The following is a 288,358-nucleotide window of genomic DNA, read 5'->3' as shown; positions in this document are numbered from 1 at the left end:
TCCGATATACATGACAGGAAAATGGCCAAAGGACTTTACAGAAAGTATCTTAATACCTATAGAAAAGAAAAAGAACAGCAAAAAGTGTGAGGAACATAGAACAGTGAACCTGATATTGCATGCAGCCAAAGTCTTGCTGATGACGCTCAACAAAAGGCTGTATGGAAAGCTGAATTGCATAATAAGAGATGAACAAATTGGTTTCAGGTGAGGAGTGGGAACTAGAGATGTCATTGGGCTACTGAGAGTGATAGGCGAGAAGGAACATGGAGAAGAAAACAAAGGTGTGTGTTGAGAAGGCTTTTGACTGTGTCAGATGGGACAAACTGATGGAAACCCTAAGGAAACATGGAAATGACTGGAGGCATAGATGGCTAATTAGAAATTTATATTTGAACCAGAGAGCAAGAGTAAGAATGGGAGGTGTGATGAGTGAAGAAATTGAACTGGGAAGAGGTGTAAAACAAGGTTGTTGTTTATCACCAATACTGTTCAATATATATCTGGAGGAAATTATTAGTGAAAGTTTTGATGGAAGGAGAGGAATTTGTATAGGGGGTCGGAGAGTGGAGTGTATAAGATTTGCAGACGACATGGCTGTGATGGCAGAGAAAGCAAGAGAGATGGAACAAATGTCAGATGGTCTAAACACAAAATTATGGAATGAAGATTAACAAGAAGACAACAAAAAGCATGGTAACTGGAGTAAAGGGGAGGAAATGCCATATGAAAATAGGGAGAGAGGAAATAAAGCAAGTGAATAACTTCAATTACTTGGGAAGTGCAATAATGGATGATATGTATTGCTCAACAGAAATGAGGAAAAGAATCGGAATGGCAAAAGAAAGATTCAAGATGAAACAGAAATTACTTTGTGGACCACTAAACAAAGATCTGAGGAATAGACTTGCCAAATGTTACATCTGGAGCGTTGCACTACATGGTGCGGAGACCTGGACTTTGAGGAAGCAAGATGAAAGAAGATTGGAGGCACTAGAGATGTGGATATGGAGAAGAATGGAAAAAGTGAAATGGGAAGACTGAGTAAGGAATGAAGAAGTATTAAGCAGAGTTGGAGAAGAAAGAAACATGCTGAAAGTCTTTAGAAAGAGAAAACGGAACTGGATTGGGCATTGTTTGAGGAAGGACTGTTTATTGAAGGAAGGAATTGAAGGAATGGTGGAGGGAAAAAGTGGAAGAGGAAAAAGAAGACATCAAATGCTGAACAATATCAAAGGAGGCAAATATTCACAAATGAAAAGACTGGCTATGGACAGACAAAAGTGGAAGAGGCTTAACCCACGACAAGACCTGCTGTAAGGCAGAAATCCATACATACATTATCAGCAAAATTTGCAATAACCCTAATACCATAATTAGATGAGCCTACGTGTTTCAGATCATCAATGTGTTTTTCCAATTCAGTTTCTCATCAATACCCCCAGAAATAAAGAACATTCTGCCCTAGCAACAAATTATTGTTCAAAGTTTATATTTATCAATGGTGTATGCCATTTACTACACAGAACTGTATATACTCGGTTTTCTCAAAATTTTGTGAGAGTCCAGTTGCAGAGAACCACTCAATAATTTTCTGAAAGACATTATTTACAATTTCCTCAGCTAACTCTTGTTTGTTGGGTGTGATTAATATACTTGTATCATCAGCACACAGAACTAGTTTTGCATGTTGATCAATATAGCGTAGCAAGTCATTAATAACTGATTAAGAGCAATAAGGGACCCAAGACTGAACCCCGTGGGACACTATTCTTGGTACCTCCCCAGTTAGAGAGCGACCTCTGCTGATTTTTCCAGACTATCTGTAATGTTAATTTCGACTTTCTGCATTCTTCCAGTTAAATATGAATTAAACCATTTGTGCAGTGTCATACTCATGCCACAATATTTCAGCTTATCTAGAAGAATTTCATGATTCACTGACACAAAAGCTTCTGAAACATCACAAAAAATACCAATGGGTGCTATTCGGTTATTCAGAGCATTCAATATTTGATCAGTGAAAGCATATATTGCACTTTCTGCAGAAAAGCCTTTCTGAAAACCAAATTAATGTTTAATGTGTCAGCAAGATAGTACAATTTGCCACTCTGTATACAGAGTACATTCGCTACAGCATGGAAATGGTTCTGCTGTAAGCACAAGCAATTGGTTTCTAGCAGTTTCATTGTATTATTAATGATATGCTCTGTTAAACTACCTATATGTCTTACTTAGTGATTAAACAATGGGAGAGGGGGATATGAGGAGGCAGAAGAGTTAAAGTTCTTTCTTTCTTCCCCCCCCCCCCCCCAAAAACTGACTTCTGCAACAATGGTCACATCACCAAATACATATCTGTCAATTTTCGTTGTACGCAAATCCCTTGCAAAAAGGTGTTGAAATTTTGAAGAACATTACATTATTGACTACATATGCAGTATATGAAATATGGCTTGTATATCACCTCTGCCCCTCCTACGAACCATGGACCTTGCCGTTGGTGGCGAGGCTTGCGTGCCTCAGCAATACAGATAGCCGTACCTTAGGTGCAACCACAATGGAGGGGTATCTGTTGAGAGGCCAGACAAATGTCTGGCTCCTGAAGAGGGGCAGCAGTCTTTTCAGTAGTTGCAGGGGCAACAGTCTGGATGATTGACAGACCTGGCCTTGTTACACTAACCAAAACGGCCTTGCTGTGCTGGTACTGCGAACGGCTGAAAGCAAGGGGAAACTACAGCCGTAATTTTTCCCAAGGCATGCAGCTTTACTGTATGGTTAAATGATGACAGCGTCCTCTTGGGTAAAATATTACGGAGGTAAAATAGTCCCCCATTTGGATCTCCGGGCAGGACTACTCAGGAGGACGTTGTTATCAGGAGAAAGAAAACTGGCGTTCTACGGGTTGGAGCGTGGAATGTCAGATCCCTTAATCGGGCAGGTAGGTTAGAAAATTTAAAAAGGGAAATGGATAGGTTAAAGTTAGATATAGTGGGAATTAGTGAAGTTCGGAGGCAGGATGAACGAGACATCTGGTCAGGTGAATACAGGGTTATAAATACAAAATCAAATAGGGGTAATGCAGGAGTAGGTTTAATAATGAATAAAAAAGTAGGAATGCAGGTAAGCTACTACAAACAGCATAGTGAACACATTATTGTGGCCAAGATAGATACAAAGCCCATGCCTACCACAGTAGTACAAGTTGATATGCCAACTAGCTCTGCAGATGATGAAGAGATTGAAGAAATGTATGATGAGATAAAAGAAATTATTCAGATAGTGAAGCGAGACAAAAATTTAATAGTCATGAGTGACTGGAATTAGACAGTAGGAAAAGGAAGAGAAGGAAACGTAGTAGGTGAATATGGAATGGGGTTAAGGAATGAAAGAGGAAGCCGTCTGGTAGAATTTTGCACAGAGCATAACTTAATCATAGCTAACACTTGGTTCAAGAATCATAAAAGAAGGTTGTATACCTGGAAGAATCCTGGAGATATTGGGAGGTGTCAGATAGATTATATAATGGTAAGAAAGAGGTTTAGGAACCAGGTTTTAAATTGTAAGACATTTCCAGGGGCAGATGTGGACTCTGACCACAATCTATTGGTTATGAACTGCAGATTAAAACTAAAGAAAATACAAAAAGGTGGGAATTTAAGGAGATGGGACCTGGGTAAATTGTAAGAACCAGAGGTTGTAGAGAGTTTCAGGGGGAGCATTAGGGAATGATTGACAAGAATGGAGGAAAGAAATACAGTACAAGACGAATGGGTAGCTTTGAGAGATGAAATAGTGAAGGCAGCAGAGGATCAAGTAGGTAAAAAGACAAGGGCTAATAGAAATCCTTGGGTAACAGAAGAAATATTGAATTTAATTGATGAAAGGAGAAAATATAAAAACGCAGTAAATGAAGCAGGCAAAAAGGAATACAAACGTCTCAAAAATGAGATCAACAGGAAGTGCAAAATGACTAAGCAGGGTTGGCTAGAGGACAAATGTAAGGATGTAGAAGCATGTATAACTAGGGGGTAAGATAGCTACTGTCTACAGGAAAATTAAAAGAGGCCTTTGGAGAAAAATAACCACTTGCATGAATATCAAGAGCTCAGACGGAAACCCAGTTGTAAGCAAAGAAGGGAAAGCAGAAAGGTGGAAGGAGTATATAGAGGGTCTATACAAGAGTGATGTACTTGAGGGCAATATTATTGAAATGGAAGAGGATGTAGATGAAGATGAAATGGGAGGTACAATACTGAGTGAAGAATTTGACACAGCAGTGAAAGACCTAACTCGAAACAAGGCTCCGGGAGGAGACAACATGCCATTAGAACTACTGATAACCTTGGGAGAGCCAGCCCTGACAAAACTCTACCATCTGGTGAGCAAGATGTATCAGACAGGCGAAATACCCTCAGACTTCAAGAAGAATATAATAATTCCAATCCCAAAGAAAGCAGGTGTTGACAGATGTGAAAATTACCGAAATATCAGTTTAATAAGCCACGGCTGCAAAATACTAACACGAATTCTTTATAGACGAATGGAAAAACTAGTAGAAGCCTACCTCGGGGAAGATCAGTTTGGATTCCGTAGAAATGTTGGAACACGTGAGGTAATAGTGACCCTACAACTTATCTTAGAAGATAGATTAAGGAAAGGCAAACCTACATTTCTAGCATTTGTAGACTTAGAGAAAGCTTTTGACAATGTTGATTGGAATACTCTCTTTCAAATTCTGAAGGTGGCAGGGGTAAAATACAGGAAGCGAAAGGCTATATACAGTCTGTACAGAAACCAGATGGCAGTTATAAGAGTCGAGGGCCATGAAAGGGAAGCAGTGGTTGGGAAGGGAGTGAGACAAGGTTGTAGCCTATCCCCGATTTTATTCAATCTGTATATTGAGCAAACAGTAAGGGAAACAAAAGAAAAATTTGGAGTAGGAATTAAAATCCATGGAGAAGAAATAAAAACTTTGAGGTTCGCCGATGACATTGAAATTCTGTCAGAGACAGCAAAGGACTTGGAAGAGCAGTTGAACGGAATGGGCAGAGTCTTGAAAGGAGGATATCAGTTGGACATCAACAAAAGCAATACGAGGATAATGGAATGTAGTCAAATTAAATCGGGTGATGCTGCGGGAATTAGATTACGAAATGAGACGCTTAAAGTAGTAAATGAGTTTTGCTATTTGGGAAGCTAAATAAGTGATGATGGTCGAAGTAGAGAGGATATAAAATGTAGACTGGCAATGGCAAGGAAAGCGTTTCTGAAGAAGAGAAATTTGTTAACTTCGAATAGAGATTTAAGTGTCAGGCGGTCGTTTCTGAGGCGGTCGTTTCTGAAAGTATTTGTACGGATTTCAGCCATGTATGGAAGTGAAACATGGACGATAAATAGTTTAGACAAAAAGAGAATAGAAGCTTTCGAAATGTGGTGCTACAGAAGAATGCTGAAGATTAGATGGGTAGGTCACATAACTAATGAGGAGGTATTGAATAGAATTGGTGAGAAGAGAAATTTGTGGCACAACTTGACTAGAGGAAGGGATTGGTTGGTAGGAAATATTCTGAGGCATCAAGGGATCACCAATTTAGTATTGGAGTGCAGTGTGGAGGGTAAAAATCGTAGAGGGAGACCAAGAGATGAATACACTAAACAGATTCAGAAGGATGTAGATAGCAGTAGGTACTGGGAGATGAAGAAGCTTGCACAGAATAGAGTAGCAGGGAGAGCTGCATCAAACCAGTCTCTGGACTGAAGACCACAACACATATCACTTCTGCCTTTTGTGCTACAACACTTTGAAAATGTACATTTTTCTGGTGATTTTTTTTTCAATTACTCTGTATTTTCCTGTGCCTGTAGCTCAGTAAGTGTGAAAGATGTGGACATGATGTGTTGTGTGTGTTTAGCTCACATCAGGCCTACTACAAACGGTATTATCCCATTCCTGAGTGAAATTTTTTTTTGCATGGTAGACACCTAGCCTACATTGTGTGCTTTCAACAACGTATGTTTAATTATCACATTTTGACATTTTTTATTTTCCCTCGGAAATGTGTTGTTGGTGTTTTGATACAATGAGTGTGTTCCCCAAGTGGGAAGTTTCACTGAACTGTGAGGAATAGTTCCTCATTTATAGAGCCCTGAAGTTAGTTTGCTAAAAGGGCATTTCATTTTCCATGTCACATCACCTTCATTTGCAAGCTCTAATTCTGGAACTAACTCTCACGGGAACCTAATACTTTGAACATGAGCGTTCCACACATGGTAGCATTGGTGTGATAAATTTCAGCCAAATCTGGGACTATGGGCTGGAGCACCTGGTTGACCTGACAAGACATGGAATAATCCATTATAGGCCCTATATCTTGTTTCTCAAGAAAAATTAGTACAGGAAAATATTATCATCATGTATTACGGATCAGAATTAGGAGTCAGTGATTTAGTAAAGCTATGAATCCATTATATAATGCTCAAAAAGAACACCATTTAGTAAAAATAAAGTCATAAAGATTCCTAATGCGTTAATGACTTAAGACTTGACTATGCGTTACAACTGAACATTGTTTTATCTGTTTATTGGAGAAGACTGTAATAATACAGTCATCTAAGATGTGGTATACAGGTTTCAGAAAAAGTTGTTTTAAGCTCCAAAAGGGAGCTATTCGTATTCTGATGGGTGTTACCTACAGATATCCATGCAGATGCCTCTTTAAGGAGTTGAAAATTATGGCATTCCCTAGTTCAATGATCTATGTGTCAGTATGCTTCCATAAGTCAAATCAAGAATTCTCTTCTCTAAACAGGGAAGTACACAACTATCAATCCAGAAACAAGCACGATTTCCATTGAAAAATACATTCAAAAGCTCTGTACCACAATAGTGTAATGTGTCTACTCAAAATAATGTTCAATGCCTCACCAAAAGAAATAAAAATCATACAAAACTTACATATATTTAAAACAGAATTGAAGAGGCTACTATTAGCGTTGATGAATTTCTTTGCTATCTAAACAGATAGTGCTCAACTTTTGATCCTTTTCTATAAACCTTTGTTTCTTTCTTCTTGCATGTAAAAAAGACGGCAAAGTATGTAAAGTGCATTTAAGAAAAGGTTAAAGTGTAATTAAGAACGTGTTATTTCCCTTAATTGTTAATAATAGAAACTGTATTCTCTCTTTCCATATGACATTTCCTATATCTTTTATGTGATAAAATGGATGATGATAAACTGAACTGCATTGACAAGTTCATTCTTTATGCGTAACACAATACAAGCACAACGTTTCACCTGTAAAACTTTCTGGAACTCCGGGCTATTTAACTTCGGGTTTGTGTAACCGCTACGAGCTTACATCCATTTGAATGATTGTCGATTGCTAATAATTACTACTTGTGACTGTCAAACAACGTTGATTGTCACGACGGTATACACAAGAAGACACAACCAATATCAACAGAACGTAACAATTTTTATACGTAATCCTTAAAGCGTGGGCTCGTGTGTCTTCAATACTCTATACGTATTACAATAAAATTGAAAACAAAAACATTGAACGCTGCGGAAATCAAACATTCAATGTAGGGGCTCACCTACACGACTTCACTTGTAATGCCGTAAACTGTTTATGATAGATGACCGCACTGTGCCCACAAGGGGTAGTTTTAATTTATGAATATTAAAAAAATACTTAAAAACAACATTTTCTTTCATAATCACACACTTCTAATACCACACTTCAGGTCCACAACTCTGAAGTATCTTTGAAACTCTGATCGACCAGCGTCTATCGACGGCCAGCATCTTTGCATTGTTTCCTTGTTTCTTGTTTCACGTAGCATTGGGAAAGTAGTATTCACCAGTTGAGAAGTACGTACTAAGTTTCGCTCAAGCTTTTTTTTCCTTTTTTTTCCCTTTATTGCTCTCGGTCCTAGACACGAGTAAAATTTTGTGCGTTGCATGCAGAAAATGTTTCTACGTATCAAGTGAAATGTAAGCTGGACAGATGCTAGTTGCAAGATGGTATACTAGTATTGAGTTGGCAACCGCAATAACTTTTCAAGTGTGTCTCTGCAGAATAACGTGTAATTAATATGCGTGTAATACTTACTTGCATTACTCTCTATTCATTAATTCTTTATTATGTTTCAGGTGAAAGCCTTGCAGCAAAGTTGCACAATACTGAACGATCGAAAGTAGGTTACAGTTTGATACTGAATGGATAATCTTTAGATTCTTGATTCTCTTGCCATTGTTGCACAGATCAAAACCAAGAATTAAGTGTATCAGAGTGTAGTAAAGTCTCTAAGCTCGGCACCGAGTACGTAGCCTTGCCTAGAGCTTCGTCACACTTATGTGTGTCACACTGCAACCATTGTTCGTTCAGATTCCCCGTTCTTCGAAAACTACCAGTTATGCTAGACGAAATTTCGGCGGCGGTGCTCTTTTTAGTCCGCCTGATAGAGAAAAGCGAAAACTTTAACCAAGAGCAACTGCAAGACTTCAAAACACGTTTGTCAGAACTCTTAGTTGAAAGGTTCAAGAATCACTGGTTTCCAGAAACCCCATTCAGAGGACAGGGTTACCGCTGCATAAGAGTTAACGAACGAGATCGCCGCGATGCTACTTTGGAAAGAGCTGCAATTGCATGTGGACTGAAATATGAAGACCTGAAACTGCCTGTTGAGTTAACACTTTGGGTAGACCCAAATGAAGTGTGTTGCAGGTATGTGTTCAGCAGAACCTTTCACTTAATTTTTGTGTTTGAAAATTTCAGTTAGTTAGTATTTGGATACAATTTCTGTTGTTTGTAGCACTTAGTAATGTTTCACAAATTAAAACAGCCAAGATAAGGAATGCCGTGTAGTTTATGTTTATTGCACTTTGGGAATGACGTGTAGCATGCATTTGCAGTATTTGAGTGTGCTTTGTGGTTTTTAAGCTTAGTACAGTATAACATATGTTTCATTACTCATGATGGTGTAATCAGTTCTTGGCACATGGTTACTTTGGTTTAAACCCAGTTCAGTTTATCAACCAGACATTAAATTGCAACAATCCTTCCTCCTCATATGTTAAGGTAATTATAATTCTATAACAAGTTACAACCATTGTCAGGCATTTCTTTGTTCTGTAGAAGAAAAACAACATTATTGTTGAGATTTCAGTTGCATTCTTTTATGCTTCCAATTGCGTGTGGTAGTGATAAACCAATTATTTGTGATTCATTAACTTAACATATGTGCAGCCATTTTCAGTTTGGGCTGAAGACCATTCATAGCAGTATTGATCGCTATAGTGTGTAAACTGTTACTGTACTGTCATCACTTGATATGTGACAGAAATGTTAATTATCTAGTAAAAACGCTAGTGGCTTGGTCATAGCCAATACACTGATGCATAAAGGGGCTTTGTGTAACACTTCTTCACTGCTGCCACAAAAGTTGCCATATTGTGTATTTCAGATGATGTTTATAAACTACAGCTGAGTATCATGTCGTAGCAGGCATTGAAAGCAACTACTCTATGCCCACTTCATCATGGTGTCAGGACTCCTTAGTTCTGAATTAGTATATGGAGAGGTAGGGGTCATTCCATGTCAAGTCACCCAGGCCTTGACACCAACCATGTCAGATTTTGATGAAACTTGGTACAATTACTTCTTTTATCACCCTGAAAGCACTTGTAAAATTTTTTTACTCTTTCTCTGATAGTTTTTTTTTGTTTTTTTTTCTTTCTTTTAATTTTTAAAGTTTTTAGATTTGGCGTTGTTTCAGCAGTCGGAAATCTTAACTTAAATGTGTCCTCACAACTAAAAAAATTTGTATATTAAAGAATACTCAAGGTATCAGTATGAAATTTTGGAATAAGTTTGTGTATTATATCTAAATGTTAAAAAAATTACCATAAAGATATATTAAAACCTTTCAAATTAATAAAAATTTGCAAATTTTTTTTTTTAGCTAACGGATGTTCAGTTTTACAAAAACTGCAATATCTAGAGTCTCAGACCTGATAGAAAGCTCAAATTTGTTTTAAAATACTCTTAATTGTATAGGCTATTAGATAAAAGAAAAATTATGTTGGCTTTTTAACCTGTTTAATAGTTATCTAATTTTTAAAATAATATTAATTATATTTTAAAAATAAAAAGTACCAAGTGACTTAGACACCGAAAATAAGTTTGTCTTCTTCAAGTAACAATGTACGCTTGGATTTTGTTTTGTTACTCCTGTGTTTTGAAGTAAAAAATTATTACAGTGTTAAATAGTGCTTGGATAGTATTTTATTAAGTTTATTCGAACTTTAAGTAAGTACTGTTACTTAGTTTACAGAGATTCTTTCCCAATATCCTATAAAAGTAACCAGAACAGTAATCAGACCAAAAGTGATATCAGTATGTCAGATATTCAAACCTGTAGCGTAGGGTTATTTAAAAAATCTGACTGTTTCCAAACAACCTACACACCTTCAAAAAAGTTTCAACCGGTATCTGAATTGAGTGGGAAGAAAAAGATTTGATCCACTTACGATCTGGAATTAATCTGTGTGAATTTAAGAATATATGTTCACACCACAGCTACTACTTTTCAAATGTTTTTGAAAAGTATCAAACAACATGTGTAAACCCACTAAAAACCACACAAAAAGCCCATCAAAAAATCGTTGAGAAGTGTAGGCTTGGATCTTTCTAAACAATTACTGACACAAATTATTAGCATAAAACCTGGACAAAAGCTTTGCCAAACATGCCGTAACTTTTGTGAGGAAAAATTAAGAGTTGAAGTCAATGAAAGTGAAACAGATGATGATGTCCTGGTTGAATTAGAATCATTGGAATCCAGAAGTGAATCCCTCATACAAACAAACATTGCTCTTGATAATTTAGGTTTAACACTGGTAAAGCTTCATGGCTTGCCAGAACAAAGTAAAGGGTCTTATTTTAAAAGGAAGGTTAGCAGTATTGAAAAGACTGCAAAAAAGGTGGTTTCAAAAGCATTAAAATATGATGCACCAAGTTCTGATGACGAAGAAGATAAAAGTGTGGTTGAGAAAGCAAAGGACTTTTGATGTAATGATTTCTCTTATGAAAGAGAAGATTTCATCTGTTGGGAAGTCTAGAAAAATCCAGATTCTGACCTTGGCTCCAGATTCTTGGAGTCAAAATAAAGTGATCAAAGAATTTAATGTAAGTGAGTGTACATGGTGCGACAAGCTAGAAAGCTAAAATCTGAAAAGGGTATTTTGGAAACTCCTGGTCCAAAAAAGGGTAAAACTCTTTCTGAAAATACAGTAAGACTTGTAACAGATTTTTATGAAAAGGATGAAAGTTCCAGAGTGCTACCTGGAACAAAAGACAAAGTAAGTGTTCAAAAAAATGTATACATGCAAAAAAGACTCATTTTGTGTAACTTGAGAGAACTCTATTATTCTTTCTAATGGGAGAATCCCGAGGTAGAAGTAGGATTTTCAAAATTTTGTTTCTTGAGACCTAAATGATGCATCCTTGCTGGTGCTGCAGGCACACGCACTATATGTGTATGCAGTATCCACCAGAATGTTAAACTATTACTGGATACTGTGAAAATTGAAGAACATTATAAAGACCTACACGGAAAACCAAAACTGCATGCTACGTCATTGCGACAGCTGTCCTGCAAATACTACACTGAGTACTTAACTGAAAAACTAAGTGAAGATTATGATTTAGAAGAAGAAATTGTAATCAGTCAGTGGGTTAACACAGACAGAGCAGAAATGATCAAACAGTCTATCAGTGTTGAAGACTACATTTCTTTATTGGTTAGGTCATTGGAAAAGCTCACTCCGCACTCGTTTATGGCAAAATCCCAATCAGCAGCCTTTAAAAGATTGAAAGAAGACTCCCCACCCAAAACAGCAATTGTTGTGATGGATTTCAGTGAAAATTGTTCCTTTGTTATACAAAATGAGATCCAAAGTTACCACTGGAATAGAGGTGGTTGTACTCTACACCCAATTGGAGTTTTTATAAAAGAAATGAGGAAAACAATGTTTTTGTTTCCAACCACTGTTTTATTAGTGATGACCAAGAACATGACACTGGTTTTGTTAACTTTGTACAAAAAGAAATTACAAAGTGGCTGTCATCACATCGTACTGACATTGACTCAGTTCACTACTTTACAGATGGTTGTGCTGGGCAGTACAAAAATAGAAACAGTTTTAAAAATTTGACTGAACACTTGAGAGACTTTAATTTGAAGGCCCAACAATGGGAAGTCAATTTGTGATGGCCTAGGAGGAACTATTAAAAGGATTTTAAGGAAAGCCAGTCTACAGCTTTCAGACAACGAACAAATGACAGCAATCGATGTGTACAAGTTTTGTGAAAAAAACATTGAAAACATTCATTTTCACTTTATTGACAAAAAAGAAACTGATTTGCTACGTTTGAAAATAGAAAAAGTTTTTCAGCAACCCGAACCATTCCTGGAACAAGAAGTTTTCGTAACTTCAAACCACTTCCAACAAACAATCTTGAAATTAGAAGGACTACAGATAGTGTAAAACCCTCCTTAGTCTTTTCTTTCCATTCTTCTTCTGATTGGGTTCGTGTTGAACCATCCATAAATAGCTATGTGGCTGCAAATTATGATGGTAACTGGTACTTTGGACTGGTAAAAACAATATTCAATGATGATGAAGATTCAGAAATTCTATTTCTACATCCTTCAGGATCAGCTGCATCATTTTATTGGCCTGAAAGAGAAGATTCTTGCATAGTGCCTTTGGAGCACATAGTCTGTGTAGTAGACGCACCTCAATCAAGCGGCACTGGAAGAATGTATTACTTCAATAAAGACTGTATCAAAAGAACTGAAAGCTCTTGGATGAATTGGAAAAACAAGTTGAATCAGCATTAATGTTTATTAAAAAGACAAAATTACTCAAAAAAATTCAATGTTTCAAGCAATCAGTTGGGTTAAACAGAAGTGTCGGAAGTACACAATCTTTGTACATAATTCTAATGTAATCTGCTATAATTAATAAACATGTTAAAAAGCCATTATTTTTGTTTTATCAAGTAGCCTATATGTTTAAGAGTAAATTAAAACAAATTTGAGCATTCTATCAGGTCAGAGACTCTAGATATTGCAATTCTTATAAAACAAAACATCCGTTAAAAAAAAATACATATATATTTTTTTTCTTAGAAAATATTAATATATTTTAATAGTATCATTTTTATCTTCAAATATGTATAATAAATAAACTTGCTGCAAAAATTCATGATGTTATCTAGAAGAGTTTTTAAGATAAGCAATTTTAAAGTTTTGAATACAAATTAAATTTACCATTTCCGAAGGTTCGGAAAACGCAGAACATAAAACTTTAAAAATTTATAAAGAAAACTATAAGAGATACAGCAAAAAAAAAATTTCAGGTGTTGTCATGATGGTATTAGAACCATTTGAGCCAAATTTCATGAAAATCTAGGGAGGTGGGGGTAAAATTTATTTTTTATTGGGTGATTTGATATGGAATGACCCGGTTCCATTTTTTCAACGTATTATAGTGCCCTCTGATGATGTATAATTTTTATGAAGTGACACTAGACCACCCAATCATATTATAACCTACAAACGGTTGTTGCAGTATATGCTTTGTTTAATTGTGACCTTTTTTTCAGATGTTGTAGTGAGTTTTAGTTATCAAATATTATAAAGAGTGAAAAAGATCACATACTTTATTTAACATTGTTTGTTTTTCACTTTTTTAAATCGATTATCGTTAGAAATAATGATACTCATATAAATATTATTGTTGTTGCTGCTGTTGTTGTTGTCATGTTGACTAATCGGGTTTCTACCAGGTATTCGCGTCTTTCCAGTACGATATTTCAACTGCATGACTCGCAGTCTTCTTCAGGTGCTGTCTGATATGTTTTACATATGTTCACAGAATTTAAACAAAAAAATATTTTCTTTATTTATGTAAAAGTTACTACTTATATATGATAATTGAAATAAAATAAATAAAACAAATTATAATAAACATAATTCAATTCCAAAATCAAAGGTTTTATGTATTATGAATCTTACTATGCTCCTATAGTAGCATCTGATTGACTATCATAAAATGCGTCACACTATCAAGTTGAGGGCTTTTAGAATATCATATTGAGGGGTTTTACATGTCGAGGGGTTCCGTATTGAGGGATCTGACTGTAATACAAAGTTGTTCCATAATGTGAATATTAGAGATGACCATAAAGTGGTCATTAACTCTTTCTCATTTCCCCCTTACAGATTCTTCATAGTACATTCTTAACTAATTAGAGAACAAGAAAAAGTTTCAAACCATCCCGTTCTTTTCTGCAACATACACAGCTGATTCAAAATCACAATGGAAAACAAATGTTCTTTAGGTTTTGTGTCAGCAGTTGTGTGTCAGAAGAAAAGTAGTAGCAGTGAAGAGCTTGATTTAGTAGATATGTTAAGCCTGAATCAAGCTGATAATTGAATTATTGAAGCCAAGAAGCACCTGTGAAAATATTGTGTGTGTGTTCTTCTCGCAAAAGGCTCTATTTGGGAACATTTGAAGACAGACAAAGAATTTGCTTTGACCCTTTTAAGAACCATGGTAAAAAGACTGCTAAGAAATCTTTGAAACCTATTTCTTTAACCATGGGAAGGAAATATAAAACCCTTGGACTTATCCCAGGTACCAGGCTGTGCATAACACACCATAAGGACATTTTATCTCCTCTGGGGGATAATCTTCCAGGGATGGATGAATGTGAAGTTGAAGATCAAGAATATACACCAGATCCATCTACAGCTCTTCAAACACTTCATGAGAGTTGTGTATTACTTGAAATTTCACCATTTAAGATTACCAAGACAGCACAAGACAGGCGTCCAGAATACATTTGATCCAAGTCTCACTTAGCTTTAAAATTCCAGCAAATCGCATCAGAAGTGCTACATGTTCCAGTGAAAAATGTGTCTGAAGAAACTGGCAATGCTGAATGTACAGACCATAATATTTTAATGCAAAAACTTAAAAGAGAAATTCAGCAGAAGTTCTGTTAAAGAAAAACTACAATACTTACTTTAGCACCAGCTTCATGGAGTAAAGAAAAAATCCAAATGTTTTTTAACACCGAATACATGGTAAAGAAATCGAGGGTATTGCTAAAAGAAGATGATATTTTGTCAAAAGGGAGTTATAAAGTGGGAAACAGAATAGGTAAGAATGTGGAAAAACGTGTCCAGAATTTTTACTGTGAAGATGATATAAGTCTTGTTTTTGCTACTAAAAAAGACGCTCTGTCCCTGTAGAAAATTGCAAAAGAATGTATAAGACAAAAAGACTAATTTTACATAATCTGAAAGATGTATACTTAGCTTTCAGAGAAAAAGACCCTGAAGATAAAATTTATTTTACTAAATTTTGTGGACTTAGGCCAAAAGAATGTTTCTGTAAACAGTCATGGAATGCATAACGTATGTTTATGCACATATCACCAAAACGTAAAACTGTTAATACATGCTGCACATGTGAAAGAACCGTACACTGAACTTCTACAGAAACTGCTGTGCAATCAGGAAAGTGAGGAGTCCATGCTGCATCGCTGTCCTTGGTATCCTGATGAATATGAACTGCACAATTTTTTAGTGGAACTGGAGTCCTCAAAAGATTGTAAAAAATGTTGTTTTCAAGCAATGGATGCAAACTGATCGACCCACACTGGAGACATTAATTAAGATGACTGATGAATTTGTTTAGTATCTCGTGCAAAAACTTCAAAACTTAACACATCATCATTATGTATCAAAATCTAAGAGTCACTACTTCAGATCAAGCAAAGAAACCCTCCCTGATACTACATGCATCATCATAGTGGATTTTGCAGAGAACTATACCTGTTTCCTTCAGGATGCTGCACAAGGATTTCACTGGCAGAACATTCGTCACCCTTCCACCTTTTGTGGTGCACTTTAAAACAGATGATTGCATTAAGTCTGTGTCATTGTGTTGTATAAGAGACTGTTTGCAGCATTATACAAACACATAATATGTTTTTCAGAAAACTGCTGTCAATTATGCACTGAACAATTACCACACATCCAGCATGTTATGTACTTCAGTGATGGCAGTTCTGCACAATATAAAAACTTTAAGAACTTTTTTAATTTGTGCCATCACAAGCAAGATCATGAAGTAACTGCAGAATGGAATTTTTTTGCCACTAGTCAAGGCAAAAATGCATGTGCTAGAGTTTGTGGTACTATTAAACATTTAGCAACAAGAGCAAGTTTACAGTGTCCATATGACAGTGGACAGTCACATTTTAAGTCCGAAAGATCTGTTTACATTTGCCAAAACTCATGTTCCAGGAATAGAAACCTTTATGTTACAAAAGAGGAGATAAAGTTCACAAACATGTTACAAAAACGATATGAGACTGGTTCTACCATTCCTGGGACAAGAGTGAATCATATTTTCAAACCACTGAATGAAAAAAAGTTGCTGATAAAGCATGTTTCATCCTCTACTAAATTAATTCAAGTTCCTCTTGGAATTCAAAACACTGCCTCTAACACAGTTAAAGAAGAAACATTTGTTGCAGCTATCTACAATTACCAGTGGTGGCTTGGAAAAATTCTAGAGATAAGTGAAGAACAGAGAGATGCAAAAGTCAAGCTCATGAGTCCAAGCGGCCCTTCCTCAAGTTGTTCATGGCCACTTCATACTGATGTTTGCTGGATACCTTATGAAACCATTTTAGTGACTTTGCCTGCTCCTAGTGCAAGTACAAGTACTGGTCGTTCATGTACTTTTGAATCAGACATAGTATTGTCCATTGAAAACTTGTTTGAAAGAATGGATGCTTTTTAGAATTTTATGACTGTTTTATGAGAACCGATGATCATTTGTGACCACTAAGAAAGAGTCACAAAATGAAACGTGTATATTATTATTATTATTGTTATTGTTATTATTATTAATGTTCTTTCTGTTTTAAATGATTAAACAGAACAAACACCCTTCTGATTTTTTATGTTGAAATGTATGACAATAGGAATCCTTTGAGACAAAATTTAAAATTGTGAAACTTGTGATTTTGACAAAAAAAAAAAAAAAACATGAAGTTTGTAATAAAAAAGACTTTAATTGCAGATTTGCACATATTTATATGCACAGTTGCAGAATTTTTATAGTTTGGTGATATAGTTGGTACTTTTATCTTTGTAATGACACCAATTTGAATAAAATTGATTTATAAATAAGGGAGTTATAGTAGTTAAAAACTTTCAATCTACCCTGCGTACTTACGCCAGATGGAGAAAATGCTAGGCATTTCAAAATGGCCCCCTGACTACAGTTTTGATCTAACAAATCCGAAAAAATTATTTTATCACTTTGTATTTATGTAATTTCTTACACAAAATTTTCACAAATATCTGTGGCATGATAGCAATGAGATTTCTTTAATTTAGTGATTTTAAATGAAATGAGTGCTCTGTGATGAAAATGGTTGTAGATTCCTCGACCTACGCTATGGGGTGAAAGGTTTAGGACGCCCCTCGATAGATCATGGGTGCACTACACACAGGAAGCAGCTACATGGGTAGCACAGTACTTGTGGTGTGCACATGTTTTTTTTATTAGGTTCCTCCCCAAGAGAAACAAACCGTTGGCCTGAAAAATTAGCAGTTCATGACACTGATGTGATGTGATGTGGGTGTGCCAACTGTAAAAATTGTTAGTTCACCTAAACAAATCATTCCAAAGGATTTAAATATGCTAAATCTCATGTTAGTAAATTGTCCAAGTGTCTGTAGCAAGATCCCGGAGTTACTCTCCGAAATAAACAGTAGTAATGCCGATGTTGTATTAGGTACTGAAAGCTGGTTGAAACCAGACATAAATAGCATTGAAATTTTGAACTCGGATTGGAAAATGTTTAGGAAGGATAGGACTGATGCTATGGAAGGTGGTGTGTTCATTGCAGTTAAAAGCTGTTTAAACACAGTTGAGATCGATACTGGGTCGAACTGTAAAATAGTATGGATAAAGCTGTCAATCAGACAAGGAGTGACCATTGTATTAGAATGTTTTTATAGACCACCAGCGTCCGCAACAAATGTCGAAGGATGTTTCAGGGAAAGTCTTGAGTACCTAGGAAATGAATATCCAAATTATTCAATAGTTATAGGTGGCGACTTTAATCTGACATCTCTAGATGCGGTTTATTGGTAGAATCCTGAAGCGACGCAGTCCTTCAACAAAGGAAATTGCTTACAATACTTTATTTCGTTTAGTCTCTTGAAGTATTGTTAGTCTGTATGGGACCCTTACCAGTTGGGTTGGATTCAAGAGATTGAGAAAGTCCAAAGAAGAGTGGCAAGACTCGTGACTTGTACATTTAGTCATCGTGAGAGTGTTACAGATCTCATAGAAAGTTTGAAGTGGGACACACTTGCAGATAGATGACGCGCTAAACAGAAGGGGCTGCTCACTAGATTCCAAAATCGACCTTCACCAAGGATGTAGAGCATATATTATTACCACCTAGTTTCAAATCACGCATTGATCACCGTTCAAAGATAAGGGAAATTAGAGCTCGTATCGAGGTGTTCAGGCAGTCGTTTTTCCCTCGCACAATCTGCGAGTGGAACCGGGGGGGGGGGATATGACTGACGAGAATAGCATCCATCACACACTGCTCGGTGGCTAGTGAAGTACATGTGTAAGTGTAGGTGTAAATTAAAGGATACAGTCTGTGTCGTTTGTCGCAGTTCAGTCATTAGTTATTTAAAATCAGCTGGCAGCAGAGCATCTCGCATTTCCATCATATCTCATGGTGGCTGCTTTCAGCATTGCTCCACTTTACACAATGACCCTCCATGATTTCGTGCTGCTTATAACTGAGCTTTAACTGGCAGCCAATGTGGCAACAGTGTAGCAGCAAGTGACAGATCAAACTGTCAAATAATTTTATTCAGACTTACTTCTGTTTTATGTTACGAGGACAACTTGATCTTTCATGACTACTTTTTATTTCGTATTCGTATTTTAAAATTTTGAACATAGCTGCTGTTCAGCAATGATGAATGTAAAGGAATGATTTCAGAAAGTCATCCAACCAGTTGCAGGAATAAAGCTTTAACAACTACGCTTGACCATGCTTTCAACAATTGTAAAATGATTTCTTCAGAAGTACTTGGAACTATTTGAGGATTTTTTTACATCGTAGTTAAAAATAATGATCAAGGTGTAAAGGATGTGCAATACCATTGGATAAAAATATAATAAACAAAAATGCCCTACATGTAAAATCACATATTGGCGACAACAGATTTCAGAATAAAGCAGCGTAAAAGTCTTAACATTAAAATCTACATGGAATGGAAAGGCAGTGAAAATGGCCCATATGTGGCTGGTGTCGTGCAACAACTGAGAAAACTGTCACAGTGCACGAAGTACGAAACATCGGTAAGTGGAGTACCTGCACAAAAATAAAGCACCTAGGAAACAGGTAGAAAACAAACTATCAATCACCATGTTATATCAGAATCTGACTGAGAAATATTTTGGGTAGAAAAGGGCTGGAAGATGGGAGGTAGGGAGGAATCTTTAAAGATGAATTATAACAGTAAAAAGGAGGATAAGTAGAAAGATAGAAAATATGTTACAAGAAAATTGAAATATTTTGATGAGGATTGATTTAAAGTAGAGACCACCAACAAACTAAGTTCTACATTAACTGGTCTGAAATGCCACCTTAAAACCTTCAAGGAACTGTCAATTTGCAAGTTGCAGCTGATCATTTAACACTTTACCATTCCTATTGAATGTATGTTTAAAGATTTCCAGTTCTTTACATAAGTCTAATTGCCACCCTTTGACCCCCTTACACAAAATTAGGGTTTCTCCTGGATCTTTGAGGGACAGGGATCATTGATAGGGCATGGTCAGTAGTAGAGTGAAAGAATGCAACCTTGTGTGCATGTGGATGGGCAAAATCACCTGGGATAATATCTGAATAGGTATCTTTGCGGAAGATATTGAAGCTGAAGTTATTATCTACTGTTGAAGATATGAGATCATGAAAATTAAGCTCGCCCTTTTAGTTTCATACTTCTTTTTTGAAAGATTTTATCATGAAACATATTGAAAGTGCTTAATAACAAATCTTAATACATGGTCATATTTGTCAGTTTTGCCAACTTAACAACCAAGTTGCCATCTTCCAGCCCAACTTATCCCTTGTGGTATGGTACAGATCAGTCTCACTGCAAAAAGAATTTAAAGCTGCTGTTGTGTGTATTTTAACACCTTATATTGATCTCTGACTGAAAGTAAAATTGTCACAGTATTTCTTAACTTTTCTTTGTAAAGGAAACAGAAGTGACATCTCTGCAATCCTACCGTTGATACTGTTAAAGCATAGAATCAAATTTGTGTGTGTGTTGGAGTGCAATAAGATTGTGCTATGATAGTGGATGCTTCATACATTACCATTCTGTTGACCTACTTTTGTTATCTATTTCCATTTTATACTTTGGTTTATAAATCCCATACAACCATTTCATTTATACTTGCTGTGCAATAGGCACTGTTCCTAAAGAGAAATTTCCTGGTCAGTGTTGTGTGGGAATACATTCACCTTTTAAAAAATCTAGTATTAGATTTTTGTAAAATTTGACATTTTTAATAATAGATTAATTAAGAAAATAAAAATTCATTTTAATTGGCTTACTGTATTAAAATAGGGGTCATTCCATGTGAAGTGCCCTAGGCCTCCCAGGTCAATCATCTTCAATTTTGATGAATTTCATACATATCTACCTGAGGGCCCAACATGAACTTATGCCAAGTTTCAGGCTCACCTGTAACTTGATTGAGGTGCTAAAGCCACTTTTGTGAAGACCAATTTTACCGCGAAAAAGTCGCGAAGAAATCTTAAAGTGTGGCATTTCGCTGTTCCTAATGTAAAGAGCTAGACTCTTGCTTTTGAACAAGTCCTAGTAGAGATCCTTGAATAACACAGGAGATATTGGATGTAATTGATGAAAGGAGAAAATATAAAAATGTAACAAATGAAGCAGGCCAAAGGGAATACAAACAAGAGAGAGGGGGCAAATGTAAGGATTTTGGAAGATACTTCACAGGGAGCGGGGGGGGGGGGGGGGGGGGTTAGCTACCGCCTGCAAGGAAAATTAAGAGGCCTTTGGAGAAAAGAGGAGGAGCCGTATGAATGTAAAGTGCTTGGATTGAAATCAGCCTAAGCAAAGAAGGGAAAGCTGAAAGGTGGAAGGAGTATATAGAAGATCTATACAAGGGAGGTGAACTCAAAGGCAGTATTATAGAAAGAGATGAGGATGTAAATTAAGATGAGATAGGAGATACAATACCGCGAAAAGAATTTTCCAGAGCACTGAAACACTCAAGTTAAGGCCCAGGAGTAGAAGGCATTCTGGTAACGACTAACAGCCTCAGGAGAGCCAACCATTACAAAACTCTTTTTTTTCTGGTGTGCAAGATGTATGAGGCAGGCAAAATACCCTCAGATTTCAAGAAGAATGTTCTAATTCCAATTCCAAAGAAAGGAGCTGCCGACAGGTGTGAAAATTGCCAAACTATCAATTTAGTAGGTCATGAATGCAATATATTAACACAATTCTTTACAGAAGAATGGAAAAAACTGGTAGAAGACAGCCTTGGGGAAGATCACTTTGGATTCTAGAGAAATGTAGGAACACGCAAGGCAATACTGACCCTACGATGTACCTTTAGAACAACAGTTAATCCAAGACAACCCTAAGTGTATAGCATTTGTAGACTTAGTTTTTTTTTTGCAATGTTGACTGGAAGACTCTTTCAAATTCTTAATGTAGCTGGGGTAAAATACGGGAAGTGAAATGCTATTTGCGATTTGTACAGAACCCAGGTGGCAATTATAAGAGTTGAGGGATGTGAAAGGAAAGCAGTGGTTGAGAAGGGAGTGAGACAGGGTTGTAGCCTATCACCATTATCATTCATTACATTTAGCGAACAGCAAGGGAAGCAAAAGAAAACATTGGAGTAGGAATTAAAGTTCAGGGAGAATAAATAAAAACTTTGAGGTTTGCCGATGGCATTGTAATTCTGTCAGACAGCAAATGACTTTTAAGAACCAATGAAGAGAATGGACAGTATCCTGCAAAGAGGATGCAGTGAATATCAACAGCATCATATCAAGGATATTAGAATTAAGTGAGGTAATGCCACGGAAATTACATTGATAAACAAGATGCTTAAAAGCTGAGCAAAATAACAGATGATGGCCAAAGTAGAGTATCAAATGTAGACTGGCAAAGGCAAGAAAAGCATTTCTGAAAAGAGAAATAGGTTAAAATGGAATACAGATTTAAGTGTTAGGCAGTCTTTTGTGGAGGTATGTTTCTTGAGTGTGGCCTTGTGTGGATGATAACAGTTCAGACAAAAAAAGAATTTGAAATGTCGTTACACAAAAGAATGTTGAGGGCTAGATGGGTAGATCATGTAAGCAATGAAGTAGTACTGAATAGAACTGAGGATAAAAGAAATGTGTGTCATAACTTGACTAAAAGAAGAGATCAGTTCATGGGACGTATTCTTAAGACATCAAAGCATCACCAATTTAGTATTGGATGGAAGTGTGTGTGTGTGTGTGGGGGGGGGGGGGGGGGGGGTAAAACTGTTGTAAGCAGATTCAGAAGGCTGTAGGTGGCAGTAGTTATTTGGAGATGAAGGATAGAGTAGCATGGAGAGCTCGATCAAATCAGTCTTTGGACTGAAGACAACAACAGAGACTTGCTTGTGCTTCATAAGCAGATTCCAGTTTCACTCTCTGTGGTTCCATCTCAGATAGCCCCCTTCATATATATGCACTTTGTTTCCTAGTTAATGCACCACACTGAAGGCACTGTCTACTGACTTGGGAATGCTAAAATGAACAAAAACATTCAATATTCCTGCCAAAAATGTTAAGTTTTGATGAGAATTTGCTTGGACTTAGCAGTTTAAAGTCAATTGACTGTACTTGCAATCTCTGAGCAAATATTCTTGCAACCATTGCAAACCAATTGAGTACCCCACAGTGATAATTCAGTATTACATAGTTCACCTATCTTTCGTGGCTTTTTTGAGATGTGAGCAAAAATCATTAAAGTCTGTGTCTGAAGCTATGTCTTCACATGAATTTTCTTGAAGATATCGTGACAGAATATGTGTTGACTCAAGTTATTGGCATACAGACTGTGAATGAAGATACCATACTTTTTGTTCTACCAAAGTTAATTTTGTCTCCCTACAGAACTTTTTGAATTTGTTTGATATATCTAGAAGATATGCCATGTTAAGACATTGTAGTTTACGTCACAAAGGCTGGGGTCAGTAGACTGATGATACTTGTAGGTCCAACTTCTTATTTGTAGGCATATCACCTCAATTGTTGAAGACAGTTTTACCAAGAATGCACTTATATCTTATTAACAGAATTAACGACATAGCACAAATAATGATGCAATCTCTCAGTTACATTTTTAGCAACAGACAAACTTTCTTCCATTAGATTGTCATTGTGGTTAATGAACTGAATGCAAGCTAGCAGCAGACCTTGGTGTCTGTAGATGTTAATACATCATTTTGCTGTACAAATTTTGTATTCTTAAAGAGACTGGGAAGCTTGTCTTCCATATCAAGGGCCCTCTTGCAAGTCCTTTTTGAAACTCATCACTCAAAGGAACTGACTTCATGATGACTTGCATTGGGCCACAGCATTGTACTGTGTGGGTAATAAGAGATAGCTCGCATTTAACTGTTAGTAAACGGACTTTTAATGCAACCTAGAGGCTTTTTCTGTGCTGAGAGTGAGTTTTCCAAATAATCTGCCTACACTGCTGTTCCGCCAACTTTCTTTTAAAGCTTTTTTTTTTTTTTTTGGGGGGGGGGGTGTCAGTACTGATGATTTGTTGCTGCAAAATGTGTTGTCCTTTCCAAGTCAGTTTGGGGAATTTCCTTGTGTAATTTTTGCACAAGTTTACACTTGCCCAGTTTATGTGCAGTACGAGCGCCTGAGACAGACCATCTGCTGACATTACAGCAGTTGTGGAAATTCGGCTGTTAATTCTTAATGGAATTGTAAGTAAAAAACATTTCCATATTACTGGTCTTCAAGTTGTTCTGGTCTCATTTTTAAATTTACTGGTAATTAGAATTATTTGTTAATGATATTGTATTAAGCTGTCATGTATTATTTAATGTAGGAAATTGAATTCCCTTCCATTTTAACCAGTTAGTAATGAAAAGAATAATTGCCAAAGTAAACTTGAAGACCCCCCCCCCCCCCCCATCCCCAAGCGTCGCTTCTGCCACCATCCTTTTCTTTCAACCGTCATCTCAAGAAATGAGAGAGTCTCCAGGACATAATGCCCATGTTGCAAACCACTGCTGTAGAGCATGTTCAGCAATTGAATTTTGAGTGTCTCCAGATTGGTTTATTTTCGGTGTCTATGCATGTACTCAGCCAATTTAGTGGTGGTAATTCCTATGTATAAAGCTGTGCAGTGGATACAGGTGTCACATGTAGTGGACAAAGACCATTTCATCACGGCAGAAGGATTTAAATCTGTTCTTGGATATCTTGGCATACAATACTCTTCCTGTCAACCCCATTCCTTCCAGCCAGACAGAGCTGCAGAAAATTTTAAAGCCCTGGCCCTCTCAAAACTGCCTTACAGAACATATACCTCCTGAGTCAAGGACTCCTACCTTCAGTCTGCTACCAAAATACACAAAAACAACCACTGTAGCAGGCTTTATATCCCGAACTAAATATATTTCAATCATGGTAGACCAGCACCTCTGCTGCATCGTGCAATGTGTCTCATTCTACATAATAACCACTCCTTGGAAGTTTCCAACCCATTCCATTCCCTCTCATACTTGGAACACTCCTTGTCATAATTAATGGGACCTCACCTCACATCCATTTCCTACATACACTTCCTGCATACAGCCCTAGAACAGCACCTCTCCCAATGTCCATTTGATGGTCTCCCTAAAACCTCACCACCACCCTAGCCATTTTAAGGGTAACTGCTACACATTTGAGGGCTGGACGTACAGATAAATCAATGTGATGCTGTGAGGACTAGGATATCTTGTTCCATGCCAACCTTTTTATAGGCCATGTGGAAGAGGCAGTCATAAATACACAGAAAGCTGGTTCGTATTATTGACATCTTTGTGGTCAGGACTGGTGGTGGTGGTGATCATGATCTCTGCTTACCTAAATAACTTAATTCTTTTTCATATTCATCAAATCCAAAAACCCTTCAAAGACATTAACCTCCATCTCGTGCAGAATCACTGACAAACCTTAGTCCATACAAAACCAGCAAATAAGATACAATAGCAGCTGTTACTGCTGTCCTCCCTTCCATCTCTAACACTCATTTCCATAGTGTGTATTGCCCAGCTGTTTCGTCCTCTTGCAATTTAAGTTACCTTCTTGTATTTATTTCCTCATACTTTGTTATAGTGCTGCTTGGTGTGTAACTTTAGGGTAAATCACAAAGTCCAGTGTCGATGTAATATTCTGTACTGGTCATCTAGACCAGAACCTACAGAATGATATGGAAAATAAAAATGGTCATCAAGCATTGTGCGCAACAGCAGCCATATAAGAAAAAATGCTGATTAATATAACTTTTATTTATCACTGGGTGAATGTTGTTAATTAAATGGCTTCTTAGTTCATTTACCACTGTAAATGAATCTGTGTTTATTAGACAATATATCCAGATCAGCTATAGAAATTTTAAATTGGACTATGCATAACACCATAGAGTATTGTAAAACATACAAGTAGCATAAAATAAGTCTTTGTTGACACACACAGCTTTGGACAGCAACATAAAAAAGATATTAAAAAAAATTCGAAGTATGAATTTTTTCCTTCAGTGTCCTAATCTTTGATTTATGCAATCCTTCATCCATATGTACAATGTAGAAAGGTGCTTGATTATAACTTTATTTCTTTACCAGTTGAAATGAAACACAAACACAGAAAACACATCTAAATAACTGCACACAATTTCAGTGTTAAATCTTCATTTCTCGGGTTTTAATTTAGGTTGCTGGCCAAAACCTAACAGGTGATATGACGAACACTGTTATTAGGATTTAAAAACGTAGAATTCAAGAAACTATCTCCTTTGTAAAACTAAAAATGTTTGTAGCTCCTTTTTTGGACTTTCTAAACAGCTTCCTTCATTTTACCCAATATTTTTTTTCCAGTAGAAAACACATTATGGAAATTTCAGGATCAACACTATTTCTAACTTACAATAATTAGCAATTTTTATTTATTTATTTAAATCTTTTTCCCTATGCCTCTTGTACTTATGTGATTCTTTCTGACTAGTACATTTCTAGACCATGTTTAACCTCATGAATAAATTATAAACCTTCAAATAATTAGTGCACACAATTACAATGTCATTTTAATGTTCACATACCTTCTCTATGAACATGCCAAGTATAACAATCACAAAAGGAAGCTAGAGAGCATTTTACATTATTAAATCTACATTTTGCGTTAGAAAAATGCATTTTATTTATTATTCACATTTATGATCTTGCCTATTCCATATCCGATAGATAATACAGAAAATGCACATCATTAATGATGTTAGGAAGTGTTTCCTGTTATTATTAATATTATTATCATCATCATGTTTTGCCAAGCACTGATGGAAAATTCATTTAATGTCACACATTAGTCTTCCAGCATTTAGGTAATAACTTTTGTTTTCTTCAGTGGGATGTACCCCCCTAACATGCTGCCATTTGTTCGACTACGTGGTAAACAGTCCTCTCACTTTCTGCAGTGAATTCCAGTTGTTGGCATCATTAGTGGCACTAGAATCTCTTACTCCATAATTTGCTTGACCAGAGGCAGGTTCATCATCATCCTCGTCATATCATCATCATCTTGGACAGTTCCCAGCCTCCGGCTGGGTCTGTCTGGAACATAGGCCTCTCCATCGTCTTCTGTCTTGCCACCAACTCTCCATCTTCACCTAGGTCCAGTCTTCTCCAGAGGCAGGTTGTAGAAGTAAATTGTACTTATATGAGAGTGTAGTCTTACATTCTTTATATTTTACAAAACTCAGCGAAACATAAACATATAACTTTTTTTCATTTAATGTTCTGTCCTTGGGCCCGGCCCGTACATTGTGCACGGATACGTGTCGTGCAACATTGTGATACTGTAAAGGAAACCAAAAATTTTAGAGGAAAACATTGATCGCACACAAGTGATAGGCAAGTAATACATGTGCTGGCAGTATTTCGTGTTAAGTTTATTTCAGATAGTATGTTATACGCTGCCAAAGCTGTAACAAGTGTAATTAATTTTCTAGATTTTGGTTCTTTGCATTGATCTTTTCAGTTGAGCTTCATGAATAAAGTGTTGATTTCATTCAAGTCGTCTTTTGGCTTTCTGTTCTGTATTCATGTCCAATTTTGGCTTTCCGTATTGGTATCATTATTTGGCTTCCTGTAATTGTATGAGTCTTTTAAATTGTGGTATTTTCAATATCAGTCACAGTTGGTTTGTGGTTACTTTTTTTTTTTTTTTTTTTTTTTTTTTTTTTTTTTTTTTTTTGAAACTAATGTTGTGGTGTATATCTGTGGTTGTTTTGTTTTTATATTTTACTGTTATGATTTTGCGGTTTTTTAGATTTTAGTTTGGCACTGCTGAAAACCCCGTTTCCTGCAGTTGTCTGGAAGCATCGATATTTGCTATTAAGAGTTGGTAGACTTTGGTATTTGATGTCTATATTTCTTTGCTTTGGCAGTGTGTGTTGTTGTTGTTTGCCATCTTGAAATCATTTTTGTGTTGCATCTTAGGGCTTGACATGACATCATTCATCAAAGCCAATGGGTGGCGTCAAATGCTCCTGTTTATCCTTAATTTTATATTTAGCTGTCCTGATGTACATGTTACACGCACCACCTTAATTCCTGTACACTTTCAGCGACCACAACTATGTCATCAGTATACTGCATCATGCTGATTTTTTGCCCATGACAAACAAGTCCCATATTGAGGTAGCACTTTACTTCCTTTATTGCATCTTCAGTATACATATAATGTATCATTTGTCACAATGAACAATCCTACCTTAGATCTTTAACCCCCTGCCACACTTTGACTAGTAGCACCCGTGATAACAATTTTGGTCCAAATGTGAATATCTCAAGTCAGACTTGTGGTAACAAATGTAGACGAAAAATAAACATCGTGAGTCACGCTCAGGAAAATGAAATTGTCTTGACATAAACATTGTGAGTCTAACTCATGAGACACACACTGTCAGTTACAGTCGTGGTTTAGTTCTTACCAACTGGAAGAGAAATTTATTAAATCCTTATATAATATTAAGAGAGAGGCATTTACACGGATGTAGTGATGATAGTGATGTGATTAAACAAAATAGAAAGCATACAAAACATTTTAATTATAGATGACAATTGTGAAGAGGAAAATTCAGTACCTAATTCATGTGTATCATGGATTTGGCCAGATGTGAAAAATGCCAATCATTTGAAATTATTTGGAGGCTTGTTGCATTAAAGCAACTGTTTCTAATCATCAGTGTCAACACACGGGATTAGTAGAACGTTTTGCTATTATGTTTGATGAGTCAGCTTTGTTTTCCCATCCAGTCGTCAGTGAAATAATTTTGAGTATTTTTGACACATGCAATACTAAGTTGATAGATGTGGTGATTATCATTCTTTCTGATTTTATGTTGTTCATAAGTGTTATAATTACATTATTTTAAAATCAGATGACACTTACAAAGTTGCGTTAAATTTCATCTTGAATTTTGTATGGTTCTTGTTCTGCCCTTTGCCCTGGTGCCTATAAGAATTCTACCGTCAGAGCTTGTGCCAAGATTTTTGAAATCAAAAATAAATATTGTATCATGCCCCGAAATTATCTTTTTCATCTCTAATCACTGTTCTCCTTGCTTGCAATGTGCTCCCCAAAATGATTGCTCATTAGTATGTGTGTAGCATCTGTCACCTTGTTTTCATTATTTTATTAACCTCGTGGCATCTTTCCTTAATCCATTCTTCATTAGCTTATTTACATTTTTAGTTAACTTCATTTCTGAAGGACCTATATTGTTGGTGTTCACTTCCAACATTCTTACTTTTTTTTTGTATCTCATGTGTTAACTATGAGTGCTTCTTTTCTGACTTTAGAGAACCTAGTACATTTTCTGCTGTGTTTATTGCACCTCTTTTAAGCCCATTCCATCAATTTTCCGCACTAGTAACTCTGAAGTGTTATTTCTTGTCACATATTCTTTAAAATCAGTCTGGGTTTTTAGTTCCTTCAATTTGTTTAGGTTCCAATGGTTTAGATTCAGAGTTTTAGTGGGCATTGTTTTAGTGGGCATTGTTTTAGTAGTATGTTATGTTCACCATAAGTTTCACTGCATGAACTTCATTCCTATGTGTTTTATCAGAATGTAGTCAATCCTACATCTCATTTGGTACTTTTTCTCAAGTTATTTGCTTTCAATAATATATTTTTTTCTTCTTTCAGATTTGGTGAACATCGTGGTTCTTATTGTACCTTGGCATCATTCAATGGAAAAGAGAATCTGGTAAACATGGAACTGTTGGAGAAGATGGGAACAGTTGAAAATGGATCAAGAAAAGAGGTATGAATGCTTTTCCAGTATTTATAAAACCACTAGTGGTGGTAATATTGGGACATAATATGAAAGTGTGTTTGGACACTTTTAAATTTTATGTATTTAAATTTTGAACTTAAGCAGAATACACCTGTCATCAATAAGTTATAAGTGGTGCTTGGGAGGAACAGAAAACCAATATAAATTAAGTATTGATTCACAACCAGACACAGGAAGCTGGAAATGGGCAGTGAAGAATAATATTGTCGATTTTTAAGGAAATAGCTTTCATTGATACATAATCAGAGATTAATGACTCATATTTGATTCACACGGTCTCTGATGAAAAATTGTATCATCCAGGTGGTGAGCCTTTTTCCAATACTATTTTTATCTCATTCCCAGAAGTCACTTGTAACCTTAGCAACCAGGATTTGATCACTAAAGCCCACCTCTTTTTTTAATGATGTCTTTCAACTCCACTAATCTATAAGATTTGTTAAAATATACACTCTCTTTCAGATAACTGCCACAAGAAAGTTCATGAGAAAGTGCAAATGGATGGTGATCTTGGTGACCATGCCTTATCTCTAAAATTAAAAATGAGGTGTCCAGGGAAAATGTTCCTCCCAACCGCCAGTGATGCATTTGCAGTGTGAAATGGTGCAATGTCCTGTTGAAAATAAAAACCCTGTGTATTCATCCTTTGTCTCTGCAATTCTGGCAGAATGAAGATTATGCACACATGTTGAACACGTTTTGAGTTTACTTTCGCCGTCGTGACGTCCTCAAAAGTATGACGCTCTATTACACTAACATTAGTTACCGCATACCAGTCACACATGGGGTGAAGGTGTCTTGTATGAACTACACAAGACCCTTCAAGGGCCCAAAAGTGATACATCTCGTCCTTAGCCAGTGTGTATGTTGACGTCTGGATCATCTCGGGCTTCTGATGATTTCCTCTCGCACAATGTCACTGTTTTCATGTGTCCTCACTTTTTAATTTAAGGGCTCTACAACTTCTTTGTAATGTTTCCCATTCTGAAAGCTGTAAACTGTCTTCAGATTGTATTGTGACTTGGAGCTGTGTAGTTAAGAAGACAATAAAGTAGACACTGTGTTAAAATGCCATTCTACCTTTATGGAAACACTACTATCATATGTGACCATGCAGTGTTCTGTTATCCACTGTTCAATTAGTCGTTGGCAGTCGCAAAGTGACTGACATACATGCAGTCTCCCATCCCCCAGTGAGAGTAGTGTAAAAAATGTCCGTTACCCATAAGTCACTGTGTGTGTGTATGGGGGGGGGGGGGGGGCAGTTCCAGGCTGAAACATTGTTGTGGCCATTTGCTTAATAGCATGTTGGTCCACCATTGGAATGCAATGCAGCAGCGATTCTGCGTGGCATAGATTCAGCAACATCCCATTAGGCCTCCATAGATATATATGGCACCAAATGTCCAATCACAGGGAATGCAATACTCGTAAAGTATGAGCAAATGGTTAATTTTCGTAGAGCTAATATAGCTCGTGCAGGATATGGTGGCAGATGTGCAGTGACCAATTAACGTCCAAAGTGCTAGGCGAGTTCATTTGTTTGTTCAGAAGGGGAGGCTGATAAGCGTTTTCCACCTTTTGGCCGGTCAGCTATGATAGAATTGAGGCGTGCACCATACAGTCTTTATCAAACCATTTTACAGAAACTATTTGGTAAAAAAAAAATAATTTTTGCTTAACTTACAGCTTTATATGTCAGGTTCTTGATGATGTGCCCATCATTTCATTAATGGTCATAGTCATTGTGATATTTACATGAAAATAAGACACTCCGTGAAATTCAGAAAAGTGTGCAATGAAAAGTAGAGGTCGCTGTGATTTTGTGTTTGGTGCATATTACATAATATGTTGATGTGTGTGAAATTTAGCTAACATATTGAATTTTTGTTTACCCCTGGGTAGAGGTATGTCACCAATCTCGAGAAAATTGATTGGATATAGCACACTCATTTGTGATCGCGCAACGCCAGCAATAAAGCCAGAGTAAAATATCCACAGCATTCCTCATATTTCATTAACTGTTTCAGATGTCAAAATGAGAATTTGGCAAATGATAACATGCAGTGAGGATAGTATTTTACCATACCATTATTGTGTAACATATCATTACCTACTGTGTTATCCCAATAATTACTGATTTTTTTCAGTGAGAGAATGAATTCTTAGGGCCATCAATAGCTGGTGAAACAAGAAATGCTATGGGCTTTGGAACAACATATGTAAAGACATTACATGGTTTCTTGTGCCAAGGATGTGCATTTTCATAAGCTACTGACTATACTTTTCCTTGGTTTCTCACTTAATAAACCACTATTGCAGAACTCTCTTGCAGTTATGTCTGCACAAGTTAGTGATGTGAGATATTGTAAACTCTTCCGTGTTTTGGCAAAAGAAGCAAATTTTGACATGGCAACCAGAGAAATGTGTAAGTTTTACTCAAAACTTGCCACTTATGACGCCTCACTGAAAGTTACAAGTGCTTAACAAGCCAGGTGAAAATAAGTCTCTGTATTTTTGGTGGAGGTGATAGTAGCTGTTTTTGGAAGGTCATATGCAAGTTTACTGAAAATGTGAGCATAGGCTTCAGTTTAGAAAGGTATTCCGATACAGCGCTCTGAGCAACCCCCCACCACTGCCACTCTCCTCATGCTTCCCCAGCCGACTGTGCGTCTACCGGCCACGGCGTTTAGCATGCACTATACCCGATGATATCCCAGTTGTGTTGAACTGGGTAAGATCAAGCACATTTGGTGGTCAAAACATCAGTTTGAGTTCACTATCATGCTACCCAAACTGCTGTAGCACCATCCTGACCTTGTGATGTGGACAGTTATCCTGCTGGAAGATGTCATTGCCATCAGGAAGATGTCAAGTGTTAAGGGAAGTAGGTGGTCTGCAATGATGTTCTTCTTTTCCACAGATGTCATAGTGCCGTTGATTACTGCCACAGGTCCCTTGTCTTTGTTATTAGTGAAGGCTGTGGCCAATAGCTTAATGCAAGTGTCTTTTAATTGTGTCTGTCTGCAACTTGATTTGTCTTATTTTCAGTAAGTAGCACTCTTTTCCTACGTTGTAGAGATGTAGAACATAATCACACCAAATAATAACTTGATTTCCCACAATGAAAAACATGAGGATGTGTGCACTCATGCGCGCACACAAAAAATGTTAAATTACATAATCATAACACAAACAAAAGATGAAGATAAGCGTGTAATGACAGTTGAGAACACTAGATACAGTAAACAAATCAACCAAAACAAAATGGACCGAAATAGTGAGATGTTCAGTTGAAAGGTAGTCTGGAAAGTGCCAAAAACTGGACATCATGGGGTATGCAGACCAACTAAGTACGAATCCAGGGCAACATATATGGACTAATAAGGTCACACATCATAATTAGAACCAAATAATAACTTAACCCTGTGAAACTTGTGCTGCAAAAGTTACTTCTGACCTAAGAACAAGAGGAATAACAAAAAACTATTATGTAACATATCTGTAATTATTATATAACACAATTATGATACATACTGAACAAACAGATATTACACTGAAGTTGCTTCACAAATAAAAAGAAGTTAAATGTGTGGCACAATACAAATTGCTTTTCATTTAGTTGCACTAGATGAACCACATTCCCAAGAATACCCAAGCCATTAAGGAACCGTGGGAATCATAATAAAGACTGTATTTTCTCTTTGCAAGTATCCTGTATTATCATTTAGGCACTCACTTGATCAATTTTTTGTCTACCATCATTTCATTTTCAGTTGTTTTGAAATGAATGGAAAAGGGAGATGCAGATGTAATTTGTCTTCTCCTGGTAAAAGTGGAGCTGATCGAACATAGAGATGCACAGTCACATTTTTGGAACAGTTTGAAGAAACAAAAATTCAGTCTCACATTATGTTGGCATAGACTACATTGCTTCAAAGAAGTTGATCATATTTGATACAAAGGAGTCAAAAGATTTCTTCTGCCAGTCACAAAGAACTGGCAAAATATTGATATGCCAGACATAACAATCTGCCTTTTGTCATAGCTGATTATCTGAGTGGATTTCCCCATTTTTGTTGCATATCATTTCTACAGGGTGTATACGACCCGGGACAACTGGGAGATCCGGGAGAAAACCGGGAAATACCCGGGAATTGTTTAGAATTCCGGGAGTTTTTCATTGTTTTAGTTTTCAGTTAAATTTTTGTGATTTTGACGGGTAAGAACCACTACTCTAACAAAGAAATTATTGTATCCCGCTACTGCAGAATGATACTGCAGCAACAAAACATGAACGGGAGGAAAAAAAAAGAAAACTTAAGTTGCAAAGGAAATGCGCCTTATACAACAACAAAACAGTGCTCGTACAAGCGTCTGCCAACAGTAAAGTGTGTCAAAGGCTTTAGAAACACTGTGCAATGCTTTATAACAACAAATTGCCACCGATGAGCGTGACGTGACAACTGTTTAAATTAGATTCGTTTGAGCAGTTGTGGGCAGGCTCTTGCGCATGCGCAGTTGAGTCGCGTATGAGTAGTACCTTCTCCCGCTTCTGGTTACGGAAGTGTGGCTGGGTGCCACTACTTATTGCCCCGGTTTGGAAATATCATAGATCCGGGGCTGATGCATAGAACAGTCAGAGTTGTGGTGGGGAGGTGGGTTGTGACCTGTGTTTACGTTCAGTGATTTTGTTGTTTCCTCTTCGTTTATTGCTCTCACGTTAAATGATAACAAATCTGATTTTTGTGTTCGGGAGCTATCAAATGATTTAAAATACGTTCGCATAATTACGGCAGGCTAAAATATGTTAATAATTTCAGATTTTATTTCCACCTTTGACAGTCAAGCATTAATCGCCTTACAGAACAATGAAGTTATTTTTGCTGGTTTGCTAAAGAGATTTGGCTTTTATTAATCCTTTCTACTGAGGTAGTAAATTTATTTGAAACGAAGTGTTTAATTTCACACTATTGGCTAGTTTCAACTGTTCGCTTCATTTCAAGTGCACGTATGGCATTATGCTATAATAAAGAACCAAACTTGAGTACTGGTACTCCAAGAAAATTTACATACGGATGTGCATTTTAAGCTGAATTATGCACTTTAGTATGGTTCGCGAAATCCCGACGCTCTTGAAGTATCCTTTGATGTCTTGTTTCTTTTATGACATATGTAAGATCTTTTAATGTTTTACATGTACGAACATATGGGCTTCCTGCGTCATCGTGGCTGCGCAAGCGCGGTGACGCCAGTTATCTGGCACTTTCTTGCAACTGCTGAAACGAACCTATTTCTAACAGGTGGCGGGAAAATATTGCGAATGGTGGTTTGAAAAGCATTACATTCAAAGCAGATTTCCTTTTAGGCAAGATGAATTATGTGCAAGAATGTACAATGAATTTCTTAAAACACAAAGCATTTGACTCTCATTTAAAAATCAACTCTTTGAGGACGACCATTTAGAAGTATTTCGAGCCCAGAAGATGAGACATTTGCGTCGTTATTAAAAATTTTACTGGCACATTTGTGTATGTATCTTAAAGTGCAACAAGCACAAAAAAGATCAACATTATATGTGGAAGCTTAGCTTCTCTTCCAACTTATTAATATTCGAGACCAATATTATATGTGAATGCTATGTATATATATTTAAGCCATTAACTTTTCTTATTTGTGTATTCGCGCTACTTAAGAGTGATCTTGGTATTGGCTGACTACATCACGTGTCCTGTTGCTGTCATCAGCTGGCGAGATCACGTGAATGAGCTATGACACTTACAAAAGCGCATCGCAGTCTCAGTTTCAATGCTTCGGAAAGTGACATGAGTTATTTGGTGGAATTCAAATTTATACCTTCGTAATACGAAAATATGCAGCGTACGTGTTGCTGGACATCAAAGGTCTTTTAGAACGTGTTTTTCCTCCTACGTTTCGTTTTTTAAAGTGCCGGGAAATTATACGTCGGTATATAAAACCATAAACATTCAAAGGATTGATGACTTTTACAGTGCCGAGGAAGAGTATACTGTCACTTAACACGGAAAAAGTGTGTTTTCATCCGGGAGAAAGTGTATTTTTAACTGGGAAATCCGGGAATTTTTTTTCCTTGTCCATGTATACACCCTGTTCTACAATGATGTCCCATTTGTTTCTGCTCTGCTTACATACTTTCCAGAACAAAGCTAATCGCATGTCCTCAGGGCCACCATGCAGCAGTCTCAGTGTTTACCACTGACATTACTGGTTACAGGACCCACAGCACTCATATCCTAGAAAAAGTACAGCCCTGCGATAAATGACCCACAGGATGCAGTCATCTTTCCTAAACGTGTTAGTACCAGTTGATGCAGACTCTAGTAGTACCGGTTGATGTGTGTGCATATTTTCTGTTGCCCATATTCTACAATTCTTCTTATTGTCACTTTAAATGGAAACAGTCTTCATTCTGTCCACAGAATGTTCTTCGACCATATATTGTCCACTTCTACACGAACAAGGAATTCCAGAGCGAATGTTTATCTAACGGGCTACCGACACACAGTCACTGTTCTTCTAAAACAGCTTTACCAGCAGCGTGCGATCCTTCGTAGAGACAGTTATGTTGGGTGTCTCAAATGAAAACTGAGGAACAGCCATGTGCTGCGTGTCCGTTGGTGTGCATATTCCATTGTTTATAGTGCCATCTATTAGTCAAATTTTCATTAATTTCTCCCCCTCCCTCCCTATGATGATCCCCCTGTGTCAATAATATATTGTTGAAATTTGATGTCATTCTGAGCATTGATTCTCTTTCTACAGTGTTTTGAAACTGGAGCTGTAATTATGGACATCCTGTGTGATTTGTTGTAAATACATGATTATAAGATGAGTTTTCTTTCCAAATTTGTCATTCAAAAAATACAGGGTGGTCTTAACATTCACATATTAAACTATTGTTGCTGAGGTTAAAATTATTTAATAAATTGGTATATAGGTCATCTTCCATTTACATATGAGCATTTGCCTGTTGAGATCATGTGCAGATTTATTTTGAAGAATGCGGAAGCATAGTCCAGCAAACAATAATCGCACTCAAATTGGCTCAAGATTTCCCACTACGCCGAAGCACTCGATACAGTATCGACCTTGCTCGAACAGTTACGTGATATTTGACTAGCATGGCACTAGTGCAAAGGATAAATGTGGAACTATGAACTAGTCACCCACAACAATCTGTTGCTCTGCTTAAAATTTGACAATTTTGTGAAACATATGAGTACATAGCATTGAATGCTATTATCTAAGAAACTTTTGTTGTATTTGAACATAACCTGTTTCTAAACACATCAGTATTTTATTTGTTTATGGAAGACTAATGATTTACCAAGTGAGTTGTGAATGAGAAATTTGGTCGCTGTTCACTTATTGGAGTAGAGGGTAAAAACATACCCACCTTTTAATCGTCTGTAGAACAAGGTGGTAACATTCAGATGAAACAAGAAAGATGAATAATCCAGAATTAAATGCGTAAAAAATGAAAAAAAAATCACATTAAACTGACTGTAATTGTTATTACAAAAATATATTGCAGCGACAAGATATTGTATCAACAGATGTCAATAGATTGCGGAATGAGTGAAAGATTGAGAATTGGACTGCACTGTGATTGTGATCTTTTATTTGTGTACCGAGCGAGGTGGCGCAGTGGTTAGCACACTGGACTCGCATTCGGGAGGATGACGGTTCAATACCGTCTCCAGCCATCCTGATTTAGGTTTTCCATGATTTCCCTAAAATCGCTTCGGGCAAATGCCAGGATGGTTCCTTTGAAAGGGCACGGCCGCTTTCCTTCCCCATCCTTCCCTCACCCGAGCTTGCGCTCCGTCTCTAACGACCTCGTTGTCGACTGGACGTTAAACACTAATCTCCTCCTCCTCCTTTTATTTATGTATTAGTTAGTGTTGTTACCTGTGACCTGCATGCTGAAGGTATTGCAGTCCACATTTCACAGTTGCTCAAGGACGGCATACGAAAGGGTTGGAAGGGGAAAAATAATAAAAGCTTCACTGAGAACTGAGGTGAGAGGACTGGTGAGTGGACAGCAAATTTTGCCGTGCAGCCAACCAAGGTAATGTGTAGTGCGAACTTCAGCTTTTTATGAACATCTACCGCATCGAAACTGTAGTTTGCCTGAATCCATTTGAATTGACTTTAAAATTGGACAGACAGACAATAATAGTGTACATTTCTGGAGGAGACGGTAAAGTCCAGATGGGTACCAGTGCCATACTTACAAGTCTCCAGCAGCTATGTTGTCGATGCTCACCGTGAGGCATGATGGGAACGAAAGTAATCCCAGCTGCTGTGTCTACACAGCCATTGAGAGAGCAGAGGTCAAACACTATGCTTTGGAAACAAGAGACTTTTCTTCCACAGAAATTGCAACATATTCAAAATAAATAGTCAAATATTTGTGACAAGGAAGGTATAAATTTCATAGCTACACTATTAGGATGATGGTGGTGATTGGAAACAGTGATAACCATGGATGGCAGGTTTCGTAAGCAAAAGAAATTAATAAACCATTTATTTTTGTTTATTTGTCCTTGCATCATTGGAATGTAATCAGTTATTAAATAGTCTAAATTTAGAATAGGTCGCTTTGTCAGTGAAACATGTGTAATTTTGATTAATCAGAGTATGTTAAATATAATTTTTTTTCAAGGAGCCTCTTTATAAGTGGGGGGGGGGGGGGGTCTTCTTATCTACTTTTACTCAGGTAAATACAGAAGTCTTAATTAAACTGTTGTACTATTGAAACTGAGAAATTCTTTCATGAACACACTGTGTAATGAGAAACCACAGCACATACTCAGCCATAGCATGTAGTTAAAAATAAATAACGAAAGAAGTAAAAGTAAAACACGTATTGTATACTTCAGGTGTTGAGTAGCCAGTAGGCACTTAAATAAGATTGAAAGCATTGCCAAGCCTTTGGACAGTGTTGCCCCCCCCCCCCTCCCCCTCCCTTCAGAGCTAAAAGAGTAGTTACATGTTGGGTGGGGGAAGATAGCGAACTATCCTCAAGTGCTTTGGTGCACAGATATAAGCTTATCCTGAATAAAGGACATACTGCAAATAGGGTATGCCATTTCCCAACAGATAGTCTGTTGCCACCTTGGTCTGTGAGAAGTAAGAAATTTTTTCTTTTATATTGCTAAGTAATTGGTAGGTTCTTCTCCATTTCTGCACTGTTCCACATTTCTGTCAGTGATGGCCTTTATTTCCTTCTTTGCTGTAGCTCTTGCACCAAGTACTTCCACCATCTAGTCATGTCACATGTTGTAAGCCAATACTGTGCACCTCCGTGATATGGCTAGGTTCATTTGTAGTAAGCCTAATGTTGTCTGGAGCACATCAACAGGCGAGTTGGTTCTATATACACATCTGTCAGGTCCAATAACACACTTCTCCACGCTTGTCAAAGAGCCTACATTGTCTTTACCATTGTGGCTCTACAAACTCATATGCTTACCCCCATAGCCCATAATAGCAATAACATTTCTTCGTGATATGTTCTTGTGCACGTAGAGGCAGTTGAAAGCTTCTGTGGCCAGCAGATGCTATTTTGTTCGGGATTGTAGTGCATCACTGGCAGATAACTTCCACACGTGCCTGAAAGTTTTGATTTCATTAATTTTTACATCAAGGTACCTACAGTTTTATTCTCAAAATTGCATGGTCATTTATTCTGATTGTGTGGTTTCTTGCTCTTGACAAGGTTCATTTTGATAACATATAAACTGTTTTGTCTGTGTTTCAAGAACTTGCCTACTGTTTTCTTCAAATTTTGCCCTTGTGTTGGCAGATACTATTAGCTGATCTATGTAGACAATGCAGCTTCTACTGCTTATCATCTACTGAAACTATTTCAGTAGCAGCTCTAAGCCAATGTCTCGTAACTCTAGAGCCCTCTAAGCAGCCTTGCTCATCATCTACTGAAACTATTTCAGTAGCAGCTCTAAGCCAATGTCTTGTAACTCCAGAGCCCTCTAAGCAGCCTTTGCTGATGTCAGATATGAAACGATTCAGCCTACTATCTTATTAACTCTTCTGCCATAATTATAGCTGGTCCAAATACTTTATTCTTCTGTAACTTCATTATTGTTAGTCTTAAGTCTTCATGGAAAACTGCAGAGTGTGAGTGAAGATTGAGTAACAGAGGATTGGGGTGGAATTAGATGTGGAACAGTGGTTAGTGGATATTGTGATCATGAGGATTTTTAGTTCAAAGGATGTTTTTTAAGGACAGTTCCCATCTTCGTAGTTCAGAGTAGTTGGCATTGAGGAGGCGGTGGGAATCTATTTGGCACAGAATGTGAAGCAGCCATAGAAGATGAGCATTTTGTGCTCAGCAGCCTGATATGCCTCTGTTATGTTAACTGTGCTTTTGGTCTCAGTTTGGCAGTGGACTTCAATTCAGGTGGATATGCTCACTTAAAAGGCTGTGCAAAACTAGTGTACACATATGACTGCTTTCACAGATGCTCTGCGTTTGCTAGTGTAGGATACGCCTTTGGAGGGACTAGAATAGGTTGTAGTGGTTGAGTACAATAGGGCAGGTCTTACGTAGAGAAATGGTACATGTGGCAAGGAATTAGGACTAGGTATGGCATAAGGATTGACCATGAATTCCATAGATTGGCTGAAGGATGGAATACCACTCTGAGACATAGGGAAGGATTGTAGGTTGGATGTTGTTATTTATGGGCATGATGATACAATGTTCAATTCCTGGCAAACGATGTGGAGCTAGTCAGTAAAGAGCTATGTTAAAATTATCAGAAGATAGGACATTCAGTTCAGTAATGGAAGGAGCCAGGTTGACAGGCTGAGAAATAACATGTACAGTCTTTTGCAAAATTTTAGTCTACCAAATAACTAATTAAAATGGTCAGCTTAAAACAAATTAAAAATATCAGTAAAGGCCATCAGCTATTTTTAAGTCATGTACAATTTAAATACATTTGATTCAGTTAGTTGTAGAGGCCAACAGCTCATAACAGCTTCAATATAATCACCCGATCTAGCCTCCGAAAATGAAGTGTGTCATCGCCAAGCAGATTAATTAAGATACATACAGTGGCAGATTCAAAAATTTTGCGCCAAAAAAAAAACTGTGTTAAATAATAACTATTACCCAGTCACTACAATTGCTGTATTGGGTGGGAGCGCTGTGATCTGTTTCCGTATCTGCTATTGTTTGTTCAGAAGGATGCGTCAGCAGTCTAGTTGCACTCAATGAAATGTAATATGGTTCCTGAACTGAACTGTACATGGTGTACAGCAGCGGATAAAACAGACTTATAACTGCATTGTGTTAACAAATTATTCTGTTGAAAAACAACAGAAACGAACACAAGGAAAATATCTTTTCTTTTATGCCCTAAAAATTCAGCAGAGCATATAGGAGACAACAGATTTGTGTTATACATTCACTTTTAATATGTTCGTTTACATGAACCATTGAAAATGAAAATAAAAAAGATATGTTACAATCTAAAAATTGAAGCGAACTCGTCATACATTAGAAATTAATATGTACTTTTACAAAGGTGCTTTCAAAATTAAACTTTCGTTTTACGATCTAATAACTTGAGTGTGTAGCAGATTTAAAAAAAAAAATGGTAATCTTAAGTTTTTAAAACTAATATGAATAAATAAGCAAACTCTCCAGTTAGCAAAATTTGGGTCTGGCTTTGACGGCAGAAAACTCGTTGATCATATCTTCATAGTTCAGATGGTTATCAGTCAGGAGGTCGGCTTCAATGTGAAGAATGGACAAGGCATTCAATCTCTCCTCAGACAACGTAGAACATAGGTACGATTTCAGTCTTGTTCTGCTGAACAATATGTAAGTGCCATACATAGAAATATTCTAAGAGCAATGTCAACATTCCGAAACATGGACTGTAACCTCTCTTATCGCAAAAATTTACTCATTTTGACTGGTATATCACTAATCTCAGAAGATTTCAAAAGTTTCACAAAATATGCACATTCACTAGGGAAGGAAGGCTCTAAATCTGTTTCATATGACACTTGGAGTTTTGCTGCACGTTCAGAAATATCGTCAGGTGAACTGCTCTTAAGGTTAGTGAAAACTGTGAATGAGTCCAACAGTGTTCTATAGCTTTCCTTCCTCCTCACTAATTTGGCATACAAGTCAGAAAAACTTCTTTGGAGTCCGCTTCTTCATTATCATGAAGTTTGCATTTTCATGATCTTTTATGGGTGCATTCATAGTCTATATCAGTCGCAGTCTCCATGGATTTATTTTCGTAATAGTTGAACATGCCACGAATAGATGCAATAAATCCTACAAGTGATTCATGTAATTCATCCACTATTTTAGTATCAATATTTATACTTTGCAATTTCAGATTTACACTATTAAATCTCTGAAGTATGTCCTTACAAACTGTCATCATGAAAGCTGTTTCTAGTCTGCTGAGTTGATTCAATAAAGCTGAAACCTCATTTCGCACAAGTTTTTTTTCAAACGTATTATTGGCAATATGTGTGAGGGGAATGTTGATGCACTCCCAGTTTTCATATAGACTTACACACACTACCCTTCTTGGTGACCAGCGTGTTTTGATATACTTTTTACCATTTTGCTTCCTGGTTTCATGAAAGAAAGAAGTTTATCCCAGCACTGTGTAGAAGCAGAGGAAAAATAATGATGAAGGTTTTGCACTACATTAAAAAATGGACATGCTTCCCGACAACAGCTTGCAGCACTAGTGCCGACTTCAATTCAAAGAATGTGCGGCACAAGGCATATAATGCGCTTTTGGATTTTGTTCTTTAATGCTTGCCTGCAAACCAGTGTAGGTTCCTGACATATTGCTTGCGTTGTCACATGACTGGCCTTTACAGTCAGTAATATCAATGCAATTTGTAGATGAGTATGGCCTCAGCTAAGTTTTCGAACTTGTGTCCCGGGTTTGGTAAAAACAGAAGGAAACGTTCAACTGGTTCATCATTCTTGTTCACATACCTTAATATGGAAGATAATTGATCAATATGTGAAATGTCTGCAGTAGAATCTTCTATTATAGAGAAATATTTGGCCTGTCCTAATTCACTTATGATAATTCTCTTTATTCGTTCAGAAAGAAGCTCTATTATTTCATCACAGATTATTGAAGAAAGATACCTTATATGGCCCTGCCCTGGGTTTCCATATTGTTCCATGTGCTCTGAGAGAAAAGGATCAAACTCATTTTTTCTGTCTCAGCATAAGACTCGAAATGGTTTTCTATTGTTCCAAGTGACATTTTCTTGTTGAGAATGATAACCCAGAATTTTTGTGTTCAAGTGAATTCTCATGGTGAGATAAAATATTAGAAATATTTTTCCAATCTGCAGTACCATTAGTAGCAATTGTGGCCTTACCTCCGAACAATTTCCATGGTGCACAAAAAACAGCATCTGTGCTACAGGAGTATACTAGAAAATCACACAAAGTAGATTCACCATTTAAAAGTTTACAGTAAAATACATTTTTATTCAAATATCTGGTTGTATTGCCTATTGATCTTTTTGAATTAGAAAAATCACCATTACAATTTCAATGAATGTCATGTTGTAAGAGAATGTTGATTGTTGATTCATTGACACACCATTCTGCAGGATCATCACTAACTAGGTTATTTCTTTTTATAATGTCTGACTCGACACTTACTTTTTCATAAACTCAAAATCATAAATCATTTGCTTTTCTTCATTTTTAACTTTTGTTTTGTCTGTATTTACTACTTTTACAACAGCTGCAGTGCCATAAATATTATCCATACTTCCAGATTGAGATTTTCACTCTGCAGCAGTGTGTGAGCTGTCACGAAACTTCCTGGCAGTTTAAAACGGTGTGCTGGACCAATACTCTAACTCGTGACCTTCGTCTTTCGCGGGCCGACTCACAACCCATCCTCACAGCTTTAATTATGCCAATATCTCGTCTGCTACCTTCCAAACTTCGCAGAAGCTCTTCTGCTAACATAGCATCCATACTACTTGGAACTTGAAGTCGAACCAGCAACCTTTTTTTGCGAAAAATTTATCTACTCTTCCAAGCATTTTTAGAACATTGGCTTCTCGTTCTGACCTTTCCTTTAATAATTTCCGATGCTGCCACACTTAATTTTGCATGTCTGCTTTTTATGCTGTTCTTCATGTTAATGCACTTACAAATTTGTCAACCAACAGTCAAAACAAAAGAAAAAAAAAATTGTAAAATGAAAGAAACACTGTATCCAGTTCCAGTCGTACTACATCGCACATGAGGACAAAAGTTTTTACTTTAAACTCGGCACACGAGCGCAAAGATTTTTCCTTTAAACATGGAGCAATAAATTTACCAACTCAGATTACTCGAAGTAACTGTGCTATGAAAGAATGACAATGCAGAATAATTTAATTGTATTGTCTCCTGTTTACGCTGTCAGTAAAATTTTTAAACTGTCGTGAAATGTATTTCACACATTATTAGGTATTCAGCTGATATTCTTTTTGTACAAACATACGTTTAAAAATGTGAAACATTCCCAGTATCAACATGTCTTGTCAAACGGGTGTCATTAAATCGAAGCTCAGATATTGAAGACCACAGAGCTTTCACATTAATTAAAGTAATGGAGGGTTGACTTGATACTTCCCCATAATTTCTACAAGAAATTTAAGCTGAGTCGGGTTTTACATACTGAGGCCCATACATGGTACAGTATTTAAGAAACTGCTGTTTAATTTCTCATAGCTTTTCAGGGGTCCCGGTATTTTCATGGGGAAAATAATGGTAGGGTTAGGTAGAAGTCTACAACATTCTCAGAATAATGATGTTTCAAACATTGTATTGTAGATTGCCGTCCTGACAACTTACTTCAAAATATTTTGAACAATCATGATGATGATACCATAGGAAAACTAATGTTAAATTTCCATTCAGTCACCAAGTAAACTATGTATATTTCCAAGTTTGTTTTGTCGAATTTCGTTCTTAACGGTTATTTAAACTAGCAGGTTGTTTAACAATATTAAAATGTAAAAGATTAAAATGAGTGCAGAGCAAAAAATGCCGCCCTCTTTAAGGTACTCGCCCCTAGGCCCATGCCTAGTGGTCCTATATTGAAACCCGCCACTGGAACATAGGGAATCACACTCCAGTGATTTTAAAACACTTGAAGGAAATGCAGCATGTCTTAAAATAGAACAAGCCACTATATGCTTTACACTAAAAGGAAGTATGCTTCCTGAGGTAATATGATCTAATAATCAAGTAACAGGACTAAAAAGGATCGTCAACTTAAATGTCCAAACTTAAACAGCTCTTAGCCAGAATAAAAAACTGAAATATCTGGGCTGCATAATGTATACATCTCAAAATGTGGACTTGGACAGAATGACCATGAGACTCTTAAGCAAGATTAGTCAGTAGTGTACATGTAGTATCAAAGCAAACAAATGTTTTTGTATCAGGCTGCAACAGTCACCATTTATTCCTTTGCACCATCCCTCCTTGCCACAGTGAAAATCCACAGGCGAACAGTGATATCCAACCAAGTTAACGGATGACATGAGAGCAGTACTAATTGCGCCTGGTCATCCTTTAAACCAAAACAGGCAGTCGATTCAAGTGCACGTGCTCTGACAGACACACACACACACACACACACACACACACACACACACACACACACACACAAAAGTAAGCTCAAAGGTGAATTAGCTGGGACACTTTCATGTCATTTAAAACTCCATGTATAACTCGCAACTCCACTCCACTCGCAAGTGATCCTGTGACAGTGGCAGATACATATGTATGGGGGGCACCGCACGCCCCAGCGCCACCCCCCCCCCCCCCCCCCCCCCCCCCCCCCGCCACCCTCCCTCCTCTTGCGGGTCCACCCACATTGCCACCTGCACCGTCCCCCGCCAGTCAGCCCGCACCACTCTTCGTTTATTTCTCTTGTCAGTTGACTCGACTGAATAGTTATTGAGTAGTTGTACTTTCCTGCGTAACACGTGCATACGTGTCATTGTATTTTTGTGTGTTTGTCTGGCACACAGATAGCTAACACATACCTATGAGAAAAGTTGTGGCCATTCTAGTGATCTCGAGGCAGTATTCTGTCTGGCATTTTTCGAGAAAACTCGCGAATATCGGAGATGAGGTACTGGCAGAAGTAAAGCTGTGAGAATGGGTAGTGAGTTGTGATTGGGTACCTCAGTCGGTAGACGTCTTTCACATGGAAGGCAAAGGTGCCGAGTTCAAGTCTTTGTCTGGCACACAGTCTGGATCTGCCAGGAACTTTCATATCAGCACATATTCCACTGCAGAGTGAAAATTTCATTCCAGAAACAACCCCAGGTCATGACTAAGCCATGTCTACACAATATCCTTTCTTCCAGAAGTGTTAGTCCTGCAAGCTGCTGTTTTCTTGTACCATCAAACGGGGTGATTTCAGACACCGGGGCGAATTCGGACAGTATGGCTTAGTTGCTCTTTGTCACTGCATAGAAACAAAGAGTTACTTATTTTAATGTATGCGTGCCAGTTATTTTTAGTGCAAGATTGCATTTATCACTTTCCACAACTTTTATTTGGCGTCAATTGTTTCCCTACGTGAATAATTGCTTAACAGTCTCGGTGCTAAAAATCCATGCATTATCGTAAAGTGGAAACTTTCTATTGTTGCGCCAAGCGGGAATTTGTTATAACCGTAATTGTTGATGCACTCAGTAGCTAACAGCATTGAGACAATTTCTGTACTAGTTTGTTGAGTTTCTCGTGCTAGGTTATAAAATAACGACGGTTTCTGTAAAACTGTGTACTGTGTGGGGTGATTTCGGACAATGCCAAGAACATATAAGAGAAAGAGATGTGCTACATTATGGTGTAATTATGAACCAGAACTTTTAGATAAAGCGGTTCGTGATATTCAGAGTGGTAAATTATTGTATAGAAAAGCGTGTGATTTGTGTGGTAAACCTAAATCAACCCTACAAAATAAAGTGCAGGAAGCACATCTGAAAAAATGGGAGGGCAGCCAGTGCTGAATAAAGAAGAAGAAATGTTGAAGCAAGGGCTGCACATTGGGGATTTCCCTTCATTAAATTGGATATTAAATATTTAGTTAAAGGCTACCTTGATAAATTTGGCCGAAAAGAGAAGAAATTTCACAAAAATTTGCCAGGTGAAGAATGGGTGAATTTATTCCTCAAACGACAGTGAGAAGATCTTTCCGTTCGCTTAAGCAAAAACATTAACGAGCTCGTACAGAAATGAACAAAGAGACTGTTAAGATGTTTTTCTCCAATATCAAGGCAAAGCTGGAAAATCTCCCATGTGTTAAATGTCACCAAAATCAAATAAAAAGCATGTAAAATTTAAAAAAAAGGCAGTAACTGTCCGAATTCGCCCTCTATATACTGTAACTTCGGACAGAGATTTAAAAAACACGTGTCCAAAATCACCCCAATCCATGGGGTGACTTCGGTCACTTTATTTAACTGCCTCAGATAAATATACCCACACATACACTTTCTGGTACTGGGATATTTTATTCGCTACACGTATACCCTACCACTTCCATAACAATCAATTTAATCTAACAATATATATGAAAGTTACGATCAAAATAACGACAAAACTGTCCGAAATCACCCCATTTGATGGTACAGAGAACCTTCGATACATAGCGTTATAAATATGGACTATTATCTGAATAGGAAGCTAGTTAACATTCAGAAGCAGAAATATTAAGAATGAATAAGTAAAAAGTCCTAGGTGTAGCAAGTGCAAGTGTGGAGAGTAGTCAAGAGTGAGGGTGATCAGTTGATTGTGAAGTATTAGTGACAGTAATTCATAGTAATTTCTCAGTAAAAACATTGTTACAAGACTCATTATGGTAGTTAGGTATGGGAAACTATTGATGCGTAGTAGTGACTTTCCAGAAGATTCCTAAAAACACATTGTTACTATTATAGGCCCTCTGTCAAATGCACTAGAAAGGAACCGAATTGACTAAAAGTTCCACACATATTGTCATTATTGGAAACTCTCCTTTATATAATATGTCGAAAGGTACATATTGGCTTATTGCTTTCACAGTAGGTATTTGTTCACACTCCATAAAAGTCTAGAAGTGAACATTCAGGCTCCGAATGTTCTCAAAACAACTGAGCAATGTATATAAGGGAAGGGGAGTCACTGCCAGGTTGTCAGTTGGAAAGCTACAATCATTGCAATAACTTGGAAGTGATAAAGAGTGAACAACTGCGATTATTGGCTATTACCACGGACTTCAGTCAGTGTTGTGCTTAGTGATATTTGAAGTACGTGGAGTGTGATCGTGTGTGTTTTAGTGCTAAACGTACTAGTGTTGAGTTTTTCATTGCGAATAAAGTGGCATCTAATTTACCTACATCGTAACACTATAATAAAATGGCTCATTATGTAATAAGAAAAAGAAAAGTAGAAACATCTGAAGATTCCTGTCACCATCCAGCCACAAAAACACCACTAGATGCACAGGCAGAGCCCAGTACTTTGTCAAAACTTCCACAACAAAGTTCATTGATTGAGTCCGTTAGTCCCACGGATATTGGCAATTATTTGAATATAATAGTGTCAGGAAATATTAGTGATGATATAAGACACAAGCTTCTCACAGCTTCCAGGAAACCTGAAAAAGGTTACAGCTTTCATACTTCAGAGGACAAGAGGGGGCGTGTTGAACGCAGACAAGTGCACAATAATCACTTTGAACAGTATCCATGGCTGGCGTTCTCACAAGTTAAAAAGGGACTTCTCTGCATTAGCTGTTCAGTTTTTGTGAATAATAAAATGGTTGGAGGAAAGAAATCCGTTATCGCCAAGAAGCTTGTGGCTGAACCACTAACAAAGTTTGCCAAACTTACTGGTAAAGATGGTGACCTTGAGACTCACTCTCAGCTCCAGTAGGATGTTCAAGCGTCAACAGATGCAAAATTATTTTTGGAGACATGAGACAACCGCGAACTGGAGGTCATAAATAAATTGTCAAGACAGAATGGAAAGTATTAGGGAAAACAGAGACCATCTTGTACCTATAATAAAAACAATCACGTTTCATGGAAAGCAAAATATTCCTCTGTGGCTGCATAGAGATGATGGAAGTCTATTAGAAAACGAAAATGATTGTGAAAGTATAGTGAGTAACGAGGGCAACTTTAGAGCTCTTTTAAGATTTAGAATTGACGCTAGACACTTGCAACTAAAACGTCACCTTGAGACCACTAAAGCAAACACCACTTCCATAAGTAAAACAATATGTAATGAACTTATTTCATACTATGAAACAGTGATGTTATCGAGAATTCTGGAAGAAATCAAAGATTATTGTTATTACGGCATGATCTTCGATGAGACCAGAGACAAAGCACACATCACCCAACTGAGTTCAGCTGCAAGATATGTCGATGATGGCAGCAAATTACACAAAGATTTTTGGGTTTCGTTGACATCCATAAATACAATGATAGTAGTGGAAACATTGACAATGAACCTCAAGAGGGGTCAAGATGAAGAGTGTAGCATTACTGGTGAAGTATTAGATACTATGATTCTAAGGAAAGTGGAAATCCTTTCTCCATCACTGGAGAATTGTGTGGGTATAGGCTGTAATGATTACTCAGTTAATATGTCAGAATTGAAAGGTTCTGTGGCTAAAATGAAAAAGAAAGCTATCAATGCGCAAGTAGCACTGTATCAAAGTCATCAGGTCAACGTCACTGTCTTGCAGTTGCAAAGTTACGAGGCTGAGAAACTCACTTGGTACTATTGAAGTAGTAGTATAGTTCTTTACTGCGTCTAGCAAGCGGTTCGCAACATTGAAGAGTCACCTAAAACACTCGCTGCAGTCACATTGTCAAACAAGATGGGTTGAGCGACCTGATGCTGCTGTTCAATTCGCAGCTGATATCGGAACAGTTTGCAAAGTTCTTAAAAAATACAGTGTTGGAGGGATAGAACAACAGCTGCCAAAGCCAATATTCTCCTCAGAGCTCTCACTAATTGAGTGACATTATGAGCCTAACACATCCAGCCAGCAAAATCTCAAAAGGCCCTAGCTTGGACATCACAATGGCAAAAACAAAATTAGATTTGACGCTCAAGGTGTGAGACGGCATGAGAGCCAATGTTGATAGCCACTTTGCTCATATTGTTGAAGAGGTGAAGGCAGTTATGGAAAAGTTAGACATGGAGATAGTGTTCCCTGTCTTCCAGGCAGACAAAGACACAGGGTAAACTGCGATCATAATGATGATGCTGTGACATTTTGGAGAAGAACTGTTTTTATTCCAACACTGGACCATGTTATGACTGACATGGGAGAATGTTTTGCTGAAGAAAATATTTATCGTTTAAAATTCAACATACTTTTGCCCTCACAACTACCAAAACATGATGGTAATGATCTGGCACATAAATTGAATCAGTGCTTAACTGAACTACCATTCTTTGAAGAAGAATCACTCTTTGTGATTGAAAAGATACTAATGGGAGAAATTCTTCAATACAAGCAAACGAGCATAAACACCCTTCATGATCGTTATTCTGCTATGCAAGCATTGTCTGTTTGTCCTAGATCTGACTCTGCTACTTTGCACATGCTGTAAAAAAATATTTGCTTGTGTACCTACATCTATTGCTACAGTAGAAAGAAGTTTTCAACATTGCAGCATACAAAGATATGGCTGAGGTGGCAATGGAGGAGGATCAAATTCATAGCTTAGCTCTGTTGAACATTCACCCTGACATTGATTGTTCTATTGACGATGTAATTAACAAATTTGCCAGGAAGAATAGGCATATAGAATGCATCATTTAAGGAAGAGAACCACAACTGTAACTTTTTTATATCATAAGGATGGCATTGTCTTGTATATGTGTGTAATCAGTTTAAATAAAACTTTCTTAAACTTTGCATGTGACTTGATTATTTTTTTATCATGGTAAAAGTAAAGGTAGCTCAAGGTATCTTTAGCGTCCCCTCCTTGAGGTTTTTCTGTATCCACCACTGTCCTGTGAACATCTACTTCAGATGCTGCCACTGAACTTCCATCCATGGAAATGTTGTGCCAACCATACGGCATCACCCCCACATGTGAACAGCTCCTCTGTTGTCCCACAAGACTCACTGGCTCTTGTATTTGGTGGAGGTAACAGGACGTTGAGCCCAATTTGGGTTCCAGGTAAATATAAAAACACATACAGCGATACTATCCCTACAACTTAGCTTCAAAGAAAGACAAGCCTACATTTATAGCTAGAGGCACTTGTTTGTGGTGAAAATTTGCGCTAGATTTCATCATTTTTTTAAAAAGCTGTTTTTAGTATATTTTCGGTATTTTTATATCATTTCGTCAATAATTTTGCTCAATTTTCTTTCCACTTTTCAGCAATAAAAGCTGAAGAAAAAGTCATTGATAGCATATTTGCAATGAAACTATTTTTTTTTATTTCCTAAAATGAAATTTTCGCTCTGCAGCAGTGTGTGCACTGATATAACTTCCTGGCAGATTAAAACTTGTGCTGGAACGAGGCCTGAACTGGAGATCTTTGCTTTTTGTCGGCAAGTGCTCTACTGACTGAGCTATCCAAGCACGACTAGTGACCCGTCCTCATGGCTTTACTTCTGTCAATACCTTATCTCCTACATTCCAAACTTCACAGAAGCTCTCCTGTGGAGCTTGCAGGACTAGCACTCCTGGAAGAAAGGATATTGTGTAGACATGGCTTAGTCATGACCTGGGGTTGTTTCTGGAATAAAATTTTCACTCTGCAGTGGAATATGTGCTGATATGAAAGTTCCTGGCAGATCCAGACTGCGCCAGACAAAGACTTTAACTCGGTACCTTTGCCTTCCATGTGAAAGACGTCTACCGACTGAGGTACCCAATCACAACTCACTATCCATTCTCACAGCTTTACTTCTGCCAGTACCTCATCTCCTGTGTTCCAAACTTGCACTTTCCTGGAAAAGACAAAGGTCCCAAGTTCGAGTCTCAGTCCAGTACACAGTTTGAATCTGCCAGGAAGAATCACCTTTTATTTTTGCGTGAAAAACATGAAAATTATACATCTGATGAAAACACACACATCAAAGCATGAATGTCTGAAAATAATTTATCCTGCCACTTTAATAAGTAGGGGCCATCATGTGTAATCTACAAATCTTTCTGAGAAAGACAGGGATATCATGACTTCAATATTACTGGGAGTCAGAGCTGTTCTGTCAGTAATAATTTGGGTATGTTGAAAATGACCTCTCACTACGTCCACCCATGGTAGCGGAGTGGTCAGCACAACGGAATGTCGTACCTAATGGCCCGGGTTTGATTCGTGGCTGGGTCAGAGATTTTCTCTGCTCAGGGACTGGATGTTGTGTTGTGCTTATCATCATTTCATCCCCATCGACACGCAAGTCACCAAAGTGGTGTCAACTCTAAAGACTTGCACCAGGCGAACAGTCTACCTGATGGGAGGCCCTAGCCACAAGGCATTTGCATTTTACCTCTCACTATCAGCATTACTGACTGGCATCCACAAAGCCCTCACTGCAGCTTCCACAAAATACTCATACTCTGATTTCAGGGAAAGAAGAGTAGCAATTGTATCAACATCTTTACCTTCTCTACAAGAGCTAACTACTAAACCCTTTAACACTGTATGGTTCAAGATATTCTGATGTTAAAAGTTCTTGTAGAATGAGAATTTTCATCATTAGCTGAGAGATCTCAACACTCTAAATCACGGTCATTATGTTTCCTGGATCAAACGACTTACTGGTAGAAGAAATGACAATCTTACCTGTGTTGCACTCCATTAAGTGGTTGTTTTATCAGGCTTGCTCTACTTGCAGATTGGAACAGGGATGTTAAATTTACTTGCATTTGCTTCTGCTGTTTATGAAGTTTATCCAAGATCATCTCTGAGTGGGAGAGGGGGGAGGTGGGGGCATCAGCTATAATTTAAAGCTTTTTGAACATGAATTAAAGGTACCTTGGAGCGCTCTAATGTCAGCAGCAAATTGCAACATTTTGAGCAATGCTCAACAAGAAAAATAGCTAGTCCCCCCCCCCCCCCCCCCCCTCCCCCCCACCCCGTTGGATGTCAAGGATTTAAAATTGTGCACAGCAACAATCTTTTCTTAAACAGTTTCAACGAATTCTACTATATCATTGAGATATACTCCAAGGTACTCACCACATTTAAGCCATAAGTTCCACCTGGTGATGAAAGGAACAAGGAAAAGTTTAGCTCTTGTGTGGTTACTTTTATATTTCCGATTTAAGAGTTGAATGTATGCTTGCTTCCTTTTTTGGGTATTGAGGAAGGTATGTTTTGCCTGCACAGCACAATGGTTTAAATTACAGAGTTCCACACCCTACACACTGCCTACCACATTTAGTTTGAGCCCAGCACTGCATGTGTACTAACCCTTCTGAAACTAAAACCCTAATTGCATTTATACACCTAATCTGAAGTTACAGAAACTAGATTTTGGTACCTACTGAATTTTAAAGTTTCTGAGTTACACTCACAATTGCTGTGAACATTCTGTATCATTTGCACTTGCAGTTACTTTTTACTTCCCCCAACAAACAACTTCCGAACTGTACCGTAACCACAACTAAGTACTTATGTCAGAACCATGAACACACACTGCCTTTTTAAGTCCGTCGTTTCATCACAAAGAATTGGGACTCTAATTTTTCATAGCTTCCTTTAATCCTTCCACCTCATCATTGATTCAAGGTAAAGAATTGGGACTCTAATTTTTCATAGCTTCCTTTAATCCTTCCACCTCATCATTGATTCAAGGTACAGAATCTTCCTGCGGTCTTCCAGATAAGGGCAAGTCTGCAGCACCTTAAAAATTCCAACAGACCTGATATTTCAGTACTGTTTTAACACCATTTTAGGAATTAAATTGAATGAGGGATCCAGCATGCATTATGTAACCGTAAGTTTTATTGGAAGAGAAAAAGAGCATAAACACTGAGTTACTAATTTTCCATGGGGTACTGAAATCAATATGAAAACGCTCCTGTAGATGTACTTTGCCATTTGTGCTGCATGTATTGCACCTGCCGCTGAATATGTTTTTCAGTGGTTTCAGCTCATGAGTCTTCATATTTTGCCGTGCCTAACAGCAGAATAATAATTAATGTACTGAGTATGGAAAGCATATTGAATTCGATTCCAATTCCATGTAAATATTGCAAAAAATATAGTTATTTGTTAGATTGCAGGACTCCTGATCTCCAACACAGCAAACACACGGTGATTGCATGTTGTTGTAAGAACTTGCACAACTGTAAATAGAAGGTTGTCAACTTTGATATGTCATCCAAAACTTCATGCAGTAAACGTTATAAAATTCTGATGCATGACAGTTTGGTTAGGTTGAGTAGGTAACTGTAACTCTATTTCTACATTTTTAAAGTTTTTCCGCATACAGTTGGCAGCACAGAAAGTCCGAATTTGGGTGATTCACCATGTCTCAAATTTTGTTCTTGCTGTGATAGTAAGGATTGTTTTTGGGGTGGGGTAGTTGGTTCTAGGCAACCATGAAGAAATTATCTTTCCTCCCAGCTAAGTTTTGTTTTTGTTACATAAAACCATATCTTTCTTTTTCTAATAACACCAGGATAATTGCTATTTTGAAGCTTCACAATCAAACCAGCACTCATATTTCTTCCTCCAAAAGTGTGCAATATAAGAGTTCAGGGGCATGAAAGGGAAGCAGTGGTTGGGAAGTGAGTGAGACGGGGTTGTAGCCTATCGCCAGTATTATTCAACCTGTACATTAAGCAAGCACTAAAGGAGGCAAAAAAATAATATGAAGTAGGAATTAAAGTTCAGGGAGAAGAAATAAAAATTGAGGTTTGCTGAAGACATTGTAATTCTGTCAGAAACAGCAAAGGACTTGGAAGAGCAGTTGAATGGAATGGAAAATGTCTTGAAAGAAAAAATAAGATAAACATAAACATAAACAAAAGCAAAACAAGGATAATAGAATGTAGTCTAATTAAATCAGGGGGTGCTGAAGGAATTAGATTAGGAAATGGGGTAACTTAAAGTAGTAGAAGAGTTTTCCTGCTTTGACAGCAAAATAACTGACAATGGCTGAAGTAGAGAGGATATAAATAGTAGACTGGCAATGTCTAGAAAAGCATTTCTGAAGAAGATAAACTTGTTAACATTGAATATAGAGTTAAGTGTTAGGTTGTCTTTTCTGAAGGTATTTGTATGGAGTGTTGCCATGCAGGGAAGTGAAACATGGATGATAAACACTTTAGACAAAAAGAGAATAGAAGCTTTTGAAATGTGGTGCTGGAGAAGAATACTGTAGATGGGTGGACCACATAACTAATGAGGTACTGAATAGAATTGGGGAGACAAGAAATTTGTGGCACAACTTGACCTAAAGAAGGGCTCAGTTGATAGGACACATTTTGAGAAATCAAGGGATCACCAATTTAGTATTTGAGGGAAGTTGGGGGGGGGGGGGGGGGGAGATTAAAAATGGTAGGAGGAGACCAACAGATGAATACAGTGAGGATGTAGGTTACAGTAGTTATTCGGAGATGAAGAGGCTTGCACAGGACAGGATAGAGTAGCTTGGAGACGTGTATCAAACCAGTCTTCAGACTGAAGATCACAAGAACAACATATTAATGGGTATAATATGAAGCTCTATCAAAAACCCTTCTGTTAAAAGAAGTTAATAGATAATATTCAATTAATTTCCACCAACTGTTCTACATTTTATTGCATTTACTAAATGGCTTTTAAGTAAATTAAAATCATCTTGTGAGTTTCATCATTGCCCATTTGTGTTTGCCACCTTTTTTCCCACTGCAAATGGTTATTGAGAAATATAACAAAGTTTCTCATTCAATCTGATGTTAATTTGAAATGTACTTCTGTAATGTAACACTCTTTCCTGTTTAGTATAGCTGTGGGCTCAATTTACCACTACATAAGGATGATACCAATATTTTTCTGCAGCAGAATCAGTAATAATAAATGAAATATATTTAAAGAAAAATCTTTTAAGTAATGGGTGGCAAGTTTTATTAAATGATAAGGTGATATGGTATGAATTCGTGTATTACTAGAGTTTTTCTTGTTGCAGGTGATTCCATTTGCAGTAAGAGAGAAATCAGCGGTGCCCCCAACCACAGTTTCTGTGTCTCTCTCTGTTCCACCCCCACCTTCCCCCACACTCCCCCTTTCACCTGCTTTACCAATTCGTAGACCACGTAGTAGGGGGAGTGGTAATATAGTGAGTCGACACCTGCCTAAGGCTCCTGGGGTTGGATTCCATGCAGCACCTCCTACCTTGCAAAACTGGTACTCTCTTATGCCACCCACAGTACCCATTCCTCCACCTCACCATCCTCACCAGCACCCACATACTCGCAACAAGAACCTGACAAATAGAGCACACCATGGACGATGGAGTGGTACTACGCACTCTCACTCGCTTTACAACTGGCAGTCACATAAACCAGCACTCAAGGTCTAGAGGCCATCCTACAAGCTCAACAAGCATCCAGACTTTATTTGTATCAAATTACATTATGATTCAAAGAATATATTGATATGTAAGTTTGAATGTTTTATTCTGTGTGTCAGACTGTGGTGTATATTTTATGTGCAAAGTATAAAATTCTTACTTCAATGTACGCAGTACATTTAAAACACTAATACTTACATGGGTTTTAAGTAAGCTTTTCATTTCTTAATTTCTGTTGTAAAAAGTCACATTAAAATTGTTATATAAATAAATATTTTATCAAGAATGTTTCAGAGCATAATTTGAATAAAATTTGAAAAATTCCACGTAGAATATTTGGTGCTGACTAACGCCATTGCACAAATTTTGTCACAATTTTTTCCATGTAATTCTGCTGATAGAAGCACAATTCATTTAAATGGCAACCTGTTTACACTGTTTCATAGATTTATTTGTAACCTCATTGTGTCATACTGCATTAGATCTTCAGACACCATTCTGATATCAAGACATAACACATGCATGACTGTTCATTGTATACTGTTAAATTTTTAGGTAATATGACATTCCTACTCTTAGTGTTGTCTATCTGCTAATGTTTCTCTTACCTGAACAATTCCTGTTCAATTACTCAGTTAGTGTACCACGTGGAAATAAAACAATATCAATGTGTTACCAGTCAAAGAAGAAATGTGTTTTTTTTTGCAGTATACAGTATTGTAAACTTGTCTCGTTCAATGGACTGGATGTATTTTTAAAAAGTGTATGTGAACTGTGTGTACAGGAAGCCTCCATTGCATGCATTTTTTGTGTTATCTGAAAGTGTTGCCTAAAGTTACTTCGTAAATCTATACCATTTGAAACAAATGGCCTGCAGGTACACGGTTAAAAACGAATTTGTATCAATGCAAAGTTATTTTCATGAGTAGTTGATTAATTGGAAATGTTAAGGTTATTATTCTTTTAAGGCTTAATACTTTAAATTTTTGCTGCTGTGGATAATTGTTTGGCCACATTCGTGATAATTGGTGCCGCCCTAAAAAAGTGCCAAATTGGCATGACTTTGCATTGAATGGTTGTGTGTGACACTGCTGTCTGTGGTTTCAAAAACTTTATAGTGTTTGTCTTGAGACAGTCTGTTCATATGATAACTGAAAGGCATCCAGCTTTATTACATTTCAGTATTGTGATAGCATTGCTTTCTTGTGCACCTTTACAGTATTGATGGTCATCGGCTATAGTAGGAAAATTAAATTCTCAAATATTTTCATAGAAAATATATTGAGAATTATGTCTTTCAGTATTTGAGTGAATCATCTCAGTTCTCAGTAACTGGACTGTCATTTATTTCTTATCATTATAAATGAATACTGATTGTTGTACTTGCATGGTTTATTAGGTAGTTTCCTTTTGTGGTCTGAGCAAACATTGAATGATCTGACCTGAAACACTGCCATCCACAGTGAACTCAGAATAGTTTTCATTTAAACAAATATGAAATAAATATTTTGGGCAACATGAAATTTTAATCAAAGAAATGAATAGACATATTTGCAACAAAATTATTGGCAAATGTTCGTTTGTGTATTGCAAATGACATTTTGCCATTACTCTTAGACAGAACAAGATTCCCGAGTAGCAGTTGTGATCAGCTTTGTATTCTTATTCTTGATTTCTGTGTATGCAGTTCCCTAAATAATATATTATTGATGTCATTTGGTGTGGGTGTAAATCTTGTGCTTAGCATTTTGGTGCTTTATTTCACAATGCAGAATTATTGTGCATAATGGATGTTTGACAATAACATATTCTTCTACAATGAGCAAATAAAATACTTCCATTTTCTCATCTTTTAAGTAGTGATGTTTTCCCATTAAAGTTTAATCATTGTACCAAATGACTGGCTGTAATACCAATGCCTCATGTCCCATTGCAATTTCAGTACTACAAAAGATAAAGTTTTGATATATCTTCCGTCTTACAGTTTTTCACACATGCTACTACTGCATAGCAGACATGACAGAAATTTCTGTTAATACTTGGTTTACTTGGCCTCGTGTAACATTCACTTAGTGTTTCTTGACAATGTATATAGTATGAACATGATTATGATATTGATCAGACTCTGTACCTGAGCTGTAAAAATTAAAAAGCTAAAATTATCAATTTTAATTCCCTAATGGGTGTAGTGTATAAGAATAGTAAAACTGTGTGGTATTTTTTATGTTGAATAAGTCGAAAATATTTCACATCATATAGGTGTGCATGTTCATCATCAATCCTCAGGTACGGAACATTGCACTGAATGACTTACATGATGTGAAGTATTTGATACAGAGTAAAATACTAATTAAAAGATCTCTCTTTCTCTCTGAGTATGTGATAATATTTAGTTCTGTTTAAAAGCAGTGCATAAATCATTGGTAAAAAATGGAAGTGTATTTTGCAAATTCCACATTCCATTGTTAAATATTTCTCTTGTTAAGTACAGAAATATGTGTGAGAAGAAACAGTAATTACTTAGTAATAATTTACTATATGGAATGTGAGTGGCATTAATGTTAATTGTCTAATACTGCATGTTGTAAATTTACCCTTTTTATCTTCTGTGCATCATTTTTAGATGCATTTTAAGCATGTTTCAGCACCCAATACTTTCATTACTAAAGCTGTGGTTCTATGCTATAATCTGTACTGGATCTGAAAGCAGATTTGTAAATCATTGTAATTTTTAAAAGTTGCAATGTAAACTTTCTGTTCAGTGTAAGAGTAAATTAGAAATTTGCTGTTCTTGTATTTTGTCAGCACAGTGTGTAGTTAAAGTGGCTTCACGTTTCACATATTTCCATGTTGCACATTTCATTATATTTGAAAACTCACTTGTCTTCATTAAATTTCTTGCACTGTGGAATTTTTTTCTTCAATGATAATTTTTTTTGCTGCATACTTTCATCTGTTTACATAGAATCAAAAGAAGAAAGTTCATTATCTATCTTATGTTCCTATATTTCATTTTAAAATTGTATATCAGAATAATTAGATACATTAGTGCAGACCTTGATGTTTCATAATTGTTTTGTACTTTTCAGAAGTTCGTACAATGTATGAGATTGTATATTAAGAGTTACAGCAACATAGATAGTTTTGCATCAGAACAGTGTGTTTTTTTTAATACTCCCATATTAATTTAAATGATCCCATCATTTTGTCTCAGTTGCATGTTCAACATTATGCTCTGTGAATAATACATACACTGTAAAGATTTGGATATGTGAAATCCCTGACTGTCACTGACATTGTAAAAGGACCCCACCATAACAGTGGTCATTAAAACAGGTTTTAATGTGTATTCCTGGGTTGGATAAAAACACAACAGAAATTCAAAATTTTACATGTGCAGTTTAATACCAAGAGGTTGAATACAAAAGTGATTGAAATACAACATGAGATTTAAAAAAAGGAATGTACGCATAATACACTAACAATTTGCAGGTGTCAGTTGTGTTCATAATAGAGCTAGGGGCAACGAAGTTTTTCCGTTGTAGGTGATTACTTTTCATATGTAATTTTGTCATAACATTTCAATGACATGTGCTATTAGGTGCAACTTGATGTTTTAAGGTAGCTCCTTATGGATGCACTCAAGAATATAATGTGGTATCCAAACAGTTGAACTGTCCTCAATAATTCTCAACACTCATAGAGTGATATGTAATAGGCTCACTAACAAAATAAGAGTATTAGCCCCCCACCCCCTTCCAAAATATCACACTAGTCACATTAGGGTGCTGTAGAACTGGTACCAGACTTCAGCAAGTCGTAACACCACCCGTAAACAGGGGCTATTGTATTTGTATGTGTCTGTGGCTAGACTGTAGATAAACTTGCTTGATTTACTGGTGTATCTGAGAGGATTTTCAATGTATCTAGAGTACTATTCACATTTGGCGAAAGATCAGTGACCGTAAAGAGATCCTAGCAGACAGGGATCGGAGACAAGTCTCACATTTTGCAGTGACAATTTCAAACAAAACAGGAACTGCTGCTGTCAGTGAATGTTGGTCCATCCCAGCCAATCTCTGAGTGAACATTGTGAAGAGAACTGCTTGACTGGGCATTTAGTCACGTATCTCGCAAAAGGCCATTGCTCTCAGTTGTGATAAAGCACATCTCCAATGGGTCAAACAACACAGTATCTGAGTGGAGGTATATTGTGTGATCCAGCAAGTCACAGTATTGGCCCTTTTCAAATGATGCAAGGTTTCTTGTGCACTGATTGCCCATTGAGGCATTTTAACCTGCAGAGTGTAGTTCATGCCAGAGATGGGACTGTGATGCATTAGGAATGCTGCTGAGAGACCATAGTAGATGTATAAAACTTTTATTACAGAAAGGTCAGGGGAGGAACAGCTGAGTTATTTACTTATGCTACAATTATTTTTGCTTTTATAATAATTTTTTTACTGAAAAATTCCTTTCGGGTGTCACTTACATATAAACACACACTTGATATGAGTACCTACGTATGACCACAATCTGTGGCCTAATTCTACAACCAACAAAAATTATTCTTGTAGCTGAGAAAGATCTCTGCAGTACAAGAGTGCAATGGTGCCTATTTCATCGACACAATTGTTCATGGCCCACAGTACAATCCACCTTTGAACCTCTCTCCTTGAATAATGGTGGCCACTGTCTTCATATTGTCCGGGATTTCTGAGGAGAATATTCCTTAAATTAGTGATGCATGCTGTTCCCACTGAAACATGTATTTCCTCCAACTACATCTGCATATCAGAGATCACTTCTACAGCATCTTTCAGTGGTAGAGATTTATACTCCAGGCATTCAACTGCATCAGGTAGTTGATGGAAATGAGCTAGCGTTTGGCGTAACACTAACCTGTGAAGAGCGTGTATGGGTTCAGGTGGAAGGGGAATGTTTGAAGCTATGACTGAATGCTGGTAGGAACTTTGAGAAATACTTTTGTAACAAGAAATTAACGAACCTATTTCTGAATTCCTGTGCTAGACAGAGTAGGCCATGGGCAAGGTTAATGGAAGTATTGTGCTGGGATAAGAATTCTTTCAGTGTTACCCCCCACTTTTAACATACAGGCAGTACAGTCTGTTAACAACAGCAAAAATTTCTCATCCATACATTCTCCTCAAGGATCCTGGATAGTCTGGGCTACAGTGCTGTGATTTGCCTTCTGCAATTCTTTACACTGGAGAGTGAGAGGTTTTCCTGGTGCTATGGAATGTTATTTTCCTACCATGACAGCGAAAAAAGTGTGACAACTGTCAGTGGTCTTGTCAACTGAAAGCCAAATATAGTGGGCACCAATGTCTTTTTTTTATCTTCAGCAATAGCTCTTTTTTTTCATAGGCCTGTCTCAAATAATCTTTGTGAAGTGTCAACGCTTGTGGCATATTGCGGCTGCTGATACTGTCCAGGAAGCTCTTAAAAGTAGGGTTCTTTAGCTTGTTTCATGGCACATAGCCGACACTAAAGCTTCATGTCCACTGCACTACTTGTCACTGTGGAAGTTAATGGTTGGATCTGTTGTTTGTTCTTAATCCTAGCGACACTCATGATCCGAGCTGTGTAACTCTTGTGTTGAAGAAAATGTGACTTTATAGTGGCTTATCTGAAATTAAAACACACACACACACACACACACCAGTGAAATGGCAGGGAGGGAAAAAAGTAAAAAAAATGAGCATGTAAAATAATCTTATCAGAAACAAATTTTTAATTTAATTTTGATTTGATGATGAGAGGGGAGAAGACTGGTAGATAAAATTAATGTTAAAAATAACCTGTGTTTGTTGACTTGTTTTTGACAGGCATGGCAAAACAATTACATGGCTGCCAGTTGTGAAATTTAAGTCTTCTCCAATCCACTGCCAGTGGCTAGTACACTGGACTCGCATTTGGGAGGACGACGGTTCAAACTGCGTCTGGTCATCACAATTTACTTTTTCTGTTGTTTCCCTAAATTGCTTAAGGCAAATGCCAGGATGGTTCCTTCGAAATGGCATGGCCAATTTCCTTCTCTATCCTTCCCCAATCTGAGCTTGTGCCCTGTCTCTAATGACCTTGTTGTTGATGGGACATTTAAACACTGATCTTCCCCCCCCCCCCCCCCCCCTCTCCTCCTCCTCCTCCTCCTCCCAATTCACTGCCAGAAAAGACCAATTTTGATGATTATGACAAAATCAATTTTTAAATAATGGGAATTCCTGGATGGAGCAATGTGTAAAATAAGGGAAAAAGCAATCACTCACATATAGCGGATCGATGCATGAGGCATCGAAACATGTAACAGAAAATGGCATTCACATTAGCTTTCAAGCACTATCTATTTTTCTAGCAAATATACACACATTTACAATCGCACAGACACCCAAATGTATAATCCTGTGGCCATGGAAAGGGTTGCCATGTCTGTGCTCCATGCATCAATCCGCTATAGGCGAGTGGTTGCCTTAAAGGACGTAACGCAATGCGAATCAACACACCACCCAACTTTCCTTTGTGATTACAAAATAAATAGCTTCAAGTGTCACCAATTGCTTATTTTAATGTACTATTGTCCGTGACATTTAAGTAAAACGACTGGCTAGGTTTGTTCCATGGCAACAGTGATGTAGCCTCAAAGCAACATTGCAGTGGCAGTGCATGAAACACAGTGTTGATTTTGGTCAAGGCTATATTTCTTATACTTTCCAAACTACAAAAATAAGTAGACTCATGTGTCACAGGTGCAGCAGCACACTGACACATTATTGGTTTATAAAGACAAGCAACATTGTGCCCTACACATTCTTGATTTCAGAGGATTGTGTATATTTATTGAGTCTTTTTCTTAAAAAGTACAAATTCACATTATTGCTTTTCCTTAACATTTCAGAAAATCCAAAAATTGTCTTTAGCCCCTACTTTTTGTGTGAAAGTCCTATTTAGCCCCTTTTAGGCCTTTAAGTACGATTGAGCCCTTTTTGAATTTTATACGGTTAAAACCTTCAAATGTGGGTCCTCTAGCCAGTGACATCATTCTCAACTTACAGTAATAAATACATCTACATGACAACTCTGCAATTTATATGAGTGCTTGGCAGAGGGTTGATCAAACCACTTTCAGGCTAATTCCCTACTATTCCACAGAAAAGATTTGCTGCAACAAAAAACCACCTCGTTTTAACAATTGCCACCTAAACTCTCTGTCATACTCTTCCCTATATCATAATGATGCAAAACGAGCTAACCTTTGACATTTTTTGATGTCCTGTATCAATCCCATTTCATAAGGATCCCATACAACACAGCAGCACTCCAGACGAGAGTGGACAAGTGTAGTGTAGGCAGTCTCTTTAGTTTATCTGTTGCATCTTGTGAGTGTATTGCCCATAAAATACAATCTTGCTTCCACACAATACTTTCTGTGTGAATGGTTCCAGTTTAAATTGTTCATAAATGTAATTCCTAGGTTTTTAGTTGAATTTACAGACAATTTATGTGATTTTCTGTGAGACCAAAATTTAACAGTGTCTTTTCTCACATGCATGACTTCACACTTTGTAGTTACTCTTTTGGTGTGAAGTCTGCATCTATATTTTATTTTCTTCGACTCTTTCTTTTCTGTGAAAATGATCATGGTTTTTATAAATTTATATTGCCCATCTGTACAGCTGCACATGATATTACAGTGTCATGGCTCAGTAAATTTTTTTAAATGGTGTCCACTCTGAAAAGCATTTTCCAATTTGACAAACTTATCAGTTTGTCCAAAGTAACAACTTATTTTATGTTCAGCTAAGCACGAGTTAGTACTTTTTTGTTGTTCCATTATGTAATAGGTCAAAACTACATGCAATTTTATACACACCAGCTGCCACTAGTGGATGATGTACATGTACAGTAGTGTACAGGCCCTCTGTTAATTTCCTGGTGGTATTGAACTCCATGCTTGGTAACTTTTCCGATGTGATCAGTAACACTGTTAGTAAAAACAAGAAAAACTTTCCCTATTGGTGTCCGGAATTGTATCTGCTTGGATCCAGTACTTGTTCAACCTCCTTACTGGAGTATCCATTTTTCTTAAAAACCAACTGTAAGTAACCGAGTTGTTCTTTTAAGAAAATTGGCTTGTGTACTTTATAGTTCTATCCACAAAGGTTTTAATTATAACTAAATAATTGAGTTCTCCTTAATTATCCATATCCAGGTAGATGGGGGCAAAACATTAGCAAACAGTTTGATACATCAACAGTGACCCTCAACTCAGAAGTTTTAACTGAAATAAACACTGGCTGTGAAAGCCGTCATTGGTTTGTTGTCCTGTGTTACGGAATTATTTTCTGGAGCAATGCATCTAAAGTAAATAATTTATTCAGTAGAAGCAAGCATACAGAATATTGCATAGCAGGTAATTGCAAATTCTGCATGGCTCCCTTTCAGGAGTTTTGAATTCTTACTCTTATTTTCCAGTACATTTATTCATAAGGGTTTTTGTTGCTGATAATAAAATCAGTTTCAATTGAACTGTTGTTTGCACAATCACAATAACAATACAAGATATACAATTAATTCTCTAGGGTTCTGGGTGAAGTGCAAAGGCAGTCAGCAAACTACAATGTAACATGAAATTGGGAGTCCCTACCATCTGAAATAAAATTATAAACCTGCCCCGTTAGTTACTCCTACAAATCATCAGATTAAAATATATCTAAAAACAAAGATGATGTGACTTACCAAATGAAAGTGCTGGCAGGTCGACAGACACACAAACATACACACAAAATTCAAGCTTTCGCAACAAACTGTTGCCTCATCAGGAAAGAAGGAAGGAGAGGGAAAGACGAAAGGATGTGGGTTTTAAGGGAGAGGGTAAGGAGTCATTCCAATCCCTGGAGCGGATTGGAGTGCGAGTGTATACCCGTCCTTTTTTCCCCCTAAGGTAAGTCTTTCCGCTCCCGGGATTGGAATGACTCCTTACCCTCTCCCTTAAAACCCACATCCTTTCGTCATTCCCTCTCCTTCCTTCTTTCCTGATGAGGCAACAGTTTGTTGCGATAGCTTGAATTTTGTGTGAATGTTTGTGTTTGTTTGTGTGTCTGTCGACCTGTCAGCACTTTCATTTGGTAAGTCACATCATCTTTGTTTTTAGATATATTTTTACTACATGGATGTGTTTGTTTGTGTGTCTGTCGACCTGCCAGCACTTTCATTTGGTAAGTCACATCATCTTTGTTTTTAGATATATTTTTACTACGTGGAATGTTTCCCTCTATTATAACCAAATCATCAGATTACTTAGATACAGGAACTGAAAATTCCTATTAGTTACGTGGCAAGTGGCATTGTTCATTGTAATACTGCATGACAAGTAGTAGTATATACTTATCAGCCAGAACGTTATGATCACCTACCTAATAGCCGGTGTGTCCACCTTTGGCATGGATAAAAGCGGTGATGCGTCATGGCATGAGGGGCCAATGAGCTTTGATGCCAAGCTCAATCCTATCCTAGATGTGTTTGATAGGGTTCAGATCTGGCGAGTTGGGGACCAGCACATCAATTTGAATTCTCCACCATGTTCCTCGAACCATCCATCACACTCAGTCTTGTGACATGGCGTATTATCTTGTTGAAAAATGCAACTGCCATCAGGAAAATGATATTGTGAAGGGGTGTACATGGTCTGCAACCAGTGTACGGTACTCCTTGGCCATCATGGTGCCTTGCATGACTTCCAATAGACCCATTGATGCCCACATGAATGTTCCCAGAGCATAATGGAGCCACCGCCAACTTGTCTCAGTCCCGCAGTACTCCTGTGCCCCTGGAAGACTAGGGAATTGCGCCTTCCCATCGGCACAATGAAGAAGGCATCAAAATTCATCAGACCATGCAATGATCAGACCATGCAATGCTCTGCCACTGTACCAACGTCCAGTGCTGACAGTCACTTGTTCATTTCAGTCGTAGTTGAATGGGAAAGGCACATGCACCATGTGTGTGACTGACTAGCAGCTTTCCGTGCCAGGTGACGCTGCTATTGCCTGGACAGGTTTATATCGTTAGAAGGTTGGTGGTCATGATGTTCTGGCTGATTAGTGTTTTGTAAACAGGTTTATGTTGCTATAGATGTAGGTATTTATTTTCTGTGAAATATGACAATACAATCAAGGAAATATCAAAAGAAGGTGCCAGTGGAAGATAAACAGCAGTTGTTTGGTATAAATGAGGAAGCAGCAGTTTCTTCCCCCCCCCCCCCCCCCCCCCAAAGTATCAACTTTTCTTCTAATTTACTACATCGTAGTTATCTGGCATGAGTGCAATTTATATTAAGAAGTACAGTTATCGTTTATTGTTAATATAGTGACCAGATTAAGTTTCTACAAGTTGATTGTCTTTTGTTGGTGTATACTTGGACTAGGTCCACATCTAAGAAGATTCTCCTTGATGGGCTCAATGGAACACAATGAATGAATGGATGAAAAATGAAAATCTGATGGCAAAGTGATTTAATTCAATTACTTTTGTGAGACAGGTGGGGTAAGGAATTGGAGAAGCTAAAAATAGTAATAATAATATTCTAGTAACTAACTAGAATAAATAAATTGACATTTCTTGATGAAGTCTTTGAAATAAATACAGAAAGGACTTCCAAAGTTATGGTATAGATGTACACAAAGATTCTTTGTCTACCCTCATCCCTACTACCGTCTGGGGTCTGAGTGACCTGCCCTTTCTTTTTAACCTTGTCTAACCTATCCCTCTCTCCTCTCCGATGAAGAGAGTATTAGTTCCAAAAGGGAGGTAGTGTGTCACTTTTATTTTTATATGTGTCTATCAGCAGTACTACACATTTTGCGTCATAATTTGTACACTAATTGATCCATATGTTTGGCTTATTTTGAACAGATTTTCTGGTTGATGTCACGCATTTTTACATAAATTTAACGACTTTTTCATTTTTTAATGTCAACATTTGAAATATTCTAGTATCACTATTTTCAACACATTGTTACTGTTATCCAGGCATTGTTAAGAATAATTATGAATGTTCTTAAAAAAAACAGTGCATTTTGTAAATATTTACCTCTTTAGATTGCTATTTAAGTATTTTTGACATAGTTACCGATTTTGGGTATGTCACTTTCAGACAGATAACACTTTTTGAGTGTGGAGAGAGAGATGTTATCTCACCATGATTTGTACTTATTTCTTAGGCTAACGAAAAAAGGCGTTTTGCAACATTTCAATACTTTTAAGCTAAGTAATGAGGTCAAAATTTTTTCACTTTCTAGTACTCATACCTACAGCAGGAAGGTCCCTACAATGATAGGAGTTCAATTTCTTTCGTATTTTCTAAACTTACACATTCCTGGTTCATAATGTTCTTTTCCTTCTTTTAATTTCTCCAATTGTTCTCATTAGAAACTGCTTTCCATGCTTACGTTGTTGTTACACAATACTTCCTACCTATATGGAACAACAGGATGACTGCAATCCTTGCTGAAAATTATAGCTCATCAGTCAAAGGAACTAGATCTTCTTTGAAGAGATGCAGTATGTTATAAAGTGAAGGTCCCTAAGTGCTATCCTGAGAATCATAGAAATTTGATTGTTTTCACTGGTTGGTGAACTCCTCTTCAAGTAATACGTACTCCAAACTCACTGCATGATGATAAAATCATTTGTGACTTTTTCTCTCAAGTGCACAGGTATACACACACAAAAAAGCCTGCTTTCAAAACTGTAGTATTCATTGATAATGCTAACAGAGTCCCATCAAAATTACTGATTAACATATGAAAAAAATGTATTAATCACAAACTAAAAATTTAAAAAGTCAGTTGCATTTCATGTGATGTGTTTCATTCAGTTACAACTCTGAGGTGGACATTGATCTGTCTTCCTTAAAACTGAAAGCAATTTATATTGAGTGTACTGTTACTGTTTTAATAATTTTATGGAAAGTACATAAATTTATGCTACTAAACTCACATAAAATCATTTATTACATGTTTCTGCACATTTTTGAATCATTTTTCTGTAATTGTGATACAATGTTAGCCTGAAACGCCACTTCAGATGTATGAGAGCTGAGTAATCATACTGGATTATTGTTCACATGCTTTTTAACAGCTGCATACAAAGAAAACAGCACATGTAGTGACTGTATCCTTGATTCATATATAGGGATATCGAAAAAATCTGAAAAGAAGAGGACAAAGTTAAAGTGATGTTAAATGTTTTATATATAAGAATAATAAACATTTTGTGGGAAGTTTAATTTTCTTACTGCATATGATGTCAACATATTTCAGCAGGTTACAATCCAAGTCAGCTGTTGGTAAACCAATTTCCTGCAACTGCTGCTCAAATTCAGCTGGCCATTCCTGCATTAGGTTATCAATATCTGGCATTGGTCTAGAATGAAAAATTATGTTGACAGAAGGAACTGTACTATAAATACTGAGCTTTTTTGGTTGTTTTACCAATTTTGTGTTGTGTGAGACTTCTGTGACATGTAGACACTAAAAGAAATGAGAGAGAGAGATGGGGTGCACAGTACTAATGTTTAGGAGGTGCAGTTTCCAGTAGAGTCATCAGATACATCAAACAAGTAAATACACGTCTTCTAGCTTTTGGAACAACAATTTCCTTCTTTGGGGTGGGAAAAAAGAAATAGATGGGTGTGGGGCAGGTCATTCTGACTGACCTGCACTTGATTAAGAGTAAACCAGCTAGTACAAAAAAATGAAAGATGCAAAACATGGAACAATGGCTTGTTTTATTCTCCCCAGATGAAGTTTCTCATTCTTCTATATTCAATTTTACCTCTTATACATTCACATCCATTTACCATCTTTGAACTGCCCTTGCACAGTGCATGGTGGCATGCTGTCTTAAGGCATTTTAGTATATCTTTCCTTCATCTTTGTCTCTTACCTCCTGTTCCAAGGTTCCTCAATTTGTATTCTGAGTGATCCGTTCCTTTCCTCTCAAATACTCCCAATTATATCCCCTTTCAACCTCAAAAACTGGAGCTAGGAGAACAGCATTTACTTATTTTTTAGTGTATCTATTACCTCGCATTGAGAGTCGCTCCTCCAGCAGGGAGGTACTGATCATCCCATCTATCTATTTATGACTTTAGTAAATAAATACTAGGCATAAAAACAGTTTTCATGTGGTTAATAGAAGATTAACATTGATGTAGAAAAACCTTATATCAAAGGAGCTATTTTTCATAATTTGTTACTGGAGACATTGACTGAAACACTTTTAAAAGATGACTGATCAGTGGCGTATCTTTGAAGGCCCACACACATGGAACTAACATGAATAATAATATAAGTGAAAATCCTGTCTTAGCATTAAATTTAGTACTAAATCATGTATGAAAACTGTTGTGCTTTGGCATAAATTATTCTTCTATGAATTAAATTATTACATAGTACACCATCCAGTCACATTAAAATTATCACATGTCAATAGCCTGAGTAATCACCCTTAGCACCACGAACTGTTGCAAGATGCATTGGGAGAGAGTTAATGAGGTTCTGGAAGGTACAGACAGGGATGTGGAACAATGCTGGCTCTAGTGCCACAGCCAGCTGCTACTAGGTTTTTTGGTTGAAGATACAGGGCACGAACAGCACAATCGAAGTGGTCCTACAGATTCTCCGTTGGGTTTAAATCCAGGGAATTTGGTGGCCAGTTACTCTTCGAACCACACACAGTCCACTCTGAGCTGTTTGACATGTTGGATTGTCCTGCTGGTAAATGTCATTGTGCCAAGGAAAAAGAAACTGTGTAGGGGTGGACATGGTCCCTGAGGATAGATGTATGCTTGGGTTGTTCCATAGTACCTTCCAGAATGCGATACCATCCAGGGAATGCCACAAAAATGTTTCCCAAATGATAACGCTCCTTCCTCTAGCCTGTATGATTGTTCGATGGTGTCATTGCTTTTTGTCTGATGGAACATAAAATGTGATTCACCTGAAAAGGTCACCTGGTGCAACTCAATGGTATTGTCATGCAGACTCCAGCCTTCGTTGCCAATGACCAACAATCAGCATGGGTGCATGAATCAGGCTCCTGCTGCAGAAGACCATATGTAGCAATGTTTGCTAAATGGTGATTGAAGACTCTAGGTTCATCTGGGCAGTCAGATGCTCAAGAGTTGCATGTCTATTCACCCATACATATCTCTCCACAAACATCGTTCACCCTCATCGTGTATAGCCCATGGTGCGCACCACAGTTGCTTCACCACTGGTTTTGGATAGTGCCATTTTGCCATCCACAATATACTTTAACCACATGGCACATGAACAGTTTATAAACTTAGCCATTTCAGAAATGTTTCCAACCTTGTGCTGAAAGCCAATGATAATGCCCTTTCTGACATCAGATAAATATACCCTCCACTGCTACTGCCATCACCTGCCATCTGTGGGTGGTCATTGGACACTGATGTTGAACATAGGCGATGGTCACATTAATGTGGCAGGACTGTGTGCCAATAATGCTGCAATTGTGAATCGCAGACATTGCCCACGCATATAAGATTAAGTGTTATGAGCAAAAAAGAAATAAAATCTATCTGTATTTTACTGACAGGAAGAACAGACTTAACAGAAAATCAGTTCATTAGTTAATTTCATGTTCCATGGATCATTCTGCACAATACATTGTAATGAAGTGGAACGAGTCATTTTACATTCACACTGCAAATTAATTTGTAAGTATGGATACATTCTGATCATTTCTAATTCTTTCCCCCAAAAAGAAAAAAAGATATATAGATGTCGTGAGTTAATACGTCGTAACCACCACCATTTACACAATAATGATTCTACGTGCAAATGTGGCTGAACTAAATTGCTTTTGGTGTTCCAGAATGTGCTTTTTTCCAATTTAAATTCTCATCAATATTGACACCTAAGAATTTTGAAATTTCCACCTTTTTTTTATTATTTCCTCACCATGTGTTACATTTGCCGTTGATGTTATACCCTAGATGTGCAGAACTTAATATGTTGTATCTTTTTAAAATTTCTGTATGTATGCTTGGATTGATTACTGTACTAGTGGCATCTGCAAAAAGAACTAATTCTACTTGTTGTATATTAGAGGTAAGCCTTGGGGAATCTCATACGTGATTTCTCCCCAGTCAGAATTATGTCTCCGTTACTATACTGGTTGAATGAATTACTCAGAACAACTTTCTGCATTCTTTTGCTTAGATATGACATTATCCTTTTATTTGCTATACCATCAATCTCATAAAGCTTCAATTTATTTAGGAAAATACCTTAGATTGGTTGCAAAAATACCAACCAGTGCTATTTTATTATTTAATGCTTGTAAAATCTATTGAGTTAACATGTAAATGGCATTCTCAGTAGAGCAACCCTTCTGAAACCCAAACTGTGATTTGCTGAGGCTATTATTGTTGAGATATTATTCTAGAAAAATTTTGGAAAATGATGTCAACAGTGACATCTCTCCTACCACCTTTCTTAAAGAGGGTTATCAACGGCATATTTCATTCTCTCTGGAAAAATGCCTTGGGTTAATGATGCATTATATATTTCAGGTAAGACCAGACTTATTATTCGGGAACAAATCTTTAGTACTACATTGGAAACACCATCAGAATAAGTTATGCTTTTATTTTCTAGAGAATAGATAAATTTCTTTGAAATTTTATGAGAGTTACTTGTTCAACGTACAGCTGTGATTTTTCTCTTGAACTGTTTGTCCTTATTCTTTCTACTACATTTAAGAAATGATCATTAAATACATTTGCTACCTATGACTCATCACTTATAGCCCTTCCATTCTGTTCAATATTGTTGATATCCTGTTCTGTGGTTGGTTGTCTTGTCTTTCATTTCACTACGTTCCATACAGCCTTAACTCTGTTGTTGGAGGTACCAGTTTCTAACATTATGTGCATATTCCTTGATTTTTTTAATAACCTTTCTTAGTAATTTTGAGTGGTAGTGTGCAACTACTGCAAGGTCCATACTTGTTCTTGCCAAAAGATACATTTCCCTTTTCCTTTCACAGATACTTTAATCTGTCTTTACATGGCTGTTTAGTATCCTTTCTGATTAGTTTGTGTGGAAAGCTACTTTCAAATAATGATATGATTTATTATGGAATAGATTAAATATTATGTTAGCATTTGGTTCATTATAAATTTCATCCTCTTCTCCTGTGAACTATTCTCAGAAACATTTATCCTGGAGTCATTGATTATTCTAACTGGTTTTCACTGAGGAGTATCCATATTGTAAGGCATTATGTTATTTATCCTGACTAATTGTGCATTATGATCAGAGAGAGCATCTGTTACTGGGTAAACAGATACTCTATTACTCTGAGCTTTACCAAAGAAAACATTATCAATGAGGGTCCTACTGCCTTTATCCACCGGTGTCGTAAAGTTAATTACTGGAATCATATTGTAGGATCCAAATAAGGTTTCCAGATCATTCTTTCTATCAGAATATTTTAGAAAATCCACACTGAAGTCACCACAGACTATTAGCTACTTGCTGCTGTCTGATAGATGGCACAGTAATGAATCCAAATTCCTCATACACAGTTCAAAATTTCCCAATGGGAATCAGTGTAAAGTTACAATTAAAAGTGAACACTTCTATGTGGTGATCACTACAATAGCTACTTGTCTCGATGTTTTTGGACTTTTGTTCTGCCTTAATACACTCCTGGAAATTGAAATAAGAACACCGTGAGTTCATTGTCCCAGGAAGGGGAAACTTTATTGACACATTCCTGGGGTCAGATACATCACATGATCACACTGACAGAACCACAGGCACATAGACACAGGCAACAGAGCATGCACAATGTCGGCACTAGTACAGTGTATATCCACCTTTCGCAGCAATGCAGGCTGCTATTCTCCCATGGAGACGATCGTAGAGATGCTGGATGTAGTCCTGTGGAACGGCTTGCCATGCCATTTCCACCTGGCGCCTCAGTTGGACCAGCGTTCGTGCTGGACGTGCAGACCGCGTGAGACGACGCTTCATCCAGTCCCAAACATGCTCAATGGGGGACAGATCCGGAGATCTTGCTGGCCAGGGTAGTTGACTTACACCTTCTAGAGCACGTTGGGTGGCACGGGATACATGCGGACGTGCATTGTCCTGTTGGAACAGCAAGTTCCCTTGCCGGTCTAGGAATGGTAGAACGATGGGTTCGATGACGGTTTGGATGTACCGTGCACTATTCAGTGTCCCCTCGACGATCACTAGTGGTGTACGGCCAGTGTAGGAGATCGCTCCCCACACCATGATGCCGGGTGTTGGCCCTGTGTGCCTCGGTCGTATGCAGTCCTGATTGTGGCGCTCACCTGCACGGCGCCAAACACGCATACGACCATCATTGGCACCAAGGCAGAAGCGACTCTCATCGCTGAAGACGACATGTCTCCATTCGTCCCTCCATTCACGCCTGTCGCGACACCACTGGAGGCGGGCTGCACGATGTTGGGGCGTGAGCGGAAGACGGCCTAACGGTGTGCGGGACCGTAGCCCAGCTTCATGGAGACGGTTGCGAATGGTCCTCGCCGATACCCCAGGAGCAGCAGTGTCCCTAATTTGCTGGGAAGTGGCGGTGTGGTCCCCTACGGCACTGCGTAGGATCCTACGGTCTTGGCGTGCATCCGTGCGTCGCTGCGGTCCGGTCCCAGGTCGACGGGCACGTGCACCTTCCGCCGACCACTGGCGACAACATCGATGTACTGTGGAGACCTCACGCCCCACGTGTTGAGCTATTCGGCGGTACGTCCACCCGGCCTCCCGCATGCCCACTATACGCCCTCGCTCAAAGTCCGTCAACTGCACATACGGTTCACGTCCACGCTGTCGCGGCATGCTACCAGTGTTAAAGACTGCGATGGAGCTCCGTATGCCACGGCAAACTGGCTGACACTGACGGCGGCGGTGCACAAATGCTGCGCAGCTAGCGCCATTCGACGGCCAACACCGCGGTTCCTGGTGTGTCCGCTGTGCCGTGCGTGTGATCATTGCTTGTACAGCCCTCTCACAGTGTCCGGAGCAAGTATGGTGGGTCTGACACACCGGTGTCAATGTGTTCTTTTTTCCATTTCCAGGAGTGTATATGTAACACTACCACCTTTACTTATATTAGTTCTGCATGAGTAAGCTGCTATAGTGTAATCTTTTATATGTAACTTATCTAACCCTGTAGGAATGTGGTCTCAGACAGGCAAAGGATATCTATCTTTTCAGAGCTCTTTAAATTTTCCAAATACACAAGCTCTTTTACCTTATTACTCAATCCTCTAATATTTTGATGAAATAAGCTAACCTTACTTTTCTGTGCATTCTTCAGCATTTTGTGGCGCTGTTCTGTTATTTTCATTTCTTTCTTTCTAACCTAAAAAAGGTGCCTCTCTGACACCAGTAACCACAGGGATCTTGCTAAATGTGATGGTGGCTCCCCATATATTATCATTATTTGCAAGGAGCTCAGTCAACCTATCTTTCCCTTTTCTATTCATGTGTAGGCCATGTCCCGTACATCCCTATCTCCCAGTTGTAGCAACAGGCTGTATTAGACCTAAAAGTGTGCTGGTGAATTTTATGAACAGTGTGAGGGCATGGAAAGTGAATGTGGGATGGATGGAAGCTGAATGTGGGACAGAAAATGCAAACATCCTACATATTGTTGACCAACCTAATGATAAGAATGGTGTATTATGATTTTCTTTTCTACTCAAAATAAATTTGCTTAAGATTTTAATAAACCTGAAATAGTTTCTCAAAAATAATTTACATCCAAATACGAGATTAATTTTATTAAGTTCTGCAAACATCTTATCTGTAATATCACTCTGAGGGCATACAAATATGGAGTTCTCTGAGAGCTATGCAGCTAACTTGCGTGCCCACTATCATTATGTGGGTGAGGAGAAGTGTGGTGGAACACTTAAATATAAAATATATGTCAGTGCATGGTTTTATTGTAGAAATCAATAGTAAATGTTTGAGAGCTTAAGAACATGTAGTCATTTAGAATATCAGTAATCAATGATCTATTCTTTTTAGAGGACCACATTTTAATTGCTATGAATATCACATTTTATAATTACCTTTCACATCACATTAAAACTATGCCTGAAAGCCATGCTTGTCCAAAAACAAGTTTATAGATTTTTTTTTAATGTGCGGCAGTTAACATCGTAGACTGTGTAGCATTAATAACTTAGCTACTAGAGTTGTAACTGCCTTGCACTGTAAGAGGAATAATCTAACCACACTTTGCCAAATTTGAAAAACTAAAACTCTTGATACAATGATTGTTTAGTGTTTTTTCTGTGCAGGCATTGTCACAGAAAGAGTTAAAATTATTTATCTGTAGTTTTAAAGTGAGACTGATACACTTAGGTCAGTTTCAAATGTGGGCATTGTCTTTTAAAAGAAAAGTGGATTTGTCAGGAAATACAAATATTGGGTTAGTATGAGAAATTTCGTCTGTTCTGGAGAGCGATTTCACTGTTGCCCTAAATTCAAAAAAGAGTGAAATTAACAATTTATGTGCTGACTGAACAGTTATGGCTACACACAACTGGGTTGCCTGTTACATGGCTGGTTTCAGCAGCATTAATAGTTGTAACAGATTTGACACCAAACACAGCAGACAGTTGTGTGCCACCCAGCATCTGAGTCTTTGTGATTCAGAGGAACAGTTAGCTATCACAGGACTCCAATTATTTTCACCTTGTACAGTGATTTTGTGACCTGGTATTCAATATTAAAGAAGACATGAGTTTGCAAAGTTGTGTTGACACACTAAATGTTGAATTTTTTTTATTTTTAAAGGAGAAATGAGTTTGTCAAGTTGTGTTGACACACTAAACGTCGATTTTTTTCCCCCCCAGTAAAGGCCACTTGATTCAAATTCTGGTAAAATAATGTAATAGCTACGCCAGTTTCAGATTCAGAGTCATTATTAATAGCACCTTTGTTGAGCTGTAATCAACGTCTGTGACATAATATAGCAAGCATAATGGTATGCAAGGTATTTTGAGCACTCCATATGATGCTTCATAATAATGGTGCAGCCATTCACTGGGTCATCATCTATGCTACCGATAATAACTGTGCTGTTGAGAGTGGTGTAGCCGTGATACTGTTTTATGCTAACCAATAAACTTTATTGTTCTAACTATTCACAGGTGCTCTTGCTTAACACGGCACACACAAACTAACATCTCTGAAGTTGTTCTGTTATTCATTTTTCCCATGCCTTTACTTTTTTTGTGAACTGTTATCATTATTGGCATTTTAAAGATTTTTGCTATGCAGACCCTATTTAATTCTGTGAAGGTGTTGAGTCTGTTAAGTGTTATTTACCGAAATCTGTGAAGTGCTGATCTTAAAATTTGAGTGTTCCAGCCAAAAATATACAGATTTCTCATGGCTGGAATTTACATAAGGCAGCCAGAACATCTTACAGTGTATGGCTTCCAGAGCTGTCTGCACAAATAAATTCTGGTAAGTCATGTCAGAAAAGCCAGTAGACACAAAGTGTTGGTACACCAATTATTGGACACCTATTGCTGACAGACTATTGATTTTCGACACAGTTATTTATGACAGAGATACTTTTACAATTTTTCCCCCACTGCAGATGACAACTCACCCGTGAACTGCTTTCAGCTGTTACATATTCTGCATCTCTATTGACATGGACCTCTAATAATCTAAGTTTTGGTAATTTCCAAGAATGTTTGCCTATCAAAGCTGGGGGCTCCAAAAGATAGATATAGAGCGTGCGATTCTAAATCACGTGTGCAATTCTAAATCGATCACGTGATTATGGTAGCAGACACTATGAGCATGTTTCCAGTGGCCACTACAGCAATGACAAAAGAAGAGCACTGACTAAAATACTTGTAATTACAAAGGAAACAACTTACCTCATTCATCATCGATGTTGTCGGCATTAGAAAGTCCATTTGATGTGTATGCTATGGGAAGCATTCCCTTTTTGCCATAACCTGGGTACTCTATGCCTATGTAATGCAAAAATATGGGTAGTGTGTCACATGTGTCTACTTTTCCTTGCAACCACAAGTTATGGAAATACAGATACTGCAACAAGTAGGATTGGTCTCTTTTGCCTGGACACCCTTCTCTTTTAATGGAAGATTTCACAGATTTCCAAGCCGCTCGATGTTCTGCACATGCATACTGGGATCACTGGAAGACATAATCTCTACACAATGGTTCACAAGCTTGAGTTTGAATCCTTCTGCTTTCAGTGTCTTGTAGCACTGAAAGCCATCTGTAATCACTTTGCTACCGGGCAGTATAAAATGCTTTATCAAACTGACTCAAGTTACCTTGTCTCTGGAAAACACTCTTACTACAAAGCACTTCTGTGACCCTCATTCTATTCCACCAAATACCCAAATATGTTCGATTTTATTCTTTAAAAGTCATCCTCTCTGGTTTTTCCTTCTTTCTATGTGTGACTCGTCCACTTCAACAACTTTACACTGTCGTTCGTCACTCTTACATAACACACTTCTCTGCAAAACCCAAAATAGTCGCACATGGTATTGGTAGGTAAGTCAGTTTCCGATGCTGTTGGTTGCAGGGTGTAGTCCTTGATCCAGCAAAATACAAGAATTATGCTGGTCTGAATCAATAATTTTGAATAGTCAAACCATGTATTCTTCCTGATAGTCATTCATTTACTACAGTTTGCACAATGAAATTGTAAGCGTACTTCACAATCAGAACTCTTCGTACAAACTTTTATAGACTTTGCCCCACCACAGTCTGTACAGTCCCTCCTTTCGTCGTCCACATTTTTGACAAAATTAAAAACAAATTTCTACATTACATAAGCATAGAATTAGATTCTTCCACGTGAGGCAATCAGTAGAGGAAAGGTCTACGACATCAGACATGCCAACTCACAACCGCCATAAATCGTTTAGGTTTCCCTAGCAACTCACAAATAATTTATCATAACCTGCCACCACAGTCACGTGATCGATTTAGAATCGCACATTCGATATTATCATTTGGAGCCCCCGGCTTCAATAGGCAAACATTCTTGGAAATTACCTAAGTTTGTAATGTAGATAAAAAATGAAGAGAGAATGAATGAATGTACGAATGAGCCACAGATAGTTACATGCGCAGAATGTAGACAACCAAATGGCAGTTATTTGACAATTAATAGACATAGCTTTAGGGTTGTGTCTGTCAAGTAAGTTTTATATTTCAGGCCCAGGTAATGAGTTAATAGTGTAACAGTATGATTGTCCAAAATCTAGACACCACAGACTGGAAAATAAGTGTTGATCATAGTGAGGCATTAAACAATGAAATATTACAGTTTTATGAAAAAACATCACATTTCTATATAAACAACAACATAAATGTTCACATAATAATAAAAAATTATAGCAACAAACCCACTTAGTGTAGTGAACAGTTGGTGGTGGTTTGCTAAGATGAAGATCACTGATATCTTTTATCCATTTGTCAATAGCACGTGAGTTCTTTTCAGCATTCTCAACCTTCTTCACTACCTGAAATGCATGTGTTATAATGTAAATACTTTGGTTTCCTTGGAAACGAAGGAATGCAGAACCAAAAATTAAAATGTATTGTAAAATATACATGAAAGTCTTACACAAAATTATGTTCCCATAATTTTATAAAAAAGAAAATTCCTTTCACAAATTTTTGAAAATCAGAAAGAGACAGAAGGTTGGCCAAAATTTACTATTATCTCCAATACAAACATTCAACAATAACAGGTTGTTTCTCCAAGAGCAGAAAAAAAAGAAGTTGGGGGAGCTTGGAGATCTGGATCTCGTAATTAAGATTAGAAATGATCTGCCATGCCTTTCTAAACAAAATGTTAGTTCCAGTAGGTAAAAAAAAAATGTTTCTAGCATACTTCTTGACCTTAGCAATGTTTTTGATGTAACTGATCATGGTATTATTTTGCTGAAACTAAATAATTATGGAAGTCAAGGCTTACGAAACAGGTGGATTCGTTCTTACCTCCATGATCATCACCAAACCTCTCAAATAAAATAAAAAGAAGCAGAAACACAAAATTTCTGAGTTTTGTAGTAATGTATCAAAAAATCATATATAGACTCCTTCAAAGGTCAGGTTTTTTGGCCCATTTTCTTCATTTACTACTTTCTGTAAATGACACAATTATCCTAATCAGATTACCTGAATAAGACTGTGATGATTTAGACTCTATGTCTTGACTATGTACATATATTTTTTGCATTGCTATGGATGCTGTTATTCTTTATTTTTGTGGACTGTATACACTTAAGAGCCAAAGAAACTGGTAGAGACTAGCATATTCAAATACAGAAATATGTAAACAGGCAGAATACGGTGCTGTGGTTGGCAGTGCCTATATATGACAACAAGTGTATGGCACAGTTGTTAGACGGTTATTGCTGCTGCAATGGCAACTTATCAACTTTCAAGTGAGTTTGAACGTGGTGTTACAGTCGGTGCATGAGTGATGAGACACAGCATCTCCGAGGTAGTGATGAAGTGTGGATTTTCCCATACAACAATTTCATGAGTGTACCGTGAATATCTGGAATCTGGTACAACACGAAATCTCTGACATCGCAGCAGCTGGAAAAAGATCCAGCAAGAATGGGACCAATGATGACTGAAGAGAATTGTTCAATGTGATACAAGTGCAACCCTTTTCTGCAAATTGTTGCAGATTTCAATGCTGGGCCATCGACAAGTGTCAGCATGTGAACCGTCAAGTAAACATCATTGATATGGGCTTTCAGAGCTGAATGCCCACTCGTGTACCCTTGATGACTGCACTACACAAAGCTTTATGCCTCGCCTGGGCCCGTCAACACCAACATTGGATTGTTGATGACTGGATACATGTTGCCTGGTCAGACAAGTCTCCATTCAAATTGTATCGAACAGATCGATGAGTAATGGGTATGGAGACAACCTCATGAATCCATGGACCCTGCATGTCACCAGGGGACGTTCAAGCTGATGGGGGCTCTGTAATGGTGTGGGGCATGTGCAGTTGGGGACCCCTGATACGTCTAGATATGACTCTGACAGGTAACACATACGTAACTATCCTGTCTTATGACCTGCATCCATTCATGTCCATTGTGCATTCCGATGGGCTTGGGCAATTCCAGCAGGACAATGCAACACCCCACATGTCCAGAATTGCTACAGAGTGGGTCCAGGACCACTCTTCTGAGTTTAAAGACTTCCACTAGCCACCAAACTCCCCAGACATGAACATTATTGAGCTTATCTGGGATTTTTTGCAATATGCTGTTCAGAAGAGATCTCCACCCTCTTGTACTCTTATGGATTTATGGACAGCCCTACAGGATTCATGGTGTCAATTCCCTTCCATAACTACTTCAGACATTAGTTGGGTCAATGCCACATCATGCTGCGGCATTTTTGCGTGCTTGTGGGGGCCCTATACGATATTAGGCAGGTGTACCCGTTTCATTGGCTCTTCTGTGTAATACAATAGTTCATGTAACTGTGTTTAATGTGTTAATGAGTACAATAAATCTTACAGTTCCAATCAGATACTGCCAGAAAATTACTCTGCTAACAGGTTATGGGCCCTGACTATATAATTGTGTGTAATATTTAAAAAAAAAAAAAAAAAAAAAAAAAAAAAAAAAAAAAAAAAAAAAAAAAAAAAAAAAAGGGGTAACAGAAATTAGCAGCAGTGTATGGCAATTTGGAATTACATAATAGCTAATGCAGTGATTTCCGTAAAAAAAATATTCACTGTTTCTGATTGAAAAACTGATGGATAGAGAAAACTATAGTATGTAGCAATTCACTATGCTTACATATCTACAAGACAAACAATTGTGGGGTTTCATTAGTGGCAAAATAACAGATGTAACTACAGTTTGCACAGCAAGAGCCAAAATTATACTCTCCATCCATCCATCGATATATGTTCATTTGCACGATACATTTACAGTTAAAGAAGCATCAAGCGGGCTAAAGCAAGTCTATGAAAATTGTGGCCTCTTCTGATGAATAGGATTACTGAAGACACTGCTCACAACCAGACGAGAAAATTGTTTGTCAGTTGCAGAATATGTGTCAAACATAATGGCTTGAGCTTTGAAGTTCAAGATGAATGGACTGGGTGTATTCTACATGCAGGACTACCAGACAAATATAAACCTATGATTATGAGTTGAGAAAATCCAAAATTGCCAATCACAGAAGCCTCCATAAAAAGTAAATTATTGGAAGAAATAAACACCGACGCCTGTAATAAACCATTGACAAGTGAGACTGCTCTTCAAGTCAGCAAGAAAAAGAATGACATTACCTTAAAAAAAGGTCCAAAGTGCTATAACTGCAACAAGTATGGCCAATGGCAAAAAAATGTTGAAACATGAGCAAAAATGATGCAAAAACTTCAGCCAAGACAGCAATTTGCCAGACATTCTTTTCAAATGCAGCTGCAGGTAAAGATGTATGGACATAACAGTGCAGAGTCTGGCACATCAATTGACATGTCTAAATATCCATGTAATGAAAATAATTGTAAAACAGTGATAGGCTCGCAAGTTGTAACAGGAAATAATGATAACTTACCTGTAAAAGGCATACTATCTTCATTTGTAGATGTTCTCACGGGCAACAAGAAAGGCAAAATTAAAGCAGAGGATATCCTATATGTGCCTCAGCTAAGCAGAAATCTACTATCTGTTAGTAAAATAGCAGAAAAGGTTATTCGATTTTATTTAACAAACAAGGCCATTGTGTTTACAACACATAAAAAAAGTGGTTCTTAGTGTGTCATTAGCCAATGGTATGTATTGACTAAACCAATTAAATCATCTAATGTTTGAAGCAAAATCAGTATTACAGTCGAACAGCGCACACCTGTGACAAGGTCATCTGCAATCTGAAGTTATGCATGCACTTTTCAAAGGCTTTGCTAATGGAATTGTATTTGAGCGAGCAGTCAACACTTCATGTAGTATTTGCTTAGAGAGCAAACAGACAAGACTTCCTTTTTCACAATTCAGTTCAAGAGCCACCTCAAGCTACCTGATGCAAACTATGTCAATTGGAGGTGCCAAATTTTTCCTTTCTTTACGAGGGGCGTTTGAAAAGTCTGTGCTAAGTCCGAAAGATTGCACCACCGGCGCGTATCGAGGTCATGTTTAGTTAGTAGCATCTTTGGAAAGAACGCACACCAAGTTTCAGCCATATTGGTCTATTTATTTGTGTCTGGCATTCATGTGAATCAAGGAAGTCGAGTGATTGTCAAAAAATGGACAAAAAAGAATTTTGTGTGGAGATTAAACATTATATTATGAAAGGCAAAACTCCTCAGGAGACTAAAGAGAAGCTCGATAAACATTACGGTGACTCTGCACCTTCAATTAGAACAGTTTATAAGTGGTTTCAAAATTTTCAGAGTGGCCATATGGGCATAAGTGATGCTGAACATTCTGGACGCCCTGTGGAGGTTACAACTCCAGAAATCATTGATAAAATCCATGATACGGTGATGGATGACAGAAGAGTTAAGGTGTGTGAGATTGCTATTGCTGTGTGCATCTCGAATGAATGGATACATAATATGGCAACTGTCTTTTGGGATGTGTAAGGAATAATCCTCATCAATTATCTGGATAAGGGTAAAACTATTACAGGTGAATATCATTCAACATTATTGGACCGTTTGAAAAGCGAGCTGCAAAAAAAAAAACGACGGTGATTGGACCGCAAAAAAGTCCTTTTCCATCACGACAATGCATCAGCACACACCTCAGCAGTTGTGGTCACAAAGTTAACGGAAATAGGATTCCAACTCATTTCACATCCTCCCTATTCTCCAGGCTTGGCTCCCTTGGACTACTGTTTGTTCCCCAGTTTGAAGAAATGGTTGGTGGGACAAAGATTTTATTCAAACAAGGAGGTGGATTGCAGCAACTAATAGCTATTTTGCAGACTTAGACAATTCCTATTATTCGGAAGGGATGAACAAATTAGGACAGTGTTGGACAAAGTGTATAAATCTAAACAGAGACTATGTCAAAAAATAAAAAAGGTTTACCTCAAACATGTAAGTAGTTTTTATTTTTTCATGGACTTTTCAAATGCCCCTCGTAATTGATCACTATTCCAGGAAAGTATTTGTATATACTTTCAGAAATAAAAATGAAGTATCTCAGCTGATCTGAGACTAAAAATATAGTTGAAAGGCAGATTAGAAAAAGGATCTTTACTTTACACACAGATAAGAGCACAAAATATGTGAACAATAAACTAATAAACTTTTTCAGACAAGTTCTAAACAGTAAAAGAAGAAACTGAGTCACAGGAACCAAGTCACTGTTTCTTCCACTGACAGAAAAGAAGCAAAATGAAATAATGACTTAACTAAAAGAATTTGAATCCAAACCAGATATTACCACATCAAGTAGTAGTTCGAGGACTACTAGCTGCAATAAGGAACCAAGCCCAGATATAATGCAAATAATGATAATTAGCAACTGCAGCAATTGAGTCAATATGAAAGTCATCCAGAATTCTGAAGCCAAAGAAGCTACATGACTTTCTAACCTGTCAGTCTAAACAGTCATCTGATACTGATCCTTTGTCACTGATGTCGAAATCCAATACAAGAAGAGTTACAATCACACAAAGAGAACCACACACAGGAGTCTGCTGTTTCACTATCAGATAAGAAATCAATAAATATGAAATGGGTGTTTAAAACAAAGAAAGATACAAAAGGTGACACTGTGTAAAGCACAACTACTAATAGAAGGTTGTTCTCAGAAGCAAGGCATGGATTTTGATGAAATATACACACCAGTTATAAGAGATAACTCATTAAGATATTTATTTGCTATGGCTGCTAAATATTTTCTTGGCATTGATCATCTAGATGTTGTCATGGATTTCTTACAAGATGACTTACAAGAAATTCCAGAAGTAGACCCCTTTACAAAGACATGAAAGATACTGGTATTAAAAGACTAAAAAAGACTGTACAAGGGTTAAAGCAAGATGGTCGCTAGTGGAACTTGAAATTAGACAGTATACTGTTGAATGTAAACTTCAAGAGAGCAACAGCTGACCATTGTGTCTATTACAAAAATCACGGTTCAGACATTTTAACCCTTTTAGTGCCAAATACGATCTGATCGTGATCCAGATTTTCGGCGAAAAATGCCAGTAACGATCTGATCGTGATGCCTTTCTCATTCGCTAGGAAATACTAACAACTTAGCCTTCAAGCGCGGAAAAAATGAATGAGAAAGGCATCACGATCAGATCGTTACTGGCATTTTTCGCCGAAAATCTGGATCACAATCAGATCGTATTTGGCACTAAAAGGGTTAATCGTTACTGCTTATGTGGATGATATGCTAATTTCCAGTAACAATTCACAAGAGAAAGAAGTTTTGAAAAACAGTTTAAGAGAAAAATTTAAGCTGAGCGATCTTGATGAAACTATAATTTTTTTAGATTTCCAAATTACTACACAGCAAATTTAATATGGAAGAGTGCAACCCAATAGCTACATCAACATCTACATCTTTATCTATACTTTGTAAACCACTGTGAGGCACATGGCAGAGGATATGTCCCATTGTACCCATTATTAGGGTTCTTCCCCTTCCATTCACATATGAAGTGTGATAAGAATGACTGTTTGATTGCCTTTGTGTGTACAGTAATTATTCTATCTTATCCTTACAATCCCTATTTGAGCGATATGTAGGAGCTGTAGTACATTCCTAGAGTCATCATTCAAAGCCAGTTCTGGAAACTTTGTTACTAGACTTTCTTGGGGTAGTTTATGTCTATCTTCAAGAGTCTTCCAGTTCAGTTCCTTCAGTGCCTCTGTGATGCTCTCCCACAGATCAAACAAACCTGTGACCATTCATGCTGCCCTTCTCTGGATACATTCAGTATCCCCTGTTAGTCCTATTTAATAGGGTCCCACGCACTTGAGAGCAATATTCTAGAAATGCCTCTAGACAGTAACCAAGTGCTCACACATGACGTCAGTCCAAAAAGAGAACAGGAGCAAGAAGCTATGAAGAACATACCCTATCACAAAGCAATAGGAAGTTTAATGTATGTTCAGTCAGGGACAGGGCCAGACCTAGTTTATTTGATAGGGACTGTCAGTCATTTCTGTGACAATCCAGGCATGCCACACTGGCAAGCAGTCAAGAGACTCTTTAGGATATGAAGCTATTGTTTTCTAAGCAGAGAATTGGTGCATAATAGGTTACCTTGATGCAGACTGGTCTGGAAATTCCGAAGACAGGAAGCCAACAAGTGGATATCTGTTTAAATCTCAAGGAGCAGTAATGTCTTTGCAGACTTTGAAACAGCCAATTATAGCCTTATCCACAACTGAGGCAGAATAGATGGCCCTGACCTCAGCACACATGGCTCCAAAGATTAGACACTGAAATATCTCCAAATCCCAAGAAACATCCTGTCAAACTATGTGTGACAACAAAGCAGCAACTGACTCATCTATGACTAGTGGCTACAAGAGTCGAACCAAACATATAGACACAAGACACCACTCTATAAGAGAAAAAACTGAGTCAGCCCAAGCCACTGTGGAGCATGTATCTTCAGACCAAATGCTGGCAGACATGATGACAAAACCTGTGGCTAAGCCTTGCCATCATCTGCTGCTACAACAATTTGGACAGAAAATGTAGTTTCTTTGTTTGTCTTTTTGTAGGTATGATTCCAGTGGGGGTGTGAGAATTTAGAATCTATGCCTTGATTGTTATATACCTTTTGCATTGCTATGGATGCCGTTATTCTTTATTCTGTGGACTGTATAATACAATAGTTCATATAACTGTGTTTAATGTGTTAATATGTACAATAAATCTTACAGTTCCAATCAGATACTGCCAGCAACAACTGCAGTCGTAACATGAAATTTGAGCCAATGGTTTAGAGCTAACAAGCTCATAATTAATTCCAAAAGGCAGTGACAGTCACTTTCTACACTGTACAGAAACTGCACCTTGCAACCCTGATTTTTAGTGTATTTGGAAAAACAGGGTCACGGTAGTGAGACAAAATTTTTTAGGTATCCACATTCTTGGAAACCTGAAATGGGAGACGCACCTGAAAAATGCAAATAAAAAGCAAATACACATATTACTGTAAAATCCTCACGCAAAACACAAGCTGTGTACTCGTGATGACAATGTACTATGGCAGTATCCATTCACCTACATCTACAAATATACTCTGCAAACTACTGTGAAGTGCATGGCAGAGAGTATGTCCCAATTTACCAATTGTTGGGGTTTTCCTGTTTCCATTCATATATGGAGTGCAGGAAGAATGGTTTTGAATGCCTCTGTGAATGCTGTAATTAGTCTAATCTTGTTTTCACAATCTCTAGGGGAGCAACAAGTACAGGGCTGTAGTATATTCCTAGACTCATCATTTAAAGTTGGTTCTTGAAACTTTGTTAAGTATGCTTTCTCGGGATAGTTTATGTCTATTTTGAAGAGTCTGCCATTTCAGTTTCTTCAGCATCTCTGAGACACTCTTCCATGGATCAAACAAACCTGTGACCAAAAGTGCTGCCCTTCTCTGTGTACATTCAATATCCCCTGATAGTACTACTTCATAAGGGGCCACATGTTTGAACAATATTCTAGGATGGTTTACATTAGTGATTTGCAACCAATCTTCATTGTAAACTGATTGAAACTGCTCAGTATTCTAGCAATAAACCAAAGTCTACCACCTGCATTACCCATGGCAGCCTGTGTGCTCATTCCATTTCATATCCCTACAAAGCGTTACACCCACATATCTGTATAAGCTGGCTGATTCCAGCTGTGACCCATTGATATTACAATCATAGGATACTATGTTTTTTGTTTTGTTTTGTGAAGTTCACAGTTTTACATTTCTAATCATTTAAAGTAAGTAGTCAATCTTTGCGCCACTTTGAAATCTTATCAAGATCTGGGTGAGCAATTTATTCAGCTTTTTTTTCACACAGTATTTCATTATAGATAACATCATCATCCACAAAAAGTCTGATGATAATATTAATATTGCCTATAAGGTCATTAATATACAACTTGAACAAACAAAGGATGAGATTTTCACTCTGCGGTGGAGTGTGAACTGATATTGAAACTTACTGGCAGATTAAAACTGTGTGCCAGACTGAGACTCGAACTTGGGATCTTTGCGTTTCGTAGACAAGTGCTCTACCAACTGAGCCGCCCAAGTATGACTCACAACATTTCCTCGCAGCTCTACTTCCAGCAGTACCTTGTCTCCTACCTTCCAAACACCTCACAGAAATTCTCCTGCGAAACTTGCAGAATTAGCACTCCTGGAAGAAAGGATATTGCGGAGGCATGGCTTTACCACAGCCCGGGGGATGTTTCCAGAATGAGATTTTCACTCTGCAGTTGAGTGTGCGCTGATATGAAATTTACTGAGATTAAAACTATGTGCTGGACTGAGACTCGAACTTGGGACCTGTCCTGGGACACACCCGAAGTTACTTCTACATCTGTTAGTGACTCTCATCCAACATAAATTGCTGCAGCCTCTTTACCAAAATATCCTCAGTGTAGTCACAAATTTCTACCTCATACAGTCGATGTTTTGCTAATAAATGTACATGTGGTATGGTACTGAGTCACATGTATTTTGGAAATCAAGAAACAGTATGTCTATCTGACCGCCTGATCCAAAAGCTTTCAGTATTTCATAGGAGAAAAGTGAGAGTTGGATTTTAGATGATTGATGGTTTCAGAATCAGTGCTGGTTGGCATTGAGGACGTCATTTGGTTCGAGATACCTCATTACATTTGGGGCCAGAATATGTTCTAAAATTCTACAACAAATTGATGGCATCAACTGATATATTATCGATGGATACTGGATGGTACTTTTGTGGAGCACTTCCACTGCCCTTCTTGTAAAGGGTGTGACCTGTGATTGCTTCCAATGAATAGCCACAGTTTTTTGTTCAAGGGATCTACTATACATTACAGTTAGAAGAGAGGCTAACTCAGCCCCAAATTCAGTATAGACTCTGACTGGGGTTCCACAGAGCCATGGAGCTTTGTTCAATTTTAACAATTTCAGTTGTTTCTCAATGCCACTGACACTAATATCTATGTTACTCCACTCATCGTTTCAGTGGTACGAGGATTACAATCAAAATTTTAAGCCTAATGTATGAGTTGTGCACAATGATTCACCGATAACTTCAGTAACCCAAAATCCATCACACAAATACAAGTGGAAATTGGTAACATACACTAAAAATGGCTCAAGTTTACAAAAAAACGAAAACAAATTTCTATTAATAGGCGATTTGTTACTGAAAAATGTCACTGTTCCAGGATGCAACATTGATGTGCAGTCTGGAATTAGAATGCAACAGTTAAACAAGCATTTTAAAAATATGGAAAACTTCAAACACAATACTGCAGAAAACAATCTCAAACAAAACTATTGTGGTGTGCTAATACACGTTGGGACAAACTCGATAAAAAGTAGCAGTGAGGAAGAAATCGACAATGAAACAAGAAACTTAATTCGCTCAGCCAAAAGTGTCTATAAAGGTTCCTGGCTCCTAATCAGCGGAATAATAAAACGAAGATCTGTAAGTCATCAAATACCTGCAAAATAAACTATGCCATAAAAGAACAATGTGACGTGCTTGGGGCAGTGTTCATTGATCCAAATAAATTTCTGAATGATAACTGCTTAGGAAAGGATGGCCTGCATCTAAATAGATTGGGGTCTCAAACACTCAGTAGAGTGTTCACAGATGTTTGCAAGATAATAAGAAGCATGGGAAACTAAAAAGGCTTGGTAGGGGTGAAAAACTGGACAAAGTAGCTAAAACGTCCAAAAATAAGCGTCATCCAAGAAACGTGGAAGGACAGAATACAGACCTAAAAATTGGTTTTCTAAATACTCACGGACTGAACGACAAGGAACTGGTACTAAATGATTTTTCATCAGTGAATAAATTTGACTTGTTGTGTTTAATTGAACAATGGGCCACTGAAGCCGAACTTCCATTCTGTAAATTAAAAAATTATAGTCTATTTAACAGTTATTGCAGAAGAGTCCACAAGAGCGGTGGTGTAGCAATCTATGCTGACACATCAATGGACTGCTTAATTGATACCTTAGATTTAGATTGTCTATGTGAAGAACTGAATTTTTAGGCGACTAATATAGGTATTAGTAGTATGAAACTAATAGCAGTATCACTGTACAGGTCTCCCAGTGGTATTATTAGTGTTTTCTAAGAAAAATTGGACATCCTCTTATGTACACTTACTGAGAACAAATTTACCAACTATGAAATTGTAATAGGTGGTGACCTTAATTCGGATTTTAACATGTTGACTGATAAACGTAGTGTTAGTGACCTGAAAAACCTATTGCGACAATTCAACCTGCAGTATACTAACCATAAACCTATCAGGGAACTAGCATGTCTAGACAATATGTTTGTTAACTTTAAATATGCCCAAGATCAATGTGATGTAACAGTGTTCCCTTTTTCACACCACAAATAAGTGTACTTAATATATGCAAATAGGATCAGCTCTGTCACTCCTAGTGATGCATCATCCAAATCAAAAATGGTGACCACTAGGCCAATGAGTGAAACAAAAATTGATAAGTTTAAGAAATCTCTTGCAGATACGGCTTGGTTTTTCCAGAAAAATGATAGTAATATTTGTGCACCAAAAAATGCAACAGTTAAGATAATATTTAAACACTTTTTAACTCATTTCTGCAAATATTCAATGATAGTATTCCCATCAGAAGATGCAAGATAACAAATAGTGGCTGTACAAAAAGGGGGTAAAAAAAATTCTAGGTACACAAAAACGCTGTCTGATATGAAGGATCATGTAATGACTTTGCTAGATACATACAAAAATACTATGACTGATAATGCAAAATCCTCATATGTAAAATGTAGAAATGATTATAAAAAAGCAGTTATTGAAGCAAAAAAGGCACACACAATGTCCAATGCATTGAGAGTGCTAACAATAAATGCAAAGCTGCTTGTAATATCATAAACAGCATTGTGAAAGAACAACAAAAGGTCAAACTCAGCATCTCTTCACAAGATTTCAACGAGTATTTTATTAAATCTGTGGAGGAATCAAGCAATTGTATTAGTAAGCCTAATGTAAGTGCAGCTGAACTATTAGAAAGAAACTATCATGCAACAGCCTGTGACAATATTCTCACTTTCTCTGAGGTTACACCAACTACTATTTTAAAAATAGTTAGGAACTTCAGGCCATCATCAGATAGTGTTGATATTTATGACATATCATGCAACTTGCTGAAAAAATAATTGATTCTATTGTTTATCCATTGACTCACTGCATAAATAAATGTATATCAGGGGGCTACTTTCCAGGGTGGTCCCTGTCTACAAAAAGGCTGACAAAGACAACCCTGCAAGCTTCAGACCAATATCAATTGTTCCAATCTTGGCCAAAATAATGGAATATATCATATACCATCAGTTGTCAACCCACTTTGAAAAACTCGGAATATTTAATGTATCACAATATGGATTTATAAAAAAATTATCAACAGTTGATGCAATAGACTTCGTAATTAAATATATACTTAGAGTGTTTGAGGAGAAAGGCTATGCTCAGGCCAGAGCATTGGACAGTGTAGGACACGATACACTGCTAGCGAAACTCCATTTATATGGCATCAGGGAAAACAGCTTAAAACTACTACCATCGTATCTCCAAGACCGTAGGCAAGTTGTGTGTATTGGCTCAGAAAACTCTACTGAGTAACATACTAAGATGGGAGTTCCACAGGGCTCTGTCTTGGGACCATTTTTGTTTTTGGTTATGATAAATGACTTACCCTCCTTTATAAGTTCCAGTACGGTCCTATTTGCAGATGACACAACCTTCCTAAACTACAATTATGACCTGAATAAGCTAAAAGATTCTGTGGATAATACACTTGCCCGAGCAAAATACTGGTTTCCCGAGCAAAATACTGGTTTAAGTCAAATGGTTTTCTCCTGAATGAGAACAAGACACAAAAAATGTTATTTAGCCTAAGGGACAAAAGCCCTGTTAATGATCCCAGCTATGTAAAGTTCTTGGGGATATACTTAGACAATAAATTGTCCTGGGAACAACACATAAAATATATTAGTATCAAACTGTCTAGAGTAATTTATTTATTAAGATGTCTTATAAAATATGTACCAGCGGCCTATGTTAAAACTTATTATTTTGCATTCTTTCAAAGTATTGCGTCATATGGACTTATTCCCTGGGGAAACTCAAGCCATGTTCAAAATATATTACTTCTGCAGAAGAAAGCAATCAGAGTCATTACATGTTCCCAGCATAAAGCACATTGTAAGCCCTTGTTCGCCGAACTCAAAATAATGACTGTTAAAAATCTGTACGTATACCAAGTGTTAACCTATACAAAAAATAACCTACATGAAGTAAAACGTAGAAATAATATCCATGGTCACAACACAAGGAAAAACAAGTCCATATATACATCATAATGTAGACTAGCAAAGACAGTCAATAGCTATGAGCTAGTGGGCCATAAACTATTTAATAAGCTTCCGCAGACAGCACAAGACCTTCCAGACTGTGAATTTAGGAAAACATTAAATAAGTGGCTTGTTGCCAACCCCTTTTATGAATTAAAAGAATTCTTTGACTGGGGCATTGAATTGTAAGTCAATAATGCTTTATTATTCTGTGTATTAATGTAATGATTGTGCTGTACAAAAATTTGTCTATTGTGCAAAAATTTGTCTATTTTTGCAATGGCCTAACGACAATAAACTTATCTTATCTTATCTTATTAAACTGGGGCAATTCTCCTGGGTTTCCCTTTCTAACGAAACGTTTGAAAACAGTTAAGTATTTCAGCTTTTGCTTTGCTAATCTCAACTTGCAGGTGACTACACACTAACTTTGGAGCCTTTGCTTATGAACTGAATTTCTTTGGGTTTTGTGAAAAATCATTTGACAATATTTTGCTATAGTAGTGACACATTGCTCTCTTGACAGCCAAATGCGTATTATTCAGCATCTCTCCACCTATATTCCTATGCTTTGATTTACACCTGTTATGCAGTAATCTCTGTTTCTTTAGAAGTTTCTTTACAGTGCCTGTATGCTATGGAGGGTCCCTCCCATTATGAACTTTTCTACTGGGTACATATCTATCCTGTGTATGGCGAGCTGATCTTTTACACTTGAGCCAGAGTTTCTGTAGATGCTCCTGCCCTGTGCTGAAAGTTTCAAGTTTCTCATTGAGATACAACACTCTGCTTTGTTATCTAGTTTACTAAACATAGAAATCTTTCTACTTCTTTAGCTGTCATTTGTACTTTGGCAATCATTGTTGCCATTATATTTAACATATTTCTTTCATGACCGGGGTTCTTAACTCTCCATTCTAAGTAGTTTTCAGATAATATGTTTAGTAATTTTCACAGGATGACCTCACTGCTTGGTCCCCTCCCCTGAATCAACGAACCAACCAACCACAGGATGTCTTGTAACACCCACCACTAACAAAACTGTAATTTTCCTAATAGACTGTTGGGTGATTGAAATCTTCTCTGGGGAACTTTCATACAAGCCACCTGAGGTTTTCTCTAATGGTTTTGGTTACATCAGGAGGTGAGTCTGGTGGTTGACAGAAAGATCCAATTACAATTTTATGTTCATCCCTGATACGGAGTCTCACTCAGATTATCACACAAGTAACTTCAATTTCTATCTCAGTGGATTAGAGGTACTTGTCTACTGCGACAAATACATCACCTCCATTTCCCAGTAGCCTATCCTTTCCACCAAAATTTCAATGCTATCATCCTCAGGAATGATTCAAACTCTGATATGTTGCAAATGCTCTGACAGGTAAGTACTAGGATTTTAATACTCTCACCTTGGGCGGGGGGCGGGAGGGGAGGGGGGGGGGGGCGTTCATTTGGATCTTACACTAATATTTCTGTGTCTCTTACAGCTGTCATTATCTGGACAAGAAGATGGTGAGTAAAAAAAAAAAAAAAAAAAAAAAAAAAAAGAAACACCACCACCTTATATTCACATTATGTACAGTCAGCTTCCTGGTAGGCTTCTGATGTGTAGTGCACACCTAACCCATTTATGGAGACCCTACAGTGCTATAACCTATGGTGTAAGGCCTAGCTTGTCACAGAACCTCCAAAGTCTCTGGTTCAGTATTTCCGCTTGACTCAGAACCAGTTAGCCACCATCACTTATGGAGACAATGCTGCAAATTGTGAGCTTCAATGAAACCCCATGAGCAAGGCTGGTCTTCTCGAGCCTTTGTTACTGTTGTATGAAATTATCCTCTGGGAAATGCTGGTACTATGCACAAGTTTAAGCTACATGTCAAAACAAGAAATACAAACTTTGCAAAGCACTCTATCATACTGGCATTATGCTGTATAACCACATGCCATTCTATTTGAAACCAATAGTATATTTGCGTTTATCTAAAGTGAAACTCAAACAGAACTTGATTGCCCACTGCTTCTGTTTTGTTTGTGAGTTTTTGGAGCACCATAAAAATTGGTGTGACTAATTAAACATCGATAACTGCACTTATTGCTTTCAGTTGTATAGCTCATTTTTATAATGATGTTCTCTATATGGAACATGTATTGAATTATTATTTCAAAATCAATGTGTATAAACTGGATTTACTATCTCAATGCTGACTTGTTCTACATCATATGTGCAAACTATGTTCCAAATAACAAATTGCAGGACCAATACCTGATGTCTTCTCCAATGGCCATAGGATTTTCCAGCAGGATGAGAGTCTGTGTCACAAGGCTGAAACCATGCTAAAGTGGTCTGAGAAGGAAGATAGTAAAATCATGTTATCTTGGCCACCAAATTCAGCTGATCTGGTCAATGGAACACATCCGGGACCCACAAACCACTGGCCCACAATTTAGAGCAATTGCTTGACCTGAGCATATATCTGGCACCACATAGCTCCAGAAACCTACCAAGGATTTGCTGAATCCATGTAAGGCAGAATTGCTGCTGCACTGAGTCCCAAAGGTGGATTAACACACTATTAAGCAGGCTGTCATACCGCTGACTCCTCAATACATGTACAATACCACAAAGATGACAACAAATATTGCAGAGAGGAAAATTAAAGTAATGCTCTGGGGAAAGACAAGCAGCTGTATGAACATTAAGAGCTCTGTTGGCAATCCAACACTAAGCAAAGAAGTGATGGCTGAAAGCTGGAAGGAATAAATGGGCCTATATAGAAAAAACATTTGTGGACAATATTACAAAAACAGAAATGGAAGTGGATGTAGGTGAGATGAGGAATGCTATTTTCCATGAAGAGTTTGACAGAGTACTGAAAGACCAAAGTCAAAATCATGCAACTAAAGTAGTTTAAATTCTCTCAGAATTGTTCAAATCTGTGGAAGATCTAGCCATGATAAAACTGTTCCAACTGGTATGTGAGACATATAAAACTAGCCAATTTTCCTCACACTTCCATAAGAATATAATAAATGTGATCCCAAAGAAGGCCGATGCTGACAGATGTGAATACTACCATAAAGGCATAGTGAGAACATGGTGAGATAGGCCCCCATGAAGGGTGCAGACAATGAGGCAGCCCAAAATTGACTGGAATAAAAAATCCATGAAAGACATCTACCTGCTGTCTATGAGAAGAAGCCTTATCTTTGGCACATGACTGTGAATGTATGCAGTTGTCACAGTGTTATTTCTACAGAGTCAGTTCATCCATGTGGTATCATTAAGAAACAACTACTACCGAACAGATGTCTATTGGTAACGTGGTTTATGTGGCAGCAGTGCAATGTGGCAGCAATGCAATTCACACAACAGCTGCCTAAACAGCTCACTCATATTCAACATTGGAGTTCTCTGCTACTTTGCAAAGGTTACAGGATCTCAGCAGTCTGCCAAAGAAAATATGTGGTTTCCAACTTTTCCACAGTTCTGCTGACTGATGACTGGAGGGAGACTGACAGTGAGTAACCAAACAGAAAAGGTGTTGGCTAAAAGTAGTTTACTATACCATCCAGTCAAAACTTTTGCTCTGAAACTTGACCTCCTCCTGCCATGATGAATGTTCAGATATCTTACGGGAAAGCAACCAGTTAACACCTCAACAGCTGTTGATATTTTGATAAGTCAGTACTTTTGCTCTGAAACTTGACCTCCTCCTGGCATGATGAATGTTCAAATACCTTACAGGAAAGCAACAAGTTAACACCCTTAACAATCATCGATATTTTGATAAGTGGGTACCCCATCATTTTCAAGGCACAACACAAATGAAATAAGAGATCACTGTGCATTCAAACTGATGACAGTAACACTTTTAAGTAATGCTTCATTTTTATTATACTTGTTTCCAAAATAAAATGTACTTAATCTGTAGAAAAAAATAGGGGGGACCTAATTTTGTACTCCTGCCAGCCGTGCAGGGCCACCTCAGTATGGCTCTGAGTATCATCAGTTTAATGTCACATTTGCAAAATACTAACCCAAATTGTCTACAGAACAGTGGAACTACTGGTAGAAGCCAACATGACGGAAGATCACTTTTGGTTCTAGAGAAATGTAGAAGCGCACAAGACAATACTGAAAATACGACTTATCTTAGAAGATAATCGAGAAAGGCAAACCTGCATTTAAGGCATTTGTAGATTTAGCAAAAGCATTTGACAATGTTGACTGGAATACATTCTTTGAAATTTTGAAGTTATTAGGGGAAAAACAAAGGTAATAAACAACTTGTACAGAAACCAGACTGCAGATGTAAGATTCAGAAACCTGAAAGGGAGACAGTATTTAAGAAAAGAATAAGACAGTAGTCTATCTGTGATGGAATTAAACCTCTACATAAAGCAATAAGTAAACAAGGAAACATAGAGAAATATGGAAAGAGAATTCAAGTTCAATGAGAAGAAATTAAACTTTCATGTTCCAGTGACACTGTAATTTTATCAGAGAGAGCAAAGGAGTCAGAAGATCAATTGAATAAAATGGATAATGTCTTGAAAAGATGTTAGAAGATGATGATAAGCAAAAGTATGACAAGGGAAATAGAGTGTAGTCAAATGAAGTCAGGTGATGCTAAGGGAAATATGTAAGGAAACAAGATGTTGAAAGTAGTACACCAGGTTTGCTATGGGAGCAGCAAGGTAACTGATGCTGGAAGAAATAAAGAAGATATAAAGTACAGATTGCCAACAGCAAGAAAAACTTCTCTGAAAAAGAGACATTTGTTAACATTTAATACACGTTTAACTGATATAAAGTCTTTTCTGAAAGTACCTTTGTGAATTGTAGCTGTATACTGAAGTGAAATGTAGACGATGAATAGTGCAGACAACGAGAAAAGAGAAGCTTTTGAAATATAGTGCTACATAAGAATTCTGAAGATTATACAGGTAGAATAAGTAACTAGAATAAATAACCAGTGAAGAGGTGCTGAACTAAATTTTGGAGAAAAGAGTTTTATTGCACAATTTGACTCGAAGCAGGTGTAGGTTGATACGACATATACTGGGACATTGAGGAATAGTTTATTTGATGATGGAGGGAAGTGAGGGTTGGGGAGAAGGAAGGTAAAGGTTGTAGAGGGAGACCAGAGCTTCACTACAATATGCTTGTTCAATTGGATGTGTGTGACAGTAGCTGTGCAGAGACGAAGATACTTGCACAAGACAAACTAGCATGGAGACCTGCATGAAACAAGTCTTTGTACTGAAAACCACAACAACAACAACAAAAACAACACAATTTACAGTTCTGCTGAACTGCTCTGATGCAGTTTCTATATGGAGAGATAGTATAGAGAGAAGGTTGGGGTTTAATATCATGTAGACAATAAGGGAATTAGCAGTGGAGTACCAGCTCTGTTGTGACAAGGATTGGAAAGGAAATTGTACACGTCTTTTTCCAAGGAATCAACCTCACATTTGCCTTAATCAATTAAGGAAAACCATGGAAAACCTAAATTGGATACCCAGGTGGGGATCTCAACCCTACTCCTCTCAAATAAGTTTAGTGTCTTAACCACTGCACCATCTATCCTGGTGGACAGATAGTGTTCAAGCCATCAAATCAAGTAGCGCAATTAGAAATAAGAAAGGACTGTGATGCCATCAGATCTAGTATTGACCATCTGAAAATTGTCCTAGCCACATTTCTATTATAACAGCAGATAAACATGTCACAGTGCAGCTCCACTCTCCATCTGAATAGCAAGAAAAAACATGTAACCAACAACAGCAGCTTTAGTGTCCCTACCAGTGGACACTGGAATAGAGGCAGATGCCCCAATGGTGTCGATGTCGGCCGTTGCCCACAGTTGTGTGCGGCTGCTACCGCTGCACCATGTGGCCAGCAAGCAGGCAAAGAAATGGGTTTGGCATGCTTAGGACCTCCAGGGTACAGATATCTCTGTACCCACCCACTTACTTATGGTTCCCAGATCGTACACTTGGGTGTCATCGCCAACACTAGATGTTCGACGTCAAGCAGCAATAGGCCCAATCACCCACCAGGGGTCAACCAGGATGGTGCCCAATGGTGTCTATGTGCCTAGGAGGCCACAAGGGCATGTGTCCCACACCCAGATGGTAGACAGCTCAGTCCAGCAGCCAAAGTCCACTCAGTGGGCAGCGGCTGGCTGCACACAAACTCCTAACGCTAGTGAAGTTTCCAAGTCCAGCAGATGCTAAGTCACAGGTGTGGCATGCTTCAGGCCAGAACTTGACAAGTTGATCAGCGGGCTGGCAGCCAGCAGATCCTCACCACCATTCTCTCTGGTTCAAAACACATACAGATTGGTGGCATGACTAAATACCTTGAGCCTCCAGGCTTCATTATTTATACACTTATTGTTATGCTTCTGACATAGTGTTACTGGGGAGGGGGAGGCAGTGGATTTTTTCCACATTACTTGTCCCACCAGCTTTTCCTGGCTTGCTCCAGGGATCTGCACTGAGCAGGTGGTGGTAAGTGCACTCATATCTGCAATATATGAGTTTTTGGTAGCACACAAGTGCTCCGAATTACAAGATTTCACTTCACTCTTGGTCACACTGCGCTGCCGTATTTGCTGTAAATGTGCTTCACCCATTTGTTCGTGCCCAGTGTCGCAAATTTGTCTGGCCAAAGTTTGTCAGCAGTACTGACGAGTGGTTTACTTGATTAGCACGCCAGGTCAAGCTGCCCTCTGTTTCCTGGCAGAGACCAGAATAACACTTTTTAAAAACATTTCCAATTCACATGCTGAACTTTTTTGCGATGCAGCAAGCCTCCCCTCTTTCAAAAGATTTGTCTGAATCTACCATTATGAGTCTTTTATCGCAATTACTCCTAACCATAAAACTCTATACTTTGCTGATGATAAGACACAGCTTTAACAATGATCTGTCCCAAACAGTTTTCCCTTATATACTTTTAACATGAGCATTGTTATACTACTTACACACAGTGGTTTTGCTTCTATTAACTGTTCGCCCAGTCTATGCCAACTAGCCATTCAACTGGCAACTGATGAATAGCTCTGCATGTCTGCATCTATTACAGAGAAAAATATCCAAATACCGAGGAGAAACATGTCACAACTGGAAACACAAATGCTTAGCAATATAATACTGTACTGACAATTTTATTCAAAAGTTTGAACAAACTGTAACATCTGCTCAATTGAAATTTTCCCCTGCTGTAATTTGATAAATGAATGCATAAATTCAGGGTTGAGTATGGCATTAATGTAAGTTGAATTCTGGATGGTTAGTACCCTTCTGACCCTTCCGGCCAATACAACTTATCCCACGTCAGTGTCGTGACAGTTGTACTGGTGAGCATAGCCAGAAGGCAAAAATCCATCCCGACTGTCTCGTAAGTCATACAGTTAATGATAATACTGCTCCCCTGCAACTCTGATTTTCTTGACCTCTCAGACTGCCCTTTTACACAGCAAATTAGCAACACAATTTCTGGAAAGAAGGTCTTTTACAACCAATGCTTTCCTACATTTTGAAAGTAAGACCATGTAGGCAAGATTTCCTTTCTACAACTTGGCTCATTCATTCTCTCCAAAAACACTCACCTCAAATGTCTGCATAATTTTTAATACAGGTTTTTGTATACTTTAACAGACATCTTGTTTTTGTGTATTGCTTCCGTTATGATAGGGAATTAGCAACTCTCTACCTCAACAGATTAAAAGATAATTAGCAGGCTTAATTTTAAGTTATTTGTTCTCTGCTTTGTAATACATTGCACCAACCAAAATGCAACCCCACTGTGAATGCTGTTCTCAAACACAGGATGAGTTGGTTGATGTTCATAAGCAGCTGGAAACCACCCTGACTTCAGTCAAATGATTGGCAGCTGCTGCGAATCGGTGTGTTAGAAGAGCTCCTGAGAGTTATGTACCTGTGAATCCAGAGGTACCTCAAGTGCTATCCTCTCCTGTGGATTCTGTCTCCTCTGCAGAATGTACAAGATCTGTTATTACCTGTCCACTTGACTGCGAGTGGCATGTCAGTGGTAGATCTAAGCATCCTGTACAGGGTGGACGGGGACCAGTGAGGGCTCAGGGTGTTATACCAATCCCCCTAAGCAACAAGTTTGAGATGCTGTCTTTCGCTGAAACTGAGTCAGTCACACTCACTTCACCTGTTTTGTGGAAACTTTCTTTTGCCCGATGTGAGGAGGAGGAAAATACAAAAGGTAGGGGTCTATTAATCATCAGCAGTTCAAGCGTACGGAGAATGATGGTATCCCTTAGGGAAATGGCAGCAAGGGATAGGAAAGGACACCAGGCGCACTCATGTGTGTGTGCCTGGGGGCCTCATTCACCATATTGAGGAGGCTATTCTGGATCCACTGAGGGAACAGGGTGCTACCAACTGCAGATTGCGGTGCACATTGGAACAAATGATGCCTGTTGTCTGGGCTCCGGGGTTACTCTTGGGTCATTCCAGTGACTGGGAAGATCAGTCTTGCATGCGGAGTTTCAATGAAAGCCCACAATTTGCACCATTGTCCCTAGAGCAGATCGTGACCCTTCAGTTCTGAGTAGAGTGGAAGGACTGAATCAGAGTCTTCAATGGTTCTGTGACAAGCTAGGCTGTGGCTTCCTTGACTTGCACCATAGGGCTGAGAACTGTAGGGTTCTCCTAAATGAGTCAGAGGCTGCTACTCAGCTAGCTTACTGTGTGTGAGGTATGCAAAAGGGTTTTTTAGATTAGGCGACTCTCCATCCAATCCAGATAACGATAATTGTAGGAACAGTGTAAGATTGAAAGAAATGCCTTCACAGGTGAGAGTATTAAAACTATAATGGTAAACTGCCAAAGCATTCACAACAAAGTGCCAGAGTTTGAAGCACTCATGAAAGACAATGAAGCTCACGTGTACTAGGTACAGAAAGCTTGTTGAAACCTGAAATTGATAGCAGTGAGATTTTTGGGGAAAGTTTAAATGAATATGGAAAGGATAGGTAAATGAGGAGTGGAGGTGGTGTATTTGTTGCAATAGACAAGAAACTCAAATCCACCAAGGTAGAAATTGAAGCAGCTGCATGTGAGATTGTCTGGGCAAGATTCAGTATCAGGAGTGGGCATAAAATGATAATTGGATCCTTCTATTGCCCATCTGACTCATCTCCTGAGGTAACCAAAAACTTTAGAGAAAACCTCAGTTCACTTGTACCTAAGTTCCCCAATCATACTCGTGGGGACTTTAATCATCCAACAATTAATTGGGAAAATTAGTTTTATTAGTGGTTATCATGATAAGCCATCCTACGAAACTTTACTAAATGTTTTCTCTGAAAACTATCTAGAACAGATACTTAGGAATTCCACTCATCATGGAAATATACTTGATCTAATGACAAAAAAGGATGTCCGCAATGAAACTGGTATCAGTGACCATGATGCAGTTGTGTTAACAATGATTACCAAAGTAGAAAGGAGAACCAAAACAACCAGAAAGATATGTATGTTCATAAAACTAGATTAAAAAAATCAGTAGTGTGTCATCTCAATGAGGAACTTGAAACTTTCAGCACAGGGCAGGAGCATGTAGAGGAGCTCATCTCTAGTTTAAAAGAATAGTTGACCATGCACTGGACACATATGTATCCAGTAGAATGGTTCATAATGGGAGGGGACCTCAATGTTATACAGTCCCTGTAAAGAAACTTCTAAAGAAACAAAGATTACTGCATAATAGGTGTAAAGCAAAGCATAGGGCTATAGGTGCTGAATGAAATGTGTTTGGCTGTTGAGACATTAATGCATGACGCCTTAAATCACTACCGTAGCAGAATATTGTCAAGTAGAACCCAAAAAAATTCTGGTCATATATAAGGGCTGTTAGTGTCCAGACCCTAATCATCATCATCATCATCATCAGTTATCTGCTATATTACCAGGTCCTTTGCCTCTCCATTTTCTGCGATCCATTGCTTCCTTCTTAAGGCTGCTGTATGTTGTACCGTCCATCATGTCATCCAGTATCTGGAATCTCTTCCGTCCTCGCTTCCTTTTCCCTTCTACATAACCTTCTAAAACTGTTTTTATCAGTCCGTCATTCTTTCTTAATATATGCCCAATCCAATTTCTTTTTCTTCTCTTTATTACATCTAGTAACTGCCTTTTCTCTCCCACTCTTCTCAGTACCTCTTCATTTTTTACTCTGTCCATCCAACTTATTCCTTCCATCTTCCGCCATGTCCAGATCTCAAAAGCCTCCAGCCTTTCTCTGTCTTTTTTCCTCATAGTCCATGTTTCAGCGCCATATAGAAGAACACTCCATACAAGACATTTTATGAGTCTCTTTCTGAGTTCTCTGTCCATACTGCTGCAGAAGATTCTCCTTTTCTTATAAAACGCCTCTTTTGCCATTGCTGTCCTTGTTTTAATTTCTGTGGTGCACTTCCAGTCGGTGTCTATCCTGCTTCCAAGATACTTAAAATTTTGCACCTGTTCTAGTTTTTCTCCATTCAGCACAATTTTTAGTTCCTTATTTCCTCCTATTGCCAATACTTTTGTTTTATTTGTGTTAATTTTCATTCCATATTTTTTTCCGTTAGTTGCAATGGTGTCCACCAAATCCTGTAATTCTTTTTCCCCTGTGGCTAGAAGGACCATGTCATCAGCAAATCTCAAGCACCCTACTCTTCTTCCTCCAATTTCTACTCCTTTGTCATCTAATGAGCATTGGTCAATCATATTTTCCAAGTACAGGTTGAAAAGAGTAGGTGATAAACAGCATCCTTGTCTTACTCCTTTCCCTACTCTGATCCGGTTTGTACTTTCTCCTCTCACTTTAACTGAAACTTTTTGATTAAGGTACAATGAGTTTATAAGTCTTCTGGTTTTCCAGTCCACTCTCTTTTCCCTCATAATAGTCGCCAGCTTGTCCCAAACCACATCGTCAAATGCCTTTTCTAAATCGATGAAGCACATATATAGGTCTCTTCCTTTTTCAATAAACCTTTCTCCTAAGATTCGTAGGAGCCCTATTGCATCTCTGGTGCCCGTATTCCATCTAAAGCCAAACTGCTCCTCGCCGAGATTCTCCTCTATTACTTTTTCAAGTCTTTTATTAATTATTCTTAACATCACTTTGGCTGCATGTGAAATGAGGCTGATTGTCCTGTGCTCGCTGCATTTCTTGGTTCCTTGTTTTTTCGGCAATGGAATCATTACTGTTGTCAAAAAGTCCTCAGGCTATTCACCACTGTCATATATTTTATTACATAACCTCAATATTTCTCTTATTCCATTGTGGTTCAAGCATTTTAGTATTTCTCCCGGTATTGTAATCAATGAGGCAGAAACTAAAACTGAGGGTAGCAAAGCAAAAGCTGAAATGCTTAACTCAATTTTCAAATGTTCTTTTACAAATGAAAAGCCAGGAGAATTTTCACAAATTTATCCTCGTACCACTGAAAAGAAGAATGAAATAAGTATTAGTGTCAGTGGTGTTGGGAAACAGCTGAAATCATAAAAAATTAAACGAAGCTACAGGCCCCGATGGAATGTGTCAGATTCTGTACTATTTGCAGCTGAGTTAGCCCCTCTTCTAACTATAATCTATCGTAGACCCCTTGAACATAAAACCTTGCCCAGTTCTTTGAAAAAGGCACAAGTTACACCCTTGTACAAGAAGGGTTGCAGAAGTGAGCCAAAAAACTACCATACAATATCCTTGTCATTGATTTGCTCTAGAATCTTATAACATATTCTGAGCTCAAACATAATTAGGTATCTTGAACAGAATGACCTTCTCAACGCCAAACAGTGTGGATTTTGAAAACATTGATGTGAAGCCCGACTCGCACTTTTCCCACATGACATACTGAAAGCTTTTGATCAAGGTACCCAGGTAGATGCAGTATTTCTTGATTTCCGAAAAGCATTGGACTCAGTACTGCACCTGTGTCTAAGTCATCTTATATCCTCCGACAGTCACTAAGCAATGACATCTTTCCACACACCAAAGTGCCATCAACGAACGGCCACAGATTGCTGCTCAGCCTGTCTGCCATATCATTTATGTATATAGAAAATAAAAGCATTCTATCACATTTCCCTAGGCACTCCTCGCAATACCCTTGTCTCTGATGAACATTCACTGTCAAGGACAACATACTGGGTTCTATAACCAAAGTAGTCTTTGTGCCACTCATAGGTCTGGGAACCTGTTTCGAATGCTCATACCTTCTTTAACAGGCTGCAGTGGAGCACAGTGTCAAACGTTTTTCAGAAACCTAGGAATACAGGATCTGTCTGGTTCCCTTCATCCATAGTTCACAGTATCTACACCTACCTGGCTACTCTGCAAATCACATAAAGTGCCTGGTAGAAGATTTATTAGACCACCTTCAAAATAATTCTCTATTATTCCACTCTCGAACAGTGTGCAGATAAAATGAACACCTATATATTTCCGTGCATGCCCTGATTTCCCTTATTTTATTATGATGATCATATCTCCCTGTGTAGGTTGGAATCAACAAAATATTTTTGCATTGAGAGGAGAAAGTTGGTGACTTAAATTTTGTGAGAAGATCCTGCTGCAATGAGAATACCTTTGTTTTAATAACATCCACCCAAAATCCTGTATCATGTCTGTGACACTCTCTCGTCTATTTATCAACAACACAAAATATCATCAGAGAAAAGGGTGAATCGAAGTTCCACACGAGCTATGCTTTCTAAAACCACACTGATTCATGGTCCATTCTGTTACCTCTCTTATATATAGAGTGAGCTGTGCCTCTTTCCAATTGCTTAAGACTTTGTGCTGAGCAAGAGATTTATGATAAATGTAAGCTAAGCAAGGAGCCAATGCTGTTAAGTACTCTTTGTATAACCAAATTGGGATTCCATCCAGAACTGGCAACTTAGATGCTTTCAACTCTTTCAGTTGTTCCTCTATACTAGGGATGCTTATTACCAGTCATCCATACCGAGTTTCTGTGATGGTCAAACATAGATATCGTTGTTTGTTCTCCTGCATGAACGATTTCTTAAATGCAAAATTAAACATTTCAGATTTCCTTTGCTATCCTCTACTGTCAGACCAGACTGGCCAATGAGGGACTGGACAGAAGCCTGGGACCTGCTTAGCAGTTTTATGTAGGACCAAAATTTTCTCAGGTTTTTAACCACATCTTTTGCTAAGATATGATGGTGGTAGTTGTTGTATGCTTCAAGCATCAATCTTTTTATAGATGCATCAATTTCTACTAACTTTTGCCTGTCAACATTTGTGCATTCCCTTTTGAACCAAGCATGCAACAGCCCTTGCTTCCTCAGCATTTTCTAAATTTCATTGTTAAACTATGGTGGGTCTCTTCTGTCCTTAATCTACTTTCTCGGAACATAGTTCTCTAGAGCACGATTTACAGTCTGTTTAAACTTAGCCTATACCTCCTCTATATCCATCACACTGGAACTAATTAATGTCAATCCATTGTCTAATTTGGAGTTAACAAACTGATTATCTGATCTGTCTAGCAGAAATACTCTCCTAGCCTTCTTGGTTGATTTATTAACTTTGGTACCCATAGTCAATAAGATGGCATCATGGTTACTTATCCCTGTTGCTTTACTGATGCTGTCGGTAAGGTCAGGCCTGTTTGTAGCTACAAAGTCTAAAATATTTCCATTTGCATGTGGTCCCTCAAACTAACTGCTCAAGATAGTTCTTGGAAAACATGTTCAAACTTACTTCGCAAGATTGTCTGTCTGTACCCGCCTGCTTAAACCCCTACTAGAAATCTCTGTCCATACTCAGTAGGTTAAAGTCTCCTCCAACTACTGTTGCATGATTGGGTATTTCTGCACTTCTGGCTGTAGACTTTCTTTGAGTGACTCTAAAACTGTCATTGAGGTATAGGGTGGCTGATTAAACCAGGCAACAATTTACTGGATCTCACCTAGACCTTTTATAGTTGACCAGATAACTTCACTGACATGCTCAAATTTGATCTCCATAGAGACAATATTTTTGTTCATTGCAACACTCCCTCTCCTATAGCATCTAATCTGTCTTTTTTATATGCATTCTATGAACCAATAAATATCTCAGAGCTTCCAACTTTGGGTTTCAGGCACCTCTTGGTCCTGCAAAAATTTGAGCACGAGAAACTTCCTGGAGGGCAGTAAGTTTGGGAACTTTATTAAGAATATTTCAGTGGTTTACTCACAAAACTTTGGCAGTAGAAGTGTCATTACTCTGGTAACAGTCTGGTTTCACTATCTGCATGTCATCTGGTGAGTGGTCATCAGAGTACCTCAAACTCCGCCCTAGCCTAAAAACCCTCATGTGTTTTCCACAAGTACTCTGCTATCCCAAGTAGCTGCTTTCTTTATGTAATTCATCCCTGACCTATCAAGGGGTTTCCCACAGAACCCCACCTGCTAATATAGGTCTCGACAAATGATGGCCAAACCAGGATTATCATCATCAGCCAGGATGTCCGTAAAAACTCGCTGCTTGAGGGAAGGAACCATCCATCATCCTCTGCTTTGGAATGAGTAACTATCAACAACAGAAGACAAGAAACAACACCAAAAAACTGACCATAAACCTACAATAACACAAGAAAAATACACCTAGCAATGACATAACAAAACAACACAAAACCCATCTGAACACAACACAATGTAAAACATATCCATAAATGGCTAATATCAAGAATAAAAGTAATACCACACAAAAAACTGTAAAGAATCCAACAATGTAGTTAATTATGTTACCTTAAAGCACAAGGCATGTCATTTGCCTTGCGCTGTGTAACTGCTGGAGATTCTTCTTTTAGCCTACTGCACTTTGTGGACCAGGCCAGTCAAAGATAATGATGGTACCACATCCACGGTACCTTTAAATTATTTTACCCAACTGACATGAACGATAGACATTTTGGTAGGAAATTGTATTTTTACATTAACTGGTGATATCATCTCTATGACCAGATATGGTCTGTGATATTTGATCAAGAACTTATTTCCATTCAGGGCACAGGAATTAGTGACCAATACATATTAACCTACACAATGCAGAGATAGTTTTCCCAAGCACCTGTTCAGCTGTTCCTGGTGTTCCAGGGCCTTTGTGTTTACTTTTGCACACATTTCCATACTTCCCGTATTTGTCTTGCAAACTTAACAGATTCACAATCCAGTCCCAATTTAGAACTTAAAACGTCAAACGGAGACACAATCCTTCCCCCATACACCACTTCAAATGATGACATACCTGTTCCCATATGTCCAGCATTCACATAGAAGTCTACCATTTTTGAAATGGTCTTATGGATGGGCTCTAGTCTACCATTGGTATGAGAGTGGAACGAGCACATTTGTAACTTCTGAATATGTTACACATGGCATAGCTGTTCCATAAGTTCTCAAATAAAGTTCATACCCTGATCTATGACTAATGCATCAGGTACTCCAAACATCAGTATCCAACTGTTAACTAATTCCTATGCTGTGCTACTGGCCTGTTGGTCCGGAATTGCTATCACTGCTAGAAACCATGAAAAATTATCAGTGATCATAAACACAATCCTATTCCCCCCAAGACGTTGAACCCAAACATTTGAAATGGCTTCAATGCCTATGAAAAAGTATTTTCTGATGCAATATATCCACTCTCTGTGTGCATGGTACACAATCCTTGACATACTGATCCAAGTCATGCTTTCTATTTTCCACCTAAACTGCTCCAAATACGTCTATCTGTTGCTCGCCAGCCACCATGGGCTAACAACACTTGGTCATAAGCCTGTTGTAACACTTCCTTTTGAAAATCTGCTAGGTCCATGGCACATGATCTGCACCTCATGACTGTAAAACAAATCCTCATGTATGATAAAGTGCAGATGTGACTTACAAGCTTGGCAATTTTTACCCTTTGCCTATGCTTGCTGCCATTTTAACACACTCTTGCCAATATACTCAACAGGGATCCTTGGAGACTTAATGTTCCTACATTCAAGTGTTTCCTACCTGACTTATGGATGACCACATAATCAAATTCACTGAGCTTGAGAGCCCATGTTAGATGACTAGATAGATCTTTCAGATGAAGCAATCATTCCAATGACACATCATCCACCATAACTTTAAATGTTCTACAATGCAAGTAACACCAGAAATACATAAAACCATATAAGACCGCTTTTCAGTTTTTGAGTAGTTACACACTGCTTCATTTAACTGCCTCAGAGCATACACTACTGGATGCTACTCTCCATTAGTACTCTGACCTAGAATACAGTCAATTGCTTCATTAGAAGTTTTGTAAAAGAGGATGAACTCTTTTTCAAAATTATGAAAAGCCAATACCAAATTCTAAATCAATGAGTCCTTCAATTTTTCAAACACTAGCTGACATTCCTGTGTCCACTGAAACTTAACATCCTTTTTGACTATGTTAGCGAAACTCTTTCTGAATTTATGGTAGTACCTACATAAACCAATGTTTGTTGTTCACGGAGTTGGAAAATTCTGAATTGCTTCTGTGAGATGAGAATCGATCTGCACACCACATTCACTAATCACGTATACCAAATATTTAACCTGAATTTGAGCAAAATGGCACTTGTCCATGCTCAGCATCAAATGTGCTGATCATAATCTACTAAAGACATCCTCCAATCATCTCATGTGCTCTGGTGCATCCTCTCAAAAAACTATTTTGTCATCTAAATAAACAATACAGGTCTCGGCCTTTAAACTCTTTAGAACTCCATCTGATAACCAATTGAAAGTAGCTAGTGCATTTTTAAAACAACTGATATCCATTTATACTGATAAAGTCCACATGGCCCCATAGATGATGTCTTTGGCCTACCCTAAGGTGCTGCTTCTAACTGATGATAACCATTTTGAAGAGCCATTGCAGTAAAGTGACAATGCTGACCCAGATCATCCATTGTTTCCATAATGTTATGGATTGGATAAGCACCTATAACAAGCTGCATATTCAGATACCCATAATCATAACAAAACTTATGTTTCTTTGTTCCATCTAATGATTTCTTAGGCACGATAATTATTTGCACTGCAGGGGCTATCCGGAATTGCTATGACTGCTAGAAACCATGAAAAATTATCAATGATCATAAGCACAATCTTATTCCCCACAGGTGTACAAAACAATATTTCCTCCAGAGCTGTGCAATCACGGCCTTTCAAGTGATCGTAAGCACAATCTTATTCCCCACAGGTGTACAAAACAAAATTTCTTCCACAGCTATGCAATCGCAGTCTTTCAAGTGACCTACTTCCTCGCATACTGCTGCTGTGTAAATGGTTTGCTTGTGTCTTATTTCCAGGCTCAACCAATTGAAGTGTCCTTCCTCTAATACTTCCAGAGTGGCTATCACTGTATCTTTTGACAGGCTAACTTCGCCTATGCCACAGTTATCTACTCATATGCCAAATGGAACTATATACACTGAGATGACAAAAGACATGGGATAGCAATATACACCTATATAGACAGCATTAGTATCATGTACACAAAGTATAAACAGGCAATGCATTGGCAGAACTGTCATTTGTACTCAGGTGATTGTTGTGAAAGGGTTTTCAATATGATTATGGTAGCATGATGGGAATTAACAGACTTTGAAAGCAGAATGATAGTAGGAGCTAGATGCACGGGACATTCCACTTCAGATATCATTAGGGAATTCAATATTGCGAGATAAACAGTGTCAAGAGTGTGTTAAGAATACCATATTTCAGAGATTACCTCTTACCACAGACAATGCAGTGGCTGATAGCCTTCACTTAATGATCGAGGGCAATATTTTTGCACAGAGCTATCAGTGCTAACAGACAAACGACACTGCCTGAAATAACCACAGAAATCAATGTGGGATGTACAACAAATGTATCGCTTAGTACAGTGTGACGAAACTTGGCATTAATGGGCTATGGAAGCAGATGATTGACGTGAGTGCCTTTGCCACCAGCACGACATTGCCTGCAGTGCCTCTCCTGTGCTTGTGACCATATCAGTTGGACGCTAGATGACTGGGAAACTGTGCCTGGTCAGATGAGTCCTAATTTCAGCTGGTAAGAGAGCAGATGCTAGGTTTCTAGTGTGACACAGACCCCATGAAACTATGGACCCAAGTTGTCAACAAGGCACTCTGCAGGCTGGTGGTGGTTCCACAGTGGTGTGTTCAGTGTTTACATGGAATGGACTGTTTCCTCAAGTCTGACTGAACTGACCATTGACTGGAAATGGTTATACTGAGCTACTTTCTCCCAAATGCCGATGGAATTTTTATGGATGACAATGCCCTATGTCACTGGGTCACAATTGTTCGCTATTGATTTGAAGAAAATCCTGGACAATTCAAGCAAATGATTTGGCCAACCAGATTGCCTGACATGAATCCTGTTGGCTTATTATTTCTGCATGGGCCTTCCAATGACCTGCTGAATTCATGCCATGTCAAGCTGATGCACTACAACATGCAAAAGTAGGTTTGTCATGATGTTAGGAGGTATCCCATAACTTTTGACACCTCAGTGTATTCTCCATTAATATTACTTGTGCGCACTGTGCTTCTGTGCACAGACCAATGTGAACCATCCAACTCTTTCCCACCTGGCTAGCCGGGCTGGAAGGCATGCTAGTCCCCGGGACAAATCCACCCAGCAGATTTGTGTCGAGGTCCAGTGTGCCAGCCAGTCTGTGGATAAGGTAGTTTTCCATCTATCTCAGCGAATGCTGTCTGGTTCCCTTATTCCGCCTCAGTTACACTGTGTCAGAAACTGCTGCACAAACACCGTTTCCATGTACATGTACACCATAATTATTCTACCACACAAACATCTGGGGTTACACTGTTACACTCGTCTGGTATGAGACGATCCAGGGCAGGGGGGGGGGGGGGGGGGGGGGGGGGGAGGGGGGGCTCTGGGGGCCAAACCACACAATAACCCTGGGTTCAGTGCGGGGTGGTGGTGGGTTGGGTGGAATGCTGTGGCCTGTTGTGGGGTTGTGAGCCACAGGGCTTCAGTGGAATAAAGCCTCTCCGGTGATGAATTCTTCTCGGGTTATCAGCAGAGTGGTGGTGTCATCATGTCACAACATTTCAATGAGTTTCATACCCATCATCTTCCGGCGAAGTGGGTATGAAACTCATTGAAACATTGCGACAAGACGATGCCACCACTCGGCTGATAACCCGAGAAGAATTCATCAGTGGAATATGCCGAGAAAGACTGCAAATGCATATGAAGCCTCTTCATCATTTCTAGGTCCCCGGTTTAATACATGCATACATACACATACATACATTCAACTCTTCATTGCTTGGGAGTGGCTCAATCAAGTACAAAGCCCCACAAGGCATATTGCTACCCACTGAAACTACTTTTTCTGTACCTGCCAGTATTTTATCCTGATAACTAATCTTTAACAAATTTGACTGCAGTTTAGCTGGCACCACCTTCAACACAGGTGAACTTTGCGACACTGCTTCACTTGAAATTTTATCACCCAACTGAAATGAAGCTGCAATGAGCTCAACCATGCATTGCCAAAGATCAATCCTTGCACAATGTTTGAGGAGAAAATCTAGCCCAAGAATCACTGAATATCCTTCACCCAGATATGACAAAACTTTCATACATTAGTAAACTTAATTTTCCCAATAGCGAAATCAAGTACCATTGTACCCAAACGCTGTTATCCACTGTTATCACAAACTCCACATACCTTATACCATGGTGGCCCAAGTCGCCTCCTGTTCACCAGGTCCAGACTGATAACAGACATGTGGGCCACTATGTCTGCAAGAAACCTTTGTTCCACCCACTAAGTTCACTATGCAACATTCTGTCTGTGCACTAACTTGTGCAGTGTTGGAGCGTATAGCGACTGCTTTCTGGCAGTTGAAGCATTCCTGTTTAACACCTGCTTCTCCTGACAATGCTTCTAATTTTTCCTATTCTTACAATCCAATGCTCGATGGCCCACTTTCCCACATGAGTAACACTCTGGTTGCCGACACTGTTTCCGTATATGGCCCTTACGTCTGCACTTATAATACTTGACATTCAAAGTGAATACAAGGTGATCTACATGTTGCTTTGTGACAAAATCTATCTCTTCCAACTGCACTGCAAATCTAAGAGCTGCTTTTATATCACTAGGAATCTTATTATGAACTCTTCATGATATTTCTGCACACATTCCGTGTAACAAAACGTCTGCTTCTTGCAGTAACACCTTATTGGCTTTTGCATACCAGGTAGGAACATCAGTCTGCACATTGCCTTTGTAATCTTGTCTGACAAAGAATTTCACCAGCTCATTATGTTTCAAAGACAAAGTATTGAGCTTCTTGTGAAAAAAACTGTATGCTGCTTTATTTTTGGTAACGCTAGTGCAGCCCAGTGTCCAACTGCTGAAATGAATGTACTTTACTGAAGGTCTCCTCATACAAAAAATATGTTTTGGCATCACCAGTTAAATGGAAGTTAGCGGCATGAAGGGCTTCTTCTTATGACCAACCGCTCATTGCTGCAAGTGCCATTTATCACTAACAAATACTAAAAATCTTCCAGTGTTATACCCAAAAGGCGATTGATAAGTGCAGCAATCACAGGATCAAAAGAAGAAGAAGCCACCTCCAGCTCTTCCTTATTTTCCACTGACTTAGACTGTGATTGAAACTGATTAGCTTTTCAAGTCTCAAATCTATGAAGGAATTCCCCACACTCCAGTTATTGTTGAGAATTTTCATCTGTTACACTTGCACTTGCTCTGTTAGAGCTGCAATGGACTCCATAGCAGCAGCAGCACATTTCTACCACTTTGTGCACTTCACTCCTGCTGTAGAGTGTTTGACATCATGTCTGCAGTATTGCCCACTGGCTTACTTATTAGCACATCAGGCCCATCTGGCTTCTTATTTTCTGGCAGCAGCTGGAATAAAACTTAAAACAAAAATTTACAATTTTTCATTGTGTAGCAGTACCTTGTGCTGACAGTGTTGTCATGCCTGCACAGATATTAAAGTGATGACAAATAAGATTCTTATGCATGTAATGCTTATATTTTTTCTTCCCTTTTCATAGCATCAATTTTGGGCCACGACAGACTTGGCATTTCTGCAATGCTGGCAGGGATAGTTGCACCCAGAGAAGAAGCAGCAGCAAAAGCAGTGTGAGCAGATGCAGGAGCTGCTAAATCAGAATGCAAAATTGCTTCATGCCCATGGGAGACAAGTGGCAGGCCAGGCACTTGCTGTGCAGTTTTCTTCCCCACCCCTGTCACTGTTTGGTGGTTTTGATGAATCATAAAAAGGTGGGAAAATTACCTGCACCAGTTCTTGCTGCTCTGACAGGTAAGGGTGTATCATCAATTCAATCAGCAAAGCCTTCTTGTTACTGTCTAGCAGTGCAGGGGTGAATGAAGTTGTGCAAAATTTGAGGCCCTCCACTGAGCTTGAAAAACCCCTCTTTGGCGAACTTTGTTGGTTGCTTATGCATTATTTCAGACATTAAACCCATATGGTGGTAGCACAGTTGCAGTATAACCATTGCCACCACCACCACCACCACCACCACCAGCACCCCCACAGTTATATGCATCCTGAATCACTGATTAGCAGGATCTCTCAAGTAAATGTTATTTTAGGTGTCCCAAATGTGCTACACCATACGCAGAATTGCTGATTTGGGACATGAATATCCAGTTAGCACCTGATCCTGAGGTCCAAACTAAGAGTTGACCTTGTCTGATCCTCTTTTAGCCAGTGTTGGCCAGACTGCATAATTGCATGAGCTTACGGTAGCAGTGGCAAGAGATGGTATTTCCAACAATTGGCAGGTAACACAGCCTACCCTCCCTCTGATTCACCAAGCATTGACATCACTGATGATTATGTTGCAATGACCTTGCGGCATTGCCCATCTTTGCCCACACTGAGCTCGAAAGGTTGACACTAACTGCAGCATTATAATCCATACCCTGTGTATTTTTCAGGTCCTTTGTGTCACTATCCTTCTGCTCACTGGGCACGCTGGTGGTGCTGCCCTGACTGTCTTTTGGGACATATTCAATGGGAGTATGCACACATGGAGCCAATGTGTAGAGTATGCCTTCAGGTGGACCTTTTAGCAACAATGCGTTGGGTTGATCATCACATGCCCATGTGTTTTCACTGGTGTCTATGGCTGTCTCTGATGCTCCACACATGTCAGCCCAGTGTATTTTGGTGATGTTGGTAGTGTATGGGTGATGGGCTGAATGTCAAGTACACATAACACTGACAGTCAGCCTCATTAACTTAGATACATAGATGCTCTTGGGCTACCTGGTATTGTGATTACATAAAATTGGCCAGCTGCGGTGGCCGAGTGGTTCTAGGCGCATCAGTTTGGAACTGCGCGACAGCTACGGTCGCAGGTTCGAATCCTGCCTCGGACATGGATGTGTGTGATGTCTTTAGGTTAGTTAGGTTTAAGTAGTTCTAAGTTCTAGGGGACTGATGACCTCAGATGTTAAGTCCCATAGTGCTCAGAGTCATTTGAACCATTTGAACATCAAATTGTGTCTTATAGTGTGAGGTAACAGGCGAGTTGTGGCACCCTGGAAATATTCTAAGTTCGAAGTTGGCGTGGGTGCCTCTCGGCGGGCCATGGCCCGGCAGCAACCATGTGGTGCCGAACGTTAGCTGAGCATGAGGGGTAGCCCCAGAGTGTGGTCCAGCTACATGGCTGGGAATTCCATGGTGATGCTGTGTCTATGAAGGAGGCACGCTGGGGTGCCAAAGCTGGTGGACACTGTGAAACCTTAATGGCAGACATTTCACAGTTCATATAGAAATTAATAGTAACTAGATGAGTCATGATACCTCAAAAAGAAACATGTACATTACCATTATTTGCACAATGATTCTGATGGTGTAATCATATATAAAAACAAAGATGAGGTGACTTACCGAACGAAAGCGCTGGCAGGTCGATAGACACACAAACAAACACAAACATACACACAAAATTCAAGCTTTCGCAACGAACTGTTGCCTCATCAGGAAAGAGGGAAGGAGAGGGAAAGACGAAAGGATGTGGGTTTTAAGGGAGAGGGTAAGGAGTCATTCCAATCCCGGGAGCGGAAAGACTTACCTTAGGGGGAAAAAAGGATGGGTATACACTCGCACACACACACACACACACATATCCATCCACACATATACAGACACAAGCAGACATATTTAAATGGTCTTTAAATATGTCTGCTTGTGTCTGTATATGTGTGGATGGATATGTGTGTGTGTGTGTGTGTGTATGTGCGAGTATATACCCGTCCTTTTTTCCCCCTAAGGTAAGTCTTTCCGCTCCCGGGATTGGAATGACTCCTTACCCTCTCCCTTAAAACCCACATCCTTTCGTCTTTCCCTCTCCTTCCCTCTTTCCTGATGAGGCAACAGTTTGTTGCGAAAGCTTGAATTTTGTGTGTATGTTTGTGTTTGTTTGTGTGTCTATCGACCTGCCAGCGCTTTCGTTCGGTAAGTCACCTCATCTTTGTTTTTATATATAATTTTTCCCACGTGGAATGTTTCCCTCTATTATATTGATAGTGTAATCAGATTTTCAATATCTTCATTAGTTTAAAGTTTAGTATCTGACTGTAAATTGTACAAATAACTCCCAGCAACCAATTTCCAAAATCTAAACAGTTCATCCGAATTTGCTGATCGACATGTCTTTAGAAAGCTATTAATGTAAACCTAAATTGGTATAAATTACAGGAATGTAACTTGAATAGCACATGAGGTATTGGAGGTCAAAATGACCGATTACTATCGATCATGTCAGGCTATAAATACTCCACAGTGACACGAAAAAACGGTGGCAGCACACTTATAAATATATTTACTTGTCTATGTCTTTGTTTATATTCGATATATCCTATTCATGAAGAAATTGGTTAAATATTTACTGTGTTTTAGAAAGCAAAGAGGCATTAGATTACTAGCCTACCTTTTGTTTCTATTCCTTTGATTTATGTTTATTTGATTTGATTATGTATTTAATAATGTGTGTTAGAGCATGTTTATGGTCCAGCCATAGGAATATTTATTTAATTTCAAGTTATTTAAATGTAAATCCAATATTTCAAAAGTGTTTCATTATGTTTGTGCATGTGCATTGGCTTGGAGACAGGGCGGGAGTGCTCTAGCCAATCACAGCGATCATTTCCAAAAAGGATGCGTGAAGAGACATATGGAGGTGGGAGAGGAGCACCGTTTCCGGAGAGGACACAGTAGAGAGTACAGCACAGGACACGAGAAGTACTGGATGCGACGGTGTGACAGACGCACACTCACGGAGAGAGACTTGGAATGAGGGAGTGGTTTGCGCGTGGTCACAAGAGATAGAAATACTTTGGAGTGCGGACTTGTGAACTTGTGAGATTTCCGAGGTTTCTACAGTGAAGACATAGTACGCATTTAGAAGTATATATCTCGTGAGCTATGTTGTCGTTCATAACTAAATACGTGCAGTAGGAATCTATTGTTTCCCTGTTATTCAACTTATATTTTATTTAATTGCTGGAACATCGACACCAATAAGTGTTCTGCAGAAATATACCACATTCTCAAAAGTACTTCTACCATCGTACTCATCATTAAAAGTCATTAAGATAGTTCTTGCAGGTTTTATTTATTGCAATCTTTTATTTATAAATTTCTACGTTACATTCGCGTTTTCCGAGTGATAGGAACCTTCAACCATTCGATTCATGTGTATATTCATATTGTATACTGTAGACTCAGCAGTATTTTGCTTGTAATGCAGCAACTACGTATCCCAGCCCCTAGACAACAAAACCAGCCAAAACTTTTAATATTTCAACTTTGAGTCTGAGGGTACGTAGTTGAGGGCCACCACCTCATTTCATCATTATCTGAAAGCCTGCAACAGTGTACTAGACTGAGGGACAATTCTCTGTCTCTGCACATTATAAGAATGTGTAATGGCAAATCTGATAGTGGTAAATTCCCCATTGGCAGGAAATAGTTTTGGTTAAGATGCTTTGGCTTGCACATAATTGACAAAGTCCATTTAATGTCTCAGTCAGTCCCTGTTCAAGATTTGGACTTCTTACCACAGTCATAGAACCAGCTGTTTTGGAATACCTTGGGCAGGGCACAAACTGTCAAGATACACATTTCTCCTAAGCTTAAATTTTGTCAACCCCACCCCATTCCCTTCTCACATTTGACAAAGTAACGGCCAAGTTATAGAGTCGACATGATAAGAGTGTTGTTTATTCTGTTTCGTCAAGTAAGTGGGGCACCCCTTTGGTGTTGATTCGCAAGCCCTATGGCAACATGCGTCTTTGTAACAATTTTAAACACACGTGGATTCTTGAAAGTCTGCAGCCAGAGGAGTTGTTGATGAAGTTAACTAAGGGATTTTTTCACACTGACTTCAGCAATGCATACCTGCAGTTGCCATTGGACACAGCTTATCTGATTTTCTTGGTACTCAACACCCCCTTTGGGCTTTACCAGTTTAATCATTTGCCTTTTGGAATCTCATCTTTGAAAGGAATTTATCAATGCTATTTGGAGCAGATGATCCAGGACATTCTCTGTTGTATTAACTACCTTGACAACATCTGGGTGCGGGCTCTACATGAGGGGAGAATTTATGAAACCTACAGAAAATTTTTCAATGCCTTCTGGAGAATGGCCTTTGTTGCAAGTTGGAAAAGTGCAGTTTTTTCTCCCCAAAGGAAAATTTCTTTGGGCATGTGCTTAGCAAAGATGGCTTTCTCCCTAAAGACAAACACATCAAAGCCATTGTCAACTTGCTTTTGCCTAAGAAAGTGAAGAGGTGTAGACTTTCTTGTGCAAGATATCTTTTTATGCTAAGTTCATTCCCCAGGTCATGAACATCTGGCTTTATCTTAACTGGCTTCGCCAAAAGTGCATTACATTTGTCTGGTCTGTAGGTTGTCAATAGGCTTTTCAGTCCCTCAGGCAACATTTGTGCTCTGTTTCCTGTTTGGCCTCTTTTACACAGGGTAAATCTTTAACCCTGGCCTGTGATGCATCCCAGTATGGCGTTGGTGTGGTTCTGTCCCATTGGAAGCTGAATGGCAATCAACAGTCCATAGCACAGCTATTTTTTTGAATTAAAAAGTTTCAGGTTTTCTTGTATGGGGCAGGGTTCCTCCTCATCACCAACCACAAGCTCCTGGTTTGCTTCTTTAGCCCTCATTTCAAGTTACCAGATAGGACTGCCCACTGACTGCAGAGGTGGGCCCACATTCTCATTAATTGTTGCTATATCATTTGTTAATGCTCCACTGCCTGGCTTGCAAATGCGGATACGCTAACGTAACTGTCAGTGGTAGTTCGATTGGAGGGGCCTTTTTGGTTCCAATGGAGCTTGCAGCAAACTTTGTCAGATTTTCTGTTGACAGTGTGAAAATTTGCATTCACCATGGCTGCTTGTCGAAGTGGGTTGGCCGGAGCATCTCTCTGCAGGTGCGGATCTGGCGCAGCATATGTTTTTTCTGCTATGTTGTCAACTCAGCATTATTCAAGGGCTCCTCAGATTTGCCACAGAGGAGAAATTCTATCGAGTGGTCATCTCCCCATTGCTGCATCCCTGCATACTCTAGTTGCTGCTTGCGTCACACTGAGCTATGGCTCATAGGAAGGTGTGGGCGTGATGTCGTGTCTACTAGTTGCTGATTGATTGTGACATCAAACATCTTGTGTGGCCTTGTAGGGCCTGTGGACAGAACCAGGCTGCGCTGCTGTCCCAGCTTTCCACCTGTCCAGTCCTAGAGCACCCTTGGGACAGTGTGGGTACATCTCTGGACAGCATGTGGTTGTTGGTGGTTGATGCTTTTTCAAACTTCCCATATATAGCCAAGCTGCCCTCCATATTGTTGGCTGCCACTGTTCACTAGTTATTGGTCATTTTTGCAACCTATGGATCACGTAGGAACCTTGTGACTGATAACAGTCAGCAATTTCCGTTGTAGGCATATGAAGACTTTTGCATGCACAAATTTATTCAGCATCTGAATACCAGTCAATTTATCTGGTTTCTAACTCAGAGGTGGAGCACTTCATGCACACAGTCAAGGTCTAAATCAGTAAGTCTGTATCTGCCTCTTCACACAACAATGGATTATTGAATTTTTTGGTTATGTGCCAGGCAGTGATGGTCAATCGGTGAAGTCCAGTGGAATATTTGTATGGGTGGCAGCTGCTGTGGGCTCCTGGATTTGTTGTACCCTGAGTCGCATACCCCAGACCACCGTGGTTCACAGCATTTTCCCGCTGGGGCTGCCATTTGGGTCCAGTCTTCCAGCCAGCACCAGGGGTGGCTGCCAGATGTCAGGTGGGCAACAAAGGTCACAAATTGTTTGTGAAGTATGTCGGTCAGGTGCAGCTGACACGGCATGCAAATCAGTGGTATGTGCACCCTGTTGGGTCATCGCCGCCACAGTCTTTCAGTCAGCTGAGCTGCAGGGGTGTTCGTGACATTGTTCCACGTGCAGTTTACCACTTGCAGCAGTATGCTTCTCCACTGCCACCTCATTTGCACCCTGTGCTATCCTCCCTTTGCCTGTGGCCTTAGACCCCTGCTAGGCTAGTTGCCATGCCTCCTGATGCGAAGTTCACAAATTTTGATGCAACCTCCTCCGTCTCAGCCTCCTCTCCCTCCTCACTAGTGGATGCGACATCACCTCCAGCACTGTCGTTGCCATTGGACCAATCACAGCTTCTGCCCGCATCTGTCCTCCCCTCTGGAAGCGAAAGCGGAATTAGTATTGCCTCCTTTAGTGGTTGATCTGCCGCCCAGGTCTCAGGATCTTTCTCCAGTTCTGTACCAGATGTTGCAGCCTAAGTCTGGCCATTTTCAGCCTCATGTGGCCTTTTCAGATGGGAGGGATTTAGTACCCTACCATGGTTATTGCAGCAGAACAGTGTGGACAACTGCCACAGGGGTTGCACGCAATGCATGTTATGGGCTGACCTGCTGACAGAAGTGTTTACTTGCTGGTGGCAGTAAGCTGCGTGGGGCAGTTCTAATGCTAAGTTCAACCACTGTGGACCTTGCCTTGCTCCTTGTGCCGTTTCCGTGTGCTCAGTCATCAGCGACTCACACCTGTTGTGTATTGTGTTTTTAACCCTATGCATATCTCTATGCAGTTTCAGACTTCCTGCTTCCTTTTACACAGACTTGCATAGGGAATTTTTATTTCTTCTTGCAGGGTTCCTTACCCTGGCTTTTGTTGAGCCACCATCATCCTGCACAGTGCCTTGTGCTGACAGTGTTGTTTAATACCTGAATGCTCAGAGGGGTCAAAATGACTCTTTTCGGTTTTTTAGTGCTAGCTGTGTTTTGAAGAATTATTCAAGCGACATTTACTTTCATGACATTTATGTATTTGGCATGCACTTTCATTATATTTAAAAACAGTGTATTTTGCCTAGTCGATTACCACTTTTTTTCAGTTTTACCTTTAATGTCCAGAGGGGTCATATTGACCCCTTTAGAAAAAAGCTATAATTTTGTTTATAGTTATGCCATACATTATTTCATGCGTTCTCAAGCCTCAGCTACTTTACTCTGTAGTGCACTAAGTTACTTTCATTCATATTATTGCCATATGAAATGACAACAATAGACTCAATTCACCTTGTTCATCATTCCCTTGTAAGAATCAGCCTTTCAAAGGTGATTGTGAGCTGAAGATTGAAAGGAAACGGAAAGAGTATTTACAAGATGAAGAGATTCTTGCAGAGTTACGGAGTGTGATTAGGATGGTGGCGGACTTTTTTCTGACGATTCAGAGGAAGAGTTTTTACCGCAAACATTGAGAGAAGATGAATCATCTCATACTAATGATTCTGATTCTTCAGATACAGGTAATGGAAGTTTACAGTCTAGTAAGTATATTATTATTATTGCTGCTAATTTATAATGATCATATTCTTATCTACTTATAATGCTACTACATAACTACATCTGTTAAGTGCACATTACAAAGCACATAGATAGACACTGGTGCTGGAACACCAGGATTGTATGTTTGATGTTGGAATAATAATTGACTGGGTTACAGAACAATTTCATCCATTCCAGAGGCATAGTTCAGCACACTGCACTTGGAGCTCTGAGTAATGAATCCCTCTTATCTGCAGGCTACATTTCAAGCTGGTGGAATCTGGAAGGAACCTGTACACTGGACAAAATTATACAATTGCAGTTGTTCCTCACAGGCAAACATGGCCACGGTAAGTGTATTAGTTTTTTTGCTTACAGCATTCTGTGGGAATGTTGGAACGCTCCAGGTGACTTACAGAGCCAATGTTACGATGAGTCACCATCAACATATGGCAAAAGAAGATGCTGCAAGTTACTAAGAAAAGGTGGTTACTTTAACTATTTGTTTGCATGTAAAACAACAAGGAAACAACAGTATTCAAAACAGGCATCAACACTCTGATTACAGATCTTACTTTTCAGCAAACTAGTAACATAATTTGCACAGACCATAAATACACAGATCTTCTGCTGTTAATCTTCCTTTTTCTTGACTTTGAATTATCTGACTCAACTACATCACATGTTTTGCTTAATATTAGTCATTCCTGTTTATATCAACTAATGAGCCTGCATATTATCACAAGTGCCTCATAATTCCCTTCAAAATCTTGAGAGTTTTCTTCAGCGTTTCCTTGCCATTTGTAGCCTAGATACAATATTTTTTAAGTCGCCAACAAAATACTATTCCATAGCCCTTCGATTCCCCCTACACACTGTGCACATAGTTGCATAAATTAAATCAGTGTACTATTTTTATATTCACAAGATAATACTGTTATACTGTATAATTGAATTATAAATATTTTTGTAGGATTTAATGATTAATAGCCAATATAAAAGACTAACAACAGCACTTCCTGATGATTGCTTAGCAACAGCTCGCAGTTGCAGGTGTAGAACTGCAGGTTCACTTTGGCAGGCACATGGTTCATCCAAAACATGAAGGCCTGTACCATCAGACTGGCCATCAGGACGCGGAACCTTCAGAAATGCATCAATGTCTCCTGCTGCAGGAATGAATTCTGGTAAAAATGGTTGAAGTTTGAAGTCCAATTCTACCTTCTGAGGTGTATACCTAAAACAAATTTATGAAATGCAAATAAGTTAAACTAAGGAACTCATCACTGACAGCAATAAACCTAATAGATATCTTATACCTATTCAACTAAATTGTAATCAGATAAGAAAATTATGTAATAGAAATTGAAGTCTTCTGAATTACCCATTTTACCAAGAACAGTAAAAATAAAACTATCATGAATTTTCTTAATTTTAACAAATTCAGTCACTGAATTTTTTTGTGCCTCTGTGTGTACTGTATGGCATAGAATTAAGCACACTGCTCTGCTTCAGCATAATTTGTAATTACATAATGTAAGAAAACTGATGACTACAGAACTGGGGCACATGTCACTACTTTGCAACATAGTGTAGATCATAAAGTAATTTCCTGAGAAATGAAAACTGTGTGCCACCAGAATGTATCTAACAAGGGGGCCTTATGAACTGACCCTCTTTACTTTTTTCCATACTTATCAGATCATTACCTGGACTTAATTTTCTGAGGTAGTATGAAGTAACAATAAAAAAACTGGAAAAAAACTGTCTTTGAAGATAAGAAGATTTCCATGTACCGTTAAGTACAAAGTATTTGTAATTTAATAATATAGCCTTCGGTAACTGAGTGTGTAGCATGAAAGCCTGATAGCTGTAAAGTTCGTGGTTCAGATTTTAATAATCACACATTTTTTTATTTTTATTTAAATCCCATCTTTATTAACAAATAGAAACAAATACTGAATCATATTTTTTCCTAAAAAATTACATTTTGTAATTTTTAATTACTGGTCACTTGAAGGAAATCAACATTTGATACAGGAATGAGAAATGCCTTGTCGTTAAACAACTGTTCAAACTCCAGAAATAAAAAAACTTTTATTTCTATATTTGGCATTTGTATTTTTGTACTAAATTTTAATTCATTGTGAGTACTGGCATTTTTGTGCAATTAGTCATTAAAAATAAAAATCTGTTATTATTATTAAAAATATGATTCTGTATTTGTTAATCAACATTTCTATTTGTTAGTAAATATGATATTTATGATAGATAAATATGAGATATTGTACTAGTGAGATACCAACCAACAACTTTATAATTACCTGACTGCCATGCTAGGCATTGGCTACAGACAACTAATAGATTACAAGTATTTCATACGTGGCTCAGAAATGGTCTAATCTTCAAAAATGGTGTTTTCCAGTTTGTTCAAAAATTACTTCATACTGTTTTCAGATGTCCGGGCACTGCTCTTCAAATCCTACAAGATCTCTCTGACTCAATCTGTGAGCTGTACTGCAATTTGGTGTGTCCAACGTAAAATGTAAATATTTGGCTGCTAATCTTGGTCCACACAAGGTTTGAATTTCTGATAAAGTTATAAAAGCTCACAGAAGTTATAAACACAAGCACTCCACCTCAGAGTGATAGCTTGATTCTGGAAACAAACCATAATCAGTGGCTAAGTCTTTCTCTACTGTTTCCTTTCTTCCAGGAATGTTAATTGAAAACAAACAGCTAATGTAATCTTAGCTGCTTATAAACTGACTCATCCACTCCCAAATGCAAGGAAAACTAATACAGTCTTAGTCAAAGATTTGTCCGTCAGTTTCTCTGTTAAGACTATAATTTCCTTTAGTGTACTACAATTTTTCCACTCAGACCAATGCCTGATCATTTTTGCAGCATTCTCACTAAATACCATGTAAAATCATTTCCCTGACATGTAGTCTGTAGGCCTTATGACTGCCATCAATCTGAGATAAATACTTATGATAATACATATTTTATGCCGATGACACATGAGATGCATTTTATCATGCAGAATGCTATCTGTGAAAGGATACTGTCATAATTCTCTGTTAATTATTCTATATCACAACGAAAATAATAAGGCTCTAAGTAAAAAACAATAGAGACAAACAATTTGAGCTATGGGTATCTTCTAAAACACTTGTTTACAGTATGAAGATTGTAACTGAAAAACATGTTTCAATAAGCAAGAGATTTTTGAATACTTTCTCTTACTCACTACAAACCAGGATTTCATAAATGGGAAGCATATGCTTCATTCCAGTCGTCCACTTACTCTCAGTTTACAAATCCCATCAATTGTTGGCTTTCACATCAGCTCCATAATCTCTTGCACTTCGTTACCCTTCAGATGCTTTGATACTCCCTTACTATCCTCATCTCTTATTCTTTGTCTGCCCCTAGTAGCTGAATGGTCAGCGTGACGGATTGTCAATCCTCTGGACCCGGGTTCCATTCCTGGCTGGATTGGGGAATTTTCTCCACCCAGGCACTGGGTGTTGTGCTGTCCTCAATCATCATCCTATCATCCTCATCGACTGCAGGTCGCTGAAGTGGTGTCAAATTGAAAGACCGGCACCCGGCGAATGGCCTGCCCAGCGGGGAACCCTAGCCATACGATTAAATAAATAAATCTCTTATTCTCCATTCACCTGTACATTCTTCCCATTTATGGTTCCTCATTTTTCTGCCCAAATACAAACAACAACTCTCTTTAGCACAAAATGTTACTATTGCCTTGCATTATTTCTATATTGTAATGCATTTCCATTTTCCTTCCTTTAATTTAAATCCAAAATTCTGAAATTTTATAATTCTTTTTTCGATACTATTACAGCACTGTCATATAATTGTGGTGAACAAAATAAACACATATACTGGTAAATGAATATAGTAGTTGTATACAGGAAGATAACGATGTTAGAAAATTGTAATGAAATGCAAATCCAAATGAGTGAAGAGATATATTACTGTCTACAAAATGGATTGTTTTTAACTACCACAATGGTAAAATTAGAGAAATTTGGTTTATACACAAGGGTATCAACAATCTCTCCTCCAGTGTACCTTCTGAAATTGATAAAGGGAGGGGGAACATAATTCTGGCATGCTATGTACCATCCGCCTTGAACCGAATGGTGGCTTGCGCAGTATAAATAAAGATGTGATGCACAGTTTGGTGCCCGCTCACATGTTGTCAAGGTTATTTTGACTATACTGGGAAGTCCTTACACATCCTCCGAACAGCCCCAATCTCTCCCCATGCAATTTCCATATTTTTGGTGCCCTGAAGAAAGGCATCCATTGCCCTCAATTTTCTTCAGATGAAGAGGTGCATACCAGAGTATAATCATGGTTCCATAGGCAACAGTGAACAGTTTTTCGTGAAGGCACTGACTATCTCATCTCACAGTGAGGTAAATGTGTGAGAAATGTATTCCCCACTAATCTTGTCTACATAAGCCATGGGGGCATGGTGTTTTCAACTGATGACTCAGGTGCAGTAGCAGAGGAAAGGTCCAACGACGAGAGTTGGCTAGCTGATGTCATCGGCAGCTCTTGTCGGGTTGGTTGGCTGGGCAAATGGCAAGGCAGCCTCCAGCCTTGAGTCCCACAAGCTGCCACATGGATCAGCGGTGTTGGTTGAGGTGCCATCATCGTTGCTTGTTGCCACCTTGATCTCAATGGCTGGTGGTGTGCACAGGCTCAGGAGGTCGAGCGTATATGCCAACTTCAAGTGATCAGTTGGGACCTTGGTGGTGGTGGCTTTCAGCCGCAAGGAGAACATCTCTGTGCTACATGAGAGGAAAAGGCGTGAGCCTGAGTACTTTGGGTGGAGTGCCAGTTGGCTGGCGTCCACCTGGAGCATCACATGTGTGCATGTGCTGAGATCCTGGTGCACAAAGGGCTGGCATTTGTTGTGTCACCTGGGATGCATCAGGTGCAGGCACACCACTGACTCATGGAGCTGCTGCATGAAGGCCAGGATGCAGGTCATGGGTGGCAAGGGGTGTAGCTCAATGAGGTCACATGGGAGGGTGAGCAGCTGTCCATACACAAATCCAGTGGTGGACGTGCCTAAATCCACCTTGTGGGCCACCGGCAAACTTAAGAGGAATAGAGGCAGCATAGTAAACCAGATTGCAGAATGGCATGTGAGGGCAGCTTTTAGAGACCTGTGTAATTGCTCCACCATACCATTAGAGGAAGTGCGACAGCTCATTACGAAGCGCGCTAGTGTGCTGCAAGTTGCTATGTGTGTCTTAAATAAACAAGATGTGAAATGCTGCCCATGATAAGTGGTGATGTGGCGGGAACACCTAAAATGTGAGATCCACTTGTCTACAAAGGCCTCTGCCACTGTGTCCACAGTTATGTCGAATAGAGGTACTGCTTCAAGCCTCCGGGTGAAACTATCAACGATAATAAGGAGATTCTGGTGGCTGTTGGATGATGGAAGAGGCCCTGCAACATCCATATGGATGTGGGAGAAGCAATGCTTCACCTGTGGCAGAGAGGTGATGGGACCATGTACCTGTCTACTTTAGAGTTCTGGCACGGGACACAGGCGTGGGTCCAGTAGGTGCAGATGCGCTGGATATTGAGCATGGCAGACACACAGATGGCAGAGTGAGCTACACCATGCAAGTGCTTCAAGGTCACTTTGAAAAAGTCTCGGGGAAGGCAGGGGCAGACGTGCTCAAAGGAGGGGCATGGATGGTCACTCCTGGCACCGACGTCACACAAGATGGATTCGAAGGCATCTGGTATCTACATCTACATCTATATCAATACTCTGCAAACCAATGCGAAGTGCATGGCAGAGGTGCATGGTATTGTGAGCAGTTGCAGTTTGAGACCTGTATTTATATTGTTTTGCAGCCATACAAGCTTGGGGTTGGTAACCTGGGTGGTAGCGAGGACTGTATAGTCAACGAGGCCAGTAAGGGTGCATGAGCGGTTAAGGCAGTCAGTGACTATGTTGTCTATTCCAGCCACTTGACAGACGTCAGTGGTGAACTTTGTGATATACTATGCTGTCAGAATTGGTGGAGTGAGATCTCTGTGCTCTGTTTGCAACAGAAACCTGTTGCTAAGGGCTGGTGGTTGGTAAAATGGCGCCCCTTTACTGAGGGGTGGAAATACCTAACTGCCTCATATGCAGTGATGTGCTAGTGATCATATGTGGCCCAATGCTGCTGCATCTCCATTCAATTCTGCTGAGAAAAATGCCAGGAGCTGACAAGCAGTCCCTTCAGTGCATTGTTGGATGACTGTGCCCATGGCAGACTGCCTTGCATAGGCAACAACTGTAAGCAGAGCAGTCAGTTAGAGTTGTGCTAGAAAAGCAGCTTTCAAGAGGTCATGCTTTGTTTGTTCAAAACTGCTTGAAATTTGTGCCATCCAGGGAAGAAGGCCTGTTGCCTTTTGTGTGGTCACCATGGAGTGCGCTTGCACACTCACAGTGTCCTTTAGGTGGTGCCTGAAAAAATTCACCATCCTGAGGACCCTGTGGAGTTTCTTGTATGTAGTGCAATGTGGGACACAACCCGTACCTTCTCATCGAGGGGTCAAGAGCCCACGGGTGACATCCTGTGCCGCACCGTCAGGTGGCTTGCGGCATATGGATGTAGATGTAGAAGAAGTCAATAATGACAGCAGCATCCTGGAGATGAAGGAATACCTCCAAGAGACGGTGGCAATGCTTTGCAAGATCATATGAATAAATCAGGATATCATCCAAGTAGCTGAAACACCCCAAAATGCCACACAGGACATTCTCAAGTAAATGTTGCCAAGTCTGGACAACATTTCAGAGGCCAAATGCCATGAAGGCACTCTTGAAGAAGCCAGAAGGTGTAATGACAGCTGTCTTCTCTGTGTCCTGGGGAGTGACCAGTATCTGTGTAAATGCTTTTACACAGTCCACTTTGCTGAAAATGGTAGCACCACATAAATCATCACTATAACTATGCAAAAGTGGAAACGGATAACGATTGGGTATCATTCTGGAGTTAGACACCCAAAAGTCCCTGCATGAACACCACATACTGTCTTCCTTCACAGGCTCTTGGAGAGTCGGAGCAAAACTGTGGCACTTGTTGCCTCAATCTCAGCCTGCCCGTCTCCTTGTTTGTCGAGCAGAAGGCAGCAGGGATGCAGAAAACCAGTGGTCACGGCATCAAGGCAATGTATTGCCAGGTGTCACGGTGAACCTCATGGGGAGTGCTGGAGAGGTGAGTGAGGACAGGGAATGTGGCGAGAGGAGGTTGGCAAAAAGGCCAGATTAGGAGAGCTGTTTGGTGGAGCTGAAGGAGGTGGGACAGGACTGACATGGGGCAGAACGATGGCAGAATGATGGGAGGTGGCATTGAGAGTAAGGCCGTTTCCCAGGTCTAGGAGGAAGCCATAATGAGAAATAAAATTGATGCCAAGAGTGGGGTCTGTAATGTGGCCAGGGTATAGGTACATGGGAAATCTCTACCAAGGCCTAGGTTCATGGATCAAGTATGGGAGCATTAGGTTGTGATGGCTGAGCTGTTAGTTGCAGTGAAGAGTAAATGGGGAGGTGGACATAAGTCAGCAGAGTATAGTAACTGTTGGGGTGGAAAGAAAGGTCCAAACCAGTGTCAAGGAAGCAGGATGTTCAGGAGTGGAGGTTACCATGATAACAGAAACATAGGCACTGTGAAATCAAGAAGCAGCCGGGTGCACTTACTGCTGATTGCTGTTGGTGTTTGGGGCCTATGCACGTGGTGCATGGCACTTTGTAGCATCTCTATCACCAGCAATATTTCCTGGCCCCAAGCACATCACGGCCATAATGAGCTGGTTGGGAGGGGGAGGGTGGGGGGTTGCACTTGTGTGGGTGTGCGAGCTGGCTGTCATATGCAACACTAGGCAGAGGTGGGCAATGGGTGCAATGGGTGGTGTGTGAGGAGGATGAATGCACTCCAAAGCAGTAGTGAGCTTGCTCGTCTTACTAATCACCTTGGCAATTAGCTATGCCATGTCTGCAGAGGGCCTGAGGGCTGGCTGAATGTGGGACAATGCAGGTTGCACAAGTGTGTAACAATGCGCGTGGGTGCCACGACCCTGCATGGTGGCAGTGATAATGTGTGGGTCGAGGGTTTTGAAAACCCTGTCAGTGGTGGTGATTGCTGCACTGACACTTGGAAACACCAGTGTGGCTAATGCCATGTGTATTGTGGCCATGAAGACAAACACATGCGCCAAGTTGCTATTACCAGCATGTCAGGTAGTAGTGCTGATTCAGCCACAGATGTGCTGGAAGAGATGCAAGTGTCACATGTCACACACTGTTCCAATGAGATTAGCATGCATGTGTGCTGAAATTCCAATACAGCAAGTTGCCATGGCTGCTGGGCTCTTAGGGCATTGAATCTGCTGAACTGCGGCAGGTTTGCAATGATGTTGCATGCCTCCTCAACAATTGGCTCTTATAGTAGTGTGACAGTAAGGCAAACGTCAATGGGTCATTTGCAATGGAAGAGCCTGTGAATATTGCCTCTGCAGAAGCAAACCACAGACATGGCTCATGTGTGTTGAACAGTGACAAGTACACAGCTGTTTGGGCAGCTGGACAGGGTGGGAGAAAGTGTGTGAGCTTCTGTGGTGGCTACGTCTGTGAGCTGTATGAAGCAGCCTAGGAACATTTGGAACCTATCCATCTATGCCTGCAGGTTGTAGGGGGCAAGGGGGGTTTGCAGCTATCGGTGGGGGCAGAATCCAATGGGAATGGTGGGCAGGTTGAGGGGTGGGGATGGCTGTGTGACACAGCTGCATGAACAGGACACAGAAAGTACTTGTCTTGATTTTTCAGTTCCTTTACTGGGACAGAGCACAATTACATGAAAATTAACAGGAGAACAATAACACAGTAAAATTGTATAGCAATAAAAATGGATACAGGGAAAATAATTCCGACAGAACATGGTAGCCTTACTGAACTGAAGGTTGCAGTGAGCAGAAAAAACTGTAAATATCAAAAATTGTATACAGCAATCCTACACCAAAGCAAATACAATGAATAAAATTAAAGGATTCACAAACACGCCTTGCATGGAATTGATTAATATAAATGTGTATCGTAGTTTACACAGTCATGTGACCCATGGCTCACTATCCGCTACAACACAATTGTTAATTCCGTGATATGGAAGTTGCCTTCTGATTCTGTGAAACTGCAGAGGGGGGAGGAAGGGGGGGGGGGGGGGGGGGGGGGGAAGCAGCATGATAACATCACTATCGTATGAACAAAAATGTAATGCACTGTCACTAGCACTTAGTTAGCAGCTCAGTAAGGTTTGCAGATGCCAGCAATTATTGTACTGTGCCAAAATGTTTGGCTGAGACTCCATGGTGTCATCTTTTCTGCACCTTTACATATCCACAATACCTTTACTGCACCTTGTGGCAAGTCCTTTCTTCAAGTTCACTTAGCACAATTGATATTCACTGTGAAACACTGTCTCACTTTGGCGAACATGTCAGTCAGTCATTCGGCATTGGTGTGGGAACTGCCGGTCATGGAGCTCTTTCCATTGTATGCTTGTTTCCAGCAAAACCCCAGAGCTGCAGCAAGGCAGTGCATGGTGGAGAGAGATTCCACTACTTAGGTCTCCTTTGCTTGTGGCTGATCCACTTATCTGCTGAAGCAGAAGACGTGGGGGACGTAGGGGGAGGGGGGGGGGGGTTGCACATGGGCTTTAGTACATCGTCACAAATATATTAACAGTTATGGTGATTACTTTTGAAATAATAAACATTGTACTTACTTTTTACCTCTTTGTCTCATTGTCATTTGACTGCTCCATATATATTTACAGCAGCTAATTGAGACTGCACAAGTTTTATAGTAGAACACACTGATAAAGTTAAAAATCTTGAGTAGTTGGAAACTTACACATACAAGGGCAAAAAGAAAATTTTTTGTCAGGGATATCAATTTTACATTAGTTCATATTGCGTAACAGTGTACAAGTATTAACTTGAACGTGGAAAAATTTTGTTCATAAAAATTTTTACACTAACTACATTCAAATGGATAATCTAGAATACCATTTCATCATAAAGTCCATATTTCGTACTATTTATCATCAATGTAAATTCATCCAGTGTTGGTGAACACTTTCATTTTCAGTGATTATAAAATGACCTCAAGTATGGCTGAACTTTTCTCAAAAATGATCCACACAAAGGGCATCCCACAGCCACAGATGTACGGACAGTTGACAATTAAATGTGCATAAATAATTTCTACCACAGGAAGAACAAAAGAATGATTATGGCATATCTGCATGAAGAATTAACTACAAGAATGTGTAATATAGTTACCACATTTGTTGAATGATAACACATTGCTTTTTATTGTGGATTACATGTAAGTCGACCAATTAATGACAGAAACAAAATTGTAATAAAAGCAGTTGAAGAAAGATGGTAGCCTTGAACCAAAAACGTTACAGGCAGCGTTTTTTGGGATACAATTAATTACCTTGCGAAGGGTAATAACTGTCAAATGTTACATATACCCTGGATTAACTGGATGGAAAAATATTTAGGAAGATGAAGCTTCCTGGCAGATTGAAACTTTGTGCCAGACTGAAATTTGAAATTGGAACCTTTGTGTTTGATGGGCAACTGCTATAACCAGCTGAGCTACCCAAGCATGAATCACAACCTGCCCCACAGCTTTACTTTCACCAGTACCTCACTTCCTACTTTCCAAACATCACAGAAGTTGTCCTGTGTAGCTTGCAGGACTAGCACTCCTGGGGAAAAAAGGGCATTATGGAGACACTGCTTGCAACCACCTGGCAGGGGTAGGAGGATGGGGGTGTTTCCGGAATGAGTTTTTCACTCTGCAATAGAGTGTGTGCTGATATGAAACGTACTGGCAGGTTAAAACTGTGTGCCAGACTGAGACACAAACTTGGGAACTTCGTCTTTCACAGGCAGGAATTCTAACCAACTGGGATGTCCATGCACAGCTCACAGCCCATACCCACAGCTTTACTTCTTTTGTACCTCATCCATACATTTCAAACTTCACAGAAGTTCTCCTGCATAACATGCATCATAGAAGTTCTCCTGTATAATATGCAGGACTAGCAATCCTGGAAGAAAGGAAATTGTGAAGACGAATTATTTACACAGTTTTAATATGACAGGACATTTCATATCAGTGCACACTCCACTGCAAAGCGAAAAATTCATTGTGGAAATTTAGAAAGATGTCTGCTTACACACTAAAGGTCATATTTTATCAAGGCAAAGTATTTGTCCACAAAGACACTCTGACAATGAGAAAAAAATGGAAATGTGAAGCACAGCTTGTTGAAACAGCCTATGTATACATCAGATATGACACGCTTAGACCTCACATGTACCCAGAAAATTATCCAGTGGGTTAAGGATACAAGATCCTAACATTGGAAGTTCTTGTATAACTGAAACAGTGAGTTTGAAGACATATCACGCTGCAAAAACTAAATTCTTCTGTAGGTAAGTAAAACTTATTGTATCCCAAATGAGTGACAGTTATGCACACAATATTTATTGGTGGTAGATTACTATGTTGCCCTGAAAGGTGCAAATGATTAAAATGATCAACAAATTAGGCCACAACAGTTTAAATTGTTAAATTTAAAGTCTTTGTGGTGTGTTCCATCAAATTTAAGCCTGGGCTTCTGTTACTTGCTGCCACAATATTTTGGCGCAGGGTCTTCTGACTTCTGGTGAATATTGGTGAAAATACACTGAGTCCTCTATGCACTACTCGAGTGCATGCACTTCTACTGTAAATCAGTATTTTGCGCCGTAAGCTTGCCGCAAAAGCTTCCCTCACTGATATCACACCAATTTTCTTCAAATGTTAAAATAGCAAAATAGCAGAGCTTGAAGTTTCTCTATGAGAGGATTCCATGCAGAATCTAACTGGAGACTGCTGTCTTGGTTAATAAAGTACTCAGGCAGTTGTATTACCTCTGGTGGAGCTCCAAAAGTTTGCCATATGGGCCACAATTTTTGTTTCAATGTACTGACTGAACAACCAGTAGAAATACAGTATTTAGCGATAGCAGACTTCCTGGCTTGGAGGAGACAAAAACACCTGCCTTGCGCAACTCCATGTCGTCTTTGATAGATTCAAAAAATTCTGAGATTTTTGATGGGGGATGAAAGGTAACTTTCAACTACGTCTTCTTAATACTATGCCGATGACACATTTATAGTTTGGCCTTATGATTACAACAATCTCCATGAGTTCCTTCAACATCTGAACTCCATACATCAAACCATAAAATTTACTACGGGATGGAGAAAGAAGGTTGTTTGCTGTTTTATACACCTTGGCATGATGTAAATGCAATGGTACACTTCAAAATTCAGTATTTTGAAAGCCCACTCACACAGCCCTGTATTTAAAGGTTACTTGCTACCACCAACCAGCACAAACTATTAGCATGCTGAAGACCTTAGTCTGCTGAGCGCATACCATTCCAGATGCTGATAACCTGCAAGTAGAACTAGAACACCTACAAACTGCATTCCTAGACAATAGATGCTCATCTCAGCAAGTACTGAGAACACTATGTACATACAAAGAGCAGAACAAGGAAGACAGTGAGACCTTTAGAATGACAGCTTACCTACAATATACTGGAAATGCCTCCACCTGAGGCAACAGTACCACAAATCCATTGCATATAAGTTACAATGTTCTTTTCTTCATGGATGCCATGGCAGAAACTTGCCAAGAACTTTACAGGATAACAACAAGGACTTACAAGCAATGTGATAAATACAACCAAGTCCAAGTATGAAACATGCTACCAATGTCGACCTGCAGGAAAAAATGAAAGGGGAAAATGTATATATAATGTGCTTAGCTAGTAACAATGATGCTGCAAGTAACAAGCACAAAACTGCCTAACAAGTCTGAAAAAATTCTGAGAAGTTAATAAACCTTGGAACATAATAGTTACAATGCTACCTCACAAGTTGACCCAATATACAGAGTTATTCTGAATGATGGACCCATTTTCAAAAGTTCATATTTGTTCAAGTACAAATCCAAAATGAACAAGTTTTATACCAATGAAAAGAGGAAGTTTCAAAGTTTTTTTCATAATGTTTGATATCAATTTAATAATTTGTAAAAATTTGCAATCAATTAGTTTTTAATCATTATTTAATAATTAGAAATGTGATAAATGTTATAAATGTTCTATGTGGCCACCACTGGCTGCATGACAAACATTGACGCAGTAGCCAAACTCATCACACGCACGCAAAAGTGCATCTGCTGTTACTGACTGCATGGCAGCAGTGATTCAGTTCCACAGATTATTCAGAGAGGTTGGTAGAGGCAGGACATAAACAGCTTCCTTCACATAACCCCATAAGGAGTAGTCGCAGGGCGTAAGATCAGGAAATCTTGGTGGCCAGAAGTGCAGAGCCCGGTCCTCAAGTCCCCTGGGACCGATCCAGCGCTGAGGGAGGGAGTAATTCAAAAAGCCTCATACATCTTGGTACCAATGGGGTGGAGCTCCATGCTGTTGGAAAATGAAGTCCTGGGAATCTCCTATAACTTGAGGGAACAGCTATTGTTCCAACATGTCCAGGTATTTGATTCCCATTACAGTGATTTCTGCAAAGAAAAATGGTCCATAAACCTTTGTACGAGATACGGCACACAGCACGTTGATCTTCAGTGAGTCTCTTTCATGTTGCAATGGTGAATGTGGATTTTCCAAACCTCATATGCTAACATTGTGTCTGTTGACTTTTTCACTAAGGTGGAACATTGCTTCATCACTAAAAATTACACGCTGTAGAAATGCGTCATCCTCCATCTTTGATAGCACATAACCATAAAATGTGAGACGCTGCTCTTTGTCATTGGGGTCAAGAGCCTAAACAAGCTGTAATCAGTAGGGCTTGTCTCAGAACTTTCCATTCAGTTGGTTGGGGTATTTCAAGTTCTTGACTGGCTCTATCGGTAGACTTACTGGGACTGCACACAAAAATTTCTTGAATCTGTTAGATATCATCCTCTGACACACGCGGTCGGCCTGTGCTTTTTCCTTTGCACACACTCCCAGTCTGTTTAAATTGCTTAAACCAACAACTAATGCTTCTGCGAGTTGGTGGTTCCATACGAAATTTGGTACAAAATGCCTGCTGCACTGCAATTTGCAACTCACTTTTCACGAACTCAAGCACGCAGAAAACCTTGTGCTCAACAGTCGCCATCTCACTCACAACTGACAGTGAAACAGAATGACTGCCCTATTGCCACACAAACTCTACTGGCCGCTTCTGAAACCATCACCACCCACCCACCACCACCCACCAAAAACTTTGAAACTTCCTCTTTTCATTGGTATAAAGCTTTTTCATTTTGAATTGTACTAGAATACATACAAATTTTTGAAAATGAGTCCATTATTTAGACTAACCATGTACAATTCATATGCCAGCAAGAAGGCACAAAAAATGAACATTAAAATGAAGCAGGTGTATGCTTTCTTTGGAATGGTGGACATAGATAAACTGGTCAGGCACTTACATACCAAACAGGAATGCACTTAAATTACAAATTATTGTGTGACAATATAAACAAAATTGTCACAGAAAGAGATGGCTCAAACAAAATTCTCAATCACAAAGGCAAGAGTGATACCTTTTTAGAGAAAAGTGTAGCAAAATAACTCACACAGGTGATTGTGCTACTCTAGGAAATCATCATCATCATCATTTAAGACTGATTATGCCTTTCAGCATTCAGTCTGGAGCATAGCCCTCTTATATAATTCCTCCATGATCCCCTATTCATTGCTAACATTGGTGCCTCTTCTGATGTTAAACCTATTACCTCAAAATCATTCTTAACCGAATCCAGGTACCTTCTCCTTGGTCTGCCCCGACTCCTCCTACCCTCTACTGCTGAACCCATGAGTCACTTGGGTAACCTTGCTTCTCCCACGCGTGTAACATGACCCCACCATCTAAGCCTGTTCGCCCTGACTGCTACATCTATAGAGTTCATTCCCAGTTTTTCTTTAATTTCCTCATTGTGGACACCCTCCTGTCATTGCTCCCATCTACTAGTACCTGCAATCATCCTAGCTACTTTCATATCCGTAACCTCAAACTTGTTGATAAGGTTCATGGTGTGGGTTCCTGTAGGCATGTCCTTGTTCATGAACCACAGGCAACGTGTGAGTGGCCAAGTAAGTGGTCCCGACAGTTGGGATACCAGTTACTTTGGAAGAAGGCTGGGCATCTGAGACATATTCTGAGTCGTGTTTACCTTTGTGCTCATACGGCAAAGACTACCAAATCCACCGGTTAGTCCCTAAACCGTTAGGGGTAAAACCCAATGGGACTCGGGGCAAGTAAGGCTAGCAACCTGCTTCCCTGGTACTTTAAATATGATGCTGGCAACAATCAGAGCAAAATGCCTCGGACCTTTGGAGGTGACGGAGTCCCACCTCTAACTGACAAACTGACTCTAGGAAATAAGGTTAAAATAACTTACCAGAATGTTTAGTATATAACAAGTAAGGCAAAGCACTTGAGCTTTTGAACAACTAGAAGAAACTAAACCACATTCCCTTGTAGTGAGTGAACTGAGTTACAAGGAAGATGAAACATGTGGATATAAGCTTAATAACTACAAAATCACATCAACTTGTTGAGTGAAAAGACACCCAAACTACCTTACTGTCTGAGCACAGAGCTCTTACTATGAAAACTGATGGAGAGAATGTAGACATGACAAATAGTGATACATTTAAATATAAAGGGAAATGTCACTATAAGATAAACTTAAGATAGCATTAGGGAATAGTAAATTGAAACCATTATACAATGCAACTGGTGTGAATGACAAATGGAAGAATTTTTATAAGCTATTCAATAAAAGTTCAAATGAAATGTGCCCTGTAATAAAAGAACAAGACAAAGCTGTAAATAATAAAGCTGAGAATTTCTCTCCAGAAATCACTGAACTGAAAGAAAACATGAAAGATTATACTTTAGTGACATTAAATTTCAATATTTTGAATACAATATGAACTATCCAAAAAAATATAGAGATTCCTTGATTGACCTTCAAGTTCAGAAATATGCATGTCATGTAAGTAACTCCAGTTGTGTTAATAAAGCAGCCTGAGAAATAATTAAACAATGGAAACTCCAGGTAGGCATATCAACAATAACGGAAAAGACTGATTGCTATTTACCATAAAGAAGACATGTCAAATTGCAGTCAGGCACAATTTTGAGCATAGGAAACAGAAACATTGTGTAGAAAATAGTATGAAGTAAAAAGATGATGATGATGATGATGATGATGTAATAATAAAGGATCCAAAAGATGTGTGTGAGAAATTCACACAAAATTTCAGTACAATTGGCAGAAATAAATTACATGACTAGGTGGCCAGGTGCAATATTAGAAACACTAGCCAAGCTTTTTTCATACATAGCATTACTAACAGTCATCTCAAAACTTCAAGCTAAAATGTTTTTCAGCTACAATGAAATCTCACATAAACCACTAAAGAAATGTAGAAGAGAGTTGCTTAAGCCTCTGACACACCTAATAAGCACCTCCCTTTACCATGGAGAATCTCTGACCTCTTAAAAAATTACTGAAATTCTACCAGTGTATAGGAAGGGAATAAAAACTGATGTAAGAAATTACAGACCAATGCCATTAACTTCCAAACTTGGCAAGTTGCTACAGAAAGTAATATTACATCAAGTTGAGCCATATTTCATCAAACATAACCTATTAAGCTATCTACAATATGGTTTCAGAAAACGAAGATATACCATAACAGCAGTAGCAAATTTTAAGCATGAAATAATAACAAAAAAGATTAAAATATACAAGGAAATTGGAACTTTCCTGTATACAAGTAAAGCTTTAGATACTGTGAATTACTGCATAAACTAGAAGAACGTGGGATAAGAGAGTACTGTTAAAACTATTTACCTTCTATTTCAAAGATACACTCCTGGAAATGGAAAAAAGAACACATTGACACCGGTGTGTCAGACCCACCATACTTGCTCCGGACACTGCGAGAGGGCTGTACAAGCAACGATCACACGCACGGCACAGCGGACACACCAGGAACCGCGGTGTTGGCCGTCGAATGGCGCTAGCTGCGCAGCATTTGTGCACCGCCGCCGTCAGTGTCAGCCAGTTTGCCGTGGCATACGGAGCTCCATCGCAGTCTTTAACACTGGTAGCATGCCGCGACAGCGTGGACGTGAACCGTATGTGCAGTTGACGGACTTTGAGCGAGGGCGTATAGTGGGCATGCGGGAGGCCGGGTGCACGTACCGCCGAATTGCTCAACACGTGGGGCGTGAGGTCTCCACAGTACATCGATGTTGTCGCCAGTGGTCGGCGGAAGGTGCACGTGCCCGTCGACCTGGGACCGGACCGCAGCGACGCACGGATGCACGCCAAGACCGTAGGATCCTACGCAGTGCCGTAGGGGACCGCACCGCCACTTCCCAGCAAATTAGGGACACTGTTGCTCCTGGGGTATCGGCGAGGACCATTCGCAACCGTCTCCATGAAGCTGGGCTACGGTCCCGCACACCGTTAGGCCGTCTTCCGCTCACGCCCCAACATCGTGCAGCCCGCCTCCAGTGGTGTCGCGACAGGCGTGAATGGAGGGACGAATGGAGACGTGTCGTCTTCAGCGATGAGAGTCGCTTCTGCCTCGGTGCCAATGATGGTCGTATGCGTGTTTGGCGCCGTGCAGGTGAGCGCCACAATCAGGACTGCATACGACCGAGGCACACAGGGCCAACACCCGGCATCATGGTGTGTGGAGCGATCTCCTACACTGGCCGTACACCACTGGTGATCGTCGAGGGGACACTGAATAGTGCACGGTACATCCAAACCGTCATCGAACCCATCGTTCTACCATCCCTAGACCGGCAAGGGAACTTGCTGTTCCGACAGGACAATGCACGTCCGCATGTATCCCGTGCCACCCAACGTGCTCTAGAAGGTGTAAGTCAACTACCCTGGCCAGCAAGATCTCCGGATCTGTCCCCCATTGAGCATGTTTGGGACTGGATGAAGCGTCGTCTCACGCGGTCTGCACGTCCAGCACGAACGCTGGTCCAACTGAGGCGCCAGGTGGAAATGGCATGGCAAGCCGTTCCACAGGACTACATCCAGCATCTCTACGATCGTCTCCATGGGAGAATAGCAGCCTGCATTGCTGCGAAAGGTGGATATACACTGTACTAGTGCCGACATTGTGCATGCTCTGTTGCCTGTGTCTATGTGCCTGTGGTTCTGTCAGTGTGATCGTGTGATGTATCTGACCCCAGGAATGTGTCAATAAAGTTTCCCCTTCCTGGGACAATGAATTCACGGTGTTCTTATTTCAATTTCCAGGAGTGTAGAAACAACGTGTTGCATTAATTTATAAAAGAAATGAACAGTTGTTAGCAACTAAATCCAGATACAGGATATTGAAGTGTGGCATGCCACAAGGAAGTTGATTAGGGCCTTTTTGTTCCTTGTGTAAGTTAATGATATAATTTAATTACTAAATTGGAAGGTCTTCAGCTATGCAGATGACGCATCCTTTGTCAGTTGAGGCAGTGACATGTAACCAGCTGCCAGCAGTAGTGAAGTCAATTACAATATTGTCAACATAACTATATTGCAAATAAGCTACTTGTAAACAAAGAGAGGACTGTGACATTGCAGTTCCTGCTTAGCTATGATCTAAATATGTTACTCCATTTATATCTCCACTGGCACTTAGATACACAGATAAACTCAAATCTTTGGTATAATTGTGGATAAACACCTGTCATGAAAAGAGCATGTAGACCAAATTTTTTAAAAAAAGTCAGTACAAACATGTATTTATGAAACTGGGCCTCAGCCTTCCTGGACCATGATTCCCTAAGGCAAATACCAGACATTTCACTGAACATGACATGAGATTCAGAAAATCTTCATCTTCATGCAGCAACATTTCATTTGCAAATTTGGAACATAAATGGTAGTCTGTAGGCTTTAGAACAAGTAACAGCTGCAAACAATAAGGATGTCATTGTCAGCATCTCCTCCAAAGTCTTTACGCAGATGTCACTAGAATCGCTAATTCTTGACTAGCCTTGTGAAATGATTTCTTGGGGCTACGTATGAAAGACCGTCTCATTCGTTCAACATACTCATTCTTGATCATCCTGTATGAGGTCTGTTCAAGAAATTCAGGAATGTTCGTAATTTCACGTCAATAGTGTGATGATATCTCTGCATATGCCTGTGTTTAGTGTGTAGCTGCTGGAAGTTTCATTGTTACTGTTCGGTGGTGTATTTAGTAGAACTTAATGTCACACCTTGTGAATTTCAACATGGCAGAGTTAGAGAAGCTACGTGTCCGTATTTTGCATGAAATTCAGTGTCTGTATTTTGCATGAAACTCAAGAAAATCCTTACAGAGACACATCAAATGATGCAGGAAGCTTTCAGAGATGAGTGCTTAAGCCATACTCAATATTACAAATGGTTCACACAATTTAAAAATGGCCAGATGGAAGTTAAAGGTGACCCTCATTTAAGACACCATGTGACGTCTACCGCTGATGCTCATATCAGCAATGTCCACAAAATTGTGCTTGCCAATTGGACCATGTCATGAAATCCTGACACAGCATCTTGGAATGCATCATGTTGCCGCAAAGTTCATCCCACAGCTCATGAGTCAAGACCAGAAAGACCTTTGCCTCACAATCCTTGAAGAGCTTTTGGATCACACGAAAAAGAACAAAATGTTCTTTAAGGGACTCATAACTAGTGATGAGATGTGAGTCTATGGTTATGATATTGAGACCAAGGTCCAGTCTTCACAATGGGTCGCAAAAGGTTCTCCAAGACCAAAAAAAGCTCATCAGCTCAGGTCAAATGTGAAAGCCATGCTGATAATTTTCTTTGACTTTAAAGGATTAGTCCTATCGGGATGTGTTGCGACACAAGCAAGAAAATATGAGAAGGAAATAGACTGAAATGGGGTGAGGCAGTTCACGGCTCTTGCACCATGATAACATGCCTGCACATTCATCCCTGCTGGTGCATGACTATTGCACAAAACTCAAAATCACCAAGCTGCCTCATCCTCCATATTCTCCAGACCTGGCCCCTGTGGACTTTTTTCATTACCAACATTAAAAACTCCATTGAAAGGATAACGATTTGCAACAACAGATAATACAAAAGAAAATTTGCAGATGGCACTTTGTGTGATCCAGCAAGAGGAATACCAAGAGTTCATCCGGAAGTGGAAATGGCATGGGGAGCAGTGTATCAACTGTGGGGGAGAATATTTTATAGGAGAGCATGCACAACAAGTGAAAGGTAAACATAGAAAAAATTTGTGGACAAAGTTGCGGAATTTTTTGAACAGACCTCATACTCTTCCCTGTGCAAAGACAGCTGGTATTTTCAAATTGATGATGCCATCCATGGATGTTATCATCATTTGAAGGATTACAATGGAACTTAATATGGAATGCATGTTGCACTGTAAAACAGCTTCAGTACATGCAAACTTAAAAACACAAAAGAGCTTTCTGTTCATTTGTGTCCATCTTTGCTACTTGAGCTCTCTAATGTGAGAAACAGGAAATAGAGCATGCACATGTGCACAGGTATATACGAGGGCGGTTCAGAAAGTAACCTCCGATTGGTCACAGTGCGGGTTGTGGGGGGAGTAGCGACGCCATCTGTGCGTTCACGCACTCAACAGGTCAGTCGGCATCAAGCCGTGGTCGAGTGAACGTCGTACCTGCGCTAGTTTAGTTTTTGTGGCAGTTTGAAATGTGTGCTGCAATAGAAAACCCCGCCAAATGTGAAGTGCGTGCTGTCATAAGGTTTTTTACAGCCAAAGGATATTCTGCAGCAGCTATTCATCGTGAGCTTTGTGCCGTGTACGGACCAAGAGTTATGAGTGAAGGAGTTGTCCGTGAATGGGTACGTTTATTTAAAAGTGGATGAGAAAACGTTCATGATGAAGAGAGGAGTGGTAGACCATCATTGGTGACTGACGAACTTGTTCAGACAGTTGATGCAAAAGTTCGTGAAAATCGACGTTTCTCAATGTCGGAGTTGTCTACTGATTTTCCACAGATTTCTAAGACTCTCTTGTACGAGATAGTGACAGCAAGATTGGGTTACCGTAAGTTCTGTGCACGATGGGTGCCCAAAATTCTTACCGACCACCACAAAACTCAAAGAATGGCCTCTGCATTAGACTTTCTGTCACGTTATGAGGACGAAGGAGAACGATTGTTAAACAGAATCGTGACCGGTGATGAAACCTGGATTAAGTACGTGAACCCTGAGACAAAAGAACAATCAAAGATGTGGGCACATTCAAATTCGCCTACCAAACCAAGAAAAGCCTCGCAAGATTTTTCTGCCAGAAAACTGATGGCAACGGTGTTTTGGGATGCCAAAGGGGTGTTGTTGGTTGAATTCATGGAACGTGGTACGACCATTAATCAAGACGTGTACTGTGAAACAATAAAAAAGTTACGACGGGCTATACAGAACAAACGCCGTGGTATGCTGACTTCCGGTATCGTTTTTTTGCACGATAACGCCCGTCCTCACTCTGCTCGCAGAACAATGGCCCTTCTTGAGTCCTTCAAGTGGGACGTTATCAACCATCCACCTTACAGCCCAGACTTGGCGCCAAGTGATTATCACCTCTTCATGCATTTGAAGAAATGGCTCGGGTCACAGCGGTTTGATGACGACGAAGAGCTCAAAGATGCGGTCACAGGCTGGCTCCAGGCACAAGCGGGTGATTTTTATGCAGAAGGAATTTCAAAGCTTGTGAAGAGATACGATAAGTGCCTCAATCGCTATGGAGACTATGTAGAAAAATAGTGCAAAGATGTAGTTGTAAGATGTATATATTAAAATATTTTTATTTAACTTGGTGTATTTTTTTAAATCAACCGGAGGTTACTTTCTGAACGGCCCTCGTACAAAAAAATGTTTGAGCAGCCCTTTCATTTGATGGTATTATTTATAATTGTGAACTGAATGTAATAAATGTTACAAAGCCTTAGAACCATTATATTCATTTTGAAATACCCAGTATATTTCGGATTGACACATCCAGGTCTTCAGTGTGTTTTTGAGATCTAGTGTGGAGCACTAGCAGTCTGTAAGAAAGGCAGTAACAGTGGTAGCTAAAGTAAATAAGAGAGAATGTAATTGAGAAACTTTCAGAAAATATACTCACCATCTACTCTACGGACATCATGCAGGCAATCATGTTTGTGAAACTACATCCCGAACATAATTTAGTGGATAGTAATGTACATCTTAACTACATTACACAGGGAAGCAAAACTTTCACAGAATTACAGGTAATAAGAAGGCTGCAGACTGCAGTCCTTATACAACAGAAACAATTTTTTACAATATATTACCATCTGATCTTAAGATAGCTAATTGAAATATGGCACCTGATGAATAAACTGAAGCTTTTATTAAAAGGTGAATATTGTTACAAAATATAAGATTTCAAATTGTAATGTGCAGTGACGCGTGCGTGGACTTTCAAAGGCTGCTCATGCAGCTATGCTATGTCGTCCACAGAGGGTGCGTCAGATTGTGTGTGTGTGTGTGTGTGTGTGTGTGTGTGTGTGTCTACATCTACATAGATACTGTGCAAATCACATTCAAGTGCCTCGCAGAGGGTTCATCGAACCACCTTTACAATTCTCTATTATTCCAATCTCGTATAGCGCGCAGAAAGAATGAACACCTATATCTTTCCATACGAGCTCTGATTTCCCTTATTTTATCATGGTGATTGTTCTTCCCTATGTAGGTCAGTGTCAACAAAATATTTTCGCATTTGGAGGAGAAATTTGGTGATTGGAATTTCGTGAGAAGATTCTGTCGCAACGAAAAATGTCTTTCTTTTAATGATTTCCTGCCCAAATCCTGTATCATTTCTGTGACACTCTTTCCCATATTTCGTGATAATACAAAACATGCTGCCTTTCTTTGAACTTTTTCGATGTACTCCATCAGTCCTATCTGGTAAGGATACCACACCGCGCAGCAGTATTCTAAAAGCGGATGGACAAGCGTAGTGTAGGCAGTCTCCTTAGTAGGTCTGTTACATTTTCTAAGTGTCATGCCAATAAAACACAGTCTTTGGTTAGCCTTCCCCACAATATTTTGTGTGTTCCTTCCAGTTTAAGTTGTTCGTAATTATAATACCTAGGTATTTAGTTGAATTTACGGCTTTTAGATTGTTGTTGTTGTTGTTGTTGTTGTGGTCTTCAGTCCTGATACTGTTTTGATGCAGCTCTCCATGCTACTCTATCCTGCGCAAGCTTCTTCATCTCCCAGTACCTACTGCAACCTACATCCTTCTGAATCTACTTAGTGTATTCATCTCTTGGTCTCCCTCTACAATTTTTACCCTCCACGCTACCTTCCAATACTAAATTAGTGATCCCTTGATGCCTCAGAACATGTCCTACCAACCGATCCCTTCTTCTAGTCAAATTGTGCCACAAACTTCTCTTCTCCCCAATCCTATTCAATGTTTCCTCATTAGCTATGTGATCTACCCATCTAATCTTCAGCATTCTTCTGTAGCACCACATTTTGAAAGCTTCTATTCTCTTCTTGTCAAAACTATTTATCGTCCATGTTTCACTTCCATACATGGCTACACTCCATACAAATACTTTCAGAAATGACTTCCTGACACTTATCTATACTCGATGTTAACAAATTTCTCTTCTTCATAAATGCTTTCCTTGCCATTGCCAGTCTACATTTTATATCCACTCTACTTCGACCATCATCAGTTATTTTGCTCCCCAAATAGCAAAACTCCTTTACTACTTTAAGTGTCTCATTTCCTAATCTAATTCCCTCAGCATCACCTGACTTAATTCGACTACATCCATTATCCTCGTTTTGCTTTTGTTGATGCTCATCTTATATCCTCCTTTCAAGACACTGTCCATTCAATTCAACTGCTCTTCCAAGTCCTTTGCTGTCTCTGACAGAATTACAATGTCATCGGCGAACCTCAAAGTTTTTATTTCTTCTCCATGGATTTTAATACCTACTCCGAATTTTTCTTTTGATTCCTTTACTGCTTGCTCAATATACAGATTGAACAACATCGGGGAGAGGCTACAACCCTGTCTTACTCCCTTCCCAACCACTGCTTCCCTTTCATGTCCCTCAACTCTTATAACTGCCAACTGATTTCTGTACAAATTGTAAATAGCCTTTCGCTCCCCGTATTTTACCCCTGCCACCTTCAGAATTTGAAAGAGAGTATTCCAGTCAACATTGTCACAAGCTTTCTCTAAGTCTACAAATGCTAGAAACGTAGGTTTGCCTTTCCTTAATCTTTCTCTAAGATAAGTCGTAAGGTCAGTATTGCCTCACGTGTTCCAGTATTTCTACGGAATCCAAACTGATCTTCCCCGAGGTCGGCTTCTACTAGTTTTTCCATTCGTCTGTAAAAAATTAGTGTTAGTATTTTGCAGCTGTGGCTTATTAAACTGATTGTTCGGTAATTTTCACATCTGTCAACACCTGCTTTCTTTGGGATTGGAATTATTATATTCTTCTTGAAGTCTGAGGGTATTTCACCTGTTTCATATGTCTTGCTCACCAGATGGTAGAGTTTTGTCAGGACTGGCTCTCCCAAGGCCGTCAGTAGTTCCAATGGAATGTTGTCTACTCCGGGGGCCTTGTTTCGACTCAGGTCTTTCAGTGCTCTGTCAAACTCTTCACGCAGTATCGTATCTCCCAATTCATCTTCATCTACATCCTCTTCCATTTCCATAATATTGTCCTCAAGTACATCGCCCTTGTATAGACCCTCTATATACTCCTTCCACCTTTCTGCTTTCCCTTCTTTGCTTAGAACTGGGTTTCCATCTGAGCTCTTGATGTTCTTACAAGTGGTTCTCTTATCTCCAAAGGTCTCTTTAATTTTCCTGTAGGCAGTATCTATCTTACCCCTAGTGAGATAAGCCTCTACATCCTTACATTTGTCCTTTAGCCATCCCTGCTTAGCCATTTTGCACTTTCTGTCGATCTCATTTTTGAGACCTTTGTATTCCTTTTTGCCTGCTTCATTTACTGCATTTTTATATTTTCTCCTTTCATCAATTAAATTCAATATTTCTTCTGTTACCCAAGTATTTCTATTAGCCCCTGTCTTTTACCTACTTGATCCTCTGCTGCCTTCACTACTTTATCCCTCAAAGCTACCCATTCTTCTTCTACTGTATTTCTTTCCCCCATTCCTGTCAATCGTTCCCTTATGCTGTCTCTGAAACTCTGTACAACCTCTGGTTTAGTCAGTTTATCCAGGTCCCATCTCCTTAAATTCCCACCTTTTTGCAGTTTCTTCAGTTTTAATCTACAGGTCATAACCAATAGATTGTGGTCAGAGTCCACATCTGCCCCTGGAAATGTCTTACAATTTAAAACCTGGTTCCTAAATCTCTGTCTTACCATTATATAATCTATCTGATACCTTTTAGTATCTCCAGGGTTCTTCCAGGTATACAACCTTCTTTCATGATTCTTAAACCAAGTGTTAGCTATGATTAAGTTGTGCTCTGTGCAAAATTCTACCAGGCGGCTGCCTCTTTCATTTCTTAGCCCCAATCCATATTCACCAACTACGTTTCCTTCTCTCCCTTTTCCTACACTCGAATTCCAGTCACCCATGACTATTAAATTTTCGTCTCCCTTCACTATCTGAATAATTTCTTTTATTTCATCATACATTTCTTCAATTTCTTCGTCATCTGCAGAGCTAGTTGGCATATAAATTTGTACTACTGTAGTAGGTGTGGGCTTCGTATCTGTTTTGGACACAATAATCCGTTCACTATGCTGTTTGTAGTAGCTTACCCACATTCCTATTTTCCTATTCATTATTAAACCTACTCTTGCATTACCCCTATTTGATTTTGTGTTTATAACCCTGTAGTCACCTGACCAGAAGTCTTGTTCCTCCTGCCACTGAACTTCACTAATTCCCACTATATCTAACTTTAACCTATCCATTTCCCTTTTTAAATTTTCTTACCTACCTGCCCGATTAAGGGATCTGCCATTCCACGCTCCGATCCGTAGAACGCCAGTTTTCTTTCTCCTGATAACGACATCCTCTTGAGTAGTCCCCACCCGGAGATCTGAATGGGGGACTATTTTACCTTCGGAATATTTTACCCAAGAGGACGCCATCATCCTTTAATCATACAGTAAAGCTGCATGCCCTCGGGAAAAATTACAGCCGTAGTTTCCCCTTGCTTTCAGCCATTCGCAGTACCAACACGGCAAGGCCGTTTTGGTTATTGTTACAAGGCCAGATCAGTCAATCATCCAGACTGTTGCCCTCGCAACTACTGAAAAGGCTGCTGCCCCTTTTCAGGAACCACACGTTTGTCTGGCCTCTCCACAGATACCCCTCCGTTGCGGTTGTACCTACGGTACGGCTATCTGTATCGCTGAGGCACGCAAGTCTCCCCACCAATGGCAAGGTCCATGGTTCATAGGGGGATTTAGATTAGACTGATTTATCGTGTAACTGAAGTTTAACGAGTTCCTTTTAGCACTCATGTAGATGACCTCACACTTTTCATTATTTAGGGTCAACTGCCACTTTTTGCACCATTCAGATATCTTTTCTAAATTGTTTTGCAGTTTGTTTTGATCTCCTGATGACTTTATTAGTCGATAAACGATAGCGTCATCTGCAAACAACCGAAGACAGCTGCGCAGCTTGTCTCCAAAATCGTAAATATAGATAAGGAACAGCAAAGGGCCTATAACACTACCTTGGGGAATGCTAGAAATCACTTCTGTTTTACTCGATGACTTTCCATCAATTACTATGACCTGTGACCTCTCTGACAGGAAATTACAAATCTAGTCACATAACTGAGACAATATTCCATAAGTACACAATTTCACTATAAGCCGCTTGTGTGGTACAGTGTCAAAAGCCTTCCAGAAATACGGAATCGATCTGAAATCCCTTGTCAATAGCACTCAACACTTCATGTGAATAAAGAGCTAGTTGTGCGTCAATAGATCGTTTTCTTCGAGGTAATTCATAATGTTCGAACACAACATATGTCCTAAAATCCTGCTGCATATTGACGTTAACGATATGGGCCTGTAATTTATTGGATTACTCCTACAACCTTTCTTGAATATTGGTGTGACCTGTGCAACTTTCCAGTCTTTGGGCACAGATCTTTCGTCGAGCAAATGGTTGTATATGATTGTTAAGTATGGAGCTAATGCATCAGCATACTCCGAAAAGAGCCTAATGTGTATACAGTCTGGACAAGAAGACTTGCTTTTTTACGTGATTTAAGTTGCTTCACTACTCCGAGGATATTTACTTCTACGTTACTCATGTTGGCAGCTGTTCTCGACGATTCAAATTCTGTAATATTTACTTCGTCTTCTTTTGTGAAGGTATTTCGCAAGGCTGTGTTTAGTAACTCTGCTTTGGCAGCACTGTCTTCGATAGTATCGCACAGAGAAGGCATTGATTGTTTCTTGCCACTAACATACTTCGCATACGACCAGAATCTCTTTGGATTTTCTGCCAGGTTTCGAGACAAAGTTTCGATGTGGAAACTGTTATACGCATCTCGCATTGAAGTCCGCGATAAACTTCTGTAAAAGATCGCCAATCTTGGGGATTTTGCGTCTGTTTAAATTTGGCATGTTTGTTTTGTTGTTTCTGCAACAATGTTCTAACCTGTTTTGTGTACCAAGGAGGATCAACTCCATCATTCATTAATTTATTTGGTATAAATATCTCAATTGCTGCCGATACTACTTCTTTGAATTTAAGCCACATCTGGTCTATACTTACATTATTAATTTGGAATTGTCTCTTAGGAAGGTGTCAAGTGAATTTTTATCTGCTTTTTTGAATAGGTATGTTTTTGCTTATTTTTCGAGGATTTGGGGATTACAGTATTCAATCTTGCTACAACAGCTCTGTGTTCACTAATCCCTGAATCGATTTTGATGTTTGTTATTGACACACGATTATTTGTTGCCAAGAGGTCAAGTGTGTTTTCACAACCCTTTACTATTCGCGTGGGCTCATGAACTAATTGCTCAAAATAATTTTCAGAGAATGCGTTTAGCACAATTTCTGATGATATTTTATGCATACCCCTGGAATTAAACATGTAATTTTGCTAACATATTGAGGTTAAATTGAAGTCACCACCAACTGTTATGTATGAGTCACGTATGTGTTTGAAATCAAACTAAAGATTTTTCTTTGAACCTTTCAGCAACTGTATCATCTGAATTGGGAGGTCAGTAAAAGGATCTAATTATTATTTTATTCTGGTTGCCAACAATGACCTCTGCCCATACTAACTCAGTTTTGCGACAAGATAAACTACTACTGACAACAACAAACACACCACCACCAACTGTGTTTAGCCTATCCTTTCAGAACACCGTTAGGTTCTTCGCAAAAATTCTGAGCTTATATCTGGCTTTAGCCAGGTTTTGGTGCCTATAACGATTTGAGCATCGCTGCTTTCTATAAGCGCTTGGAGCTCTGGTACTTTCCCAACACAGCTACGACAATTTACAATTGTTACACCAATGGTTCCTGTATCTATGTTCTTCCTGTGTTCAGCCTGCACCGTTTGTGACTGAAGCCTTTCTTGTGTTTTCCCGAGAGTCTCTAACCTAAAGGAACGCCCAGTCTAAGCCACACAGCCCCCGCTACCCGTGTAGCTGCCTCCTGCAGAGCTGTCTGAGCCTCTGATTCAGACCCTCCACTCGGCTCTGTACCAGAGGTCCGCAATCGGTCCTGTCGACTATGACGCAAATGTTCATCTCTGCTTTCATCTTGCAAGCAAGACTGGCAGCCTTCACCACTTCTGTTAGCCACTCGAAACCAGAGAGAATCTCTTCTGATCCTAAGTGACACACATCATTGGTACCAACATGAGCAACCACCTGCAGTTGCCTGCACCCTGTGCTCTTCATGGCATCCGGGAGGACCTTTTCCACCTCTGGAACGACTCCACCCAGTATGCACATGGAGTGCACATTGGTTTTCTTAACCTTCTTGTCAGCCAAGTCCCTAAGGGGCCTCATAACGTGCCTAACATTGGAGCACCCAACTACCAATAATCCCACCCTCTGCGATTGCCTGGATCTTGCAGGCTGAGTGGTTTCCTCTGAAACAGGACAGGCAACAGCATCTAGCTCAGCGACAGTGTCAGCCACAGACAGCACCTGGAACCTGTTAGGCAGACAAACCGTGGAGGCCTTACATACGGCTGCCTGGGAAGTCTTTAGCCGCCTGCTTTGCCCTGGGGTGACCTCCCACTCGACCACAGGTGGAGGGTCAGCCTTCGTGCGAGCAGTAACTGGGTTGGCCACCAGTGAGGACTGATCGGAGGACTCTGGTGTGCTGGATGTCTGTTGGATCGCCACGGCCGGCCCACAACAGTGGTGCCCATCCACCGCAATGTACACTCCTGGAAATTGAAATAAGAACACCGTGAGTTCATTGTCCCAGGAAGGGGAAACTTTATTGACACATTCCTGGGGTCAGATACATCACATGATCACACTGACGGAACCACAGGCACATAGACACAGGCAACAGAGCATGCACAATGTCGGCACTAGTACAGTGTATATCCACCTTTCGCAGCAATGCAGGCTGCTATTCTCCCATGGAGACGATCGTAGAGATGCTGGATGGAGTCCTGTGGAACGGCTTGCCATGCCATTTCCACCTGGCGCCTCAGTTGGACCAGCGTTCGTGCTGGATGTGCAGACCGCGTGAGACGACGCTTCATCCAGTCCCAAACATGCTCAATGGGGGACAGATCCGGAGATCTTGCTGGCCAGGGTAGTTGACTTACACCTTCTAGAGCACGTTGGGTGGCACGGGATACATGCGGACGTGCATTGTCCTGTTGGAACAGCAAGTTCCCTTGCCGGTCTAGGAATGGTAGAACGATGGGTTCGATGACGGTTTGGATGTACTGTGCACTATTCAGTGTCCCCTCGACGATCACCAGTGGTGTACGGCCAGAGTAGGAGATCGCTCCCCACACCATGATGCCGGGTGTTGGCCCTGTGTGCCTCGGTCGTATGCAGTCCTGATTGTGGCGCTCACCTGCACGGCGCCAAACACGCATACGACCATCATTGGCACCAAGGCAGAAGCGACTCTCATCGCTGAAGACGACACGTCTCCATTCGTCCCTCCATTCACGCCTGTCGTGACACCACTGGAGGCGGGCTGCACGATGTTGGGGCGTGAGCGGAAGACGGCCTAACGGTGTGCGGGACCGTAGCCCAGCTTCATGGAGACGGTTGCGAATGGTCCTCGCCGATACCCCAGGAGCAACAGTGTCCCTAATTTGCTGGGAAGTGGCGGTGCGGTCCCCTACGGCACTGCGTAGGATCCTACGGTCTTGGCGTGCATCCGTGCGTCGCTGCGGTCCGGTCCCAGGTCGACGGGCACGTGCACCTTCCGCCGACCACTGGCGACAACATCGATGTACTGTGGAGACCTCACGCCCCACGTGTTGAGCAATTCGGCGGTACGTCCACCCGGCCTCCCGCATGCCCACTATACGCCCTCGCTCAAAGTCCGTCAACTGCACATACGGTTCACGTCCACGCTGTCGCAGCATGCTACCAGTGTTAAAGACTGCGATGGAGCTCCGTATGCCACGGCAAACTGGCTGACACTGACGGCGGCGGTGCACAAATGCTGCGCAGCTAGCGCCATTCAACGGCCAACACCGCGGTTCCTGGTGTGTCCGCTGTGCCATGCGTGTGATCATTGCTTGTACAGCCCTCTCGCAGTGTCCGGAGCAAGTATGGTGGGTCTGACACACCGGTGTCAATGTGTTCTTTTTTCCATTTCCAGGAGTTATGTGTGTGTGTGTGTGTGAGAGAGAGAGAGAGAGAGAGAGAGAGAGAGAGAGATCACCGTCAGAGCCCATCACAGGCCCCAGTCTATGCTCAGCCTCAGTTCTTTATGTGTTGCTACAGTCTTGGTGTATGAAATTGGTTCCAGCTGAATGTTACTTAAATACTGTGTTCAAGTTGTTAGTGCTTCCATGGAATAAAGTGAGTTCAGGCTACTGGTCATATTGTACTTATACCGAATAACAACATTATTGGCGACGAGTGTGGTCCTGTTCTCAATGCAAATTTTTACTCTGGTTGGTCTTCTGTTTATTCTCACAATGGCTGATGATGTTATGGAGGACCTTTTATGTCAGCTGGTCAGTCAGCAAGAATCATTCGCCAAGCCATTTCACCACCAATCGCAGGAGCCAGACAATCAAACTCGGGTACTTCAATCATTGGCTTCTGTTTTGTTGTAGTTGGCATGATCCTCAGTCTTTGTCACCTGCTGTTTTGCACTCCCTGACCCCATGGTTTATCTGCCTTCCTTTTCTGCATACAATGAGTTCATTGAGGAATGGGACGCATATGTGAAATATCTGCAACAACACTTTCAAACTTTTGGGATTACTACACACATCAAAAAAAGTTTCGCATCACCTCGGTTCCGAGAGTTCCAGAACCTGTGCTGAAAATTGGAACAGAGATCAACATAAACATCATTTCCGCCCTTTTTACTGCTCATGAAAGCCACACATGCATGTTGTACCACCATACAGTGAGACCTTCAGAAGTGGTGGTCCAGATTGCTGTACACACTGGTACCTCAACACCCAGTAGCACGTCCTCTTGCATCGATGCATGCCTGTATTCATTGTGGCATACTGTCCATAAGTTCATGAGGGCACTGTTCGTCCAGATTATCCCATTCCTCAATGGCAATTCGGCGCAGATCCCTCAGAGTGGTTGATGGGTCACATCATCCATAAACAGCCCTTTTCAGTCTATCCTAGGCATGTTCAGTAGGGTTCATGTCTGGAGAACACACTGGTCGCTCTAGTGGAGCGATGTCATTATCCTGATGGAAGTCATTCACACGATGTGCATGAAGGGAGTGTGAATCATCATCCATGAAGATGAATGCTTCGCCAATATGCTGCTGATATGGTTGCACTATCGGTTGGAGGATGGCCTTCATGTATCGTACAGCCATTACCTCCACATTGGTGCACTCGCTGGACAGTGTGTGTAAGGCATTCAGCCTGACCGGGTTGCCTCCAAACACGTCTCCAAAGATTGTCTGATTGAAGGCATATGCAACACTCATTGGTGAAGAGAATGTGATGCCAATCCTGAGTGGTCTATTTGGCATGTTGTTGGGCCCACCTGTACCGTGCAGCATGCTGTCATGGTTGCAAAGATGGACCTCGCCACGGACGTCGGGAGTGAAGTTGCGCATTGTGCAGCCTATTGCGCACAGTTTGAGTCGTAACACGTCAACCTGTGGCTGTACAAAAAGCATTATTCAACATGGTGGCATTGCTGTCAGGGTTTCTCCGAGCCATAATCTGTAGCTAGTGGTCATTCACAGCAATAGTGGCCCTTTGGCCGCCTGAGTGAGGCATGTCATCAACAGTTCCTGTCTCTCTGTATCTGCTCCATGTCTGAACAACATTGCTTTGGTTCACTCCGAGATGCCTGGACGCTTCCCTTGTTGAGAGCCCTTCCTGGCACAAAGTAACAATGCGGACATGATTGAACCTTGGTATTGACGTTCTAGGCATGGTTGAACTACACACAACATGAGCCGTGTACCTCTTTCCTGGTGGGATAACTGGGACTAATCGGCTGTCTGGCACCCTCCATCTAATAGCGCTGCTCGTGCATGGTTGTTTACTTCGTTGAGCGGGTGTAGTGACATCTGTGAACAGTCAAGTGGACTGTGTCTGTGATACAATATACACAGTCAATGTCTATTTTCAGGAGTTCTGGGAACTGTGGTGATGCAAAACTTTTTTTGATGTGTGTATTTTATGTTGCGCCTTGTTCCTTTCATGGATATCACCAAGAGTCCTATGTCAGCTCACCCCTTTGCAAGATCCATCTTATTTAATTTTTGACCAAAGGTGTGAGCTTCCTGTAAAATATTACTGTAAGTGCGCCCAATGTTATTGCATCCTAGGTAGAGTTTTACCACTGTAGGAAGCAACCACATCAATCCTATCAAGCATGGGCAGCTGAACTCCATGGGTTAAGTCATCACTGTCATTTTGTGTCTGATGTGCTTACAGAGCTGTATACTGATCAGATGCTGAGAGATGCTATCATTCGTTTAGTTCCAGATTGTGAGGTGCACAAGTGTGTCCTCTCGTGTGAAAATCCATACCTTTCTGAGGTTTTAGCTAGGTGTTGTGAGCTGCAGGTAACGAACTTGAGTAATAGTGTGAGGTATCAGGAATTGAACTCCCTCCTCCGCACCAAGCTTTAGGTAGTTCTCAAGGGGAAGACATGGTTGTGGTGGTCCACACACAATCACAGCGTCAAGGCAGCTGGCCTCCCTCCCAGCAGCAGCTGCACCAACAACATTAACAAGCCAATATGCAGCAATGTACATCTTCCATGCTCCTATCCTGCCCTTATTGTTTTATGAACTATGAGCATCCAGACTGCCCAAAATGCTGGGCCACCTGTCATAACTTCAACACAAAAGATTACGTTGCTTCTGTTTACAATGGAAAAATTTGGCACAATGATCCTGATGCAGATGTGGAGGTAAACTTTGTATTGGCTATTTCTATTGTGCCAAACAAGCTTTTCATTGATGTTATGGTTTTTCATAAAGTTCTGCACATGGAAATGGTTACAGGAGCTGCAATAACCTTCTTAAACTCACAAACGTATATGGACTTGGCCTCCCCTCCATTTCTCCCTGCGTCACAAAAGTTAGTAAATTACAATAAACAGTGTATTCCTATTCTTGGCCAACTCTCTGCCTCTGTGACATACCAGTTAGTAGAGTGGTTACTTACATTTCTTGTTGTTTGGCTTTACCATTTCAGATGAAATGAATTTAGTGTCTGAACAAGTGACATATACACAGTTAGATGCATTATGTTCTGGGTTTTCCTCTTTTTCCTCTTCTGGATTAGGATGTGCCAACAATTTTCAAGTACACATTACCAAGAAATCTGCTCGGCTTCATTTTTTCCAGGCCTATCTGGTTCAAGTGGGGAACAAATCAACAATGAATTAGATCACCTCATGGAATCCGGCATTGTTCAGCCTATTGCATCAATTGAATGGTCCACCCCCTTAGTTGTAGTACAGAAACCGTTTGACCGGTTATGCCTCTGTGGTGATTTTAAAGTTTCTGCAGATGTATGATCTGTAGTGGATACAAGCTGATACCACTGCCAGATGAATCCTTTGCAAAGTTATCAGGTGGTCATTATTTTTCAAGAATTGACTTGTTGGATGCCTATTCACAACTCCCTTTAGATACAGAGTAACAACATATGTTAGCTGTCAATAACCCTTTTGGATTGTACCAATATTTGCTGTTGCCTTTTGGAGTCACCAGCACTCCTGCTATTTTTCACTGTTTTATGGAACAACTTATAGCGTCTGGGCCGGGTTGTGCAAACAGTCTGGTACACATTGTAGTTTCCAGTGCCTTTACTGAGGAACATTTACAAAATCTCCGTACACTTTTTTCTCCCGTCCTCCAAGCAGCCAGATTGAAGTGTAATTTAGAAAAATGTCCATTTTTACAAGTTTGTATCATTTATCTTGGATTTGAAGTTTCTAGTGAGGGTCTAAAACCCCTGTACCAACCCGTTTATGCTATTGTGTCGCTTCCATACCCTACATCAATCAAAGAACTGCAGGTTTTTCTATGCAAAGTCACCCATTACCATAAATTTTTGCCTGGGGCAGTGAAAATAATACAGCTGTCCAAAGAGACTGAGTTTCGCTGGTCACCAACTTATGAAACCACATTATAAACCCTTAAGACCAAGTTGCAGTGTCCTGCTTGTGATGCACCAATCAGGCCTCCTCTTGGTCCTTGCAATGGATGCTTCACGGCACAGATTGGGGGTAGTTCTGGCCCATAGATATATTGATGGCTCCCAGCAGCCTATTGCTTACGACTCAAAAATGCTGAGTCCTGCTCAAACAAGGTACTCCCTCATAGAAAAGAGAGCTTTGACCATTGCATATGCTGTGAAGGAATTTAATGTTTTTTTTCTCTATGGTACCCAAGTCCACCTGATCACCAATCACAAACCACTGGTTTCCTTATTCGGTCCTTCTACGTTGTTACCAGATAGAGTGGCACATCACATTCAGTGTTGGGCTCTTTTCCTTTCATATTACAACTATGAGATTCATTCCTGCCCCACAAATCAACATGCAATGCCAATGCTTTGTCCTGCCTACTGGCCAGTCCAGACCGAGGATTTGATCAGGAGAAATTGTTTTAGTTTCCACATTGATGCTACCACATCGCAGATGGTTAATGTTTTTCCCATCACTAACACACAGATCATGAGGGCTTTAGCTTTGGATCCCATTTCGTGGAAGTCACACCATTCGTACAAATGGTTGGCCGGATTACCACCTTCTCATGCGTCCAACCTCCTTCATAATTATTACATCTTTTCAGACACAAATCATGTGGCCGCTTGGGTAGTGATCCCCTCAGTGCTTTGGAGTTTCTCTGTTTATTACATATAGACCATTGGGGTGCATCACGCACAAAAGTATTGGCCCGCTGACATGCGTATTGCTTGGCTTGGATGGTGATGTTACTTAACTGATTGCCTACTGTTCATGGTGTGCAACACACCAAGCAGCTCCTGAAGCATTGTTGTCTCCTTGGCACACACCACTGCATACATGAGACCGCATACATGTGGATTTCGCTGGACCCTTTCTCAAGGCTTATTGGCTGTTGGTTGTTGACACATATTCTCATTTTACATAAATCATTTGTTGTGTTTCCACATCCCCAACTGCCACTGTTGCAGCCTTGACCAAAATTTTTTCACTCAACGGCTTGCCCACAATGTTAGCATCCATTATTGGTCCACAATTTTCATCACAATAGTTTGCAGCATTTTGTAATTCCCGTGGTATCCGTCACATCCTCACCCCGCCATTCCATCCACAATCTAATGGTGAGGCAGAATACCTAGCGCAAATGTTCAAAACTCAGATGAAAAAGTATGTTGCCATCTCTTTGTCCAATTATGCCTTAGATTGGTTTCTTTCATCATACTGTTTCACACCATTCGGCGAGAAGAACTCGGCGGAGCTACTCCATGGGGACCAGCCGAGGGCATGGCTACACTTCTTGTGTACTCCAACTGCAACATCAACCTGTGCAGCCGCCATGCCTCTTCCAGCTGAGTGTGGCTGTCTGGGCACTCGATTTCGGACGTCACCCTAAATGGATTCCAGCTGTCATCGCCAAATGCCAGGACAGCAGCTCTGTGAAATCGGCAAGGAGGATGGCCTCTCCTTGAGGCACCATGATCAGTTTCACCTTTGCACAGATGGCAGATCCCTCTGATGACACACCATCACTTCCAAGCCCATCCACATCGACTGTCACATCACCTGCTGTTACTGTTGCTGATTCTCCACACCAGCATGGGTGAGGGTCTCCTTCTTGGAGGCCGAACCAGCAGTTCTTCTATTGCTTCTGACACCACCATCAGGGATTCCATCGCCTATTCCTGAGTAACTGCTGATACCAATATCATCAGCACCATGAGCACTGTCAGCAGAGACAATGCCAAAGGTCAATATGGAAACAGCCCTGGGGTTGCTGGTGTTGCTGTATTGTTTCACTTCAGACCATACACTCTCATTGCAGCGTGCCACCTTAGCCAGAGCCCAGCGGACAAGAAGGAGAGCATGGCATCTCAAGAATCCATTATCTCCCTAAGAGAGGAGGAATGCAGTGATGCTTGCACATACTTTCGAAAGGCCATTTGTGTGGCAGTGCTATGTCGTCCACAGAGGGCACCTCAGAACCATATGTGTGTGTGTGTGTGTGTGTGTGTGTGTGTGTGTGTGTGTGTGTGTGCGAGCGTGTGCATGTGTGAGATCATCGTCAGAGCCTGCCATGGGGCCCAGTCTATTTAAGGTTAGATGAGCTACACTCAGCCTCAGTTCTCTATCTGTTTTGCTACAGCTCTTTGTGAATGTAATTGGTTCCTGCTGACTGTTACTTAAATACTGTGTTCAAGTTTTTAATGCTTCAGTGGAATAAATTTGTACTCACAACCGATCGTATTGTACTCATACCTAATTACAACACAATATCTCCTTGCAAAATTGTTAATGTACACAATGTAAACTTGCTTTTGTACAAGAAAATTGATAATTTATTATCTTCGTTGTTTATATCAATGTATGCATTTATTTTTTCTTGGTAACTGCAATTAGTACAACCTCGTATCTCAATGTATATGTGAACTAAGGTCATGACAATATCTGAAAACTGATCTTCATGTGAACAACAAACAAATAAAAATAAATCAATGAACGCTATAACTGCGCACTGCTAACACTGCATGTAATATTACATGTTTTGAGCAAAAAATAAACTCATCTCTGTCACATCTGCTTGTTTCAACTTGTCCAAGTCTTATTGCCTACCTTTCTGAATCTCTGTCTTATCATTATAAATTCTTTCTGAAACCATTAAATGTCTCCAGATCTCTTCCATGTATACAGCTTTTTTTCATGATTTTTAAACCAAGTAATAGCAATGATTACACTGGATTCTGAGAAAAATTCTATCAGCAGCTTTCCCTTTCATTCTTTCCCTGCCATTTTCTTTCTCATCCTTTTTCTACTACTGAATTCCAGTCCCCCATCACACTTAAACTTTCTGCTTCCTTGATGCACTGTATAATTTTTTTTTTTTTTTTTTCATCACAATTTTTGTTTTCAATCCCTTCATCATTTATATAACTACCTGTATTATTATGGTGGGTCATGTGTCTGTCTTGGCTACAATAATTGGTTTACTATACTGTTCATAATAGTTTCTCTGCATTCCTACTACCTTACTTCATTATTAGAAGTCCTCTTGCATTACCTCTTTTTCCTTTTGTGTTGATAAGGAATAATTTGTGAAATAATTATGGTAGAAAGATCTGTAAGAAAAGACTTCGAGAAAAGTAAAAATATTTCCACTGTGTATCAAATTTCTAATGTTGTTGTTGTTGTGGTCTTCAGTCCTGAGACTGGTTTGATGCAGCTCTCCATGCTACTCTATCCTGTGCAAGCCTCTTCATCTCCCAGTACCTACTGCAACCTACATCCTTCTGAATCTGCTTAGTGTATTCATCTCTTGGTCTCCCTCTACGATTTTTACCCTCATTGCTGCCCTCCAATGCTAAATTTGTGATTTCTTGATGCCTCAAAACATGTACTACCAACCGATCCCTTCTTCTAGTCAAGCTGTGCCACAAACTTCTCTTCTCCCCAATCCTATTCAATACCTCCTCATTAGTTACGTGATCTACCCACCTTATCTTCAGCATTCTTCTGTAGCACCACATTTCGAAAGCTTCTATTCTCTTCTTGTCCAAACTAGTTATCATCCATGTTTCACTTCCATACATGGCTACACTCCATACAAATACTTTCAGAAACGACTTCCTGGCACTTAAATCTATACTTGATGTTAACAAATGTCTCTTCTTCAGCAAAGCTTTCCTTGCCATTGCCAGTCTACATTTAATATCCTCTCTACTTCGACCATCATCAGTTATTTTACTCCCTAAATAGCAAAACTCCTTTACTACTTTAAGTGTCTCATTTCCTAATCTAATTCCCTCAGCATCACCCGACTTAATTTGACTACATTCCATTATCCTCGTTTTGCTTTTGTTGATGTTCATCTTATATCCTCCTTTCAAGACACTGTCCATTCCGTTCAACTGCTCTTCCAAGTCCTTGCTGTCTCTGACAGAATTACAATGTCATCGGCGAACCTCAAAGTTTTTACTTCTTCTCCATGAATTTTAATACCTACTCCGAATTTTTCTTTTGTTTCCTTTACTGCTTGCTCAATATACAGATTGAACAACAACGGGGAGAGGCTACAACCCTGGCTTACTCCCTTCCCAACCACTACTTCCCTTTCATGTCCCTCAACTCTTATAACTGCCATCTGGTTTCTGTACAAATTGTAAATAGCCTTTCGCTCCCTGTATTTTATACCTGCCACCTTCAGAATTTGAAAGAGAGTATTCCAGTTAACATTGTCAAAAGCTTTCTCTAAGTCTACAAATGCTAGAAACGTAGGTTTGCCTTTTCTTAATCTTTCTTCTAAGATGAGTCGTAAGGTTAGTATTGCCTCACGTGTTCCAACATTTGTACGGAATCCAAACTGATCTTCCCCGAGGTCCGTTTCTACCAGTTTTTCCATTCGTCTGTAAAGAATTCGTGTTAGTATTTTGCAGCTGTGACTTATTAAACTGATAGTTCGGTAATTTTCACATCTGTCAACACCTGCTTTCTTTGGGATTGGAATTATTATATTCTTCTTGAAGTCTGAGGGTATTTCGCCTGTCTCATAAATCTTGCTCACCAGATGGTAGAGTTTTGTCATGACTGGCTCTCCCAAGGCCATCAGTAGTTCCAATGGAATGTTGTCTACACCCGGGGCCTTGTTTCGACTCAGGTCTTTCAGTGCTCTGTCAAACTCTTCACCCAGTATCTTATCTCCCATTTCGTCTTCATCTACATACTCTTCCATTTCCATAATATTGTCCTCAAGTACATCACCCTTGTATAAACCCTCTATATACTCCTTCCACCTTTCTGCCTTCCCTTCTTTGCTTAGAACTGGGTTGCCATCTGAGCTCTTGATATTCGTACAAGTGGTTCTCTTCTCTCCAAAGGTCTCTTTAATTTTCCTGTAGGCAGTATCTATCTTACCCCTAGTGAGACAAGCCTCTACATCCTTACATTTGTCCTCTAGCCATCCCTGCTTAGCCATTTTGCACTTCCTGTCGATCTCATTTTTTAGACGTTTGTATTCCTTTTTGCCTGCTTCATTTACTGCATTTTTATATTTTCTCCTTTCATCAATTAAATTCAATATTTCTTCTGTTACCCAAGGATTTCTATTAGCCCTCACCTTTTTACCTACTTGATCCTCTGCTGCCTTCACTACTTCATCTCTCAGAGCTACCCATTCTTCTTCTACTGTATTTCTTTCCCCCATTCCTGTCAATTGTTCCCTTATGCCCTCCCTGAAACTCTCTACAACCGCTGGTTCTTTCAGTTTATCCAGGTCCCATCTCCTTAGATCCCCACCTTTTTGCAGTTTCTTCAGTTTCAATCTGCAGTTCATAACCAATAGATTGTGGTCAGAATCCACATCTGCCCCTGGAAATGTCTTACAATTTAAAACCTGGTTCCTAAATCTCTGTCTTACCATTATATAATCTATCTGATACCTACTAGTATCTCCAGCATTCTTCCAGGTATACAACCTTCTTTTATGATTCTTGAACCAAGTGTTAGCTATGATTAAGTTATTCTCTGTGCAAAATTCTACAAGGCGGCTGCCTCTTTCATTTCTTCCCCCCAATCCATATTCACCTACTATGTTTCCTTCTCTCCCTTTTCCTACTGACGAATTCCAGTCACCCATGACTATTAAATTTTCGTCTCCCTTCACTACCTGAATAATTTCTTTTATCTCGTCATACATTTCATCTATTTCTTCATCATCTGCAGAGCTAGTTGGCATATAAACTTGTACTACTGTAGTAGGCATGGGCTTTGTGTCTATCTTGGCCACAATAATGCGTTCACTATGCTGTTTGTAGTAGCTAACCCGCACTCCTATTTCTAATAAAGGGCACAATTAAAGTCTAAATCCAATTTATATGACTATTCAGAACTGTAACACAATTTGTGAAGAAGTACCAATGAATTTAAGACTCCACTTACCTTGTTATATTCTGAAATAATTCTTTAATATCTGCTGCAACAGGAAGGTGCTCAAATTCTGATGGGTCATAGGAACTGAAAACAAGCATAAGAAATAAATTAAAAATTGTAATTATTTCATCAGATGGCATGTCTGTACAATGGATATGCGCACATGTTCTCTTTGTTATATGAAATAATGTGACTCATAGCATGCTTTTCTTGTATTTTTATTGAGCACTAGCCAAGTACCTAGCACGCATTGCAATACCACTCACAGAAAAAAGACTGTGTTTAAATTCTGTTTACTGAAGCGCTACTGGAGACACAACAGTTTTTGTTTTCCCATTGGCTACGTACATGAATAAATTAGAATGTTTTCTGATACATGAGCAGGCCACATACAGCTGTCCATGTGAGAAGCATAGATTTGCCAAACTTAGTCCACACACTTGCAGCGATTGTCCCTGTTCTTTGCAAAGGCATTTCAAATCATAAACTGGTGTTGTTTGAATTTGAATGGCATATTTGTTGGAATCATAGGGCTGTGTGGTAACAGTACATCTCCTGTAAATTTTCCATTTAAAGTTGTAGCTTCAATGATATTGTTCATCATCTTCTTTACTGAAAGCGTGGTTCCAAACCAAAGTTGTCATGGATTTATATCTCATAGAAGAATAACAGAAATGTCAATTTTTAATGTTAAAACATGCACCAACATTCCTGGGAAATAAAGTCAATTCAAGAATTCAGTTATATATCTAAAAACAAAGATGATATCAATATAATGGAAGGAAACATTCCACGTGGGAAAAATTATATATAAAAACAAAGATGAGGTGACTTACCGAACAAAAGCGCTGGCAGGTCGATAGACACACAAACAAACACAAACATACACACAAAATTCAAGCTTTCGCAACAAACTGTTGCCTCATCAGGAAAGAGGGAAGGAGAGGGGAAGACGAAAGGAAGTGGGTTTTAAGGGAGAGGGTAAGGAGTCATTCCAATCCCGGGAGCGGAAAGACTTACCTTAGGGGGAAAAAAGGACAGGTATACACTCGCACACACGTACATATCCATCCACACATACAGACACAAGCAGACATATTTAAAGACAAAGAGTTTCTCTTGTTGCGAAAGCTTGAATTTTGTGTGTATGTTTGTGTTTGTTTGTGTGTCTATCGACCTGCCAGCGCTTTTGTTCGGTAAGTCACCTCATCTTTGTTTTTATATATAAAAACAAAGATGATTTGACTTACCAAATGAAAGTGCTGGCAGGTCGACAGACACACAAACAACCACAAACATACTTACCTTAGGGGGAAAAAGGACGGGTATACACTCGCACACACATATCCATCCACACATTGTCATCTTGATTTATTACACATTGGAATGATTCATTGTCATCTCATTTGTTATTTTGTTTTCATTCAGAAACATTCACAGGCATGTGCACAACAACCCACAACAGTTTCATTGTCAAGTAACTCATACACCATGTACTGTGAAATGGCTGTATTAATTCAGAAACCTATACAAGCGTTTTGCGTGATATTACTAGTTAATGTTATAAGAATTTGCAGGTAACTTAGTTTTGTCTTACATTGTAATCACTACTTTTATAACTGAATATTCTGTATTTTTAGGTTTGCAATAATATTATGAACATTCAACAAGTCATTTAAGATGTTGTTGCGACATAGATGATTTTGCACTTTCCATTTTCCCTATTGACACACTGACCATTGGGGCATAATCTAACAATGCCTATTATTTCTTTACACTTGCACTTCATGAATTTCTCAGTTTAGCATTTGTACATGTATGGTGAAATACTACATTTGACAAGATACTCTGTGTTTATTCAAAAAACTTCTTATATGTGCATAATTCTTTTTTACATTTACTCTTGTGTAAGCTCCATTACAAATAATGTTCCAAATTATTCCAGTGGCTATTACACCTTATACACTTTTCGATTTATCATGAAACGGGTGCAGTACTGCCACAAATGGCTGTTTCTAGAATGGCACTGCTCAAAAATGAGTAAGGAAGTGTGGTTAGGTGTTTCATATAACATAAGAAACATATTAAAGCGACTTAGTGGTTAACAGGATGCTATTCTTCTAGGTTCGGGAAGGATTTCAGACTATATTAATCTCTTCTCAGGGACTGAGTTAATAAATCACTCCCCTGTGATTTTGATTTCTCCTTGATCAACATTTTACACAATAGTTCACATTCTATTGGATTAAAAATTGATTTTGTAAGTTAAATGGTGGCTCCTGTATACTGGTTAACAGCTCATTAGAATATAAAGAGAGAGGCAATTTTAATTTTCTTAATGAAGAGCTTATATTTGAAAGTTGCTGTGTAAAGACAGAACAACATAATATTATTATTATCTCAGTATTCTCCTACACAAACTCACAAAAGAAAAGAGGAAAAAAATAGTAATTGCTGCTGATTTTACCATAGATACAGTGAGTGAAACAAGCTTGTCAACAAAGTATGTTTACTTAATTCAAGAATATGACTTTAGACTAAATTTCACTGATTCCACCAGAATAAATGAGTGAACTGCAACATGTATAGACAGTTGTTATAACGTCAAGTTGAACACATATATTTCAAAAACGACACAACACATGTAAGTCACAGGGCAAGTCTACAAAGCAAGACATGTGAACACGGTAACATTCAAATCAACACTGAGTCCAAGTCTGGCGGATGCTGGCCGGCTGGCCGCTTAGGAGGCGCAGCTGCTGCATGGCTGGCATACAGCGCCGAATGTAGAGGACACGCGTAATTGTGCGGCGGCACTTTGAATGATCGGTGAGTCACAACACTTTTCCCCCCCTTTGAAAATTTTGCACTGGTCTTGATGGAGGTGGCCTGTAGATTGCTAACGTCCATAGGCTTTGCTTGACTGGCCATAGTGTCTCGAGGAGGAGGCTCCCCGTACAGACGGAAGTATCCCTGATGATAACGCGTCGAGATGACAGGAGACGTAGGGGTCGAATCTGCTGGGACCCCGTGCACCAATTTGCCCGTTGCGGCAAGTCCGGTTGATATGAGAGGAGATATGGGTGATGTGTCGGTGTCCGTAGGAGAAGGAGGCGAGTAGAGTTGCTCCGACAGATGATGGTCATCCGGTTCCTGCATGGGCACGTCTCCTGGTGGCGTCCGTTCTTGTGCTGGCACCAAGATGATGGTGAGAGGGCTGCGTTGTGAGTAATGAGAGTTGCCAAGATCCCGAGTGTCAGGAAGAGCCGAAGGTGGTGTAGCGGCATTCGGAACAGGTGTTGCCGGCACACAAGGCTGAAGCTGGTCCGAATGACACACTGCAACACCTGTGTCCATCTGTATTTCATACAGGCGTTGGCCACGGTGTCGTAAGATGCGGCCCCGACTCCATTTTGGCCGCCTGCCATACCCCCATCCCATACGAGGTTGCCGGCGGTGAACTGGCCAAGTGAAGGCACCCGCACCCGGGAGGAGGAAGGCCGCAGAAGATGAAGTAGCGTGCGGGGCTGTCGGCCATGTAAGAGCTCAGCTGGGCTGTGGTCGCCCATGGGGGTGAAACGGTAAGAAGCCAGAAATTTGAGAAGCACATCATCAGCAGCAGAAGAAGTCAGGAGTTTCCTCATCTGAGCCTTAAATGTGCGGACCAGTCGTTCAGCCTCACCGTTTGATTGTGGATGGAACGGAGGGGCCGTGACATGCATGACGCCGTGACGAGCACAAAAATCCACAAATTCGGAAGAGGCAAATTGCAGACCATTATCAGTAACAAGAGTAGAGGGAAGGCCCTCCGAAGAAAAAATGCAGGCGAGAGCACTTGTGGTTGCCGTGCTGGTAGGCGACGTGCAACGTACAATGAAAGGAAAGTTAGAGTAGGTGTCAATAACGAGTAGCCAATAAGTACCTAAAAAAGGTCCCACGAAGTCAGCATGAATGCGCTCCCAGGGCTTCTCAGGCGAAGGCCACGGTGACAAAGATGACTTCGGAGCGGCGGCCTGTGACGCACAAGTGCCGCAGGCAGCGACCATGTGTGCTATTTCAGAGTCAATGCCAGGCCAGTACACATGACGGCGCACCAGAAATTTTGTGCGAGAGACGACCCAGTGCCCTTGGTGAAGGAGGCGTAAGACTGAAGCAGGCAAACACGCGGTGAAGCATTGTCGGTGGAAAGGAGGATAACACCATCCCTAGCCGTGAGGCGGTAGCGCAAAGCGTAGTAGTTCCGCAACGGATCAGAAGTCTTAGCGGATGGATGGTCTGGCCAACCCTTCTGAATACAGTGTAAAACCCGGGAGAGGGTAGGGTCAGAAACCATAGCAGTCACCAGCCGGTCTCCGGTGATGAGGAATCCGATCACAACCCGCTGCTCGGCAACATCCAGATGGAAACACAAAAGTTCGTCCCTATCGAATGCCATATCAGGACCCATGGGAAGGCGAGACAGTGCATCAGCATTTGCTTGTTGAGCTGTCGGCCGGAAATGAATCTCATAATTGAACCGAGACAAGTAAAGAGCCCAACACTGGAGACGGTGTGCAGCCTTGTCGGGAAGCGACATTGATGGATGAAACAAGGAAACAAGTGGTTTGTAGTCCGTAACAAGATGAAATTTGGATCCATAAAGAAAAACACCAAACTTATGAAGAGCATAAATAATGGCCAAAGCTTCTTTTTCAATTTGAGAATATTTCCGTTGGGCATCCGTGAGCGTTTTGGAGGCATAAGCAATGGGTTGTTCAGAACCGTCACAAAAACGGTGTGCAAGGACGGCACCAACCCCATACTGAGAGGCGTCTGTGACAAGAACGAGATGTTGGCCAGGTCGATAAGCAGCCAGGCACGGGGCCTGTTTCAGCATAGTCTTCAATTTTTTGGAAAGCCGCATCGCATGACGCGGACCAATGAAAAGACACGTTTTTATGCAACAGGCGATGCAACGGCTGAGCCACCGAAACCGCAGACGGTAAAAACCTGTGATAGTATGCTATTTTCCCCAAGAAAGCCTGCAGTTCCTTAACAGACGTAGGGTGAGGAAGGGCATTGATCGCAGCGACAGTTTGCTGAAGCGGACGAATACTATCCTGAGAGAGTTGGAACCCCAAGTACATGATAGATACCTGAAAAAATTGTGATTCCTGATGATTACACTTAAGACCGGCAGTCTGTAAGACACGAAAAAGTGTGCGCAGATTCTGAAGATGTTCTTCAGCAGTAGAGCCAGTGACAACAATATCGTCCATGTAATTGATACACCCAAAAAGGGACAAAAATGTCGTCGACAAGGAATCCAATTGAGCATAAGGAATGGTATCAGAGACGATATTGACAGAGTCATATATGGAGAACCCAAAAACGCGAAAGGCATCGAAACCAAAAAGATTTTCCGCGTTACTATGGTCGACCACAAATATGGTAACAGTGCGAATGACAGATTTGTAAGATACTTCAGCAGTAAATTGTCCCAAGAAAGAAATCTTCTGTTTATTGTACGTCCGTAATTGCCGAGTGACAGATGACAGGACTGGAGAACCCAACTGAAGATACGTCTGAGAATTAATTATAGTGGCAGCAGAACCAGTATCCACCTGCATGCGAACATCCCGACCAGGGATTTGGACTGTGAGGAATAACTTCCCTGAAAGGGAAGAAGTGCAACTGACAGACAACACAAAGCAGAATCAGCATCATGGTCATGAACATCATGTATGCAGCCGGATTTGCAAACAGAAGACACATGACCCTTCTTTTTGCAACTGTGACACACGGCCCAACGTTTGAGACAATCCTCGCGTGAATGTTTCGTAAAACACCGCGGACATGAAGGAAGTTGCCGGGGGTTTTGCTGCAGTTTCTGAGAAGGTTGTTTACGGTTAGGCCGAGGCTGCGTGTGGGAGCGTACTGCGGCCATGTCGGCCGGCTGGGACACACCGCACGCGTCGTCAACATCGCACAGAGGTTGTATTTCCCCGACATTACCCCACGCCTCTATTTGCGCTCCAGCGACGCGAGAAATTTCAAAAGACTGCGTGATGGATAGGACTTCATCAAGAGTCGGATTTGTCAACTGAAGGGCACGTTGCCTCACTTCTTTGTCGGGCGCCGACCAGATAATAGCATCCTGTACCATGGAATCCACATAGGATTCTTTGTGAACGTCAGTAACAAATTGACACTTTCGACTGAGGCCATGAAGCTCAGCAGCCCAAGAGCAATAGGATTGATGTGGTTGTTTTTGACAATGATAAAAGGCAACACGAGAGGCTACCACATGCATTTGCTTATGAAAATATACGGACAGAAGTGAGCATATTTCAGCAAAGGACAAAGACACAGGATCTTTCAAAGGAGCCAATTGCGACAACAACCGATACATTTGAGGTGGAATCCATGAGACGAACAGAGACTTACATGTTTGTTCATCCGTGACATGAAATGCCAAGAAGTTCTGTTGAAGACGTCTTTCGTAATCAGACCAGTCTTCCGCCGACTCGTCGTAAGGAGGAAAAGGAGGTATAGACAACGACAAGAAACGGCCCACATTTGATGCCGCAACGAAATCGCTGATGTGAGAAGCACTTGCTGTTCTATGAGACCTTGCAATAGTTGCTCTAAAGTAGCCATGGAAACCTGCGGGTCAACGACGAAAAGGAAAAATCCACTACCTCGTCGCCAATTGTTATAACGTCAAGCTGAACACATATATTTCAAAAACGACACAACACATATAAATCACAGGGCAAGTTTACATGTGAACACGGTAACATTCAAATCAACACTGAGTCCAAGTCTGGTGGACGCTGGCCGACTGGCCGCTTAGGTGGCGCGGCTGCTGCATGGCTGGCAGACAGCGCCACATGTAGAGGACGCGCGTAATTGCGCGGTGGCACTTTGAATGATCGGCGAGTCACAACAACAATATTTTAGCAAATTATACATTTAATGACACAGCCAAATTCTCTTTAGACCTAGGTATTTCAGATCACTCTGCTTTGCTTGTTGAATTACTTAAAATAAGTAAGATGTTTCATGAAAAGACAGTTCAGTGAAGAAAACATACACTTACCCTGTTGTAGACTGAATGAGGTAAACTGGTCATTACACCATGAAAGCTCAAGTTCAAAAATTTTTGATAAGTTTTTAAACAGCTTTTGACATGTTTTCAATGAAACTTTTCCGCCTGTAGTCTGTTACAGACAGGCAAGTAATAAACTAAAGTGGATTACTACTGGTATAATAATATCTAGTAATAGAAAGAGACAGCTATATACTGAGCTGGAATAGAATAACAGTCCTGAGTTCATTAACTATGTTAAATCATATTTTAAAAAATTAGAAAGGTTGTAAAAGCCGCAAAGAAAAGGGCACATACTAAATTTATCAACAAGCTCAGAAATAATCCAAGGAAGTATGGACAGTTGTCAAATCTAAATTCAGAATCAATCTTAGCCACTAGGAAATTTCTAAAATAAAGATACAAGACAAAATAATTGTAAATCCTGCTCAAATATCAGAAAATTTTAACAATTTTTTTTATAATGCTAGCAAAATCTGATGTTGATGTAGATGTAGGCTCCTACCAAGATAATGTACATTTATTTGGGTCAAGTCAGAGCAAGCATCAGAGTCTACAATAACTTTATCTTGGAACTCTTCCATTTGGTCCATGTTTGCATAGAAAAACAACAATATGGGAACTGTGAGTCCACAACTTTTTGTTATTTGTTTATTTATTTATTCTCCATAAATGGGGAATAAATAAGTAAACAAATAACAAAAAGTGATTTGCATCAAGGCGGACTCACAATTCCCATATTGTTGCTAATCAGAGTCTAATTAAATTTGACAAAGTAACAGTAAAAGATGTAGAAAAAACTATGTTCAACCTAATAAATAAAAATTCTATGGGATGGGATGAAATACCTGCCAAACTCATTGAAGCAGCTTCAAATATAATAGCACACCCACTGTCTAAAATAATTAATAATTCACTTGAAGAAGGTTACTTTCCAGACAATCTAAAATATGTGGAAGTGAAACCATTGTTTAAAAAAGGCTCTAAAGAAGATATGGGAAATTACTGTCCAATTTCCCTTCCTCCTGAGTTTTCTAAAGCATTTGAAATGATCGTTGCAATCCAGATTCAAAATTTTTGTGCCAAATTTAATATAATCTCAAAAAATCAATTTGGCTTCCAAAAAGGCAAAAGTACAATTTATGCAATTAATGAGTTCATACAATTTTGGTAAACATTTTTGGAAAGCAGTGATCAATGAATTGTTATATTTTGACTAAAGTTCAGTCTTGATCACGTCATGTATGTTTTAATGATACAGGTGACCGGTTTCGGTTCTTTCTACAAAACCATCATCAGACCCTGGCTCCTTTTGGATGGTAAGCGGAGCTCTCCTCACTGCTACGCAGTCAACTGTTCAGTTGACTGCGTAGCAGCGAGGAGAGCTCCGCCTACCATCCTAAAGGAGCCAGGGTCTGATGATGGTTTTGTAGAAAGAACCGAAACCGGTCACCTGTATCATTAAAACATACATGACGTGATCAAGACTGAACTTTAGTCAAAATATAATGAGTTCATAAATGAAATTAGTTCTACCTTAGATAAATCACAAAAAGCTGCAGGAATCTTCTGTGTCTTATTCAAAGCATTTGACTGTGTGAATCACTCCCCATTATTAAAATATAGAATTACAGGCAATGCCTATTTGAGGGTAGTCATAACATCAGACAAAGGAAAATATTCCTCGAAATATAGAACTGTCTCACAGAGGGTACCACAAAGAACAATGCTAGACCCTATAATTTTTCTTTTTTACATAAATGACTTACCCGTAAATATAAATCATCACTCAGTACAGATAGAAAATAAAAATGCAGAAGAAATCCCCGAAAATGTCATAAAAATGCTAGAAAATCTAGATGTGTGGTTCCATCTAAATGACATAAAACTACATATTTTAAAAACACAGCTTATGCAGTTTAAGACAAAACAATAAAAAATAGATGATATTCAGATTATGCAACAAATTATGGAACTGAATGAAGCAGACTGTGTTAATTCTTAGGAATGCAGTTGGACAGAAATCTGTCATGGTCCTCACATATAGACTATTTAAAAAATAAACTGAACAGCCTGGTATTTGCTATGTTAATCTTAACCAATGTCACTGCCATAGACACGAAAAAGGCAGTGTATCATAGCTACTTTAAGGCAGTAATGACATATAGCACTGTCTTTTGGGGAAATGCTAGCAATTTGACAAAAATATTAACTTTACAGAAAAAGATTATAAGAAACACGTGTAGCGCAAAGACAAGAGAATCTTGTCAGTCACTATTAAGAGATGTAAACATACTAAGCGTTCCCTCAGTGTATCTATATGAAATAATTTTTTTCGCAAATAATCATCCAGAGTTGTTTGTTCCAAATAACTTCTGGAACGAATATGAAACTAGAAATAAAGAAAGTTTCATGTTTCCTACACACAGATTCAATCTTTTTGCACAGACCCCACAATATATTGGGATGAAAATATACAATAAGTTACAAAAGACAAATTTTCAAAAGATTAAAACTGATTCAGTTAAAAGAAAATTACATAGTACTCTGGTAAAAACATGCTATTACTCTATTGATAAATTTTTTAATGATGATATGACCATTTGAGCAGGATAAAAACTATATATATGGTGTCCCACTTATCTTGACCACCCTCAATAACTGTTTGTCCAGGTACAAATTATAAAATGTTTCAAATGGTTCAAATGGCTCTGAGCACTATGGGACTGAAAATCTGAGGACTTAGAACTACTTAAACCTAGCTAACCTAAGGACATCACACACATCCATGCCTGAGGCAGGATTTGAACCTGTGACCGTAGCGGATGCGCAGTTCCAGACTGAAGCACCTAGAATTGTTTAGCCACAGCGGGCGGCCAAAATGTTTCAAGCAAATGATCTTTAGCCATCAGGGGGACATCAATCAGCATGGTTGTCTTCATTGTAACTTTGTTTTTTACAAAGATATGAACATCAGTATGACTTTTTAAAATGGCACCCTGTATTTTTTATTTGGTAGTTCATTTCCTCTCCTAAAGACCTATTCAAAAATGTATCACAGTGTACCATTCGCTGAAACACAATGTTATTAATTGCATAACGCAACACTGACATTGATGCTCCCAGTGCTTAATCCAGGTACTGGGGATAATGGAACACATCCACATGCTGACGTTGACAGAGGACAAATGTAAACATAAGTAGAATGGACACGTGTCATTCCATCAACCATTGTTAGTTGAAGAGTTGTGTGAGTAGAATGTACACCAACGAAGATAAGGTAGAAATGCTATTCGTCTATGAGGAATGTAAGTTAGCAGAACAGAAATTGCAATGCTGTTTTCTTATGTATAGATACACATAGTGCAGTAGTTTAGTCCTTTTAAATACTGCTGTGCAGAGTAGGCACACAGTAAAGGCTGTCCTTCCTACAAACTGCATTGACATAATGTTTCTGTTGTTGTTGTTGTTATTGCTGAAGGTAGGTGAAATGCTATACAGGCAGTAGAACTGTACAGAGAGCAATATCCTGACAAGAACCCACTTTCCTGATGGATGTTTTCTCGTCTTGTTGCGACGCTTCAGGAAAAGGGAAGTTTCAACCCACGACAACGCAATTATCATAGCACTCGCACAGACGAAGCTGCTGAAGTTACTGTTCTTGCTTCCATTGCTACGAATCCATATGTGAGCACATGACAGCTTGAACATGAGATTGGCATTCCTAAAACCAGTGTTCATCGTATTCTTACATGTCACTGGTTGCATCCTTACCATGTACACCTACATCAAGAATTGCTTGGGAATGATTTCCAGAATCGTGTATAGTTCTGTCAGTCGGCACAGCAGCAAATCCTCGCCAACCCAAACTTCTTCTCCAACATTCTTTTTACTGAACGAATGTTCCTTCAAAACAAAGGACAGGTAAATACAAGCTGTGTTGTTGTTGTGGTCTTCAGTCCTGAGACTGGTTCGATTCAGCTCTCCATGCTACTCTATCCTGTGCAAGCTTTTTCATCTCCCAGTACCTACTGCAACCTACATCCTTCTGAATCTGCTTAGTGTATTCATCTCTTGGTCTCCCTCTACGATTTTTACCCTCCACGCTACCCTCCAATACTAAATTGGTGATCCCTTGATGCCTCAGAACATGTCCTACCAACCGATCCCTTCTTCTGGTCAAATTGTGCCACAAACTTCTCTTCTCCCCAATCCTATTCAATGTTTCCTCATTAGTTATGTGATCTACCCATCTAATCTTCAGCATTCTTCTGTAGCACCACATTTCAAAAGCTTCTATTCTCTTCTTGTCCAAACTATTTACCGTCCATGTTTCACTTCCATACATGGCTACACTCCATACAAATACTTTCAGAAATAACTTCCTGACACTTAAATGTATACTCGATGTTAACAAATTTCTCTTCTTCAGAAACGCTTTCCTTGCCATTGCCAGTCTACATTTTATATCCTCTCTACTTTGACCATCATCAGTTATTTTGCTCCCCAAATAGCAAAACTCCTTTACTACTTTAAGTGTCTCATTTCCTAATCTAATTCCCTCAGCATCACCCGATTTAATTTGACTACATTCCATTATCCTTGTTTTGCTTCTGTTGATGTTCATCTTACATCCTCCTTTCAAGACACTATCCATTCCATTCAACTGCTCTTCCAAGTCCTTTGCTGTCTCTGACAGAATTACAATGTCATCGGCGAACCTCAAAGTTTTTATTTCTTCTCCATGAATTTTAATACCTACTCTGAATTTTTCTTTTGTTTCCTTTACTGCTTGCTCAATATACAGATTGAACAACATCGGGGAGAGGCTACAACCCTGTCTTACTCCCTTCCCAACCACTGCTTCCCTTTTCATCCCTCGACTCTTATAACTGCCATCTGGTTTCTGTATAAATTGTAAATAGCCTTTCGCTCCCTGTATTTTACCCCTGCCACCTTTAGAATTTGAAAGAGAGTATTCCAGTCAACATTGTCAAAAGCTTTCTCTAAGTCTACAAATGGTAGAAGCGTAGGTTTGCTTTTCCTGAATCTTTCTTCTAAGATAAGTCGTAAGGTCAGTATTGCCTGACGTGTTCCAGTGTTTCTACGGAATCCAAACTGATCTTCCCCGAGGTCGGCTTCTACTAGTTTTTCCATTCGTCTGTAAAGAATTCATGTTAGTATTTTGCAGCTGTGATTTATTAAACTAATAGTTCGGTAATTTTCACATCTGTCAACACCTGCTTTCTTTGGGATTGGAATTATTATATTCTTCTTGAAGTCTGAGGGTATTTCGCCTGTTTCATACATCTTGCTCACCAGATGGTAGAGTTTTGTCAGGACTGGCTCTCCCAAGGCCGTCAGTAGTTCCAATGGAATGTTGTCTACGCCGGGGGCCTTGTTTCGACTCAGGTCTTTCAGTGCTCTGTCAAACTCTTCACGCAGTATCATATCTCCCATTTCATCTTCATCTACATCCTCTTCCATTTCCATAATATTGTCCTCAAGTACATCGCCCTTGTATAGACCCTCTATATACTCCTTCCACCTTTCTGCTTTCCCTTCTTTGCTTAGAACTGGGTTTCCATCTGAGTTCTTGATGTTCATACAATTGGTTCTCTTGTCTCCAAAGGTCTCTTTAATTTTCCTGTAGGCAGTATCTATCTCACCCCTAGTGAGATAAGCCTCTACATCCTTACATTTGTCCTCTAGCCATCCCTGCTTAGCCATTTTGCACTTCCTGTCGATCTCATTTTTGAGACGTTTGTATTCCTTTTTGCCTGTTTCATTTACTGCATTTTTATATTTTCTCTTTTCATCAATTAAATTCAATATTTCTTCTGTTACCCAAGGATTTCTACTAGCCCTCGTCTTTTTACCTACTTGATCCTCTGCTGCCTTCGCTACTTCATCCCTCAAAGCTACCCATTCTTCTTCTAGTATTTCTTTCCCCCATTCCTGTCAATTGTTCCCTTATGCTCTCCCTGAAACTCTGTACAACCTCTGGTTCTTTCAGTTTATCCAGGTCCCATCTCCTTAAATTCCCACTTTTTTGCAGTTTCTTCAGTAAATACAAGGAACATACATTATTGTTATAGTGACAACCCATGATCAGCATCAATGGAGGGTTAACATCTGGTGTGGCATACTTGGTACTACAATTATTGGCCCTTATTTCCTCAATGGTAGTCGAAACGGCACAGTGTATGCCAACTTCCTCAAATGAATTCTTCCTCCTCTTCTGGATGAAGTTCCGCTAAGAACCAGAATGCTTATGTGGTATCAACATGATGGCTGTCCAGCACATAATGCCTTGGTGCACGTCATGTTCTGAACCAAAGGTATGCTACCAGATCGATTGGTCAAGGAGGAACAGTTACTTGGACTGCTAGGTCTCCTGATTTAAATCCTCTGGACTTTTTTCTTTGTGGAAGCATTAAAGATGTTGTCTATCGTGATATTCCCAGAGGACGTATAGGAACGTATCATGCTTGCTCGTAATTCTCTTCAGCAGGCAGTAAATAATTCTTCCATTCAACAAGGTGCACCAGTGTATCGGTGTCCAGGGTCACAACTTTGAGCACCTCTGAATATTCTACTCCTGGGCAATGGTACAGGAGAGTGAAAGTCAATTTTGTGTTATGTTTTTACCTGGTTTTCATTTGTTTCCTGACAGCCCCAGCAAGTGGACGAGTTTGTGATCCCAGGCTCAAAGTCAATGTTGTGTTATGTAATTAATAACATTGTGTTTCAGTGTATGGCACACTGTGATACGTTTTTGAATACATCTTTAGGAGAGGAAATGAATTACCGAATAAAAAATACAGGGTGCCATTTAAAAAAGTCGTGCCGCTGTTCATATCTTTGTAAAAAACATGTTGTGTTGTTGTGGTCTTCAGTCCTGAGACTGGTTTGATGCAACTCTCCATGGTACTCTATCCTGTGCAAGCTTCTTCATCTCCCAATACTTACTGCAACCTACATCCTTCTGAATCTGCTTAGTGTATTCATGTCTTGGTCTCCCTCTACAATTTTTACCCTCCATGCTGCCCTCCAACGCTAAATTTGTGATCCCTTGATGCCTCAGAATGTGTCGTACTAACTGGTCCCTTCTTCTTGTCAAGTTGTGCCACAAACTCCTCTTCTCCCCAATTCTATTCAATACCTCCTCATCAGTAATGTGATCTACCCATGTATGTAAAAAACATACCTACAACAAAGGCAATTATGCTGACTGATGTCCCCCCTGATGGCTAAAGAACATTTGCTTGAAACACTTTGAAATTTGCATCTGGACAAACAGTTATTTAGGGTGGTCAAGATAAATGGGACACCCTGTATATTTCTAGTAAATGTTGTATTCCATGTACAACCTATTTTAGTTATAAGTTTGATAATTCTCCTGTAAAATAAATAAATGATTTGACATGTTGTTACAAGACAATAAAATTCTGATTCTGAAAATAGAAGACATTAAAGAAATCATGCATGCACTTGAAATTAATCATCTTTCTCTCAAGTACAATTGTCTTTAACTATCCTAGGCAGAACATTTTAAATACACCTTCTGCTAGTTAGAACATGAAATGACAAACAGCAGCAATATTTAATTTTGAAAAACAGGCAGAAGTGTCTTCTTTAAAAAAAAACTTTTTTTAATTCAGGATAGTGTCATGAGTATTTATAGAAGTTCCCACTAATCCCTCCCTATCATCACTTCCCTGGATCCATTACATTTTGTTAGTATAATACACTTCTGATTACCACAATGCTGAGACTACATTTTGACTGAAGCAGAAAGTTGTTTGTCACACAGATTATTATGATGAGCTAATCTTCCTATACACAGTTGGTTTGGCATTTTGTATATGCTGAGATGGCTCATGAGTGGGACTCTACTACCACCTATTGCCAAACTGTAAAACCTGCTGGTTAATTCAAGTGCTGTAGAATGATGCTAAATTAAGTGAGTTGTTTTACTGACAACGATAAAAATTCACTTTTTAATTTTCCTGTTACTTTTTACTTTGGGATACACATGTCTCATAACCTGCATCATAAATAAGAGGGTCAATGCAAAAGTCATTACATGTAGTGAGGTGGATGAACACACACACTGCCATAAAGATATAGCACAAGAAAAAAATTGAAACAAATTTTATTTCAAATGTGTTTTACTGTCAGTTCCAACAGTACGCAATAGTACATAGCAGGACCTGTTACATCTTAAGAGTCTCTCAAAATAGTCTCCCAATGAATCTATCACACATTGCCAATGCTGTGGAAGACGCCAAATATTCATGGCCTCATCGTGAGTGAATCGTCGGACCTAATGCATCACTACTGTGTGTTCAAAAGCATGTTCCATGCAATGGCTCTTTCAGTTTTGGTATGAGGTGATTATCACGAGATGATAAGTCTGGCAAATATGGTGGATGCTCCAGTACTTCCCATCCGCATCGCGTGAGCAGATTCCGCACACATGCTGTATGGGCTCTCGCATTGTCCTGAAAAACTAATGCGTCATGTAGACGTTCAGGACATTTTTCCCAAATAGTCTATCATAGGTGTTTTTGCAGGAATGTGCAAAAAGTAGTATAGTGCATTACAATTTTGCCCATGTGGGATTAAAGGGCACAAGATTGTTCCTCTAATGCCATAGGCTATGATGACCATTAACTTGACAGAAGAGAGACTGCAACAAAATTTCGGGCTGTGTGGTGAAACTGGATGATGCCATTCTGTGGACTGGCATTTCAGTTCTGGCGCATAGGCCCTGGCCTAAAAATTCATATATGGTGGCAATTCTCAAAAGCATAAAGTGCTAGATGCATACAACAAGTTTCGTAATGTGTCCACTTTTTCACTGCACTTAGTGCTTGAAGCACCCATTTGCAGCAACTTTATGCGTGTGTAGCCCATTGCATAAAATCATGTAGATTATTGTCTTCTCTATACCAGAATGGTGCTGTAATTCCCGCAATGTCTGCCTTCTGTCATTCTCCAAGCATTGGGTGACCTGGGTACGAGCACAGTCCATAGGCACACTGACAGGCCACCTGGATCGGTTCATGTTGGCCATGGCAGCTCTGCCACACCTGAATTCATCTACCCACCAAGCAGCCATTTGATATGGTAGAGCAGCATTTCTTATCACTTCCACAAGCCCCTCATAGCATTGACGCACATTCCTTCCACGGTGAACTACAATGTTTATGTATGAGCCCGTTCAAGTCAAGTAACATACATCCTGAATGGTTGCACAACTCACACTGTGATCTCTCTTCACTCTTTGTTCTCCTGGAAAGGACCGCTGTCTAGCATCACATCACATTACTGTGGATTCTTGGGGAGACTCCTGATGCCACAGAATGCGTGTAGTCTGTAATGTACTATTGTGTACTGTTGCAACTGACATTAAAACACATTTATAATGATAAACTTCCTTTCATTTTTTCTCTCGTGCTATGTCTATACAGTGGTGTATGCGCTCATCCATCTCCCTACACGTAATATTTACATATGAACTAACCTTCAAATGGTTCACATGGCTCTGAGCACTATCGGACTTAAAATCTGAGGTCATCAGTCCCCTAGAACTTAGAACTACTTAAACCTAACTAACCTAAGGACATCACACACATCCATGCCTGAGGCAGGATTCGGACCTGCGACCGTAGCGGATGCGTGGTTCCAGACTGAAGCGCCCAGAACTGCTCAGACACACCAGCTGGCAAAACTAACCTTCCATTTGCATATTTCAGAATTTTTTAATTGTTCAGCATCCATGAGTGTTGCAATGGCCCTCATATGTTTGAGAGCATTTGATTATTTATGGTATTCTCTGGCATGCTTTTGCCTTTTGTTGAAATGATTTTACATCTCTTATCTCCAATAACAGCAGACAATTATGCAGGTTACAATATTTAGCTCATACATTTGTCAAATTAACTATTCCTTGCTACCTCAGAATGTTTTCTATTGTTGTTTAAACTATTAGCTATTTGTATTTCAGAATTAGTCTATGTTGGTGGCAGGCAGTGTAAGTAATTTCTTACTCTTGAACATCTCTTTACATGACTCACGGTCACTGAGGATTAAAACTGCCTCTTTTTTTCAAAGAGAAATACAATGTTGATATCCCTGGTTGCACCACAACCCATACTTCAATTACATAAGTGCGTTATGTGTACACTAGTTCAAAATACGCCATATACAGACTGACCATAATGGCATTCTTTATATGTGACACATCTTTCCACAGTCCTTTGTACTCGTAATAATTCTCTCTTCCCATAGTCCTTTGTTCCTATCATAACTGGATAAGAGTAGCAATCCAGTAATGTTGTTGACACCCTACAACACGTACCAGCCCACAAGTAACTAATAATTTGTATTTGCAGCTGCAACATATTAAATGGAAAGCATTTTTTCTGCCATCAGCTGTATATATTTAAATTTATTCTTGACCGGTTTTAGTTATTTTAACCTCCATCACTGGAAGAAAAATTATCCATCTATTGGACCAAAACTGAGAAACGTGTTTTTTATCTAATTGAAGTATAATGTTGCATCCATTGATGATGGCTGAAATACTGAAACCAGTCAAGAATAAATTTAAATATATACAGCAGAAGGCGAGGAAAAAAACTGCTTTCCCATAAGTAACTAACTGATTGATATGTGGTTTCTAAACCTGATGGTAACAGTGGAACTGATACACAATCACAGATGGAAAGTCTCCCCAAAAGATAGAGTCCAAATAATTTGGTATTTGCAGAAACTGAGCAAAGACTATGAGAGACCAGAAAGACGCAAGCAGGTACTGTATTTTCTACTTGAAGTTTTTACAAAACTGTAGAATATACATAGAGGAAAGTATGTTTTCTATGCTTGTTACATTCTTCTGTATGTTCAGCGGTACTGTGTGGTACAAACAAATTAACTAATCTTATGAATACTGTCAAACAATGGAAACTCCTGATAGGAATATCAACAATGTAGGAAAAGACAGATTGCTACTTACCATAAAGGATACATGTCAAGTTGCAGACAGGCACGATTAAAAGACACATACATAAAACTTTTGGCCACAGCCTACATTGGTAAGAGGGAGTCACACACACCATTCATACACATAAGCAAGCACATATCACACACATACAACTGCCAACTCCAGCATCTCTGACCGCAATGCAACTATCACAAGAGATGTAAGCAGCACACTCGAGAGGGCGGGGAAGGTGAAGGGTTAGTAGTGTACGGGTGGGGAGAGAAACGAACACTCTCTGGTTGAGTGTACAGGGACTAGAATGCCAACAAGTGCAATGTCAGAAGGTTGTGGGGCAGGGAGGTCGGAAAAAGGAGGAAAAATGAGAGGAACGGAAAAGACGGGCAGGTGCATTGGCAGAGGGCAGCAAACATGGTGGGAGATGAGAATGGGGAGGAGATGATAGGACAGAGGGGGTGGGAACTGTAGGGAGAAGGTGTGAGGACAGTATGTTACCATAGGTTGACACCAGGATAATTATAGGAGCCGAGAATTTGTTATAAGGATAACTCCCATCTGCACACTTCAGAAAAGTTGGTGATGGAGGGAAGTATCCAGATGGCTCATGTAGTGAAGCAGCCATTGAAATCAAGTGTGTTGCGTTCAGCTGCATGTTGTGCCACAGGTGTCTACTTTGCTCTTGGCCACAGTTTGGTAGTGGCCATTAATCCTGGTGGTTGGCTGGTTGGTTGTAGTCATAGCAATATAAAAAGCTGTGCAATGATTGCAGTAGAGCTGGTAAATGACACGGCTGCTTTCATAGGTGGCCCAGCCCCTGATAGGGTAGGATAAACCTGTGACAGGATGGGATAGGAAGTGCTGGGTGGGTAGAATGGGCAGGTTTTGCACATGGGTCTTCCACAGGGATATGATCCTTGTGGCAAGGGGTTGGGATTGGGAGTGACATAGGTATGACTAGGTTGTTGTGGAGGTTGGGTCAGTGACGGAACACACTTTACGAGGGGCGGAAGTATCTCGGGTAGGATGTCCCTCATTTCAGGGCATCATGATAGGTAATCAAAGACCTGGCGAAGGATGTGGTTCAGTTGTTCCAGTTTGGGGTGGTACAGGGTGATGAAGGGGACACTCCTTTGTGGCTGGTTCTTGGGGGTAGATGGAGTATTGGGGGTGTGAGGAGAAATGGCACAGGGGGATCTGGGGGATAATGCCTGTCTGTGAAGGCCCTGGTGAGACCCTCAGTATACTGAGCAAGGAAGTTTTTGTCACTGCAGATACACTGTCTCTGAGTTTCTGAGTGGCCAGGCAATATGGGAGTGATTTTTGGTGTGAAAGGCATGACAGCTGTTAAAATGCTGGAGCCATCACAGGGGGAGGAGGTCAACATACAAGCTGGGATGAGGAGGACCAAGTGAAGCACATGGGGGAGAAGGTGTTGAGATCGTGAATGAACGAAGGTACGGTGCCTTGGCCTTGAGTCCAGATCATGAAGGTATCATCAATGAACCTGAACCAAATTGGGGGTCTGGTGTTTTGGGAGGCTAGGAAGGTCACTTCTAGATGACCCATAGAAAGGTTGGCATAGGAGGGTGCCATACAAGTACCCATGGCTGTGCTGCAGATTTGTTTATACACCTTCCCTTCAAAATAAGAAGCAGTTGTGGGTTAGGATAAAGTTACTACGGTGTTTAAGGAATGAGGTAGTAGATTTGGAGTCTGAAGGATGTTTGGAAAGGTAGAGTTCAAAAGTGGTATGACCATGAGCATGAGGGATGCTGATATATAGGCAGGTGGTGTCAACAGTGATGAGTAGGAATACAGTAGGTAAAGAGGTGAGGGTGGTAGAGAGTCGGTGAAGGAAGTGGTTGGTGTCTCTGACATGGGAGGCTAGGTTATGGGCAATTGGTTGGAGATGTTGGTCAATGAGAGCTGACATTCTTTCAGTGGGGGCACAATAACCAGCCACAATAGGGCATCCAGGACTGTTGTGTTTGGGGATGTTGGGAAGCTTGTAGAAGGTGGGTGTGCAGAGTGTCATAGGGATGAGATGGGAAATGGATTCAGGGGACATGTTCTTGGAAGGGCCTAACACTTTAAGCAGGGATTAGAGTTTGTATTGGGCTTCAGGGATAGGATCACTCTGGCAGGGTTTATAGGCAGAGCAGTCAGATAACTAGCAGAGATCTTCTGCCAGGTAATCACTGCATTTCATAACAACGGTGGTGGAACCTTTGTCTGCAGATAGGATGATTAGGTCAGGAATTGTTTTGAGGTTGTGTATGGCTGTTCTTTCTTCTACTGCAAGGTTGGTATTCTGAGTAAGGGACCTGGGGCAGGGTGGTAAGGTTAAATTGGAGGTAAGGAATTATGAACACTGTTTCATTTATGCTGAATTTCTGTCCAGTACTAAGTGTCACACATGGATGCCAGTCATCCACAATCAGTTTGAACAGTCGCATTTGTAGAGGACATTTTGGAACACTAAAGAAGAACCATTCACCAGCACACATGAAGTGGCACAAGCATTGTGCACATCTCATGCTAATGTACAGACAGTAGTCTGAGAACAACAGATACACCTACACCAACAACAGAATATCTAGGCAATAGTAGTGGAAGACTATCCAGAAAAAGTACACTTTCCACAAAAGTATTTACTGTGATACACTCTCCAGCCACAGTTTTCTTCTTTGGTGTTATTTACTGACAAATGCACATTCACTCAAAACAGCATTGTGAACTTGCACACTACTCATATCTGGATGGAAAAATCCATATGTGAAAGTGACTTAAAGTTCAGTGTGAACATGTGAGCTGGGATAATTTGTAACCAGAATTCCACTGTGACAGAAACACTGAATGCACAGTGGCACTTATTTTGTTACATGCATCAGTAACATCATCAATATGTAAGCATAGGCTTCCACAGTTGTTGTCACTGTCAATAAAATTCTTCTGGGTGTATGATGGCATTGCCAACATGTACAATTCTCCATCATTTCAGCCACTGTCAGCACAACACTCAGAGGAATGCCATTTGTAGCAGTGGCCGAAATGGTGGAGATTATTATACATTGACAATGTGGTCACATATCTAGAAGAATGTTGCTCAGAGTCAATCAATGAGCTCTCTGCAGTGAAGCTGCATGTCAAAATTATTAGCCCCTTTTGTGACCTGCTGCATGGTGTGATGCTCTTGTTGGATTTCATAATAAAATGTGGAACATTGAGCCATCACCATATCGCAAATATTCTCGAATTCTGATAATCCACAGTATCAAAACCAAAAAATTTCACATTGGTTTCATCTCGAAAAATACTAAGCATTGCACAGGTGCAGTATGTGCATCCACTTTACACTGCTGGCCAAAAGGTTGCATATATCTAACTAGGATACCAAACACAACCTGAAGATGGTTTGATGCCACTGTTCTCAGACTTCATGCCACACAGTGCTAGAACTGTTTGTTTCATGGTATAAGTTGCAGCATGCCATACTCACACAACATACTAAACATTGTTGATATTTTTCAATAATCCTGAAATTATATGAAAAATTAAACTATTACCCTTCCAAAGTTGCAGCTTGAACATCATCATCATCTTCATCTTCATCTTCATCATCTTCATCATCATCATCATCTTCACTATTATCAGAGTGTGCTGTGTTATGTCTCACTGGGACTCTCCTTGATGATGAGAGATGAGATGCTCTGTGATCAGCGGTATCTGCCCCCGAAGTACTGGCCTCTTGCAGCTACAACAATATAACAATAATACACATTCTCATAATTTTATATGAAATTTATTCACAATTGTGGAATCTTTCTGATATTAGTTGCATTACGTATGAAGATATCACCTACTGGGGACACACAAAAATTTGTGCCAGACCAGGACTAGAACCTGGATTCGAGTCCCAGCCCAGCACAAATTTTCATGTTGCACCAATAGGTAATATCTTCATACTTAATGTAGCTTATATCAGAAAGATTCCACAACTGTGAAAAAATTTCATAAATTTAGTAAAACTGCAAGATCACCAATGTCTGTTTCTTCAGAAGCTGTTCAAAATAAGTCATATTCTTGTATCTCCCTATTTACATTTTTCTCTTATCCTCACAGAGAAGGAACAGGACTAAGAAGGAGAAACAATTATATCATTCTTATAAAAACAGTGTCTAATTTAAATTCTGTTTAACTAACATAAGGCCAAAAAGTGAGATACATTGTGTTAAGGTTTTGTTTGTGGAGGCCCTGCCTGGATAGATGCAAGTGTTACCATGCCACTTCTGAAATTTGGGAAGGCACAGTGGCCCCAGATAAAATCTGCCTGGCAGATTAATGATGAGGTCTGGTGTGCCGACCAGCCTACATGTGGGTTCCAGGTAGTTTCTCACTTCTGACTAGGTGCATATCAGGCTGGTACGCACACTCCACCTCAGTTACACAATTTGCAAACACTTTGGAAAATGTTCTCACACTTTTATGAGGGCTAACACTAGACACAAACAGATAGGGTAAAAAAATTCCATCCTGCAGGGGAAGCAGTGATGACAGGAAGGGCATCCATCTGTCCTCTACCATGAATGTCCAGATTAACATGCTGACCCCATGAAGATATGGGATAAGTTTTTCTTTAAGGGTATAACGTCAAGAAGTGGTGATTATCCCAGTTTGTATAACAGTGACTTCTCTGGAAGCCTCACACTTTATTTGAGCTAGAGAGAAGTGGGGCCAGTAGCCACTCCTGAAAGGGCAGAAGAGTGAAACCTACAAAGATACTAAAAATCACATTTGATAAGAATAAAAATTACACCTGTTTCATAACAGCATCCTTCAATTTCAACTTTTTTAGTTAGGCACCAAGCATTGTGGACTTTTGAAGAACTGTCATTTTCGCTGATGACACAAGAATATTGATAAAACGTCCAGATGTATCCATAATTGACACAACCAGCAGTACAATGGAAAAGGCTTATAATTGATTCGTAGCCAATACCTTAACCCTCTCTTACAAAAACTCATATCATGCGGCTCCAAAAAACTAAAAATGATTTACAGGTTCTAGAAGTAGTGAAGAGTGGTTGTACACTACTTGAAACTCCAAGGACAAAGTTTCTGACTATCCAGATATATACTAAATTGAGGTGGCACAAGATGTGGAAAAGTTACCAAAAAAGCTCAGTTCTGCCTGCTCTACACTCAAAAATCTCTCTCACTGTGTTGACTTTCAGAGAAGATTGCTAACATACTTCATATGCTGGCACTCAATTCTGTCCTACTGAACAATCTTCTGTGATGTTGCAGCTAAGGTATGTTTATTTTACACAAGCATGCAATAAGATTGTCATGTAATGTTCAACTGAATGTCTTGTACTAGTCTCTTCAGACACCTATGGATTCTTACACATCAATACATACACTCCTTAATGGTATTTGTTGTTAATAACAGGATGGAATTTTGGATGAAGTCAGTAATTAACAACCACAAGTAGAAACAATTTCCATATACCGGGTGATCAAAAAGTCAGTATAAATTTGAAAACTTAATAAACCACGGAATAATATAGATAGAGAGGTAAAAATTGACACACATGCTTGGAATGACATGGGGTTTTATTAGGGGAGGGGGGGGGGGAGGGGGGGGGGGAAGCTCACAAAATGTCTGACAGATGGCGCTGGACAGCAAAATGTCAGTGACTGCACATGACAGTCGTGTATAAAAGGAGCTGTAATGAGAGAGAGAATCAGATGCACCAGCAGTCGCAGCATGTTGATGTTACCTGAAAAGGCACTTTTAGTGAAGCTGTATTATCAGAATGGGAAATGTGCTAGTTCAGTGTTACAATCCTATTGCCATAGGAAGGGGATTCGAACGGGTAAAGGTCCGTTGACAAATGCAGCTGTAGCGAGAATGATTTCGAAGTTCAAAGCCACGGGTTGTTTAGACCCGTAGTGGCCGACCAAGCACAAGGCGTAATCCTGCTGAGACAGTTCAGGAATAAATGGAGACTTTAGCAGGTTTGTCTATGCACGGGGAAGTCAGCGCTCGTGCAGTTGCACATCGGACCGGCATGCCATACACTGCTGTTTGGTTGGCACTTAGGCGTACCCTCCGATGCTTTCCGTACAAAATCCATTGGCATAGTGAACTGTTACCTAGCGATATAGTGAAGCATAGGGCATTTGCGGTGTGGGCATTTCAAAAGATGGCGGAAGATGACGATTGGTTTAGTAACGTGTTGTGGACCGACGAAGCTCATTTCACGCTCTGAGGGTCTGTCAACGCCCACAACTGCAGAATGAGGGCTACCGAAAATCCTAGAACTGTCGTGGAAACTCCATTGCATGACGAGAAAGTCACGGTATGGGTTGGATTTACCACATCTACCATTATCGGGACTTTTTCTTCGATGAAATGCGTGATTCTGGTTTTGTAACTGCTACCGTGATGGGTGAGAGGTATGCCGATATGTTACAGAATTGCATCATCCCCAGCCTGGCTGATAAACACCTGCTGGAACGTACGATGTTTATGCAGGATGGCGCTCCACCCCATGTTGCTAGACGCGTAAAAGATCTCTTGCACGAGTCGTTTGGTGATGATCGTGTGCTCAGCCGTCACTTTCATCATGCTTGGCCTCCCAGGTCCCCAGTCCTTAGCCCGTGCGATTATTGACTTTGGGGTTACCTGAAGTCGCAAGTGTATTGTGATCGACCGACATCTCTAGGGATGCTGAAAGACAACATCCAACACATTTCCTGTAAAGAATATCATCTTTGCTTTGTCTTACTTTGTTATGCTAATTATTGCTATTCTGATCAGATGAAGTGCCATCTGTCGGACATTTTTTGAACTTTTGTATTTTTATGCTTCTAATAAAACCCCATGTCGTTCCAAGCATGTGTGTCAATTTGTACCTCTCTATCTACCTTATTCCGTGATTTATTCAGTTTTCAAATTTATACTGACTTTTTGATCACCCGGTACTTTGAAGGTTGTATCAGTGCACCTGCCTAGACAGGAGGGGCAGGGGGGATGGGGGGGGGGGCGATTTATAGGCACCAAATATTTAAACATAAAGTGAAAGAATACATCACCTTCTATGATATATCTGAATACTTAAGAATCAGGAATGTAAATTCTGAGTAACTCCAATATTTGTATGAGATAGATATTGATTTTGCCAGTAATGACAGCTATAGTGATCTGTGTAAAATTTACATGCTTTGTTTGAACTATTAGATAATAACATCAGCCGAGTAGTACAGAAGGATGAGTAGTGTCGTTTTCCCAAAGTAGCTGCTTTTCTCCTAACATACATATGATATAAGTAGTAGTAATTATAATAATTATCTGTTTGTGTAGATTACTGCTACTCCTAATTTGTTGCTAGTATATTTAAAAAGTATGCAGTTGTTGTTGCTTCCGCCTGTTGCTGCACAACTTGACTTGTTCCACATCCCTGAAGGCCCTCTTCCATGATGGGATTGTCTGAACACAATCTGTGAATCAATGAATGAATTTAATTAAAGTTAAGTTGTATGGCATGAACGGCTGGAAGCCCTGAAGGGCAGGTTCAGCCATCTAATTGGAAATGTTTTTCCCATCCTCCATGCCTGCAGGCACCTTTCCATTGTGAAGTATAAGAGTTGTGTCTGGAAGTGAATCTGTTAAATGCACATGACTGTAATGGTGTGTGTGTGTGTGTGTGTGTGTGTGTGTGTGTGTAGCATAGTGTCGTGCTCATGTTGAAGATGATTAGAGCAGGGTGAGGATAAAATCTGCTGCTGGCACACACCCTACTCCTCGCAAAGAGTACCAAGGGGGCCATTGAGTTTAACATTCCCATCCAATGGCTGGACTCACCATCAACAGTGTCACATGCCCTCACTTCATGAGGCACAGTGAAGAGTTTGGAATTTAATGCAGGACAATGGTGCAAGGACTGGTGATCAGTGATTTAACTGCATCACGTCTCCTTCCCTTGCCAGCCAAATACTGGCAGAGAAAATTTCATCCACCACCAGGAGTTGAACTGGTTTACCTCTGAGTCAAGTGTCACTGCACAACTGTGTGTTAGCGACTTTAGCTATAGAGGTGGTAGTGAACGGATTAAAATGCACAAAACTCATCAAAGTTGGGTACCTTTAAGAAATAATGCAATCTGAAATTGGTTTCTACACATGAAATATAACTCTGTGTAGAAATGCAAATCTAAGAGTGTAGATGTTGTAGTATGACAAAGATTGAGACTATCATACTGTTGTCCTTCCAACTTATGTGATCATAGGTGAGCAGATAATATAATACAGATAATGTGTTATGTCATACGTATACCCAATTTGATTTTAATACATAGTTGAATAAAAAAACATCATCAGTGGCAACCAAAGACTCAAAGACTTCCAGTATAAGGAGTCACCCTCATTCTGCCAATGACGTTGTCAAAGAAGTGGAGGATGGAAGAGTTTCAGGGCAATCTCTTGCCCTTAGGAAGGGAAATTGGCCTTAAAATCTGGAAGAAACAGAAATGATCAATGGAAATAGGATGGAGATGGCAATGGAAATCACTGTATTAAAGACACAAAATGTGTACCTACAGGACATGTGGCCAGTAAATAAAAAAAGTGTCATGATAATCTCTTTATTGGTGAATTATTCCACATTAGTCCCCCATTGGGATCTCTGGAAGGGTATTGCCAAGGGGAAGAGGGGGGGGGGGGGGGGGGTAACCATGAGAGAAAGACAGAATAACCAATGAAAAGATAATATTCTACATGACATGAGTGTGGAATGTCATAAGTTTGGACATGGTAGGGAAGCTACAAAATCTGAAGAGGGAAATGGAAAGGCCCATTCTACATTCACTGAAATGAAATGGAAAGAAGATAAGGATTTCTTGTCAGACAAATATAGGGTAATATCAATAGCAGCTGATAATGGTGTAAAGGAGTAAAATTCCTTCTGAATATGAAGGTAGGACAGAGAATGAGTTATTGTGAACATTCCAATGATAGGGTTGTTCTCATGAGAATCGACAGCAAACCAAAGATGACAATAATAGTTCAGGTATACATGATGACGTCACAAACAGAACACGAAGAGACAGAGAAAATACGTGCAAATGCTTAGTGGTAATTCATTATGTAAAGGGAGATGATAATCTAATAATCATGAGGGATTAGGACATTGTAGCAGGGGAAGGAATAGAAGAGTCATTGGACAATATGGGCTTTGTGGTAGGAATGAGAGAGGAGAATGACCGAGTTCTGCAATAAATTATAGTTAGTAACAGTGAATATACTGTTCAAAAGGCACAAGGGGAGGGGGTATACATGGAAAAGGCCTAGAGACATGGGAAGATTAGAGCTGGTTTACATCACAGTGAGGCAGAGATTCCAAAATCAGATTTTGGATTCTAAGCTATATCCAGGAGCAGATATAGACTCAGATCACGATTTAGTAATGACGATAGTAGACTGAAGTTTGAGAGAATCATCAGGAAAAACCAGTGTGGAACAAAATAGGATACTGGTGCACTGATGAATGATGAGGCAAGTTCAAAGCTCTAGAAGGCAAAATGCCACATTACACAATTCAGTTGAAGAGGAATGTATATCTCTAAAAAAGGCAGTCACATAAATTTGGCAGACAAACATAGGTGTAAGGAAGATAATTGATAAGAAACCCTCAGCAACATAAGCAATATTTCAGTTGATTGACAAATGAAGGAATGTGGCAATGTAAGTTATTTATGACATAATAAGTGTGAAGTACAGAGGAGTTAATGTGAACTGGCTGCAGCAAAATAGAGAATAAATCAAAATGGAAATAGTCATAATGACTAATTCAGCATATATAAAAGTCGACTGATTCAGCATATATTAAAGTCACGACAACCAAGAAATCAAAAATGGTCCACGAACGACAGGAATATAGCAACAGAAATCACTTAGGATTGACATATATAGGAAGTGCAGGGAAGCCAAGACACAATGCCTGTAGGAAAATTGTGAAGAAAAAAGAAAGCTATGGTCATTGAAAGGACTGATATAGCATATCGACAAGTGAAAACAAACTTCGGTCAAATTAAAAGCAAGGCATTCACATTAAAAGTGCAATGGGAATTCCACTGTTGAAAGCAGAGGAGAGAGTGGATAGATGTAAAGAGTACACTGAAGTCCTCTATGAGGGGTAGGAACTGTTTGATGAAATGTTTGACAGAGAAGATATAGGGAATCCAGTATTGGAATCTTAGTTTGATAAGGCTTTGGAAAACTTGCAGTCAAATAAAACAGAAGGGATAGATAATTGGAATTTCTAAAATACTTTTTTTTGGGGGGGGGGGGGGGGGGGGGATGGTAACCAAATGACTATTCAAGTTCATGTGTATAGTCTATGGTAATCGAGACTTGTCATCAGACTTTCAGAAAAATACCAGCCAGACAATCCTGAAAACAGAAACAACAGGTAAAGTGCGATGTTTATTGCACAATTAGCTTAATATCTAAGGCATCAAAGTTGGTAACATGAATAAAATATAGGAGAACGGAAAATAAAATTGAGGAGTTGTTAGAAGGCGGTCAGTTTGGCTTTTAGACAGGTGAAGGCACCAGACTGGCAGCCATGACACTGCGCTTGATAATGGAAGCAAGACTTAAGAAAAATCAAGAGACAGTCATTAGACATGTTGACTCACAAAAAGCAGTCAACAATTTTAAATGGCTTAAGACATTTAAAAACTGTGAGAAAAACAGGAGTAAGCTATAGGGAAAGACAGGTAACGTGCAATTTGTACAAGAATCAAGAGGCAACAATAAGAATGGAAGACAAGAACAAAGAACTCGGATTAAAAAGGCTGTTGGACAGGGCTGCATTATTTTGCCTCTATTGCTCAGTTTAAATTTCAATGAAGCCATGATGGAAATAAAAGAAATGTTCAAGAGTGGGTTTAAAACTCCTGGTGAATAGAAATCAATGATAAGATTTGCTGATTACATTGTTATCTCAAGTGAAAGTGAAGAAGAGTTACAGGACCTGTTGCATGGAATGAATAGTCTAATGAATACAGAAAATCAACTGAGAGTAAACAGTAAAAAGATACATAATGAGTAGTGGCACAAATAAGTTTAGCATTAAAGTTAGCATCAAAATTGGTGACTAAAATGTACACGAAGTTAAGGAATGCTGCTACTTTAGAAGTAAAATAACACATGATGGGCAAAGCAAGGAGGATATAAAAAGCAGACTAGCGCAGGTAAAGAAGGAATTCCTGGCCAAAAGAAGTCTATTAATATCAAACATAGGCCTTAGTTTGAAGAAGAAATTTCTGAGAATGATGTCTGGAGCACAGCATTGTACAGTAGTGAACCATGGACTGTGGGAACACTGGAAAAGAAGAGAATCAAAGCATTTAGATGTGGTGCTATAGAATGATGCTGACTATTAGGTTGACTGATAAGATAAGGAATGAGACCACCTTGACCTTGCCATAAGTACAGTGGTCACAAGAAGACTCTACTGTTCAGGCCTCCATGTTCACTATATTAAAAATGGAAAAATCTAGTGAGCTCAAAAACACACATGATATGATGAGGTTCTGCACAAACCTTGTAACTGACTTCACCTGCAGCAGCTGCTGTTATATAATATACAGAAAAGTCAAGTTGATATTATATGGAAGTTGCATATAAAATACCTGAAGAATAAATAATTCATGTTTTTCAAATTCTACAGAGTGGTCCAAAACAGTCTGAAAAGATTTAAGGTGACTGCAGGCTAGGACGTGCTGAGAAATAATTGTTAATGAAAAAATTTGATATGTCCTGCTGTTTCTAATTTAATTAGCATTGAAGGTAGCCAATTAGGCCATTGCACATGCAATTTCAAGCAGCCTGCCAAATATAGATAATGTCAATTGCTCTCATAGCATTGATGATACTGCACAAGACTGCTCAGCATTTGACTTGGGCTTGACCATTGCTACCGTCCGATGTCTACTTTTTGTATTGCTCTCTTGTTTGGCTTTAGGACCAAATGAAGAACACATTTGGTGACATCATCCCGGGCAAGCCACTTGAATTTGCACTCGCAGAAGAACACATGTGGTGACATCATCCCTGGCAAGCCACTTGAATTTGCACTCACAGTGGCCTGATTGGTTAACTTAAATGCTAATTAACTCAGAAACAGCACAACAGATTGAATTTTTTTCTTAACAATTATTTATCAGCACAACCTGTCCTGCAACACCCTTAAAGCTTCTCAGATTGTATCTGACCATCCTGACAAAACATGGAAATGGCGCAACCTGTCAATTTTTTTCCTACAAAAAGGAAAGTTGCCACTCAGCATATAGCGGAGCTACTGAGTCACAGATAGGTATAACAAAAAGACTGTCACAAATAAAGCTTTCAGCGCACATGGTCTTCATAAAAACTAGATGACCTTCACAAAAATAGACCACACACACATGACTGCTGTCTCAGGTAACTGTAGCCACACAGTTGCCTGACACTGCAGTCGTGTTTGTGTGAGTTGTGTTTGCATGAGTGAGTGTGTGTGTGTGTGTGTGTGTGTGTGTGAGAGAGAGAGAGAGAGAGAGAGAGAGAGAGAGAGTCATCTATTTTTGACAAAGCTCTTACTTGCCGAAAGCTTTATTTGTGAAAGTCTTTTTGTTGTGCCTATCTGTGACTCAGCATCTTCACTATATGGTGAGTGGCGACTTTCCTTTCATTGTTTGATTTTTTTCTCAATTATTTCTCAGCACAATCCACTTTGAAACACCTTTATAAGCTTTTCAGACTGTTTCTGACCACCTTTATAGCTCTTGTGAAAATTTTTGGAAGGTTTGTCTACTTGAAAGCAAAATAATTATGATAAAACTCACTAATAATGCAGCAGATGCACATTAGGTTCTGTTTTAAGTGATATAATACCTATTAGTTCCCATGATGACTGAAAATTGGGGGGGAGTTGGAGATGTCTCTGGTATTTAATCACCAAGCAATGTTACATCTGTTTTAATATTCTTATATTTTTGTTTGCTAAAATCTTCTATATCTTGATATAGCCTGCACCCTATTAATCCCAATGATTTATTACTGAAAAGATATTTAAGAATTCAAAACAGACACTTAGTAAGAATTTGTGGTGTACAATCCAGTAAATATCTAACAATGATAACTATTCAGCATAAAAGGAAAGACTTGTTTGAACAAACATATCGTACATTGTCAGGCAAACACCACAATCTACACCTGTACCTTTGATGAGGTACATGTTGAGTGTCAATCCAGCATTTTCTATGGTTATATGAGTAGAAAAGAATGAAAATCATTAATGAGGTAAACTGCAAAATCTCACCTGAATCCCTCAGGAATTCAAACACATCAAAGCATCAAAAGAATAAAAGTGTAAGAGTCTGTTTACTAATGGAATGAGATGATACGGGTCTCTGCACTATACATATAAGACAATGATGAGTAGTTTAAACTATGCACTTGATCTTCTGTTTAACATAGGCCACTATTCTTAACCACTGTTCTTCCATATGAACATATCTTGTGCACTGACTTGATGCTTTTGCTGAACATGAAAGCAGCAGTCAAGGCATTGACTTGCTATCATGACAAACATGGTTCAAATTCCTATCTGGACATAGACTGAATTTTAAATCATTGCGCAAACAGGCCATAGGATGGACCCTTTCAAAGTAACACGGGCAATATTTTCTCCTTCGTTGTAAAATATTAGTAAATGCTCCACCTTCATCACTGATAGAATGTTAATATCTATCTAACTATCCTTTTCCCTTTTTCAGTGCTTCTATCCGCCACAAACACTAAATGGAAATTTGCTTGACTGATTCATGACATGTTAAATTTGGGAGAAAATGTTAAATTTGTAGGACATGGAAATTGATGTGGGAGTAAAATTGGTAAGTAAAGAGCAGAATAAAACCAATGAAGAAATAAGCAAACTGAAATGGAGACAAGAAATTGAAATTCAGGAAATCTTGGAAAAACAGGAACTACAAGATGAAAAACAGCTGAAATGAGTAGGTGATATAGAGGCATAGATGCAGGTAAATATGCAATAGCAAAATTAAGTTCCTTTATGCTTAAGTCAAAAAGAATGTTGCCAGCACAAGATAAGAAGTACAACAGATGGAGGAAAAATTTGCAGAGCAAGCAGTAAGTAACAAATTGCACCTAGGAACAAGCTCTGTAAGTGGGCAAACTGCTCTGATAGCAAGAAATGACACTCAAGTCGAATTCACACACAGTTGTAAAAGTTAATAGGTTCCTTCCGGAAGCAAAATTACACCCTCCATGGACTGTTACCAGAAATATGGAATGATAAGACAAAAAATTGCTTATGTCACCAAATAAATGAATGACACAGCATATAACTGGTGCAAACACTTGGAAAATAACGCATTTAATGTGATCTAAATTTGAAAACCTGTTTTTGAATAAAGACTGGCCTACAAGCAACGAGGATTATATATTAAATTCAATATGTATTACCCCGTGTCATTGATCTCATTATGGAACATATAGTGAGTTTCTGGAAAAACTTGAAAGGACTCAGCATCTAGACGTGCAACATAGTGTAGTGGGTAATGCAAAGAGTTCCATCCAACATATGCAACCATTTAATAAGCAGAATAATAGAAACAGTGGAATAGGCATGAGAAATATTCATGCAGCTTGAACACAAAGAGACACAGCTGGGTGCCCAGAGAGAAAACAGACGGTGGTGGACAGCAAAATGGAGCACACAGAGAAATAGGAAGAGATCATAAGATGGCCTCCAATATTGCACCCAAAAATAAATAAATAAATAATAATAATCAATGGCAAAGGACAGTCAATGACACAGCAGATATCCCAACAAACAGACAAGAGAGAAGAGGGCACAGTATGTGTGAAGAAAAATATGAAGTGTGGCAGCTGAGAATGGATGTGAAACAGTTAGCCATTGAGGACATCGGAGATGCTTTGTAGTTTCAGGAGGGGCCTGCTGTGGAACAAATGTTGTGGGGCCACACAAGCAGCTAGTAATGAGAAAAAAATTGCCTCATAAGAATAAAACAATTGAAGAGGAACAAGGAGACCTGCTAGAGATGGAAATGTATTAAAGGATTAAGGTGGTAATCACTCCAGTTATTGAGGTTCAGCTACGTGAGTGAACAACAAAATCCTTACTTGATTTGGAAGGCAGCTGTGTGCAATAGCAAGTAGTGCATACAATAAATTATTTAATACAGGAATAGAAATACCAGATTTACCAGTTAGTGGCTTCATAATAAAATGAGCTGTTGGCAAGTATGGGAAACTTATTAAATGCTAAGTGTTGTTGGACTTAAAATTGAGGGAGAATTATATCACACTGATGCAGTTATTTGCAAGAAGAAGTTATTATTGGATCAGAGTGGTGATGGAGCATCAAGCTGAAATAATCTGTGATAGGTGAGGTTTTGGCACCTCCTGATTTGGTGCACAGGAATGAGTCAATGTGGACTGAGAGCGCATACCAAACAGATTGCAGACATGTGGGGTGTGCATATCATGCACCGAAGGACAGGAACTAGGTGATTTTTGTGTATTTTTGTTTGCAATAATAAAAGACAATACTTTGACTACCGCACGGAAGCAATGTCTCACCCCATGAAATTTCCGTAGTTTTGGTACCCTGAAGACAAATATTCACAGGCATTAATGAGCTTCAGATAAAGAGGTCATTGCCTGAGTACAATCATCATTCCATAGGCAACCATAGACATTTTTCCATGAAGGCATTGACTATTTCGTCTCACAGTGGGAAAAATATCACTGCTGCTTGAGTCAATAGTAGACATCACAGAGACCCTTTTCTCTAAACACCAAGTATAATAAACTCAATATGAACAGTTTACAATTTCCAGAAAATTTTCTCATCATGTTTATTGATTTACTGAACTAGTTATGAGTAGATATGAGAATATGAGTTTGATAGGGCACATGTCATGTAGGCACATAGTTATGAACTTCATTACTGTGATAAATATACCTTGGGAATAAGGCTATCCACAAATGCTGTAAAACAAATCAACAGTCCAATGCCACACTAAAACTACAGCAAACCAAAATAATTCAAGATTCAGAAACAACTTTTAATCTAAATAATAGGTAGGAAGTCTTACAACAGGCAGAGCACTGGTGAAGATCCTTCTTGGAGCCTCAGAGCAAAACATGGCTTAAATGTGTCACCAATCTTCAAACCAGTCAAAAGTATTTTAAAACTTGAAAATTTCATTTCAGTACACTGCTTGTAATCTAACACTAAGGCAGCAAAAATGTACAGAGGGGGTGGACATATATCAAGAAACTACAAATACATATACACCCGTGGGACAGATGGAAGAAAAGTAAATAAACAGTTTATTATTTCAAAAGAAACTGCCATAACCATTAATATATGTATCCCACCGTGAAAAAAGATGGTCAATGCCTCCCAAAAAGATGTCTGTGGTGGCCTATGGAATGGCCTATGGAACCTTGGTTATAGCCAGGTGTACACCTTTTCATCTGAAGCAAATCAATGGCCACAAATGTATTTTCAGGGCATGAAAAATATGGAAATTACATGGGGAGAGGCTGGGACAGTATGGAGGACGTGTAAGGGCAGCGCAGCAAATCTTCTACAGCATAATCAAAACAGCCTTGGCAACATGTAGGCAGGCAGGCCCACATATTCCCAAAGTTGTTTTGATTATGCTGCAGATGTTTTGCTGGAAAGCCTTTACACATCCTCTTTACAGTCCCAATCTCTCCCCATGAAATTTCCATAGTCTTAGTGCCTCAAAGAAAGTCATTCTTGGCTGTCAATGTGCTTCAGATAAGGAGGTGGATGCCTGGTTACTATCACAGTTCCATAGGCAACCACAAACATTTTTCCATGAAGGCACTGACCATTTCATCTTGCAGTGGGAAAAATGTGTTAAGAGTTATGGTAATTACTTTTGATACAATAAACAATTTATTTACTTTTTTCCATCTTTTTCGTTTTCATTCGCCTGCCCCTTATAATTGACTTATCAGATAATCCGTATTGAAGTTTGGAAATACCCCTACTACTGCTCCTTTTGTGCAATCTTACTTGTTTCATTCCCAAATTTGACACTATACTTTGGTTGCTATAAATTATCTAGTCTGAATGACACTGTTCATTAATCAGTTAATCCACTAATTAAAATTTGCTCAAATTATCATAATTTTCAATGTGGCAACTGCACTCATAAAGAGGTAATTCACAGTGTACACGTACAAAATAGTTAAGTAATCTTTTGTACATTATTGACTCACTACAAATTTTGTAAGCCAAGGCTTTGTTAAAACATATAGCTCATTCAAATTAATAAATTCTAACCAACAGTTTTACAAACAAACAAATAATTTCTAAAATACAGAAGTATTCATACACAAGTCTTCAAATGACACACTCCCTGCAAAAATCTCCCGTCTGGAACCGATCAGTGCACAACCTACACCCCCATGAAAGTCTGTTATTGATCAACATCATGTGGTAACTTTGTATTATCTTTTGTGAACTGCTTTGATTCATTCTGTAAGTAACTTCTATTCTGGTCACGTCTTTATGTCAGTAACATGAACATCTATTTATTTCTATGAGTGATAAGGAAGTTTATGAAGTTCAGTGACTGTAATCAAAAGCCAATTTTGATATTCAACTGTGAGGCTTCATAAGTGACTGTAGATAATTTGCCACCGTTAACCTAAAACAATGCTGAAGGTGCCTAACTGTGAAAAATATTTTATGCGAGAGGCAAAACTGGCCATTATGTAGTTAATAGTGGCAATAAAAGTGGAACAAGTCATATTAATTAAAAATTGTGTGGTGTACATTATTGGTATATTTCCCATAAAACCAGTTTTACAGCAATCCAACAAACTTTCACCAATGAGACACAAAGTCCAGCATAGAATTCACCGGTAGATGTTTCACACATACTTGCAATTCAAATCAAACAAACAGCGAAATAAGGTGACATCTATCTTAAAGAGATTGGCATCAGTTCCAATGAAGTACACTATTACAAATTCTCGTGTGTTGTGTACAGACATATGACATAAGTACAAATGTATTCTTAATGAGGAAAGTGTGAATAACTTGGGTATATGCTGCAGACACACATATTACAAAGATCGGAGAAACTACACAAGAAAACAGTTAGGTGTGCAGCTAACTTTTGTAACAAGATAATCCTGCAAAAAATCATTAGGAGAACTAAATATGAGGTTGTATCTAAAAGTTCTCAAAATGTGAATTCTGTGCATAAATAGTTGGCAACTGGCATATCAGAAAATGTTCAGAAGTGAAGGTTCTGATTTTGAATGCCCATAGGCAGACCACATGGGACTTCTGCAACACTTTGGAAATCAACACTTTGGAAATAAGTTATGGTAAGTGTGAATGTTTCTGTCAGAAGAATCAAACCCAAGGAGGACTGTGACAAAATTTGTACAACTGATTCAAGACAATCAGGAACAGCATTGTATAGAAGTCTGTACGGAACTTAAACAACTACTTCTAGTTGATCCACACATTCGTTCAAAGGTTAGCATTGGTGGCAAAATTTGGGTTTATGGCTACAGCTCTGAAACTAAGCAGCAATCATTGTAATGGAAGGGTCCTTCACACCACCCAAAAAATATCAACAAGCCACGAGTAAAAAAGTCAGTGTCAATCATGACAACATACAGCCTACATTATTCAGGAATTTTTGACTAAAAACAAGGTAACAACTGTTGCTCACTAGACTTGTCTGTGTGTGACTTCTTCCTCTTCCCAAAGATGAAAGGCACATTGAAGCGGTGAAGATATGATACGATGGAGGAGATACAAATGGAACTGCATAAGAACTAAACATCCAGAGAGAGAGTTCCAGAATGCATTTCAAAGTGGCAGAAGCATTGAGACTGATATAGTTGCTTCCATGGAGACTACTTTGAAGGAGATGGGTCAGAATAAGATGTAACTAAGGCACAATAATTTTAATTAACTTATGTTGTGAACTATAGGATACCACCTTGTGCAGTAACTGTTACCTCTTTTTATGCATTTGAAACAATCATGGATGTAAAACTAAACTGAGCTACTTTGCTAACCAGGGGTGTGTAATACAAACTGTATGAGTAATTATCACAAACAAGGAATATAGCTTTACCTGGTGACAAGCTCCCTATAAAGGCTGACTGCTTTCTACACAAAAATGTACCAAACAACATTAAAAAGCATATATAGGCACATCAGTATTCAGATATAAATTAAAATGTTATTTACAATCATTGTGTCCATACAGTATTAAATAGTATACACAAGCAATACATTAAACATTCAAAATAAAATGAAAAAATACATGCAGTAAATCAAAGTTAGCAACTAATCATTATTGTTCCTGTCTGCCTGTCTGAGAATAGTTCTGCTTTTTTCTCTTTCATGCACCTATGTAAACCAATATCCTGAAAAAAGCAGAAAGAAAGACCAAGAACAATACTGAGAATATAGAACAAAAGAGTGCATAGTTTGAGAGGGAAACTGTTTCTTTGATGATATGTATTATGTAACATTAATTCACTTATAAATAGTGTTTTGTTCTAGTTCTCATAGTCAAGAAAGGAGACAAGTCTAATCTTCATAGTTACTGAGGACTCAACATTTTGAACTCTGCATATAAACTTTATACCTGAATACTTACATCTCAACTCCCCCTAATCTTTGAGATAGTCTTGCCACAGTAGCAGAGCATATTTTTCAATGGTAGAGCCTGTGTTGACAATGTATTCATCATGAAACAGATAACTGAGGGAAAAAGAAAGTGGAACTGCAACGCCTACATTTTATTTACATTCCATCAAAGTTCTTGACTGAAAACTGAGGGTTATGCTTTAGGACATCAGGGACAGAAGAGAAAACCCAAAGCATGTTATAGAAGCACTAAAAAACCTCTGTGACAAGACACATATGTTTTGAGAAGATGACCAGAAGAATATTATTCAAAATACCTTCAAGAATGAAAAATAAAACTTCTACAGTTAGTTCTAATAATGATGTTTACAGCGATGGCTTTCTCTTGACACTTCCTGTTTTCTGGTGATTAGGTAATAGTTTCAGATTCCAAACACATATTACCATGAGTTCTGTTTGCTTGAATAATCTAAGCGAAAAATAAGATTTTGAAATCTTGCTGCATAAAACAGAGCCCATGGCATTTTGTTGTTCAACTCAAATTTGCTGCAATTTGATTACTAATTTAAAAAAAAAAAAAAAAAACATTAAATAGGTCAGCCAGTTTACTTTCATTGGCTGTACATTCTCACCTTTTGGAGAACTCGCTACTGAAAAGAAAGTTGAAAAATTTAATAGAATGTGTAATACAACCAGTGGAATGCTAAGATACAAACAAAGGAAGGAAACAATGCTGAAGTTCTACAAGACTAAGGCGATCCTCCGAGCTCGAGCGGCAGCGAGTGGAACTCGTTTCAAGGTCACCCGCCTTACGTAGCGTTGCGCAACACTAACACACAGCCATTATAAAAGCTAAAAGTACTAACAGGTTATATGAGGCTGAAGCACGGGTCCTCACCAGCAAGGGCGAAAGTGTAGTCCAAGCCTCTGAAATGTGATTTCTTAAGTACGTTGTGGGGGTGACAATGATAATGATGATGATTTGTGGGTTAGGGCACTAAACAGCAATGTCACCAACACCCTTGCTTGAATTAAATACAGATGAGCATAATAAAAATCTATTAAAAATAACAACAAATTGAAGACACAGTTGTATCCACACATGTGAATTGACAAGATAACCCATTTACTGTGACCATCATAAAAGACCATCACTAATAGTGGGACAAAACAGCAAAATATCTAGATAAATTCAAGGCTAAAATACCATTACAGACACAGTTAAAAATGGGACACATGACTGTGACTGGGTGACTACTTAGAAATAATGTGTGGCCGAGTCAATAAGGGAACAAATTAGGACATCACACAAAATCTTAAAACACCAACGACACTCACTTCAGTATCAGTTAAAACAGAGGGCAGGTCCTGTGGGAGACCCAAATCTGCCCTCAGGTCATTATACAAAACACACTCAATTTAAATATGTTGAATCAACAGCTGTGTTCCAGATCTGTGACATGTTGCAGGTTCCTTGAGATGTAAGAGAAAGCCATGTGTCAATGGATATTGTCCCATTCTAAGCCTTGTAAGGGATACTTCTTCAGCTTGTCACAGTCGGAAGGAGGTAAACCTCAGCCGCACTGAACACAGCTTATTATTGCTCACTTCCGGCATCTGAGCCTTCCACCAACACATGGTCTTCAAGGTCACATATGAGGAAACAGCCTGCTGGAGAACTGAACACTGAGCAGCAGTTGGAAGGGAAGTCTTGGGAACAACTTCAGCAAGTTCTTTTCCTCGGATCCCTACACGTACTTGAACCCAGCAGAAAATTATTTCCTTTTCCTGCCTTTGCAAGAGAAGGAGAGCATCATGCACTTTTTACACCATCTGATCTCTGGGTACATCTGAGTAATAGCAAGAATGGCACTTTGGGAATTGGAGCAGATGAGAAATTTCTTACCACATAGATGCCTCTTCTGCTCCAGTGCCCTCAGGATAGCAGAAAATTCTGCACAGTAGACTGAAAACTATTCTGGGAGTCCTAACCTGAGGGCAATGTTGGGATACACGATGGAACACCCAATTAAACCCATTACTTAGACCCATTCATGTGAAGTGTAATAAAATCAAGGTGGTTATTTAAAATCTCATTAAATTTAATTTTAAAAATATAGTCTGGGGTACAATTCATCTGGTATGCAGTCAATTTGAAAAGTAGCCTGGGCATCTTTAGTAGACAGGGGTATCCCTTGCTCCATCCCTTACTCCACCCCTGACTTTAGACCTTAATGCTTGCAACTTGCTGTAATTCAAGGCTCTACCTCACACAGATCCTAAATATCCTCATTGCCCATGGATGATTATGGAACAAACGTTCCTGTGCTGGCTGGGCAATGGAAATGAAAGCCAACAAATTTGGAACAGACAGTAAGCTTGGTGTTCTATGAGGAGGAAACACTGAATAGACACTGGAGGCTCACCAGCCTCAGCTCACAGGCTAGCAATTGGACTAGTGCGATAAGCCCCTGTTGACAGCTCAATGCCGTAATGGTGAACTGTGTCTAGAATTCTGAGGTATGAAGGTCTTGCAGATCCATAAATCTGGCATCCATACTAAAGCCAGCATTACACGAAGGCATTATATAGTTGGAGCATACATGCCCTCTCAACTCCCCAAGACCTGTGACAAATGCATTTAAGGTTGTTCAAAGCTTTGAGGCATCTTATCTACAATTCTTTACGGTGTGGTGCATTTAAGGATGTTCAAAGCATTGAGGCATCTTACCTTCAGCTCTTTAAGATGTGGCAGCTACTTTAGCCTCTTATTAAAAGGGAGGCCCAGATATTTCACTATTTCCTTCAAAGTGAGAACAGTGCCACCAGATTTAAAGCAGGTGAATTAAAAAGAGTGCAGGAGCAATTAAAAGCAAGACATACAGTTTTCTCCAAAGGAAATTTAAAACCTGTGGTATATAACCTTTCCTACAGCCACCTGATTGTCAGATTCAGTTGTCAAGTAATTGTTGCAAGATTTGAGAGGACACAGATGTATAAGTTGTCCACAAACAAGGAACATTGCACAGGACACCTTACTGTGGATGTAATACTGTTGACTACAAAGGCAAACAACATTATACTTAAAACACTCCCTTGAGGGACACCATTCTCCTGCTTAAAACAGTCAGATAGGTAACTCCCAACCTGGTACAAAAAATGCCCATGAAAACTCCACTCATAGAGCTGAAACAAAATATTATGCCTCCAGGTAGTATAGTATGCCTTTTCTGTATCAAAGAATACACTGACAAGGCATTGCTTATGGAGGAAAGCTTGTTGAGTCGCTGCTGTGAACAGAGTCAGGTTACTGAGTGTACAGCGATACCTTCTGAACCTGCACTGGGAGTGACTGAGTAGTGACCTGGTTTCAAAAACCCACACTAGGTGCTGGTTGATTGTAAGCTCCAGTGTCTTTCCTATGCAGCTTATGAGACTGACGCTACAATAACTAATGGGGTTAGTCTGATCCTTCCCTGGTTTCAAAAGTTGGGATTAAAATAGATTCTTTCCATGAGTTGGGAAATATGACTGTTATCCAAATTGTATTAAAGAGTTGAAGGAGGATCTCCTTCGACTGCAGGTGCAACTGTTTCAATATACTGTATGTTATCAGGTTGTGACAGGGCGCAGTATCACAAGCTTCTGACAATGCAGAATCCGAATCCCAAAGACAAAAAGGCTGGCTGTATTCCTCCTTGTTGTTGGAAAGGAAATCAAAACCAACTCTTTCCTGTGTTTCTCGATAATATAATGATGGAAACCTGGATTCTGGCTATTACACCCCTGTCTCATGGGCTTATCCTTCCCCATCAGAGGTTGGGCCACCTGTGAAAGCAGCCATGTTATATACCAGCTCTGCTGCCATCATTGTTCAGCCTCCTATTCTGGTATGACAACCAACCAGATGTCCACAAGGCTGAATGTCCACCACCAAACTGTGACCAACAGCAAAGTGGACCACCCTGTGGTACAACATGCAGCTGTACATAACATACGTGATTTCAAAGTCTGCTTCACAACCTTGGCCATCTGGATCCTCCCCACCACCACCAGCTTTTCTGAACTGCGCAGACGGGAATCATCCTTACAACACATTCTCCACTCCCAAAGTCATCCCAACCTCAATATGGTAACCTACTGTCCCCACGCCCTCCACCCAACTGTTTCTGCCCCTCTGTTCTGTCGCCTTCACATTATTCGCTTCCCCTCATGCTCATGGTACACTGCTCTCTGCCAGTGCTCCCACTGGTCTTTTCCTCTTCTCTTTTCCTCTCATTTCTGCTACAAATTCCCTCTGCCCTCCACCTCTCCCTCCCCCATAGCCTCAAGATGCTGCACTCAGCAGCCCTGACCTGTCACCTCTAGTCCCTGCATGCTCTGCCAGGCAGTGCCAATTCCTCTTCTCCCGCCCATATCCTGCCATTGCTCCCCATATTCCACCCTCCTCTGGAATTGTGCTCCCATTCAATGTGTTTATGTTGCAGTTTGGCCGAAGTGGCCAGAGGTAGTAGTCATGCATGTGTGGGTGTGCTTGCTTGTGTGAATAGGTGTGTGTTTCTCTTTTCCAAAGAGGGCTTTGGCTAAAAGTTTATTTCGAACAGTCTTTTCATCGTGCTTGTCTACAACTCAACATGTCACCTGTATGCTGAGAAGCAATCTGTTCTTTTATAACATTGTTTATAATTCTCAGAGAATTACAACTGGTGATTTATTTCAGTCACAGCTGTGAAATGATTAAGGTGACCGCCTCTCCTTGTATCTTTCTGTGGCTGTAACTGAAATATATAAGCAGTTTTAACAATTCCTATATTTCTCACAGAAAACACGTCTGCATTTATTCTTTAGAGCAGTAGTATTTTTATATACAAATTGTTGTGACTGTAACAGCTTATAGTAGGAAATATCAAACTGTCATAATTATAGTTAGTAGTCTGTCTTTTAGTTATTTTGATTTTGGTCAATCAGTTCTCAGTTATGGCATGAAACAGATCATATTAAAACTTGCGTAAGAACAGGCAATACAGCATCAGCAGCTTCTAATGCAATTGTCACCAGTGTGAGCTATCAATTTTTTGCCAATGGAAAAACAAGCACTCACCCTACTACTGGCATTCAACAGCAGCTAAGAAGATCATGGCACACATCTTTACCACTACCTGGTGCTGAAGCACATCAAGACAAATACTACTTCTTAGCATGGTTTGTGAGTTACTTAGATTCTTCTGCTTGTATAGAATCAGACATGCCAGCAGAAGCATTGCGCCTTCACACTGGATGAAACAGTTTACGCACTTACCCACTAATATTACGATGCATGCACACTGCATCACAGTGGTGGTGTTATCTTCACTGCATCAAACAACCTGGGCAGTCGTATTTAGAGTAGACCATCTACCTACAATGGAGTCAATGCAGCCAAATTGTCTGCATTCACTCCAAGTGAGCCAAATCTGATGCTAACACCTCACAGAGGACCCCATGGTACCAGATATTTTGAATCAGTAAAGTATGTTTGGCCAACACTCCCAAACTGTCTAAGCCATCTCTCAGTACTTTGAGCTGACACAGGTAGCTTGAGTTTGCAGCAACAATATTACAACATAATACCTTCACAACATCACTGTTTCACTGACCCAGTAGTACAATAATGCCAAGGACAATGCTGTTGGATGCTACTATCCTGTGTAGGTTGCTTCTGATGCTCCAACTGGGCTCATCTGTGAGAATTATGCTTGTGAGAGCCACCTTATATTTGTAACAGTATCAACAGGCTGCCTACCTGTGGCTCCAATTCAAGTGTAATCTGTTCATGTGGTGCACCAGCAGACACTGAACCATGACAGGCATTTATGGAATCACTTAATCACTGCCAATCACTAGGTCCCTTTCTAACTCAATGCCAAAGTCATGGCACTGCTTATATCTCTAACAACCTACATATCCTTGGACTCCACTCCTCTAGTAAATTTCGTTATGCAATTGATAGCTTTTGGACCTATCTACACCCTTCCCAGTATTAGATGTGTGGCATAACTCAGCTGCGTAAGAATGCTCTACATGCTGTATTACATTGTGATGCTCCATCACAATGACACGTTAAATATCTTTAGCTGGCTCTCTTCAGTGCCGTTCACTTACCATTATAGATTCAGTGTGAGAATGGCAACGAAAGTCATCTTCTCTCAAGAGAGCAGCGACCACTATGTAGCATTCTAGCATTCAGAACAGAGTTCTCTTGTTATGAGACTGTAAGTATATTATCTTTTTTTTTTTTGCCTTTTTGTCATATCATTGCTGAAGCATTCCAGTGGGATTCAACAACTATTTCAGTATTTCCATGAGGTTTGTTGCCAAGTCTTGATCTGTCTCCCACTGAGTGAGGTGGTGAGTGGTCAGCACACTGGACTAGATTCGGGATGACAAGGGTTCAAATCCCCATCCGGCCAACCAGATTTAGGCTCTGTGTTTTCCCTAAATCACTCCAGGCAAATATTGGGATGGGTCCTTTGATAAGGGCACAGCTGATTTCCTTTCCCATCCTTTCATAATCCAAGCTTGAGATCCATCTCTAATGATCTCCCTGTCAACAATACATTAAACTCTAATCTTCCTTCCTTTTTTTCATCTGACTCTGACAGCCTTATGAACCAGCACTGATGGAAACATGTATCATGAATGTGGGAACAGGGGACAACAACATGCAAAACATAAACCCCACAACAGATAGCCTCAGGACTTAACAATCATGCTATCTACGTATCAGAAGCAGATTTTCCTCCATCACCTGTTAAGAGTACACTAAATAGTGCTGTGCATTCCTCATCTGCCAAAGAGTGATCAAGTTGCCTTCCCTGAAGCATTCCAGCCCGAAGTCTTAGCTCTCATCTACAATGAGTACTGAGTCCCCGTGTACTACCTTGATAGTCTGTCAAGCAGGACAGTATAAATATTAGAATACTATGTTACCATCATGGTTTGTTTAAACCTGTTCACTTTATAACCTAGATGCCTTTCATACTTGCTTCAAGCTTGGAAAAAGTCCACGTTTATACTGGTGTGCATACTTGAATTTGTGGTTTTTGCTTGAAAATGAGGAATACTCGAGATAGCAATCACAGTGAATAAAGAGTTTTGACAGCAATAGGCATAAATTACTTTCTTTTCCTTCCTTTTTTTTCTTTCCAAGAAGGCTGTGCACCGACACTACATCAAACATTTGGATTCTACAATACACCATTCAACACGAATAGCCCAGTGAAATTGCTCCATGGCCAACAGACCTGCATAGTACTCAGCCTCATCCAATAGACTGGGCAGCAACTGCTGTCACCAGGCCAGCATACTTTCCAGCCATATGACCTGGTTCTTCCAAGGAGATTGTCCAACACACCAACCCAATGAGATGCATCCCAATTGATCTGCCGAGCACTCCGAGCTGCTACTTCTAGCAGCAGTAGGTTCTATATTGCCACTTATTTCAATTCCCACATCAGCCATCTGTCTGTTCCTGTCTCCAGAATGAGAGTTCCTCATGTCCCTGGTGTTGGAAATAGTACTCCTTCACAACTCCTACACCGGCATCTACTTAAGTTGTTAGAATGACATCTCATCTTTTGCACTACATGTGTCAGTGGAAGTGTTTCAGCCACCACCAGCAATGGACCTGCTGCCAGTAGTAAATATGGAACCTCAACAGTGCATAGGTTCTGCCAGCCTTGGCCAGAATCTTTGGAGAGGTGGGAACTTAAATCATTACGTGCCACAGAAGTAGAGCCACTGATAGTGGAGACAACCACATCAGATTCGCCTCTACACAAAGGGCAGCAGTACAAGAAAGGCAGCATCACAAAACATATCTAAGGCCATCAGCTAAACTACCAGGATACTTTATAGATTATGTCAATGGCTACATGGTTCTGACTGAGTAGTTTATAAGAAATTTGAAGCCCACCAAAAGCATTCAACAACAACAGAAACTCTACTTCCTCTGCACCATCAATGTCTCATTTTGTGTAACCTCATAGAATTTAAGACTCTTCCAGTGACATCGAATGCAAGTGATAATCTCAAAACAGATGTAGGTATATCACCCAGACAGTAAGACAGTTGAGGGTTCAGAACTGTAGGGACCCTCTAAATGGATCAGGTGTGCACTACACATCAGAGGCTGCTATTCAGGTAACTGGTGTGAGGTGCTCACAAGGGTTTTTTGATTAGGTGACTCTCCACCCAACACAGGTAATGGCAGCCATAGGAAACCCAGAAGTATCAGCATAAGATTGAAATAAATGCCTCCCACAAGTGAGAGCATTAAAATGTTAATGGTAAACTGCCAAAGCATTTGCCAGAAAGTGGCAGAGTTTGGAGCACTCCTGAAAAGCAGTGAAGCTCACATAATACAAGGTACAGAAAGCTGGTTGAAACCTGAAATTGACAGCAGTTTGGATCAAGCCAATCAGGTAAATGCAGTATTTCTCAACTTCTGAAAAGCAACTGACTCAGTACCAAACCTACACTTATTCTCAAAAGTATGACCTTAGAGAGTAAATTTGTGAATGAATTGAGGACTTTTTGGTAGGGATGGCACAGCATGTTATCTCAGACACAGAGTCATCGTCAGAAGTAGCAGAAGCTTTGGTGTGCTCTAAGGAAGTGTGTTAGGACTTGCATACAATACTAATAGTAACCACAACCTTATGCAGATGATGCAGTTTTCTACAATGAAGTACTCTCTGAAAGAATCTGCATAAATACCCAATCAATCTTGACAAGATTTCACAGTAGTGCAAAGATCAGCAATTTGCTTTGAATGTTCAAAAATGTAAAACTACACTTCTCAAAATGCAAAAAATGTAGTATCCTATGACTATAATATCAATGAATCACTGTTGGAAGTGGCCAACTCATAAAAATACTCACATTTAAAAGTTCGTAGGGATATGAAATGGAATGATCACACAGGCTCAGTCATGGGTAAAACAGATGGTAGGCTTCGGTTTATTGGTAGAATACTAGGTAAGTGCAATCAGTCTACAAACAAAAATGTTTACAAATAATTCATGTGATTGGTTCTAGAATATTGCTCAAGTGTGTGGGACCCACACCACATAAGTCTGACAGGGGATACTGAACGCACACAGAGAAGGGCAGCACGAATAGTCATAGGTTTGTTTGATCCATGGGAGAATGTTGCACAGATACTGAAGAAACTGAACTGGAAGACTCTTGAAGATGAACATAAATTCTCTCTAGAAAGTCTACTAACAAAGTTTCAAGAATCGTCTTTAAATGATGACTCCAGGAATATACTACAACCCCTACATATTGCTCACACACGGATCATGAGCAAATACAGAGGCATTCAAACAATCATTCTTCCCATGCTCTATACATGAATGGAATGGGAAGAAATCTCAAAAACTGGTACAATGGGACTACTCGATATTTGCATCTTGTAAATCCTACAACTCGTATTTTATTTATTTTTCTCCTCAATAAACACCATGTCTCAAGTAGTTTAGTGTAGGGTACAGCAGGTTTAGTCCATTATTTTATGTCATACCCAAAGATATATGGGCTTCCTGTTTGCAGATTCCTATAAAAAATTATTAGTTTTCAAACATGCATACAGTATCTTTCCTTTTCCTCCCCTTCTATGTATATATGATATATAAGATACTGTTAATCACTGCGGACAGTGCTCATCTATCTTCAGTAAAATTATCAAAAAGCATAGCCCACAGCTTTTCTCAAGTTAAGGGAGAATAATTAAGATGGACAAAAGAAAAATGTAATGCTCTGTGCTTGACTAAACACCATGAACTACAAGTACGGAAAAGCTTCGCACTAGTATTTACATTGTCATAGAATAAATATGGGAATAAAAGAAGTTGGGTTTGATCCCATAAGACCTTACCACAAATTTCCAAAAGAAGTTGGCACATACATAGAAATGGATTACATACTCAAAAATATTAAAAAAATCAGATTTTGAGGACATAGCACATAAAAGCATTAGTTGTCAATTGCTACTGAAAATTATGCACCTTATAATCACAGTTCCATAAAGAAGCCCACTAGCAATTTTTGAGTCTTTCTTAGGAATTTGGAATGTTTATTATCCTATGTCACAAGTAAAAAACAAATTGAACACAAGAGTAGATTCCCGATTTATAATTTCTTGATACATGAAATTCAGTGTAAAAAACAGGATGTTTAACTGGTGGTAAATTCAGTGTCTGATTATGATGGACACAAGAAACAAAGTACCATGTAACACAGACAAATTTTCACAAAAATCAATGACACCAGCTGATAATACCATAATGAGCATTTTCACAATAATACTACAAAAATTACTTTGAGATATATTCCAAATGCCTACTAAAATTTTTGAAAATGCAAATTTGGTCAGAAGTTAACAATTCTGTCAACAAAGTTAGATCTATTTGGAAGACAACGAAATGAGGGCAGCACAGGACAATGTAATATCATAACTAAGCATCATGACAAGATCACAAATGATAATTCTCAAGTATTAAGTATTTTCCATAATCATTTATCGAATGTAGTAGAGAGCTCAGGTCGCTCGTGGAAAAAATGCAAAAGGCTGTTTAAAGGCTGAGTCAAAGTAAGTTTTGCTCACTACCCCATAACGTCTCTCAAGTGGTGTGTAAGGTACTTCCTTTAATGAGCATTTCCTTGTCAGTCTGCTTCTCTGGCACAAGCGAACTACTAAGGAAGCTGCCCTTTCAAATGAAACAGAAGATGTATCCAAGGCTCTCGGTGTCCAGCCGGACCCGATCGTCGAAGTTCCTCCATATTTCGGCGAATAACCGTACCGCCATCATCAGGTGGTGCTGAATTCCATTCCACCAGCACCACCTGATGATGGCGGAACGGTTATTTGCCGAAATATCGTGAAACTTCGATGATCGGATCCGGCCGGACACCCAAGAAGCTTGGATACAGCTCATTCACTGGGAAAGCCTCAGATCACACGAAACAGAAGATGCTTGTCATATTAACTATTTCTGAGCAATTTCTGACAAAAGAGGTGTGAAATGATGAATAAACATTTCAGAAAACAGGGTTCATTTTCCATTAACTACCAGTACAGCAATCTGTCTGATTTCTGTGCCAAATGTACATTATTTTTACAGTGAGTCTATCTTTTATTGATCCACACAATCAGTGGATAAGAGAAGTGCACATTTTGCCTCATAGTTTGGAGCAGGCAGTAATAATTTCCATCATTCTGACACAGTGTTGTCACCAAATGTGTGCGTTTTGCACCTTGTACTTATCATTTGCAGTAGCAGAAATGACATATGGAAGTAACAAGGTTTCATGAATAAGCAGTATTGATACTACCATGCTCAAATTTGGTACTCGTTTGTAGTTCTGAATGTGAAAATAATTTAAGCTCATTGTAAGACATTTAATGTCAAGTTGAAAAGATTGGTAGTAGTTGGAATGGGCAGGAAATCTTCTGATGAGAACTATAGTGCCTATGAATCAAGAAAAGACAGATAATAAAAATATGTGAATGAACATTGCCCTGTTGAAAAATGGCACCATAGTACTGTCAGTTGAGAAGTAACATATGAGGAGCAGGATGTCCATGATGTACCGTTGCAACATCAGAGTTCCCTCCGTCGCCACCAGCTGTGACCTAACATCATACACTATGAACCCCCGTACTATGACACCAGCACCAACATCACTGTGTCTATACAAAACATTGGAAGAATGGGACCTCTCCCCAGGTCACTGTCATACACACCAACAATGGCTCTCCGGGGTAGTGCACACCCAAGATTCACTGCTGAACACAACGTGACATAATTCATCAGCATGAGCCAAAACATTGACTACAGCCCGCTGCAGCATTGGATGCTGCCTGGTGGGATTATGGATATGTGATGTGGTAACAAAAGTAAGCAAGCATAGCAGACAGGGACAGGGGATCGTCCTAGCAAAGATATCGGCTGCAAATGGGGAAATCCAATGAGATAAGCTACTCTGACAATGGGAAGATTATTATTACACAGAGCCCGTGAACAAGTATCTTGAAAATGGCGAAGGTGGTTGAATGTTCATGTGCTACAGTAGTGAGCATCTACAGAAAGAAGTAGGACAGTGAAACTCACACTAGGTGCTAAATGGTTGAATGTCCACGACTCTTCACATAACATGGGGTTTGGAGGCTTGTCTGCTCTGTGAAGTAGGATAGATGGTGATCTGTGGCATCTCTGCCAAAGGAGCACAATCCTGGTGCACACACAAATGTTCTGGGGCACACCGTTCATTATACATTGTTGAACATGAAGCTCTGCAACAAATCACACCTGCACATTCACATGTTGACCCAATGACATCGTAAATTACTACTGCAGTGGGCACAGGACCATGGGGATTTGACCATCAATCAATGGAAAATACCAGCTCTTTGGCTGAATCACATTTTTGCTACACTAGGTTACTGGTCATCTCCACAAATGTCATCAAGGTGGATGACAGCTCAAAACATGCAGCACACCATGGATGCAGACTAGTGGGAGCAGTATTATGCTATGGGAGACATTCTCCTGCACTTGCAAGGAACTTGTGGTAGTAATCAGTGACACACTGACAACTGCAATCCACCTGTATCCCTTCATGCTTTATTTCATCTCCGATGGCAATGTTATCTTTCAGCAGTATTAATGTTCATGTCTCAGAGCCAGAACTGTGCTACAGTGGTTTGAGGACCATTATAAAGAACTCAAGTTGATATCTTAGTAACCAAATTTGCCTAATGTAAATTCTACAGAACCAGTCTGGGTCACTATCTGGTGCCATCACTGCATACGCAAATCAGCAGCCCATTATTTATGCAAATTGCATGACCTATTCAAGACATCTAATGCCACATACCTCTACAAACCTACCAACACTCTGTTGGATCCCTAATATACAGAATCAGTGATGCACTTCATTCCAAAGACAGACAAACAAGCTGTTAAGGAAGTGTTCATAAAGTTTTAGCTCATCAATGCATATTGTGGTGTTAAGGGCAGCCTACTCATGGGGCAGTAATTCCCTAGTCTGGCTGCCTGTAGCCTCCAGCCAATGGTGCAGCATGACAAAAAGTTTCGTAGAGAGTCCATTACCTGTCCTCGGATGACAAGTGTAGCTACAATGTGCCTGATGAACAATGCCATGAGCCTCCCTTGTGATGGGCAGACATAGTTGACCAGTACCTTAACGATGAGAGTGCCAGTCTGCCCTCAGGTACAGACTATTGGGCCACTGTCACATGTAAATACCCCACAAATCTGGATACTGTACTCAGCTGGATGAATGGAGACCCACAATGAGACCCCTTTCAAACTCTGTCAGTTCCTGATAGCACTATCTCAGGCAAGTATGTGGCACCTCCATGTCCTCCACAGTGATCACTCAACATCTGACATATTCAAGCCCCTTATATACCCTACCAAGCTTGGTAACATTATTTAATATAAGAGAGGTACAGGGACTAGTGACTACAAGGTTGCTGTAGCGAGACTGTGACTACCACAGCGTCCAAATACACCAAATATAAATGCAAAATATATCTATTTAAATAAGCAAATAAAAATTTGCTTGACACATTTCTACAAGATAGTCTCCACTCCTTCCAATCTGACTACATAGACAAGTTCCAGTTTAAACTGAAAAAATTGACAGCAACTGATATACACCAACTAAATTAATAAGGGATGATACTGATTCTCCATGGTACACAAAACAGGCCAGAATACTGTCGTGGAAGCAACAAAGAAATCATGCCAAATTTAAAAGAATGAAAAATCTCCACGATTGGTGACGTATTACTGAAGCTTTGATGTACACCAGCAACTGATATACACCAAGTAAATTAATAAGAGATGATACTGATCCTCCACGGTACACAAAACAGGTCAGAACACTGTTGTGGAATCAAGGAAGAAAGTATGGCAAATTTAAAAGAATGCAATACCTCCAACATTGGTGATGTTTTACTGAAGCTCAAAATTTAGCAAGGACTTCAATGTGAGATGATTTAAGTAGAAAACCCGTCTCAAAATCTGGCAGAAATTCCAAAGAGATTCTGATCATGTGTAACATACAACAGCAGCAAGACACAATATCTTCACTGCACAGCAACAATGGTAATGTTAGTGATGACAGTGCCACTAAAGCAGATTACTAAACACAGCTTTCCAAAATACCTTCACCACAGAAGACGAAGTAAATATTCCATAATTTGAATCAAGAACAACTGTCACAAGGAATAACTTACAAATATATATCCTTAGTGAAGTGAAGCAGCTTACACCACTTAATAAAGGCAAGGCCTTCAGTCAGTACTGTATACCAGTTAGGTAACTTTCAGAGTACACTTACACAATAGCTCCACACTTAGCAATCATACACACCTGGTCATGCGATGAAAGATCCATACCTAGTCTGAAAAGTTGCACATGTCACACCAATACTTGAATGGAAATAGGAGAAATCTGCTGAATTACAGACTCAACTCACTAATGTCAATTAGCAGTAGAATTTTGGAACATATACTGTGTTCTAAAATTATGAATTACTTGAAATGAAATGATTTATTGACAAATAACCAACACAGATTCAGAAAATATTGTTCTTGTGAAATGCAACTAGATCTTTATTCAAACAAAATAATGAGTGTTGCTGACAGGGATTTCAAAATGATTCCACATTTTTAGATTTCCAGAAAGCGTTTTACACCATTCCTCACGAACAAATTCTAATTAACTTGCCTGCCTAGGGAGTATTGTCTCAGTTGTGTGGCTGGATTCATGGTTTCCTGTCAGATCAAAAGTCATTGAGTAAAACAAAAATGATATCTGGCATTACAGAAGAAAGTGTTATAAGCCCTCTGCTATTCCTGATCTATATAAACAATTTAGGGGACAATCTGAGCAGCCCTCTTAGAGTGTTTACCGATGATGTTTTTTTTTACCATCTTGTAAAGTCATCAAAACCAATAGCAAAATGATTTAGACAAGATATCTATATGATACAAAAAGTGGCAATGATTCTAAATAATGAAAAGTGTGACGTTATCCACATGAGTAATGAAAGGAATCTACTAAATTTTGGTTACACGATAAATCACATAAACTTAAAGACAGCGAATTCCACTACATACTTAGGTTTTACAGTTACAAATAACTTAAATTGGAATGATCACATAGATAATGTTATAGGGTAAGCGACTGTGATTTATTGGCAGAACACTTAGAAGATGCAACAGGTCTACTAAAGAGACCGCCTACACTACACTTGTTCATCGTCTTCTGGAGTATTACGATGCAGAGTGCGATCCACCTCACATACGACTGACAGGGAACACTGAAAAAGTTCACAGAAGTGCAGCTAGTTTTGTATTATCATGAAGTACGGGAGACAGTGCATGAATATGATATGCAAGTTATTGAAACAAAACACATTTTTCATTGCATTCTAGTTCTCGGCATACTTAAATCAGCAATTCCCACTCCTTTCTTGGAAACATAATCTTGTCACTCTTTAAAAACTCCATAAGCTTTCAGTGCTGTTACCCCTCAGAACTGAGTCTACCATGGACTATAAAATCCAGTAACCAAAAAGTAACATAAGTGTCCTCTTTGCTGAACAGTTTCTGCACACAATTTAATAATTCCCTTACTTGAGATCTTATTTTCTTGTATTTGCAATCTGAACCAAACTACATGATCAAAAGTGGCCAAACCCTCCTATGTAATGCAGAATGGACCACTAGATGCCACGAGAAATGATCCTACCAGAATAAAAGGAGGCAGGGAGCACTTTGTTGTCAGTCAGGAAAGCTCACGGACTTTGAACATTGACTAGTCACTGGATGTCACCAAAGTAACAAAAACATCAGGATATTTCAAACCTGTTAAAGCTGCCCAAGTCAACTGTCGGTGATCTGATAACATACAGAATTTCAGAACATAAGTCTGATGTACAGGAGACATGTTGTTGTGGTTGTGGTCTTCAGTCCAGAGACTGGTTTGATGCAGCTCTCCTTGCTACTCTACCCGTGCAAGCTTCTTCATCTCTCAGTACCTACTGCAACCTACATTATCCTGAATCTGCTTAGTGTATTCATCTCTTGGTCTCCCTCTATAACTTTTACCTTCCATGCTGCCCTCCAATACTAAATTGGTGATCCCTTGATGCCTCAGAACATGTCCTACCAACCGATCCCTTCTTTGAGTCAAGTTGTGCCACAAATTTCTCTTCTCCCCAATTCTATTCAATACCTCCTCATTAGTTATGTGATCCATGCTCCGATCCGTCGAACGCCACTTTTCTTTCTCCTGATAACGACGTCCTCCTGAGTACTCCCTGCCCAGAGAACTGAATGAGGGACTATTTTACCTCCGGAATATTTTACCCAAGAGGACGCCATCACCATTTAACCATACAGTAAAGCTGCATGCCCTCGGGAAAAATTATGGCTGTAGTTTCCCCTTGCTTTCAGCCAGTCGCAGTACCAGCACAGCAAGGCCGTTTTGGTTAGTGTTACAGGGCCAGATCAGTCAATCATCCAGACTGTTGCCCCTGCAACTACTGAAAAGGCTGCTGCCCCTCTTCAGGAACTACATGTTTGTCTGGCCTCTCAACAGATACCCCTCCGTTGTGGTTGCACCTATGGTACGGCTATCTGTATCGCTGAGGCACGCAAGCCTCCCCACCAATGGCAAGGTCCATGGTTCATATCAAAATTCACTTATTTTAAGTTTTGTCGAACTTACAATATTAATTGTTGAAGAATTTACTTATTTAAAATTTTTCAAACTTACAATATTTACACCCATTATAACTAGCATAAATTTTTATTCTGTTTTATGGATCCAACTCAAAGTATCGCTTCGTCATTCTTGAAATCTTGCACTGAGTAGGAGCATCTTTGAATTACAAAATCATGTAACTTGCTTTTTAAAATATTTAGCTTCAAATTCATTATACCACACCCTTTTATTTTGTTGTGAATTTTAGTGGCTATATATTGAGGAGACTGAGCACATAATTTTAAGTGATGTGAAGTGAGTATAAAGTTTTCTTTATGTCTTGTGTTGTATGAGTGTTCAAAAATTTATTTTTATTTTTTTTATTTTTATAGATAAGCTCTGCTACAGAGAATGGATGTAAAAAATCACATAAAATCAGCTGAATGAATTACTTGTGAGTTCCAAAGTGCTACCAGCAGTCCACTTAGCACAATGACTGTGGGTATTAAAAGGATTGGGTACAACTGTCAAGTAGCTCCTCATAAGTCAAACATTTCTGTAGTCCATGATAAATGAGTCTTGAGGTGATGTAAAGAGTGATTCTACTGGACAGTGTATGAATGGAAACGAGTGATTAGCAGTGATGAATCATGCTATACTTTGTGGCAGTCTGATGGAACAGTTTGGGTTTGGTGAATTCCTGGAGAATGTGACCTGTCGTCATGTGTAGTGCCAACAGAGAAGTATGGAGAAGCTGGTGTTAGGGTATGGGGGGTGTTTTTTTGTCGTTAGCGTGTGGTCCCCTTATCGTGCTTAAGACAATGCTAAATGTAGAAGGATATGAACACAATTTACAGTCTTGTGTACTATGTACAGAAGAGGAACAGTTCAAAGACAATGATTCTTTCTGTACCGGCATGACAGTGCACACTGTCCTAAGCATCTGTGAGTCAATGCTTTATGAACAGTAACATTCCTGAAGTGGGCTAGCCTGCTCACAGTCCAGAAGTAAATGCAATGGAGCAGATTTGAGTTGAGTTAGAATGCTGACTTTGGTCCAGACACCAGTGTCCAGTATCACTATTTTCACTAGTTTCGGGTCTTGAGGAAGAATGGGCTCCCATTCATTGAAAGTGACTCCAGAAGAGTTAAACCCATCAGCAAGGTGAAGGGTGGACACACCACAAATTAATGTCCACTAATAGGCATCCAGATACTTTTGATCACATAGTTTATATTCAGTGTTCAACTTAAGAACTTTCATGACAGTTAAAGCCCATGAGGGCAGAATGGCTAGCCATTACTTACCTTCAGGAGGTGAAATTTCTAGTAATACTGAAAGAAAATCTAACCCTATAGCTCAAATAAAATAACTTTGTGACTGATAATTATAACAGCATGCGGCTTTGTTGACAGCATGCAGCCAACCAAGCATATCCAGGCTCTGCACATACCTATGAAACAGCTAACTTAACAAGCATCTAGCAGCTGAAAAAGAAAACAATTGGTTGGCAGCTAGTCTATACTGCTCAACATCCTGAAATGTTAATTAAAAAGCTATTTTAGTCAAACAACAGCTCTTGGAACTTGTAAGTTGCTTCCACTAGGTCAGGTAAAAGGAAGAAAATGAAGCAACTCAGAGGCAATCTGTTAGATTTGTTACTGATAGGTTTGGTCAACATATGAACATTACATAGATGCTTCATGTGCTCAAATAAGAATTCCTGGAGGGAAGGCAATGTTCTTTTTGTGAAACACTATTGAAAAAATTTGGAGAATCGGCATTTGAAGCTGACTGAAGACTGGGTCTACTGTCGCCAATATGCATTTCAAGTAAAGGCCACAAAGATGAGAGATATTAGTACTTGTATGGAAGTACACACACAGTCATTATTCTCTCGCTCTATTTGCAAGAGTAACAGGAAAGGAAACAACTAGTAATGGTACAAGGTACATTCCCCGTGCATCATATGGTGGCCTGCAAACTATGTACATGTCCGGATGAAATTGGAATTAGTTGGAGAAGATTTTAAATGTTGAGCAAGTTGCTCAGGCCTTAGGTTGAGACAGATCCATCTGTTGAGTCTGTACTCCGTCTCATCCTGACATGATGGGTCCCTTTTACCCAAGATCTTAGTGACCTGCTGCTCCTTTCCAACATTCCCCAACCAATCCCTCTTTCTTCTCTGAGGTAAGAACATACAAGTTCCAGAAGCTCGAACTAGCATCTTTTACTTTAAAGATCACACATTAAGTTGCAGATAGGCACAATTAAATGACACTCAAACTTAGGCTTTCATCCACATTCTTCATTGGAAAAAGAGAAACATAAACCATTCATTCACATAAGCAAACACACCTCACACACAGACATGCTACTGCTGGAGTTGGTGGTCATGTGTGCATGAGGTGTGCTTGGTTGTGTGTGTGAATAGGTTGTGTTTCTCTTTCCCCGACGAAGACTGTGGCTGAAAGCTTATGTGTGTCATTTAATTGTGGCTGTCTGCAACTGAACATGTAATCTTTACAGTAAGTAGCTCTCTGTCGTTTCCTACACTGTTGATATTCCTACATAGAGTTTCCATTGTTTGATGTTATCTTTTACTTTAATTGTTTCTGTTGTTGGTACTAGGAAATTCATACCAGTCAGCTATTTTCTCTCCTTGTCATTTCATACAATGAATGTTCCTACCACAACTTCATACCGAGATATTGCCTTCAGTCCAAAGTCAGTCTCCAGCCCAAATACAAAACAAGGTCTTATGAGGCATTCCAGGATTGCCTTACAAACAATATGCCTCCATCACTGTTCGGGGGAATCCATCACCAATTACAAGGCCTTTGTTCTCTAGAGAAATAAGGGGATAACGAACATAACACTTGACTAACATTTCTGAGTGAAGGGGAAGGCAGACATTTACAAGTTACCTCATCACCCGAACTCCAAGACTGAGGCAGACTAGCACAAGTTTAAAACTCCTCCAAGACTATACAACAGAAATTACAAACATTCATATCTCACCCTGGCATATACAATGTATCACATTGTATACAGTCTTATGGAGAAATAAAAACCTAAACATCCTGCACATCTTATAGATTCTGATTTAAAAGCATGCACTGAACATAGATCTATTTTTGTTGGTTGATATTTGCAACCTTCTGCTGAAAAGTTTCATAAGTTGAAGATAATAATATTTTCTTTGGCCATCTGAAATCTGTGCCCTTTTCACCTCTACACCACACCTTGCAAGCCTCATTTGACATAATTTTCATCTATATTGATGCTCCTTATGCACATGATAAATGAACTGCTGAATAGCAGTGTATCCTTCTGTTCACCTTCCAAATTCCAAATGTCAAGAGGGCTGCACGTCTTTTCATTTTGTTTTTGTCTCTGTTTTCACATGTTCATGTAACAAATACAGTAATTTCATTTATCTTGAATATGATTTGATTTTTCATCTGTGATCATCATCATGTTATGTGTTTACCACATACTGAAATTCTCACACCATGCAAATGCAAAACACAGGTGTTATTTCTTCTTCTTGTTTCTTCATCACTTATTTCTATTGATTTCTTCATGCACTTAAATGTTAGTTGATGTTTTCAAAGTTGTAGTAGGGTGGCTCAGTTGTTCAGGTACCAGACTCAAAATTCAGGCTCAGATTTCCCTAGTTCAGAAGGTGTTTTTTGTACAGCTTTCTTTGACAAAGCATTGTGTAAGTGGAAAATGTAACAGCAGTAATTGTGATATCACAAAAATTTCTTAACGCTTTTCAGTTAAATTATGGTTTAATTTATTGCCTTTGGGCCAACAAAATTTCTGGGCATGTAGCTTCATGAAATATCAATCCAGGTAACATCTTGTTTGCTTTACAAATAGTACTCTAACTTATAGGACTGCTTAAAGTGTGTTGTTCTGCCAAAGCAACAAGCAACTAATTCCTTAATGACCAATCAAGAAAAGCATGCAAAATGGGCAATTTCCATCCTGACCAGTAGTGCACTGCCTTTGATCCAAGACTTCAAGTAAGATATTGCCCTTCTCTGTTATTTCAATATTTACACTACCTTTCAATTTTGGAGGAACCTATGGTTAGAAAAGTGCAGAAACTACTACTTTATCAGGATGTGGCTGATTTTTAGCAAACAATTTTACGTGAAGAGCATCTGAAGCACTAACAATATAGCAGTCTGGAAAGGAAGAGAAGAAGATATATTATTTAATGGCAACAGAAATAAAAGATGAAACTGCCAGTAAATGTGTCACAAAGACACTACCAAAGTTGTGTTACAGCTGAAAATAATAATAACCTGCATACATGGATAGCTTAAAGGGTAAAATTTTAATATATTGGTCAGCAAAGGAAAGCAGGCCATGATTATGGTAATGAACACAATAAGTCTCAAATTCTTCAGAAAATTTTAAATCTGTCAATAATTTTCTGTTCTTTCATTGTCCCATCTGAGACAATATTTCTTAATTTTTTACTTATTCATATCTATAAATGTTTAAAGGTAGTATATTCAACACGTCCTACCCCTAGAATCTTATTCAAAAAGGCCAAATATAACATAAAATATGCTGGTCACCTTTGGAGGGTCTCTACTCCCCAAAAATTATAAACGGCTTAGGATTTCAGGCAGCCAAGTTTATTATATAAAAAAAATATCTGTTACTATTTACTGGTTGTTTTCCAGCAATCTCTTTTATTCTGTTGTGATAAATCCAATAGATCAGATGACTGTATGTTAATTACTTAATTAATTCTACTGTTCTTTTATTATTGAAGTTTAATGTAATCTTGATGTAGTCCATACAGTCTTGCCTCATCAATAACATTAGTTGTGAAAATAAATTAATGCACGGTAAAATCATATATTTAATGCATTCGTATTGCTACAGTATAGTAATATAATTCAAACTGTTCGAAATTTCAGACCAAATAGCTACCACTGCAAATTACTGACAAATATTGGTCTGTAAATATGGGCAGATTAGAACGTGATGAAATTTAGACTTTAAACACAGGTGTTTACTACTGTTGTTAACAAGCATACAGGTACAAGCTTAGCGGCTAACTTGTTTCAACCGATAGAAATACATGCGTCAGTGGGGACAATGGCATTTAAACTACAGTATTCGTACCTTCGCATTGTGAAAGCTGTCGGAATTGCTATAGGGAACAGGTGTGGGAGGACTATCTGTATGGCAGTAAACATCATTTATATTGCTACTGTTCGACGACGACACGCTTTGCACCTCTTCAGCGTCAACCACATCGACACTTTCATCATAAATTGTTGACGCGGACAACTGCAAATTAATAGTTGTGAAACTTACGGACCTCTGAAATTGGCACTGACAGAATTAAAAACACCTTGCGAGCAAGGAAAAGAACGACAACTTATCAAATGACGCTCCACTATATTTGTGAAGCTTCTGAAAAATGTAATCAGTTTATATGTTTGTGAAAGTGATACTCAATTGTTGTAAATTTTGTTTAAAGTATTCGTTACATCACTACAGCAAAAAAATGCGTTTCATGATTCTTCTATAAGGTATAACAAACAAACTGAATTATAAAGAATCGTAAACGATGTCTCCTACTAAACTGCAGTTACCTTCACTCTAGGAGAAATATCGTCTTCATCGTTAGAATCTCTGTTGGATAGCATATCAAAAATGATCCAGAATAGGCTTATGTGAAGTATTTCTTGTCGATAACAAGATTCAAATGCGTATCCAAGAGCGACACGTTTGACCGACCACGCCAGTAAAAAAAGCCTAAAAATTGGGTTTCTTTGTACGTTTTTAGATGAAGATGCCCAATATTATAGCAATATACAATTATTGTTACCTATTCAATATTTAAAAACGCTTATGTAATTAATATTTCTACTAGTCAAGCTTTTTCATCCCATGTGATTACAGTAGTCTTCCTCTGCTTTGTTACTATTGTTGCTTAGCAACTACCGCACAGGAAGCGCTCCCCTACACACGAGTGACAGATCGCAGCAAAGATCCAAGAAAGTCGCGGGGGCTTCCGCAATAACAAGTGTGTTGCCACGGCATTCTCTGTTAATACAGGCGTCCGTAGTGTGACCGTAGGGCAGCGATCGATCGTTGATCGCTTGGAATTCCCATGCAATCTCAAGGTTCGTTTAAGAAACTGCCATCCGGCGGCCCAAGCAAATGCGCAGATCTGTAGTCGCGTTTATGCAGCGCCTACTCTCACTTCTGGGTTTTTGGAGTGTGACTATCAGTTGTTTTAGCAGCGAATAGCAAAAATTGAGTCTCTCCCGTCCCGCCGCTGTTAGCACCCCGTCGACGGTCAATAAAATTGCGCAAACTTTCCTGAGGCGCAATGATATTGAATGTATAGGGTGAGATCGAAAGGTTCCGCAATAATATTAAGATCATCAAATACTTTCGAAATATACAGCACTTGTATATTGTACCGTATCCTTGCCAATATCTCGTGTGAATGCTCGTGTGATACAGACTGTTGTTTTCGCAAATCGTTGTTGCTGTGCTGAATATGAGTTCAAAACAAGACGATCGAGTGTTATTATTAGAGTGCACCGATGTGTATAAGTCATTGTTGGATGTTCTATAGGTCAGACGAGCACGAAAACAGAATTATTAAGAATAATTCGTGTAATTTGTTGCTCAGGAAACGCAAGGAACAGTACCGTACAGTCACGAAACAAGATCAAAAAAATTAATAAATGCGAAGTTATGAGTATAAAAGTTCTTAAGAATTTTCGAATGCTTACAAAATTACATTTTCTTAAGTTACTGCTACGAGTGTTTTGAATATGTAATCTATTTTGTAGCAAATTAGTGTTTGTGGTTCAACTTCTGCCAAAGATTACATCACACCTGAATTTTATTGTATACCATCGGAAATGAACGTGCGTTTCCGAGATTTATTTATTTATTTATTTTTGAAAGCTACATTTGTCCTTTGCATAATTTACGAGGAGATTGTAGTAAATCAGCGTTCGTCATTTAGTTACTGTAGCACATATCCAAATTAATGTATTATGTTAAATCTGTTTTTTCCTTAAAGAGGAGCAGCCCCATTATTATCATCATTTATCGTAAATTATTTATCGTAATTTTCGAGTTTGCTAACAACCATAATTAACCTCGAAACGTTTTAGGAAAGCAGTAATTTTTACCATAGGTGTTGTCTTAATAGGAATCTCATTTTACGTACTTGCTTCAGTTGTTTTAGCTCAACAGATTAAAAGAGCATCACCGGGCTTAATTCAGAGTTATTTATTCACTGCCTTGCAATACAACAGTCAAACAGCCCCGCTGTAAATGTTTTTCTCGAACACAGGATGAGTTGGTTCACATTCGAAGCAGCTGTAATTCGCCCTGACTTCTGTCAAACGATTGGCAGCTGCTGCAAATCGCTGCTTTGAAAGAGGTCCTGAGAGTCGTGTACCTACAATACCAGAACCAGAGGTACTTCAAGTACTATCCCCTCCTGTGGGTGAGACCAATGACTTCAGCAGTTTGGTCCCATAATATCTTACCACAAATTTCTCCTGTGAGTCCTGTCTCCTCTACAGAAAGTACGGGATCTGTGATTACCCATCCTCCTGACCGAGACTTGCGTGTCAATGGTAGATCTAGGTGTCCTTTACAGGATGAACAGGGCCCAGGGAGGTCTCAGAGTCTTTTAACGATCTCTTTCATCAACATGTTTGAGGTGTTGTCGTTCACTGAAATTGAAACTGAGTCAGTGGGACTCACTTACCTGTTTTGGGGAAACCTGATTTGTCTAGTGTCAAGAGGAGGCAAATGAAAAGGGTTAGCGTCTATTAATCGTCGTCAGTGGAAACGTATGGTGAATGATAGTACCCCTTAGGGAAATGGCAGCATGGGACAGGTAAGTACATCAGGTGCACTCAGTGCACAGGTCATTCAACCTGTTGAAGAGGCTATTCCAGCAACCATTGAGGGAACAGGGTGCTACTAACTGCAAATTGTGGCCCACATTGAAACAAATGATGCCAGTTGTCTGAGTTCTGAGGTCATACTTGGGTCATTCCAGCGACTAGCACAGAAGATTGAGAAGACCAGCCTTACACATGGAGTTTCAACGAAGCTCACAATGTGCAGCATTGTCTCTAGAACTAATGGTGGCACTTTGCTTCTGAGTCGAGTGGAAGGACTGAACCAGAGACTTCAAAGGTTCTGTGACAAAATAGGCTGCAACTTTCTGGACTTGCACCATAGGGTTGAGAACTGTAGGCTGCCCCTAAATGGGTCAGCTGTGCACTACACATCAGAGGCTGCTACCCATGTAGCTGACTGTGTGGGGTGCACACAAAGGTTTTTTTGAATTAGGCGACTCCTCATCCAATCCAGATAACGATAACTGTAGGAAACCCAGAAGTATCAATGTAAGATCGGAAGAAATGCCTCCCAAAGGTGAGAGCATTAAAACCCTAATGGTAAACTGCTTAAACATTCACAACAAAGTGCTAGAATTTGAAACACTCATGAAAAGCAGTGAAATTCACATAATACTTGGTACAGAAAGCTGGTTCAAACCTGAGATAGATAGCAGTCAGATTTTTGGGGAAATTTTAAGTGTATATCGAAAGGATAGGCAAATTGGAAATGGAGATGATGTATTTGTCACAGTAGACAAGAAAGTCAAATCCGATGAGATAGAAATTGAAGCTGTATGTGAGAATGTCTAGGCAAGACTCAGTATCAGAGTTGGGCATAAAATGATAATCAGATCCCTCTATAGCACATCAGAATCATCTCCCAATGTAACTGAAAACCTTAGAGAAAACCTCATTTCTTTTGTACGTAAGTTACCCAGTCACACTGTATAATTGGAGACGACTTTAATCGTCCAACAATCAATTGAGAAAATAACAGTTTTGTTAGTGGTGGGCATGATAAGACATTCTGTGAAACATTACTGACTGCCTTTTATAAAACCTGCCTACGACAGATACCTGGGAACCCCACTCATAATGGTAATATCTTGGATCTAATGGCAAAAAATAGATCTGACCTCTTCGAGGATGTCTACATTGAAACTGGTATAAGTGATCATGACATGGTTGTGGCAATAGTGATTACCAAAGTACACATGTCAAATGAAACAAGCATGAAGTTATGTACATCCAGTAAAGTAGATAAGAAATCAGTAGATCATATCTCAATCAGGAACCTGAAACTTCCAGCACAGGGAAAGAGCACATAGAGGAACTATGACTTAAGTTTAGAGGAATAGTTGATCAGGCAATGGTTAGATCTGTACCCAGTAGAGTAGTTCATAATGGGAGAGATCTTCCGTGGTATACAGTCACCTTAAAGAAACCTCTGAAGAAACTGAGATCATTGAATACTAATAAGTGTAAAATAAAGTATAAGCTATAGGTAGAGAGATGCTGAATGAAACACGTTTGGCTGTCAAGAGAGCAATACGTGAAGTCTTTAATGACTACTATAGCAGAATATCTTCAAATTACCTTTCACAAAACTCAAAGTATTTTTGGTAAAGACTGTTAGTGGCACAAGAGTTAGTGTCCAGCCCCTAGCGAATGAGACAGGCACTGAAAATGAGGGTAGCAAAGCGAAAGTTGAAATGCATAACTCCATTTTCAAATGATCCTTCACAAAGGAAAACCTGGTAGGATTGCCCCAGTTTAATCTTAGTGCCACTGAAAAGATGACTGAAATAAGTATTAGTATCAGTGGTGTTAAGAAACAGTTAAAACTGAACAAAGCCCAAGGGGCCTGATGGAATTCCAGTATGCTGGGACCCTTGTTGTTCATGTTGTTTGTTAATGACCTTGCAGGCAATATTAATAGTAACTCCAGACTTTTTCAGATGATGCAGTTATCTAGAATGATGTACTGTCTTAAAGAAGCTGCATAAATATTAAGTCAGATCTTAATAGGATTCCAAAGTGGTGCATGCATTGGCAATTTGTTTCAAATTTCAAAAATGTAAAATTGTGCACTTCAAAAATCAAAAAGTGAGATCCTATGATCATAATATTAATGAGTCACTGTTAGAATTGGCCAGGTCATACAAATACCTGGGTTTAACAGTTTGTAAGGTTACGAAATGGAATGATCACATAGGCTCAGTAGTGGGTAAAGCAGGTGGTAAACTTTGGTTTAGTGGTAGAATAGTGGAGAAATGCAGCCAGTTTATGAAGGAGATTGCTTACAAATCACTTGTGCGACTGGTTCTAGAATATCGCTTAAGTGTGTGGGACCCATGCCAGTTAGGACTAACAGGGGATATTGAATGTATACAGAGAGGGGCAGCACAAATGCTCATAGGTTTGTTTGATCCATGGGAGAATGTTACAGAGATGCTGAAGGAACTGAACTAGAAGAATCTTGAAGGATATGTAAACTATCCTGAGGAAGTCTATTAATAAGGTATAAAGAACCAGCTTTAGATGATGAATCTAGGAATATACTATGATCTCCTGCACATCACTCACACAGGGATTGTGAGGAAGAGAGTAGAATAATTACTGCACTCACAGCCATATTCAGGCTGTCAGTCATTCCATGCTCCATACATCATTGAAATGGGAAGAAATACTAATAACTGGTACAATTGGACATACCCTGCGCCGTGCACTTCACAGTGCTTTGTAGAGTGTAAATGCAGATGCAGATGTAGATATGAATAAAAGTATATGTAGATACTTGTGTGTATGTGTATGTGCATCTGTGTATACATTACTCACCCAAATGTAACTCTTTAGTGCACCTATTATTGCACTAAACATTTTCATAACTATGTCTCAAATACTTTAAGATGAAAATGCACTCGAAAATTTCAATTATTCGAGATAATTGCCAGTAATAAAGTTTTTTAGAGTAATAGAAAAGTGCTGGCTTGGTGGAAATGTATCTCTCATTGTAGTATTTTGTGCTTTGATCATGTGGATACAGGCGTTCACAGAAACTTATCCTGGGGAAGGGAGCCAGCAAGACTGTAAGTTTACCATTTATTATATAAATGAGCTGGTCATTTTCGAGATGTGTCCTGCCATAGAAACTAATTTTATACATGATGCAAAAAAATTATATCCCAGAGAACTGATGGTTATCTACTCAAAATGATGGTGGTTTGACAAGTGTGATGAAAACACAATAAAAATATGTTTGTTTTATAATCAGCTCACCTTATTTCGCAACATAATCTCCTTAAAGTGATATACGCTTGGTCCAGTGATCCTTCAACTTTTTCATCCCATCAGAAAAATACGTTCTGTCAGACTCCGCAAAATACCCATTGACTGCAACTATTATTTCCTCATTTGATAAAAATTTCTTCCTAGCAAGGCAAGTTTTCAAGTTAGGATACAGGAAGAAGTCACTTCTGGCTAATGCAGGTGAATAGGGTGGATCAGGAACCAATTCAAAGTCTAATTCATGCACTTTCGCCATTGGTATCGCTAATGGTGTGGGATGATGCAATATCCTGGTGAAAGAGCACTTGTAGCACACCATCCTTTGTCTTTTTTCAGCCAATGTAAGTTTCAAACGGTCCAACAGTGAAGTATAAAAGCCTCCAGTTATGATCCTGTCTTTTAATCAAAAGAAGAAGAAAAAATACAGTAAGGAATATACACTTGCATTTATTTAGAGAAAATGAGAATTAGATTGTAAAATTACTTTGTCAGCAAAACTACAAGATAAAGAGATCCTTGTTTTATCAGTTGTCATGAATCGTGAAGTTCTGCAGTGGACATATCATAGCCAATCATAAATTTTTCAATTTGCAATCTTCAGAATCTTAATTGCAGTAATTGTTGGATTCTCGGGGGTCATGGTATTAAGATGATAACTATTGCATCCCACATAGTTAAAATGTCGACGCGATGTCGTTTTGTCTTGTAATGATGAACATTTCTCCTTGATAGTTCAAGAAAAAATTTCAGTGTTGTTAACTGCATTACATATATCCATGCAAGTCTGAATGAATAATATTATTTTCCAAAGTTATTAACTGTACTATGACAAAAATTATCAAGGCTGGAAATATGGATCATGTAGATGAAATACAAAGTCAGTAAAATCTTGAAAATGGAAATATGGTGCAGCTGGTTGTCAAAAATATAGACATCGCCATGATTGAGACAAAAGTATATCTGCTCCCAACAGAAACAGTTCTGCAAATGTCTGCAATTGCAGCTGTTGTTATTGTGATCTTCTGTCTGGTGACTGGTTTTACGCAACTCTCCATGCTACCCTATCCAGTGTGAGCCTCTTAATCTCTGAATAACTACCTGTGACCTACATCCTTCGAAATCTACTTATTGTATTCACCTCTTGGTTTTTTTCTACGATTTTGCCACCCAAACCTCCCTCCACTACTAAATTAGTGATCCCTTGTTGTCTGTGAATGAGTCCTACCATCCGATCCCTTCTTCTTGGCAGGCTGCGCAATAAATTGATCTTCTCCTCATTTCTGTTCAGCATCTCCTCACTAGTTACATGATCTTCCCATCTAGTCTTCAGCATTCTTATGCAGAATTATATTTCAAAAGCTTCTGTTCTCTACTTGTCTAAACTGTTTATCATCCATGTTTCACTTCCATGGATGGCTACACTCCACACCAATACTTTCAGAAACGCATTCCTGACACTTACTTCTATACTCATTGTTAACAGATTTCTCTTCTTAAGAAAGCTTTTCTTGCCATTGTCAGTCTACATTTTATATTGTCTCTCCTTCGACGATCATCAGTTATTTTGCTGCCCAAATAGCATACCTCATCTACTACTTTAAGTGTCTCTTTCGTAAGCTAATTCTCTCAGCGTCACCTTATTTAATTTGACTACATTCCATTACTCTCGTTTTGATTTTGTTGATGTTCATCTTATACCCTCCTTCCAAGACAGTATCCATTCCATTCAACTGCTCTTCCAAGTCCTTTGCTGTTTCTGAGAGAGTTATAATGTCATCAGCAAACCACAACGTTTATATTTCTTCTCCCTTCTACTTAAAATTTATCCTTTGTTTCCTTTAATGCTTTCTCAATATGCAGATTGAGTAATATGGGGTTACAACCCTGTCTCACTCCCTTCTCAACCACTGCTTCCTTGTCATGTCCCTTGACACTTATAACTGCCATCTGGTTTCTGTGCAAATTTAAATACCCTTTCGCTCCCTGTTTTTTACCCCTGCCACCTTTAGAAATAGAGTATTCCAGCAACATTGTCAAAAGCTGTTTCTAACTCTACAAATGCTATAAACCTAGGTTTGTTATCTGTTGACCTATGTTCTAGGGTATGTCGTGGGGCCAGTCTTGCCTTGTATCTTCCTACATTTCTCCAGAATCCAAACTGATATTCCCCAAGGTCAGCTTCTAACAGTTTTTCTATTCTTCTGTAAAGAGTTCGCATTAGCATTTAGCAACAGTGACTTATTAAACTGATTGTTCGGTAATTTTGACACCTGATACTACAGCAGCATGTAAAAATTTGAACTAAATCGATCAAGAACTTTTCGATATTTTTGGTAATAACATTTCCACTTTATGTGTTATATATTTATTTACAGAATTTATAAATTCTGGTAGAACATTTATTAGAGTATCGCCTAAAATTTGAAGTAAAAGAGTCATGAAGATTTTGAGTTTCTCCCTAACTAACGCAGAAAGTAAATGAAGTTGTAGAATAATTTGAGGATAGGATTCACAAGGTAAATGCACAAACTTACGATCTGACTAAAAATCCAGAGGCTGATAGGGTCATGCTCTTAGAAGCAGAGAACAGGAAATTGGACGTTTTCTTAGAGGAATCCGCCCAGATTTTTCACTGTGGGTGTAAATGGAAATCTCTGATGCTTTTGCTGCAGCACTTAGCTTTGCCACACGTTTGCAAGAGGTAGAATGTGCAACAAAAATGCGAAGAATATTTACGTCCAATAAAGAATGTTAGCGTTTTGGTAAACAGGAACATTTAAAGGCACAATATCGATGGCCACCATGCTACAACTGTCAACACTTCAGGTATTAGGCTCATGAGTGTAAATCCAGGAAACAAGACAAGAACAAAGGGAGAAAGAAACAATTAAATGGTAACAGGAATGTTTCTTTTGCCAGGAAGTATTCCCAATAAACTGCGGTACCATGAAGTGTATGCAGGGATGGATTGTTGATTGATAGCTTGGGTAAATAATAGAAAATGTAAATTTCTAGTGGACACTCAGATAGATGTATTAGTTGTGAGCCTGGATCTCGTGGAGAAGGAGAGACTGAAACTCTGAGATACAGATTGCAACCAATAGGAGATAATTACACAGATTCAGTAGAGACAACACAACTCGTGTTTAAGATAGGAAATAAAAGTTTTCATGGCCAAATGGAAGTGTTGCCAGCTGTGGGACAAGAATTTTCTGTAATAGTTTGATTAAACTTTCTGGTTAAATACCACGCTGAAATCTGCCTTAGGCAACAAAAAGTTGAACTTAACAGGAATTCGTTTCTGATGGGTGCAGCAGTTCAAATTCTTCCTGTGTCAGAACCTGACGTATCCGGTCCTCTTGCGACGCGGCCACCCGTCGAATCAACTCTGATTTTAGCCTGGCATAAGCTCCAGCCTCGGGCGGTGCTGTGATTATGTCCTGCACCTCGGCTGCATAACGTTGGTCGAGTTGGCTCACAATCAGCGCAAATTTAGTTGCTTCGACCGTTATTCCAGCGCAGCTAAAACTTGCCTCTGCCTGCGCGAACCAGAGTACCGGGTTGTCGGGCCAGAACGGCGGCAAACGGACTGCAATCCTGGAGACGGCCTGCTGTTCGGTCATTATGCGCTCGTTCCTTGCGTAGCTCACGGCTGCTTCTTCTTAATCACTTGGTCTCTGCTTGGATCACGTCGGGGTCACCACTTGTCGGGTACAGCTAAACTGGTGGCTGTCCGACCTTTGCTTAACGTGATTCGGAAAAATGAAGACCTTCAGTTGAGTAACAATAACTTTATTGCGAGCGCGCATCTGGCGACGCCCGGCATGCATGGACAGATCGGAGCTATAAAATTTGCTTCCGGCCTATACAGAGTATCCTTAATCCTCGGAAAACTTCCGTAATTAGGAGAGGAAACAATACTCGTCCACACAAGTCAGGAGGCACGGAACTACTCACTAACTCAAAAAAAAACAAGGAATAATAACAATAAACAGAACGTATATAAAAGATAGAAAACACAGCGCCTCTAGAGGCTGGGCGCGGAACTACACCAACGTCACGTAAACGACCGCACACCACTGCACTGACCACGCGCACACACACACACACACACACACACACACACACACCGGCGAGCTTGAATTAGCGTGCTGCAGCGCTGTAAGACACAAAATTAAAATCAAACAAGTCGTTCCAAAATCACGTGGCTTGAGCTGGCGAGCTGCAGCAGATGTAGCGAACGGAATTAAATAGTGCACATCCGACTGCTCACTACTTAGAAATTTATACTCTATAGCTTATGCCAAGGAGGTATATAAACTTTTATATAGGTCGTTGATATAATTACTCTATGATATAACTATATAGGTCGTTGGCTTATGCCTATAATAGTATCTATGGTCGAAGGGTCAAGTTTGTGGGAGATCATACTTTGTTAAGGAAATAAACACTGGTCATCTTTGAGTGAAATGTTTGTATCTGCTGTCAGTCCACGTGATTGTGTGCCATTGAAATTACAATAAAGAAAAATGAAAGTTTGTTTTCCCAATGAACTTGGTATAGGTTAAGATTTATAACAGTTGAATTTTTGTTCATCTCTGATATATATATCTTGATACCCATGACGTTAGTGTTGAGTGTTACATGACTTCGTGACGTTCAGTCCTTCAGTTAAGATGCTATCTATCTGACATCGGCGTGGGAGGACAACTGGCAATGGAAGATAATGTCACAAAGCAGGTTACACATTAATGTATTTGCTGTAAACTTTACAAGGAATGGACTGTTGGTTACCTGCACAGCATTCCATTTCGGGGTGGACACAAAACACGTGTCTTTCCATGTAAAGTGTACCCATGCAGCTTACACAGAATTGTAATATTTGATTATATTTTGTGAAAACATGACCCTTAGGCGGACGAAATTGAGGCGCTGGCATCAATATATGGAGATGACTGGAAAGTGGAAGACGAAGTGAATCGATCGTACAGCATCAGCTTAAAGGAATGTGGTCAAGAGATCACATTATATTTCATATTGCCACCCGAATACCCATCTACAGCACCTCCGAAGTATCAGCTGTCAGCACCGGGACTAAAACCCGAAGAAAAAAATTTGATTATTTCCGCCCTTGATGAACTAAGTATGTAAGTTTTCAAGACACAATCTCAGTTGTAAAACCAAGATTAAATATCCGTGCACATGACGAAGAAAGAACCACAGCTGATTTTCTTCTTCATGGTAATTAGTAGCCGGATCCCCATTCAAAGAAAGAAAAGGTTGCGTTCTTATAGGCCTACTTATTGCAGCATTTGTATGGCATTAGCTGCTTACAAATTAAATGGAATTTTAAGCAGTTGGGAAGTCTGTTAAAATCTACAATCGGTTTCACTTGCAGAATTTTTGTCTAGGCAAATACATTACCGTACAATTTCAACACTAACAAAATTTTTATCAGAAGAGATGTTGCAGTATCATGTTGATGGACGGCGGAGACATTTTCGTATCAGAAGCTATAGCTTAACTAGTTGATGATCTTGTGTATGAGCTCCTAATTGATTCTGTGACAGTAAAGTAATGAACAAATGTGTCAAGTCGCTGACAAGACATTAACATTTTAACAAAGTCATTGGTTCAAAGATCACAGAATATAGGATTAGTGGGGCAGGTATGTCGTAACAAGTTACTTGGAGCATTTCTTGTTCTTGGTTTCATACATGTGGTGACCTCCATTTGACCAACTTTGTACAATTTTTTTGACAGTGCAATTAACTCAAAACATTGTATTCCATTCTTATTTTGTGTATTACAGATTTCAATTACATTATATTGAATTATTTGATGGAAGGGAGAGGAAAGAACATTATTCCATATGATACAACATTGGATGTGGGAAGTTACTTTGATACCATAGTATTTTAACTGTCCTTCCTCCAATTTATGAACCATCTTATTTTGTTTCTTTTAAAGTGATCTAAAATTTTAATCTGGGACCCATAACATAGATCAGCATTAAGTATTTATGAAACGCTGTAGTTGAAGTAAACATCTTGTTAAGGAGGGATGTTCATGGAAAAACACACTATTTGAAAGATTCACCAGATCCACAATTTTGAAGATATGGTACTGAAATTTTGTATCATGCTTTACATGAAATTAACACATTTACTGTTAAGTTCCATGCATTATATGTATTTAACTTTTTATGGAATTTAAAAATTTTATTTTCAAAAAATAATGTATGTATCTTTTTCTCAGAATTTAGTAGAGAGATTTCTACTAAATTTTCTCTTTTTTAATCTCTTTGCTTATACTAAGATTTTATGTTGGCGCTTTTTGAAAGTATCACATAGGAGAATTTTAATATTTTTTTTTATTGTAATTCTGTAAGCACAACATGAAATGCATGCAAATTTCTGAGCACTTAGTCACGTACACTATGTGATCAAAAGTATCCGGACACTTGGCTGAAAATGACTTAAAAGTTTGTGGTGCTCTCCATCAGTAATACTTGTGTTGGCCCACCCTTATCCTTGATGACAGCTTCCAATCTAGCAAGCATACATTCAATCAGGTACTGGAATGTTTCTTGGGAATGGCAGCCCATTTTTCAGGAAGTACTGCACTGAGGAGAGGTATCGATGATGGTCGGTGAGGCCTGGTACGAAGTCTGCATTCAAAAACATCCCAAAGGTGTACTTCGGGATTCAGGTCAGGACTCTGTGCAGGCCAGTCCATTACAGGGATGTTATTGTCATGTAACCACTCTGCCACAGACGTACATTATAAACAGGTGCTCAATCGTGTTGAAAGATGCAATCACCATCCATGAATTACTCTTCAACAGTGGGAAGCAAGAAGGTGCTTAAATCATCAATGTAAGCCTGTGCTGTGATAATTCCATGCAAAACAACAAGGGGTGTAAGCCCCCTCCATGAAAAACATGACCACACCATCACACTGCCACTTCTGAACTTTACTGTTGCCTCTACACACGCTGGCAGATGACGTTCACCGGGCATTTGCCATACCCTCACCCTAACATCAGATTGCCATACTGTGTACTGTGATTCGTCATCCCACACAACGTTTTTCCATTGTTCAGTCGTCCAATGTTTATGCTCCTTACACCAATCGAGACATCGTTTGGCATTTTCGGACATGATGTATGGCTTATGAGCAGCCACTCGACCACGTCTGCTGTGCAGCGAGCTATGTTAATTTAAGTATTAACTGTATTTTTCTTACTTGTCACTTCTTCTTTCGTGTGTTTTTGCTTTTAGGAAGCTTTAATTTTCGAGTGCTAGTAATAGTGTTCCGTAGATTTCGTGTTTGTTTTGAATACAGTCAGAGAGAGTCCCTTTAGTCAGCCATGGTGCCAGTAGTGCTAGTGTTTGTTTTGAATACAGTCCAGAGACAGGTAGTGCTATTTTCATTGTTTTCAACAAGAAGTGTCTAGTAATCACAGTTTTAGTCGGCTATCAGCCACCTTTAGTGAATTAGCAGTCTAGTTAAAAGTTGATTAACTCTCTACAGTAAATTGATTTCTTAGGATGGATAGGATGTGTGACTGCTGTGTATGGACGCAGGAGCAGCTGGCCACTGTTTGTGAACAGCTGGTTGTGTTGATGGCCGCGTTCATCCGTCTTCAAGCTGCTCCCTCGGAGTGTAGCGGCAGTGGGGAGTCGGGTGCGTCGCGTGGTACACCCCAGGTGTTACATGCTTCACCCACGGTCCCTGCTGTCGAGACATCTTCACGGGTACCGGGTGCGGTTGGGCCAACCTCTCCCTAAGGGGAGTGGCATGTTAGGCGGCATTCGCGGCGCATGAGGCGGAGGGTCAGTGTGGAGACTGGCCATGTGGCATCACTCGCTCTGCCTGTGAGTGGACATGTGGCCGTTCCTTCAGCAAGGTCCAAGCAGGCACATGGGGGAGGGGTTTATTAGTGATTGGGAGCTCCAACGTTAGGCAGGTGATGGAGCCCCTTAGGGGAAATAGCGGAAAGGTTGGGGAAGAAGGCCAGTGTTCACTCTGTCTGCTTGCCGGGGGGTCTCATCCGAGACGTGGAGGAGGCCCTGCCGGCGACGATAGAGAGCACTGGGTGCACCCGACTACAAATTGTTGCTCATGTTGGCACCAATGATCCTGCCGTCTGGGTTCAGAGGTCATCCTCAGTGTGTACAGGCGGTTGGCGGAGTTGGTGAAGGCAGAAAGCCTCGCTCACAGGGTGGAATCTGAGCTAACGATTTGTAGTATCGTTCCCAGAACCGATCACAGTCCTGTGGTTTGGAGCCGAGTGGAAGGCTTAAACCGGAAGCTCAGATGATTCTGCAGAGATCTGGGGTGCAAATTTCTCGACGTCCGCCATCGGGTGGAGAAATGTAAGGTTCCCCTGAATAGGTCAAGCGTGCACTACACGCAGGAAGCGGCTACAAGGGTAGCAGAGTACATGTGGAGCGCACATGTGGGTTTTTTAGGTTAGAGAATTCCCTCCCTAGGCCCAAAAAGACGCCTCCTGAGATGCGGCAAGGTGGTAGTAGGCAAAACGCAACAGGGAATAACAATATTAATGTGGTAATAGTAAACTGCAGGAGCGTCTATAGAAAGGTCCCAGAACTGCTCTCACTAATAAACGGTCAAAATGCCCACATAGTATTAGGAACAGAAAGTTGGCTGAAACCAGATGTAAACAGTAATGAAATTGTAAACTCAGATTGGAATGTATACCACAGAGATAGGCTGGACAGTGAAGGGGGAGGCGTGTTTATAGCGATAAAAAGTGCTATAGTATCGAAGGAAATTGACGGAGATCCGAAGTGTGAAATAATTTGGGTGAAGGTCACGGTTAAAGAAGGCTCAAACATGGTAATTGGATGTCTCTATAGGCCCCCTGGCTCAGCAGCTGTTGTGGCAGAGCACCTGAAGGAAAATTTGGAAAATATTTTGAGTAGATTTCCCCACCATGTTATAGTTCTGGGTGGAGATTTTAATTTGCCAGATATAGACTGGGAGACTCAAACGTTCATAACGGGTGGCAGGGACAAAGAATCCAGTGAAATTTTTTTAAGTGCTTTATCTGAAAACTACCTTGAGCAGTTAAACAGAGAACCGACTCGTGGCGATAACATGTTAGACCTTCTGGTGACAAACAGACCCAAACTATTTGAAACAGTTAACACAGAACAGGGAATGAGCGATCATAAAGCGGTTACTGCATCGATGATTTCAGCCGTAAATAGAAATATTAAAAAAGGTAGGAAGATTTTTCTGTTTAGCAAAAGTGACAAAAAGCAGATTTCAGAGTACTTGACGGCTCAACACAAAAGTTTTGTCTCAAGTACAGATAGTGTTGACGATCAGTGGACAAAGTTCAAAAGCATCGTACAATATGCATTAGATGAGTATGTGCCAAGCAAGATCATAAGAGATGGAAAAGAGTTAGAAAACTGCTGCAGAAGCAAAGGGAACTTCACAGCAAACATAAATATAGCCAAAGCCTTGCAGACAAACAAAAATTACACAAAGCAAAATGTAATGTGAGGAGGGCTATGCTAGAGGCATTCAATGAATTCGAAAGTAAAGTTCTATGTACTGACTTGGCAGAAAATCCTAAGAAATTTTGGTCTTATGTCAAAGCGGTAGGTGGATCAAAACAAAATGTCCAGACACTCTGTGACCCAAATGGTACTGAAACAGAGGATGACAGACTAAAGGCCGAAATACTAAATGTCTTTTTTCCAAAGCTGTTTCACAGAGGAAGACTGCACTGTAGTTCCTTCTCTAGATTGTCGCACAGGTGACAAAATGGTAGATATCGAAATAGACAACTGGGATAGAAAAAATGGTTCACATGGCTCTGAGCACTATGGGACTTAACTTCTAAGGTCATCAGTCCCCTAGAACTTAGAACTCCTTAAACCGAACTAACCTAAGGACATCACACACATCCATGCCCGAGGCAGGATTCGAACCTGCGACAGGGATAGAGAAACAATTAAGATCGCTCAAAAGATGAATGGCTGCTGGACCTGATGGGATACCAGTTCGATTTTACACAGAGTACGCGAAGAAACTTGCCCCCCCGCCCCCCTTTCTTGCAGCGGTGTACCGTAGGTCTCTAGAAGAGCATAGGGTTCCAAAAGATTGGAAAAGGGCACAGGTCATCCCCGTTTTCAAGAAGGGATGTCGAACAGATGTGCAGAACTATAGACCTATATCTCTAACGTCGATCAGTTGTAGAATTTTGGAATACCTATAATGTTAGAGTATAATGACTTTTCTGGAGACTAGATATCTACTCTGTAGGAATCAGCGTGGGTTTCGAAAAAGACGATCGTGTGAAACCCAGCTCGCGCTATTCGTCCACGAGACTCAGAGGGCCATAGACACGGGTTCACAGGTAGGTGCCGTGTTTCTTGTCTTCTGCAAGGTGTTCGATACAGTTCCCCACAGTTGGTTAATGAACAAAGTAAGAGCATATAGACTATCAGACAAGTTGTGTGACTGGATTGAAGAGTACCTAGATAACAGAACGCAGCATGTCACTCTCAATGGAGAGAAGTCTTCCGAAGTAAGAGTGATTTTGGGTGTGCCGCAGGGGAGTGTCGTAGGACCGTTGCTATTCACAATATACATAAATGACCTTGCGGATAACATCGGAAGTTCACTGAGGCTTTTTGTGGATGATGCTGTGGTATATTGAGAGGTTGTAACAATGGTAAATTGTACTGAAATGCAGGAGGATCTGCAGCGAAATTGACGCATGGTGCAGGGAATGGCAATTGAATCTCAATGTAGACAAGTGTAATGTGCTGTGGATACATAGAAAGGAAGATCCCTATCATTTAGCTACAATATAGCAGGTCAGCAACTGGAAGCAGTTAATTCCATAAATTATCTAGGAGTACACATTAGGAGTGATTTAAAATGGAATGATCGTATACAGTTGATCGTCGGTAAAGCAGATGCCAGACTGAGATTCATTAGAAGATTCCTAAGGAAATGTAATCCGAAAACAAAGGAAGTAGGTTACAGTACACTTGTTCGCCCACTGCTTGAATACTGCTCACGAGTGTGGGATCCATACCCGATAGGGTTGATAGAAGAGATAGAGAAGATCCAACGGAGAGCAGCGTGCTTCGTTACGGGATCATTTAGTAATCGCGAAAGCGTTATGGAGATGATAGATAAACTCCAGTGGAAGACTCTGCAGGAGAGACACTCAGTAGCTCAGTACAGGCTTTTGTTGAAGTTTCGAGAACATACCTTCACCGAGGAGTGAAGCAGTATATTGCTCCCTCCTACGTATATCTCGCGAAGAGACCATGAGGATAAAATCAGAGAGATTAGAGCCCACACAGAGGCATACCGACAATCCTCCTTTCCACGAACAATACGAGACTGGAATAGAAGGGAGAACCGATAGAGGTACTCAAGGTACCCTCCGCCACACGCCGTCAGGTGGCTTGCGGAGTATGGATGTAGATGTAGATGAAATCCAAGTTTCTCACCTTCCGCCTAACTCTCATAGTATTTGCAGTGGGTCTTGATGCAGTTTGGAATTTCTGTGTGATGGTGTGAATAGATGTCTGCCTATTACACATTACGACCCTCTTCAACTGTCGGTGGTCTCTGTCGGTCAACAGACGAAGTCGGCCTGTACACTTTTGTGCTGTATGTGTCCCTTCACTATCACATCGAAACTGGACCTAGGAATGTTTAGGAGTGTGGAAATCTTGTGTACAGATGTATGACACAAGTGACATCCCATCACCTGCCACACTTGAAGTCTGTGAGTTCTGCGGAGCGCCCCATTTTGCTCTCTCACGATGTCTAATGACTACTGAGGCCGCTGATATGGAGTACCTGGCAGTAGGTGGGAGGACAATGCACCTAATATGAAAAAACATATGTTTTGGGGTGTCTGGATACTTTTGATCTCACAGTATATATCAGCTTACATTCAGAATTTCCAAATTTACTATTGAGACAGCAGTTATTGGGTTTATAGTGATAAGTGTACAAAATTTCATAATTGTAGCTTTCACAGATTCTGAGAGAAAAAGGTTCATAAACACGATTTTCAGGAAATGCAATTTAAAGCTGAACCTACCTTTTTTCGTATGTCACCTCTTTAGAAGGTGCCAGATTTGTATTCAGGGTCCTCTTTACCTTCAAGGCTTCTCTTGTGGTTTCTTGTTCCCTGCCTTCTTTCCTTTGATAAGTCTTCAGTTGACCTTTCAGCTGCAGAGAGGTGCTGTAAATCTATTTTTCTCAATATGTCTTGAGTGAAATTTCCTCTCTTAAAGCCCATGCTCTCAAATACCTTCATCCTCCCTACAGCTCCATCATTAAATACAAGAACTGCTTCATAAGTTGCAACTCTGACAACTGTAGGTGGTTGTAAGGTATTTAATCATATGAGCGAGTTTAGAGACTCGTTTGGATTCTAGGTCTTGCCATGAACACACTTTTTTAGAAGTATAGGATTTGCTATATACAATTTGGAAGCCTCTCCCTCTGAATGTAGGGATTGTTGTCTCTCTGAGCTTGTAGATATTAAACTGTTGCTTCAAAGATTGGATGTGGCAGGAAGATTGCTTGACACATTTAATTATTTTTCAGGTGCTTAGGATGTGATTTCATTATTGAAACTGTGGGAACTGATTGTCCAATAAATTAAAAAAAAATGAAAATTGACATTTTTAAGTCCATTTCATAAACTCAAGTCGAAGTGCCAAAGTTAGTCATAATTTTATCCTCCAGGTTACTCTTCAGATGTGTTATCCACTGGTCCTTGTAGCTGCTTGCTTGTTCAGGAACAGACAACCATTTTTCATTCTCTTGATTTTTGATTAATTTTGTTTTGTTCTCCGCTAAGTGGTCTTCCAGTTTCCTCAGTAGAAGTATCTGTTTGCAAAAGTAGGACATTATAAGTCTCTTATAAGCAAAATTATATTTGTTAATTGAGAAAGTTGTTGTGGACCAAAAATACTAGTACAGAGAGGTGTTTATGGCTGTATATAAAGTTGAACACAAGACTGGCAAGCTCCTGTTTCAAAAATATTAGAAGTAAATTACTGACATGGGAAATACCTGTACTGTGATTAAAGTAGAACTTCATTTGCAATGCCGCCACAGCTGGCATCGACACCCAGCTCACACTTTATAGAAAACAAACTGTCACCTTAAAGAAGAAATTGCAGCATGGACAGCTCTTTCAGGTCATAAACAGGCAGAAAATTAAGTGTAATAAATTGCATAGAAAAAAAATGAGTTTGCATGAGATAAGCCAGAGAAGGAAAAGAAATTAGTTGAAATGTTGAAACTATATTCTGTCTTTATGTGGCAGCTTATCATGAGCCTGGTTTCGTAAAACTCTGTTACAGAATTTACTTTACAGCTCATGTAAAGGTAATGCAAAATGTGTAAGAAAAAAATCAATGTGTTGATTCGTAAAGATGACCACGACCTTATATATAAAAAAAAAAACAAAGATGATGTAACTCACCAAACAAAAGCGTTGGTATGTTGATAGAGACACTAACAAACACAAACACACACACACAAAATTCAAGCTTTTGCAACCCACGGTTGCTTCATCAGGAATGATGGAAGGAGAGGGAGAGACGAAAGGATGTGGGTTTTAAGGGAGAAGGTAAGGAGTCATTCCAATCCCGGGAGCGGAAAGACTTACCTTAGGGAGGAAAAGGGATGGGTATACACTCGCACACACACACACACATATCCATCCGCACATATACAGACACAAGCAGACATATGTAAAGGCAAAGATTTTGGGCAGAGATGTCAGTCGAGGTGGAAGTACAGAGGCAAAGATGTTGTTGAATGACAGGTGAGGTAGGAGCAGCGGCAACTCGAAATTAGCGGAGGTTGAGGCCTGGTGGGTAACGGGAAGAGAGGATATATTGAAGGGCAAGTTCCCATCTCCGGAGTTCTGATAGGTTGGTGTTAGTGGGAAGTATCCAGATAACCCGGACGGTGTAACACTGTGCCAAGATGTGCTGGCTGTGCACCAAGCCATGTTTAGCCATAGGGTGATCCTCATTCCCAGCAAACACTGTCTGCCTGTGTCCATTCATGTGAATGGACAGTTCGTTGCTGGTCATTCCCACATAGAAAGCTTCACAGTGTAGGCAAATCAGTTGGTAAATCACGTGGGTGCTTTCACACGTGGCTCTGCCTTTGATCGTGTGCACCTTCCGGGTTACAGGACTGGAGTAGGTGGTGGTGGGACAGTGCATGGGACAGGTTTTACACCGGGGGGCGGTTACAAGGGTAGGAGCCAGAGGGTAGGGAAGGTGGTTTGGGGATTTCATAGGGATGAACCGAGAGGTTATGAAGGTTAGGTGGACAGCGGAAAGACACTCGTGGTGGAGTGGGGAGGATTTCATGAAGGATGGATCTCATTTCAGGGCAGGATTTGAGGAAGTCATATCCTGCTGGAGAGCCACATTCAGAGTCTGATCCAGTCCCGGAAAGTATCCTGTCACAAGTGGGGGCACTTTTGGGGTTCTTCTGTGGGAGGTTCTGGGTTTGAGGGGATGAGGAAGTGGCTCTGATTATTTGCTTCTGTACCAGGTCGGGAGGGTAGTTGCGAGATGTGAAAGCTGTTTTCAGGTTGTTGGTGTAATGGTTCAGGGATTCAGGAGCAGATTCGTTTGCCACGAAGAACTATGCTGTAGGGAAGGGACCGTTTGATATGGAATGGGTGGCAGCTGTCGTCATGGAGGTACTGTTGCTTGTTGGTGGGTTTGATGTGGCCATTGGACAGATGGAGGTCAACGTCGAGGAAAGTGGCATGGGATTTGGAGTAGGACCAGGTGAATCTGATGGAACCAGAGGAGTTGAGGTTGGAGAGGAAATTCTGGAGTTCTTCTTCACTGTGAGTCCAGATCATGAAGATGTCATCAATAAATCTGTACCAAACTTTGGGTTGGCAGGCATGGGTAAGCAAGAAGGCTTCCTCTAAGCGACCCATAAATAGGTACCCATGGCTGTTCCCTTTAATTGTTGGTATGTCTGGCCTTCGAAAGTGAAGAAGTTGTGAGTCAGGATGAAGCTGGCTGAGGTAATGAGGAAAGAGGTTTTAGGTAGGGTGGCAGGTGATCGGTGTAAAAGGAAGTGCTCCATTGCAGCGAGGCCGTGGACGTGCAGAATATTTGTGTATAAGGAAGTGGCATCAATGGTTACAAGGATGGTTTCCGGGGGTAACAGATTGGGTAAGTGGGCTCATATTGCCAAGTTCTTTGCAAATTATACTGGAGTTTGTAATCACTGAAACAACACTACATGCCCTCTCAACCTGCAAAATTTCATTTTGCTTCCACCTCCTCCTCTCTTGAGTGTTTCACTTTCTTTGTCAGACACTGCTCAACAGTGGCAAAATATGGATCATACTATACAGTACTATAAAACACTCTGGATTGGATGAGCAAGATACACAGATGTCTATGACTGAAGCAGATACGAATGATTCAGTATCACACCAATGCTTATTGTCAAAAGTATGATCATATGGGGTATCAAGTGAAAATTGTGACTGGATTGAGGACTAGTGGGGGATATTGAATGTATACAGAGAAGAGCAACACAAATGGTCAGATGTTTGTTTGATCTGTGGGAGAGTGTCACAGAGATACTGAAGGAACTGAAATGGAAGACTCTTGAAGTAAACGTAAACTATCTTGAGAAACTCTATTAACAAAGTTTCAAGAACCGGCTTCAAACGATGACTCCAGGAATATACTACAATCCCCTTATGTATTGCTCACATAGGGATCGTGAGGATAAGATTAGAATAATTACAGCACTCACAGAGGCTTTCAGGCCATCATTCTTCCCATGCTCCATACGTGAATGGAACTGGAAGAAACCCTGATAACTGGTACAATGGGACATACCCTCTGTCATGCATCTTGTGGTGGTTCGTGGAGTATAGATGAATATGTAGGCTTAATAATATTGGAAGATCTACAGGCTTGAGTAATGTGTAGCAAGAACAGGAAGACTCTAGGATGTGATAAGATCAGCAAAGTGGTTGTATACGTGAAGAATGGAATGTAGCCCTAATATGCCTAATTCAAAAAAAAAAAAAAAAAAAAAAGGAAATCGACATGAATGTTGGAACCCCAGTTTTAACAAAATGGAGATCACTAATCACTGAAATCTATTATCAGATACACAACATGGTTTTTGCGAAAGAGCATGCTTAGACTGTATCTTCAGTATGACACAACTAATAGAACAACACCTTGAATTTAATTTACCAATATATCTTGTCTTCATTGACTACAAAAATGCATTCTATAAAATAGATCAGAGTAAACTGTAGGAAATTTTAAGAAACAGACGGATTCCATTTCATCTTTAAGAGTTGTGCTGAGTTAATATATGAATAACAATATATAGATAAAAATAGCGGAGAGCAGACATAATATGGATGCAACAAACCGAGGAGTTGTACAAGGGAACCCCCTTTCACCCTCTATTTTTAATATACAGGGTGAGTCGTGTAAGACGTAACACCCCCTTTATTCCAGGGGCGATTGCACGTATCGGCATGCGGTTTTCAGTGAATCATAGTGGACTATGGGGTACATACGGTGGTGCATGCACAATTATCACAATGTTTATATTGACCGAGATAATGTGGCAAGTACATGTTTTTTAAATGGGACGCTATACTTATTTTACCATCATTCGAACGCTCTGGAAAAGACACATATAGTCATGTAATGCATGTTGCTATTGTGATTCAAACTTTGCTTAAAAGAGGGCGGATGACGATTTACCTACATAGCGTAGGCGGTGCATGCTGCATAGAGCACGGCAACTCGGCCTGCGGATCGCGCGAGGCGTGTTTTACAGTCTGCAGCCGCTTCCGACTGCCTCGACCTTCAATCGTACAATATTTCCCAGCGTCTTTTAAGTGATGTTTGAATCACAATAGCAACATGCGTTACATCACTATAAGCGTTTTTTCCAGAGCGTTCGAATGTTGGTAATAAAAATATTGTGTCCCACTTAAAAAACATGGACTTGCCTCATTATCTCGGTCAATATAAACGTTGTGATAATTGTGCATGTACCAATGTATGTGCCCCATAGTTGGCTATGATTCGCTGAAAACCGCATGCCAATACGTGCAATCGCCCCTGGAATAATGGGGGTGTTCAGTCGTACACGACTTACCCTGTATATATCAATGATAATCTGAAAACTTGGGTACAGGCAATACAACGTTTAATAATGTGGCTGTTATTATGATGCTTGTTGTCCGACACCGAGTAATTGTTAATTGGAATGAAGATGACCTACAAGAAGTTGTTTTAATAGCAAAAGAGCCAGAGAATACAATTTGGAGACCTCCATTAAGAAGACAAAACCATTGTCATTTTTAGGATACCAGTCCAGGCAAATGAAGGGAGAAATTGACAAACAGATCATAGAGTAGGTTAAGTATAGTAAGAAAAGTTCTCGCAGAATGTAAACACTGTACAAGTAAAGGACACCACTTACAAGTAGTGGAAGGACTGAGTCATGGACGGGCACACATAAAAGAACGAAAATTTTTCTAGCTTTCAGTAGAAATGAAGAAGATGATATGGAGGCATGGTATGGGAGGTGATTACATGACAGAGGTAGGGGAAACTGTGTGGTAGAGGTTATGGGGGCAGCGGGCTAATGGAGTTTAGTGGCTGCTTCACAACCTGTGCTATCTGCATTTATCCCTCCAGCACCAACTTTTCTGAACTACACAGACGGGATTTTTCCTTACAATATGTCATTCACTCCTGTAATCCTCCTGGCTTCAGTCTCCAGTAATCCACTGTTCTTACACCCTCAGCCCAATAGTTTCCCCTTCCTCTGTCCCGTCATCCCCTCTCAATCCAACCGCCGTGTGACCTTCATGAAGCCAATGGTTCCAGTGTCTGTGTTCACAGGCCTAACTCATGCACCTGCTGCCCCTTCCTCCTGCATTCCTGTCCTGCGCACCTGCTGTCTCCATCTGAGCTGCTAGCTACCCATTGCCGAGCCCTCCTCCTGCTTCCCATGTCTTTCTCCCTCTACTCACCCAACTCAACAAAACCCCTCACATCAATACACCTGCAAAAGTGTAATCTTTGCAATGCGTCATCACACCTAGGGGCAAAAATGATCATCAAGTTACTGACCCACCATTTTTGTGTAAAACATAACTGACACAATACAACAACATCAGATAAGATGGAAACTACACACAAACCATATGTCAGATGGAAGAATCATTAAAACAGTATAAACCAATGATTAGCTTGACCAATTTGAAGCAGATGGAACGGACCAAAAGGCCCAACCTCTGATGTATTTGGTTGGTGCATAAATTCATAGCATTTTTCCAGAAGTTTAATAAATGCAACAGACACACGTAACAGTGACTTTAGTCATCAATAATATATTCTGCTTCACTATCTCGAACAGTCTGCCACTGATGGGGCAACTTTTTAATTCTGCGACTGTAGAAATAACATGGTTTTAAGGTGAAAAACTCGTCAAGCTGTGTTCGGAGTGCATTTTTATCTGGAAAGGAAGTACTTTGAAGGCTGTTTGATAGAGAGCAGAAAAGGTGAAAATCTGAGGGTGCAAGACCAGGCGAATAAGGTGGATGCAGAATGACTTCCCAACCAATTCATGTATAGTGTTTGTCAGTCTAGCAGAATGTGGACGGCCATTACCGTCAAGTAGCATCACTTCACGCAGTCTCCCTGGTCATTGTTCTTGGACTGCACCTGCAAGATGTCTCAATATCTCAGGTGTTGACAATAAATGTCAGCAGTGATGGTTACAAGTCGGGAAAGCAGTTCATTGTACACCACACTGTCACTGTTCCACCAGATGCATAACATTATCTTTTGTGGGTGCACACAGGTCTTTGTATGGGGATTTATTGCTTGATTTGGGTTCAACCATACCTTTCCTTGCCTTATATTAGCATAAAGACATGATTTCTTTTCACCAGTAGTGATACAGGATAGGAGTGGTCAGTGTAGCTCACAAGCCAGTTCATGACGAGCAAGCAGAGATGCACATATGACCACCCGCTGATTTTTGTGATTTTGGCTTCGAGAATGTGGTACCCACACACTCAATTATTGAACCTTCACCACTGCATGCAAATGTCACATACTGGTTGAATGATCACAGTTCATGACATTTGTCAGTTCTCGAGTACACTGACATGTATTACAGTGGATTAATGCTTTTAAATGATCTTTAAACCCTAGGTCTTCCTGAACCTAGAGAGTCACTATTGTCAAAACAATTCTCCTTAAAATGAGAGAACCATTTTCTTACCATGCCCTGTCCAATGGCATTATCTCCATACATGGCGCAAATGTTTCTGGCCGCCTCTGCTGCTTTCACTCCTATATTGAATCCATGCAGAAGAATGTCAGAAATGTTCAGGTTTGTCTGCTCGACACTCCATTTTTTTACCATCAACAGCTCCACTCATTATCTCTAAATGACAAAACAATAATACGTAAACTCAAATAGTAACACTGAACTAAAAAAAAATGACAATTGATAAGTAAACCCATAGCAACTGGAATTCCAACATGCAAAACAAAAATGCACCAACCTAATAGATGATGTATTATTTTATAATTTTTTCTGCTACCCTGATTTAAGTTACTACTTACTTGATATCTTGTACACACATCAAAAAAATGTTTTGCATCACCCCGGTTCCCAGAACTCCTGAAGACAGGCTTTGACTGTGGATATTGTATCACAGACACAGTCCCTTTGACTGTTCAGAGATGTCATTAAACCTGCCCAAAGATGTAAACAACCATGCATGAGCATCACCTATTAGACGGAGGGGGTCCAATAGTTGATCACTTCCAGTCATCCCACCAGGAAGGAGGTACACGGCTCGTGTTGTCTAGTTCTACCATGCCTAGATGGTCAATACCGCAGTTCGATCGCGTCCACATGGATACTTTGTGCTAGTAAGGGCTCTCAACAAGGGAAGTGTCCAGGCGTCGTGGAGAGAACCAAAGCGGTGTTTGGACATGGAAGAGATACAGAGAGACAGGAACTGTCGATGACGTGCCTCGCTCAGGCCGCCCAAAGGTTACTACTGCAGTGGATGATGGCTACCTACGGATTATAGCTTGGAGGAACCCTGACAGCAACACCACCATGTTGAATAATGCTTTTTGTGCAGCCACAGGACATCATGTTATGACTCAAACTGTGCCCAATAGGCTGCATGATGTGCAACTTCACTCGTGACATCCATGGTGAGGTACATCTTTGCAACCACAACACCATGCAGCGTGGTACAGATGGGCCCAACAACATGCTGAATGGACCGCTCAGGATTAGTGTCATGTTCTCATCACCAATGAGTGTTCCATATGCCTTCAACCAGACAATCTTCCGAGACATGTATGGAGGCAACGCGGTCAGGCGGAACACCTTAGACACACTGTCCAACGAGGGAAGGAAGGTGGAGGTTCCCTGATGTTTTGGGGTGCCATTATGTGGGGCCGTGTATGCTGCTGGTGGTCGTGGAAGGTGCAGTAACAGCTGTTACGATACGTGAAAGCCATCCTCCGACCGATAGTGCAACAGTATCAGCAGCATATTGGCGAGGCATTTGTCTTCATGGATGACAATTTGCGCCCCCGGTGTGTACATCTTGTGAATGACTTCCTTCAGGATAACGACATCGCTTGACTAGAGTAGCCAGCATGTTCCCCAGACATGAACCTTATCAAACATGCCTGGAATAGATTGAAAAGGACTGTTTATGGATGACATGACTCACCAACCGCTCTGAGGGACCTACGCCGAATCACCATTGAGGAGTGGGACAATTTGGACCACAGTGCCTTGATGAACTTGTGAATAGTATGCCATGACGAATACAGGCATGCATCAATGCAAGAGGATGTTCTACTGGGTATTAGAGGTACCGGTGTGACCAGCAATCTGGACAACCACCTCTGAAGGTCTTGCTGTGCGGTGGTACAACACGCAATGTGTGGTTTTCGTGGGAAATAAAAAGGACAGAAATGATGTTTATGCTGATCTCTATTCCAATTTTCTGTACAGGTTCCGGAACCGAGGTGATGCAAAACTTTTTTTGATGTTTGTAACATGGTACTGAATCTTCCAAACAGTGCTCTTAGTATCTTATGGAAACTATGTACTATTAGCAATTTGTGTGAAGGAGGGCAGCTGACAGTTATTGTAGCAACACATCAGTTGCCTGGGAAACATGTCAACTGACAAATAATTTTATTTAGCGTATAGATGCTGTTCATGCTGTGTGGAAAATTGCTTTACTATTATTGGAAGCAAAATGGAATATTTCTTGTGCTTGTTTTGCTTATCTTTCCTTTCACCATAGCATTACTTTATGAAAATGGGATCAGCATCATTTTTAACCTAACTGTAAATTGCCCTAGAAGACTGCCAACAATTATTTAAATTTTTGTAAGGCACAAGCAGGCCTAATTAGTTTTAGTTTTTAAGTGCATTCCAGTACATTCAGTTTGTGTCTTTAGTGCTTTATCTTCTCATTCTAGATTACAGTGTGGACAAACAGTGATATATGAATGGGTTGAAAAAGTAAGGGAGTTGGTTCAAGATTTTTTGCCGTTAGATAAGGGTACTGAAGATTTTGGCATTGACAGTGCTGCATTCTCATCAGTCACCTGTGAACAGCAGGAATATGAATTTGAACTACCACAAATAATACATGGAGAGACAATCACTGATCGAAAAAGTGTCTTTCAAGGCCATGCTGCACCAGTGTTCTATGCAGAACAAGTCAAGTAAGAAAGAGCAATAAAATCCTTGTAGAAATATGAAGCATTGTGTATTGCTTTCATGCCTCTTTCATTTTTCATCTTCATACAGGGCAATTTTACAAAAGCTATATGAAAATAAGAAAATAGCTAATGCAACTCACAACATGTATGCCTATCGAATTTTCAAAGATGATACAAAATCATTTCTGCAGGATTGCGAGGATGATGGTGAAACACATGCTGGAGGAAGGCTGCTTCATCTATTGCAGGTATGAAACTTTGTTACGTTTGTAAATAAAAATGCTGTCATTAGTAACTGAGAAAAAAAAATAAATCAGAGTAAATCATACCACTGAACATGCCATATGTTATCAGACCACTTGAGGTATCAGAAAAGAGTTTTATATCATTTTACTTGTCAAAATACACATTATAGTTCCACCAGAGCACACCCTTCACTACTACGAGTCTATCTGCGTGCACTGTTTCTTTGATTTTTCGTTTTGATGTGCATTTTAGTTCCCAATCTCCAGTTTCTGTTTTGTATTTAGTATCCTATTCCTCTTAATGTGGATCTGTCTCTCAGTACATGTGTGTATATGACACTTGGCTGCCTCTCCTGCCGCATCCCATTCTTTTTCTGTTGCCTATCCTTTTATGCAGCCTCAAGATAATTAACAGTTAACTGCTTCTGTAGTAGCACCACTTAACTGAGCATTTTTGCTAGTTTACTGTGAACATTGTAGTTATTTAATCACTTATTAATCATTATGTAATTGTTCCTTCTACCACATATTATGTCATTTATACCTAAGCACGTCTGCTTTTCTGCCAGTTTCCCTCTTTTCATAACTATCTTTTTATTTGATGCTCCCACTGAACATATCTTCTGTACCTGTTTCGAAAAAAGGTTATAGTTTTACTTCTCATCAGTAGTCAAGTCATTAGAGTTGGGACACTTATGCTATTTAAAGAGAAACAAGAAAAAAAATCTGTCATAATCTTACCTAAGGAACCATCCTAGTGTTTTGTGAACTGATTTAGGTAAATAAAAGTCATGATTGTAACCTAATTCCCTGTGAATGAAAGTCTAGTGCCTTAACAACTGCATTACTTCACTCATTTGACCTCAGGAACTGTTTTGTAGCTTGAATAAAATAACCTCTTGATTGCCATATTGCTGACATGCAGCCAGCTATGCTTAACAAAGCACTGTACATACATACATACATACTCCGCAAGCCACCATACAGAGGGTGGCGGAGGATACCATGTACAACTACTAGTTGTTTCCTTTCCTGTTCCACTCACAGCTAGAGCAAGGGAAAAATGACTGTCTATATGCCTCCATACGAATCCTGATTTCTCATATGTTGTTTTTGTCGTCCTGACATGAAATATATGTTGGTGGCAGTAGAATCATTGTGCAGTCAGTTTCAAATGCCGGTTCTCTAAATTTTCTCAATAGTGTCCCTCGAAAAGAATGTTACCTTCCCTATGGTGAGTGTCATTTGCGTTCCCAAAGCATCTCCTTACATTTGCATGTGGTTTGAACCTACAGGTAACAATTCTAGCAGCCTGGCTCTGAATTGCTTCTATGTCTTCCTTTAATCTGACCTGGTACGGATTGCAAACACTCAAGCAGGATTCAAGAATAGGTCGCACTATCGTCCTATATGTAGTCTCTTTTACAGATGAACCACACTTCCCTAAAATTCTCCCAAGAAACAAAAACTGACCATTCGCCTTCCCTACTACAATCCTCATATGCTTTTTCCATTTCATATTGCTTTGCAACATTACACCCAGATATTTAAACAATGTGACTGTGTCAAGCAGGACACTACTAACACTGTATCTGAAAATTATGGACTTATTTCTCCTACTCATTTGCATTAACTTAAATTTTTCTACATTTACAGTCAGCTGCCATTCACACCAACTAGAAATATTGTGTAAGTCTTCTTGTATCATTCTACAGTAACTCATCCTTGACATCTTCCCATACACCACAGCATCATCAGCAAACAGCTACGGACTGTTGCCCACCCTGTCTGCCAGATCATTTAAGTATGTAGAAAATAATAGTGGTCCTATCACACTTCCCTGGTTCACTCCTGAGGATAACCTTGTCTCTGATGAATACTCACCATCATGGACAACATACTGAGTTCCATTACTTAAGAAGTGTTCCAGCCACTCATATATATGGGAACCTATTCCGTACACCTATACCACCATTAACAGTCTGCAGTGGGGTAACATGTCAGATGCTTTTTGGAAATCTGCAGTCAGCTTCAAATACTGATTATCTAAATTTTCTCAGTAGTGTTCCTCGAATAGTATGTTGTCTTCCTTCCAGTGATTCCTGTTTGAGTTTCTGAAGCATCTGCGTAAGACTTGCGTGTTGCCTGTTGCCCTTCATCCATAGTTTGGAGTATATGATGTGGGAAGAGTGCAAGCCAAGTTTCACGCAAGTGACACTTTCTACAACCATGCTCATTCATGGACTTAAGCTTTTTGGTCTCTATGAAATTTATTGTGTTGAAACTCAGAATATGTTCTACAGTTATGCAGCAAACCAATGTCGGCCTACATGGCTTACATGGCACTTGAGAAAGAACAATGAATGGCTATGAGCTGATCCCTAGAAGTCTACTGGCTTAAAATTCAATCAAAAAGCTATTTTAATCCAAGTACATAATGTGGTCATCTAATTTATGCTCTGCTCTGTACTCTACAGTTAGTCTGAACAGAACCTGCAAGGTGGTTGGGACAGCGGTAACAGCATTGCCAATGAGATGTTTTAATAGAATGTAGACTCTGAGTGTGTTAGAATGTTTTGATATTGTTAACATTCATCAAAGGAAGATACATGTTGAATAGCACTCTTATGTGAGGAAAAATGAGTTATGTTGAATAGCACTCTTATGTGAGGAAAAATGAGTTTGAAGTTGTCTCATCACTGTCGAGTTCATTGAAGATAGAGCACCAGGTCAGATGGAGAAGGATGGGCAAAGGAAGCAAGTTTTTAAATAATCCTAGCATTAATCTGAAGGGATTAAGGCAATCAGTGGAGAATGTAGTTGTGGATGGATGCACAGGGATTCAGACTTTACTCATGGGTAGGAGTCCAGTATAATAATAATAATAATAATAATAATAATAATAATGCCATTAATCACTTGGAAAAGTTGCAGAAGTAGAACCTGTAGGCCATGCAGAAACTATAGAACAAATCAAAATTAGTGCCAACCTAAGCTCACATATCATTGGAGATGTCTTTACATAATGTGACAATGAGACCTATTGTGTGCACTTTATGTGCAGGAATTGATTCATAATAATCACCTAGCAGAAACCTTTTTTTCCAGTTTTACCTAAATGAAAGGTGCATAGAAACACACTCCATCACAGGATGTCTTTTGTGTCCATGTAGATTGGTCAGAGTATGGTACATTAAGTATATAATGATCTTGTGACTACACTACATATGAGGTGTGATCAAAAAGTAATGGGAATGTTTGTATTTTCGTAAAGAATTTTTATTTATTCATCAACATCAACTTTTTCCCCTTCAAAGTTATTCCCTTGAGATATAATACGCTTGTGCAGCACTTTTTCCACTCTTGGAACCACTTCTGGAACCCACTTTTTATTACAGTGTTCAGCTCCATCAGTGATTCTGTTTTCATCTCATCAATGGTGGCAAAACAACATCCTTTCATGGTTCTCTTCAGCCTCAGGAATAGAAAAAAGTTGCAGGAGACCATGGCCAGTAAATAAGTTCGCTGAGCCAACATAAGGTTTTGTTTTTTTGCCAAAAAAGTAACAAACAAGCAATGAAGTGTGAGTGGGAGCATTATCATGATGCAATTTCCACAAGTGGTTTTGCCACAATTCTGGTCATTTCCTTTGGCTTGTTTCACATAAACAGTGTTCCTTATTGATCGTACAATCATAAGGTAGGAACTCATTGTGCAGTACCCCACTGTAATCAAAGAAAAGAGTGAGAAAAATCTTCACATGTGATCAAACTTGAAAAAAATTTTTCAGTCTTGGTTCTTCAGGCAGTTTCCACTGGGATAATTGAGCCATGGTTTTGATGTTATACCCAATATCTATGTTTGGAAGTTCTGGGTCATTGTCACCTTCATTCAGCAACTCCTGAGTGACGTCTGTGTGATGTCACTTTTGGTCAAAATTCAACAATTTTGGAACAAAGTTAGGGCTGCTACATGTTTTGTGCCCAAAAGTCTAAAAAAAAATGCTGGCATTAGCCAAAAGATATGCTGACATCATCAGCAACCTCTCTGATTGTAATTCGGTAATCTTCCAGAACCAATTTAATTATTTCCTCCACATTGTCGTCAGTACTTGATGTGCTAGGGTGTCTAAGGGCGGTCATAGTCTACAATGTCTTCTCGACCTTGTTCGAAGCGTTTACACCACTCATAAACTCTTGTCTTACTCATAGCAGATTTTCCAAAAGCCAAAGTCAACAGTTTGAATGTAGTGCTGCACTTTATTCCATTTTTCAAGCAAAACTTCATGGAAATTCTTTGATCCATCCTTTTCAAAAGAAAAAATTTACCGAGTACTTCAAAACGTGTGTAACCTTTTGACTGTCGACAATAAACTAAATACTCAAAACAGCTGAAAATGGAAAGATGTATCAGGAACGTGTGTACCAACAAGATGAAAACAATTTAAAATCTGATGTACAAAGCCCGCAAAATTAAAAAAATTCCCATTACTTTTTGATCCTTTCTCGCACAATTAAACAGGTGGTTTGGTGGTTAAAGGAGTTTGGACTACACTTAGGAAGGAGTAGGGTTGCAATATCCCAACTGGCCATTCCAGTTGGGTTTTCTGGTGTTTCCCAAAAATGATTAAAGCAAATGCTTGGAATACTTCTGTAAGAGCACAGCTGGTATGTTTTCCATTCTAGTCCAATCCAAATTTGTGTTCATTCTGAATGACTTCACTGTCAAGAGACATTAAACTTTTAATCTTCTTTCCTTTACATTACAAACAAAGCAGTATGCTATGTCATCAGTCTGTACCAACATCTTTTTTCCTCAAAAATTATGAAAATAGTATTGGTACTGGAAAGTTCAATTACACTTGTCACATTTGCCTCCTTTGTCGTAAACCTATGTGGCATACACCAATGCACTATGTCACTTTGGGATTGAAATCATTGAGAAAGTTCTATCAAAAGGAATTCACAGTCACAACTCTGGAGAAACTGAAAACTGATAACAAAATACCACCAAACTATGAATAAACTTAAAGATTTCAATTCTAATCCTGGAAATGCATCACCTCTTCTCTCTTTTTTTTTTTCAGTAACTATGAGTTCAGTCCATATCAACTCTACAAAAGGTTTGGTGTCAGATATTTTGTTTTTTGTTTATTAAACGTATAAATATATAAAATTTCAAACTCTCTTGATGGATGGATAATTTCGTTCACAAAATGAAAATTTCTCATTGTTCTGAGAGTGTCATGAAACAAAAATGTATGTTGACTTCAACTATTGATAGTAGGAAACTGAGACTGATGTTGTTGTAAGGACTTACTGTAAGCTTTAATCTGATGTGTAACACAATAATGTTGTAACACATGCTTGATTTTACTAAAATATGAAAAAATGGGCAAATCTAAAAAAAAAAACCTTTTGTTATTCACATGTGTGTTTAGAGTGATTTGGGTTTCAAGATGGAAAAAGAATGGGTTGTTAACAAAAAGTTCATTTCTTATATTTAATTTTGGTCGTATGTCAGATATAGGATAGTCAATAAAGAATACAGAAGAGATAAAGAACACACACACACACACACACACACATACACACACAAATAATATACGGTAATAGAATATATCACAAATGAAAGTGTCGGACAGGTTTGTTAAGCTTTCTTGCTTTAATAATTTGATGTTGTTCTGAAGGTGATTATATAACTGTCTACTTCTATGAGGAACACTTTTCCGATAGGTTGATGTCCTGGCATAAGAGACATGGATGTTGTTTCCATTTCTTGTTCCGTGACTGTGCACAAAGCTGTTTTGCTGATATGCATTGGACTTCCTAAATATTCTCTTGTAAAGACCATCATTTCAGATATGTACAGGCATGGAATGTTCAGTATCTTTAATGTTGGGGAAAAAAGGATGACACGAATCTTGTTTATTTACATTGAAAGTGATTTTGGTAGCACGTTTTTGGGTTTTGAATATGTGTTGACTGCAAGGTGCATTCCCTCAGAGTATTATTCCATATCTGATTGCTGACTGGAAATGTGTGTGATATGACTGTATTACCGCTTGTGTTCAGTATCCATAGCATGTAACAGATTGATGACAGTTTAGCTATAAGAACTTTAATATGTATGTTCCATTTTAGGTCACTGTGCAGATATATTCCTAGGATTTCACATCATCAGCCAATTTTAAACTTTTGTTTCTTATTTTCAGTATGTGGTCATTTTGTTGCTTAGGGTAAGATATATGAAAGTTCGTAGCTGCTGTTTTTTTGGTGTTTTTGATAAGTTTATTTCTTTAAAACCAGTTTGTTAGCTCCAGCAATGATGTGTGTTTAGATGTTTGGAGGTCTTTTTGGTACAACCCTTAATCAAAATACTGACATCATGAGCAAATAAAGTGTTTTATTTGGTGTGGACAGTTTCATTCAGGTCATTTAAAAAAAAAAAAAGAAGGATTTGACCTAATGTTGACCCTTGTATCCTGTCAAATTCATTGTAGCTTTTTCTGATGCATATGCTGTCGTTCTTACAATGTTCCAGTAATATTATCCTGTTTAAGAACAATTTTTTGTTGTCTGTTAGTATGATATGACCTAACCCACTCATTTGGAGTATCTCTAATTCCCTTTCTTTCCAATTTATACAATAGAATAGTATGATTTATTATATCAAATGCTTTGGATAAGTCCAAGAAGATTCTAGAAGCCATTTCCTTTTCATCTATAGCTATCATGACAGGAATTTATAGATTGCTGTGGTTGTGGATCTTGATCGCCTGAAACCATGCTGATGACTTTTTGTTAATAAACTCTATCAGTCTATTGTAAAAGAGCTTCTGAAAGATCTTTGAAGCCACTAAGCTGAGCTACAGGCCTGCAATCGTTAACATTGTCTGTTGCTTCCTTTTTGTGCAAGGGTGTTACCTTCGCAATCTTAAGGAGATTTGGAAATGTACCAGTGGAGAAGGAGTGATTACTAATATGCTTCAGAGATTCTACAATGTAATATCCTATTTGGTTTATAACATAGTATTGAATATCATCATAAATACACGAAGGCTTCTTTAATGATCTAGTTGCCAGTATGAGCTTGTTGTGAGTGGCCTGTTTGAGAAATATAGACCCACAGGGTGGGGGTTGTGGTTTTCAATGTGGTGCATAATAAGAGTTTGAAAGTTACTTTGGATGACACCATATGCTGTTTTGATAAAGTACTTATAGAAGGTATTAGCTACTGCAGTGACTTCAGATATTTGTCCATTTTCCAGTTTAGGCTAATGCTCTTTGCCACTGGCTTGGTGCCCGTTTCAGAATGAATGATGTTCCACATGGCCTGTGGCTTGTTTTCTGATTTGCAGATGTATTCATCATTACCCCTCTTTTTTGCATCTTTAATAACTTTGTTGTAGGTCCTACTGTACTCTTTGACATAGTTTTGCATCTCTAATGATATAATATTTTGTTTTATGTATGAATGCAGAAATCATTTCTTTAGACTGGAGATTTTATACCCATAGTGATCTATTTTTTTTTCTAGCAGGTTATAATTTATGTTGCTTAAGTGGAAAGATTGGGAAGGCTATGTCAAAATAGTATTGTTATGTCCCATGAAAGTTATTAAACATTCTATTTACATATGTTTCATTGAACACTTCATCCCATGTTTCCTGTCCTAATAGGTGGCAAAAGTTTGCTATATTACCATCACTGAGATTCCTGCACTCAATTATTTTGATGGGTGATATTTTCTCTATGCATAACACCAATGTTAGCAACAGAGACTCGTGATCACTGTAGCCCAGGGCCGGCCAAACGCTGCACAGTGTCCAGACGTGCGGAAGAGCTGCACATGTGTGACAGCGACATCCGTTATTAGACAAGTGTCCTACATGAACGACAGCGGCTCCACTTCCCTGTTTATGTGGTACAAGCAAGAGCGCAACATACCTAGTCTCGTTTACCCCTGGTGCCGTAACCTTAACAGAGAAGTACTGAGAAATGGCAGGTACTGTGAAAAATCAAAGGACGGGAGATCTATGTTCTCAGTCATTTAAAAATAAATGGGAACTGCAATTCTTTTGTGTAGCCGTTGGCGAAAACTCACAGTGTTTGCTGTGCCGCCGAATAATAGGCAGCCAGCATAAGTTTTCAATTGAAAGACACTACAATACATATCACAAAGACGAGTGTAGGGTACTCAACAGTGAAGAACGGCAAGCAAAATTAAATGTCCTTAAGAAAATGGATGAGACACATCAACTCGATTTTACTGTAAGTCAAAGTAACTGATACTTCTTGAACTCTTAGTTTCTTGTGTTACATTTATGTCTATTTTACTGTACGCTGTACAATGTACTGTTTTCAATTTTCCAGAATGGCAGCCACATTAAATCTTCACTGTGAGCAAGTTTTAAAACTGCATTAAGAATTGCTCAATCCGGGAAACCCTTTTTCAAAGGGGAGATTGTGAAAGGGTGTCTGACTGATGCTGCAGAACTTGTGTGTCCCACGAACGTTAGCAGGTTTCAAGAAATCAGTCTATCCAAACAGTGACAAAACGTATCAGTGCTATGGCCAGCGATGTGCACAGGCAGCTAATAAATAAGGCTAAAGACTTTGTTGCTTTCTCTGTTGCACTCAATGAAGCAACAGATCTTACAGATACAGCCCAGGTGTGATATACATACGAGGTGTCTCTAAAGCACTTTGTGTAACAGAGGACATTTTGGACTTAGTACCCTTGAAAGGGACTACTACAGGTCCGGACTTACTCCAAGCTGTTGAGCAAGCGATTGATGGTGTCAGTATGGACTGGAATCAGTTAGTCTCAGTGATGAGAGATGGAGCACCATCAATGCATGGCCATCAGAGAGGACTCATAGCACGGATGTACAAAATGCTAGGGCGCACAGATGAGACGTTGTATGGAATTCACTGCATTCTGCATCGAGAGGCACTTTGTGCAAAATCAGTAACGTTAGCAAATGTCATGCAAATTGCTGTGCGTACTGTAAACTATCTGAAGACACATGGCCTTACGCATCGCCAGTTTTGGCAGTTCTTGGAGGAATTAGGAGCGGAGTATGACAACGTACCTTACTATACCGAAGTACACTGGCTCAGTTGAGGTAAAAGGCTGAAAATATTTTTTGATTTGCGTTTGGTGATAGTAACATTCTTACAAGAGAAGGGAAAAAGTGAACCTATGTTGGAAGACCCTTGTTGGATATCAGACCTTGCATTTCTCATGGACGTTACTTCTCACATGAACAGCCTGAACGTCAGTTTGCAAGGTGAAAATAATTTAATTTCTGACATGTTGGAAAAAGTAAATGCCTTTGAAAGGAAGCTTGCGCTTTGGGAGAGCCAGCTATTGACAAAAAACACTGCACATTTCCCGATTCTTGGACTGGCCCATGAAAGTGCTAGATTTCAAGAACATGTGTCAATAATTGTAAAAATTAAGGAACAATTTCAAGCACGATTTGCAGATGTTACGAGTTTGTCTGCTGCCATTCGCCTCTTTGCTCGACCGTTCTCGTTGTCAGTTGAAGATGCTCCGAATGATCTACAGATGGAACTGATCGACCTACAGTGCAATACAAGACTGAAGGACAAGTTCTTTGCAGTGCAAAGTGCAAAAGAGTTCTATGAAAATTTTTCACAACAAGAATTTCCATGCCTGCACTGAGAAGCCGTGAGAGTTATGTCCATGTTCGGGTCAACATATGTTTATGAAAGATTTTTCTCGGTGATGAAAATGAATAAATCAAGGTTTCGATCAAGCATAAGTGATGAAAATCTTCGCAACTGCTTGCGTTTGTCAATGAGCTGTGCTTTTGTGCCCGATATTAACTGTATCATTTGTCATGACCAGTGATAAACGTGTTTGGATTTATTCCTTTCATAATTAAAAATTATTGTTTACTAACTGTGCATTATTGCCTCATTCTGCTCCATGTTACATTATTATCAGGAAAATTGATCATTAAACCGATTGTTCCAATGTATACTTACATTTAGAGTTTTTTTTTTTAAATGTGTGAAGACTACAGGTGATCGTCGAGAGGTCTACGGTTATCATTCTGTTCAGAGGTCAATGAGACAGAAATGATGTGGATGTAACTGAGGGCACCGAGAATTAATTATAGGAAACCTTGCATTAGTTTAACGTTATTTGAAATCATGAATAAGGTTCGTTGGAAGTCGCTAAGTGCTCTTTCTTAAATATTAGATCAAAAACTGAGCTTAATAAAAACCCACAGTTGTTAATTGTATTACTTGTCTTACTGGGTTAAACTGTTAACATAAAAGTAGACGTCTCAATGAGTAGACTGTGACAGTATTTTAAATGTTTAATACGCGAAATGCCTTCCTATGGTTGGCTTGCAAGCTGTGGAAAGAGCACTAGAATGCGCCGGTACAGAGTATCCCAGCAAGTGGATAAAGTGACATCTGTGCATAGAAACATGCACTACATGAACGCTGATGGCTGCGGTGTGCACGCTGTGATCTGGAAGTTGCGCATGTGCAGGAGCACCGCATGTGTGCAGAATTTCTGGCCGGCCCTGCTGTAGCCCATATTTATTACTTTATTATTCTATAGAGAGTGAGTTTCCTGAATAAAAATTTGGTCTAGTGCTGTATTACAATGTCTAGAGATTCTTGTTGGTGCATTTACTGTGGGGATTAAACTGAAACACTCTGCCATGTCCAGTAATTCATCTCTGCAGACTGAGCTTTTCAAAAAATCAATGTTTAAGTTACCAAAAGTGATTTTTTTTTTTGTTTAATCTAGACTATTTAACATCATTTCAAATTTACCCAGGAAGTTCTCAAAGTCACCACTTAGGTGACCTGTATACAGCTACAATGGTAAGGTGGATGTCAGTAAGTTTGATAGCTGCCATTTCAAATACATTTCCCTTAATCAAACCAGAATATATATGGATTTCTTTCCACCTTACATTCTCCTTTGCAAAGACAGCTGTCCCAGCATGTTTATAATGAGATCTGCAGAATGAACTACCTAGGAGAAAACCAGCTATATTTACAGTATCTGTTTTGCTGTTTTTTAGCCAGTGCTCCATTATGCAGATAACATCAACTTTTAGATAAGAGTCTAGTATTATTTCTAGTTCCTGTAATTTGTTTGTTAGAGGTTGAAGATTATGATGCGTTATATGAACTGGGAGAAAGCTGGTTTTGTTTTGCTTATTACTACTACTTTTATCATTTCTGATGAACCACTTGCCTCAGATAACATCCTGACTTTCTATCTTGTGTTCTTCCTTGGTCTGCTTTCTACTAAAAAATCATTCACATGGGAAGGAGGCACTTTTTTCCTTCTGCTCACCTCATTGGACACTGCTGCTGGTGCTGCTTCTTGTGTATTCATTTCCATAGGAGAGGTTGGAACTGCTGCTGCTGTCTTCAGAATGCCAGCATAACTTTTTCTGGGACATATTCCTTGAGAGGTGTCTGGTGTTTTCACTGTTTGTGTGCTGTCAGTCCAAGAGGAAATCTCTGATGATGTTTCTAAGGCTTGAGACACTTCACTGCACTTTATGTGAACATGATTAGCACTTTCTGGAACTGTTGGGATTGTCTGAGATTGAGGAATGGCAGCTGGACTAGATGTACGTTGAGTACTCTTCATAATTCCCATGATTCTTTTTACAGATAACAGTTTTTCCCCTCCCATTAAGATGCATACCATGCCTCGTAAAGAGTTTGTGGTCCATGTGCCCTGTGTTGGAAGAATGTGTTCTGAAAAGCTTGACAGATTTTTTAATACAGCCTGTCTCTCCTTTGAAATCATTTTTATAAATGTCATTGACACTTCCTATTAATATCGTGCACCATTTGTTATTGGCGCAGTTCTTATTGATTTCACATGTAGGAGATCCTGGTTTAACAAAACTAGTGGTGGTTACTCACTGACAATTTTGCAAAATGTTTGTGATTCCTCTGTCAAGACTGTAAGAATATATACAGATTTCACAATTTTTCATCAATTCCTTACATAAAGAAGCCTTGTTACCTCTAATTGCTTTCATCTTATTTGCTGTAGGTGGACTAAATGAAGGCTCAATGACTGCATCTAGTGATGCATCCTGCAAGGTTCGCAGGAGAGCTTCTGTAAAGTTTGGAAGGTAGGAGACAAGATACTGGCAGAAGTAAAGCTGTGAGGACGGGGCGTGAGTTGTGCTTGGGTAGCTCAGTTGGTAGAGCACTTGCCCGCGAAAGGCAAAGGTCCCGAGTTCGAGTCTCGGTCTGGCACACAGTTTTAATCTGCCAGGAAGTTTCATATCAGCGCACACTCCGCTGCAGAGTGAAAATCTGATTCTGGCATCTAGTGATGTTTGTGATTGTTTTCTTTCGATGTTGCTCTTGTGTTTATTATTTACCTCCGCTATTATATTTCTGTTCTTACTAGTCTTTGAATTAGTTATATTTGGCATCAAATTGTCATATTTATTACTTGGCAGCACATGATCTGAAAGTTTATCAGTTTTTGACATCACAGGAGTTTCAGTAATTTACCTTAGTGAATCTTCAAGCACCATGACATAATTTTTGGCATCCTTTAATTCACTGAGGAGTGATTCTGTTACAGAAAATTCCACACCTTTGATGTACATTTGTACTGGTGATTCATGACCGTTACATTTTAGTCTACAATCACACCTTTTTTTCTCATTATTTGCCTGTGTGAAACATTTGGAATGATGCCCTTTCTGCAATGTTGGGCATATTTGAATTCCTTTTATCACGTTTTCACAACACAAAAGACACTGGGTACTGATAAAATAGACATTAAATGCAGAGCCTTTTGCCACAACCTATATACCTGCTGCCATCTTGTAACCCTATAATTTTATATTATGTGAGGTAAGTGATTTTAGTAACAAACTTTGAAATCAGTACTGTCCTTCAAAATCCAAGTCAAGTTATTAGGTGTATTAAGAATTGAATTACATTGTTATTAATTCTATAGTATATACCAGTAAGACATTCAAGTGAGCACCAACTTTGAGAACGGGCACTACTTGCCAATATAGCGCAACTGCATCCTTGAATTCAGATACTGGATTGAGAGAGTGTAGTTTATGAGTTCCTTGGATGATTTTAGAATTACTGAACTGAGGCAATACCTTTATTTCACTTTGCTAGTACTCCTCTGGTTCACATAATTCAAAATGGATGCCAGGAGTGGTTTCTTCACCAAACTCGTACAGCTCCTGGGTGTCACGATTTGATTTTCATATGGTCTTTGTAAATTTGCTTTAATACCAAGTCTTTTGATAATGGCCCCAAGTCCATCACATACAATTTTACCATTTGATGTGGAAAAATACAGGGGTTATACGTAAGTACGTTCTGGGTTTGAAAGCAACTGCACAAAAACTAAGAGACACACAAGAAAATACACATGTATCAGTGGATGGAGCATCTCCGCAAGTTTTAGAGTCACATTACAGGTTCTCATTATGGGCACTATGTGTGATGTGGCAAACACAGCTAGTTGGGTGAATTCATCTAAGTTGCTGACGTGAATTTCTCAGGACGTGTGACAGCAACTAGCTATGGAAAGCTGTTCATTGCGTTGCCTATATACTGGCACAAGCTGATTCATTGCCACAGTATGGAGAAGATGATTCTGCTACATGTTCTGACATGCCAGTCCCCCGCTCCCCCCCTCCCAGTACAACAACGTCTTGCCAATATAACTTGGAGACATGCTGTGTCCAGTGATATGTATCATTTTTCTGCAGAAATCCTGGGAGCACTTATGGTGCTGTTCTCCAGCAGCCTTGTGGAGATTGTGTGTGTTGAAAACATTTTTTCTACTTTTCTGAACATCTTTTTTATGTTATGCAAATTTTCTTTGACACTGAGATCAGTTTTGCTTGGGAAACATTAAATGCCACTATGTCACATTTTGTGCAAGCAGAAACGAAGACATAAAAATAGATGTCTAGCTGGCAGTCCACTGGTGGGACTGAACTTTGAAGCACAAATAAATAATTTTCAGCAAACTCAAATGTTATGAGAACTTATGCATCTTTTAAGTTATTTTGTGTAATAAGAAAACTGGTTTGCTTTACTTGTATAAAGAATATGACCTAACAACAAGAGCTGAGGTCAATTGTTTTCAAAAGCAGCTTCAGTGATGACTAATTTAATGTTACCAGTAACTATCTAAATGAATTAACTCACATGAAAGATTAAGAGATTCTCTTACATATGATTCATGGAACTTTATCTGTAAACTCTACATTGGAGAGACTACCATCTAACAGTATAATAAAGGCTACAACAAAATTATCAAAGATTCAGTTCTGTTCAAAAATCATGAAAATAGGAGAATGGAAATATTGGTTAGTTAAAATGAAACAGCAACTTCAAACCTGTGTGGACAGTGTACTAGTTTTGAAGTCAGGACAGTGGTCCATTTCAAGCAGTGTGGCATTCAAAGTTCTCTTAGCTCCAATGTTTCAACTCTTACTTTTTAGATGTTGCAAGTGGAAGGCATCCATAAAGATACATTTTGTCCATCAGGTTTTATTTAATTATATCCAGTAGCTCATCTAAATCCAGTATTTCTTAGAAAAAAGTCAAATCAGAAATCAAATACTTGTGTGTAGTAGTGTGAACCACCATAAAAAAATACTCTGGTGGAATGGGAAAAATAGAGACCTGCGAAGACATTAAATAAAAACACCTTATCTGCATGTGCCCACTAGTAGATGATGCTAAAGCAATAATTCAAAATGTCAAACTGTGACTGGGTAGGAATTTTGTCCTGAGCATAACACTTTGCTCCATAACAACTGTATTTGACTTGTTGAAAGAAAGACTTGTTGTGAGGAATTGTGCTAGGCAGGTAAACATGGTCAAGTATGCCAGAACGACATTGATCAGGACATTTTATGGAAAAAATTGTCTTTTCAAAGAACTGCCCTACATATGGAACACAAGGTGTCAGTTGTGTATCATTGCTAGTGCTACAGATCCAAGGTAGATTTATATGGTAGTAGTCAGAGTTTTGGAAAACAACAATATGCTGATTTACACCTGGACAAGCCTAATTGTTCTTGGAGCAGTCATTACTGATTGTGTGCTGCCAGCAGCTCAGTTTATGGCCAGTATGTCTCAGCACCTCATTAGGAAAGGTACTTGATGACTTTATTGAGGAGTTGTGTTTTACTCATCTCATGACGTACATTTCCAATCCATTTGATTTGCATACAGGAGACATGTCAAAAACTTATAATACAGTTACAATGATTTTTACACTAATGAATACTAGCACTAAAATAAATAATTACACTGTAAGGATATTTCTTGGAATATGTAACACATTGTATCTACCTCAAATATCCAGTTTGTCCTGCATGAATTCACCTACTGAGTAATAACATTTCAGTGTCAGTGATAGCTTTCTTTTAAGTGGGCCTAAGTTCATCTGCATTAACTTGTTCCATTTTAATTTATTACAAATTTCCATTCCCATTCATTTACATGGTCTCTCACACCTTCACTATGCAGCTCACCTCTAATGATTTAACAAAAGACACAGTTGTGTTTGGTTATGAGAACAGATTCTTCCTTAACATAAGTGACTGTTGTTCTGGAAAATATATCAGACAGGGTCATAGAGAACATATCCACGAAATATGTGAGGGAGCCATAGCCCGCATTGCCTGTACACTTCTGGAGTCTGTTGGTGGCACATTGAAAAGTATACAACTGTGAACATTCCATTTTTTACTCCTCCATCAGCAGCCATATTATGATGTGTGGGAGGGGTTACTTTGTAAACCATTTTCAGATATATGTTGCATAAATGTTATTTTGCTTCTCATGTTTCCTATTCCAATTGAAAGTGGTTTGCAGTAACAATGGCTATTATTCTGTCTTCATGGTGGGTTCGTGGTGTATTTCTTTCAATACAACTCAGTCTCAGAAGGTTTTTCATTTGCTGTTTGCTACTTGGTAGATTAACACTGTGTCCTTCAGGCACAGTTAAATGATAGGAAGTGTGAACTGGAGAGACTATGGAGGCAGAGGGTCGAGAGGGAGAAGTGAAAACTGGCAGTAGGCAGTGTGGCCATTAGAAAGGAATGTGCTTCAGTAGTTTCATTTTAATATTGAAAACAGGTGTTAGCAGCTGTCAGTCTTGTGGAGTAGTTGTAAGAGTTGGTAATATGCAGAAGAGCCCAACATTTTTAGGAAGCCAAATATAGGTAGGAAAATTAAGAAGAAGAGAATTCTGCTTCTGGGCAGCAGTCATGGGCCTGTAGTTGCAGTAGTCACTAGCATTTTTAAACCATTCGCTGGTATAATAAAGTGTCAGAAAACTTAGGAGCTTTGTGTAAGGATTTTGTTAAAGAGGATCAAGTAGTGACAGTGGGAGGGTCTGAGAACAGTCTTGGCAGGGACTGGGCTTATGATACAGGCTAGGCTCTTTCATATTGAGTAGCCAGCTCTTTCATATTGAGTAGCCAGGCAGGTGCAGGAACAGGTGGGTGGGAGTGGACAGATGGCTATGTGTGAGTGGTCAGCAACTGAACTGTAGCATACACGACTCTACTCCAGTGGTCGAATGCACAGAGGCAGAGGTGGCCAAGCGACCTGCATGTACAAGGGGGGACCCAAAAGTAACCGGAATCGTAATGCTGCACATCGTGTACTTGTAGTAGTAGGTTGCACCACCAGAGGGTTGTAGTAGCAGCTCTGCTGAGTCATTCTGCCACATGGCGTCACCCAGCAGTGAGAAGTGTGGTTTCTTTGGCAGTTCTTTGAGTGTGTGTACAGTGCAGACGTGACGTGAGGAAATGGCTAGTTCTTACGAACAAGGTGCGGCAGTGAAGTTTTTTTTCTTGCTCAGCAAGAACGGAGCAGAAACTTTTGCGATGATTCAGACAACCTACAAAGACCATGCTCTTAGTAAAATGCAAGTGTACGAATGGTTTTCTCGGATTAAAAAGGGAGAAATGGTGGTTGAAGATCAGCCCCGTTCCGGTCGACCTTCAACTGCTCGAAGCAAAGACAACATCTTCAAAATCCGTGATCTCATCAATGAAGATCAAAGCAGGACAATCGACCAACTCGACAACTTGTCTGGGTTGTCCTGGAGCTCAATTCAGTGCATCTTGACCATCGATTTGGGGATGCAAAGAGTGGAACCAAAATTCATGCCGAAACTTCTTACCGGAGGTCAAAGGGATCGTCGCGTTCAAGCCTGTCTCGAAATGAAGGATGCGTTCAAAAATGATCCACATTTTTTCAACAAAATCATTACAGGTGATGAGTCATGGTGCTATGGATACGATCCAGAAAGTAAACAACAGTCATCACAATGGAAGTCACCTGGCCCACCTTGACCATAAAAAGCTCGACAAGTGAAATCAAATGTGAAAACGATGTTGATCTGTTTTTTTGACATCAAAGGGATCGTACACTCTGAATTTGTCCCTGTAAACCAGACAGTACACCAACAATTCTATTTGGACGTTATGAAATGGTTTCGCAGAAGTTTATCGTGAAAACGTCCGGCTTTGTGGGATTCTGGCGTGTGGTTCCTGCATCACGACAACGCTACCGCGCACACAGCTCTCAGCATTCCACCAGTTTTTGGCCTCAACGAAGACGACTACCTTGATCCATGCACCCTATTCGCCTGATTTAGCACCTTCAGACTTCTTCCTGTTCCCGAGGATGAAAAGAGACTTCAGAGGGAAGTGTTTTGCGAATGTGGAAGACGTAAAATGCAATGTCATGAAAGTGCTAGCAGGTATCAAAGAGGACGAATTTAAAAGGTGCTTCAAACACTGGAATGAACGTTTGGACAAGTGTATTAATGCTAATGGAGAGTACTTCAAAGGGGATTAAGGCTGTATTTGAAAACAATGAAGTATTTGCTTTCTAGAAAGAAATTCCGGTTATTTTTGGGTCCCCTCTCATATGCAGGATGAGCACTTCCTTCGTTTAGCAGGTTCCAGCAGAATGTATTTAACAGGCCTGTCTGGTGCATAGCTTACATTACCTTGCCTGCCCGTGAGTGTCCTTGTCCAGCCGGCCGGAGTGGCCGAGCGGTTAAAGGCGCTACAGTCTGGAACCGCACGACCGCTACGGTTGCAGGTTCGAATCCTGCCTCGGGCATGGATGTGTGTGATGTCCTTAGGTTAGTTAGGTTTAAGTAGTTCTAAGTTCTAGGGGACTTATGACCACAGCAGTTGAGTCCCATAGTGCTCAGAGCCATTTGTCCTTGTCCCATGGGGTTGCGATGGAACAGTCTAGTAGAGGCAGTGACCTGGACAGGGTTGCTACTCAAAGCTGGACCATTAATGTTCACTTTGAAGAGTTGTTCTGATGTTATAATCAGTGTTCTCTTGACAGTGCTGTGAGGCGAGTTAATATGGGACTTCAGAGTGTGCTGATGACTACTGATGAGGCACACAGTTTGATGGTGGTAGTTGAGTGTGTTCATAGGTCTGGCTATACTAGACACACCATACACTTAAACAGAATTGGGAAGGGATGGTTGGTGAAGTATCTAAAAGACAGTATAGATGGTGTATGTGGATTCACTCAAGGCCAAGTTCCAGTGATAATGTGTAGAAAAGGTAGACCTTTATTAAGACGAAGTCAAATAGAAAGTATCCCTGTTCGAGGGGGGTTCCTTTAATGCTAGGAGATAGTGTAATAAGTGGGGAATGCAGATCAGAAGGCGCAGTGAGCTTATTTCATAAAAATGTTAGAGGAATCAAAGGCAAAGTAAATGAATTGCTGATAAATCTCCACAGTGGCATTATTTGTATCTCAGAGGATCATTCATCCAGAAGGTAAATTAGTGGGATTGGTGGAGGGTTAGTGAAGGAAGTTGTTGGTATCTTTGATGTTAGAGCTAGTTTTCGGGCTGTTGGTTGGAGGTGCTGATCAACAAGATGGAAAATTCTTTCAGTGGGAGCACAATAATCAGATACAATGGGGCATCCTGGATTGTTGGGTTTATGGATTGTGGGGAGTATGTACAAGGTAGCTGTGTGGGGTGCCATTGGGGTGAGAAGGGAGATGGACTCAGGGGAGAGGATTTGGGACAGGTGTAAGGGTTTCAGAAGGTTTTGCTGGTTATGTTGAATCCGTATTTCAGAGCTTTTAGGTGGGAGACTCTAACGGTTGACAAAAGCCTTTTGTCAGGTAGTCTCTGCAATTCATTACAGCAGTAGTGGAGTCTTTGTCTGCAAGGAAGATGATTAGGTCAGGATCTATTTTGAGGTTGTGTATGGCTGTCCTTTCTTCTGCTGATAGGTTAGTGTTTTTAGGAAGGGACCGGGGAAAGGATGATGAGGACAACCCCTGGTCACTATCCCTTGCTCAGATTCTAGGAATTATTAAACTCCAACTTGGCTTCACCATCCTTCCCCAGGCTCCTTCCTAGTAACACTTGCCTTTCTGCAAAAGAGGCAGAGCCATCTTTGAAAACAGCTACGTCAGCAGAGCCATACCAAGGCCATGGTGAGATTATCCCCCAGCAAGGGCACAGGCACAGAGGGGGTACAAAAGCTGTCCAGGAAAAAGATGGTTTAAGAATTAACTGGGAGAGGTACATGAGTTCACCTGTCTCACGTATTCATGCCTTCTGCCCACGAGAAGCAGACTGTAAATGCATGCTGTTGTCACATTATCATTTCATCTAAGTAGCATCATAAAGGAGTGTCTGCTACCAAGGAGGCATCAAGGGGTTGTGTCAACAATATGCTTGGTTCATACAGCTGCCTCCGACACAGATAACTCATGTTCTACAATGGAGTTTTTTATGCAACTTTGCTATGGTATAGTAGGGTCTCAAAAGCTATTGAGTGGGTTCTGGAGCAGATATCCTATATGCAGACGTTTTCCAATTGTGACATCTGAGGACAGGAATGAAACTGTTAGAGCTACAGTGCCTCAAATTGTTTGATAGAATAATAAGTGAAATGGGAAACAGATCTCACATATAATATACCATTTCATCTCACTTTAATTTCCTGTCAGGAATACCTTAAATGAGAGCTTTGGATTTTATTTTGAAAAATATGCAGCAGACTTTTGTGCCAAATATAGCAGAAATATTGATACAGCTGATCTAGTTAACAAAATAGCAGCTTTCAAATTCTAGTTGAATGAGCTGATGAAGAGCACTGACACAGCTTACTGTTTGAATATTTTGAATCCCCCCTCCCAAAGAGATGGTTATGCAAATATCATTGAAAAATCTTTGAGAATATTTATGACACTTCCAGTGACTGCAGCACCTAGTCAGTGCAATTTCAACAAATTAAAGATGATAAATACTACATAAGGTCAAGTATAGGTGAAGTAGGCTGACAAATTCGGCTATCTCAGGAACAGAATATATCGCAACAGCTACATTTGACTTCATTCTCATAATCAATGAGTTTTCTTTGCTCAAAGCAGGCAAGTGGAAACTACAGTTATAATAAAAACATAATTCTTGGAAAGGAATATATTCTCAACATTTAATTATAGACCTTTTTTGGTGTTCATTTCATAATCTCCTTTCAAGGCCCTATGACTTCCATCCCATAGCCATCTTTGACAGACTTACCATGTTGTCAGAAAATTGGAAAGTTCTTATTTTCCTGAACTTTAATTCCCTTTCCAGATTTCTCCTTGGTTTCCTTGCTTGCTCAATGAACAGATTGAACAACACTGTCTCACTGCCTTCTCAACTTCTGCTTCCATTTAATTTCCTTTGACTCTTGTAACTGCGGCCTAGTTTCTGTGCAAGTTGTAAACAAGCTTTCAGTCTCTGTATTTTATCCTTGCTATCTTCAATATTTCAAAGGGTGTAGTCTAGTCCACATTGTCAAAAGCTTTCTCTAAATGCACAAATGCTATAAAGGTAGGTTTGCCTTTCTTCAACCCATCTCCCAGGAAATGTCAGTATTGCTACTCGCATTTTTATGTTTCTCTAGAACCCAAACTGATTTTCCTCAATATTAGCCCATACTAGTTTTCCATTCTTTTCTAAATAATTTATGTCAATATTTTGTGACCATGATCACCTTTCAATTTTCCCTCCTTTGTTTAGTGCTGGCTTGCTATCCAAGCTTTTGATTGTTATATAGTTGCTTCTCTTTCTTTCAAAGGACACTCTTAATTTTCCTGTAGTTATGTATCTTCTTATGCCCTTGCATTTGTCCTATTCCCATTCCTGCATCTTTTTGCTCTTTCATCAATGTCACTTTTTTTAGATGTCTGTATCCCTTTTCACCTGCTTCATTTGCTGCATTTTTATATTTTCTCCTTTTGTCAATTAAATTCAATATTTCCTATGTTAATCCAAGGATTTCTACTAGACCATGTCTTTTACCTATGTGATCCTCTGCTGCCTTCACTATGTCATCTTTCAAAGATACCCATTTTTCTGATGTATTCCTTTCCCCTGTTACAGTGCAATGTTACCTAATGGTTCCAACTCCTATCTCCTTTATTTCCTGTCATTTTACAATCTTTTCAGTTTGAGTGTGCAATAAATTATGATCAGAGTCCACATCTGTCTCTGGAAACATCTTACAGTTTCAAACCAAGTCTTCAAAATCTTTGTCTTACCAATATACACTGAAGCACTAAAGAAACTGGTATACACATGCGTATTCAAATACAGATATATGTAAACATGCAGAATATGGTGCTGCAGTCAACAACATCTATATAAGACAACAAGTGGTTGGTGCAGTTTTTAGCTCTGTCACTGTGCTACAATAGCAGGTTATCAAGATATAAATGAACATGAATGTGGTGTTATAGTTGGCGCATGTGCGATGGGACACAGCATCTCTGAGGTAGCGATGAAATCGGATTTTTCACCGTATGACCATTTCATGAGTGTACCAATAAAACATCAAATCTCTGACATCGCTGCAGCCGAGAAAAGATGAGGAGAGAATGGGACCAATGATAACTGAAGAGAATCGTTCAACATAATAGGTGCAACCCTTCTGCAAATTGCTGCAGATATCAGTGCTGGGCCATCAATAAGTGTCAGTATGCAAACCATTCAATTGAACATCATTGATATGGGTTTTTGGAGCCAAAGGCCCACTCGTGTAGCCTTGATGACTACACAACACAAAGCTTTATGCTTCGCCTGGGCCCGTCAACACTGACATTGGACTGTTGATGACTGGAAACATGTTGACTCGTTGGGTGAGTCTCATTTCAAATTGTATCGAACGGATGGACATGTACAGATATGGAGACAGCCTCATGGATCCATGGGCCCTGCATATTAGCAGGGGACTGTTCACGCTGGTGGAGGCTCTGTAATGGAGTGGGGAGTGTGCAGTTGGAGTGATATGGGACCCCTGATATGTCTAGATTCCACTTTGACAGTGACATTTACATAAGCATCCTGCCTGATCACTTGCATCCATTCATGTCCATTGTGCATTCTTCCAGCAGCACAGAGCAACACCTCACACATCCAGAATTCCTACAGTTTGGCCCCAGGAACACTCTTCTAAGTTTAAACACTTCTGCTGGCCATCAAACTCCCCAGACACGAACATTATTGAGCGTACCTGGGATGCTTGCAACATGCTACTCAGAAGAGATCTCCATCCCCTCGTATTCTTATGGCTTTATGAACAGCCCTGCGGCACTTCTTCATGTTCGCAGGGGCCCTACACAATATTAGGCAGATGTACCAGTTTATTTTGCTCTTCAACATATATTCAGTATAAACATTTCCAGTTTCCCAGTTTCTCTTTCATGAATACAATCTTCCTACATGATTCTTAAACCAAGTGTTGGTGTTCATTAAATCATTTCAGCAAGCGGCTTCCTCTTTCATTACTTTACCTCACCCCATGTTCTGTTCTCATCCTTTCTCTCCTTTTTTTATATTACTGAATTCCAATCACTCATCACAATTAAATTTTCATCTCTTTTAACTACTCCTGCAATGGCCCTATTTGATTTTTTGTTGATAGCCTTCTACTGATCTGACCAAAAGTCCTGTAGTAGTAGTAGTAGAGGGTTTTTTTGGGGCGCACGACAGCACGGTCCTCAGCGCCCGTTCAGTATCATAGTGAGACGGGTGTCAAGAAAAAAACTCAGAACATATACATAAGACGGAACATAAAACACGGGGAACAATCATTGAAAAATATGTGCTCACCCACACCGAAGCATGGGATGAAGCCAAAATTCCTGTTCTTCCTGCTACGGTACTCCACTAATTTACTGTATCTGACTTCATCCTATCCATTTCCCAATTTAAATTCTCTAACCTACCTACCTGCTTAAGGGATCTAACATTCCATGTGTTGATCTATAGAATGCCAGTTTGGTTTTTCAGATGATATCCTCCTGAGTAGTACCTATCTAAAGATCTGAACGAGGCACTATTTTACCTCTGGAGTATTTTACGTGAGAGTATTCCATCTTCATTTAACTGTACAATGGAGAAGCATGCCCTTGGGGAAAAAGTCATGGCTGTAGCCTTCCCGTGCTTTGGCCTTTCGCAGTACCAGCACAACAAGGCCATGTTGGCTACACAACAAGGCCATGTTGGCTACACAACAAGGCCATGTTGGCTAATGTTACAAGCCCTTTTCTGTCAAACATGTAGACCAATGCCGCTAAGCCTACAATTACTTAAAAGTTGTTGCCCCTCTTCAGGAACCTTGGGTTAGTCGGGCCTCTTCACAGATACTCCTCCATTGTAGAAGCACCTGTGGTATGGCTTCCAAATTACAAAGCTTTCTAATTCTGTGTATAACAAATTGCAGGTAAGTAGTTTTTTGCAGTTCTGCCAAGAGTGCAGGATCACCTCTCCTTGGTACAGCTGTATGTGTCCTGTACCAACCAGCAGCCAGCAGAATAACTGGTCACTGCCAAATTGTGTTCAAAAACTCAGCTCTTGCACCCAAGCACCACATGCCTAGCCTGCTAACCCATGCACCTCCCCCTCCTACCCCCCCCCTCCCCCCCCCCCCTGCCCTTTCAGATAAGCCATTAGCTACCCACCGCCAACCTCTCTTCCTGTCTCCTGCCTCTCTCTCCCTGTACTCACGCCTCCTGACAGAACTTTCATCTTACTCAATCAAAATGGTAAACCCAGTTTTCATCACCTATCACAGTGTTTTGCTAAAACTGCAAAACAGATTGTTGATAGAAGTCCAGTCTTGTCCATTTCATGTTGGTAGCGAGCATTCACAACACACATCATGCGTGCAGTTTTCTGTACCTCAGTTTTGCAGTTGTGGTCTGTTCACACTCTGAGTGCTGTGTCTGTATTATTGAATGATTTTTTTTAATGAGTTCATCAACATGATTCCAATAAGTCTCATTGGTTGCTGTATGTAGTTGTCTGCTCTGAGCTCGGTAACACTGTTTCCTTCATAATGATAATGGACAACCCAAAATCGCACATTACTGATGTTAATACAATAATCACTATACACAGCTTTCATTCTTATATGGATTTCAGTTGGAGGCATATTTTCTGTGGTTAGAATCTCAGTTACAGCATGCTGTTTTTCACACACAGATGTAGTAACATCACACACTGCCATGTCACATGTAAACATTTGGAACCCTGTAGCAGCAACCGGTGTCAAAAAAGTGGGAATATTGACCAAGTAATATGGGTGGCATGTAATACCTCAACTGATATTGAGAACAGAATAAAAAATTAGAAGATATTACATTTCAGCCTGCTGTATGCCCTAGTACACTTGGATAACATATTCTTAAGCAATGTACAGACAAAGTTCCGCAATACTCAGTAGATTTCATTGTCAGTATGCTTCATTGTCAGTATGCTTCTGGCAAAAAGGAGATGGGACATGGATAGCCTGAAAGAACCAGAGGCTGTAGAGAGTTTCAGAGGGAGCATGAGGGAATGATTGACAAGAAGAGGGGAAAGGAGTACAGAAGAAGAAGAATGGGTAGCCTTCAGAGACAAAATACCGAAGGCAGCAGAGGATCAAGGAGGTAAAAAGACGAGGGTTAGTAGTAATCCTTGGGTAATACAAGAGATATTGAATTTAACTGATGAAATGAAAAAATATAAAAATGCAGTAAGTGATGCAGGGAAAAAGGAACACCAACGTCTCAAAAATGAGATCAATAGGAAGTGCAAGATGGATAAGCAGGAATGGCTGGAGGACAAATGTAAGAATGTAGAAGCATATATCACTAGAGGTAAGATAGATGTCACCTACAGGAAAATTAATGAGACCTTTGCAGAAAAGAGAACCACCTGTATGACTATCAGGAACTCGGATGGAAAACCAATCCTACACAAAGAAGAGAAAGCAGAAAGTAGGAAGGAGTATATACAGGGTCTGTACAAGGGAGATGTACTTGAGGGCAATATTATGGAAATGGAAGATGATTTAGATGAAGAGGAGATAGGAGATATGATGTGTGGAGAATTTGACAGAGCACTGAAAGACCTAAATTGAAACAAGGCCCCAGGAGTAGACGACATTCCTTTAGAACTACTGATGGCCTTGGGAGAGCCAGCCATGACAAAACTCTTCCATCTGGTGAGCAAGATGTATGAGACAGGTGAAATACCCTCAGACTTCAAGAAGAACATAATAATTCCAATTCCAAAGAAAGCATGTGCTGACAGGTGTGAGAATTACTGAACTATCAGTCTAATAAGTCGTGATTGCAAAATACTACCACAAATTTTATACAGATGAATGGAAAAACTGGTAGAAGCTGACCTCAGGGAAGATCAGTTTGGAATCTGCAGAAAAGTAGGAACATGCGAGGCAATATTGACCCTACAACTTATCTTAGAAGAGAAGTTAAGGAGAGACAAACCTACATTTATAGCATTTCTAAACTTAGAGAAAGCTTTTGACAATATTGATTGGAATACTCTCTTTCAAGTTCTGAAGGTGGCAGGGGTAAAATACAGGGAGTGAAAGGCTATTTACAATTTGTACAGAAACCAAATGGCAGTTATAAGAGTCGATGGGCACGAAGGGAAGCAGTAGTTGAGAAAGGAGTGAGACAGGATGGTATCGCATCCCCATTGTTGTTCAGTCTGTATACTGAGTAAGCAGTAAAGGAAACAAAAGAAAAGTTTGGTGTAGGAATTAAAATCCAGGTGGAAGGAATAAAAACTTTGAGGTTTGCCTAAGACACTGTAATTCTGTCAGATACAGTGAAGGAGCAGTTGAACGGAATGGAAAGTGTCTTGAAAAGAGGACAGAAGATGAACATCAACAAAAGCAAAATGAGGACAATGGAATGTAGTCAGATTAAATCAGGTGATACTGAGGGAATCAGATTAGGAAATGAGACTTAAAGTAGTAGATGAGTTTTGCTGTTTGGGCAGCAAAATGACAGAAGATGGTTGAAGTAACGAGGATATAAAATGTAGACTGACAATGGCAAGGAAAGTATTACTGGAAAAAATATTTGATAACATCGAGTATAGATGTAAGTGTCAGGACGTCTTTCCAGAAAGTATTTATTTGGAGCGTAGCCATGTATGGAAGTGAAACACGGACAATAAATAGCTTGGACAAGAAGAGAATAGAAGCTTTCGAAATGTGGTGCTACAGAAGGATGCTGAAGATTAGATGGATAGATCACATAACTAATGAGGAGGTAGTGAATAGAATTGTCGAGAAGAGGAATTTGTGTCATAACCTGACTAGGAGAGGGGATCAGTTGGCAGGACAGATTCTGAGGCATCAAGAGATCACCAATTTAGTATTGGAGGGCAGCGTGGAGGGTGAAAGTCGTAGAGGGAGAATACGCTAAGCGGATTGAGAAGGATGAAGGTTGCGGTAGTTACTTGGAGATGAGGAGGCTTGAACAGGATAAAGTAGCATGGAGAGCTGCATCAGACCAGTCTTTGACTGAAGACCACAACAACAACAACCTTTGGATAAGGCATTTAGAACAGCATCACATGAGTCCCTGTCCCTATCATCCACCCTAATCACTTTTCCCAGTGCACAGCTGATAAGCCTTTTCCAAGTTTGCCCTGAAATGACATGCCACTACAGCTCCTGAGGCAGCAGCTTTAAAGAGGGAACCCGAGCTCCGCTGTCAAAATTTCCAAGGTTTTTCAGGAATATTTTCTAAGTGGTTTCATTTCCAAAGCCTGCGGTTTCCAGTGGCTCATTACAGAGAAACACTGTAATTATGATTTGTTCAGTTTTTACCCCAATTACCATTCTTTCTGTAAAACTACTGTATCAGCAATAAAAAAGCCTGACTATGGAATCACCAAACATACAACACAAAACACAGAGTAATGCAACACCCTTAGAGAGATGCAAAATTTTCTCTAATGTGGTTGTCATCACTGCAGGAACAGTCAGCATTGCACCACTATGCCACTTTTCCATTGTATACAGTGAACCCGTACACAAATGTGTCTATTGAGAAACAGTAGATCTGTTCATGTTGCTGTATATCACTGTTAAAATACAACTAACAATGCCAGAGAAACAAAACAGCTCTGAACATCAGCTTGAAAGTGAAAAGTGAAGAGGACATTTTGTTGTCAGAAAAGTAGAGAGGGCATTTTGTTATCAACGGGAAATCCTGTGAACAAATGGTAGAAGGTTGTTTTCAAACAAAACTGTCGACACTTGCACTGCTCTGCAGATATTTTCAGTGCAGTACTGATACAAGATGGGAAAATGGCCATCATCTGCCCACTACTGAAAAAGAATGACCCTCTGGTATGTGACAATTATAGGGGAATAACTCTGCTGGATGTCAGCTATAAAGTATTATCTCTATGCCTCCTAAATAGGATACTACCACTTGCTGAAGAAGCCGTAGGAGACTACCAATGTGGGTTTAGACACAACAGATCAAGAGTGGACCACCTATTTACCCAATGTCAAATGACGGAGAAATGCTGGGAATATAATACAGACATGCACATGCTCTTCATTGACTTCAAAAAAGCCTATCACAGTGTACACAGAGGTACTATAATCAGAGTACTACAGGAATTTCAGTTTCCATCTAACATAATCCACTTGGTTGCAATTTGCCTAGAACAAACACTCTGTAAAGTGCATACAAGTACCAATCTATCAGAACAGTTCGAAGTTTGAACCGGCCTCAGACAGGGAGAAGCCCTCTCCCCTATATTATTCAACCTTGTGCTAGAAAAAAATAGACTGGGAATTTATGAAAACTGACGCTATTGGATTACCCCTAGACAACATGTCAATGACTCGACTGGCATATGCGGATGATGTAATCCTAATCAGTGGCAGTAGAGAAGAGCTCAGAAGAATGGCAGGCTCGTACTGCAAGATTGCCAGTAGGGCTGGCCTGCAAGTCAGTGAAAATAAGACAGAATATGTGGTCCTGAGCAAGCCAGCGAGAGATGGGGACCTGCTCATGGTGGACAGTCTCCAATTCAAAAGGGCAAATACTTTCAAATACCTTGGTAGTCTCTGCAGTGATCAGAACCACTGTGAAATTGAAATAAATACAAAAATTGTCAGAGGTAACAGGGCATACTTTAACCTTCAGGATGTCCTGAAGAAAAGATCCCTGTCAATAAGTTTTAAGATCAGGCTGTACCACAGTATGTTTATGCCAGTGGTTATGTACGGTTGTGAAAGACTCACCTTTAGGAGAACAGACGAAGAGAAACTACTTGTTTTCAAACGAAATAGCCTCAAAAACATATATGGTCCTGTGAAAGATTCACAAACAGGGGAATGGAGAATTAAAAAAACAAGAATTAAAAGAGCTTTACATAAAGCCTGACTTTGTAAAAAGAATAATAATAAGAAGAAGGTTGACCTGGGCTGAACATGTAGCAAGGATGAATGAAGGGAGGATACCCCATGATGTGTTTCTGGGAACTGTAGCTGGAAGGAGGTACCAGGGATGACCACAGACAAGATAGAAGGACAATATTGACAAGGACACCGAGGACATGGGGTGAGTGGTGGCAGGAGGCTCACAACCAGGAACAATGGAGCAGGAGTGTGGAGCGGGCATATGGTCACTAATGCCCAAGCCACAGATAAGTACGTAAGTAAGTAAGTTCTGATACAAAGATAAATGAATGTAAGAAAGCAAATTAAATGCAATTATTCTGTAACAAACACTGGGGATTGTATGTCATTTATACCAAAATGCTCAAAAAATGTTCCTGGACAACTTGCGAAATTTTGTCAGTGGAGTTTGGTTTCAGCTTGTATAAAGTCACACAGTTACCATGTTTGATGAACCTTTGACACTTTGCTACACCCAAACTGTTTTGCATTTTGAATTAGTACTAACACCAGTGGATAATATCATTATTATTTATGGCTATAAAACTGCTTTTACCACTTGGCATCCAACCTATCTTTGCGATGTACAGTGAGGTGACAAAAGGCATGGGATACCTCCTAAATAATGTCGGGCCTCCTTTTGCCCAGCATAGTGCAGCAACTTGACACAACATGGATTCAACAAGTCAGTGGAAGTCCTCTGCAGAAATATTGAGCTATGCTGCTTCTATAACTGTCCATAATTCCGAAAGTGTTGCCACTGCAGGATTTTGTGCATGAACTGACCTCTTAATTATGCCCCATAAATGTTTGACAGAATTCATGTCAGGCAGTCTGGGCCAAATCATTCATGTGAATTGTCCAGAATGTTCTTCAAACCAGTCACAAACAATTGTGGCCCATTGGTATAGTGTGTTGTCATGGGAACGTGAAGTCCACAAATGGCTGCCAAACATAACCATTTCCAGTCAATGATTGCTTCAGTTGGACCAGAGGACCCAGACTATGCTGTGTAAACAAAGCCTACACCATTATGGAGCCACCAACAGCTTGCACAGAGCCTTATTGGCAACTTGAGTACATGGCTTCATGGGGCCTGTGTCACACTCGAATCCTACCATCAGCCCTTACCAACTGAAACTGGGACTCATCTGACCAGGTCACAGTTTTCCAGCCATGTAGGATCCAACTGATAGAATCACAAGCCCAGGAGAGGTGCTGCAGGTGATGTCATGCTGCTAGCAAGGGCCCTCGCATTGGTCATCTTCTGCCATAGCCCATTAACACCAAATTTTCCCACCTATCCTAACAAGATACATTTGTCATATGTCCCAAATTGATTTCTGCAGTTATTTTACACAGTGGTGCTCATCTGTTAGCACTGACAACTCTATGCAGATGGCACTGCTCTTGGCCGTTAAGCGAAGACCATCGGCCACTGCATTGTCCTTGATGAGAGGTAATGGCTCGAAACTTGGCATTCTCAGAACGCTCTTGGCATAGTGGATCTTGGAATATTTAACTCCCTAATAGTTTTGCTAAATGGAGTGTCCATCCGTCTAGCTCCAACTACCATTCCATGTTCAAAGTCTATTAATTCCTGTCATGTGGACATAATCACGTAGGTAACCTTTACGCATGAATCACCTGAGTACAGATGACAGCTCCACCAATGCATTGCCCTTTTATACCTCATGTACACGATACTACCACCATCTGTATATGTGCATATTGATAGCCTGTGACTTTTATCATCTTAGTGTATATTCCAATCACTGCAGAATGACTAAATGATCATCCAGTCCCTTCTCTTCCATTCCTATAAGCAGGAGATGTACTCTTCCAGCAGAATGATGCCCTTGCACATTAACAGGCCTCTCTTCTATTAAGTGTGTCAGGGACAGTACATGGCCCAGTCTGCCTAAACCATAACACCCCTTGAAGTACAGCGTATTAATTTGATAATATATGAATGACGTCTGGTTTCATACTGAATCTTTACTTCAGTGTGTTTATTTTCCATTTCCTGCTGGTTTATGTAGAGCTGTGACTCTTAGTTCAAGTGTGGAACAGGTTCTCACCATAAAATTTTCACTTCGGAGTCAGATGATAATGCAGAGTGATCACAAACAAGAGTGACATGTCAGCAATGACATGAGATATCAGTATTGAATTTGAAGCAATGGGAACAGAATTTATACTCTTTTTCTTTGTCTTCTTTTAATCTTTTACTGTTTAGGTCTTTGGTGAAAGAAAGCCAGAGAAAGACAATACACTTATGAAATTAGAGTTTAGGGGAGAGAGCAAACAATAAGGTGTGCTCTTGGATTCGTTGATTAATTTCTTTTGCTGTGTGAGATACGTACCCTTCCAATGCAGTCCAGTTGAAAATACAATCTGAATTAACTGTCTGCAGGTGTATATTATATTGTTGACACTTGTAAGGTCTAAGTATGATAGTTAAGTGAAAGTCTACTCACCAGGCTTTATCTATCTATCTGTCTATCTATCCGAGTCCAAAAGCACTAAAACACAATATAATCCCAAAACTGCAGTCTAATACTAACGATAGGGAGTATTTCATGCATTGTGAGTCCAGCAGTTACAAACAAGTCTTCCATGTCATAGAGTTCACTCAGATTACTGCAAACCAATGAGTGTTCTGAGTCCTTTGTTGCCACACATTCAAAAAGTTAATCACTAATAAGCCAGTTCTTCAAATAATTTTTCTCCTTGTCACTCCTGTTCTGAGTCTGTTGAGGGTCTTCCGGGTGCTGCATTGGAGATAGCAACCTGATGATAATTTCTCTTTTGCTGTCCATAATCCTCCAGGGAACTTTATTCTCCACAGATCGGTTTGGCAAGCTTCTGCTGAAGTTGAAATTTGTGTTGCTGTAAGGAGGAAGCTTTCCTGGGATTTCAATCAAGATGGATAAGCATGAGTTCCAAACAATGAATGCCTTGAATTTGCTTCTTGATTTTTTTTTTCAGTCTCTGCTGCTATCTGTCTTCCTACATCTGAAGGTGCTACTTTCATGAGTGGAAATATTTTATTGACTGGTGCTAGCCTTCGGCATCCTATGAATATGTGGCTGGTCTCATGAAGAGCCACATCAGTTTGATTAGCAGGTGCAGAGTTCCTCCAGACTGAAGTGGCATACTCTGCAGCAGAGAAACACAGAGCAAGAGCAGATGTGTAGAGGGTGCTGGAGTGAACACAGTGATTTCAATTAGGCCCTGTCCAGGTGAAGTTCAGCTTCCTTCTTGCATAGGTGGAATGCACACACTTGAGTTTCAACTGTATTGAGTTTCAAGTACTTGTTGTCTAGTAGATAGCAAGTTATTTGACTGGAGATGACAGGTTGGATTCTGCTTCTTCATTTGTTCCTCCTTGAGCAGCAGCAGCTGTTTCATCTGCATACGTGAAGAACTCAGTTCTGTTGACAGGTTGACCATTGGTATGTATATAATATAATATCAGAGCCAGCACATTTATTTGGGGAAGACAATTTTTCTGCATTCTCTATCTGTTCTTTCTGTTATTTACAGTGATCAAAAATCACCTATTCTGCAGCAGACACTGAACAAACTGTGGTAGTCCTTAGTTGTTGTGTGCAGTTTCTTTGCTAGTTTATTATGATTCACAATGTCATAAGCAACCCCTATAATCTGCTTTGTTTCATATCTTTCCTTGATGTGCTTGATTAGATTAATACATAAAATTGAGTAAGACTATATCAATTCAAAGGAACAGTCATAACAAACAAATAAAAATATGAAAACTTGGAATGCTTAAGTAAGTAAAGTAAACAAAAGTGAATGGTAATTAATGCAAATTATGTGTGTGTGACCTTAAGAACCACACTGAGGAGGAGATAACCATGTAACACATGAGAAAACCTGAAATCATCACTCAAAATAAAGGGCAAGTCTGTGTGAAAGCCACATGCTGCACTTTTGTGTGTAAACTATTCAAAATGTGTCTTACAAGTATTTGTACTCTATAAGCATTGCACAGTATGTCCTTAAGTCAAATGAAAAATGGAATATCAACCTTTTCATGCTTAATATTTGTAAATTGATCTTTATGCGTCTATGCTTCCTTAGTGAAACTATGAAATGAAAGTTTTATTCATGAGCTCTGTTCCCAAATTCCCACTGACACTGTGTTCTGCAGACATCTCTTGTATTCAGCAGTTACTTTGGTGACAGTGGTTTTATTGTTAGAGGTAACAATGTTTGTTTTTGTCTTCCCATTTTTATCACTAACTTTTCCCCTGCTGTTGTTTTTAGTAAACAAAGATTGCCAGTGGTCTCACTATGTTATGACACATGATACAGGATCTCTAGATACTTCAGCTAGATTTTCAGTTGGCCTTAAGTAATGTGGAGTATACAAGGACCAGCAACAATGTATCATCATATCGGTGGTGGACCTAGTGGTGGTTTAAGCACTGAATACCAGTGACAGTTTCACTTTATGGCCTCATGTGATATGGTATCATCTGCTTTAGCAAGCTCTGCTGTACATGGAAATAATGTCAGCAAATGGATGTATGACACTAGATCAGGCATGCTGCAATAAAGTACACATTTTCATCCTCCTTTTGGATCTAGACTTTAAACAAACAAAGGCAAAATTAAAAGTACATGAAGAACGTATTTCTGTTGATTGTTATGTTGTTTTAATGTATAAATTATCACATATTATTACTTTTCACATGACATATACAGTTGATCAGAGGTGTGTGTGTCACTCAAAACACAGTGTCTCAGAAAATGAAGAAATAAAATAAGAAAGGATTTGTAAACTTTTATTGCCCGAGTTACATTTTATAATCCTACCTTGGTGATACTGAATAACTTAAAAATTTTGTTTTGCTTCATAGTGAGAGCACACTGTCATTGGTCAGCCATATAACAACTTTGTATTGAGACCACACTCTCATTGGTCCATCATATAACAGGTCTTCAAATACATTGTAGTACAAGAGGGAGAGGGGTAAAGATATATTTGTTGCAAATTGTGAGAAAATGAACTCCATTCAGAAAGCAAGTATAATATGTAATTTATGTCACAGTTGCATTGCAAATATGAAAGTGTGACTTTGCACCAATCAGTGGAGGGCCATTAACAGGATAGAGACTTTATTGGTAAGGATGAAAACACTCAAGAAGAATGAGCTGCAACAAAAATTAAAAACTCCAGCAAATGTGAGGTATACACAGTTATATAGTTCTTAAACGTAGAAAATTTATCAGACATTGAAATTAACCACCAAGTTTTCCATGAGCAGATTGTGAATGTGTCAGATTAACAAATAATAGAACAGTGTTCATGATTAAAAAAGATAGTGGGCAGCTACCTCTGTAGAGGCAGTCATCACACCCATCAAGCTAGTTCATTAGTCATGACATTGGTACTTACTTTGGAATGAGGCAGCAAGAAACATTTTTTTCATCTTCATAATATTTTGATCTTTGAATTTTCCTCCTCTCTCATTTAAAACATTATAGTATTATAAAATAGCTGTGCTTTTCATTTGTGGAGCAAATGCCTAGAAGAAAAATTTGTTATTATAGTCATACTCAGTTTATGAAGATATTTCATAACTTTTCAGTGGAAGAAGTCACATTGTTTAAGATGTGACATGAGGGTTATGCTTTGCATCCCTCTCTTTAGTGCTGAATGTAGCCTACAGAAATACAAGTACTGCTTTCAGCCACCGTCGGAAATTAAAAATGGTATGAACAAACATTTATGCTGTTGAACACAGCTCCCTTTCTTGTTCTCTTACTGCTTCAGTATAACAAATCAGATTTTTCGAAACTAGGTGGCAAGAATAAAGCAAAGATGAGAACATTGTACTGGATTAGTCCCATAATGGTCCCTAGCTGAACCTTGGACAATATCATCAGTAAATAAGAAATAGTAATCAAAATTTGTATTACATCCAAGCTTCTACACTCCTGGAAATGGAAAAAAGAACACATTGACACCGGTGTGTCAGACCCACCATACTTGCTCCGGACACTGCGAGAGGGCTGTACAAGCAATGATCACACGCACGGCACAGCGGACACACCAGGAACCGCGGTGTTGGCCGTCGAATGGCGCTAGCTGCGCAGCATTTGTGCACCGCCGCCGTCAGTGTCAGCCAGTTTGCCGTGGCATACGGAGCTCCATCGCAGTCTTTAACACTGGTAGCATGCCGCGACAGCGTGGACGTGAACCGTATGTGCAGTTGACGGACTTTGAGCGAGGGCGTATAGTGGGCATGCGGGAGGCCGGGTGGACGTACCGCCGAATTGCTCAACACGTGGGGCGTGAGGTCTCCACAGTACATCGATGTTGTCGCCAGTGGTCGGCGGAAGGTGCACGTGCCCGTCGACCTGGGACCGGACCGCAGCGACGCACGGATGCACGCCAAGACCGTAGGATCCTACGCAGTGCCGTAGGGGACCGCACCGCCACTTTCCAGCAAATTAGGGACACTGTTGCTCCTGGGGTATCGGCGAGGACCATTCGCAACCGTCTCCATGAAGCTGGGCTACGGTCCCGCACACCGTTAGGCCGTCTTCCGCTCACGCCCCAACATCGTGCAGCCCGCCTCCAGTGGTGTCGCGACAGGCGTGAATGGAGGGACGAATGGAGACGTGTCGTCTTCAGCGATGAGAGTCGCTTCTGCCTTGGTGCCAATGATGGTCGTAAGCGTGTTTGGCGCCGTGCAGGTGAGCGCCACAATCAGGACTGCATACGACCGAGGCACACAGGGCCAACACCCGGCATCAAGGTGTGGGGAGCGATCTCCTACACTGTCCGTACACCACTGGTGATCGTCGAGGGGACACTGAATAGTGCACGGTACATCCAAACCGTCATCGAACCCATCGTTCTACCATTCCTAGACCGGCAAGGGAACTTGCTGTTCCAACAGGACAATGCACGTCCGCATGTATCCCGTGCCACCCAACGTGCTCTAGAAGGTGTAAGTCAACTACCCTGGCCAGCAAGATCTCCGGATCTGTCCCCCATTGAGCATGTTTGGGACTGGATGAAGCGTCGTCTCACGCGGTCTGCACGTCCAGCACGAACGCTGGTCCAACTGAGGCGCCAGGTGGAAATGGCATGGCAAGCCGTTCCACAGGACTACATCCAGCATCTCTACGATCGTCTCCATGGGAGAATAGCAGCCTGCATTGTTGCGGAAGGTGGATATACACTGTACTAGTGCCGACATTGTGCATGCTCTGTTGCCTGTGTCTATGTGCCTGTGGTTCTGTCAGTGTGATCATGTGATGTATCTGACCCCAGGAATGTGTCAATAAAGTTTCCCCTTCCTGGGACAATGAATTCACGGTGTTCTTATTTCAATTTCCAGGAGTGTATTTTAACTTTTTTCGAGCTGACATCTGGCAATATTCCTGAACTTTTGTCTGTAATTGAGTTTTTTTGCTTTATAAGGAACTGAGGAAATATAAATACAATGATAAGTGAAATAAATGCTTTATTTTTTGTAATTTTAGCATTCCACTGTTCAGAAATATAAGTACTCTTATTTTTGTAAGAGAGAACAAGGAATAATTCAGGAAAATTCCACGATATTGGCTTAGACACTTCATTCATCTGACGTTAAACCATGTAAATTCTCAATAAAACGAAAGTAGTAGCTTGAAATTATTCCAGCTGTAACAATCCCAGCTTATTGTCTGTCTGTTCAGTAGGATATACATCCTGCCTTAACTTTCATAGAATGTTGTTGTTCATTGCCGTAGCATTTTTACAAATAGCACTTGAGTATCAACAAGTCTCATGATCAGTTCATCACTTGAAGATGAACAAGTCTCATGATCAGTACAAACATAATGGGAACTCGCAGTTCTGCTGTGCCAAATGTCTGTTTGTGGCTCTTGCCCTGTTGCGTGTTGTGGCTGTGAATATGCAGCATTGTGGTGAAGAGCTTACGAGTGATTCTTAAGTCTGAGATGACCGACTGTAATCTCTTATAGCAAACTACTTGGTCTGTTCTGTGGAAGAAAAGACAAAGGGAGACAGATGATTCTCCATGTCAGCTTTGTTTGTTATTTTTTGCAGATTTTCTGATTGCTGTTGCAGATTTGCATTTTGTGTGCTCATTGCTTCCCACATTGTCTTCTATTAGATCTGACAAACTTGACATTTGCAGTGGACACACAGTAGAATAAAACTAATGTACAGAGATGAATGTGTGTATGTAAAAATGTTTTCGCTTCTCAGTAGCCAGGTATTTTGTGAGCACAGCACTGTAATGTCTTCCTGACTGTGATTAGGTGAACAAGTTTGTGTATGTTGTATGAGTGGTGATATGTCTTCATATTAACTTCATTACAAATGAGGATATAATGGTAGGTAGCATGTTTTCTATTGTTCTACAGATACAAATGTTCCCCGACCTCATGTACCAATTAGAAGGATATTCATGTGAAGTAGTCCATGTTACCTCCAATGCTGTGCATTGTAATTTTGCATATTTATTGGAGACTGCTCAATATATATAACTGACTAGTAGAACTTTCCCATGGCTGACGTGTCACAAAATTTGAACTCAACAATCTAATGTATTACATGTTTCAATTTTTCAAATATATTTTGGTAAGTCACTACTTTTTGTTGTTGAAAAACTGAAGACTATTCATAGTGTTTTTAGAAGGATTAACATGTCTTTCATGCATGTGCAGTTACTCATAAATATTACTAAGTACAGAATACGTTGACTTCAGTATCTTAAAATGTCTATTAAAACTATGTACAGAGGATGCACACAACTGCAATTTTTTGTTTGTGTTCAAAGATTCTAGATATGAAAAATGTGCTGGTGGTAGTAACTCGTTGGTATGGTGGCATACTTCTGGGACCAGACAGATTTCGACATATTAACAATGCTGCTCGGCAAGTATTGGAGCAAGGTGGATTTGTACAAAAAAGTGATACAAACCAACACAGAAAAAAGAAGAAATGACGTTCTGCTGTTTCAGGAATAACAGGAATAATTTGGTACTTATGAATGTAAATAAACAATTTTGTTGAACATTAATCGTCTTTTTCTACTCATATTAACCAGTTGTGAAGCTTCAACAATACTTACATGAATTGTTGGGAATGGAAATGACAGTTTGAGGTTTCTGCAGAGTAGCCGTTAAATGTATATTCTCTTCTTCCTACTTTTTACCACGTAACTACACTTTTAATTGTGTGCAAACGTAAACCATTCAGCATTTTGCAACCTGTCTAAGTCAGTGGCTTCCTCTTTTCTTTTTCTCTGCAATACTGCAGATATTGCCGCAGTTCAGTTACTGTACTTCATGTATGTATGAGTAAAATGTAATTGTTTCTTCATTTTCCTACTGTTGTACTTAGCTGCATCCAATATGGTAAGGAT

General features: G+C 39.6%; 3 protein-coding genes across 9 annotated transcripts; 2 read left to right on the top strand and 1 right to left on the bottom strand.

Annotated features, from left to right (window-relative positions):
* Positions 1–7,808: 7,808 nt before the first annotated feature.
* On the top strand, positions 7,809–59,576 carry LOC124594985 (protein BTG4-like). Of its 5 annotated transcripts, XM_047133522.1 has the most exons (5): positions 7,809–7,877; positions 8,160–8,733; positions 29,656–29,773; positions 50,935–51,085; positions 56,038–56,300. In XM_047133522.1, exons 2-5 carry the CDS (start codon positions 8,423–8,425, stop codon positions 56,157–56,159), a joined length of 702 nt encoding a protein of 233 aa, XP_046989478.1. In that variant the 5' UTR covers positions 7,809–7,877; positions 8,160–8,422; the 3' UTR covers positions 56,160–56,300. The 5 variants fall into 5 exon arrangements, with proteins under 5 accessions (XP_046989478.1, XP_046989475.1, XP_046989479.1 ...); XM_047133519.1 differs by lacking the exon at positions 50,935–51,085 and having other exon boundaries at positions 56,038–59,576; XM_047133523.1 differs by lacking the exons at positions 50,935–51,085; positions 56,038–56,300 and adding an exon at positions 30,269–30,448.
* An 8,837-nt stretch (positions 59,577–68,413) lies between these two features.
* On the bottom strand, positions 68,414–222,758 carry LOC124595277 (intraflagellar transport protein 46 homolog). Of its 2 annotated transcripts, XM_047133953.1 has the most exons (8): positions 222,457–222,758; positions 221,981–222,148; positions 183,846–184,033; positions 162,188–162,262; positions 122,146–122,374; positions 78,948–79,060; positions 68,738–68,865; positions 68,414–68,649 (listed from the first exon to the last, which is right to left on the bottom strand). In XM_047133953.1, the coding sequence occupies exons 1-8, from the start codon at positions 222,508–222,510 to the stop codon at positions 68,546–68,548; spliced, it is 1,059 nt and encodes a 352-aa protein (XP_046989909.1). In that variant the 5' UTR covers positions 222,511–222,758; the 3' UTR covers positions 68,414–68,545. The 2 variants fall into 2 exon arrangements, with proteins under 2 accessions (XP_046989909.1, XP_046989910.1); XM_047133954.1 differs by lacking the exon at positions 221,981–222,148 and having other exon boundaries at positions 68,421–68,649; positions 222,457–222,751.
* Positions 222,759–232,542: 9,784 nt separating this feature from the next.
* Positions 232,543–288,013, top strand: LOC124596065 (protein IMPACT-like). Of its 2 annotated transcripts, none has more exons than XM_047135049.1 (5): positions 232,543–232,776; positions 232,951–233,183; positions 249,639–249,887; positions 249,973–250,132; positions 255,216–255,327. In XM_047135049.1, exons 1-5 carry the CDS (start codon positions 232,753–232,755, stop codon positions 255,216–255,218), a joined length of 669 nt encoding a protein of 222 aa, XP_046991005.1. In that variant the 5' UTR covers positions 232,543–232,752; the 3' UTR covers positions 255,219–255,327. The 2 variants fall into 2 exon arrangements, with proteins under 2 accessions (XP_046991005.1, XP_046991004.1); XM_047135048.1 differs by lacking the exon at positions 255,216–255,327 and adding an exon at positions 287,771–288,013 and having other exon boundaries at positions 232,547–232,776.
* The last annotated feature ends 345 nt before the right edge of the window (positions 288,014–288,358 follow it).

This window comes from Schistocerca americana, chromosome 2 (genome assembly GCF_021461395.2).
Source record: "Schistocerca americana isolate TAMUIC-IGC-003095 chromosome 2, iqSchAmer2.1, whole genome shotgun sequence".
NCBI lineage: Eukaryota > Metazoa > Arthropoda > Insecta > Orthoptera > Acrididae > Schistocerca > Schistocerca americana.
This window is presented reverse-complemented; position numbering and strand designations above follow the sequence as displayed.

Bases quoted from the DNA above. Each gene is read 5' to 3' on its own strand.
- LOC124594985 (XM_047133519.1), top strand. From the start codon at position 8,423: ATGCTAGACGAAATTTCGGCGGCGGTGCTCTTTTTAGTCCGCCTGATA. The intron at 8,734-29,655 runs GTATGTGTTCAG...TTCTTCTTTCAG, and splicing joins CCAAATGAAGTGTGTTGCAG to ATTTGGTGAACATCGTGGTT. The intron at 29,774-56,037 runs GTATGAATGCTT...TTCTTGTTGCAG, and splicing joins AAAATGGATCAAGAAAAGAG to GTGATTCCATTTGCAGTAAG.
- LOC124595277 (XM_047133953.1), bottom strand. From the start codon at position 222,510: ATGCTATCCAACAGAGATTCTAACGATGAAGACGATATTTCTCCTAGA. The intron at 162,263-183,845 runs GTAATAGTTTAA...GCTTGTTTTCAG, and splicing joins CAAGCTGCAACTTTGGAAGG to TTCCTATGACCCATCAGAAT. The intron at 122,375-162,187 runs GTAAGTGGAGTC...AATTTGTTTTAG, and splicing joins TTATTTCAGAATATAACAAG to GTATACACCTCAGAAGGTAG.
- LOC124596065 (XM_047135048.1), top strand. From the start codon at position 232,753: ATGGAAGATAATGTCACAAAGCAG. The intron at 232,777-232,950 runs GTTACACATTAA...CATGACCCTTAG, and splicing joins AAGATAATGTCACAAAGCAG to GCGGACGAAATTGAGGCGCT. The intron at 250,133-287,770 runs GTATGAAACTTT...TTGTGTTCAAAG, and splicing joins GGCTGCTTCATCTATTGCAG to ATTCTAGATATGAAAAATGT.